The 288,358-nt window shown below is 36.8% G+C and overlaps 1 pseudogene; it reads left to right on the top strand.

The window, feature by feature from the left end:
- Window positions 1-279,082: 279,082 nt before the first annotated feature.
- LOC110563702 (short coiled-coil protein-like) lies at window positions 279,083-279,335 on the top strand (annotated as a pseudogene).
- Window positions 279,336-288,358: the final 9,023 nt, after the last annotated feature.

Below are 288,358 nucleotides of genomic sequence, written 5' to 3' on the forward strand. Positions count from 1 at the left end.
GTTTCATAAGGTTTAAAATCTGTTTTTCTTAAGACACTTAATAATTATCTGTTGAGGAGACTGATGGTTGATCTCCAATGGTAGAGTAACAATCTGGAGCAATTTAAAAGGGTTTTCTGTCTATGAATTGATATGACATCTGTATTAAGAAACAGTCCCACAGGAAGCCTCGGCAGGAGGGTTAGATGCTATCCTTCTGCTTTCAAAGCAATCGTTTTCTGGTGGCCTACATGCACTTATGTATTTTTCATCAATTGAAAACATTAAATAGATTTACAGAGTGCCCAACTGTGTAATGCACTCTATTTCCTTCCACTGAAATATAAAATAGAAGTTTGTGCCTCTATTAATTTTACTAGAATGTGGTTTGAATAAAACTAAATTTTCCCCTTTTGAAGTTTAACTCTATTTAAGACAGTTCTATTTGTCAAAGCTGTTTTAATAATGAAGACCAATTAAATCTGACAGCTTATTCACAACGGTTTCTTGTGTGATAGTAGCTCAGACATATTGCATTAAAAAGACTACAATGTAGACGGTAGTAACAAGAATAGTTTGAATTTGATAGGTTCTCTGCTTATCTATAGTTTTCTATTATTATGTTTTATAAGGATAGATCTTACAGAGAAGGGTAAGGAATTTCAGGAGACATTGTAATAGATTTTACTATTATAAATTGTAAGCAATTTCTGAATAAAATCTTAAGTTTTACTTTTAATGTTTAAGTAATATTGGGTAAGAGAAAGAAAATGAGCCATGTATGATGATGCATGCCTATCATTAAGCTCTTGAGAGGTTGAGACAAAATGGTTAGGGGTTCAGGGTCAGCCTCATCTATGAACGTGAGTTTGAGGGTTGCTTGAGTTACATGAGATAATAACATTTACTAACTAACTTAAACTAAGAAAGAGGCAGAGAAAAGCAGGTACAGTCGTTAGATTATTTTTAGCAAATGCATATATAATATTTATCAGTCACTATTGAATACTTTTAAAAACAATGAGGTATATAATGTTTCTGTTCTGATTTGACAGATGTGGAATATGAGACAGAGGTAACTAATTACCCTTCATAAATCTACATGACAAGAAAGAATTGAATTAAGGATTCTAGCTCCAGGTTTTATGTTCTTAACTTTATGGTCCCTTGTCTTCTTCCCAACTATCTATATATCCTTGATTAAGAATTACCTCTTCATTTATGCACTGACCAGTCAATGCAAGTATGCAAAGCTATTTTCAGAAATCTTTGGCAACTTACATCATAGATAACACCAGAACCTCCCTTTATATACACCTTCATGTAACTCCTACTTTATAAAAAGCTATCTGGATTATAAACTCCAAGAAAGTAGAACTATTCATTATTACCATCTTCTGGCACATACTGTAGCTACCTGTCATGTGGAAGACAATTAATAAAGGTAAATGACATGTATACATGCTTCTTTAAAAATTGAAGTTGCAAGTTGATGTGTCTCATGACAAAGTTCTGGATTTGCTATGCATGAGAATGCCTGACTGACCTCTTAGAATTATCAGTCAAGGGTTTCATGAACCTTTAATCCTGGTTTCTACCTACATTGGCCAGGATATAAAAAAACAAAAATGTCAGAGGATCTGGTTTCTATCTTGTAGCATTAGGCAAACTTCCTGGAAGACAATACCAAGCATGGTAGAAAAATTAGATCAAATAAGTTTGAATTACATATAATAATCTTTCTAGTTCTACTATTCTTTGACTTTGAAATTGTGAACAAGTGAACTTTTCTTTAATAAACCAAATTTATAAATTTCTCATTTTGGCTACTTAAAAAAATCTGACAATGGCATTCATAAGAAATAGTTGAGTGAATAAAAATATCAAATATTCTATAGATAGATTCATCCTCCTGCATTTAATACTCTTCACAATATATTAGATCAGAAGATGAAATCAAATCCCATAGAACTTTAGTGACAGTAGCTGAGAGTTGCCATTGAGTACTGAAATTTGAATATAGGTATTCTGGAGGAGCAGCCATTGCTCTTAACCAACAAGCTATATCCATTGACCCTTGAATGTTTATAATAAATTATTAGATATTAAATATACCTCATAAAGAAAAGAATCTGGATTTGTAAATGTATTTGTTTGCTTGTGCCCTAAATTGAGCATCTCTTTACCAAAGTAGTCATAAATCATCATGAAATATTCTGAAAAATTTAGAAAACAAAGCATAATATAAAAAATAGTATAACAATACTGTTATTTGATCAAGACTGTAGAGCAAAGCTGTCATAGCTCAACCAAAATTTTCATTAAGATTGCCAAGTGTTTTGAAGATTTTACACAAACCACCTTTTCTTACCTTTAATATTTTTTCAAAGAATGTACATTTGTAGGATCTTAATTTATAATAATAAATCTTTGAGAATTTTGTACAAAATGTTTTGTTCATTTTTTTCCTCCCCATTTTTTGCCAACCCCACTCTCCCTTCCTAGTGAACTTGGTGTCCTTTTCTTTCTATTTCCTATCACAACAAGACCAGTTTGTACTGTTGCATTTCCAACTAGTTTCTATGTTTATGTGACTCAACATGAAACCTCACCATGAGAAAGAATGAGATAAATAACTTAAATGAGATAAAATTCCCTTGAAATAAAGTAGGAATAGAAATGAACAAGAAGATAATCCCAAGTGAAGAAATAAAGAAGAGCTAAGTCCAATTCTCTTCAAACTATTCCACAAAATAGAAACAGAAGGAACACTACCAAACTCATTCTATGAAGCCACAGTCACCTTGGTACCTAAACCTCACAAAGACCCAGCAAGGAAAGAAAATTTCAGGCCAATCTCCCTTATGAACACTGATGCAAAAATACTCAATAAAATACTTGCAAACCAAATATAAGATCACATCAAAGATATCCCCCACTATGACCAAGTAGGCTTCATCCCCGGTATGCAGGGGTGGTTCAATATATGGAAATCCATCAATGTGATCCACCATACTAACAAACTGAAAGAAAAAAAAAAAACACATGATAATCTCCCTAGATGCTGAAAAAGCATTTGACAAAATCCAACATCCATTCATGTTTAAAGTCTTGGAGAGATCAGGGATACAAGGCACATATCTAAACATAGTAAAGGCGATATACAGAAAGCCTATAGCCAACATCAAACTAAATGGAGAGAAACTTAAAGCAATCCCACTGAAATCAGGGACAAGGCAAGGCTACCCACTCTCTCCATATCTCTTCAACATAGTTCTGGAAGTCCTTGCTAGAGCCATAAGACAACTGAAGGAGATCAAGGGGATACAAATTGGAAAGGAAGAAGTCAAAGTATCACTGTTTGCAGAAGTAGAGAGTATTAAACCCAGAAGGAAAAGACCATTGTTTATAAACAGGTGCACATCAATCTGAACTCACATCCAGTTCCATCCCAGTACAAGACAAATAGTAACATACTGTAGTATGCAGGAAAGACAGGTCCCTTGATTTAGATAAAATTCAGCTAATTTTCCAGTCATTAGACAGGTGTTGAATACCAAGTCCTGTAAGACATGCAAAACAGATACTCGAAATACCAATCCTACAGCAGGAAAAGGAGAATTAATAAAATAAATATAAATGAATCAAATTATGGAAAGATGAAAGATCTCTGCTATGTTTGGCTAATATAAGAACAAACACATTCGCAAAGAGTGAGGTGTAAAGAGAAGAGATAACAATTACTCAGCAATTAGAAATCAGTAAAAAAAAAGTTGACTAGGCATGAGACATCATAGAAATGTAAAGAATGATGTTGAGCAGGAAAAGGGATACGAAGACTTAAAGTTGTTCACTGCAAGAAGAGAGAACCACAACTTTATTCAGGTCACAGCAGCACCATGGCTGCTGAAATTATAAAAAAGCAGGGAAAGGAGCATGTTATTTTTCCAAAAACTGCAATATTTCATGATGATATTGCTTACAAATTATATGTCTACTCTTCTTACACCAAACATTTGTCTAAAAATAGCAAATAAAGTCTTATTAGAGAATGAAATTCTCTATGGATTTTCATTGAAGAAAAAAAAAAAAATCCAAGGGTCCTTAATGGTAATATTTGTGAAATCATTCAAAACAAGATGCTAACACTGTTTAGAGAAAAAGAAAATATAAAAGAAAAGATTTTTTCTTTATTTTCTTTATTATTATTATTATTTATTATAATTTATTCACATTGTATCCCAGCTCTAACCCCCTACATCATCTCCTTCCGGTCCCTCCCTTCCTCCATTTTCCCTCCTATGTCTTTTCTCTAGTCCACTAATAGGGGAGGGCCTCCTCTGCTACTATCTGACCCTAGCACATCAGGTTTCATCAGGACTGTCTGGAGCCTCTTTCTCTGGGGCCTACTTAAGCCACCTCACAAGGGGGAGGTGATCAAAGAGCAGGCAACCAAGTTCATGCCAGTGACTGCCCCTGCTCCCCTTACCAGGGTACCCACAATGGAGACTGAGCTACCCATGGGTTATATCTGAAGAGGGGATCTAGGTCCTCTCCATGCATGGTCTTCGGTTGATTCATCAGTCTATGCAAGAGCCCCTGAACCCAGATATTTTTTATTCTGTTGGTCTCCTTGTGGAGCTCCTGTCCCCTCCATGTCTTTCTATATTCCCCTTCTTCCATAAGGTTCGCTGCACTCTGCCCAAACTTTGGTTATGAATCTCAGCACTTGCTTCAATACTCTGATAGAAAAGAAATCAGTTTACAACTAATATAAACATGTTCCTTCAATATTCAAAATAAAAATTTGGTAGTGAAAGAAATAAAATCAACATATTACATATGTAATGGAAGTTTGGTTTCCTCGTATATCATGGAAATATGCTTTTGTTTTAATCGCAAGTGTGGGATTTCAGTTGGGCTATAGTTTGTCCATATCTGTAAATTGTCTTGTGGGGAGTGTGGCTTTTTCCAGCTCACGAACGCCTTCCATGTGTGGCATGGAGAAGGGCGTGGCCTAGGACTCTGAGAGGATAAATATGAAAGCGGAAAAAGAGAATACATCGTGTTCCGTGGTGTGGTCGGTGTTGGTGTGTGGTGTGTAGCAGTTTGGAGAGACCAGAGACGGTGTAGAGGTCTCTAGCAGACAGAGAGAAACACTTCGAGGTGCAGCAGTGTGGAGGAGACTGCTGGCTGTGTCTATGGCTGATGGGGATTGGTATACAGCTCTAAAAGAACCCCTTGACCCTAAATAGCAGGGAGAAATAAAGAGGTCTGTGCCCTCTCTCCCCACTAAACTTTTCTCTCTCCTACTTAAGGTTGGGGGTTGGTATAAAGGAGGTAGAGGCCTAAACACCCCAAATTAAAAAAATAAATAAATAAAAGCTTAAAAAAGAGCGCTACAGACATAGTATATATTACTTTCTAAATAATATATGAATTTAACAACTTTGTTATGTACTAAATAGTGAACAACAATATATATATATAGAAAATGGTAGGCTTAAGAGCATCAGAAAACACTTATACAGAAGTAGTCCCAACACATGTACAAAAACATTTTAGAAAACAAAAGTTATGGAATTCTATTGAGAAAATTAAAGGACGCTTGGTCACCTAAGAGTTCTATCTGATCTGGACTGAAGAAATGCAGTCAATTTTATTCATTCAACAAATATAATTTTGAGGTGAAATGTAGATCGATAACTGGATTTAAAGAAGTCGCGGTAGAAATGGTACTACTAGAGAAACATGTATTATCACACTACAATAATGTAAATGTAATGCTAGAGCCTCATTGCCCCTACAGAAGGTAGTAATTTAGGAACCCCTGAACCACGGTTATAATTGTCATATGATAAAGATACAATTTTAAGTAGTCTTGAGTATTGATTATTTGACCTAAGTACCAACAATAGATATTCGGTAAAATTAATCAAGCAATAAATGAGATTGCACAGTGTGTAAATATAATATTACAGTTTAGAAAACAATAGTGAAAAAATTATATGGGGACAAAATATTAAGTTTGGTAGGTTAGTAGGAAAGAATCACTACTTTTCAAATATCATTGTTATGCTCTTTTTACTATAGTTCTTATTAAATGTTTCTTACTTATAGCTATAAGCCACCAAGTGTAGTTACATGGACAGCTAGCTAGACAGTTGTATTAATGAGCATTGTATATATGAGCCTCTGTTACATCACCTTATCTGCAAAAGAATTCAGGTAGTTTGCTCCAAACAGGTCTCCAAACCTCTTATTCTGATTGTTAGTAGCTATTCCAAAGCATAATAATAATAATAGTGATAATGAAAATGATAATTAGCCTAACTTTCACAATTTCAACTTCCTGATATCCTCCTTACATCTGGAAAATGTATATAACACAATTTTTATTAATCCTCTTTGTCTCTATGTCCCTTCTGTGTTGACAACCATCAACAGTCTCTCAGAAACTAACTAAAACTGAACTAAAACTTTGTATATTATTAAAGGGGTTTTGGACTTTGCACTCAAATTTATGCATGAAGAAGCACTTGCATTTATTTAATTTTTGGTGAAGTTAATTTTGACTTAATGGTTATTAAACAATTAATTGATATATATCAAATTTTTTTGTTAAAAGTTTTGTAAAAATAGATATGACTTATCACAATAATAGCTATCAACAAAATATGATGATGTTGAGCTACCTGTAATCTCATAAAAACAGGCTAATATTGTTAAAATAATATTATTTAAACGAGTATTTTCATACAAATACAAATATAAAATATAAACGTTCCTGTTTAAGGTGTGATGTTTTTTGGAGATACGTAAACATCTTCTCATCTTTGATTCTGCATGTATCATGTTTTGTCCTTACTGGATGCAAATGATCATCTATCTATCTCACAATGCCAATGACAGAATAAATCAACCATTCCACCAAAGTGCAGCTGAGTGAACCAATGAGGATACTTGTAGGAGTATGTGTGATATATTATACATAAACTTGGGGATGATTTGAAGAAACTCCCAATTCCAGCAGGGGTGACAATTCATGGAAGCTATATCCTGGAATTCCCTTCAGGACCTGGAGGAGGTTTATCTATTGAAAAGTCTTCTCTCTACAAAGATGAAAACTACTTCTATATTATCTGGGAGAGGGGCCATATAAAACTCCTATATTTCAGGAACTTTCTGAAATTTCTGAGTTTTGTTTACTTTTTAAAAATTTTAGTAGCTTTTTTCTTCCACCAGGAAAGAATGTTTCAACTTAGAGAACACTGTTGAATAGTAGTATCATATAGGATTTTTATTAAATTGTTTTGTTTCTTCTTCTTAGCCACAACACTGATTCATTTACTGGAAAGATACCTTATCTATATAAGCCATTTAACTATAATTATATGCTAAATATTAACATTAGAAAATATATAATTATGTTCATTATGTATAATATACATATGTATACATAATTACATATAATATATTAAAAATATATTTTATATATAGTCTGTGATCCAATCAATAGATCCATGTTGTTACTGAACATATTAGTTTGAACTGGTAATAAAAAGAGTATAAATGTATAAGCAACTTAACAGCGAGACTTCATGTGAAAGATAGCTTGGATTCAAGAATTCACATTCATTTTTTCAAGGGTTTTTCAAGTGGCAAAATGTCTTTGTTATTGTTAGATGCTTCACAAAAAGCACTCTAAATTTTATATGTACTTTCTGCTGAACTGATTTTTTTATACTAAGGTTATTTCTAAAACTGCTTATGTGTGATTGTGTTCCACATTTACCTTGGTGTTTCATCAATGATGGAATGCAATCAGGCTGTAACTTCCTAGTATTAAAAGTGTCATCACACAACTCTTTGAACTAAGAAGTTTAGAAGCAGGTAGTTAATGAAAGTAGAGCTAAATTCCTTTCCAGGGCTCTCAGTCTTTAAAACCCATACAATGACCATGATATTCATTATGCAAAAACTGCATCTAAAGAAACTTGAGCATGGAAATGTACACCTACCTTTCCAAGGTCAAAATTTAGACTTAGAGATAAAAGTTGGATCCATGTTTTTGTAGTTTAAATTTGTTCCTCTTTGCTATTTGAAGTGCTTATCATATTCTGGGAATTTCAGTGATAATAATCCCCCATAAGGTCATACATTTGAAGAACTGAACCCTCATTTATGGAACTCTTTTGGAAGGATTATGAGGTGTGGCCTTTTTGGAGATGGTATCTCAATGAGGAACTTTGAGGTTTCAAAAGACTCATGCCATTCCCAATGTTGTCTCTCAGCCTTCTCCTTGTGAATCACAGAGAATATATGTGTGTGTGTGCGCACACGTGTGTGTGTATGTGTGTATAAATGTGCATATATATTCATACATGTACATACAAACATACATATATGTATATATATAATTAACACAATTAGAAACAAAACAAAATTATCACAATAGAAAAGTAACTAATAAAAACATATATTCTTAAAACAAACTTTTTTGTTACTTTTTAATTTCGTTGACAGTTGGTGAAGGAATGAATTCTTTTGGTAATCACTGTTCTAAATGTTTCTCCAAACAGGCTTCAGATATAGGTCAATATGCAGCCACACAGATAATAATGCAACAAGGGACACTAGAGAAAGGCAAAGAGTTCCTGTCACCACTTGAACTTTATAGAAGTATGAAATAACGTGGTCTGAGAATTTTGAGTAGATAACTAAGGCATTATCTTTATCGTAAATTTGAGTTGCAGGGAACTTGAAAGGTGAAGTTAATCCTTGGGAAAGTTTGTGTGATGAAATTGGTTCATAGGCAAAACTTTAAATTACACTATGATAACTTTAACTTAGTATTAACATAAAACACAATTAGAAATTGTACCTGAAATTTTCGAACTTAACCAATTATATTATTCAAGTAAGAATAGTTAATAAAATATGTTTTCAACATTAGGAAAATAAGAATCATATCATGTGTCACAAGAGTAATTGTTTGTCAAATTACTCATTTCAGAAGGATTATTAGAAAATGCCTTTTCACTTGCAAACAGATTTTAGTCTTTTTTTCTTTCTTTCTTTTTTCCTTTTTAATATTTTTTGTAAAACTTAAACTTGACCTTTATTGGCAACTCATGAAAAACAAAACCTGACATTTCCCAAATGCCTTTCAGAAACATGCATCCAACATCAGAAGAAATTTGTGTTCCTTGAATACAGACAGAAAAATTTTGACACTTACTTAAAAAATAGTAATTAATAGTAGACTTATTAATGGGAACACTGACATGGAATTTTACAGAAGAGGAAGGACTGTGACCTCAACTCTGAATAGAAAGCTCAGCAGAGACAGCCGAGAAGCAGAAGCAGGAATCAGAAGGTCAGGATGGGCATGGAAGGTTAGCAGGATTCTAAGGAAGCTGACTTGCTGAGGTAGGACATCTAAGATCTGTCACATGGTAGTGTGAAACAGTTGTGGAATTTCTTAAGGCAGCTGCTCAGGGGCTTGCTTTGAATCCTTAAATTAAGATTAAAAATTTTAAATTAAATTAAAAATTTGAGTACTCTGTAGCAACAGTAATAAGCGAGATACTGCTGAATGGTTCAGGAAGCATGTATCAGTAACATTCAGAGAACGATTAATAAATTACACAGAGTTGGGTGGATAAAAACCAAGCTAAAGACAAATAGTGTAATGAGATATTTCAGTTGGGTGCCAGAGGCAAAGGTATTCATGAGTATGTAATGAAGAAGGGATTGAAAGCAAAATGCTAATAGGGTTGCAGACAGTAGTGACTGCTCCTGAGGCCATAGGTTCAAATACAGATCCTTTGTGACTTGGATTAGAGACATTAATACAAAACTATAGCAGAAAACTGTCTATACTTTGCCTATACCTTGAGACTTTGTGTGTAGATGACCAAGTAATTTGTATGACTATCAGCCATCACAGCAATGATTATGGGACATGGTATTGTTGACTGCTGTTAGCCAGCATCACAGTGAGTATTAAAAGCAAAATGATTTAAACGATTTTTACCAGACGATGTTATTTGGTTAGGAATTTTGTCACTTAGCATTAAACACGATAGTGAATATTACACTTATTTTCTGTATTCATTTAAAAGTTTTACGTAGTTATATTATCCACACTAATATTTAGGATTAAAACCAAACACCAGTATTGTAAGTATTTTCTACTTATCCCTTGAAGATTTATAGACAAGTAAAGATTGTTTCGAAGTTAAAAAAAAAGTGAATTTCTTTACAATTGGGAAATCACATTACAATTGAGTTTATGTGCTTTTGGACAATTTATTATATAAAATTGATTTTCATGCTTGGAGATAAAACTAGAATAGTCTGTGCACAGGCTATGTGATATAGTCTTGGTCCAATTTTCAGATTTCTTTTAAAAACAGATAGTATCAAATTTCACTTTGAAGAGCGGAACCTCTTGCCTACGTAAGCTTCTTATTCTTCTTCTGGGACACAAGACAGAAATTTAAATATAATTCAGACTATGCATAGTACCGTTCTCTTTTATAGCATTCTAAGCACCCTATGTTATAAAGTTTTTAAAGATCAACTGCATTTGCTATTTCTTGGCATTAAAACTACAGTAAATCAGCATTTCTATCCACATTACTGGTCCTGTTACAGATTCTGTTTGCAACTCCACTGCGGTAGTCAACACGTGCATTTACATTTAAGTTAACATCTAGAGTTGGATAAGACGTTTGGAACATTTTACATTTAGTAGTAAAGAGGAGACATTTGATATTTATTCGCACTCTGCTCACCACCAGCAATTTGCAGATCTAAAATCACATCACATTCTGTCTCACATACAGTGGCATTTCTTATGTATCCTCCCTTCATACTTTACTATTATTAAACCAATAGCATTGGTCTACACCCTCCTTTGAAGGACAGAAGGAGAAATATAAAAAGAAAATAAAAGTCCAAAGTATTTCAGAGATACATGTAAATCAAATTACAACATTTTATAATTATTCTATAATATTTAAAACATTAGAAAAAAACCATATGACTGAATGCATGCTCAGTCAAAATAAGTGTCTTTACAAAAATGCCACTAGCACATAAAACAGAACTTGATTTCTTTCCATGAATACTATTTATGTGCCTAAGGTCCTTGTTGTAAAACATAAAGTTGATTACTAAACTCACTGAACATTTCAGAAACTAATACAAGTATCTGAACCTACCTCTAGTGGAAGAGCCTCCTAGAAAGTTTGTGTATACTTAAGAAATTCATGATCCTGTAACTAATGCTATGTGATTAACGAATGCTGCCCTTAGGAGTGCATTGTTTACAAAAATGAGCAAAAATAATAAAATGGATAAGAAGCAGTTATTCTAGCTGATGTATTGCAGTAAAGGCTTAACAGTCTCTGCATTTAAGGGGCTGAAGGAGGAGGGACTTTGATTTCCAGGTCAGCATAGATCGTATGCTCCTAAAAACAAAAACAAACATGCAAAAACAAAAACAAAACAAAACAAAAAACCCAAAACAGAAACAAAAGAGGCTGGTATAATTTGGCATCCATGACAAAAGCAAGCCAAACAGAATGTGCAATGAATAGCAGTAATATTCATTAGAAAATAATGAAAAATTTCCTATTTGCTTTAGAACATAAGCCATCACTTCTCTGTGTCTCATGGCTTATAGCCATTTAATTTTCAATGTGCTCAATTCTTCTGTTCTCACTTCATTGTGTTTATGTTTCATTCTCTTACACTATCATTCTGTTCATCCCACAATTATTTGCCCTTATCTTTTGGCCTAAATCCTTAAGTGCATACTTACCCTTGTTTATTATGTGGCGCTATTGGTATCTTTTTGTTTGTATTACCATAAATTCCACTTTGTTTTGTGAAGGCAGTGGTGTTTTTCTGGCAGTGTTCATGTGGCCCGTTTTTGCACACTGCTTCACAGGATATTTATCATGTGCATACTAGGATTGATGGCATATGGGATGCCTCCAACTCCAATGAGCAGAGAGTGCTTTGATGAGTGTCCCCTAGGAAAGCCTGGGTACCCAGAGGGGGTCACCAGGACCTGTTTCACAAGCATGTGTGGATGTCATTAATTAAATTCATTCCAAAATAGCCATGCTTATTTGGAACACCTGTATATTACAACCTCATTTATTTAGATGCTTTCCTACTTTTAAAATTTTGTCATTATTTGGTAGATAGATGCTCTTTACACTTGACCAGTGGATTTAAGCATCACACGCTTTGTATTTGCCTAATTTTTATCTATTTTTTTCCAGGCAGAAATCCTGCTCTAGGAAACAACTAGCTTATAACTTCCATACCAGCTCAAGATTTTTTTTTCCCATTCTGTTTGTTTATTGATCACGAAGTGTTCTAGATTCTAGAATTTTTTCTTCACTCATTTTGACAAGAAGGCACCTTTTACATTTATAAAGTGTTTAATCATGATGCAGATGTTCTGACTGAAAGGACAACAGTTAACCGATCACAGTGTGCTTTATCACTGGAACTCATTTAAGAGTTGTTTCCAGTTTCTGCAATCTTGAATCACTATCACAGGTCTCCCAGGTTGTGTCTGCTCATGTTCTATGTTCAGCCCTAACATTTAGATTTTACAGAGGATAGGGACATGACAATAAGAAGGTGAACAGATTTTTTAAGGGTCTCTATGAGAAAAAAAAAAAAAAGATTTTTCTCTTTGCTTTGTGGTGCTGTTAGGTTTTTCAAATATCACATAAATATTTAGATATCTAGATATTTCTACTGAACTGTGGACCCTTATATTCCGGCTTAGAAACCTTATCAATTGAGCTACCCAAGCCCCCAAAAAGCTACTTTTTAGCTAGGGTCAGATGAAAGGAGAGGAGGTCCTCCCTATCAGTGGACTTGGAAAGGGGTAGGGAGAAGATGAGAGAGGTAGAGTGGGATTGGGAGAGAATGAGGGAGCGAGATACAGCTGGGATACAAAGTTAATTAACTGCAACTAATATTTCAGTTTCAACTAGGGTTGCAGGAATAGCCGTGTTAAAATCTAACATGTTTAGTACATTGTGTTGTCTTTTCTGCTTGTAAGTATACAGCTTCCTGCATTTACATCAACTTTAGCTCCTTTTAAAATTTATTTATTTTTTTTAAACACGGTAATGATTTGAGTAAGTCCCCAGTTGCTAGCACTATATGGGGGTGGGATGGAGGTACTAGTACAGCCTTGCTGGAGGAAGTGTGTCACTGAGGATGCCATTTCCAGTCCCCTTTCTCTGCTTTGCGGTTCTGGCTGAAGATGTGACCTCTCAGGTTCCTGGCCCCTCCACCATCCCTTCTGCTTGTTTCCATGCCTCTCCCCTCCCCCAATTAATGGATCCTTCTTCCTCCCCAGAACCATAAGCCAGAATAAACTCGGTTTTACTTCACTTGACTTGATCATGCTATTTTCTCACAACAACAGAAAAGTAACTAATACATACATTCTTTTAGGTGTTGCTTACTGAGTTCTACTTTTTCTTTCCAATTTCTATACTTTTCTCACTTAAAATTTTAAGAAGCTGCACAGATATACCTACAGGTATATATCTGTGATGATTTTAGGTCTCATTAATTGAATAAAATATAACTGCAAACAGGAGCAAGAGTTTGCACACTTTGAATCTGAGTGCTTTTATTTAACATAGTCCATTTTAAATTTGCTCATTTCATGAACAACATGAAGAGTATTTTTCCATTTTATTTTTCAGTAGTATTTAAGTATACTGTTACAACACTTTCAAATAGTTTGTACATTTAATCCCTTAAATATGTTCGGGTTGTGCAAGTTTGAAGTGACAAGGACACTATTAACATCGATAGATGGATATTTATGTGAACATAAGTTTTGTATCTTTTGCTTAAATAATATAGAGTAAGATTTCTATGCAAATCAAATGTCCAAACATACTAGAACCTGCAAAAGACCGCATAATGAATGTGCCTTTCCCCCTTGAAAGTATGTGGGAGGTCTTGTTGGCAGTTTTACTGTCTAATACCATCAAATATTTTCTTTTAACAAATGTAATAGGTACTTAAAGATTCAGTGTGACTTAGGACTTTGCAAATGACCAGTGATTTTAGCAACTTTTTGTGCTATTATGCATAATTTTTATAATATTGTCTTTCTAAACACAGATATGTCTAATTTATTTTACCAAGACCCATTTATAATATTTTTTCTTGTAAAATAGCCTCTCTTTTTCTTTGCGTGTGACTTTCTCAGTATCTGTATCCGTCATTCTTTCTCTTCTTTCTGTCTTTTTCCTTTCTTCACTTTTCACTCTTCCTTTTTTTTACTTTTTCTAGCCTTATGATCTATGCAGAGTCTGTTACAGCTCTGTACCTCCAGGGTCATAGTATGACAACAGAGTCTGACTAAGAATGAATAATTTAGGTGTCATCCACTCAAAGAGCATCAGACCCGTCCGATACCTTTTTCTCAGAGGCGGGACCTGGGGCATCAATCCGCATGCAATCAGACATGCTCTTCTCTGGGTCCAAAGCGGCTGACCCTGAGTGCAGTGCTTAGCCTCGCATCCTGAGCGTAACATTTTAGCTTTTTATGGTAGCCAACCATGCTTGGGGAGACTGTCCTGCTTCAATGGCTGTAAAGGCCTGAATGATCATGGCTGCATTACGCTGTTGTGATACTCTAATCTTGCATATATACCACAGGCAAACCAAGGAGACCAACACCTAAATGAACATCGGTACAAAGTCCCAATTTATTTCTAATATCAGAGATCAGACCTCTACTCTTGCCTGATGCGTCTAAAACAAAAAGGGGGAACTGTAGAGAGCTGCGGAATGCTATGCCTTAAAGATGGAGCTGGTTTCCGCCTTCCACCTTCCCGATGGTGAGTGCTCTCTGTCACGAACAATTCCACATTTGGCTAAGGCTGAGGATCTGGCTTGCTTCCATGTATGTGGACCTATCTGCATTGCCCAGGTGGCACACTGGGGTTGGCTACCCAGAGGCTATTTAAGCTGTGGGCTGGCTTTCTCCAGGGTCAGATGATTGTTCAAGGTTCCTGAATAAACTGCATTGAAAAAAAAAAAAAAAAAAAAGAATGAATAATTTCATTTGCCCCAACAAAACATTGTTTACCAAAATCCATGATGTGAGTCTGGAAGGGTATCTCAACAGTTTTGAGCACTTACTGCTGCTGCAGTGGAGCAGAATTTAATTTCCAGTACCCACAAGGTGACTCACAACCAGCCATAATTCCAGTTCTAGGGGAACCAATGCCCTTTTCTAACTTCAGTGGGCTCCAAACACAAACATGTTACACATGTATAGAGGCAGGAAAAGCACTCACATGTAAAATAAAGTGAATATATATGTGTGTGTGTGTGTGTGTGTGTGTGTGTGTATTAACAAAACTTCATGATGGACCTCTTTGGCATGGAGGCGGAGCCTACCAACTCCAGGCACAACACATGGTAGAGAAAATTTTCACCTGTGGTTTCTACTTTTCCTTAATTATTTAGTTGTGTGTGTGATGTCATGTGTGAGTCTGCTTTATCTTCCAACTATTTAACTTGCAAGGATGGAATTCAGGTACACATGCTTATTTTCACTGATATATTTAGCCATTGGACTGCTATGGGCTTTTTTAGAACAACAGCGATCTAGTGGGTGCTTGTAGCTTTTCTCTAAATCAATTTTGGCAAGATATGTTCTATACTTTAAGTCAGATTTCTCGTCCTCCACTATCATCTTCTCTTTTGCATATGAATAGCCAACTGTTTCAAGACCATTTATTGAAAAGACCATCTTTCTTTTTTTAAACTGACTTTGCAGCTTTGTTGAGATCAATTGACCATATGTGTATCAGTTTATCATCTTGTTGTCCAGTGAAGTGTTTTCTTAAATGTCAATTAGATTTAAAGTGTTTGATATAATTTTTGAGGTCTTCTATTTCCTAACTGATTTTCTGTCAACTTGTATAATTGATTAATGAGAGGGAAATATTGAAATCTTTAGTAAAAAGTGTCATTTTTCACTGTGTCTTTTCAGTTCTATCACTTTGATTTTGTGTGTTTCCTATCTCTGCTTTCCAATCCACACAGTTTAATACTGCTGCATCTTTGGAAACTGCTCGCTTTATCACAATGTAATGTTTTTGTTAACTATTGGTCAACTCTTCTGTAGTGAAGCTCGCTTTGTCTGTTATTAATCTAGCACTCCAGCTTCTTTTAGATGGCATAGGACTGAAATTTCTAGCTGAAATTTTGCTTATAGACAGCATATAAGGAAATATTGGTGTTTTTAATGCAAATTTCTTCTGTCCTTCAGCTGGTGCATAAGTTATTCTTTAATATTTAATATAACTTGCTATTATGAGGGAGAATCATGCATGTTACTTTCAATTTATTCTATTCTTTCTAAAGTTTTTGTCCATTATTTGCGTTGAATATTTTTATAATTCTGTTACTACTATTTTGAAGAAATGTTTTTTTTAATTATCCTATGGTTTGCAACATATTGGTAATTTATGCACTGTTGTTCTGATCTGGTCATTTCCCACTTTACTGTGCTACCGAGCTAAGAATGCCTTTTGAGTAAATATCTGAAGGTTTTTTTAACTTTTATTTGTTTGTGTATTTGTTTGCTTTTTTCCTCTGGTGTTAGAAGCAGAACCTGAATGATAAGTGTATGCTGTATCACTCATCCTTTCAGGAGGTATTAAAATGAAGAAAAGCAAAGTAAAACACATATGCAAATGATAGGTAGAAAATGGACTGGTACAAAATGCTGAGATCTTGCTTATCTGAGTGCTGTGCAGGACGTGAGTCCCAGTCTCCGCTTTTCTGTGTGCACCTTTCTCTAACTACACCACCCCTCGGAGTGTGCTAACTTCACGAGGCAGCCTTGCTCAGAACACACACTGCCTCTCCCCACATTTGTCATGCATTGTACTTCCCTGGAGGGTACAGCCCTCATTTGTTTTGTGTCGAGTAAATTACCTTTTGTAATGAACAATAGCATTTAACGTCTTTCGTAAATATCTTCATTTTCTCTATTTGCAAGTACAGAGCTTCATTGCTTCATATAAAACTTTAACTGTCCTCATAGCGCAGACATCTTTCTGACGGATTCCATCAGATTTTACTTATTTAAAATTATCATTTAAAAAAGACACCTTCACTAAGCTTTGAAAAAAGTTTTAGAAAATATTTTATTTCAAGTGTTTAAAGATTAGAGTAAATTTTGGTATTCTGTAGACACGGATGCACTATGATTCTGACGTGCTATGGTTTGTGTCTTTGTTCCTGTACAGCTGCTCTGTCTCCTTCCCTGGTGATTAGACATTGAGCTTCTTTTTCTATTGGCCATTCGTTCTCAGTACCCGAGTTACTTTGCCAGGACCATATGATAATTGTAGTAAGTAGGCTGTGTCAAGCTGTGCTCAATGCGAAAAAAATTCAATTCAAAAAGGAATTAAAAAAAAAAGCTGAAAATAATTCTACTTTGAGAGGTGCCAAAGGAAGAAGAGAGGGTGGGACCGACGGAGGAAACCTTCTCTGTTGACCGGAGGGTTAGGTGGTGTTTGAAGACTCTAAATAAAGCAAACTGAAAATAGTTCTACTTAGACACTAAGCACATTTTTTTTTTGATAGCTTCAGATTAGAAATCTACTCTGACCACCCTCATATCAATTTTTTTCATCCAATTTATTCTAACCTGGAGATATTAAACTCAGTTTTAGGAACTAAACCTGCAGAATCTACAAAAGACTCGCTGAAGAGGATTAGATTTGCTTCTCAGTGTTGAGGCATGCTTTAGTTGTTAGCTTAACTGCAAACATTTTGTCTTTCATCCCCATTTTGATCATAAGGTAAGATTAAGTTCAAGTTCCCAGGTTCTGCCTGCCTGACATAAGAACAGCCTTTTAATCATTCTGAGTGAGCTATCCCAGAAGGAGAAAGACAAACATGGAATATACTCGCTTATATATACCTAAAAGATATGATAAACATAATGAAATCTATATACCTAAAGAAGATAATCAAGAAAGCAGACACGGGGTATGATGATCAATCCTCATTTAGAAAGACAAATGGGATATGCATTGAACGTATGACAGGAATTTACCACAGAAAGTATCGGAAAGACTCTACCTAGCAGTGTTCCAAAGTAGATACTAAGACTCATAACCAAACTTTTGGCAGAGTGCAGGGAATCATATGAAAGAAGGGGAGTTTGATGTGGAAAGGATAGGAGCTCCACAAGGACCAAACATATCTGGGCACAGGGTCTTTTCTGAGATGGACACTCAACCAAAGACCATGAGAGGATAAAACCTAGAACCTCTGCTCAGATGTGACCCGTGATAGCTCAGTAATCAATTGGTTTCCCATAGTAAGGGGAACAAGGACTATTTCTAACAGGAACTCAATGACTGGCTCTTTGACCTCCCCACCTCCCAAGGGAGGAGCAGTACTGTTAGGCCACAGAGGAGGACTTTGCAGCCAGTCCTGAAAATACCTGACAAAACGGAGTCATATGAAAGGGGAGGAGGTCCTCCCCTATCAGTGGACTTGGAAAGGGGCAGGGAGGAGATGAGGGAGGGAGGGTAGGATTGGGGAGGGAATGAGGGATACAGCTGGGATGCAGAATTAACAAAATGTAACTAATGAGAAAAATAAAATTAAAAAAAAACATAGATCATAAAAAAAGAACAGCCTTTTACTTACAATGAGCTTAGTACTACTGCTACATGAGGTGCTAGGGTAGTTTGGTACCCCTTGTGGGCCTTCTCTTCTCTGAGAAGAAGGAGAGAGAGAAATCCAGGGAGAGGTGCTTGAGGGTGAGCCTGGGAGGGGGCTGGGATCAGAGTGTAAAGTGATTAAAAAATAAAAAGAAATGGACAAGTAGTGATTGACTTGGTCTTTATGGCTAAGTTTGTAGTAGAAAATGGAACTCACATCAGTTTCTACAGCAAAGGTCTCTCAGACACAAAAGTTAGAGGAAGAGAATGTGTGGTTTCAATCTTTGAGCAGGAGCAATCAGAGCCTCAGGGTTTCACTGAATCCCCTGAGTGAAGGCATAGCCCCTCTCCATTACAGAAGATATGGCAGCAATGGATGTTAGGTTTCCATCTTTTCTTTTTGAGATTGTATGAGATTTTTAGTTTATAATGCAGGACTCTTACATGAGGACCTCACGTTCTCTAGCAGATCTGTAAGACTCACTCAGCCTACAAATTTGCAACTTCATAAATGTCAGAAACAGCTAATTTTCTACAAGCACGTGTCTTCAGAACCCATCATTCTTCTGAGAGGTTGACTTTCTCAGAGATCTATATGGGACAGTCCATGCCAATATTTCTATCACTGTCTTATGGAACAACACAAAGTCTGTATTTACACATGTTGTCACATACTGCAAGATATTATCTTTTGTAGAACTGGTTATTTTTTTAATACATGTTGATCATATTTTCCTTATGTATTAATTTGATGATGAACATTTGTGTTATTTTCCCTTCCTACTTATTGTGAATGGTTCTATGATGGCGTAGTCAAGGTTCAGATTCCAATATTGACATAAGTGATCAGAAATGGGATTGTTGGATCACTCAAGAGGTTTTTGTTGTTGTTAATAATTTGATAAACATCTCTCTTGATTTCAGTAGTGCCCATGTCCTTCTGCATGTCTCCCAGTAGTATACAAGTGGTTTATTTTTTTTTTTTTCACATTCTCAAGAACATTTGTCTTTTTATTTCTTTCTTTATTTTCCTTTTATGGAATGAGGTTGTATGTCTTTCATTAAGATATACCTAAAATTCTTTACCATTTGAGTCTGGACAGAGGTAAGGTGATTTGTCCTGTGGATTTTGATCTGTATCTCCTGACATTAATGACTTTAGACATCATTTCATATAATCATCAGCTGTGTTTTTCTTCTTGGAAAAAAATTCCTGTTGTATTCTCAGGGCAAAGCATATCCAGAAGGCAGGGTTCATCTAGGGAGCAAGGTGTTTTCAGGGTCAAAATGCATCCAGGCAGCAAGGTAAGGCCTCTGATCTCAGTAGAGAATACTGTGAAGTAGGATTTTGGTCTTTAATCTGATCTCTTCATAGGAGACCGTTGCTGTTATATAAGTCAGTTCTCAATGATCAGAGTGTATTAGAGATCACAGGAACAATAAGTAGAGTGTTCATATGCATGTTCCGACTCCTTCTGTAGTAAACTTGAATGGTTCCTCCACAACTTGTGAAATATTTGATGGAAAGCACACCAAGTAGAGCAGGATTATGAAACAGAATCCGAGTTGCTGGGGATTTATCCATAATCTCAGCCCTGGCACTGATCCTAGTCATGGCATGTGTATTCTGGTGGAGTAGAATCCAGGGAATTCAGTCATGTATCCTCTGCAGTTTAGTTCATTGTGGATCTTTGCAGCAGTCTCTTTCTGTTGCAAGCAGATGCTTCCTTGATGAGGGTATGAGAGCTACACTAACCCGTGGGCATAAGGGTATTTAGGATATAGTTAAAAATTATATTGGTTTAGGGAAATCGCAGTAATTGCATCTCTTCTCAGGTTTGTGACTCTTAAGCCACAGCTAGTTTGATAGATTTCTAGTACCTGGCATCAATCTCCATTAAGAAGACCTTAATTGCAATTAGATAGCTATTACTTACTGTCAAGATAAAATTTCTACCATTTCACTGTTGTGTACGTGTGAGCATACACACATACGTATAAGAACATATAATACATTTAAGTAAGATATAAAATAATAAGCTTCCTTGTGGATTTTCTGAAAAACATTTCATATAATGTTAAGATATATTTGAAAGTAAAAAGTACTGTAAAACTAAAAGTAAAAGAATTATATCTTATAATACATTAAATAACATGATAGATACGATCTATTGAAAATATTTTTTTCAGAAATGTTTCCTACAATGTGACTCAAACAATTGATCTACTTTCTGCCTAGTTACTCAATTAGCCTATAGGGGAGATTTCTTACAAATCTGTTTTTTTTTTATTTTATTTATTATATTTTTTACATCGTTTTAAAAAAATTAATTATTTTTTATTCATTACAATTTATTCTCTTTGTATCCCAGCTGTAGCCTCCTTTCTCCTTCCTTCTCCTTCCCTCCCAATCCCACTGTCCCTCCCTCTTCTCCTCCCATGCCTCTCCCACTGAAAGAGGAGGCCCTCCTCCCCTTCCATCTGACCCTAGCCTATCAGGTTATCAGCATATCAGGACTGGCTGCAATGTCTTCCTCTGTGGTCCGGTAAGGCTGCCACCCCCCTCAGTGAGAGGTGATCAAAGAGCAAACCACTGAGTTCATGTCAGAGACAGCCCCTCATCCCCTTACTAGGCAACACACTTGGAGAATGAGCTGCCATGGGCTACATCTGTGCAGGGGGTTCTAGGTTATCTCCATTCATGGTCCTTGGTTGGAGTATCAGTCTCAAAAAACCCTTGTGCCCAGATATTTTGGTTCTGTTGCTCTCCTTGTGGAGCTCCTGTCCCCTCCAGGTCTTTCCTCTTTCCCTTCTTTCATAAGATTCCCTGCACTCTGCCCAAAATTTGGCTATGAGTCCAGCATCTGCTTTGATACCCTGCTGGGTTGAGTCTTTCAGAGGTCCTGTGGTATAGGCTCCTATCTTGTTCCTTCTTTTCACCTTCTTCTGATGCCTATCCTATTTGCCTTTCTAAATGAGTATTGATCATCTTATCCAGGATCTTCCTTCTTTTTTAGCTTCTTTAGGTGTACAGATTTTAGTATATTTATCCTATGTTATATGTCTAATGTCTACTTATAAGTGAGTTTATAGCATGTGTGACTTTCTGCTTCTGGGATCTTTTTATTTTTTTGAGACAGGGTTTTTATGTCTAGTCTTGGCTCTACTGGATATGCATTGTAGACCAGGCTGCCCTCAAACTCATAGAGACCCACCTGCCTCTGCCTCTGAGTGCTGGGATTACAGGCATGTGCCACGGCGCCCAACTAAATATGTGTTTTAAACTCTGGTACTTGTAGACTCTTCTAAGAAAATGTAGTGATAAATATATTTTTTTTCCATAAACTCTAGATGTTATTTTAAAGTTAAGTAACTTTTCTCCGTATGCTGCTTAGATAGTATAATCCAACATATAAAATATTTGCCATATTTCCTGTCTTCTATAACATTGTTCATATCGATAGTGTGGTAACTATCGATATGATGCTTCTTTAATATTACTATGGATGCTTTAACACTTCAATATTAATTTACAAATACTGAAAGAAAAACAATTGTATTCATTTTTATCAAATGATTACTGTATCATGTATACTTAAGAAGACAAACACTGAACATGCAACATTTTCCCAGATATAAGGTAATTCATAATTTTTCTTATATAAGCCTAAAAAAATGTAAAAGTTGAGTTTAGCAAATGATCTAGTCTACTCCAATTCTTGTCGTGAGGAATTGTCTAATGAGATTTAAAATACATCATTCTTATCTTAGTATGACAAGTGCTACCACCACTGATGACCCTGCATAATTATTCTATCACCTCAATATTTTTATATTCAAATAAGACATTTACAAAATTGCTGCTGGCTTGCTGTGTGACCTGGCGCCATTCACTTAACCTCTCTGTTTCTTGATAGTAATCAGATTAAGATTAATTACAAATGCATGCTTTGCTAACATTGAATGAAATGAGAGGAATCTGCAAATGAAATTAGATTTTCCAATATGTCCTAGACATTCCAGCTATATTTTCATATGAAACCATAAAGTATATGCCAGCATATGAATTAAATGATAAGCCTAGAAATTCAAAGTGGTTTTAAATTTAGAAATTAAAGTAAAACAATTTTCTTTGATTTATAATTGATAGTGGATGACTGGAAGAGGGACAGAGGATATTAAAATTAAATTATTTTTTCTGTTTTTAAATATCTTACTTAGAATAACAATTTGTTAAATTCTTAGAATTTTTTCTTTAGAGTGAAGATATACCTTTCCTCCATGAACATCGGTGATTGGTAACACTGTGATTTCAGATCTCTTGACTCTTCTGAGGAATCAAGATTCCTGATTTTCAGTCCACTACATGCTAAATCATGAGGTATTCGTTGATCAATTCAACTGCAGGGTTGGGCTGCGCATTCTTCCTATAAAGAAAGAAGGCAGCTTATAGTAAACATCTTCTCAGAGTAATTTCAGAATTACCATGTCGTAATTTATAATCATTCAAACTGTTCAATTCTATCTGTATTTCAAAACCACATACACATATATTTGTTTGGAAATAAGAAATGGGCTAAAACCCAGCTGTTGTCAGTTTGTGTTACAGAAGGAGCAGGGATCCACAGGTGCTGCCAGTTCATACTCCATAAGATCCTCAGTTCCTGTCTGTGTTAAGGAACCAGGCATCAAACCTAGTCTAGACTCAGGAACAAACTAGCTTGTAGACTCTCTTGGCCACAGCTGTGACAGGTCACTCTGGATAGAAATATGACAGATAAACCCTCGGCACTGGGATGTTACCTTGATGACAGCATTTCACTTCACCATGGAGAGCAGTTATGTATCTACATTCACCTTACAAGGCATCAGGTGGGTAGTTCTGTAATTTCTTGAGTTGAGCACTTTTCCTCGTGTTAATGTTCTTAATTGTATCTGGAACTGATGCCTAGGCCTTTGGATGGGCCACCCTTTGACTACAACACATGGAGTTCCTAGCACATGTGTGTTGCCTCCTGAACCCCAAGCGTTTGATTCTTTCCCTTTCCTGAACTGAGAAATCGCCCAGCTCCCACTTCCCATTTAGAGTGATAGCTTAGGAGCAGCTGCACTCAGCTAATCCAGCAACCACCTCTCCTCACCATACGTACAGTTTTAATAAGTTGCTTGTGGCCAATCAGTCATGAACCATTTATCATTTAAGCCATCTCTAATTTAAGGCTTACCCACCTTCCAAAGAGTTGACTTTTATTCGTGTGCTCCTCCACCTGCTTTTACTAGTGAACTAACCATCATCCACTCCAAGGGAAGCAATCGCCAGCTACCTGTCAGTCTGAAGTCTGGCCTCTGAAGGGCAAGCCTGGTGTTTGTGCTTCAGGTATTGTGAGCACTGTCTTTCTGACACCTCCCTCTCTCTTCCATTCATGTTTGTACTGTTAACAAGCATCCTTGATGATGGTTTCTGTGCTCTGTGACTTGTCTTCTACATAGGTATTTTCAGCCTGGCTACGTTTTGGGGAGAAAATTGGTGCCATTCCATTTGCCTTGTCACGTTTAGGGATATGCAGAAGCAATGGGAAGTTGGCCAGAATAAGCACAGCAATAATTCATCTATAGTTTTTTTTTTCCAGTTTTAAGGAAGAGCCTGACACGTAAACCAGATATAATAATCAAGATAATAGGAGCTGATTGTTGATGAACATTCTTTATTTTCTTATCAATTCTCATCTTGTGTTGCATTCACACGACTCTTTGGAGAAATAGAAATCTCAAAATAAAACACTCAATTTCTGTGTATTAATGTGCAAGTGTGGGATAAAAATAAACATCAAATTAAATAAGATTATTTGAATAGTATGGTCTGTTTCTGATTAAGTCAGAATTAATTGTATGAAAGGAACGACTTGGTAAAAACAGAGATGGGGATCCCTAATATGAAGTATCCTGAGCAGCTGACAAGGTGCTTATACATAAGATGATGTGTACATTCTACCCTTAAAGCTTGCCATAGGGATTTTTTATCATTACGAAAAATTGATGAAATAAGTTTTGCCCCCCCCAGTGCTTTTCCCCAAATGATTTAATAAAAATTTTGAAATGTTCTTTTGTCCTACACTTCTCTATTTTTCATATTCAAGACAACTACCAAGTTCTCAGAAAGACTGTGAAAGACTTAATGAGACATTTATCTGCTCTATGTATTTTATATTTAGCTGATAATATAATGAGACCAAGGTACTGGAATGAAACAGCCCTAACATTTCACATAATTTTCCACTTCCTCTCCACCATTTTTGGTATTTCTGCCGTGATTCAACTTTTTGCTGTTTTGAACTTTACCATCACTATCAATAATCATTATGCCACTTGCAGCATGCTGGGAAATCTTATCCTGAAAAATGCATTTTCATTTAGTAGTGAGTTTATTATTAAGTCTAATAAACAAAGCAATTTGCTTTCAATTTGATTTTCTGTAATGCTGCACATGATTACTTTTACTGACTCTGATGTTGTTATTTTGTATATCTGAGAACTATACTACATAAAAGAGACTTTTTATTTCTCCAATTCTTTAAAAGCAATGCATGCATGTGTACTTTTTTCTTTTGAACATGTAACCACTCAATGATAATCTCATGTAAATAAACAGTATGTCTTGTTGATATATTATGCCCTCAAAGTATCTGAAAATATCTATTAACATATAGTAATTGAAAATTTTCTATATGGTATAAAATGTGGTATAAAATGCACATAATTCTTAGTTAAAAATTTAGATGCTTTCACATTGATTTAAAGAAAAAATTAAAATTATGTAGATAATCAAATTTATTTTCCTAAACCTATTATTCCATCTTTCTAAGATACATATATATATAGTTTATGCATTTTTTCTTATTTCATGTGACAAGACATTGAGCGTAAAGATTGCTATATGAGTGAAATTACATAAAGAATTTTTTTCTCTCATAACAGATCAAGCATGAGAGTTCTTAGAAAACATTAACTATAAGCATTATGCAAGCAATCATTGATTTATTTGCAAAAGACAGCTTAACTTATTGAAACTTGTTAGAATCAAATAATGATTATGAGCCAAGCTTCCCAATTTATGTCTAATTTTCAATCAATCAATCAATCAATCAGTCAATCGAGGGAGTGATAATCGCATCATATGCCTCACAGAATGGTTGTTAGACATAATAAATCAATACACTTCAAGCTAAACAATCACAATATCAATATAAGGAATCATTATTTTGCTCACATCTCTAGGAAAGTGATTCATACACCTAATAGAAGTCTATAAAATTATCAACTAAAACAAAGTACATTTAGGAAGATTGGCTTTGAAGTGCATCTCTGACTTAATTTTGACTTTCTCCTGACTTAAACCACTATGGAAAATTCTCTAGACCAGTGATTCTTAACTTGTAGGTCACAACTCCTTTGTGGTTGAACAACCCTTTCATAAGACCTAAGACCATTGGAAAATGCAGATATTTACTTTACAGGTCATAACAGTAACAAAATTACAGTTATGAAGAACAACAAAATTAATTTTATAGTTGGGCTCACCATCACACGAGGAACTGTATTAAAGTGTCACAGCATTAGAAAGGTTGAGAACCATTGCTCTAGACTGAGTGAACATTCAAAAAATAGTATTGGTTGATGCATTTTGTAGGAGCAAGGTAACCAGACAATACTATAGCACCTACTGTTAAAAATCATAAAGCAGCAGGAGGCAACCGGTATTCTCTGTGAGAGATTTATTAGGAGGGAAAGGAGGAAATGGGAAGCAGGACATGGTGGGGAGAGAAAAAGGGAAGGGGAAGGGGGTGCCCCGAGAGAGAGAGAGAAAAAGAGAAAGTAAGAGAGAGAAAATAAGAGAGGGACTACCTATAGGTCCTTTTAAGGGGCATGATAACCACGCCTTCCAAGTGTGGTCACCTGGCTGGCTGGCTGGCGACACATGATGACATCATAGATTGCTGGGTAACACAGGAGCAGGTTGTGTTCCAAAATACTAACACCTCCTGTTTTGAATACAATATGTGGAGATTAGGTCAATTTTTACTCAATTCATAAACTAATATAGAAGAAATTTCAGTCGCAGCTACTAACAACATTTCATGGTTCTCAGCCTAAAATGCTATCTTTTGTCCCGATTCAGTGGAAATGTTGTTTCCCTTCCTTGGATGATTTTGAGATACAACTGAATACACAGAATGTATTAGAATACATTTGCAATTTTACTCAAAATTTTCCTTTTTGTGTTTGAGCACAAATGTCCAGGGGCTGTAGGAGAAAAAAAATGCTAAGAAATTAATACTAGAAACGCTGAAGTAGTTGTTAAATAGTATGTAGTAAGATAATTGTGTAAATGTCATTTACCTTATGGTTTGATACAAAGTTCTGAGCTGGAAGAGATGGAAAAGGCAAAACTGTTATGTATTAGGTCGACAGATAAGCACAAAAGAAATCATTATATGTCAGGAATAGAATTTTATTTTTAGAAAAAAAATGAATAGTCCCAAGACAGCTGAGAGGGAAATCTCAGCATTGTATTCATGAAACCCTTAGCAGTAACCTCTAGAGAAAATAGAAAACTCCACAGAGATTGTTAACATTGAATTGGCCTAAAATGACACAGGACATAGAATGCAGAAAAAAAAAAAAGTTTAAAATGTTCTCAGGTAAATTGCCCTCCTCCAAAAACAAACTCAATATGGAGTATCAGTTCCCCAGTGGACAATGGTGGAAATTGATTTTAGGATCCCTGTCCATAAATAGAAAAGAATGTGTTAGTGGTTGAAGATTTTCTGATTGTATTGGGCACTACTCTATGAATAGCACTACACCAATGGACCTGTCATTGAATAAACTTTATGGCAATATTCTAGATTGACATTAAAAGGTCACATTAAACCTTACAAAACATTTTTTGACATGATCTTAGAAAGTTGTGTATACGGATATCATAAAGTAATAAAATATTGAATAGCTTCCCACATTGGTCTAAACTATCACTGCTACATCACTGTAGCCAATAAACTGGGGCTTTCAAGATGGAACAATCTTCTCTTAAAAATAAATATATTAGAAACTTTTTGATAATAAAAAAATTACTCTTTGGCTCAAGAGCCTGCGTTTGACTCAAAAGATTCAGGCAACTAATAAGAGCAAAATTCTTTTCACTGCCTAACAACAGGGTCTTAATTTCACTTCTTCTTTTTTTTTTTTTTTTTAAACCTTTTCACACTTCTTTAATTTCTTCTTCTGGATAACAGCTGTGAACTGGTCAAACGGAGGAAGAAAGTAGAGAGGAAGAAGCCACAGGGTGTAGCTAATCCACAAACAGGCTAATTGGTCCCTGGGTAATTACCAACTCTTCAGCAGATCTGCAATTGAGATTTCCAGGGAAATGAAAATACTGTGTTTATATCTGTTCAAATTTCATTTTCCAGAATAGAAGTGTTAATCAGATGGGTTTAAATATTTGATAAAGCCTCTGAGGTGTATCCACTTTTGAAATGTTTGAACTGTCATTGTCTGCCTCTCCAGGCAGTTATATTTTCATCACTTGCAACAGAACAAAATCTTAATATAACTCTTGAAAATGGGTTAGAGAATATCTATTCTGTATCTTATTTTTGTTCTTTATATTATGATTTTGACCCATTAGTAGCAAGTTATATGATACTTATATGATTACTTTATCATTTAGACAAAACAGTTTCACTTACTAAAGAAAAATATTCTGCACCATCAAGAACTTGGTGCATTCATAAAAACAGTTACATGGTGCTGGGCTCCTGAAAGTTTTGATCTGGACCACAGACCCTAAATCATAAACTTTGTCTAGTAATGAGGGGCAGGCAGAGAGACAAATAGCTACAATGTGAAATTTTATTCTCCATTTTTTCTTTTGTTCTTTTTTTTTTCAATGCAGTTTATTCAGGAACCTTGAACAATCATCGGACCCTGGGGAAAGCCAGCCCACAGCTTAAATAGCCTCCGGGAAGCCAACCCCAGCATGCCACGTGGGCAATGCAGATAGGTCCACATACATGGAAGCAAGCCAGATCTTTTGTTCTTTTTAATTTTTTTATTAATTACAGTTTATTCACTTTGTATCCCAGCTGTAGACCCCTCCTTCATTCCCTCTCAATCCCACCTTCCCTCCTTCATCTCCTCTCATGCTCCTCTCCAAATCCACTGATAGGGGAGGTCCTCCTCTCCTTCCATCTGACCCTAGCCTATCAGGTCTCATCAGGACTGGCTGCATTCTCTTCCTCTGTGGCCTGGTAAGGCTGCTCCCCTCTCAGAGGGAGGTGATTAAAGAACCAGCCACTGAGTTCATGTCAGAGACAGTCCCTATTTCCATTACTAGGCAATCCACTTGGGGAATGAGCTGCCATGGGCTACATCTGTGCAGAGGTTCTAGGTTATCTCCATGCATTGTCCTTGGTTGGAGTTTCAGTCTCAGAAAAGACCCTTGTATCTAGATATTTTGGTTCTGTTGCTCTCCTTGTGGAGTTCCTGTCCCTTCCCTGTCTTTCTATCCCCCCTTCTTTAATGAGATTCCCTGCACTCTGCCCAAAGTTTGGCTATGGCTATGAGCCTCAGCCTCTGCTTTGATAGCCTGCTGCACAGTCTTTCAGAGGCCCTCTATGGTAGGCTCCTGTCCATGTAAGAATGCGGAAACAGAGCACACCACTGTTCACATGCATTATCCTTGAATCAAGGAAGGGATAAAAGTGCTGTGTTGAAAGCTTCGATCTCATTGGGGTGTCATGAATGACAGAAAATGACCTATCTTGGAAAGGAAGGGATAAATTGGAAACTGGAGAGGAGCATTTTTGGAAACTATGCAGAGGGCTGGCTGAAGCCTTCAGTCTGTGTGCATGAGTTGTTGGACAGAGGTTAAAAAGCATAAGTTTTGAACCTCAGGCAGAAAATGAATCAGCACTGAATATTTCTGAGAAGAACAGTTGTTCCTGGGAAATACTTGATGCCATAAGTGGCACTGAAAAGAGAATCTAGAAAGGAGGCAGCTGCCCTGGTCTTTCTGAAACTCAAATAAAAACTAAGGCCGGATGATGGTCTTAGAAATTGTAAAGTGAATAGATTCAAAGTGTACTGCAACTACTTAAGATATAAAACTTGAAGACTATCTTTACATTGCCTGGGGAAGGAAAGCATTACGTGAATGGTAATATTTCAAACTGGCTCTGTGAAGAAAAAAATGTGATTATGTTCAGTGAAATAATGAAACAAAAGGAGAACTGGTTTGTACCTGGGAGTTGTCTGTAATTATACATGTCTCCTTGAAGTTAAACACTATTATCCAATTTGTTTCTAATAGAAATTGTGTGCTTGGATTTATAGAGAGAATCTGATAGTAGAAATAATAACTATGTCCTGGTGACATAAATCAAGTTAAATGACCAAAGATTAGAATAATGCTGAAATTTGGAGTCCTGACCAAAAACTGTATAGTCCACACAACTGAGAAATAATAGTAATTTCATCAAAGAGAGTATGGGCAGTAAATGGTCCTGAAAACAAATGCAGGAAGCAAATATATGTTCACATGTGCTCTATGCCATGGAAATAGTGGTAGATGATCTTGCACAACAGACTTTACTTGAGACTAAATATTCTCAGGAACTATAGGAACCCATTCTAAATCTATCTTGAGATTCCAACCTACACTTTCTCACCAAATACTTCAAAAGTATTAGGTGCTGTGAAAAAAAAAATGATATTAATGGGAACCGTGATGAGAAAAGCTACTAAATAGGAATACAAACTGTTTAATAAACATATCTCAATTTGGTCTGATGAGTAAAATTTGGTAAGCTTGGATTAGAGATGTGACTCAGTTGTAAAGCACTTTGATCACAAGGAGTGAGGCGCTATGTCTGATCCAAACACTGAAGAAGGTAGATAGGAACAAAAAAGTGAGGGAGGAAGGACAGAAAGAACAGAGAGAGAAAGAGAACAGAAGAAGGGATTTGCTATTGCCTGTGGTTTTGTTAATGGGAAGTAGTCTTAAAGTTAGCCAGGATACAAAGTGAATAAATTACAATAAATAATAATAGTTAAAATGAAAAATTAAAAAATATATTTATACTAAAAATACACTTATTTTGTAAGAGTCTAAAAATATTCCATTACATCACACACACACACACACACACACACACACACACACACACACACACACACACATTTCATTTGAAAGAATACAGAATACAAAATTACTGTGTCCCTTTGAGATATAAAAGCCTTATAACTTTTATTTAAATTTTTTTCTTGTTGATTTCTCTCATAAGAATTCTCCCTTGAAAACACTGTCTGTAATTCTACAATTGAGAAAAAAAAATTATTTAAGATGTGGTTTTTGAACTGTGGGTATAGTCATTTGGCTCCAGTTAAATATAAGATGCAGCCAATATCCAAGCTACAATGCCATAAGGGAAATTATCCATATGTCACCCAATGTAACTCATCCTTTTCAGTTGGAACTTTTGTGTTCCTTGTTCACATCTTCCTCAACAAACCAAACGAGCTTATTTTATCTCTTTTCCTTGCCACTCCAAGGAATGTTAGATAAGTTCCTATTTTGCATCACTGATGAGACATTTTAGGACTTTTTAAAATTTTCAACATGCAAGACACTGTTTGTGGCCTTCAAACAAACTTAATTCTCACAATAAAAGGATACTGTCTCCGTTATTACTGTTACTGTTGAGAGACTCCAAGCACCACAATGGTTCTCCTTCCACAAAATAAGCAAGCTGGTAAGTAAACCAGAGACCTCTGTTTTGTACACTTGACAGGTTGACTAAGGATACTCATTGAAAACAAGTGTGGTATACGTTTAAAAAGAGTTTGGATTTCAAGCTCAGGACTTGACTGCCATGCAAGTCTCCCTCTCTCATGTTTATACTGGAAAGATTATTCCAACGAACATCATGTTTGTGGTATTACAACTGAACAAAGTAAAACATATTTGGAATAAAATGAATTAAGGCAGAATTTGGTATTGTGTGAGCAAAATATTTTTTGTTTTCATATCTTTATTTTATAATTAACATTCTTCAAAGAAGTGGGGCATTTGTTGGTAGCTTATTTTCCAGTAACAAAAATTACTTGGAAACATAATTGACTTTCACCTATACCAGCCAGCTGTCAACTTAAATTAATTACATTAATCCATTAGTCTTTATTACCTTTAAGCTTCCAACTCCCTGTTCGTAAATTTAGAGTCTAATAATTTAAGTAATCTACATAAAATCATCAGTGGCATAGAATTTAAGCCTAGAATATTTCTCCCTCCTTTTACTTTAGCCTCTCATCTTCGACTGTCAACACAGTCCAATCTTTCTGAGCACTGCTAGAATTGACGTTGGAATCGGAAGTACTATTTGTCTTAATCCAATATTTGTCTCATTCCCAGTTCTTACTCTCTATATTTACCTTATTCCTGAGTGTTTTAATTTTTGTATTTGTTATATGCCGTTTCTTCCCCCAAAGCCTCATCTTCTCAGGATTGTTCTCCTTGTGCCTATAAATGATGGCTCAGCGTATGCATGTATAATGCAGGATATCTTCAAGATCCACATAATGGCAAAATGAGCACAGCAGGTGAATCTGAATTACCAAGTCATTGCTCTCAAACTTCACGAGTGTAAATAGAACTGAAGAATACTTATTTTGGGCTGAGTTGGTTATATCAGCGGCCTGGCAAAATAACATGGCTCCTTATCTATAGTTGACTACTGCAAATTCAATTTCAATTTCTTTCCTTCATTTCTTCTTCCCCTCCTTTTTTCACTTTCTACTCTTTCTATCTCTTCAAAATATAAGGAACCTTTGCTTATTAGGTTTTATGTGGGTTTTTTTTTTTAACTGTGTCAATTCACACCAAAAGAAGGGAAAATATTTAAGATCTCACATATTGTTCAGGTAGAACCAAGTCATAGAATGACAAGAAATGTCTTTGTGCTCATTTGCTTAATGTAATTCTTATTGTAAGAGTATTAAATGCATCATAAATTAATATAGGTGTTGTTTTCATGATACAAAACTTTTGATCATGATATATACTAAAAATAGAGTGATTTTAATAGGTATGCTTTGATGAGTGCTGAAACATAAAATGATTTGTTACATTTGCACACACTTTACAAGTTAAACTTGAATTCACTTTCAAAAATAATTGGAAACCACTTTAAACTTTAGAAATAAATGTAGCTGGTGTATGCAAATAGATGTGCAAACATCTTCTTTTACTTGGCGAAATGAGGAGATACAAGTTGAAAAGGTTGAATTACTGGAGACACCTCATTTCATGGAACTAAAAAAACGTGCAGAAGAAAAGAAGATGGGTGAAATATAAAATCATCAGAAGAGTCATTTTTTTTTCAATGAAGGTAAATGTTTATGAACAGTTAAAATTCATTTACTAAAAAAAATAAGTATTCAATTTATTCATTCTTTTATTTATTCATGCATTTATTGATTTTTCAGTTATGTATGTGTCTGTGCATGGGGACTTGCAGAGACTGATTCACCAATGAAGCACCATGCATGAAGGACCTAGACCCCTGCTCAGATGTAGCCCATGGGTATTTCAGTCTCCAATGGATACCCTCGAAAGGGGAACAGGGGTTATCTCTGACATGGATTCTTTTGGATACTCTTTGATCACATTCTCCTGGTGAGGGGCATTGCCAGGCCACAGAGGAAGAGTAGTCAAGCAGTCTTAATGAGATTTGACACACTGATGGTAAGGGGGAGGGCTCCCCCTGTCTAAGAATAGGAGAGGGGAATAGGTGAGAAGATGGAGGGAGAGTGGGACTTGGGGAGAGCAGGGGAGGGGCTACAATCCAGATGTTAAGTGAATAAGATATAAAAAATAAATTTAAAGAAAAAAGAAAAGTGTTTTATATTATACTTATAAATGATAAACCTAGACGTTAAGCGATATTGTTGATGTGATTAACAACAACCAAGAGAGAGAGAAACAGAAAAATGGGTTTCTTTGTGTGTGTGTTCCATGTATATGAACCTAGAGTGCCAAGAACAGAGTGCCAGATACTCTAAAGCTGGTTCTACAGTTGTTTGTGAGCTATCTGACAAGAGTCTTAGTAACACATGCAAAACGAGTGACATACTAAAGTATACCTAGCATTGAAAAATAGGACAGAAATAAATGTCAAATGGCTAGAGACAGGGAATCTATAAAATAAAATCAATGGTTTTCTTGTTGATTTAGCAATTAAAAGTAACTGATAACTATCAAGAAAATTTAGTATGCTCTCAGGTACATTTCTGGTTTCAATAAGAATTACTTGTATTCGAAAGTTAAAAACTGTACTAACAAAGATATTTATCTACTCTGTTTTCTGGTCTGAAACACTTAAAACATATGTTGTCATATACTTTATGAACTTAGTAACTGGATGCTAATATTTTAGCCACGTATAAAAGGTACAGAAGTAGAATATTAAGAGTAGAGAAAATATATGTGACTGCTGGTTCTCTTATCTTCCTGTCATGTCATCCCACCCCATGAAATGCACATCTAATCTTGGAGAGTATTATTAAGACATTAGAAAATGCAGGGCAATCAGCCATATCTAACCTTTACCTTGATTTTCATGTAGTCCATAAACTAAGAATGTCTTTTACATTTAATGGTAGGAGAGCACTTTAAAATATATGCAGTTTTCTGAAATAAAATTTCTATGAGATTTTACTTTCAGTGTTCAGAAATGAAGTTTTATTGGCATACAGTCACTTGCATTTGCCTACATATTACCCATAGCCATTATGAGTGATGATTGCAATAAATAAATGGAAAAAAAACACTAGTGATGGAGATAGTTTGACCCACAAAAATTTCATTATTAATGACCTTTTTCAACCAAATTCAGTGATGTCTGATTTTCAAACAGTGAATGCTCAAGGTACATCTTGTCATTTCAAGTCACAAGGATCCCCTCACATTCCAGATCTATGTTTTCATGAGTTTATATATATCTTTTCTTCTCTGTGTGTTTCTGAATTCTGTACTCTACATTCAAATCAAATACTCAAATGCTAATAAAGCACTGATTCTCATACAAAATTAGTATTTTCTTGGGAAAAAGCACAGACCAAAATGAATTTAAAACACCTATGAGGTAGTGCTACTCCCAATTCTTTTTTTTTTTTTCGAGAAAGTGCCAGATTGATTTCCAGAGTGTTTGTACAAGTTTACGTTCCCACCAGCAATGGAGGAGTGTGTTCCCCTTTCTTCACATCCTCTCCAGCATGTGTTGTCACTTGAGTTTTTGATCTTAACCATTCTGATTGGTGTAAGATGGAATCTCAGAGTTGTTTTGATATGCACTTCCCTAATGACTAAGGATGTTGAGCATTTCTTTAAGTGTTTCTCTTCCATTTGATATTCCTCTGTTGAGAATTCTCTGCTTAGCTCTGGAAGCCATTTTTTTTTAATTGGATTATTTGGTTTGTTGGTGTCTACCTCAAAATCCAGATATGCCACTTCTGGGAATATACCCAAAAGATGCCCCGCCATTCAAATAGGACATTTACTTAACTATGTTCATAGTTGCTTTATTTATAATAACCAGAATCTGGAAACAACCTAGATGTCCCTCAAAGGAGGAACAGATACAGAAATTGTGGTACATTTACACAAGGTAATACTACTCAGCTATTAAAAACAAGGAAGTCATGAAATTTGCAGGCAAATAGATGGAACTAGACTAGATCATCCTGAGAGAGATAACCCAGAAACAGAAAGACAGGCATAGTATACACCCACTTATATGCAGCTATTAGCCCAATAGTATAGGATAGCCATACTAAAATCTATAGACCTAAAGAAGCTAAACACAAAGGAGGACCCTAGGGTGGATGCTTAAATCTCATTCAGAATGGCAAACAGGACAGACACCAGAAGTTGTGGAAGAGAGCAAACGGTCCCCTGAAAGCCTTCACCTAACAGGGGATCGAAGCAGATGCTGAGACTCACAGCCACACTTTGGGCAGAGTGCAGGGAGTCTTATGGAAGAAGAGGGGTGTGGGGATAGAAGGACATGAAAGGGACAGGAGTTCCACAAAGAGACCAACCAATCTTAAAAGTTCTGAGCTCATGGAGTCCTGCAGAGACTGATGCATTAACCAAGGACCATGCATGGAGAGGACCTAGACTGCCTGGTCTGGTGTAGAGGATTAGCAGCTCAGTTTCCATGTGGAATTCCCAAGTAAGGGGAGCAGAGGCTGCCTCTGTCATGAAATTGGTTGCCTGCTCTTTGATCACCCAGCCTCTGGGTAGCCAACCCCAGCGTGCCACGTGGGCAATGCAGATAGGTCCACATACACGGAAGCAAGCCAGATCCTCAGCCTTAGCCAAATATGGAGTTGTTTGTGACAGAGAGCACTCACCATCGGGAAGGTGGAAGGTGGAAACCAGCTCCATCTTTAAGGCGCGGCATTACGCAGCTCTCTACAATTCAGCTGCTTTCGACCCAGAGAAGAGCATGTCTGATTGCATGCGGGTTGATACCCCAGGTCCCGCCTCTGAGAAAAAGGTATCGGACGGGTCTCGGACGGGTCTGATGCTCTTTGGGTGGATGACACCTAAATGAACATCGGTACAAAGTCCCAATTTATTTCTAATATCAGAGATCAGAGCTCTACTCTTGCCTGATGTGTTTAAAACAAAAAGGGGGAACTGTAGCCATTAGGTTTTATCATCGCTTTCAACACCAGCCCTGACAACCTAAGTTCCATCCCTAAATCTCATATAGTGGGAGAAGAGAACCATCTGGCAATGTGTCCTCTGACCTCTACATTTGCCACTGTGACACGCAGGCACTTACATCCAAATACTCCAATGCACATATCAATAAATAAATACAATGTTGCAACCAAGAGGAATATTTCAAGGATATTTATGTGTCTCCCCCCAAAGTGACCCAATTTCCACATCTGTGGATTTATGTTCTACCCTATCACCAATTCCCTCACAGAAGTCTTTATGGAATAAGTAGATTTCCTGTCCTCCAGGTTTTCTAGTAAATCTAAACACAAGAAAAACATGAGGCAAATGAAAAAATTCAATGTCAATGATTCTCCCAGGCTGCTGCATCCATCCCCAGGTCTGAAACCACAGTGAAATAAATGGGACTTGTAATTTAACATTTACTTAATTATTTCAACTTAAAAAGGTGCATCATATATGTTAACTTATAATTATTTTAATACACCCCAAAATTGCTAATTCAAGTATATTCTCTTTTTACAACTTACAGTTGTTGTTTATTTGTTTGTTTGTTTTACTGAGAGTGTCAGAAGTTTTTCTTTTAAGTTAAACCCTGAATCAAAACTTGGCATATATTACGTACGAACATGTAAGATTGGTATTTCTGTTTAGGAAAAAAAGAATATTGTAATCTATTATCATCCATTTTAGGACTTCTGTGTCCTCCATCATGATATGATTGTCTTTTACATCAAAAAGCAGTAGGAAACAGACCTAAGCATATTTTATGCAGGCACATGCTCTGTATTTTCAGATATTTTCATAAAATTCCCGTGGAGTAACTATTATATTTTATGTCCGTGCAAATCACTGCAAAAATCAGGCCACATAATGGATAAAAGATTATAATTTACATATACACATATGTTTCGAAAATGCTACTGCTGGTGAACTTGAAGTTTCTCTCTCTCTCACCTTTCCTTCCATGTGGAGAAAAGCTCCTTGATTCAGGATGCCAAGTGATGAACAGGTCTGCTAATGATCAACTACTTTTCATGTTCAACTGCGGGACGGAGGGAGTACAGCCTAAGTCCGTCCCTTACATACCTCTACTTAGAATAGATGTTCCTTCTTGGAACAGAATTTCTTTTGAATTGGCTCAAACAGTCATATGCTCCATGTGGCCTTCTGTAGGGCCGTCTGGAAAAGGGATTAAAAATCTGGAAATGTAGTCTGTAGTGGGAGCCTTTGCACTCTGTTGCTGGTGGACAGCACAGACCAATCGTAATTTAGCAGATGTTCAAATACTTTGCTAGCTGCTTTTTAGGCCTCTAATAAAATCAAATGAAATGAGTTACAAAATTTACATTAGAAGGCTGAAGACAAAGCATCTAAATTCCTTAACTTTGGCTATTAGTTGGGTATTTCATAGGATATCATAGGATATAACATATCTTCAACAGATTCATAAAGTATGTCCACACTAGTGAGGATGTTGGCATATCGTTCTGTTAATGGCAGTGTTGACTGAATTTGTAAGAATGTTTTGAGAAGAGTTAACCATCCAATAAGTTGACAGCTAACACACAGTTGAACTGAAAAATACGAAGTGGTGAATCAGTTAAATATTACCTTCAAAGTTGGGCTCAGTGGTGCATGATTTTAATCCTAGCACTTGGGAGGCTGAAGCAAGAGAATCTCTGAGTTCGAGGCCAAACACCGAGGTCCAACAATCAAAATATACCAGGTGGCTAATATTTCCAATCAGGATTTACCAACTCCTGGTTGGTAAATTTTTACACTAACATCCCTCTTTTTCTTTTCTTTTTTTTTTTTCCCCTTAAAACCCCACTCCTGCCCAAAGCACCAGTCTGTCTTCCTGTTTGCTGCTACTGCTGCAGCTGCTGCTGCTGCTGCTGCTGCTAACTTTGCAAAACCCTACTCCACCCTCTCCCTCCACCATGTTTATTCTTCCCTTTGGTGCCGAGAATTTGGTATCTGAGTATGTCGTCCCTATACAGACTCTGAGGGGGCTGCCCTCCCTTCCACCCTCTTTGGTTGATATCTCTGGCTGGCTACCTCTTTTCTGAGGGTAATATAGGAGTAGATCTGGCAGAGAGGGGAGATTGGCAGGGGACTGGGATGAGTGGAGAGGAAGTTGTTTTTGGTCTCCATGTTATGGTTTTTGTGTTTTGTTTTGTTTGTTTTTTTTTGAGACAGGTTTTCTTTGTGTGTAGCTTTGGCTGTCATGAGCCTCATTCTGTAGGCCAGGCTAGCAACAGAATCACAGAGATCTGCCTGCCTCTGTTTCCTGAGTGCTGGGATCAAATCCGTGCACTGCCACCACCACTGGGATGTATGACTTCTTTTAAATGTGTTTATGATTAATTTTTTTTTTTGCTTAAAAATGCAAAAATGTATACAAGGTAGAAAACACCTGGTGGCCAATATCATTTGAGAAGAAGAAAGTCCACCAACATTTCAGATAGCAGGGGACATCTGACCGAAAGGTCAATGAGGACAGGAGGCAATGGATAGAGCACCACAGAGGATAATGTCCCCTGGGACCTTTCTCAGAGCTATCATCAGTCCATGGAGTAGCACTGGATGCCCAAAGACACTCAGGAGACTCTGGAGTTTCAGAAACCTCTGAAATATCAAATCACAGTAAGCAACCCCAAAACACAATTTTAATTAAATATACAGACTGTATCTGCATTTGAAAAAGGAAGAAACTAATTTTAGATCTCTTAACACCAAGACTAGGAGTTACCAGGATAGAAACGTTAAGAAAGCTTCACTTCAACAAAGGACCATGCATGGAAAGGACTTAGACTCCCTGCTCAGAGGAAGCCCATAAGCTGTTCAGTCTCCAAGTGGGTTCCCTAGTAAGGGGGCAGGTGCTGTCTCTGACATGAACTCAGTGGCTGGCTCTTTGATCACCTCCCTCTGGGGCATGCAAATATAATCTTTACATATTTTCTTTCAAAAAAAGTTAAGATAATTGTGTAACAAGAAAAATAATCCAAGTAGCTTGAAAAAGTAATTATTGAACAACAAACTTTAACTGTACAACAAGAATAACTAGCTATAATACAGACTTGAGAGACAAGAGACAGAGGAAATAGGAGAACAGGAACTACTTAACTGTCAACTTATGGTTTCCATTAAAATCAAAGATCAAGATATAGAGCCCATTGAATCTTCAACACCACCTCCTAATGAAACGGAGGAAAGGCAACCATCTCCACTAGCTTTCTCATTATTCAGAAATTCACCAAACAGCTTGTGGGATTTGGAGAAGGTGTGGTAAGGGTAGACACTGGACTAATGATTTCAGATCAGCTAGAGATATTTGAGGAAACCCCTCACTTCTGGGAAATTCCCTATTAGACAATCCTTTAAACACAGGGAACTCCCAAAGGGGGTTAGATTGTTCCCTGGCAACAAACAACAAACAACTAGTCTGGTATTTTCTGTAAACAATCACAGAGCAGCAAAAGAAAACTAAAGTAAATATTGGTGACCTAATGCATGCTGCAAAAGGAAGTGCTGCCCAAGACTTAACAATAAGTAAAAGTCTCAAACTATCAGCAAAACTTTAGCCCTTTAAAATACACATGGGAATTCATGGACCTCTACCCACAAAGGCATAGGAGTGTTATTAGAAAGAAGTAGCCTAACATCTCAAGGATCTGTTGTGTATCCAGGAATTATAAAGACTTCAAAGGAGATATTGAGATTATAGCTTATTATATAAAGATTATATAAAGAAGAATATTCAGATAAAATGGAAGACATGATTGCTCAGCCTTTACTGCTTCCATATATAAAAGGCAAAGCACCTCCAGTTGAAAGAAGAGGAGGATCTGGGTGGTTATTTTGGCAAAATGTTATCAATAACCAGAGCCCAAAATTAAAATTAAAATTAAATGCTATGGAAATTGAAGGTTTAGTGGGTATAGGAGGTAATGTAACTATAGTCCCATGAGAATCTTGGATTGCACATTGGCCCCTTCAGAAGATATCTACACATTTTCTAGGAAATGGAACATTATCTCAAGTAAAACAAAATGTAACACAAATTAAATACCTGTGACCAGAAAGTCCAATGGAAACATTAAAGCCTTGTGTGGCAGAAAGAGCCGTAAATTTATGGCAGAGGAACTATTGCAAAAATGGAAGCTCAGATTAATATTTCTTCAATCAAACAAGAGATACCTATTTTAACTGACATTGTATATTGGCAACTTATGTAATATGGCTTGATTGTTCCTGTGTATAAATGTGAGTGCCTAAGTGACTAGGTTAAAAGATAAGAAATGCTAGCTCTTGATACCTGTGAATTCATGAAGATCTAATTGTAGTTTGCTAAACAAAAAGAGAGAATAAGAAATCCCAGAAACAGACTGAATAATGCTTTTTTAGCTTAAATATTTTAATGCCAACGAGGCATTAAGATGCAGAAAGATACTGGATTTGGGGGGGGTGAGCTGCTGATTTAGTTCAGACTGTATACTTTAAAGATATTTTAATATCAGAATGGAAGTCAGAGACTGTGTTACAGTATGGAAAAGTTTTTTGCCTATGTTTCTACAGATGATGAAATACATGGGTTCAATCAAAATTGACAAGGATCCAATCTGAGTAAAAAAAAAAAAAGCTTCCACATGAAAGGCATGACTCAAAAAGGAAGAGAGACAGAAAGACAGCGACACAGATGATACAGAAAGCTGATCCCTCTCTCTCCCCCAAACACACACACACACACACACACACACACACACACACACACACACGCTGCATGGAAAGAGTTCTACAAAGCAGCTGAAAACCAGTTCATTCATTAGACTGGAAGATGGAAAACCTTGATGCTGAAATGGACACATGCTGGAATACAGATGCTCGGAACTGCAGTTATAAAGGATTATTGACTCAACTGATCTTCATAAGGACATTTGGACTGTTAAGATTATGGAGTAAAGATCATTGAATCAAAGGATTTTCATAAGGACATTCAGACTAGTAAGATTATGGAATTGGTATGTTTTCTGTAATAGTTAAACTGTTTATTATTTTTAGCTTAAAGAGAAAAAAGAATATGGAGAGGAATTTTAATCTATCAGCATGGCTGCTCTTGCAGAGGAACATATCTAAAGACCTTCTTGGTCTATGTGTTCCAGATGGAATGCAGACATGATGTCATTAAAGGTATAAACAACTTTAATTCCTCTGACTGGAATACAGACATGCCTGTGATCCCTAACATACCTTTAAACCCAGCAATGAAAGTTAGGTTAGCTTGTAAAAGGAAGCAGCTGTGTTTGAAAGTGATGTCTAATTGAGTGACAGAAAAAGTGATGAATCAGAGAAAGATCTGACAGAATGTGTCAGAAAGAGATAGAGGCTGCTTAAGAGAAGGGTAGAATCTTTCAGAGGCCCCCATGTGGAAGGCTCCTGTCCTATTTCTTCTTCTCCAGCTTCTGATGTCTATCCTGTTTGCCTTTCTGAATAAGGATTAAGCATTTTCCCTAGGATCCTCCTTGTTGTTTAGCTTCCACAGGACTATTGACTTCAGTATGTTTATCCTATATCATATGGATAATATCCACTTATAATTGAGTATATACTATGTGTTGTCTTTCTGCTTCTGGGTTACCTCATTTAAGATGATCTTTTTGTAGATCCCATCATTTGGCTGTAAATTTTATGATTCCTTTATTTTTGATTTCTGAGTAGTATTCCATTGTGTAAATGTAAAAGAATACAATTTTTGTATTCTTTCTTTTGCTGAGAGACATCTAGTTATTTTCTAGATTCTGGCTATTATGAATAAAGCTGGTATGAACAGAAAAGAGCAAATGTCATTGTTGTGTGGTTGACCATCTTTGAGATATATGTCAAGAATGGCATAGCTGGATCTTGAGGTATCCCTATTCCTAATTGTCCAAGAAAGCACCAGATTGATTTCCAAAGTGGTTGTACAAGGTACATTCCCACCAGCAATGGAGGGGGGTTCCCCCTTTTCCATATCCTCTCTAGCATGTGTTGTCCCTTGTGTTTTTGATCTTAGCCATTCTGATGGGTGTAAGGTAGAATCTCAGGGTCTTTTTGATTTGCATTTCCCTAATGGCTAATGAGGTTGAACATTTCTTTAAGTGTTTCTGCACCAATAATTATTCCTCTATTGAGAATTCTCTGTTTAGCTATGGCCTCTGAAGGACCCTACCCACCAGGATATTGAAGCAGATGCTGAGACTCATAGCAAAACTTTGGGCAGAGTGCAGGGAGTCTTGTAAAAGAAGGGGGAGATAGTAAGACCTGGAGGAGACAGGCGCTCCACAGGGATGCTGACAGACAGAGAATCTGGGCTCAGTGTGTCCTGCAGAGAATGATGAATCAACCAAGGACCATTCATGGAGAGTGCCTATACCTCTTGCTCAGATGAAGCTCATCAGCAGCTCAGTTTCCATATGGGTACCTCGTAAGGGGAGCAGTGGCTGTCTCTGACATTGACTCAGTGGCTGGCACTTTGATCACCTTCCATAGTCAAGGAGGCCACAGAGAAAGAGGGTCTACACAGTCCTGAGGAGACCTGATAGACCAGGGTCAGATGGTAGGGGAGGCGGACCTCCCCTGTCAGTGGACTAGGGGAGAGACATTGTGGGGGAGAGAGAGGGAGGGATGGCACTGAGAGGATATGAAGTTAGGGCCTACAGCCAGGATAAATGATAATATATAATTATATTGTGAATAAATTATAATATATAATAATAATAATAAAAAAATTAAATTAGAAAGGAAGGGCAGAGAGAGAGAGCAACAGTGTTAGTGGAGACAGTACAGCAGAGTCTGTGTGTCCAGTATAATTAGGTTCAGTTCAGTGCAATTTGGTCGAGTGGATTGGCTTGTGTAGTTCAGTTCATGGAGGCTGGAAGTAGTTTTTCCAAGCAGAGTAACTGAATGAGAATCCGAGAGAATTCAGTTTGAATCAGTCAGTTTGGAGAGAAGTTTTGAGCCAGGACAGCTGAGTTGAACCAGCAAGTTCAGAAAGTGTGAGGTTATTCAACAGTAATTCTTGGAGGCTGAAAATATTCTAGTCCCAGGTTAGCAAATGAAGGCTGGAAGGTGAAGACTTCAGTTCTAGGTTCACAGAAAATTATATTGTGTGGAAGCTGTAAGCTTCCAGGCCTACCGATAAGCATTCTGAGGCCTAGGAATGGTTAGATAGAAATGGTCTGCGCTCATCCCAAGCCATGTATTTTTAAAGCTTGAATACTGCTCTTATTTCATCCATTCATCTAATAAATAAAAACATTTACCCTTTTATATCTTTCTCTTGTCTTGTGGCACTGAGTAGACTTTAAGAACAATATTGAATAAGAATGAAATGTGTGGCCATCCTTTTCATCTGTATTTTAAAGGAAGTGTTTTCAGTTCTTCTCTAGTTCTTTGAATGTGACTATACTCTGTACTGTATGAAGGTCTGCTTTTTTTTTTTCCAGGACATTTAATTTAAAGATTTATTTATTTTTATTTTATGTGTATGTTTGACTCCCTGTATGTATGTATGTGCACAATATAAAAGCCTAGAAGAGGACATCAGATGCCCTGGAACAGGTGTTACAGTTGGTTATAATCTGCCTAATGTGCTTTGGGAACTGAACCCAAATGCTCTTCAAGAAAAAACAAGTAGCTCTTACCTACTGAGTCATTTCTCCAGTCCCTTCTCCAAATGCTTTTATCCATCTATAACAATGATCCCATGTGTTCTATCTTTAAAGTAATTTAAATAATGAATTGTATTTACTCATTCCTATATATTTAGCAAACTTGTATCTCTCTGTATTGAAACCTGTTGGCCCTTATGTTTATAGTTATAACCATACCATTCAGGATTCCCTTAACCAGGTCCTGGAGAAGAAGGTAGGTTGCAGTTTTATTTTCATTATTTCCAGGAAATTATGAATTTCTTCCCTGATTTTTTTCAGTGACCCATCAATCATTAAAAAAAAAGAAAATATATCCCTACATCTCTGAGAATTTGTGTATGTTCTGTAGGATCTCTTGCTATTAATTTCTACTCTATTCCAGGGTGGATTGCTAATCCACCAGGAATTATTTAATTTTTGAATTTAAGTTTTGCTTTAAATCCCATGATACAATCAAATAACAAATTATTCCATGTACTGATGGAAAAGTATTTTGGAGCTACTTTGCATGTATCTGTCAATGTTAGTGTCTGTTGATCGATTATGTAAATGAGCATGATTTTTTTTTTCCAATTTTCAGTTTAGAAAGCCTGTGAAAATATGAGAAGGGGTTACTGAAGCCACTCACTATTATGTTTCTGAGAGTTATGTGGCCTTTTAAACATTTTAGTGTTTGGGTTAGGAAGCTGGGAGTTTCCATTTTAAGTATATAAATGTTTACATTTGTATTTTCTTGATGAATTGTCCCTTTAAATAATATGCAATGGTATTCATTGACACTTTGTACAAAATTTGTTTACTGGTAGTTTACTAGAAAGTTTGCTTTGCAGTTTGAATTCTATCCTTTGATACTCAGGTCTCTATTGTCCTCATTAGCCTTGTATGGGTTTTTTTGCAGAAAAAAAATGTTTTTTGTTTATGAATCTGTCAGTCTGTAGTCTTTTGTTTGCATATTTTGCTTTGTTTTTTGGTATGTTGGGTCTATATTTAAGGTTATTATTGAAATGGGGCTTGTTATTGCCCATGATTTTCTTAGCTCTGTTTTGCTTGCATATTTTTATTTCCTTTTTCTTTTCCTTGCACGTGGGAGATTGGTGGTCAGACAGGTGAGACATTATTATCTCTTTCTCACTCATCTTTGTTCACTTCAGCTGAGGGCAGTTTTCCATGCATTCACATGAATGAGGATGTCTTTTTTTTCCTCATTTTTTTTCTCTTATATTCTTAACATTTTGACACTGATTTGTTGTTTTATCTGGTCATGGCTATTGGCATTCTAAATACCTCCTAAGTTTGAATGTCAATTTCACTTTCTAGGCTTTGTAAATTTTATTAAATGCTATTTTTAATTACTTTTCACTCAACTTCTTTCATTCTATGGACTCTGAGATTTGGTCTTGTAAATGTATCCCAGAACTGTTGAAAATATTTCTCTCTCTCTCTCTCTTTCTCTCTCTCTGTATGTCTTTCTCTCCAACATACACAGAGGGTAGTACTGACTCAGCTTTCTTATCCATACAAAAAATTACTTCTTTGGCATGAACATGTCTATTAATGATGTTTTTTGTTAAGTTTTTCATAAAATTTGTAGTTTCTTCCATATGCATTATTCCATTTGGTTGCTTTACAGTGCTATTTTCCTAAGATTTTTCTTCTGTTCGTGACTTTCTGCTCCAACTACACACACTGATTTGCTCACCTTGTTGACTGTCTTGTTAAAGTTGTCTATTTGTGTACTGAGTTTTTTAATTCATTCAGATGCTTATTTGAGGCATTAATATGATGATTTTAACATACAATTCTAATATTTTCAAACTAACTTAGCTATTTCAGGATATTTTAACTTTCATTATATAAAAATTTGGAAGATAGTATGCACTGTAGTCTTTTTCATTTGTACTCTTTGGGTTTCTTTGTTTTATTTTGCAAATCAGATATATCTTTAGTTCTAACTATTCTCTTTTACAGTTTTATTTAGTTATTTTTCTTCATGTTAGTCCTTCTAAAATAGATATCCCAACCACAGTGGCTAACTTCTGATTTTATTGGATAGGTAACTATACAATTAGATTGCGTAGCTCTTATTGGATAGGTAGATAGAACTTACTATTAGTTTATTAACACTTCTGATTTTGCTAACTGTAAGAGACATTCTTGCATTACGCCTTGTCCTGAGTAAGTTGTATGAAGTACCAGAGAGTATTAATTTTTACAGCAGTGTTATTATTTTTTTAATGAAAAAGCAAAGTGTCTTAGTCAATGTTCTATTGTTGTGACAAGACACCAGGACCATTGCAACACTTATAAAGAAAAACCTTTAATTGGGATGACATACAAATTCAAAGTTTTAGTGGATTGTCATCATGGCCGAGAACATGATGACAGGTAGGCAGACATGGTATTGGAGAGGTAGCTCATAGTTCTATATCCAGATTAGCAAGCAGCAGGGCATGATTTGAGTCTGATTGAAACCCATAGCCCATTCTCAGTAAAACACTTCCTTCAACAAAGCACACCTACTCCAAGAAGGTCATGCCTCTTAATCCCTATCAAGAAACATCAATACTCAATGACCAACTATTCAAATATGCATGATTATGAGGACCACTTCACATTCCACTCCCTGACTGCCATAAGCTTCTTCTTCTTCCTCTGCTATATCATAATGCAGAAATACACTCAGTCCAATTTTAAAAGTTTCTGTTGTTTATCACAGTTTTAGCAGAGTTTAAAAGTCCAAAATTCAACATCTCTTCAGAGACTTGTGGAAATATCTTAACTTAAATGAAAAGCAGATCACATACCTCCAATGTACAATGGCACAGAATATCCAATACCATTCCAAAATGGAGGAAAGGGAACATAGTGAGAATATACTAGCCTAAAGCAGGACCTAAAAGAAGGACAAATTCCAAACTTTCCATCTCCATGTCTGATGTCAAAGCACTTTTCAGATTTCTAATTTCTTTTAGCTTTGCCTACATCACACCCCTCTATCTTACACTGATTCTACAGTTGGTTTGAAGCTTTCTTCTGTAGCTATCCCATGGCTATTGCATCTCCAATGTGTTGGGGTCTCTGAGGCAATTCAGACTTCACCTTCACAGCCTCATGAAATGGTTTATCTGGAAATGCAGGGCAGCTCTGAAACCTGTCTGGCCTCAGCAGCTCTCCTTAGACATGGAAGGAGATTCTACAACCCATTTCTTGTATTCTTGACTCTGAAGCAAGAACCAAGTTGCAGAAGTTGACAAGTTATGCTGATTTCTGAGGGGAACAAGGCCCCTCATTCAATTACATCTACACGAGCTTTCTGTTTTCAGTGGTTTCGTTCACTGCTAAGGCTTTTGATAAATTCTTTCACAAGTTAGAGGCTTAGCTTTGTGGGGTCTTGCCCTGAGGATACCATTTCCTGCATTTCATTTAGAATAAGATTTTTCTTTAACTTTTTTATTTCCTTGATAATTGAAATTAATGTTCCCATACGTCCTGGTGCTCCATTTCTCCCAAAACTATACTTCTTCTTCTTCTTCTTCTTCTTCTTCTTCTTCTTCTTCTTCTTCTTCTTCTTCTTCTTCTTCTTCTTCTTCTTCTTCTTCTTTTTGTTGCTTAACTTGATACATTTTATTATAAATCTATATAAGATTAATCATTAATAGCCACAAGACAAAGTCAACAGTAATCTGTCGTGAAATCTCCTCTGCCAACAATATTAATCCAAAACTCTTTGTGTTAGCCTCAGGAAGATTTTTCAAACAATGGCCCAAAGCAGCCACATTTCTCACCAAAATATCACATAAATGATTTGCAGGCCACTTACAAATATTTTTCTCCTTTGAAACCTCTTGAGCTGGTCGTCATAATCTACATTTAACTCAGCAACACCTTTTGCTGATCCTACTAGTATATATTTTCCATTAAAAACTACCTAAAATGTGCAATTTTTTGTAGTACAAAGTATTTTATATTCCAAAAAAGAAAGCATGGTCAGCCCTATTATAGGAATACCCCACTCCTGGTAACAAGTTCTGTCTTAGATGCCATTCAGTTTCTGTGAAAAATCATCATGACCATAGCAAACTCTTATAAAATAAAACATTTAATTGGGTGTTGGCTAACAGGTTCAGAGGTTTACTCTATTATCCTCATGGTAGGAAGCATGGTGGTGGCATGCAGGCCAACATGGTGTTGGAGAGGTAGCAGAGATTTCTAAATTCTGATCAGCAAACAGCAGGAAGAGAGAGACACTAGACCTGACTTGAGCATTTGAAACCCCAAAGCCCACCCCCAGTGACTTATTTTCTCCAACGAAGCCACAGCTGCTCCAAGATGGCCACATCTCCTATCCCTGTCAAGCAATGGCAGTTCCTAATGACCAAACATGCAAATGTATGAGCCTATGGGGCCATTCCTAGTTAAAGCACCACAAAGATGGAAAGAAAAACAATAAAAGCAACACCATGGTGTTTTTATGAGTTGAGACTCTGGATGTTAGTAATGGAACTATTTAGACGTAAAAATATGAAAGAGTAGATTTTTATAGGTATAGAAACCTCATGGAGGTTTACTTAAGTGAGCTAGAGGCTAAAACATAGTAAGTTAACAAAGCAGAGGATTGCAGTCATTTTAGAAAAGCAACCATTTAGAAACTCAAATGTTACACAAAACAAAAATATACACCATAAATCAAAAAGAAACAAATAAACAAGCAAAGATACATCCAAGCCAATTATCTAAATAACACGCCAATAAACAGCAAAGAAGTAGAAAAAAACATGTATTAAAAAAGGTACATAAAATATAAAATAATGGTGTATAAACTCTGTCCTGTTTACATTTGTTGTTTGTTTGGCTTTTTAATACTTTAGGATGAGATTCGCAGAGCTGCTCCTGTGAAAAACTCATCCACAGCAATGATTGATGCTGATTAATTGGCTGTGGTGATTGCTGTCATGTGGCCACAAAACTATTCTTCTAACCAGGGACCAGGCTTGTGTGCAGAAATCAGATAGAGTTCAGTAATTAGAGGCAGAATGTGAGTGGTCCCTGGGAAGCAGTGGAGGTATGGCCTTCTTCCCTGGGTTATGGGTTCACTTCTGAGGTGAAGGAGGCACAAGTTGTTTTTTGTTTTTTTTTTTTTTGTTTTTTTAACTTTTATTTATTCACCTTGTATCCCCCAAGGCTGGCCTTGAACTTCTGGAAATCCGTCTGCTGCAGCCCTCCCCCCCAAGTACTAGGACTGCAGGCTGTATAACCTATATATTTGATTATATAAAGTAAAATTATTGAAAACATTTAAGACAATATACAGGAAGCCTATAGCCAACACAAATTAAACAGAGATAAAATTAAAGTAATCCTACCAAAATCAGGGGCCAAGCCTGTCCAATGTCTCCATAACTTTTCAACAGATGGCTTGAAGTCCTAGTTAGTGCAATAAGACAACTAAAAGAGATTAAGGAGATACAAATTGGAAAGGAAGAATATGACAGTATATATAAGTCACCAGAAATATTCTACCAGAAAACTCCTACACTGATAAATACCTTCAGCAAAGTAGCTGCATAAAAAATTAACTCCAAAAACAAACAAACAAACGAACAAGCTAGTAGCTCTCCTTTATACAAACAATAAAGAAAATAGGTAAATGATACCTTTCACAATAGCCACAAATATTATAAAATATATTGGTGTAACTCTAATCAAGCAAGTGAAAAAACATTATGACAAAAACTTCAAATCTCCAAAGAAAGAAATTGAAGAAGATATCAGAAAATAGAAAGATCTCTTATGCTCACGGATCTGTAGGATTAACAAAGATGGCCATCTTACCAAAGCAATCTACAGCCTCAATGCAATTCCCATCAAAATTCCAACACAATCCTTTAGAAACATTGAAAGAATAATTGTGAACTTTATTTGGAAAAATAAAATCCAAAAATAAAGAAAATAATTCTGTAAAATAGAAACACTTCTGGAGGTATCACCATCCCTGTTTTCAAGTTGTGCTACAAAGCAATAGTAATAAATACTAAATATTAAATATTGGCATAAAAACAAAAATTAAATAAATTATTTAAAAAGAAAACAGACAGGATGATCAATAAAATCCAATTACAGACCGAGAAATAAACCCACCTACAGATACTTGATTTTTGATGAAGAAGCCAAACCTGTATAAGGAAAAAGAAGAAGGAATCTTCAACAAATGGTGCTGGTGTAACTAGATGTCTGCATCTGGAAGAATGCAAATAGATCCAAATTCACTAAAGTCCAAGTGGATCAAAGACCTCAACATAAAACCTGAGACACTAAATCTATTACAAGAGAAAGTGGAGGAGAGCTTCGAACTCATTGGCACAGTAAACATCTTCCTGAACAGAACACCAACAACCCAGGCTCTAAGATCAAAAATTAATAAATTGGACTTCTTGAGACTGAAACCTTCTATTAGGCAAAGATCACTGTCAATAGAACATAATGGAAATCTATAAAATGGGAAAAGATCTTCACCTAGCCTACATCTGACAAAGGGCTAATATCCAACATATGTAATGAACCCATGAAATCAAACACCAAGAAGTAAAATAACTCAATTGAAAAATGGGACAAAGAATTAAATGCAGACTTTTCAAAAGAGGAATCTTGAATGGGCAAGTAGCACTTAAATAAATTCTCAACATCCTCAGTCATCAGAGAACTGCAAATCAAAACAACTCTGAGATCCCATCTCACACAGGTCAGAATGGCCAAGATCAAAATCTCAAGGGACAGCACATGGTGGCATGGTTGTGTAGAAAGGGGACAACGCCTCCATTGCTAGTGGGAGTGCAAACTTGCAGTATCACTCTGAAAATATATCTGGCTCTTTCTCAGTAAATTGGAACTATCTCTTTCTCAAGACCCAGTATACCACTCCTGGCTATATACCCAAAAGATACTCCACTATATAACAAGGTCACTTGCTCAATTATGTTCATAGCAGCTTTATTCATAATAGCCCAAAGCTGGAAACAACCTAGGTGTCACTGAACTGAAGAATGGATAAAGAAAAATAGAATAACAATGGATAAATAAACAGTGGAATACCACTCAGCTATTAAAAACAAAGAAATCATGAAATTTGCAGGCAAATGGATGGAAGGAGAAAAAAACATCCTGAGTAAGGTAACCCAGACCCAGAAAGACACACATGGTATGTACTCACTTATAAGTGGAATTTAGGTATATATTGCAGGATAAACATACTAAAAGGTACAGACCCAAAGAATACAAGTAACAAGGAAGATGCAAGGATGGATCCATAAATCTCACTCAGAAGGGGAATTAGAATAGATTGAATTCATGGCTGAAAAGAGGGAAGAAGTTAGAAGAGGGGGCACAGAGAAATATGAGGGTGGAGATCAGACCTGGGGAGAGTGGGGACAAGAGGGCAGAAGGCCTGTAGAGAAAAGAGAAACTGAGGGTAGGGATATCTCTGTGAAAAGCTAGAGACCTAAGTTGGGGTAGGTTCCTGGAAGGATATGAGGAGAACTCAAGCAGAGACTCCTAGCAGCAGAGGCATAGAGATGGAGAAGAACACCCTCTACCTAGATAAGTCTCCTAGTAGAGGGAGGAGAACACCAACACACCCGCAAAGCTTCCACCCAATACTTACCCTACCTATATAAGTTGTGCAGGGATAAAGGTAGAGCAGATAGAGCAAAGATTGAGGGAATATCCAACCCATGTCTGGCCCAACCAAAGACCCACACTATTGGACAGTACCAACCTCTGACACTGTGAATGATGCTCTGCTAAGCTTGCAGACAGAAGCCTGTCAGAGTCATCCTCTGAGAGGTACCACATCTTCTTTCTTAATAATAGTCTCTGTAGTGCTTTGAGCAGAGACCCCTGCAAGGGACTTAAGTACTTTGTCTTCATTTGGCAGTGCTGGTTAAGAAAATTATAAAACCTTCAAATGATGTGTTTTTGAAGGGGAAAATATGTCAACGGGGGCAGACTTTGAGAGTTCAGACACTCTCTTGCTTCCTGTTTGTAGTTGAAGACATGGTCTCTCAGCTTCTTTCTCTAGCAGCCTGTTGCCATGCCTCTTTCACCATAATGACTCTCCTAGAACCATAGACAAAATAAATTCTTTGATAAATAGCTTTTGGTCATGGTCACAGTAATGAAAAGTAACATACACACATTCAATTACAACAACATTGAATTCTTAACTGTATTCTACCTTTAAATGGTGAGAGAAATCACAATATACTTTGGTGTTTTATTTACATTCTTTTAGGGTACCCTGACAATCAATTTGTTTTTAAAGTTTGAAAATAAATTTCTGTAGTTAGTCTTCTTATCAGAAGCTTAGAATATATTTTAAAACCAAATTTAAACAAATTTTCTTTAATAGGTAAACTAAACTCATTCCATTTAATACTATGGTAGATAATCTTTTTAGCTCATGTAGATCACACACACACACACACACACACATATAAGATTTATTTTTACTATTTTTCTTCTTAGTAATTTTATTTACCTAAGTGTTTTCTATTCAGTGCTTTCACACTTACATATTACATAGTATATTCCTGGAATTTTTAATTCACCTACACCTTATTAGTTATCTGTTATAAATCAGAGTAATGTTGGGTTGGAGCTTATTTAAATGTTATTATATTATTTTGTCTATGTTTCTCTTATGGTTATTGGTATACTTTTATTTATAATAATTTTTCTGGTTTATGTTTTTATAAGTTTATATGCTTATTCTAGGTTCTACTTCTCCCCCTCATAAAAGAGAAATTATAATATAAAAGTTCAGCATAACAACCATCCTATTTCTTCCCTTAGCACCAGGTATGGTTTAAGCAACGTGTACAAGAGATTTTGGAGAGAGAGGCTTTCATCTCACTTCTACTGCCTGACACAAAAGACAACTCAGCTTTTGTGGGTAAAGTTGTCTTTTGTGTATACTCCAACCAAGTACCATGCATGGAGATAACCTAGAACCCCTGCACATATGTAGCCCATGGCAGTTCAGTGTCCAAGTGGGTTACATAGTAATGGAAAGAGGGACTGCCTCTGACATGAACTGATTGGCCTGCTCTTTGATCACCTCCCCCTAAGGGGGGAGCAGCCTTACCAGATCACAGAAGATGACAATGCAGCCACTCCTGATGAGATCTGATAGATTAAAACCAGAAGGAAGGAAAGGAGGACCTCCCTTATCAGTGGACTTGGGGAGGGGCATGCGTGAATAGGGGTGTTATAGACACTGAGGAAATCGAAAAAATCATGAGATTGTACTTCAAAAACCTGTACAACACAAAATTGGAAAATCTAAATGAAATGGATAATCTTCTTGATAGATACTACTTACCAAAGTTAAATCAAGATCAGGTTAACAATTCAAATAAACTTATAATGCCTAAGCAAATAGATGTAGTCATCAAAAAGCCTCCCAAACAAAAAGAATCCTCAGCCAGATGGTTGGAGCACAGAATTCTACCAGATTTTCAAAGAAGTAATAGCAATACTTCTCAAACTAGCCCACAAAATAGAAACAGAAAGAACATTGCCAAACTCATTGCATGAGGCCACAGTCACCCTGATAACTAAACCACCCAAACACCCAACAAAGAGAAAGAATTTCAATTTCCCTTTTGAACACTGATGCAAAAATACTCAATAAAATACTTGCTAACCAGGAACATATCCAAAATGTCAAGTAGGCTTCATCCAGGGATGTAGGGATGGTTCAACATATGAAAATTCGTCATCATAATCCACCAAATAAAAAAAAATGAAAGAAAAAAATCATGATCATCTCATTAGCTGCTTAAAAGGCCTTTGACAAAATTCAACACCCCTTCATGTTTAAAGTCTTGGAGAGATCAAGGCTACAAGGCACACAGCTAAACACAATAAAGGCATCTTGGCTGTTTCCAGCTGCTGGCTATTACAAATAAAGCTGCTACAAATGTAGTTGAGCAAATGTCCTTGTTGTATACTTGAGTATGATTTTGATATATGCCTAGGCATGCTATAGCCGGATCTTGAGGAAGCACTATTCCTAATTGTCTGAGAAAGTGCCAGACTGATTTCCTAAGTGGTTGTACAAGTTTACAGTCCTACCAGCAATGGAGGAGGGTTTCCCTTTCTTCACATCCTCTCCAGCATGTATTGTCACTTGAATTTCTCTTAGCCATTCTGATGTGTGTAAGGTGAAATCTCAGGGTAGTTTTGATTTGCATATCCCTGATGACTAAGGATGTTGAGCGTTTCTTTAAGTGTTTCTTTGCCATTTGATATTCTTCTATTGAGAATTCTCTGTTTATCTTTGTACCCCATTTTTTAATTGCATAACTTTATTTGTTGCTTTTTAACTTCTTGACTTCTTTATATATTTTGGATATTAGCACTCTGTCAGCCATAGAGTTGTTTTGTTTTTTCAAGACATTGTTTCTCCGTGTTCCCTGGCCTGTCCTAGACTTGCTTTTTAGACCAGTTAGTCTTCTTGAACTCACAGAGATATTTCTGCCTCTGCCTCCAGAATGCTGGATTTAAGGGCATATGTCACCATGCCTGACTGTATCTTTGTGATTTTTACATCAAGGAAAAAAAGAAAAGTAAGGACAAATTGTGAACCTCAAGGCCAATTTTAGGTTGTTTTTTTTTAACCAAAATTAAATTGTTATTTAAATAATATTAAACAATTTGAAATATTAAATGTACAGAATATATTTAATGTTGTGTTTTACATTACTTCCTATGTTAGACTCTCACATCATTCCATATTGTATATGTTCTTGGTTTCCCCTTAAAGGTAGTAATTGATGGGAACACAATTTACACCAATTACAAATCTACTTAGTTATTGAAGCAGAATTTTAAAATAAGACTAAGCTTGTCTCAATAACAATATTGTTGTGATATGTGAACAAAATACTCTTCATGAAGTAGTTCCAGTATCTCTCTCAGGCAATGCACAAAACTTTGTAGTCAGACCCCCCTCTTTATATAAGAAACACAGGATGAGGATCCATGCAGAAGTAAACAGAAGACATAGTTACAGTAAATACTCATCTATTGTTCTTGTGGTGTGCTACCATTTACTTCTACACAGGCAGGAAAGCCTCTCATTGGCATTTCAGGAGGGAAATAGAAACACTGGAAACCGTTTTCTGATCTATGAGATGATGGTCTGCAAACAATGCTTCAGTCCTACACTAAAGGCTGTGACTTCAACACAACGCAAAGCTCACCATAAAGCATGCTGTTCTGTCACAGGAAACACACAGGAATTTGCTAGCAGAAAAGTCCAGTTGCTTTTGAAAGGCTCACTGACCACTGACTGCATTGCAATCTCTGATGAAGGCACCAGCCATGTATCAGTAGACTGGTAAAATTGGATATGTTGTAACTGCTTTTAAAATGCTAATGGCCGGGTCCGTGTGTCATACGTAACCCTAACAAATTTAAATTCTGTTTGAATAAGAGATATCATAAAACAAGTACTGAAAAAAAAATAGCAATTTTTAGTTTTGTATTTATACCCTTAGAAAAACTTAAAAGTAGGCTTAATAATTCCTAACAGTTAACTGGGGAGTATTATGAGGGTACTATGCATAATTATAAGACATTAAAAAATAGTAATTCTAGCCACTATTGATAGCTGTTAATGCTAATAAGCATATTTAAAATAGTTTAGTAAGTGGACTTATATTTAAAGTGTGTGTATGTGCATGTAGTTTGTGTGTGGGTTTCTCCGTTTTTCATGGCAAATTTACACTTTGAGAACTGTCAGATGGTTTAGCCAATAGAGTTGTTGAAAAGTACATTTCCATAGTTCAATTTGCTACTTCTGGCCAAAATAATGTGACACTAAAAGAGTGATGTGGTAAATTAATTGACCTCTCCACATCGCCAAGCACAAGATGTTTCTTTTACATCTATGTGAGCCCTCTGCAGCTGCGGGCAAAGGAAGGCTTCTGAGAGCATCCGTCAGGTTTTTCTTCAGTAACAAGTTTTTACAGAAAAACAAACATTTTTTAACTGTTTTCACACATCACAGAATCATATTATTTATTTTGATTCTTTTTAAAATCAGGAATGTCTAAGGTCTGTAGATTTAGGAAACTATTAAATGTTTCATGAATAGGCAAGGCAGGGCAGTTCCTTTTGACTTAAAATATTCATTCAGGAGAGATTAAAGTTTTCTGTTATTGATTTAAACTAAAATTCCTATCGCATCCCTTCAAAATTATTCCCAGTAAGAATGCAGTTTGTTCAAAACAGCAAGCTAGGGGCATATTTATCTGCAGATGGGTAATCTCCTTAGGAAAGATTGTGACTAATTGTTAATGAATATCTTAGATTGCTTTCAATTTACTAACTGAGAGAAAGTATTTTCTACTTACTTACAGTCATACAGAAGTATTTAAGAAGGAGTAAAAGCACCCGAAGCTGGCAGGCTGCCGAGCTGTAACTGGCAGAGTGAGCACAGAGAGGCTCAATGTGAAAAGTGGAAGATAATGTGCTCATACACTAATGGGCACTGAACTAGACACAGGCTCATTTTTCACATCATGTCATCTGTAAGGTTTGAATAAAAAGTAATGGCCAGAATGAGGCTGGCTCTATCTCAGACATTATCATTTACCTCCTCGGTTTTATTTGTGTTGACTTGTACAGTCTAAAAAGATGACAGTCTCTGGGCCTCCGGATCACTCACAGTGATAATACACAGCACATTACACTGTTGGTGACAGGTTCTGTTCTCCTGGATGGCATATGAAAGGAACGCATCTCTTTCCGTCATTTCAAATGCTATAAACTGACAGAATAAAGAATCTTGCAGAGGGGACATCACAAACCCTGTCTGTTATGATTTTATGAGATAAACTGGAGTTTCTAGGGTATCTTGTTCAGGAAATTAGTGTCAGTCAAACTTTGGTATTTTTTTTCCCCCAAGAGATAAATAGCAGATCCTAGAAGAGTGGCTTTGCCTTATTTCATGCAGCCAGACAGTCCAAGCCTTATGTCTAATCCAGAGACAAACTATGTACTGTTTTTAGAATGATAATTCCTTTTCGTCTAAAGTGCAAAAATAACTAATGCCTTCCATGAGAAATAGTGCCTACCTCAACTATATCTTTAATAAATCAATAGCCTTATTGTGTAAAAGAAATTGGCACTTTAAAATATTTGAAAGCTTTTTTTTCTTTCTTTTCTAACTCAATATCCAGTTGAGCTATAAACATGCCAAGTTTATAATTATTTTTCGTGGTGCATTTATGCAAGATTACAACTGTCTTTTTTTATTCTGGTATACTTGAATTTAACTTGAGGCATCACCAAAATATGACAAAGGTAGATAATAATACTCAGAATTCTATTAACCGATTCTCAGCTGAGTACCATGTGGATTTCCTACCTTTAATGTCTTTTTAAAAACATCATAGTTTCATAAAACTTTACAGATAGTTGAACCATAATCTGCCACCTGTCATTTCTCTGTGTGATTTAAAGCTTTTCCACAACAATAATTGTTCTGCGCATGACTCGAGTTTAACCAATTACTGAAGTTAGATTTGCTCATTGTACTTTTCCATGTTTGAAACTTTTTGTGATGTCAAGATGAATAGCAATTAGTGTCAAGGAATGCTTCAGACCTTCCATTATAAGTGATCCTTCATTTGAATCTGTTTCTTGTGTAGAGTTTTAAAATATTATGATTAGAATTTGACCACATAATTTTATTTTTATATAATCGCCTGATAATCTGACTGGATATTAAAATGCAAACATTTACATTATTACATAATATTATATAGTTAGATGGTTAAGTTGCATCACAGAAAACTTGGAGGAATGAATGAGTGGAAGGATTTACACAGTGTTGCATGTAATTAACTTGAGGGATTTTTATCCAAGTTTACTCAATATTTCCCCGTATCAAGCATCTTCTCCTGAGATCTGCCTCCCTACTCCCTCTTCCCCAGGCTGGGGATAGTATAATTCCTGTAAGGCACAACCTTAAAAAGAGCAGTGTCCATGCACTGTGCCAGGGCTGCTATGGCAATTGCGGATCCCCTTTCTGCAACACCGGTTGATCTTCCTCTGCTTTGATTGTCTTGCAGGTTGCCAAACACGATGCTTGTTGCCACTCTCTCCGTTCCTCAGAGCAGTACAGGGTGAACATGGTTCCACACAGAGCTGATGAATACAGACAGGGTGAGCTCAAAGAACTATTTTTCAGTTGACTCCTGCAGGTTCCCTTCAGCTCCATTAGTACACATCCAGCACCTGCTGTAAAGATCTAACGTATTATGATAACAATATAAATGTGGTTAACCAAGAACAATGACTTACCAATAACATTAGTAGCAGTAATAGATAAGACAGCATTTCATTCTATGGATACCAACTCGCCTAAGAAACCTGACCTCTGAGTGAAAAGTAGAAATCGGTGAGATTTTAAGGAAACGCATCTTTATGTTATTTCTTAGAATGTAGAACTCTCTCAAAAGGCCAATCCTTGTATAACACTCACAGCAATAACAGAATTAGATTCCCTCAAAACTGCTTCTTTATTCGATGCGCCAAAAGTCCACAAAACATAATCATTTCTTAACCGTCTCAAAGTTAATATCTGCCCCCTTCACAAAAGGTTGTCCCATAGTCCTTAACGGAAAACAGCAAATACTTGTTCCCGATGAAGCAGCTCCTGGCTGGCCGCTGGGCACCACAGGACGCGGAGAGCATCGCACAAACTGGCGCTTAGTGTAAAAGTCATCTTCACCCTTGGGGCCGGGAATTACTTCCCAACCCCATCAGGCTTCCACCTCATGTCCTTAGACTTACTTCTGCCCTTCTTTGTTCAGGTCTTATCCCTTAGTGTCAATGTTGAACTAGCCTCCCGGAACAAGGAAGCCTTTTTCCTTGTAGTCGGCCCATGAAGGCGTCAGGTTAAGGGTGTATCGGCTCCATTCCTGATAAGTGCCAGTGTTATCTGGCTCTTCTCTTTTGTGTGCTTCTCAGTTAGATATAGGGGTTAGGACATATGAAATCTTGCATTCTCCATGTCCCTTTTATTTTGGAAAGCTTTTGAGAGCTTAACATTTCTCTGTTTCTTGTTCAAACCAAGCCATTCCCCTCTAACTCTGTTTACTAGTGGCCTCTTGGCTCCTAGAGCAAATCCAGGCTTCCCCTTGCCATCTGCAAGGAACCCACCTCTGATTCACTATTCTATCTTCTGTCATCATTCCCACTGCCCAAGCAGTCACTAGACTCTCTGATCAGTTTTCGCAGGCAAGCAGATCAAAGCCATAATATCAGCTCAGTGGCAAGTTGTGATATCAAATTGACATTCAAAAGATGAAAGTCTAAAATTATAGCTTATAAAAAACTAGTATGTTTACTAAAAATGTATTGATTGTTGTTTGCAGTATTAAAAATTCCCAACTCACAAGGCTTCTTGAATCTAAATATGAATGTAGTGTGGTACCTAATGTCAAAGAACTGACCTTAAATTCTGGAGAAGTTCTTATTCAAAATTATGTGTAAATTTGGAGTACCTACTGAGGTAATATATTTTCTATGTCTTATATTTTTCTCATTCCTTCAGAGATGATTCCACTTCCATTTACCTACCACCTGCAAATGGCCTTCTATTTTCTTCATTAAATATAAAGCTCTTCGAAATATTCCCTTCAATTTTTAGGTAGTTCTAGTTAACATATTTTACCTTGATTAAGATCTCATCAATAATGCTTAGTTGTTGGATTCTCTTGCTGCCTCTTGAATTGTTCAAACTGTAGCTGAACAAATGTTCACACATGTTTCTTCTCTTAAAATTTATATTACATCCTACTTGAGCTATTTGAGTTAAACAGTTCTTATTACCTAGAGTATGAAACATGATGCCTTCAGGACATCTCATGGTGTTACTTTGTGTCATCCAATTCTTTTTGTGATGCCCACAAATAAAATTTCATGGTCTGGACTGCCATACTGTATATGAGGCTAAATATGAATTCCATTCTGATTGATAGATTGCTACTCACAGGTTGATGGAGGTTTGTGTTCCTGGATGTGCCTTCTGTGATGATTTCTCTCCTAAAGGCCAGTATGCTAAAGGCTTGGTCCTCACCTCCTGATACTTTTGGGAAATACAAGAACTTTTAAGAGATCAAGCCCAATGAGAGGAATTACGACAGAGAAGTTTGTACTTGAGGAAGATTGTGGGAAACTTGCCCCCTCCTTTTTTTTTTTTCCTGTACCCTGGCTATAATAAAGTGAGGAGCAAAAAAAAAAAATAAATAAATAAATAAATAAAGTGAGGAGCATTGCTCTACCACAGGTTCTTGATATGATGTGTTGCCATAGGATCAACATAAAGTCAGTGATAGACTAAAACTTCATGAACTAAAGTGAACATGTTTACTTTATAAGTTGATTTACCTCAGACACTTGTTAAGCAACAAAGATCACCAGCTCAATGTCATTCTACCTCTGTAATCTTGGCTCTTTCAGGCCTAAGGGCGAGATATTATTTTTGAAAACCATTAAGCTATTTTAATCATATAGTTTTATCTACTTGTCTTTTGCCTACTTTTTTTTCCTCACACATTAGTGATAGGTGAGCATTTTTTTCTAATGCTTCAACCACATGCCATTTATGAATTGAACTATCATGCAGCTCAGAGGCCCATCAAAATCCTAATAAAAATCTAAAAAATTTTAAACTTCGCTATTAAAAACCTTATAACTTAATCAAGAAGATGGGATACCAGAAAATACCGGAAAATATAAAAATCTTATTTTTACAATTGCAGTGAAATTTTGTTCTCTGCTTTTACAGTCTGTGAAAATAGTATAACTATGAATGTTTTTCATTATTTTATTTTATGTACCATTATTTTTTAAAAATGATTGTAAAGGTTGAAAAATTTAATCAATATCTTATTTCTCTTGCCAAAGAAATTATGTTCAAAACTTTCCTAAAGCTTGTTTAAATAGTAATTGTTTTAGAGGTTCCATTTTATGATGCTGAAGAAATAACTTACAAAGCCTTGTAGAAGCAAAGTATGATATCGGTTTAATTGCTGTTTTTTTAAAATGATCTTTAGACACATAATCAATTAGCATTTGAAGTAACAATTTGTGTTTTTCACAGTTGTACCATTCTCAGAACTATCTTCTCTTGGAAAAGTTCTATACATTATCACCAGTCTGAGCCCTGTCCATACCATTTTAAATTACATCATTCCCTGTTCTCTGATAGATACGAAATCTCAGAGGAAAAGCTGTAGCTCCAGGTAAACAAAGCCAGACATCCCACTGAGGTCTCGCTTGCAGATCTGGTGAAGTCACTTTACCTCCTGTCAAGATTTCCTAATGATAAAGTCAGCTAATGATACGATACCTCTTCCAGGGGAGTTTTTCAAGCTAATGAACATGTAGTGAGCAATTTGTGGATCAAATACACTGGGCAAAAGACTAAACTTTATTATAGTGGATACTCACAGCCTTATGTAATCTGCCAGTCTAAACCATGTGCTACTTTGGCACACGCCTTCCTCAAAATAGCAGACAAGTTTGTGAGCTGGCACAGTCTCAGCAAAACAGATGGACATGCAACAAAATAACTAGCAAAGAGACCTTGTTTCTATATCAAATATGTTTCCTCTGGGGCCAGATCCTTGAGCAAAATACTATTGTGGATCCTCTTGCAGCTAGGGAAGATGGTAGTTTTCTTCTGTGTTTAGACTCCACCTACTTATTCCATCTTGTTGTAGAGCTATTTCAGTCATCCAGTTGTCTAGAATTCTCAAATTAGAAAGCAATAGTGCCTTCCGTTACTGTAGCTTAGAACTTGAAGCACTAGTGAAGACTGGATTAGTGGTTTTAAGAGTAATTGTAATTATTTAGCAACTTGAATACTTAGTAGTTGTGCTGTATTCTATCATGGTATTGTTCCTCCAGCCTTTGGAATCTTAAGGGGTTGCAGGCATTGATGGCGAGCTTTAGCCTAACACAGTCTGCTCAGGTATTGTTGACTACCATGAATAGCAATATATCATTGTGGTGAATTACTAGTAGAGATTTTCTGAAATTAATGAAAGCATTAAATATTTCAACTTTTGTCAAATATTGTTATAGAATGGTCATTTTTGTTAAATACATGTTTTTAAAGACAAATATAACTTGTTAATAGTAAGAAACTTAATTAATATAATATAATAATTAATATAATATAATTAATATAAAATTTATTACGTAAGTACATTCAGTGTACTAGGATGTTGTTTGAGGATTAATATAAGAAAAAAAATTGTGTTACATGGTATTAGTAACTCTGAAAGGTTTTATCTTTCCATTAGAAAACTTCAAGTGCTTTGATTATATTACTGTTTGATAATTTTTTAAGTTCTTTCTGGATCAGCTGGTATAGATGTTTTAAAATTCATATTCCTCACCAATCACATCTTTAACACAATTCTATAACTCTGTATTTAATATCTTACATAATTTAATAGATACTTTTTAATAACATAAAAGAAACATAATTCATACAAACAAGCCCGTCATTAGTGACTATTATAACTTCTAACAAGATCAAGCTTCTTTATCAATCCTTTTCTGAAATTTTATTAATGCTGTTATATATGAACAATTCTCTCAGATAAACCCTAGGATCATTTTGATCATTTTGTCAGATGATCCCTAAGGTAAAAGAAAAAAAAAAAAGAAAAAAGAAAGAAAAGAAAAGTTGGAATTTAAATGGGTAATGAAAGAGATTTTGTTAAGTATTTTAAGGAAATTATCAAAGAACATAATATTTCTCATTTTTATATAAAGAACAATATAATTTGTTAGTTTTATGTTTTCTTTTCAGTAAAAGAACAGAGATTCACCTTGTTTTCCAAAAGGCTTAACCCTTTGCTGACCAGATATGTTCAAGATTATGACCATTATATGAATATATTTGCCAATAGATTTTCTTTTTTAATATATTTTAACCTGCCATTGTATATAAGAAAGATACTTTATACTAATTAGCTGGTAAACCATGTTACGGAAGGTGCATTTCTTGTGGATTTCAGGTTATTTTTGCGTTTTCCTTTTTAGTCAATCCATCTGTAAGCAATATTAGCTTTCATTCTCCCTTCTATTTGTCTGCCAATCATAACTTTCTCTGACTAGGCATTGCACAATAGCATTTAATAATACTAGTAAGCGTTCCATCTCCATACTGAAATGCTAATATTTGGGGCATTTTTGGTGTTAAAATGGTAAGCTAGATATTGGCTTTCATTTTAAAAGTACTACTATGTCATATCAAATTCAACTCTTTAAAAATGCAGAAAGGGGAGGGAGGGTGGGATCGGGAGGGGAGGAGGGAGGGGCTTATGGGGGATACAAAATGAATAAAGTGTAATTAATAAAAAATTTAAAAAAATGTGTACTAATATATTTATTTTCCCTTTTACTGAAAATAGTTTATTTCTCAAAATTACATGTCCTTCAGTTCCTCCCACTCTGATTCACTCCCTTTCTCCCTCTCATTAGAAAACAACAATCTTCTACAAGATCACAAACTATAACAAATTTAAAAATCGTAAGGTAAAACAAAATCACCACATTAAAGTTGGACAAGACAAACCAACAGAAGGAAAAAAGCTCAATAGAAAACAAAAGAAACAGAGACCCACTCAATCACATACTCAAGATTCCCACAGAAATACTAAATTGAAAACTATAATATATATGTAGAGGACCTAGTGTAGATACATGCAGCTTCAGTGTATGTGAGTTCGAGTGAGCTTTGCTCAGTTGATTTAAAGGACCTTGTTCTCCTGGTAATGTACAAGGTAATTCAGCCTCTCTTGTTCTTAATACTCTTAATACTTCCTCTTCCTCAAGTACCCTGAACTCTGAAGGGAGGAAGTTAATAGAAATATAGCATTTAGAGCCCTGTGGTACTTTGAAAAAAAAGGTTCACATACTTGAATGCTTGGTCCCAGTTAATGGAACTGTTTTGGAATGATTAGGAGGTGTGGCTTGTTGGAAACAAGTATGTCAGTATGGGAACGGGAGAGGTTTGAGGTTTCAATAGCCCACACTGTTTACATTTTTTTCCTCTAGTGCTCTGCTTCTTGGATGTTGTCACACCTACTATTTGGTTGCTATCAGCTACTAGCACCATGTTTGTTTGCCTGTCTGCTGCCATACTCTGTTTATGATGGTCATGGACCAGCCCTCTGAAACTTTCAGCAATTCCCCAATAAACTCTTTCTTCTATAATTTTTTCTTAATCATTGTGTCTCTCACAGAAATACAGGAATAACCAATACACTGCTCTTCTCATCCAGTTGAGGTAGTAACTTCACTTAATTTGGTCCATGATATGCTGATACAGTAATTTTAATAGGTAGATTATAACTTTTCTTGGTATTTATATTTGGTAACCTTCAAAACTTACAGAATAGTATGGTTTATGCATTGGTTGGTTGAAATAAGGGACCCATGGTTTATATGAGGAACTTAACAGATGATTAGAAATTATGGAAATAATTACAAATAAGTCAAGAAAGATCTTTAATTTTTCAAGATAAGACATAAGTATTCTTAGAAGACTGTTATGCTTTAGAAATATTTCAGATTAGAGAAAATAAAAAAACTAATTTGGTAAAGAATTAGGATTATCAAACCTTTTGTACAAAGGTATGTGAAATTATGACAAGTTAAAATTAATGAAGTCTGATTCTATAGTTCTATGAACATGAAGACATCAGGTAAAACGATGCAGTATTTATTTAGTCACAGAAACAGGATTTGGGGGATTGTGACCCATGAGGTACAAGGGTTTTACCTGGACTATCAGACACAAACAAACAAACAATCAAACAAACACCATATATTTCAAAAGTCAATTGCTCAAGTTAAAAGATACAAATTTAAAATATTCAGTCTTGAATATAATAGGTAAACAGAGAGCTTACCTTTCTTTACCTAGCTGTTCAATGACTCAAACAAGAATGGCTTGCACTTCAAATAGGACTGAGACTAAAACTTGTGCAGTAGATACATTTCAATCAGAAACTAAAGGTATTATTGGTATTTTTGATGTGTTTCCTATAGATAGGTGGGGGGGTGTAGAAAGACCCTATAAAGTAGAGCTTCTTAATGTAGAGTCTACCTGTGAGACACAGCCACTGCTTTTAAAACTACTGTTCAGCAGAAGCCAAGAAAAGGCAGAAATACAGGTATCTGAGACGTGCGCAGCAATTTCACAATGAAATTAATCTAGTCTCATTCTAAAAATCTCTAACACTATTTAAAATTTTCTACTTAAAATTTTCTACTATATTTGAGCACATTTTTTCTTCTTCTCCAACTCCTCTCAGTATTTCACTTCCCTAACCAGCCAACTTCATGCAATTTCTATCTCTGTCTCACTTTCAAAATTACAGAAAAAAAAAAAAACAATACAAAAAATCAGAACTACAACAATAAAACCAAACCAAACAAACAAAAACAAACAAGCAAATGAAGAAGGAAAACCAATATGGCCCTCAGAGGTTCAAACTTGGTAAAAATATCAGCATGGAGAAGGGGAAGTAGGGACACAGTCCCACCCATAATGAAGGATCTATTGCAATTATTACCCACTGCAAAGGGAAAATCAACTTTTTCCAGTCAGTGAGTATGTCAGCCACACTTTCGTCAGGCTCCCTGCCCAGGAGTAGTTGGCCAACACAAAATGGACTCCATAGTTTGGTTGTTATTTTTTTTTCTTTGTGTCCTAATCCTCTTATGACTGCAATTTCTTTCTATCAGTGAATTTCACTGTATTCACAGAGTTATGAATTCATAATATAATTTAAAGGGCAAAACCAAAACAATTTATTAATAATATTAAAGAAACTCACATAACCAAGCCATGTAAGATAGTAACTCAGTGTCTAACATTTACAAACATAAAGCAAAAAACTAGATTAAAATCAGGTAATAAAATTTCTATCTTTAAAATAAGTAAGATCAAGCAATAGAACAGAAAGATCAATATATCTTGATACCATAAAGCTCAAGTTCACTAAATAACAGTGAAACGTAAAAAAAAGTTTTAAATATTAATATGAAATATTAATCTGATTAGATATAATGACAGAGAATAAATAAAATTCATATAGTTTAAAGAAAGCTTTGAATATAGCATGGGGAATAAAAATGGTTAGTCAAAATAAATAGCACCTTATAACCAAGTCATATTCTACAAAGCAAAATCAAGTGCAACTGTTGAAAGACATGGAGCTGACCATGAATTCTCAGAAGTAGGAGGGCAGTCTTCAAAAATGCATCCAAAAATGCACTCATCCAAAAATGCACTCAATCCATCTAAGTAAATGCCAATATAACTAAAACATCACAAAATAGAGAAAATAGCAGAAAAAGTTTTCTGTCCTCCTCCCTAGTACTCGTTATGCCTCAATTCTATCTGGAGACCAATTATTATTCAAGAGAAAAAGAGAAGTCATCCAAGCCATAAAGACGTTAGTTAAGTTATTTACTTTGGTAGATAATAAAAGTCTTATAACGACTCCATGAGAAATCTACTAGGATTCCAAACATTATAAATAAACATTATAAATAAGGAAGTTATAAATAATTGTAAAGGAAAGACGTTAAAATAGCAATATTCAAACATCGTAAGCATCCTCACACATTAAAAACAACTTTCAAAAACAAAATCAAGGAACCAATGGCATTTACCAGGACATCAAGAAGAGCGATGACTAAATAACGAAGTAAAAGTTCCATAAAACAAATGCTACACAATACTGAATGATTAAAGAACTAGAAGCAGATGAAAGTAATAGGGGAGATGTGCACTTCATGTTCTGGAAGAGCTAATGGTGTGGACATGGCCATACCGCTAAAGGGATGTGTGTATCCATACATTCAAGCATACTCACTGTAACCATAATCAAATTTTCCATTAAATTTTATTTTAAAATACCAATTTTTTTAAAAAATTTATGCATGTGTGTGTGTGTGTGTATTAATACCTGGCCTCTTCATGCAGGTACCCACGAAGGTCAGAAGATAGTATTATATCAACTGAAAATGGAGTTACAAATGTTTGCAAGCCATCCATTGTGACTGCTAAGAATCAAACACAGGTCCTCTGCAAGGTCAAGTGTTCTTAAATACTGACCTATCTCCTTAGTCCTTCATCTAAAGCCATAAAATGACAATAGCATCTTAGCTAGGAGTAAAACTCCATGACCTCCTCCACCCATGCTAAAATTTTAGCTGGAAATTTTTGTGAAAGTCTTGTGCATACACCAAGTGCTGTGATTTCCTGTGTGCAATTGCCTTGTCATACCCAAAAATGCTTCTTTGTTGCAGATATACACTACTTCTGGTTTTTATAGTTTTTCTTGCCCCTCTTCTGTATTGTTCCCTGAGCATTGAAAATGAAGGTTGATAAAGAAGTGCCACTTAAAACTGAGCATTTCACTGTTTCTTGCTCTTTTTGACTATTTGTAGGCATCTGTATTAATTTCCATCAGCTGCAAAAAGAAGCTTCCCTGATGATGGTTGAGAGATGCATTAATTGATGGGTCTATAGATAAAGTCTGGGAGCAAGTTATAACTATGTCCATTTAGCAGGAATAATAGTATTAGGTTCTCCCCTATGGTTTATGACCTAGTCAGCTGTAAGTTTTGTGGCTTTGGCAGGGCAGGCTCAAATAATGATGATGCTTATAACTTACATCTAGTTGGGAGCTCTTAAATCAAACCTGAAAGTGGTTGGATACTCTATAAAATTCATGCTTGCCTGACCAGTTGTTACTGTACATTTTAGTGTTAACACCTGGGTAAGATAGGCAATGACTTTCCTCAGTAGAATACATAGGATCTTCCAACAGTATACTTGCTAACAAGTAGCCATGCTATTCCAGGTCTGTAACAGCTTGGTTTCTCCATGTCTTCTGACTGGAGTATGAATTGTCCTTATCAGTAGCATCTTACCATCATGTTCTGGAGGGTGATCAAGAGCGACGGCAATAGCCTGTCATGTCTGAGGTTGGTCTACGGGACCACACATTATTATTTTTAATATGTGCACTCTTTTCCAGACCTCTGATCCAGGGTAATTCTGACATTACTAAATCAAGTGAGAATTGTTTGCTTTTACTTTTAGAAGACATTTTATAAAATTTCATGTATTCGTTCTTCAGTTGTTTGTAACAATTCATCAGTGAAATAGAGAAATAGTTTTGGGGATTTCTTTATTGGTATGCTTAATAGGTAAAAAAAATTAATTAAAGTATTTTATTGTCATAGGTCCATATAGAGTTAACTGTTTCATTGGAAGTGATTGTGATTTTTGCTTCTAAAATAATTCTTTTTTTCATTTAGGCTTTCTTACATGCCATGCATTTTTCTTCGGTTTTAGAAACACTCAAGGGTTGGGTTGCTGAACTAGTTATATATGCATTTAAGTTTATAAGAAACTGAAAACCGTAGTTGAAAGTAGTTGTGTTATTCATATTCTCCTCAAGACTCATGACATTTCTACTCTTCTAGGTCCTTTCAGCACCTGGGCAGAACTTTTAGTCAACTGAATTCTAAAATATCTCTTCAATTATACATTTTAAACATAAATGTGTCAGTTTTATATCTTTGCCAATACTTGATAATGTTTGTCTGCTAAAATTTATCATGTCTACAAGAGATGTTGAGTTTTATTGATTTTTTAAAACATATAGATATTTTGTTATTTGCCTTATAAATAGGGTATTAATGAATCTTTTCTATAACACTACTTTTTTTTTAAAGAATGCCATTCTTAATTTCGGTAACATTGATTTATCATATTTTATTCACATGGGAAAATATTCTCGACTCCATTAAAGTCCATTAAATCCTTGAAGTTTCTTGCACACTTATTTTTTAATTCCTTTTAACTCTATTTATTTATTTCAATTTATTCACTTTGTATCCTGGCTGTAGCCCCTTCCATCTCCTCCCAGTCCCACCCCTCCTCCCTCTTCACCCCCATCTCCCTTTCCTAGTTCCCTGATAGGGGAGGACCTCCTCCCCTTCTATCTGATCCTAGTTTATTTATTCCCATCAGGGCTGGCTGCATCATTTTTCTCCTTGGCTTGGCAAGGCTGCACCCCCCAGAGGAAGATGAACAAAGACCTAGCTACTGAGTTTATGTCAGAGACAGCCTCTTCCCCCCTTACTAGGGAACCCACTTGGCAACTGAACAGGGGATCTAGGTCCTCACCATGTATGGTCCTTGATTGAAGTATTGGTCTCTGCAGGCCCTACTGGGCCTAGGTTTTCAAAAAACAAAAACAATAAGCAAGAAAACAGACTGAAAACATCCAATAAATTAGCCTCTTTTCTTGCTCATTTTTTTTTTGTGGCTTGAAGCTAGACATATATGCTGGATACATGTGTATGTGTAGTATACATACATACATGTACGTACATACATATACACACATGTAGTGCATAGGAAGGTAAATTGTAATTTCTCTTTCTTTCTGATAAAGTTTATTATGTGCAGATTATTATCTCCATAAAACTGCCTTGTTGATAACACTTATTTACATACAATTTAAAGATTTGGCCTCAAGTAGATGAACCATGTTGCAGTGAGCAACCACATATCCACAAGTATATGGGCAGCACAAATAAAGACAGTGTTTTTGTGTTATTTTGTTTTGTTGGTTTGGTTTATTTTTTTAGGGGTCTTAGAGAAGCACCAACTACTTCCATCCTAATACCTATCCTTATACCAACAAATAAGTGCAGATCTTACCCCCATCAATGTCTCTCTCTCTCTCTCTCTCTCTCTCTCTCTCTCTCTCTCTCTCTCTTTAACCACAGGAGACTATTACACAAATACTCATAGAATCAAAATGCAGAAAGAAACTGACTGTGGGATACTAACTTTAACTAATTTATCTATAACACAATTCCTGCCTAAGGCTCAGGAAACACTAAAGAAGAGTGATGGAAAGAGTATAAAAGCCCGAGGATCAGGGAGTCTGCTGTGAGATTGTGCCTTCTAGCTCTGTCAGGGAAGGTACACTCATGAAATCCCCATGGCTGCCTAAGGTATTTCTGAACAATTCCAACACTGGTGGACATCCTAACACAGATGAGGAAAATCTCAGAGCCTCACCCCTAGAAGAAGAGTTATAAACCGTTAACAACTGCAGAGAGAGGAAAATGAGTGACTTAAATCATCAACCAAACCAAGTTGTTACCTTTAAAAATATATTAGATAAACATGAGTGGGCTCAGCATGTTGTACCTATGTATTTATTTATATATGTAAATACTGATAATAAGTATCCATGAAGTTTTGAAGCAATGGGAGGGGGGACAAAATTTTTAACATTAAAAAAATAAATAGTTGTATACTTCTCAGAGGACATTGTGAGCATTTGGGTCTAAGCCTGTAAATGAAAAACTTTATGTGCTGCCCTACTTATTTATTGACAAAGCGATTCAACTATGGCTAGGTATGATCTAGCTTATAATTCATTTTCTGCTTTCTTTGCAGCTAGAAGGAGACATCCATAGTTCTGTCCACAGTACAGAGTCCCTCACTTTCAGTTTCCTCTACGGTGTGGAGGGTGAACTTGCTGCCATGTCTGCATGTTGTCTTCTTTCCTGTTTTAACCTGCCTTTTAAGGTGAACATGATATCTCCTCCCACCATCTCCTTGCTACCTTTAGATGTAGTAAAAGATAGAGGTTTTCATTCTTATAGTCGGAAAAATTAATCATCGTTATGCAGTGTAATTGTGTTAATCCACGTGCCCACACAGGATCCAAGAAGTCTGTGTGCTAGAACAGGGCATAGAACAGGAGCCTACCACAGAGGGCCTCTAAAAGACTCTACCAAGTAGGGTATCAAAGCAGATGCTGAGACGCATAGCCAAACTTTGGGCAGAGTGCAAGGAATCTTATGATAGAAGGGGGCGACAGGAGCTCCACAAGGAGGGCAACAGAATCAAAAAATCTGGACACAAGGGTCTTTTCTGAGACTGATACTTCAACCAAGGACCATTCATGGAAATTACTGAGAACCCCTGCACAAATGTAGCCCATGGCAGTTCAGTCTCCAAGTGGGTTTTCTAGTAAGGGGGACAGGTGCTGTCTCCGACATGAGCTCAGTGGCTGGCTCTTTGATCATCTCCTCCTGATGGGGGAACAGCCATACCAGGCCACAGAGGAAGAGCATGCAGCCAGTCCTGATAAGACCTGATAGGCTAGGGTCAGATGGAAGGGAAGGAGGACCTCCCCTATCAGTGGACTTTGGGGGGGGGGCAGGGGAGGAGATGAGGGAGGGAGGAGAGGATTGGGAGGGGAGGAGGGAAGGGACTACAGCTGGGATACAAAGTGAATAAACTGTAATTAATATTAAAAATAAAAAATTAATTAAAAAAGTTTTCCGCGCTTAATAATTTAGATTTTCAGTATGAAACATGCATGTGCCTCTTCTCTAACATACAGTTAACATTTTCATTTTTGCATAAAATAGACTCCCCCACAGAAAGATATTCTAAGTATTCTGCCATGTAAAGCAGCTCACCTCATCTTTTAAGTCTATTTCTCACTTTTCCTGACCTGCTTTACAAGCTCCTTATTGTGTATGCCAGGTTCTCTTCTTCCTCTGCCTTTAACTGCCTTACCTAGCCCACGTGTTTTACTTGGTAACAATAATCATATTGCCTGTGTGATTGCCTCAACAAAAATATCCTGCTGTTGATAGGGCATTTCTTAAATCATCTTTTCATACTTAGTTTTCTTTCAGTATTTTGAAAATGAATAATTATTTATTGAATTATGAGTAATTCTATTAGGTGTATTTTAGGGCATATTTCCTTTGAATCACTGTGTAATTGGGATATAAGAACAACAGACTAATAGCATAGATTATAAAATGTTCTCCATGTTTCTGAAATTTGATAATTAGGCAGATAATTTTTTCAAATTTTCTATAGTAAAAACAACATAACCTTAAAATATAGCTTGAAGGTGTAAAGCAATAATCAGCTTCTCTCAGATTTTAACAAAGTGCCTATGTTACAATGGCCCATTGCTCAGGTACAAGACCGACTCTGTCTCATGTAGAGTGTGCTTGCACACTTGTGGCAGTGGAAAGCTATTTCTTTAGGATGAGCACTAGGGCTGTGTAGCTGCACACAGAGGATTATAAAGTACATTAACAGCAGGCCTGCCTAATTGCCGTTGTTTCAGACATCTTCTATTGCCCTCTCTATCTCTCTTTTAAAGTAGTGCCTATAATTATTTCATAAGAATGGATTCAAATGATGACTTCATGGCAGGACACCAATCCTAGGAGATCTGAATGAAAAAGAACAAACATACTAAAAAAAAAAAAAAATCCTATTTTCCTGAAAATGCAAGCATTACATTTTCTAATTAGAAGTCATGAATTTAAATGAATGTAGAAACAATAAGTCTAGGAAAAAGTGAACATAATGAATAACTTCTAGTTAGGAAGAAAAGCAAACATAGACACAGACACGGCACATGCCCATCTGAGTTTTAACAGCAACAACAGCCATAAATGTATTTTTAAAACTCTGTCTATACATCCCTCTGTGTGTCCATAAAAAAATGTCCAGGTTAAATGAAAATGTTCCCAATTGAAGTGTACCATTATCCAGCCTATCTGTTATCAGCCTCACGTGTGCAGTTCCAAGGTAAACACGCACCATATACTTGGAGATTTTGATTTCAAATCTTGACAGCACATTTCTAAAGGTATAACATCTTAATCAAATTTAAAAATAAAACATCCCACCGCCGAGAGTGGTTGTAAACCTAAAATTACATAACATACATGTTTTTATGCTTTGTCAATTACATTTGAAATCGGGGACTGTTTGTTTCAGTCCTTCTAAAAATGAGACGAGGATGAGAAAACAACCTATTTCCTTATTAGGATCAGGAGTCAAAGAACTCAGCCAGGAGCCGCAGGCTTCAAGAGCACAGAAGATTAAGACATATATTGGATTCATGATGGAGGGCAGAAAGTTCATTTTCAAAATAAAACAGAATTTTATTCATATTCCTTTTAAAATTCAGATTGCCATTTGCCAGCTGACCTGTGACACGGTGCAGTGTATTACATTTTCAATGAGCAGTCTGTCTGGAGCTGCTCATGGAAGAAATGGCTTCGTGGTTTCTACGTCTGTATTTTTTTTAAGTAAGATATTGTCAGAATTTTAGATGGTGCAAACAGGGGCAAGGTAACATATTTATTTTTAATAAGGAGGAGATGTAGAATGGTATAGTCATCAACATTATGCATGGAGTAATCCTGTTTTTAAAAAGAACACAACAGCCCAGGTAGAATGCGTATGTGGGACAGGAAAGGATAGGAAACTAGCATCTCAATGAGAGAGAAGGGCAGGACAAAAAAAAATATGAATCTTTATTTAAAAAATAAATACACGTGAATGCCTTTTTAAACAAGTTTTGGTAGAGTGCAAGTCAAGCCAAGGTTTTTCTATACTCAGGGACTAGATTTATCCAGCTCTCCATCTGTCAAAATTATATTATAGACGACACATATGCATAGATACAAGACCACTGATTTTCATATATATTAAAACCCAAAACTACTGCAGGATATGAAAACCTACAGACAGACTGTTAAGCCAAAAGGCTTACACCTAGAACTTTTATTCTTCCAATGTGTTTTAAATCTTTTATCTTTTTGACCTGCATTCAAGAAAATTGGACATACATGGCTTATGACTCAGAAAAATTAAAGATATTTAGAAAAAATAAAATAAAAACACAGAAGTTCTAAAGATGAGAGAAGGAGTCTTCTTCCTACACTGTTGCACCTGCTTCTATGAGGGAACATATCCAAGAAAAAAATATAGAAAATGTATTTAAGATTCAACTGAGGATAGCTTTATTATCAAACAAGCAAAGGTGATGTTTGTAAAAGTGAGAAATAGGAAGAAAGAAACATGTGGCTTGCTGAGTTGACTAAGACCAGAACTCTGTGTCCATGTGACCCCAAGAGCAGTTTTGTGATAAGTTGCATGTTTCTTAACCTCTCAAATGAGAAACAAAGAGACACATGTAGTTTTGCTGATTTCATACCACACTTTTAAAGTGGAATTAAAGAAGAGAGAAAATTCCATCTCACATTTAACCCAGACACAGCAAATCAATACATTTTTCTTATATGTTAATTACAGACACATATTTGTCAGGTGGGAAGTCTTGGTTGTTTATATAAGTGAGTGAATTTTAACCCTAGATTTTATTGCTTTTTTTGTTCCTGTAAATAAAATAATAAAATTATATTCTGCTCTGATATTTATGGAAGAAAATCTTATTGAGTGACATGATTTTAACACTTTATTAATAAAAACACAGACATCAAACTGTAGAAGATATTCATGTCAATAACACAACTTTTTATATATTGTTTTCTATATGTAAAACCTGATGAATTAAAAAAAATAACTACCAAAGTAAATTGTGTGAAAATGGATGTCACTTTAATAACAGCTGTTCTACAGCAGATAGTTTCTATTATATTTTAAAACTCATGACACAAAAGGAAATAATAACTAGACTTCCACTGATATCAAACTTTGTTTGAATATTTATCACAGAAGTTTAGCTTCTCAAAACACACAGAATTATAATCTATGAAGTATTTAAAGACCACCTAGGTTCCTAATAAGCAATCCTTAAATAGAAGTTCAGCTCAATCTTTATTGTATGTATTTGTATATGAATTTTATTAATTAGTTTTCTTTTCCTGGAATGCTATAGTGGCATGGAGTTTCAGTTTATAGCTTTTAATATGGTTTTACAGCCAATAGGGAAACCAGAAAAATATTTTATTAAGAAATTTATTGTACTTACTTAGTAAAATATATTTTAAATTGCCCTAATTTTTTCAATAACATTATTTTCATTTAAGAAATAAAAGATGCAAGGAAGGGGGAAAGAAGAGAGGGAGGAAAGAAAAGAAGGAAGAAAAGAAGGGAAGGCAGGAGGAAGGAGAGAGAGAATAAAACAAAAGAAAGAGAGTAGAAGGAAGGAAAGAGAGAAGAAGGCAAAACAAAATCCTTAAATAAACATGTTTTAAGTGTAATAGAAGTGATTCAATATATGTATTTGATCTTAATACACCCTATGTCAAATCATACCCTTCCTTTCTCCCAAGAACACACCTCAAAGACCACCAAGAGCCTGAAAGTTCTGATGTTCTGCCTTTGTCCATATGAACACATTAGCGCAGTCTGTATTAGACCCAGTACTGTACGACACATTTCATTGCCTAGCATGGAAAATTACTGTCAAATTTGATGAAATTGGTGTCTTTTGAGCTATAATGTGCTTGGCATATGTCACTGGAAATGTTTTCCAGTAGCTCACACAGGAATCAAACAAACATTTTCATCCTTTTCCTATTGACTAACAATAGATTGATCTACTTTAAATTTGAAAAGTTTCAAATCAGAGCCTCAAGGAAATGATCCCCAAACAACCAAAACAGGTATCAAATTCAGCTGGACAATGAGATTGAGATTGCTTCTTCCCTGAGCTAATTCTCCCAGAATCCACTGTTCATCTCATCACTCCTTATAAAATACAGAATCCTTAATTGGTCTGTGCTTCTCCAACATGTTTTTAATGAAAACGCAGCACATAACTCTTAGTTTGTTGGCTGCCAGAGCCCAATTTACAAAAGTGGGAGTGCGAGATAAGAAAAGAGTACATCTGCAGAGCAGGCTGTGCAATGAATCACACGCTGCCAGAGTTGAGGAGAATATAATTGAGTCCAACATCTCTGAGCACTTTCACCATAATTAATGATAATCTGTAACAGAGGAATCTGAGATTCCAGTTCAGAGAACTGTTTAATTAGGCCAAGTAATGAAAGCAGAAGCAGTACAAGAATATGGCCTGTCTCATGATTAATGATTCATGCTACTGAACACAAAAGTGCCGCACTGTTAACTCTCACGGATGCAGCATCTCTCTGGCATTTACAAAATAGTGAAATGCATGCATTTTTGTATTTTAAAGATGTAACTGGCAGGATCCTTTTCTGAGCTATTTACATGATAAATATGGTTCCAAAGGTAACTGTCTTCTTCCCAGATTCTTTGCTCTGGGGTAGTTAAAGATAAATATCTGCCACTACATTAGGACTAAGGTAAGAGCAGTTCTACCACAGGATAATTAACACTTTCACTTTTTATATTAACTAGCCATGTTTTATATCTTGTTTAGAACATGTGTCTTTTATAAATCAAACCATGTAAATTATTTCCTTCTTTTATTAGTAAAACAGTAAAGAAAAATGGTGAAGGATGAAATGAAAGGAATAGAAGAAGAAAGTATATTGGACATCTTATTTTGAGAAAACGGGGTATTGAATGTCCAAATTGACCTTGAGTTTGACTTAAACATATGGACAAAAGACAAGAATGATTTGCCTGAGGCCTTACTTTACAAGCCATCAGATTGCACAGGTTGAATGCTATTACTTACATGGCTTTCCAATAAAATCCTTAACCAGAAATATTCTAGAATTACATATTATGGATGCAACCCCCATAATAAAGCAGCATCTATAACAAATTGTGCACAGGTTCTTTAAATAAATGTTATCTTTCTTTCACTGCTGTTGCTGAAGTTTCTGTGTTTTAGCACACTCAAGACACCCCTTAATGTGAAAGGTAATTTTATCCACTACAAGGCTCAGAGAAAGAAAAAAAAAAAAGCCTCTGGGTGCTTAGTGAAATCCAAAACACATCTCATGTGTGACACTCACATAACTCTTAGGGACCAAGTAAGATATAAAATATCACAGGCAATGCCACAAGACTGACAGGACAGTTATTCCACGTCATCTCAGAAAACCTCCAATGAATCTGAAGTTCCAAAGTTATCTTCAAAGAGCTCAAAGGAAAGTTTATGAGCCAACGAGAATTGTGCTTTGTCCTAAGATTTCAAATATGTTTTACCTATGTTGAAATTTTTATTTCATTATTGCTGTACGTACTTTAAAAGTTAAACCTTTCAGTTGCTGATGCTTTCTAAGAAAATGTGATTTTTAAAAAAATTTTCTGTATAAATATCCAGACAAGTAATTTCATTTATACAGAGAATAGCACGTATATTACTATAATCAGAGTGTTATGAAATCCTCCCAGCATACCTTCATCTTTTTTTACATATTTTAAAATTTACTTATTTTTATTTATTATAATTTATTCACTTTGTATCCCAGCTGTAGCCCCCTCCCTCATCCCCTCACAATCCCACCTCCTTCCCTTATCTCCTCCCGTGCCTCTCCCCCAGATCACTGATAAGGGAGGTCCTCCTCCCATTCCATGTTACCCTAGCCTATCAGGTCTCATCAGAACTGGCTGCATTGTCTTCCTCTGTGGCCTGGTAAGACTTTTCCCCACTCAGGAGGAGGTGATCAAAGAGCCCCCCACTGAGTTCATGTAGAGACAGCCCCTGTTCTCCTTACTAGGGTACCTAGTTGGACATTGAGCTACCATGGGCTACATCAGTGCAGGGGTTCTAGGTTATCTCCTTGCATGCTCTTTGTTTGAAGTATCAGTCTCAGAAAAGACCACTGTGCTCAGATTTTTTTTTTTTGGTTCTGTTGCTCTCCTTGTGGAGCTCCTGTCCCCTCCCTGTAGTCCCCTCAGGTCTTTCTTTGTCCCCCTTCTTTCATAGGACTCCCTGTACTCTGCCCAAAGTAGGCTATGAGTCTCAGCATCTACTTTAGTACCCTGCTAGGTAGAGTCTTTTAGAGGCTCTCTGTGGTAAGGCTCCTGTCCTGTTTACTGTTTTCTCCTTTTTCTGATGTCTATCCCATTTGCCTTTCTGGATGAGGGTTGATCATCTTACCCAGCATCCTCCTTCTTGCTTAGATTCTTTAGGTGTACAAATTTTAGTGTGTTTATCCTATATTTTATGTCTGGGAATTAGAAAAGATCATTCTGAGTGAGGTATCCCAGAAGCAGAAAGACATACTTGGTATATACTCACTTAGAAGTACAAGTGGTAGGGAGAAGATGAGGGAGGGAGGGTGGGGTTGGGAGGGAATGAGGGAATGGGATACAGCTGGGATACAAAGTTAATAAGCTGTAACTAATATTAAAAAATAAATAATAAAAAGAAGTACATAGCTTCATCTTATATGGAGATAACCAGTTCCTTTTGAAAAGGTTTTAACCACAAATCCACAAGAGTTTAAATTACTCTTTATCTAATTTGATGTTTTATGTAACATTATTCAAACTATCTCCAACTATATAGTAGATAAACTCATGAATTTTTGGCTTTATGACTGTATGAAAGTGTTATAAACAATTTTTGTCCCCAATGCTGTTTGGAAAGGTTACTGTAATTTTAAAAGCAGTCCCTCGCTGGAGGAAGTCCATCACTTAAGTATGCTTGGAGGTTTAGTAACCTGGCCCCGGTTGTTACTCTGTTTCCTTTGTATTGATAACACACCAACAGCCAGTTTCCAATTCAGTCATCATTTCTTCCATTGCTGCCAAGTCTTTCATGGCATTATGGACTCTATTCCTCTGGAACTAGAAGCTAAGAAATACATTCTTTCCCCCTTATTTTGCTTTTGGACAGTTTTCAGTTTGTTTGTTTGTTTTCATTTCATGGATAGAAAAGAAAATAACACTGAAAATGACACACTACAGGAAGAGTCATGATTTGAGATTTTGAATTTTTACTGTTCATAATCTAGCAATATAAGATAGGATTTTTCTATGTGCTTTTCATATGTAGAGTTATAAACTCAAATCAACCACATAACCATAATACCAAACACTGCTCAGCATACAATTTTACCAGTGTACTTTGGAAACTGTGTTTTTATATCATCAAGTCTATGAATGTCCATCTTTCTGTATCCACTAGACATTCAGCACTTTATTACTTTTTGGTCTAGTTTGAACTTGTGTAGGTCTATTATGGGTATATCTGTGAGTTCATATGTGAATCAATTCTGATGTTTCTGGAAGATACTGCTTCCTTGGAGTCATTCACAACCTCTGGCTCTCACAGTCTTACTGCCACTTGTTCAGCATAGATCCTTGGGCCTTGAGAAGAAGGCTTTGATGAAGCCATCAGCATTTTATTTTTATGAGGAAGTCTTTTGTGAATTAATTTTGTCCAAATCTAGGCTCAATGTCAGTCTTCTTATCACATTTTAGATAGGCTATGTGAAGGACAGATGTTTGCTAGATTTAGGTATCCTAAAAGCTTCTCTCAAATTTGGCATTTTCAATTTCCAATTGGTTTCCAAAGGTGTTATCTTGTTATAAGTCAAGGGTCATCTGTATATACACATTGTTCAAATTACAGTGTTATTGGCTGCATAGATTTTTTTAAGTTACAAAAAGGAAATAGGTGTTATAATGTGGGATATTCTCAAAGAAACCATTTTGTAAGTTATTTTATGATTTAAAAGGTCACTAGTATATTGCTATATCCTTTCACTTAATCTTTACAGTGACAAAACTAGTACATTGATCACTATAGTCCAAATTATATAGACAAGAAGATCAAAGCCATCTCTTTTATCATAAGAACAATGTCCCCATAAAATGAGTACCTGTGTAAGTTTATAGCTATGTTTCCAATATAAAAGACTAGAGATGTGCTATGGCTTCCAAAATGTCATCAAGGAGTCACCTTTCTGTTTCTGCACTGCCTACCTCATCAGGTCACCAGGTTATCTATGATAGATGCTTGAGTTGCAGCTATACACAACACTTCAAGCAGTTAAAAACTGAAGAAAAAAGGACTTGTCCTATCTGATATATTCTGGAAGCTATTCATATGAGTCTATATAATGATAATGACATCTGGGTACCATCGATTTCAAACAGGATAACAGTGTGCTAAACAGAAAGTTTGATATCCTCCCTAAAGAAAATGAGAACTGGAACTTGACAGTCCTCTAACAGGGAGGCATACTATTGTTAAGTGACTCCCAGTAAAGACAGCAACAAATGCCCAGGAGACAGGGCAACCTCTGGGACGTGGTGCTGGAAAAGCTGGGGACACACACACAGCAGACTGATACAAAAATTCCACCTCTGTGTTGCCAGAAATCAACTAGAATTCAAGCAAAAGTCTAAGTGAAAGACCGGATTTTCTTACTAGAGTGGAATTAAATTGAAAGATATTGAAAGAGAATATGGAGAAATTTCTAAAATATTTGGAAATTGGACAATATATTTCATTTAATATGAAGAATAAAATATAAACAGATTGGTTGTATGAAGATAGAAAACAGTTTGAATTATAAAATTCAAATCATATAAATCATATAAAATCATAAATTAAAATGCCATAACATAGCATGTGGAAGATAACTGCATTATCAGAAAAAAATGGTTAAATTGTTATGTTAGGTATAAAACTTAGTTACAATTATTAAGTTAAATTTTATGATATTTTAAAATTGGATATATTTAATTATAACAATGTTTTTCAGTATGACATAAACAAATAGTATGGTAAATCAGTTACATATAAAAATATCATAATTACTATTAACAAATTCCAAATAATAAATTGTAAAATAAAGGAGATGTCAAGTAATTTGTCTAAGATTCCATTAAAAAAATAGCAATTTTAAACACGAGGAAACATAAGAAAGTGCATAAGGATTAATAAGATGTTGCTGAAAATAAAACCAGATAATCTTTAATCAAATACAAACACGGATTTTCAAAACATCAATAAAATTGATAAACCTTATTTAGAATGAATGAACCAATAGCTAAAAAGCAAAGAAAGGGGATAGCAACTAGCAACGGGTAAAAGGAAGAAAGAGAGAGAGACTGCAGGAATACAAGCAGAATAAATGTTTTAAATGAATAAACATTTTAATATGAAAAAATATTTTCATTTATTTCTCATGAATATGGGTGCTTTGCCTGCATGTATGTCCATATACCATGTGCAAGCTGGTACCCAAAAGGCAGAAGAGGCATTGGATTCCGCAGACCTGGAGTCACAGATTGGGTGGTGAGAGTTCAATTTGGATACTCTGGAAAACCATCCAATGTTCTTAAATCCTGAGCTATCTTTTCAGCCCCAATATGGACAACTTGAATTTTATAACTAACTTTATAATATTATAAATAATAGGTGTTTTTTCAAATCCCATTCAAAGTTATTATGTAAAATTTTGGAGGGTTATCAAATCGTAGTTTTGGAACTAGTAGAGATATCTTTGTAACACAAGCAATTTGGGGCAAATATAACTTCAATGTTAGTTTCTCCCAAACATGGGTGATATAACTTTACCCTTGCAGAGAATAAAAACATTTCCTATTCCTCTTATGGTCAGCATTACTATTATACAAAGCCACGAAACATGTAACTTATGGTGGCCCATTTCTTTAAAAACATTTTTTTATTATACTCATTTATTACAATTTATTCAATTTGTATCCTAGCTGTGGCCCCCTCCCTGGTCTCCTCCCAATCCTACTCTCTCTTCCTCTTCTTCCCTTATGACCCTCCCCTAGCCCACTGATAGAGGAGGTCCTCTTCCCCTTCTATATGACCTTAGCCTACCAGGTTTCATCAGGGCTGGTTGCATTGTCTTCCTCTGTGGCCTGGCAAACTGCACATCCTTCAGGAAGAGGTGATCAAAGAACCAGCCACTGAGTTCATTCCAGAAAATGCCCTGCTCCCCTTATTAGGAAACCCATTTGGAGACTGAGTCTATGGGCTACATCTGAGCTGGGATTTTAAGTCCTCTCTATGCATTGTCCTTGGTTAAGGTATCAGTCTCTGCAGCTCCCCCAGAGCTAAGGTGTTTGTTTTGTTTGTTTGTTTGCTTGCTTGCTTTTTTGTTTTTGTTTTTGTTTTTGTTTTGTTTTGTTTTGTTTTTGTTTTTGGCTTTGTTGGTCTCCTTTTGTAGCTCCGTTCCTCTCCAGGTCTTTCTATGACCTCCTTCTTTCATAAGATTCCCTGCACTCTGCCCAATGTTTGGCCATGAGTCTCAGCCTTTGTTTTAATACCTCAATCAGTAGTCTTTCAGAGCCCGTCTGTGGTAAGGTCACTCCTGTTCCCTGTCTTCTGCTTCCGATGTCTCTCACGTTTGTCCTCTGAATAAGGATTGAACATGTTCCCTAGGGTCTTCCTTACTGTTCAGCTTTTTAAGGAGTATAGATTTGAGTATGTTTATCCTATATTATATGGCTAACATCCACTTATGAGTGAGTTTATACCATGTGTGTCTTTCTGCTTCTGGGTTACCTCACTCAAGGTGGCCCACTTCTTTAATCCTAATACTTAGGTGGCAGAGGCAGGTGGATGTTTGTGAAATTTGGGAATTCTATGCCAAGCTAGTCTTCACAGTGAGTTCCAGGCTAGCTAAGGTTTCATAAAGAACCCCTTTCATAAATAGAAAAGTAACTTAAAATTATATTTTAAAAACAAAAAAACCAATTCTTTTTTATTACAATTTATTCACTTTGTATCCAGACTGTAGTCCCCTCCCTCATCTCCTGCCAGTCTGACCCACCCTCCTTCTTCTTGCCTGTGCCTCTTCCCTAGTCCGCTGATAGTGTAGGACCTCCTCCACTTCTATCTGACCCCAGCCCATCAAGTCTCTTCAGGGCTGGCTGCATCATCTTCCTCTGTTGCCTAGGAAGGCTGCACCACCAATGGTTTGCCCTTCTGAATGAGGTTCCTGAGGGTCCTCCACATTGTTTAGTTTCTTTAGGATATAGATTTTAGTATGTTTATCCTATATTATATGGCTAATATCCACTTATACATATATATCATATGTATCTTTCTGCTTCTGAGTTGCCTCACTCAGGATAATCTTTTCTAGTTCCCATGGTTTTCCATGCAAATTTCGTGATTTCCTTGTTTTTTCATTGCTGAGGTGTTAAACAGCAACAAACCAAGTAATCCAATTAAAAATGGGGTACAGATCTAAACAGAGAAATCTCAACAGAGGAATATCAAATGACAGAGAAACACTTAGAGAAATGCTCAACGTCCTTAGTCATCTGAGAAATAAATATAAAGCAAACTGACCCTGAGAATCCACCTCACACCCATCAGAATGGCTAAGATCAAAAACTCAAGGGACAACACATGCTAGAAAGGTTGTGGAGAAAGGGGAATGTAAACTTGCACAAACACTTTCTGAGAAAATTAGGAATAGTGCTACCTGAAGTTCTGGCTATACTCTTCCAGAGCATATATACAAAAGATGCTAAACCATAAAACAAGGACATTTGCTCAACTATGTTCATAGTAGCTTTATTCATAACAGCCAGAATCTGGAGACTATCTAGATTTCCCTCAACTGTAGAGTGGATATAGAAATTATGGTACCTTTTCAAACATGATGGTGGTACATGCTTATATGCCCAACATTCAAGAGGTTAAGGCATGTGAGTTGTGAGTTTGAGGCCAGCCTAAGTTACACAGTAAGTGTGAGATCAGCATAAGCTACATATCAAAACATTGTCTCAAATATAATATGTATGTGTGATACATGTATATATTCAATAATCTACAACTAAATAAAATCCAGTAATATATTTAAAGAATGAATACATGAAGTTTACCTTGGAAATTTACATATGCTTCAACAGAGGAGTTCCAGCCAATCAAAGTGAGTCTGATGATCCACAGCTATGATCTGAATCAGATATGACACCTATTAGCTCATTTATTATGGGAGGTTTAGCTTCTGGTGTTGTTTTCTTCCTTCTTTCTTCCTTCCTTTCCTTCCCTTCCTTCCTTCCTTCCTTCCTTCCTTCCTTCCTTCCTTCCTTCCTTCCTTCCTTTCTTTCTTTCTTTCTTTCTTTCTTTCTTTTTCTTTTAAAACTCTGAAGTCCTTAGGAGTTGGTCTTGGAGACTAAAGTACAATTTTTGAGAAACAGTAATAAAGTTAATTCACACAAAAACAGAAATAATGAATCTATATTATCATCAACATTTTTCTAAAGACAGGGTCTGACAGTGTAACTCAGGCTGATGGAAAACTTGAAATATCTCTGCCTTGAGATTGAGGGAATGTCTAAACAATGCCTGGCCCAACCTGGAACCTACCCCATCAGAGAGAGAGCTTACCCCTGAAACTATTAGCAATGTTCTGCTATGCTTGCAGACCAGAACCAAACATAGCTGTCCTCTGAAAGACTCCACCCAATAGCGGATCTAAACAGATGCTGAGATTTACTATCTCTTGTCTTCTATAGGTATGTTGGAATTCTTGTGTCGCCTAGGTAACAAACCTTTTTTGTTGTTGTTTTTGAGAAAACAAAGACTGTGAAGATAATCTTGGTGAAGAACTTTTGAACTTTTTTAGTTTTCCGCTAGTCATTCCAACCAAATGTTCCAAAGACTCAGGAATTAGGAGAACATTATCAGATCTATTAACAAGGAGCAATGGAAAGATTCCCATCACTTACACTGTTTGTTATAACAAAAGGGCAATGTTGGGTACCAAAAGAGAATTTTCTGATTTCCTTGAAGACTCAGTTTTGTCATGTGATGTTTTGCTACCAACTGGGCATGTGATGTTTTTCTGGAGGTTGGCTTGTGAGAGGGCTAGTGATGTTTTGCTGTGAGCTCTTTCATGCAAGGGGAATGACTGGTCAGCCGAGAAAAATCTGTGGGTGGATTCTGAGGAAAGGAGATATAGAAAGGCATATGCATAGTGAGACATTGATTTTTGGATCTACATTACTGTGCTGATCTTTGTGCTTTGACACTTGGCTTTCCAGAGAGAAATATTCCAGAGAACTTCTTAGGGCAATCCAACTGAGTCTTGCAACTTTCGCTGACTTTGTATTGAAGCTTGGTGTTGGCCTTTGGACTAAACTGCTGGAATCCTGATGTCTGAGTTTGGTAATCTCCTAAACACCTATCGACCCTAATCAACAAGGAAGTAGATAAAAGGGGTCTACAACCCTTTCCCCTAATCTTCTACCTAAGGAAAGGAATTGGAAAGGAGCAAAGGTGTTTAAGAACCCTAAATAAAGTAGGTTTGGTGAAAACTCTAAGTCTACAGGGTACCATACCATGGACTTTGAAAATCACCTAATTTAGTTTTCTACAATAGTGTCATTCTCCACAACCTATCTGGTGTCTTCATAGAGAATAAGATCTTGGGCCTTGGTGAATAAGTTCTTTCTCACTCCTGGGTAGTCTCTTTAATTTCAATGCAGACCCCAGGAAGTATGTCATGTTTGATATGGCTCTACTTTTAGTATGTATTTTTGTAAACTTCCATCATAATTAGCCACATATGGCTGTCTTTACATTTTATACTCATAGAAAACTCTGGTGGAGTGAGGATGAAAACAGCATCAAAAGCATTTCTACCCTTAGAATTTCCTCTCCTGCAATAGAAGTATGAATTCAGTATACTAATCATGGATTCCAAATTTTTTTTTTTTTTTGCTCCTAGGAGGAGCTAATTAATAGAGTTTTAATTTATACTTTCACCTTTTCCCCACAATCTGTATGAAACAGCAAGCTAACTACTTCTATCTCATCATTTCTTTTTATGTATTTATTTCTCAATTTACATCACAACTGTAGCCCCCTCTCCTCTCCTCCTGTTTCCATCCTCTCTTCCACTTCTCCCTATCCTCTTTCTCATACTCCTTATGTCATCAAGTCACATCAGGACTTATCGAAACTTCTTCCTCTGTGGCCTTGATAGCCAACCCCACCAGGGAGAAGTGATCAAAAGCATGCAACATCTATATTGTTCCAGATTCTGGCTATTACCAAGCTGCTATGAACAAAGTTGATCTAGGGAGGGTGCTTAAATCTCATTCAGAATGGCAAACAGGATAGACACCAGAAGCGGTGGAAGAGAGGAAACAGAATGGGAGCCTTCTATAGAGAAATGAGTCTAAAGTCAACATACAGTAAAACTTCCCTAAATCCACAGAACATGGGTGGCATAACAATGTTATGAAATTCAAGGTCAAATTTCATTTCATTTGTAATTTGTAATTTCAAAATACTTTCCAGGTTCATTGGGCCTGTAAAAATGTAAACACAGAAAAGAGAAGTTTAATTATAGGCTTCTAGTCAGAAAGACTCCAGTATCATTAAGCCTAACACCTTTGGCTGGTTGTGGTGGCAAACATCTTTAATCCCAGCACTATATAACCAGAACTAGAGGCCTCTGGTCTACAGAGTGAGTTCCAGGAGAACCAGGTCTATGAAGAAAGACTCAAAATAATGTCTATTTTATTTCCCATTGTTAGCGGGATTCACCCAACAGGGGATTGAAGCAGATGCTGAGACTCACAGCCAAACTGCGCAGAGTGCAGTGAGTCTTATGGAAGAAGAGGGGGTGGAGATAGAAGGACACTGAGGGGACAGGAGCCCCACAACGAAAGCAAAAAAGTTAAAATTCTGAGCACAGGGGGTCCTGCAGAGACTGATGCACCAACCACAGACCATGCATCGAGAGGACCTAGAAAACCTGCTCAGATGTAGCCCCCTGGCAGCTCAAACTCCATGTGAATTCCAGAGTAAGAAGAGAAGGGGATGCCTCTGCTCTAAACTTGGATGCCTGCTCTTTGATCACTTGCCCCCAGTGATGTAGTCTTACCAGGCCACAGAGGAAGAGGATCCAGGCAATACTGACAAGACTTGATAAACTATGGGCAGATGGCGAAGGAGAACTCCCCCTTTTGGTGGACTAGGGGAAAAGGATGGGGGAAAAGGCAGGGAGGGTGGGACTGGGAGGAGTTGAAGTAGGAGGCATCAATTGGGATGCATAATGAATAAATTGTGAAAGAAAGAAAGAAAGAAAGAAAGAAAGAAAGAAAGAAAGAAAGAAAGGAAGGAAGGAAGGAAGGAAGGAAGGAAGGAAGGAAGGAAGGAAGGAAGGAAGAAAAAAGAAAAGCAGGCAACAGAGTACATGTCAGAGACAGACCCCTCTTCCCTTTCTAAGTGACTCTCATGTTGGCCAAGCTACCTACCCTCTTTACATATGTGTAAAGGGCCAAGGTTGAACCCATGCATGGTGCTTGGTTGCTGCTTCAGTATCTGCAATGCCGCCCCCTCCCCGAGCCAGGTTAATTGGCTCTGTTGGTCCTCTTGTTGAGCTCCTTTCCCCTCTGGGTCCTTGTATTTATTCTTCCCCCTCTTTTCCACAAGACTCCCTGCTCTCTGCCCAATGTTTGGCTGTGAGTCTCAGCATCTGTTTTCAACCCATTTCTGGGTGGAAACTCTCAGAGGACAGCTATGCTAGGCTCCTGCCTATGAGCATAGTATTGCTAATAGTGTCAGAGGTTGGCTCTCTCCCATGGGTTGGGTCTCTGATTAGGCCAGGCATTGGTTGGACATTCCCCCAATCTCTGCTCTATTTTTGTCCCTACACATCTTGTAACAGGATAATATTTGCGTATAAGTGAGTACATACTGTGTCTGTCTTTCTGGGTCTGGGTTATCTCACCCAGGATCCATTTTCCTGCAAATTTCATGATTTCCTCGTTTTTAGTATTTAATAGCTGAGTAATATTCCATTGTGTACATGTATCACGATTTATTCATTCTTTAGTTGAGGGGCATCTGGGTAGTTTCTAGTTTCTGGCTATTATGAATAAAGCCATTGCCGCAATTCTTACAGTGCTGTCCTTATTCTGGACTAAGTGAATCTCTTAAATTTCGTTTTAGCTGTGTGTGCTCTTTTTTTTGGGGGGGTGTATTTTATTTTATTTTGTTTTTATTATTAGTTACATTTTATTAACTCTGTATCCCAACTGTATCCCACTCCCTCATTCCCTTCCAAACGCTCCCTCCCTCCTTCATCTCCTCCCTGACCCTTTCCAAGTCCACTGATTGGGGAGGACCTCCTCCCCTTTCATCTGACCCTGTTTTATCAGGTATCTTCAGGATTGGCTGCAAAGTCCTCCTCTGAGGCCTAGCAGGACTGCGCCTCACTTGGGGGGTGGGGAGGTCAAAGAGCCTCCCATTGAGTTCCTGTCAGAAGTAGTCCCTGTTCCCCTTACTACGGGAAACCAATTGGTTACTGAGCCAATTGGTAACTAATTGGTTACCACGGGCTACATACGAGCAGAGGTTCCAGGCTATATCCATACATGGTCTTTAGTGGAGTATCAGTCTCAGAAAAGACCCCTGTGCCCAGATATATTTGGTCCTTGTAGAACTCTATCCTTTCCATGTCATACTAACTCAACCACTTTAGAAAGCAATCTGGCGCTTTCTCTATTAGGATTAGTACTTCCTCAAGACCCAGCTATACCACTCCTAGGCATATACCCAAAATTTGCTCAAGTATACAACAAGGACATTTGCTCAACCATGTTTGTAGCAGCTTTATTTGTAATAGCCAGAACCTGGAAACAACCCAGATGTCCATCTACGGAGGAATGGATACAGAAATTGTGGTATTTTTACACAATGGAATACTACTCAGCTGTGTGTATGTGTGTTTTGTCTTATGAGTTTCTTCGCCCCTCCAGGAGATAATGTATCATTTCAGAAGAAGTCACTACACAGCTTCTCAATCGAATAGCAATATGTAATCTGTTGGATTATAACCTTTTTGAGGAAAGGACTAATGTATATATATATTTTTCATGATAGCTTTGCACTTTTTAGGCTTTTAGTAATTTGAATGGATTTCGAATACAGGAACATGATGAGTGCTGAGAAGACATTTATACTATTAGCTCACTAATGCAGTGAAAGAGGCTCATAATTATACACCCCTGTTTTAATATGTTTCATTTACATTTTTAATATGATGGAATGATAAATAGGAAGGAAAATACAACATATATGCTTAGTAATTTTCCTTACATTTTGTGATTAAAATGTAATTATCTAATCAGTGGCAACTAGCATAATGAATAAGGTATGGCACACAAGTAGTAAGTGAATTTAGAATCCAATTAGTACTTCTAAGATTTTAAAGAATATTTATCAGCAGTATGTAACATGATCGGTACCTATAGTGTAATAACAACTTTAATTTAAGCTAACATATGTTCTTCACTATCTGTTTCAAAATATGGCGTTTTTATGTATCTTTCACCATTTCATACACACACATAATGCATTCTTATTACTCACTCCATCTTTCATTTCTCCCTCCTACTCGTTTCTATATTCAGTGTTAATGTTCATGTCATTTTTTTTTTTTGGTCTTGTTTTATTTTGTGACCCACTGTGTTTGACAAGGTTCATCTGTGACTATGGCTTCGTAATCATTTAATGTTGCTTGGCAGGCACACAGTGACTGCACACCTGAAGAGAATGACCACCCTCTCTCCTAAGAACCATCAGTAGTCAATAGTCAGTAGGGTAGGTAACGGCTCCATGGGCTCCGGCCACATCCATGAATAACTGTTTACATAGCTACCACAGGCAAATACGGCTTCTATGAATTCTTGACTGTAGTAAATGTGTTATGTCCAGCAAATAATATTTTATGGGTCCTTCTCCCTCTGTTCTGCTTGATATGTTTGTTCTACTCCCTGTTCTGTCATGTCTCCTAAAATTTAGGGGTGTTGGTAAAAGTGTCCTGTTTAGGACAGGACACTCACTCGTTCATTAACTTCAGCACTTTGAGCACTCATATTTATGTTTTGTCTGTTTTAAAATAAATGTGAAATTTTAACATAATTGTAGATATGTGTGATATCCACACATAATTGTGTAGATCATGTAAATGTGATAAAAAAAAGAAAGAGACAAAAACGAATGAATTGATATATGTGTATTTAGGTATCTTTAGTTGATATAGTCATGGATTTTAGTCATCTCCTTCACTTATTTATGTGGAAGTATGCAGACAAATATTAAATATTATACAAATTTATAGTTGCAATTTCTCAACTTTCTCATTGATACTTTCATAAATCACATGTTTTGTTTTCTGTGTTTAAGGATCCTAGCTATTTCATTTTCTATGAGGGCATAAATTGAGCATTGCTTCAATAATAACTGAGATTAAATATTACATTCAATGTCCATTTCCCTTTCGGTTAAACATTAAGATCTACTGATCTTATTTAAATATATTCTTTAATTTATTCACTTTCTATCCAGATCATAGCCACCTTCCTCATCTAATTCCAGTAAAATGTCCCTCCCTCTTCCCCATTCCCAAGTTCTCAGAAAGTGGGACCTCTCTTCTCCTACCAACTGACCCCGGCCTATCAAGTTTCATCAGGAATTGCTCATCATCATTCTCTGTGGCCAGGCAAGGCTTCCCTGTCAGGGGAAAATGATGAAAGAGCAGGCAACAGAGTCCATCTCAGAGACATGAGCCTATCAGCTACACCTGAGCGGGGGTCTAGTACCTCTGCACGCATGGTCCTTGATTGGTGCATCAGTCTCCGCAGCCACCCCTGAGTCAAGATTTGTTGGATCTGTTGGTATGCTTGTAGAGCTCCTGTTTGTTCTGCGTGCTTCTATGCCTCCAATCTTCCATTAAACTCCCTGTGTTCTGTGAAAGTTTGGTTGTGAGTTACAGCATCTGCTTCAATTCCCTGTAGTTGTAGTCTTTCAAAGGACATCTATGATAGGATCCTGTCCTGTTCCCTTTTTTAAAACCACTTCTGGTAGATACTTCTGTATATATTTTATTTGCCCTATTGAATGAAAATTAAGCATCCTCCCTAGAGTGTTCCTTATTGTTTAGCTTCTTTAAGTCTGCAGATTGTAGTATAAGATCCACACTTATAAGTGAGGATATACCATGCTTGTCTTTCTGGGTTTTAGATACCTTGCTCAGGATCATCTTTTCCAGATCAATCCATTCGTCTGCAAATTTCATATTTTTGTTTTTAATAGCTGAATAGTATTCCATTGTGTTGATGTACTGCAGTTTTTTTTTTTTTTTTAATCCATTCTTTGGTTGGGGGACATCTATGTTGTTTCCAGTTTCTGGCTATTATGAACAAAGCCACTATGAAAAGAGTTGAGCAAGTGCTGTCGTTATATGCTGGAGTATCTTTTGGGTATATGTCCAGGAGTTACCACTCATCTTAGAAGATGAGCTGTTGGTGTTCTGTTCAAGAAGTTTTCTCTTGTGTCAATGAGGTTAAGGCTCTTCCCCAATGTTTCTTCTAATAAGTTTAGTGTGTCTGATTTTATATTGAGGTCTTTGAACCAGTTGGACTTGAGTTTTGTGCAGGGTGACAAATATGGATCTATTTGCATTTTTCTACATGTAGACATCCAGTTAGACCAGCACCATTTGTTGAAGATTCTATCTTTTTTTTTTCCATTGTATAGTTTTGGATTCCTTGTCAAAAATCAAGCGTACGTAAGTGTGTGGGTTTAATTCTCAGTCTTTTAATCAATTCCATTGATCTACCAGTCTATTTCTATGCCAGTAACATTCAGTTTTTATCACTGTTGCTCTATAATATAACTTGTGATCAGGGATGAAGATACCTCCTGAAGATCATTTATTGTACAGGATTATTTTGGTTAATCTGTGATTTTGTTGTTGTTGTTTTTCCATATGAAATTGAGAATTGGTTTTTTCAGGTCTGTAAAGAATTATGTTGGTGTTTTGATGGAAATGTCATTTAATCTTTTCATAACTTTTGGTAGGTTGGCCATTTTTATTATGTTAATCCTACCAATCCATGAGCATGGGAGCTCTTTCCATCTTCTAATATCCTCTTCAATTTCTTTCTTCAGGGACTTAAAGTTCTTGTCAAATAGGTCTTTCACTTGCTTGGTTAGAGTTACAAGATATTTGATATTTTCTGGGTTTTTTTTTTGTTGTTGTTGTTGTTTTTTATTGTGAAGGATGTTGTTTCTCTGCTTTCTTTCTCTGCCTGTTTGTTGTTTGTATACAGGAGGACTACTGATATTTTTTTTCTTAGTTAACTTTGTATCCAGCCACTTTACTGAAGCTGTTTATCAGGTATAGGAATTCTCAGGTAGAATTTTTTGGGTCACTTGTGTATATTACCGTATCATCTGCAAATAGTGCTACTACGGCTTCTTCCTTTCCAATTTGTATCACCTTGTTCTCCTTTATTTGTCTTATTGTTCTAGTCAGGAATTCAAGTACTATATTGAAGAGATATGGGAGAGTGGGCACCCTTGTCTTGTCCCTGAATTTAGTGAAATTGTTTTGAGTTTCTGTCCATTGAATGTCATCTTGCCAATTGGCTGGCTGTATATTGTTTTAATTGTGTTTAGGTATAGCTTTGTCAATTCCTGATCTCTCCAAGACTTTTATGGGTGTTAGATTTGTTGAAGGCTTTTTCTGCATTTCCAGAGATGATCATGTGTTTCTTTTTGTTATTTTTTTTTTTAGTTTGTTTATAGGGAGGATTACATTAATGAATTTTCATATATTGAACCATCCCTTCATCCCTGGGATGAAGCCTACTTTATCATAGTGGATGATATTTTTGATGTGTTCTTGGATTCAGTTTGTGAGTATTTTGTTGAGTATTTTTGCATCAATATTCATGAGGAAGATCGGTCTGAAATTCTCTTTCTTTGTTGAGTCTTTCTGTGGTTAGGTATCAGGGTGACTGTAACCACACAGAGTGAGCTTGGCAAAGTTCCTTATGTTTCTAACTTGTTGAATTATTTGAGGAGTATTGGTATTAGCTCTTCTTTGAAAGTTTGGTAGAATTCTGAGCTAAGACCATTTGACCTTTGTGTCTGTTTCTTTCTTTGTCTTGTTTGTTTGTTTCTCTCTCTTTCTCTCTTTCTATGTTTATTATTTGGGAGACTTTTGATGACTGGTTATATTTCCTTAGGGGCTATAGGACTTTTTGAATGTTTACCTGATCTTCATTTAACTTTGGTAGGTGAAATCTATTGAGAATATTTTCCAATTCCTTTAGGTTTTGGTGGGATACTGGCTTTTGAAGTAAGACCTAATGTTTGTTTGGATTTCCTCAGTGTCTGTTGTTATGCCCCCTTTTTCATTTCTTCTTTTGTTAATCTGGATACTATCTCTCTGCATTTAGTTAGTTTTGCTGGTGGTTTGTCACTTTTGTTGATCTTTTCAAAGAACTAGCTCTTGCTTTCACTAATTATTTGTGTTGTTTTCTTTGTTTCTAAGTTATTGATTTCAGCCCTGAGTTTGATCATTTTCTGCTAATTACTCCTCACGGGTGGGCTTGGTTTTTGTTCTAGAGCCTTTAGGTGTGCTTCTAAATTGCTAGTGTGAGAACTCTCCAATTTCTTTTTGAAAGCACTTAGTACTATGAACTTTCCCTTTAGCACTGCTTTCATTATGTTTCATAAGTTTGGGTATGTTCTGCATTCATTTTCATTGAATTCTAGAAAGTTTTAAATTTATTTCTTTATTTACTCCTGACCTAGTGATCATTGAGTAGGGAGTTGTTCTGTTTCCATGTGTTAACAGGCTTTCTGCTGTTTTGTTGATGTAGGATTATTTATTTTCTGTGTTTTCCTGGGTATAGTTGGCCTTATTATTATTATTATCATTTATTTTTTTTTTCCAGAGCTGAGGACCGAACCCAGGGCCTTGCGCTTGCTAGGCAAGCGCTCTACCACTGAGCTAAATCCCCAACCCCCCATATTATTATCATTTATTACAATTTATTCACTTTGTATCTCAGCTGTAACTGAGATACAACTCCTCCCAGTCCCATATTCCTTTCTTCCCCCCCAACCATGTCCTCCTCTAGTCCACTACTAGGGGAGGTCCTCCTCCTTTCTATCTGGCCCTAGCTTATCAGGCCTCATCAGGAATATCTGGATTGTCTTTTTCTGTGGCCTAGTAAGGCCACTTCACCAGGGGGAGGTAATTAATGAGCAGGCAATTGACCCCTTGCCAGAGACTTCCCCTGCTCCCCTTACTAGGGAACTCCCATGGGCTACATCTGAGGAAGGGGGTCTATATCCTCTCCATGCGTAGTCCCAGATTAATTCATAGTCTCTGCAAACCGTCCATGGGCCCAGATTTTTGGACTCTGTTGGTTTCCTTGTAAAACTCTGTCTTTTTGTCTTCTCCTCCTTCCATAAGATTCCCTGCACTCTGCCTTATGTTTGGTTATGAGTATCAGCATCTGCTTCAATACCATGATCAGTAGAGTCTTTCAGAGTCCCTTTTGTGGTAGGCTCATGTCTGGTTTCCTCTTTTCTCCCACTTCCAGTTGCCTATCTTATCTACAGATGATCCACCATTCAACAAAGACATTTGCCCCACTATGTTCATAGTAGCTTTATTTGTAATAGCCAAAATCTGGAAACAACCTAGCTGTCTCTTAAGCAAGGAATGGATTCAGAGATTGTAGTACATTTACACAATGGAATACTACTCAGATATTACAAACAAGGAAATCATGAAATTTGCAGGTAAATAGATGGATAAGAAAAGATAATCCTGAGTAAGGTAACCCAGAAGCAGAAAGACATTCATGGTATATATTTACTTATAAGGGTATATTAGCCATATAATATAGGATAAACATACTAACATCTATAATACTAAAGAAGCTAAACAACAAGGAGACCCATCCTCATTTAGAAGGGCAAACATATAATTCTTATGGATTTTCTTTTATATGTGACTTTGACTTTTTCCCTTGAAGCTTTTAATATTCTCTCGGTTCTGATTATTATGTGGTAGGATGATTTATGGTCCAATTTATTTTGTGTTCTATAAACTTTTTGTATGTTTATAGGCATTTCTTTCTTTAGGTTGGAGAAGTTTTCTTCTATGGTTTGGTTGAAAATATTTTTTGGACTTTGGACCTGAGAGTCTTCTTTTTCTAGTCCTCCTATTTATAGGTTTGGTCTTTTCATAGTGTCCCAGATTTGGATGATTTGTTTCAGGAACTTTTAGATTTAACATTTTCTTTGACTGATGTATCAATTTCTTCAACTGTATCTTCTATTCCTGATATTCTTTCTTCCATCTATTGTATTATGTTGGAGATGCTTGTGTTTGTAGTTCCTGTCCTCTTCCCTAGGTTTTCCATGTCCAGGATTGCCTCAGATTGTGTTGTCTTTATTGATTATATTTCCATTTTTAGGTCTTGACAGTTTTAATCATTTCCTTCACCTGCTTGATTGTGTTTTCCAATATTTCTTTTTTTTAAATTTTTTATTTAACTTTTATTAATTACACTTTATTCCTTTTGTATCCCCCCATAAGCCCCTCCCTCCTCCCCTCCCAGTCCCACCCTCCCCCCCCCCCCTTTCTGCATGCAAGAAATTCCTCTCCCCAAGTCCACTGATAGGGGAGGTCCTCCTCTCCTTCTTCTTCTTTCTGTTTTTTTTTTTTTGGTTCTTCTCAATGCAGTTTATTCAGGAACCTTGAACAATCACCATTGGGAAGGTGGAAGGCGGAAACCAGCTCCATCTTTAAGGCGCAGCATTTTGCAGCTCTCTACAGTTCCCCCTTTTTGTTTTAGACGCATCAGGCAAGCGTAGAGGTCTGATCTCTGATATTAGAAATAAATTGGGACTTTGTACTGATGTTCATTTAGGTGTCATCCACCCAAAGAGCATCAGACCCGTCCGATACCTTTTTCTCAGAGGTAGGACCTGAGGCATCAACCCGCATGCAATCAGACATGCTCTTCTCTGGGTCTACAGTGGCTGACCCTGAGTGCAGTGCTTAGCCTCGCATCCTGAGCGTAACATTTTAGCTTTTTATGGTAACCAACCATGCTTGGGGAGACTGTCCTCCTTCAATGGCTGTAAAAGCCTGAATGATCATGGCTGCATGTGAGACTCTAATCTTGCATATACACTACAGGCAAACCAAGGAGACCAACACCAGAAGGCCTGCTAATGCTCCCATGCCCGCCCATTCCTTCAGATGATTCATGGTTGCAGCAATCCATGGTGATAATCCTGTGGCTAGTCCTGCGTCCACTCTGGTAGAATTTACCGTGACAATGGCCACTCTCAGCTGCTCCATCGTAGTATCGAATTCTCCAGTCCAATTATCTAAAATATAGCTAGACAATTGTTTAGACAGATTTGCAGCACGGAAAAAATTCTCATATTGTATGCTAGTGACACAAAGTCCAGCATACTTCCATTGACAGCCAAGTTGAGCGATTTGCCATAGGGTATCAATTTGCTCCTGCACGAGGTCAATCCTCTGATTGAACACCATCAAGTCTCAATATTGGCCAATATTTCTTTGATGGATTTGTTTTTCTTTTTCTAGGCCTCTATCACTTTCATTACTTCATATTTAAGATCGTCTTCTTGAGCTTCATGTGTGATAGTATCTCTAGGGCTTGCTGTGGTAGAATATTTAGTTTCCAGTGGCGTCATATGGCCCTGGATTTTGTTGCTTGTGCTTTCACTCTGGCCTCTAGCCATTTTGTTATCCCTTGTGTAAGCAAACTTGGTGGCCTTTGATAGTAGTTGGCCTCTAGTGTTGTAGGATTAGCTGGTGGTCCAAGATGGTGGCAGTCCTCTAGCTTCCCAAGATGAAAGCAGATCTCCAGGTATACACAGAGAACCCGTAGTCTCTTATGGCTGCAGGTCTCTGGGATTGTAGGTGGGTGTGGGAACCAGGATATGGTGCATGCAAGATGCTGTTGGTCCCTGATAGCTGATGCTCTTTGCTGCTTTTTGATGGCTGCTGTTCCCTGATGGTTGCCAGACCCTGAGAATGCAGGTGGGGATTTAGCCCAGGCCCTGAAGATTGTGCTTGGAACACACTGCTGTTTCCAGGTGGTTGCTGTTCTTAAAATGGGGCAAGCCTGTAGGTGGCACACTGTGGGCTGAGGATAGGGGGGACTTGGGAACAGATGGCCCAAGTCAGAAGTTGCCTGCAGGCCTCTGCAGCTGGTCACTAGCAGGCCAGGAGCCAGGGGTATAGTCCTCACCTGCTGTTTTATGGTAGTTGCCTGTCCTGGTAAGTGAAGCTGACCAGAAAATGGTGCTTGGAGCATGCTGCTATCCCTGAAAATGGAGCACCCCCGTCTCGTAGATGGAACAGGACGATGCAGAGGGAGGTGAGTGAGGATAGCCCAAGGTCAATCTACTCATTCTGAAGGGAGATCTGTGCATATTCAGAATATTTACCTTCAGGCTTCTTCACCTACTCTCCTGTGCCCTATTTCTTTCTTTTTCCACATTGTACTGAAAATAGATTATTTTTTCGCATAATATTTTCCGATTATGTTTTTCTTTCCTCAAGTCCTCCAAGTTCCTCCTCATCCTTCCTCCTATCCATATCCATACTCTTTTTGTTTCTCTTAAAAAACAAATAGACTTCTAAGGGACAATAATACAACATGATGTAATTAATATAATATAAAACAAAAGCTAACATATTTTATAAAAGACAAAACAAACATACAGAAGGAAAGCAGGCCACTAAAAGACTCAGAAAACCAGAAACCCACACATTCATACACCCAGAAATCCCATATAAAAACAGTAAACTGGAAGCCATATCACAAACACACAAGCACACACACACACAGATGACCTATAGGGTAAAAGGTGTATATAAATACAAAATTTAAACTTAAGAGTATGTATGTATGTGTATATATATGTATATATATTATATGAGTGTATGTGTATATATGTATGTATATGTATATAATCTTGTAATCTTGGAAGCATATATACAATTTTATAATTGTATATATAAAAATGTTCTGATCTGATATTATGAAACAAGAACCCTCCAATGATGTCATTGAGTTTATTTTCTCTAGGTCATCTACTGCTAAACATGCAGGCTACCTATCAGAAAAGTTTGTCCCCAATGAAACAAACTTTAGTTTTCAGTTGGAGAAAACTAAATTTTCATTTATAAGTAGTTATTGATTAGAGATTGCTTCTGGGTTGGGGATGGGGGTATGTATCTAATTCTCCTTTCAGCTCTAGGACACCTTCCTTTCCAGACCTCTGTAGGCCCTGTGCGTGCTACCTCAGTCACTGTGAGTTCAAATGAATATCAAATGCATTTATTTAGAGAACACTGTTTTCTTGGTGTTCTTCCATACCCTCTGCCTCTTGCACTCTTTCCTCTTTCCATGTCCTCTATTATGGGGTTCTCTGAGCCCAAAATAGAGAGGCTTAATGGAGTTATCCAATTTAGGTTGAGTGTTCCAAAGTTGCTCACTTTCTATATAATATCTGGCTGTGGGCTCTGTATTTGTTCCCATCTGCTACAGCAACAAGCTTCTATATGACGGCTGAGAAAGCACTGGTCTATGAATAGAGCAGAATGTCAATAGGAGTCAGGAGTCATTTAATTTCTCTCTCTCTCTCTCTCTCTCTCTCTCTCTCTCTCTCTCTCTCGGTGTGTGTGTGTGTGTGTGTGTGTGTGTGTGTGTGTGTGTGTGTGTTTAGTAGTGGTCTTTGTTTTTGCCCTATGTCTAAGAACAATATAGGCTAAGGATCTCCATCAAAGAAGCACTGTTGGTTATGCGTTCAATCTCATAAAGTGGATCTCAAATAAAATTGGATATTGTTTTGTTCCTCCCACAAGATTTGTGCTACTACTGTACTAGCATGTCTTCAAGGCAGGACAACATTGTAAAACAAAGGGTTTGAGGCTGGATTGGTGTTTACATTTCTCTTTTTGGTAGCTTGCAGGATACCACAGACACTAACAGAGAGGAGCAAAGGCTCTCTGTAGGCACTAGTTTAGCCTCTACATGTTCAGTGAGTTCTGTAGGTGTTATCTTCAGCCACAGGGCCTTGTTATTAGTTTGTGGAGAACAATCCATAGTTTTGAAACTATCCTGTGTTGTTTGAAGATTTCTATGTGTCTTAGTCATTGTTCTATTGCCGAGAAGAGACACTGTGACTAAGGAAACTCATAAAAAAAAAAAAAACAACTTTTAATTGAGCAATTGTTTATAATTTCAGAGGTTTAGTCTATTATCATCATGGTGGGAAGCATGGTGGCACTCAGGCAGGTATTTTGGCAGTAGCTTGGAGCTACATCCTGATCTATAAGCAGAGAGAGATTTGGAGCTTCATACATGTTGCCTGCAGAGCATAGCTTATTTTTCTAGTCTGCAGACACACCTTATATTACTGTACCTAATACTAAAGGCAATAGTATTGCAATAGTCTTTCTGTATCACAACATAGGAAAAATGTCATAATAAAATATTGTATAATGGAACAGCCAAAGAATGGAGCAAGTGCTCTGAAATGCCCTTTTCTGGACATAAGATGGCTAACACACTTAAGAATTAACAGTAGCTGTGATTTCCTACCCAAGTCCTGCACAAAATAGCGAATCACAATACAAACTTAGATATGGAAAGTACTCTCTAGGTCTCAACCTTTCATGAAGAACTCTTAGCAGTTAATAGTTATGGGGGAAGAAATAATTTTTCTTTTTTATAGTTTACACTATGTTTGGTTTTCCATCCCCATCCACATATAGGCAACACTAATTGGACTTAGTGGGTTAACAAAAATAGAGGAAGAAGAAGAAAGCGAAAGAAAAAGACATGTTGGGAAAAGGGAGGGATATGATGGTACTTGAAGGAGGAAAATAGGGTAGTAGATATGATCATATTTTATGGTATGACCACATGAAATTTCCAAGAATGAAGAAAAATTATATTATAAATATAAAATTAAAACTTGCTTCACTTGCATTGTTGTTTTAACAAAATTGCAAATGTTCAATTTTGCCAATAATGGTGCTGAGGTGAAAGCCTACTAGTTCAGAAAGGCAGAGAAAGTACTCAGCTGACCTTCCTCCTCAGTCAATGTCTCAAAAGAAGAGCACTCTTCCTTCCACGCTGTCTCAAAGTATCCCCAAATTGAATGTCCTTCCTCTTCACTTCCGGTGCCTCTATCTCTCCATCCTCCTTACTTCCTCTTATTCTCTGGGTTTTTTTTGTTTGTTTGTTTTGTTTTGTTTTTTGTTTTTTTTTTTCCCTATGTTCACTCCTTATCAACTGGTTGCTTACAATGCTCAAGCAGAAATCTCTTGTGTCCTAGTGCTGAACCATACTACAACTAGAAATAGGTTTTTCCAATAAAAAAACACAATCACATGGTTCACTGTGTGATTGAATATCCTGTAACATTTTCCACTTTTTGTCTAAAGAAAGATTTTAACTCTAACACAGTAAAACTATTTACCATAATGGAGCTATTTCTGCAAATCTCTCCACAGTGTCTAGCTTGACTGTGTTTGGCAGTCTTAGGATTTTTGAGTTCAAGTTTCTGTAAAATGTTTATGTCCTTCTCCTATGAACTCAGAAATTTGAATGTCCTGAGAAGTGTGTAGCCCAAAGCTGATCGTTGGGTAGTGCTTAGTTTCAGCCTTGGCTGGATAGAACACAGCAGCCAATCCAAAGGTGTCACCTGTTTACACAGAACCTGGTAGCAGAAGAGGCATGGGGTAGTTTTTCCCAGTGATTAGCTTTACCATAATTCCTTCTTGCAGGGCTTCATCATCTTCTTGGAAACCTCAAAAGTTATGGCTAGGAATGGTCACTGGTTATTGTAGAAATGTAAGGTTTTAAATGCCATCCATAGCAGATTTCCAAAGGGTTTGAGGACCACAAATCTATTAAGTATAGTCAATTAAGTATTAATAATCTAAGTATTATTAATCTATTAAGTATATCCAAGGCACACAAACATTGTTCTTAGTTACCTAATTTAGATTCAAACCTGAAAACACATACAGGAAGCTAGATGAACCTTATTATTTCTAGAATTAGTACTCCGTATCACTGCTATAGCACAACAGAGAGTTTATATATGCATAATTATATTATAGATTTGAGATAAATTTATACTTTAAAAGGTTTTAAAGAGTCCAATGAAAACCAAAGATTATTAAATTAGTGGAAACAGAATAGTTTTTGTTTGTTTGTTTGTTTTCCTCTGTCCAATATCAGGTGGTTTTTATGATGAGACAGAGATTTTTGGATTTTCTTTTAACAAGCATGGGTGGGTTTAAAGATGGTGAGAGCCACACTCCAACCCAAAAGTTAGTTTTAACTTTTAATTGAATTGGGAGCACATAAAGACCATTTGCCATTTATGTCTGTACAGGGAAGCAGAGACAAGTTGGAGGTGGGCAATACCAATTGGCCAACATATTATTTTTCTTGGGACATTTTCTCTTGATGATCTGTCCTTTTTCTTTGGATGTTTCATCTGCCCAGTGGTCTTCAGATTCCTTAGCTGGATGCTTTTATTCTCCTAAAAAGACAAAAGCAAAACACTGCCCCAACCCTTACTCTGGAGCATTCCCTTTTTGGTAGGTTATATCTTTCCTAGGGAAAATTGTTTTTTTGGCAACAGAAAAAGTATTATCTTTCAACTGAAATTAAAAAAAAAGATCTTTTGAAAATTTGAAACTAAATATATCTTATTATGTGTGAATAAATATGCCTATATCCCCCTTTCTCTTTATATAAAAGTTAAGTGTATTTATTTTTAGATCACAAAAGACAATCACTTTGAATTTCAGCCTGCCTTTTGCAAGCAGATTTTAAATTTAAATCACTGTAATTCTTATGTGCCTGCCTCTGTCTCCCAAGTGTTGGGATGAAAGGCTTGTGCCTCCCTAGTGCTGGGATTAAAGGTGTTAACCACCGCCTGGCTATGGATTGCTTATAATAGTTATTCTCATAGGTTGTCGTGGTTTAATTTGCTTCTCTATTTTCCTTTTTTTTTTTTTTTTTTAGTGTTAAGAGTAAACTTTCAAGTTTTATCATTCTTGCAGTTCTATTATACTGAATTTGGTCCTTGGCAAATTTTAGTATTCTAGTTTTAATTAATCGATGTAAATTTGTCCACTATTTCATTATTTTCAGATGTTTCTTCTCTCTTGAGTGTATGAGCTGCACAATTTGATGCGGGGTTTTTTGTTTGTTTGTTTGTCTTTTGCTTGGTTTTGACACTTTCATTCATGCTTCTCATGACCAGATATCTTTGCCATTTCTCTGCCAGTTAGTAGGTTTCCATTTTGGTGACCATATAGCTATACCATTGCACACACTGTAAATTGGAGAAGATAGAGATTTCCTGTTGCTTTCCTAGTTATTTGTCTTATAACCAATAGTGCTGTGCTGATGTTGTGGTTCCCTCTGCAGTATTCGCCATTTCATCCTCATATCTACAGGCTGCCATTTTCCATCAGTTTTAGTTCCATCAGTGCTTGATGAACCTCAGTAAACCATATATTAGGCAAATGTTTTGACCATTCTGTTGTTCCCCAAACTTCAAGTTTTGGGGTAGAGGTTTTCAGTTTAGGGTTGGGGATTATAAACAAGAGAGCTATTTCCTCAACGAGGGGAGGCACAGACACGTTTGCTATCACATCTTGGTCACAAAGAAATTCAAATAGGTGCCAGTTCCCCTGTAATACCTTTCCTTCTATGACTAAGCCTGCAAAGGACTCTGCCTTTGAACAGATTCAATTTATGAGTATAAAGGGCACCCCTATGGCCATAGGGTGGTTGGCAATGAGTGAGTATAAGGTTGTCCTAAAATATCCATAGTGTAGCATATAGAAAGTGTTTGAAATAGAAGCCAAAAGGCAAATGTTGGTGGACTCCTTTTTGCTTTATGGAGAGGCCCCAGTAGAGAATTCAGCAATAAATATGATAACCATAATTAGAATATTATCTAGTTCTATATTGGTCAGGGTTGCAGGCACAGAGATGAGTTTACCAGTAGTTGCAAAAGCTGTTCTTTGTTCCTGACCCCACTGGAAATTAATTGCTTTTCTCATAACTCTCTGGAGGGTTTTTATAAATATTTGTAAATATGGTATGTGATATCTCAAGTGTGAAAACATACCAATTTAGAGCAATATCTGAATTTTGTTCCTGGGTGGTGGGATTAAAGGTATGCATCACCACCACCTTGTTCACTATAACTCTAGGATTTATAAAACAATTTACAGAGATCTGCTTGTCTCTACTGGGATTAAAGGCATGGGCTACAACTTCTCTGCTCAAAAGCCCCAAATCACTCCATACTTAGAGATTTAGAAAACAAATTTGAACCATATTTAGCCTTTGAATTTGTTTAAAATATCTTAAATCTCTAAACTATGTTTTTAATACCAAACAACAACAAAAAATATTCTTTTTATTAAGGACTTTTGAATACTCAAAAGTTAATGTCCAAGTGGCATGGAATATATGGCAAGCTACAGTCTAATGTTCTAACATGAATTAAGACACATGCTGTAAGAAAACCTATTTTTCGCTTCATGCCAGTGTGTGCCATAGGTAAATTATCATTCAAAATATTATTTTTATTTTCTATGTCTAATCAAACAAAGGGTATTTGCAACTCTTTATAAGTTAGTTTGTACTGAATGACTAACCTGTCTGATGAACTATCTCCTTATTCAGGAGAGCTCTCCTATTTGGGTCTAATATTTATCCATTTTGATCGTATCCACAGTACTGCTCCTGTAGAAATAAAGGCAAAACCTCTTCCCAGATGTAACGCATATCCTAGTTTCCACCCTCAGTTCAATACAGCTTTAAAATATACAGGCTGATTTAATTCAGCAGTTTTTTTTCTGTTATCCACTGTCTCTCTGCAGCTGTTGTGTCCTGCTTATGCTAAACCTGAAGAGTTTGTGACTATTCTTGATAATGTCTTTTCATACATTTCTTGGAAGTATTCTTTATTTTACAGTTTGTTTCTGAGATTAGAGAAATGATAATCTGTTTTCCATTGTTGAAAAAAAATTACATCCACATGAAGTCATGGCTATATTAGCCACATATTTTAATTTAATTTAATTTTCTTATTTGTCCTTCTGGACCTATACACTCAACACATTTTGCACTTTGTTTTACCTTAGACAAAGTTCTAATCCCTAGAAACTGGGTATTTACTTCCTAAAGAAGCCAATCTGGATGCCAAGACTTTGGTGAAATTATTGTCAAATCTGTTACTGTGTCTACTAAATGTTCAATTTCAATGTCATTTGTTTATACTTTTGGCTTTGCTCTTTGATTATTTGCACCAGTTTGCCAAAATGCTTGTTTTCTGGTCTCTCCTGAATATTTATTTTATTTGCTCTACTAAAGCTACTCTGTCCTTGATTACATCCAAAGCACTGTTATTTTCAGTAACAGGTATTAAATCTTTTCATTGCTTTGTGGATGACTTTATCCAATGCTCACGGGGAACAACTGAATTAGGTTTGATATTGGGGCAAGTGGAAGAGACCCAAGTCATCCTGTGGCATACCTCCTTATGAATTGTTGGTCAGGAAAGCTCAAGATGCTCTGAAACTTTACAGGCTTTTACCATCTTTCTTCATTGCCCACAAGAAATAGATGATAATATGTGACCTTGGCTGTAATAGTGGCACAATTGTTAGGAGCACAACCAACCAGCCTATGATTTGATTAAAGTTCTCTCCCCCAAGAAGAAATTTGCATCTGGTACTGTGATTCCTGTCATGAATCCGTGGATGAGAAAATCAATAGGAACTACTGTTGTTTAGTTAAATTGTCATGATATCAGCGTCTTCCGAATATCTATACCTATGTTCAGTCATAAAATGAGCTTTAATCAAAGAAGCTTTTCATTTTAACAATAAATTGAGGGGAAATATAGGCTTTTTTGCCTTCTCATGGTGCTGAGAGTCAGGTATATTTAATGCTTGTCCCTATATATATGACATTTATACCAACCCTTCTAAGGCTTGGGTAATACTACAGAAAAAGAGGACTTAAAAGCAATCAATTGCTTTCATTGTGTGGCACTATTGAACTAGTAACTTTTTCATGTCAGGCCAATCATTATTGTAGCTTGCAGGATTCACATCTGGGAAATATTAATGATTACTTTATCCTTTGGTAGCACTTTCTAGCATTGTTGAAACTAGCCAGTAGGGATGGAACTTCCAGGTTAGTACTAACATTTCTTCATGTTCTATGACTTGTGTACAAGTGTCTTCAGCAATAGGGTCTTACCCCACATTCTGGAAAGTAACTGATGGCTTTGGTAATAGCCTGTAATGTTGGGAGATCTTTTGGACCTCGCTGCCCAAAAGATCCAAAAGAGATAACATTTCTGGCACCACTTTGTTGTTATTGTTTAAATTTATTATCCTGTTATTTCTAGAAAGTGCATTGTTGTTCTTCTATAGGATAACTTTGTTCTCTCCCTCCCTCTCTCCCCTTTTCTCTCTCTCTCGTGTGCATGTGCATGCGTGTGTGTGCCTGTGTGTGTGAAAAATTCTACAAGAGTAGGTTTTCCTATCACTTTTATGAAAGGTCTAATTTGTCCCATATTCTAGTTCTACTCTGCCTCCCATCTTCTATCACATTTAAACAATCACATTCTATTGTTCCATGGGCTCACTCTTTTCTTTTTTGCTTCTTTGTTTCTTCCTTCCTTTGTTTGTTTGTTTCTTTCTTACATGTGTCTTAGTTAGGGGTTCTAGTGCTGCAAAGAAGCACCATAACAACAAAAAAAGTGTGATAAAATTACTTACTTTATTTATATTTCCACAGCACTGTTCTTAATCAAAGAAAGTCAGAAGAGAAACTCTAAGAAAGCACAGAAACCTGGAGGGAAGGGCTGACACAGAGACCATGGAAGGGTGCTGCTTACTGGCTAGTTCTTCACGGCTTGCTTAGTCTGCTTTCATTTAGATCCTGAAACATTAGCTCAAGTATGGCACCACCCACAATGGGTTGGGCCCTTTCCCACCAATCACTCAGAAAATGCCTTATAGGTGTGTCTACAGCATGATCTTTCCTTTTAATTTATTAATTTATTCACTTTACATCCCTATCACACCCTCTCACTCCACCACTAGCCTACTGTCTGCATATACTCTTGAGGCCCTGACAAGGAAGCCCAGGTAGGGGAATTGATCCAAAAACAGGCAACAGAGTCCATGTCAAAGATGTCCTCCTCTGCAGTTGCTAGGGGTTCCACATAAAGACCTAGCTACCCATCAGCTACAGATGTGGGGGGGGGGGGGATATAGGTCTATTCTAAGCATGCTATTTGGTTGGTGGTTCAGTTTCTGTGAATCCCTATGATCCTTGGTTGGTTGACTCTGATGGTCTTTTTGTGGAGTTTTTGTCCTCTCCAGGTCCCTCTCTCCTTCCCCCAACACTTCCACAAGACTCCAGAGCTCTGCCTAATGTTTGGCTGGGGGTCTCTGCATATGTTTTGATTCCCTGCTGGGTGGAGCCTCTCAGAAGACAATTATGTTAGTCTTCTGTCTGCAAGCATAGCAGAGTGTTAAGGGTGTCAGGGGTTGACTCTTTATCATTGGGTGAGAGTCAAGTCAGGGCAGTCATTATTTGAACCTTCCGTCAAACTTTGCTTCATCTTTATCCCCCTATACCTCGTAGGCAGGGTTAATTGTCAAAGGTTTTGTGGGTGGATTAGTGTTCCCCTCACTCTACTGGAAGTCCTGCCTGGCTATAGGAGGTGGGCACTTAGCCTTCATATCCCGTACTGCGAGGATTCTCACCTACAGTCGTCTCCGTATCTTCTCCCAGGAGCCTACCCGAGGTAGGTCGCCAACTTGTCTCGGAGATTCTCTCCCACCAGTTTCCATTCTCTCTCCCAGCCCTCTTACCTTTCACCCCTGCTGTGTCCCACCTGATCCCCACCCTCGTTCTCCCCACCGCCACTTGCACTCAGTGTTCTCTCTTCATCCATTTCCAACGTCTATTTTATTTCCCCCTCTGAAGGAGATTCAAGCTTCCTTCCTCCTTCGACCTTCTGTCTCACTTAGCTTCTTTGTGTCTGTGGATTGTAGAATGATTACTCAGTACTACCAGGCAAATATCCAATTATAAGTGAATATATACCTTGTGTGTCTTTCTGGATCTGGATTGCATTGTTTCTACCTATAACCTTGGCTGTTTCTACCTGTAACTCACTTTGTAGATCTTAAAGAAGCATTTAATAAATTGAGGTTCCCTCCTCTCAGATGACTTTACCTTGTGTCAAGTTGACATAAAATTATCCTGCATAGCCGGGCACAGTGGCAAATGCCTATAATCTGAGCATTCAGGGAGATAGAGACAGGTGTGAGATCCAGGCCATCCTGGTCTACAAAGCAGTTCCAGGGCAGCCAAGGCTACACAGAGAAACCCTGTCTCGAAAAAATAAAAATAAAAAATAAAGACAACTACATAGCATAATTGACCCCTGACAAGTTGTACACAAACACAGCACTGTTAAGCCGCAACCTTTTCTTTTTCATTCATTAAAAAGATTAAAGATTTAAGATCCCACACTAAAAATATAAATAATGTTTAAAATCCCACATTAAAAATATAAATAATGTTTAAAATCCCACAGTCTTTACAAATTCAGGCACATTAAAAATTACATGTCTCTAAAGTAGCCAGGCTCTTTTGAAATTCCAAAATCCCTTTTAAAATTTCAAAGTCTTCCAGTTGTGAGCTTCCATAAAAATCAGAATTAAATTAGATGCTTTCTCATTTTAAGAGGGAAGAACCATGGCCTGGTCATAATCTGAAAAAAAAGCAAAACCGAATTCCAACAGCATAAGTAACTCAACGTTCAACCTTTGAGATTCATTCCTAATCCTCAATGCTCCTCCACAGGGCTTGGGCTACTTATCCAGCTCTGCCTGCTACAGCACATGTACCCTGCCTTCTAAGCTCTCCAGCTCTGCCTGCTGCAGCATGTGTATCCTCCCTTCTAAGCTCGGGCAGGTTCCACTCCACTGCTGCTGCTCCTGTTCTTGGTGCTCCTCCCATGGTACTGACATCTCCAAAATGCAAGAAGCTTCTCCTGCTCCTGGGCTGCACTTTCACCAATACTGTCTCATAGACTATCTTCTTTGTTTAAAGCCTCAAATTATTTTATCATGACCCTTTCAATTCTGGGCCTTTAACTTCCACTGAGGCTGGGCATTCATCAGCAGAGACTCTCATAGTCTCTCCCAGTGTGAAGCCTCAGCTACTCTCCATGACCTCCTATCCATCTTCAAAACCCATATCACGGGTGATTCTTACACTACCACGTTTGGCTGTGAGCTCAAGGAACAATCTTGACTAACCTCTAGAACATAGTTTCTATGTGTGGACTCTGAAAAACACTTCCAATAAGTGATATCTTCTAAGTCAACCCTAATTTCTCAGTTCCAGCTGACCAGCATGGAGTATTCCAGCAAAGCAAAGGTTTCACTTTAATAGTTCTGCTATCTTGCTAATCACAGCTAATTGGTTATCCCCTGATAAACAGAACCACAAAATCTTAATACAAAAATGACAAATAACCCTGGTAGTGTCTGAAACTTCACAGGCATGAGGCATTAATTATGATCTCGATAAATGGTTATGCTGTAAAACACTATCCTAAATATGTATTTTTATATCCATAGATTTGTTCCTCTCTTAGCTTTAGTCAAAGTTGTATAGTGGGAAGTGATTAATTCAAACTCATTACTGGCCAAGTATTAATTGAAATGAAGGTTAACTTGGGATAGGAAAATTTTATTCACTGAAAAACACAGGTCATAGTCTGATGATTCTAAAAATTTATATTTCTATCCAAATCTGGAATTTAAATCTATAGAATTGACCTGAGTTTAGAGAACTTTGAATTTAGGGAATACGTGTGGTTTTATATAATATAAAGTTTGTGATTTGTTTTTAAACATGAGGCCTGGTAGAATAATAAAAAAACTTCCATTTTTTCATTTTATAAAGAATTCTTCTACTTTGTTACGAATATATTTAGAAGCGGTTGTTTAGTACAGAGTAAATTCTTTCTAGTATTCCTGCTTTAAAATTGAAAAGATGAGTAGATTTGTATGAGAGATGGGTTGGTATTCTTGTTCTTACTCTAATCACTTTAAATTTTCTTACTCTGCATTGCCTACTGTTTTAGTTACTGTTTTATGCATGAAAAGACACCATGACCAAGATGGCTTATAAAAGGAAACACGTAACTAGGGTTTTGCTCACAGATAACACCCACAAGGTGAGTTAATGACCATGGTGGTTAGGAGTTTTCACCTGATACACAAGCATGAGGTACTGAGAGGAAGAGACTAGGCCTGGCATGGGCTTTTGAAACCCCAAAGCCCATTCCCAGGGACCCAAATTCTCCAACAAGACTATACCTCCTAATCCTTCCTAAATAGTTCACCAACTGGGAAATAAACATTCTAGTACATGAACGTATGAGAGCCATTCTCCGTCAAACTATCACACCTATATTTCAGAATGTCTCTGGTTCATATTCTTCAAATTATAAGTGACAGCATCTTTACTATAAAACAGACCTAGAATCTGAACATAGCAAATGAGATCTGTCCCATTTCTATTCTGATAAACCTGGTTCCCTGGTAGTTTATAGTTATATCCATATAAAAGGGACAGTTAGGTTCAAATAGTACAATTGTAGGTCACAAAGCTTCTGTGTTTATTTGTGCCAAAGATAATATATAATAAGAACACTTGTGATACATGGGAATTGGGGTTCCATTCTATGGGTTCTTAGTCTTGTTGACTGAAGAATTTAAAAACTGGGTTAGAAAGAAATCCCAAGGCCATTTTTCATTAAAAATTTTCTTTCAAAGTCAACAGCTTCCTGAGGAGGAGAGGCAAAGTATAGAAAGGTATGCCTTTTAAGCTAGGCATTGAAATCACCTCATAGCTATTAATGGGACTGGTCTTCAGAGAAACAGTGAAAAGGCCCAGGCTTTCAAGCGAAAAATCTTTAGGCATTTCATCATTATTTGAAGCAAAAATAAAAATTAGCACTAAGAACGTTACTCTTGAATGTGAACACAGAATATCAGGCAGGTTCAGCCATGAAGATGAGCAAGCAGTTGACAGAGGGAGGTGCTTCTGGGGAGTTGAAGATTTTTATCTCATTAAGGAGATAATTACTAATCCCATTGCCATGTCTTCAGGTGAATAAGTTTTCCTGAGGGATGTACAATTGGGCCGATGATTGGCAGGCCCAGTTGGATTAACTCTTAAGAGAAAGAACAATATTATACAATGTTATAATCTTTATGGCAGATTAAAATGTCATGTTTCCACACGGGGTCAGAGGTAGAATTCAGAATTCAACCTTCTTACCAGGAGAAAGTAGCTTTCCCTTAATGGACTTCGACGATTCTTAGATATCTCTACCTTTTCATGTGGTATTTTAAATCCTAACAAGGGGCAATTACTAAGCTTCTTTTTCTACTGTTACCAGAAAAAAAATGAGAGGTGGAATCCTTACTTAATGGCCTGCCAGCTGGCTAATGTCTGTCTACTTATATAAACAGTTTCAGATCTGAGGTGGTAGCTCAGACCAGTCAAGGGTCAAGCAGAATTACAGCTGTATGTTTTGACTTGGCAAAGACCGATGTCATTTTCATCACCCCTCTTTTTCTCTGCCTTTTCCTCTCCATATATGTGTGTGTGTGCATGTGTATTAAATTGATTTTATGCACTTAAAATTATTTTTAACATTTTATTTATTTATTTATTTAATGACCCTAGATTATCAGATCTCATCAGGACTGGCTGCATTGTTCTTCCTCTGTGGCCTGGTAAGGCTGCTTACCCCCGAGGGGGAGGTTATCAAAGAGCCAGCCACTGAGTTCATATCAGAGACAGCCCCTGTTCCCCTTATTAGGCAACACACTTGGAGAATGAGCCACGGGCTGCATCTGGATAGGGGTTCTAGGTAATCTCCATACATGGTCCTTGGTTGGAGTATCAGTCTCAGAAACAACCCCTGTATGCAGTTTTTTCTGTTCTGTGGCTCTTCTTGTGGAACTCCTGTCCCCTCCAGGTCTTTCTATCTCTCCATTCTTTCATAAGATTCCTTGCACGCTGACCAAAATTTGGCTATTAGTCTCAGCATCTGCTTTGATACCCTACTGGGTGGAGTCTTTCAGAATGCCTCTGTGGTAGGCTCCTGTCCTGTTCTCTGTTTTCTCTCTCTTCTACTGTCCATCCCATTTGCCTTTCTGAATGAAGATTGATCATCTTACCCAGGGTCCTCCTTCTTGATTAACTTCTTTAAGTGTACAGATTTTAGTATGTTTATCCTATAGTGTATGTCTAATATCCACTTATAAGTGAGTCTATACCATGTGTGTCTTCTTGAAAATCCTCTATCTCAATAGACTTTCCTTTCACCTCCATCTTTGCTTTACTATGTGGTATGCCACTGGCCAATTCCTCCACTATGTACAAGTCCCATTTGAAAAATATCAATGGAAGAGACTGGGAAATCTAGCAAGGACAGTCTTGTTACTAAATTAATACTAACAAAATTATTATGTTAAGTTCAACAAAGGTGCTTCACTCCAAAATCTATAATTTTATCCATATTCTACAGAATCTTCATAACATATATACTCCATAGCACATAATATGAATTATATAAATAATTTCATCACCATAATAAGTGTGAGGTTCAGGGAAATTTTTGGACAAATATATGAATTTGTCCTAAAATTTAGAAGAGTAGTTAAAGTTTGATGATAATTTGGATCAAACGTGGATTGACTCTATCCTGTAACAGACTAGCTATTTGAGTGAGGAAATATTTAAATGATAAGAATGAACATCTGCTATTCAAACCAAATGGATTAAATATTTATCATCAACAGCATGTTTTATTGACTCATTCAAATAAGCCTTGTCAGCTATCTTCTATGTATTTCAACACAATCATTATTAATGTTTGTTCTAGTTCTTATAATGAAGCTACATTGTTTTAAATTGTGTTGCAACGCGAATTTGAGTTGTTTTTCTACTCGTCTTCATCTTTATTGTATGAATGAATCTTTTGGAGGAAAGCGTGTATTAAAGCACCTATTGGTAGGCCAATAAGGAAACAATGACGGATCAAAGAAAAGGTTTTATTCAAATACACCCTGGTAAAACAATGAGTTTCATTAGGGTAACTTTCAGGAGCATGAACAGGACCATAGTCTAAGGGAATACTAAAGAAAAGTGTTAGTGAGGTCTGGAGAGAGCATGAATAGATTCCCTTGCTTCTTCCAGAATTCACTGTTTTAGTCACAGGGTATGGGTAGGAGAAGCTGTCTTAGTTGACCCATTACACTCCATGAGCATTCTATCGTCATGCCCCCTCCTCATCCCTGGTTTGTGCCACTGGGCTGCCAGTCAGTGCCCCACCTCCACAGGCACGACGGTGCTGCAGCTGACTTCTGTTGTTCTGAGCAGCCAAGGACAAAAGGGAAGTTGCTGTGCTCTCACTTGATGCACCCATATGATCTCAGGGTCTGACAGTCTTTAGATCTGGTCCACAGATTACTGGTGTGTTCCCATTGGCCACACCAGGTAGCAAACTAGAACTTGGACTGGGTGAATATTTTTCATTTTAGTAACTCATTGTGGGAGAGAAATGTATGCACTTCACTCAGGGATGGTAACTCCCTAGTCTTGGAATAAGCACCGTCTTTTTCATCTTACTCATCCATCATTTATTCCTTCATTAAACTTTTATTCAGTCCAAAGTTTTTCCAAGCATCGGAAGCAAAATGGAGTTTTTCATGTTTTAACCTAGAAACTACAGCTCTATGTAAATTTTGCTACAGTAGCTTTCAAGTAATTTAGACAGGCTCTGTCATCTTTGGTTTCCCTTTTCCTCTTCCACTTTTGATTGTTTTAGCAATTTATAAGCATCATTTACTCTAGAAGAATTTTAATGGAGCGATATGGCTGCTCTGGCAAAACACATTTTTAAAACTTTTATTTATACATTTATTTTTACAATTTATTCACTTTATATCCCCACTGCAACCCCCTCTCTAGTCTCCTCCAAGTACCACCCACCCTTCGTCTTCACCTTCTATGCCTTTTCCCTAGTCCCCTGATAGGGGTGGACCTCCTCCCCTTCTATCTAACCCTAGCTTATCAGGGCTCATCAAGGCTGGCTGCATTGTCTTCCTCTGTGTCCTGGCATGGCTGCTCCCACCTGGGGAGGTGATCAAAGAGCCAGCCACTGAGTTCATGTCAGAAACAGTCCCTGTACCTGTACTAGGGTATCCACTTGGATACAGGAACAAGGGTCAAGGATCCTTTCCATGCATGGTCCTTAGCTGGAGTATCAATCTCTGCGGCATCCCTCGGCCCAGGTATTTTGGCTCTGTTGTTCTTCTTCTGGAGTTCCTTTCCCCTCCAGGTCTTTCTGTCTCCTCTTCTTCGTAAGGATTCTGGCACTCTGCCCGAAGTTTAGCTATGAGTCTCATTATCTCCTAGTGGGTACAGTCTTTCAGAGGTCCTTTGTGGAAGACTCCTGTCCCATTCCTTGTCTTCTCCTACTTCGGATGTCTATCCGGTTTGCCCTTCTAAATGAAATTAAGTATCTTCTCTAGGGTCCTCCTTGCTGTTTAGCTTCTTTAAGACTATAGATTTTAGTATGTTTATCCTATATTATATGACTAAGGTCCACTTATAAGTGAGTATATATCACATGTGTCTTTCTGTTTCTGGGTTACCACACAGAGCATGATCTTATCTAATTCCCACCATTCACTTGCAATTTTCATGATCTCCTTGTTTTTAATTGCTGAATAGTATTCCATTATGTAAATGTACCACAATTTCTGTATCCATTCTTCCATTGAGGGAGAACTAGGGGACAGAAGGACCTGGAGAGAGTAAGAGCTCCCGAAGGAGACCAAAAAACATAACATAACAAAACAAAACAAACAAAACAGAACAAAATATGGGCTCAGGGGTCCAGCAAAGACTAATCCACCAAACAGGTACCATGCATGCAGAAGACTCAGACCCTCTGTTCAGATGAAGCCCATTGGCAGCTCATTCTCCATGTGGGTTCTCTAGTAAGAGATACAGGTCTGTTGCCTTTTTTTTTTTTTTTTGATCACTTTCCTTTTCTTTTTTTCCGTTTGAATTATTATTATTATTAGTAGTAGTTACATTTTATTAACTCTGTATCCAGCTGTATCCCACTCCCTTATTCCCTTCCAATTCCACCCTTCCTCCATCAGCTCCTTCCTGCCCCTTTCCAAGTCCACGGATTGGGGATTTCGTCTGGCCCTGTTTTATCAGGTATCTTCAGGACTGGCTGAAAAGTCCTCCTCTGTGGCCTAGCAGGACTGCTCCTCCCTTGGGAGGTAGGGAGGTCAAAGAGCCTGCCCTTGAGTTCCTATCAGAAATAGTTCCTGTTCACCTTACTATGGGAAACCAATTGGTTATTGAGCTTACCACTAGCTTCGTCTGAGCAAAGGTTCTAGGTTATATCCATACATGGTCCTTGGTTGGAGAAACAGTTTCAGAAAAAAACCCTGTGCCCAGATATACTTGGTCCTTGTGGAGTTCCTATCCTTTCCACATCATACTAACTCCCCTTCTGCTGAAGGTTTGGTTATGAGTCTTAGTATCTCTTTTGAAACGCTGCTAGGTAGAGTCTTTCAGATGCCTTCTGCGGTAGACTCCTGTCATATGTCCAATGCACATCCCATTTGTTTTTCTAAGTGAGGATTGATCATCTTACCCTGTGTCTGCTTTCTTGTTTATCTTCTTTAGGTGTATAGACTTCATTATGTTTATCATATCTTGTAGGTTTATATAAGCAAATATATACCATGTTTGTCTTTCTCTTCTGGGATACTTCACTCAGAATGATCTTTTCTAGATCCCACCATTTTCCTGCAAATTTCATGATTTCTTCATTTTTGTTTTCTTTGATAACTTCCTCCTGATGGGTGGCGTTGCCAGACTGATATTTTAACAGTGAACCTGAATTCAGTTTGCAAGCATTTTATTAAGCTATTATTGTAACGTGTATTGATTCTGGTCATTTTGTGTTTTAACTTTTATTGATATGGGTGATTTATTTTCTGTTCCTGTCTAATGCCCCGGTGGTAGCTACCTCATTTTTGTGTCCTTATCAGACTCATTTATAAACACCCTTTTTTACATCCTTACAAAGAATCCAAAAATCACTAACAGACTCCTCTCACTGTCTTACATTATTTTGCAATTCTGATTAGTGTGAATTACACTGTGAATTCTCTTGGGTTCTTAAATGGCATAAAGTTATCTGCAATGAGGTATGATTTTGGTTCAGTAATTCACTTATTTCAAATCTTCATGCATTGGGTTAATTCATTTAGGAAACGGCAAAAGTTGATTCCTTTCATGTATAGTGACTGTTTATATTACATTTTTCCATACTTTTTATCTCTTTTATTGGTTCCTTATACCTCTGCCTCCCTCATCCACCACAATCCCTCCAACACCCTAACACCAGGTATGAGAGAAAGAAGGTAAGTCAGGAGAGGGGGCGTACTTCTTTTTTACTACGTCCGGCTGTTTATAGCCATCAGTTTTCTTGGGGCAAGTCCAATTTTCATTTCAGGATATCTCCAACAACTTCTTTTTGTCAAACTTCAATAATAGCAAGTAGGAGCAGCAGCAGCCTTCTTCTTTGGAACCATCCCATCCCTCTCTGGGCTCTGGAATAAACCATTTCTCCCTCTCTAGAGTTCTCTGAATTAAACTGTCCTCAGCTGGCAAAGAGAGTGCACCTTCCAGACCTGTACAAGGTAATAGTCACCTCTATGGATAGTCTAAAGTAACCCCATATCGCACACCTGAGATTAAAACAAAAATGTATTTAACATTTTTGTTAACATAACATAAGTGAGATTTTAAAAATACCAAAACTTCTACTACATTACAGCCTATGTAAGTAAAGAAAAGAAAGAAGAGAAAAATGATAGAAGTGGTAGCGGAGAGATACTTCCAGATATAGCACAGCTATTTCCTCAGTAGGTGTGATTGCCTATAGGAGACCAGAATGAAATTGATTCAATTAACTTTCTGTCATAAAAGGAGTAGAACTCTGGAGACCATGCCCTTTCCAGAGTATTTATAAATAGTTAGCTATCACCAGTGGAGTAGGATCAGGAGGTCTCAACTTTCTCAGAGACTTATAGGCAGCTAATGGGTGCTAAGAAAAGGGGTTGCCGAGACTGTATCCTTTCTTAAGAGGATAATATTTTATATAGTTAACAGTTGCAAGGGGAGAGATTTTCTACAGTTGTGTTGATGCTAAGTTGTCTGTTCTCCCTACTCATGCTCTTCTAACCATTATTTCATCAAGGTAGAATGAATGGAATCATCTTTGTTCTGGCATTAATACTGTTTCTGAGGTGAATAGATGTTTACTGATCTCAGGAAAAGTTCACAGACCACTTGGTGCCCAAACATAGGTCCTGCCAAAACCAAATATGAAATAAATAGGAAACTGTGAGAAAGAAAATACAAATCATACAAATTAGTGTTTGTTGAGATCACTGGTATGCAGGGAAATAATCCATGTTCAATAAATTAGCCATAAAATCTAGAACTGAAAATAGAGACAGGTCAGAGTGTGGGTTCAATCTACCACAGCAGCAGGAGAGTAAACTGCCATGGAGAGGCAGTCAATAATAAAACTGTAACATGAAGCCCTCCTGTATACCAAAGACAAAAGGGCCAAGAAAGAAATTAGGGAAACAACACCCTTCACAATAGCCACTAATAACATAAAGTACCTGGGGGTGACACTAACCAAGCAAGTGAAAGACCTGTTTGAGAAAAACTTCAAGTCTCTGAAGAAAGAAATTGAAGAAGATATCAGAAGATGGAAAGATCTCCCGTGCTCATGGATTGGTAGGATTAACATTGTGAAAATGGCCATCCTGCCAAAAGCAATCTACAGATTCAATGCAATTCCCATCAAAATACCAACTCAATTTTTTTACAGACCTTGAAAAAAATGATTCTCAGCTTCATATGGAGAAACAAAAAACCCAGAATCTCCAAAACAATCCTGTACAACAACAGATCATCTGGAGGTATCTCCATCCCCGATCTCAAGTTGTACTACAGAGCAATAATAATAAAAACTGCATGGTATTGGCATAAAAACAGAACAACGGAGGATCAATGGAACCGCATAGAAGACCCAGCAATAAACCCACACATCTACAAATACTCAATTTTTGACAAAGAAGCCAAAACCATTCAATGGAAAAAAGACAGCATCTTCAACAAATGGTGCTAGTCCAACTGGATGTCCACATGCAGAAAAATGAAAATAGATCTATATTTATCACCCTGCACAAAACTAAAGTCCAAGTGGATCAAAGACCTCACCATGAAACCAGATACTCTAAATCTCTTACAAGAAAAAGTGGGGAACAGCCTAGAACTCATTGGCACAGGAGACAACTTCCTGAACAGAACACCAACAGCACAGGCTCTAAGAGCAACAATCAATAAATGGGACCTCATGAAACTGAAAAGCTTCTGTAAAGCAAAGGACACCATCATCAAAACAAAACGACTGACTACAGATTGGGAAATAATCTTCACTAACCCTTTATCTGACAGAGGACTAATATCCAGTATATACAAAGAACTAAAGAAGCTGAAAAGCAGCAAACCAAGTAATCCAATTAAAAAATGGGGAACAGAGCTAAACAGAGAATTCTCTGTAGAAGAATATCGAATGGCAGAGAAACACTTAAAGAAATGCTCATCCTCATTAGCCATCAGGGAAATGCAAATCAAAACAACCCTGAGATATCCCTTACACCCATCAGAATGGCCAAGATGAAAAACTCTAGTGACAACACATGCTGGAGAGGTTGTGGAGAAAGGGGAACCCTCCTCCACTGCTGGTGGGAATGTAAACTGGTACAACTACTCTGGAAAGCTATCTGGAGCTTTCTAAGACAATTAGGAATAGTGCTTCCTCAAGACCCAGCTATACCACTGCTAGGTATATACCCAAAGTTCGCTCAAGTACACAAAAGGGATACTTGCTCAACCATGTTTATAGCAGCTTTATTTGTAATAGCCAGAACCTGGAAACAACCCAGATGTCCATCAACGGAGGAATGGGTACAGAAATTGTGGTATTTTTACACAATGGAATACTACTCAGCAATCAAAAAGGAGGAAATCATGAAATTTGCAGGCAAATGGTGGGATCTAGAAAAGATCATTCTGAGTGAAATATCCCAGAAGGAGAAAGACAAACATGGTATATACTCACTTATATAGACCTATAAGATATGATAAACATAATAAAAGCTATACACCTAAAAAAGATAATCAAGAGAGCAGACATGGGGTAAGATAATCAATCCTCATTTAGAAAGACAGATGGGATGTGCATTGAATGTATGACAGGAGCCTACTGAGTTCTTGAAAGACTCTAACTAGCAGTGTTTTCAAAGCAAAGACTCATGACCAAACCTTTGGCAGAGTACAGGGAATCATAAGAAAGAAGGGGAGTTAGTCTGATGGGGAAAGGATAGGAGCTCCACAAGGACCAAATATATCTGGGCACAGGGTCTTTTCTGAGACTGACATTCAACCAAGGATCATGTATGGATATAACCTAGAACCTCCACTCAGATGTAGCCTGTGGTAGCTCAGTAACCAATTGGTTTCCCAAAGTGAGGGGAACAAGGACTATTTCTAACAGGAACTCAATGACTGGCTCTTTGGCCTCCCCACCCCCCAAGGGAGGAGCAGTCCTGTTATGCCACAGAGGAGGGCTTTGCAGCCAGTCCTGAAGATATCTGATAAAACAGGATCAGATGAATGGGGAGGAGGTCCCCCCATATCAGTGGACTTGGAAAGGGGCACAGTGGAGATGAGGGAGGGAAAGAGGGACTGGGAAAGAATGAGGGATCAAGACATGGCAGGGATACAAAGCTAATAAAATGTAACTGATAAGAAAAAAATAAAATTAAAAAAAAATTAAAACTGTAACACATTCTTGGACTAGATTTATATGAAATATGTTACTGTGGGAAGTTGCCATGACTTTTGTGGGGATAGAAAGTGGAGCTAACTGATGATTCTTTTTTTAATTTAATTTTATTTATTTATTTTTTATTAATTACAGTTTATTTGCTTTGTATCCCAGTTGTAACCCCCTCACTTTTCCCCTCCTAATCCCAGACTCCCTCTCTTTTCTCCACCCATTCCACCCATACCCCTCCCCAAGTCCAACAATAGGGGAGGTCCTCCTCCCATTCCCTCTGACCCTACCTTATCAGGTCACATCAGGTCTGGCTGCATTGTCTTCCTCTGGACTGGTAAGACTGCTTCACCCTCAGGGAGAGGTGATCAAAGAGCCAGCCACTGAGTTCATGTCAGAGACAATCCCTGTTTCCATTAGTAGGGAACCCACTTGGAGACTGAGGTGCCATGGGCTACATCTTTGCAGGTTTTCTAGGTTATCTCCATCCATGGTCCTTGGTTGGAGTATCAGTCTCAGAAAAACTCCATGGGCCCAGATTTTTTGGTTCTGTTGCTCTCCTGGGGAGCTCCTGTAATTGCCAGGTCTTTCTATACCCCCCCCTTCTTTCATAAGATTCCTTGCACTCTAACCAAAGTTTGGTTATGAATCTCAGTATCTGCTTTGATACACCATTGGGTAGAGTCTTTCAGAGGCCCTCTGTGGTAGGCTCCTGTCCTGTTCCCTGTTTTCTCTCTCTTCCCATGTCCATTTGACTTCCTGAGTGAGGACTGATCATCTTACACAGGGTCCTCCTTCTTGCTTAGTTTCTTTAGGTGTACAGATTTTAGTATGTTTATCCTATATTAAATGTCTAATATCCACTTATAAGTGGTATAAGCATGTATGTCTTTCTGCTTCTGAGATACCTGACTGAGGTATCCCAGAAAGCAGAAATCTGCAGATTCTTATACATCTAAGTTTGAGACCAGTAGGTCATGCAATTACTGGTATTAAAAAAAAAAAAAAAGTAGCAACTGATGGCTTTACAGAAAGACTGAAAACTGAAATTCAGGGAATACTTAATTACTCTCTCTACCTCATCCTTCAGGCAAGCTGTTTATTATTTAACAAGCTTTGAAAGCCTGGTTCAACTAGACAGGTTTCAATGCTGCATTTAATTCTACTATTCTCAATGCACTTAGATGAAATTACCTAGCTGAAACATAAGCAACCTCAGGGGCTCAACAGTCTTGGGAATGTGAGAGAACCTGTTTAAACAACTGACCATGACATTAGGCTTTGCCAATAGAGATTTCTGGTATGCCAGAGAAAGAAGCAAGGAATATGCCTCTGTGGATACGTGACACCTGATTTTTCCTAGTACAGTTGAACCAATGAAAAGAGACTTCAGTTTCTTTTTAGTCCTTCTTCAGCCTGAATTGACTGACTCCAGTTTTAAAAGGCCAAGAGTGAAGTACCTTCAGTATTCCAAGGGACATTTTCATCACTTGTGTACACCATCTTTCATTCTATTACACTTATATAATTTCTGCCCTTCTATATTTAATAAATAATTTATTTCCTTTTCCATGTAATCCCTTATCATTTCCTTACCCTTTCCTTTAGTTTGTTGGTTTGTTATTTTTTTTATCTTTTTGGCTTTTTTAAAATTTTATTTTACTTATATGTTTATTTATTACAATTAATTCACTTTGTATCTCTGCTGCAGCCCCCTCCCTTGTCTCCTTCCAGTGCCACCCACCTTCCTTCTTCTCTCCCTACGCCCTTTCCTTAGACCTCTGATAGGTTAGGTCGTCCTCCCTTTCTACCTGACCCTAGCTTATCAGGTTTCATTAAGGCTGCTGCATCAAAGAGGATGTGATCAAAGAGCCAGCCACTGAGTTCATGTCAGAGACAGCCCTTGTACTCCTTACTGAGGAACCTATTTGAAAACTGAGCAACCAATGGCTTCCTTTGAACATGGGGTCTAGGTTCTTTCCATACATGGTCCTCAGATGGAGTATCATTCTCTGCAGGTACCCCTGGGCCCAGGTATTTTGGCTCTGTTGGTCTCCTTGTGGAGTTCTGATCCCCTCCAGGTCTTTCTATCTTCCTTTTCTTCCAGAAGGATTCCAGCATTCTTCCCAAAGTTTGGCTATGAGTCTCAGTATCTCCTAGAATACCCTGGTGTGTAGAATCTTTCAGAGGTCCTGTGCGGAAGGCTCCTGTCCTGTTCCTTCTTTTCTCCTATTTCTGATATCTATCCTGTTTGCCCTTCTGTATGAAGATTAAGCATCTTCTCTAGGGTCCTCCTTGTTGTTTAACTTCTTTAGGCCTCTAGATATTAGTATGTTTGTCCTATATTACATGGCTAATATCCACTTATATGTGAGTTTACATAATTTGTGTCTTTCTGCTTATGGGTTACCTCACTCAGGATGATCTGTTCTAGTTCCCACGATTTGCCTGCAAATTTTATGATTTCCTTGTTTTAAATTGCTGAGTACTAATCTATTGTGTAAATGTACTACACTTTCTGTATTCATTCCTTTTTTTGAGGGACATCTAGGTTGTTTTCAGATTCTGGCTATTATGAATAGAGCTGCTACAAACATGGGTGAGCAAATGTCCTTATTGAACGGTAGGGTATCTTTTGGGTACATGCCTAGCTGGATCTTGAGACAGCACTATTCCTAATTTTTTGAGAAATCCCCAGATTAATTTCCAAAGTGTTTGTACAGTTTACATTCTCACCAGCAATGGAGGAGGGTTCCCCTTTCTCCACATCCTCTCCAGCATGCATCATCCCTTGAGTTTTTGATCTTAGCCATTCTGATGGTTATGAGATGAAATCTCAGGTTTGTTTTGATTTGACTTTCCTGAATGACAAAGATATTGAGCATTTAAGTGTTTCTCTGCCATTTGACATTTCTTTGTTGAGAATTCTCTGATTAGCTCTGTACCCCATTTATTAATTGGATTACTTGGATTGTTGGTATTTAATTTCTTTATATATTCTGGATATTAGCCCCTCTGTCAGATATAGGGTTGGTGAAGATCCTTTCCCAGTCTGTAGGCTGTCATTTCATTCTGATGACAGTGTCCTTTGCTTTACAGAAGGTTTTTAGTTTCATGAGGTGCCATTTATCAATTGTTGATTTTAGAGCATGTGATGCTGGTGTTCTGTTTAGGAAGTTGTCTCCTGTGCCAATGAGGTCAAGGCTCTTTCCCACTTTTTCTTCTCACAGATGTAGTGTGTCTGGTTTTATGTTGAGGTCTTTGATCCACTTTTACTTCAAGTTTGTGCAGGGTGATAAATGCTGCTCTATTTTCATTTTTCTACATGTAGACACCCAGTCAGATCAGCACCATTTGTTGAAGATGCTATCCTTTTTTTCCATTGTTCGGTTTTGGCTTCTTTGTCAAAAATTAAGTTTCCATAGTTGTGTGGGTTTATTTCTGGGTCATTGATTCAATTCCATTGGTCCACCAGGCTGTTTCTATGCCAGTACCATGCCATTTTGATTACTGTTGCCCTATGGTACATCTTGAGATCTGGGTTGGAGATACCACCAGATCTTTTATTGTACAGGATTGTTTTTAACTATTCTCGTTTTTTTTTTTTTTTAATTTTCTATATGAAATTGAGAATTTTCTTTCAATGTCTGTAAAGAATTATTTTGGCATTTTGATGGAAATTTCAATGAATGTGTAGATTGCTTTTGGCAGGATGGCCATTTTCATTATGTTAATCCTACTGATCCATGAACATGGGATAGCTTTCCATCTTCTGATATTTTCTTCAATCTCTTTCTTCAGAGACTTGAATTTTTTTTCATATAGGTCTTTCACTTGCTGGATTAGAGTTACACCGAGGTACTTTATGTTATTTGTGACTATTGTGAACTGTGTTGTTTCCCTAATTTCATTCTCAGTCCATTTGTCTTTTATATACAAGAGGGCTTCAAAATTTTTTGAGTTAATTTTGTGTTCAGCCACTTTGCTGAAGGTGTTTATAAGCTGAAGGAGTTCTCTGGTTGAATTTTTGGGGTCGCTCATGTATACTATCACATCATCTTCTAATAGTGATACTTTGATTTGTATCCCTTTGATCTCCTTTAGTTGTCTTATTGTTCTAGCTAGGAGTTCAAGTAGTATGGCGAAGAGATAAGAAGAGAGTGGGCAGCTTTGCCTTGTCCCTCATTTCAGTGGGATTGATATATATTTCTCTCCATTTAATCTGATGTTGTTTGTTATTTTTACTTTGCATATATATATATGTATATTTTACATATTCATATATACTTTATACATGTATACCTGTATACATGCTTCCATGTATGTTTCTATAGTTATAGGTGAGTATCTTTGAGCAAATTAATGGAGGACAAAGGTTACTGATAAAGACACACACTATAAATAAAAATATGGGGGTCAATTTTCCAAAAAAAAAAATGCAGAGAAAAGCAATCATGGGTAGCTATACACAAATGTAATAAAGAATGCTTCAGAAAAGAGACTAATAAGAGGTCACTACACACTTTTAAATAGAATTAATCATCAATTACATTTAACAGTTATAGATTTTAGTTTGTTTTATATAATGGCTCTAATAATAATAATGTCAGTAAGATGCCTAGGAAGCACCTCTCTCAAAGTGAAGATTATTTTGAACTTTCACAGAAATGGGGAGTAGAAAGCAGCAAGTAAGCCTGATGTGGTCCGAAGGCATGCATAGAATACATAAAGTAGTTTATTCCCACACTTCATGAATGCTTATTCCATGTAGTAGCCAGGTGTAATCTGAAAAATTAAATGCAATTCTGTAGCTTGTGCTGAGACCACATTTCAAATTCAGGGTTTTTCTCCTCTGATCTGTTCCAGATTGTGTTTATAGGGAGTGCTGTTAACTGCTGAGACACTTTGGCAGCCCTTGCCTGAAGTTTCACCAGGAAACTCTGATGGATTATGGCCACTGTTTTACAGTGATGTTGTAATTAAACTGCAAGTCCTCTGCAGGTATTGTGATTTGAAAGAGGAAGATTTCCAACAACTTTTCTTCAATCCTTCAATCGTCTCCATGCAGACGAGGATCAAATATAATCAATGTTTCATGCTAATTTTATCAGCGAGGTTATCATGTATACAGAGCTCACTGGGAAGAGCTGAGGAAGCCATGGATGAATGTGTAAAAAGTAGATGAAGTTTTAGTTGTGAGCCTTTGCCTTTGAAGACTACATGAAAGCCTAAGAGTCCTCAACCTTAGACAAAGAACTACAAGCAACTCAGGAAGGATAAGAATGAAATAGTGTTCCCCAGCCAAACCACACTAAATGGTTTCACAATACCGAATGGTCAACCCTGAAAACATATACATGAAAATACCATTACATAGGTCAAAATGGATGTGTTATGTACTTAAACAAACACAGAAAAAAATTGAGAAAAGAAAGCAGGAGTACTTGAAACTGCTTGGATGGAATAAAGAGAAGGCAGGATGACATAATTTTACAAAATTACAAAAATAATTTCACAATGAGTACAAAAAGTTCTGAGTGTGTTCTGTTGACATGGTTACAGGCATGTCAAGGACAAATGCCTCAGAGCTATCAGTGTGACAAAGCTCTCATGGGTTTAGGGATAAAACAAAACAAAACATACAAACAAACAAACAAACAAACAAACAAAAAACCACCTTTTTCCAAGCATAATGTTTAAGGATTGATTACTGTGTGGGGAAAAAAAAAAATACTGTCAAAGGCAGCTTCCTCCTCCCAGATGTTTATACCAGAAGAGTTGCTTTTCTACAGAGACATTCTCCTAAGTTTAGCTAATTCCACCACTGCCCTACATAATAAAAGTTCTGAGGTTCTCAGTTGTTATGCTTTAGTAGGTGCCATTCCTTCAGAATGGAAACAACCCACATGACCCAAGGTGTTCTGTCCAAGTATCAGTGTGTCTTTTCTTTCTTAATTCTCTCACAACCCCAGTCATGTTTCTGGGACCCAAACACCATGACGACATAATATCTCAGCATAACCTTTATTAGCTTCAGTGACAGTAAAGAGTTAACTCTTCTGAGAAAGATTTCATTATTTCAGACCTAAGGAGAGTCTTCACCTTTCATAGTACATCTGCTTTATATTGGAGATTGTTATACCTGTATTTCTTCTCAGCATCTCCATCACAACACTCCTGATTGTCACAATTTGCATGTGCACTAACACCCGCAGTGTGTGTCCCCCAGTCATGAATTCTTTCAGTTGCACAGTCTTCAAGGGTTATTGTTCTTTGCTTCTCTGTGTGTTGGAGATGGGCAAAGAGGGGATATACTAAGGAGATAGTGGTAAAGTAAGGATCATCATGAAGAAAACAGATCGTCAAAAATGAAGAGGCATGGTACAGCCCCATCATTTGCCTTTAGACACGTAACTATGTGTCTGCTCTATGCCCAGATATACGTGTATTTATGTTTCACAGTACAAAAGCATTACAATAGGATACAGCAAAAACTCTGTTAGACTTGTAGAATTGTGCATAGTGTAAATATAGCTGAAGTGAGAAATTAATGCTTAAAACTGCATGTTTAATATAAATATATACAACTAGAAGGAAACACAATGTGTTTCTTAAACATTAAATTTAAGATAAAAGTTTGAAATATAATATACCAAAGTATGTTGATTGATTTTATTGGGCTGAGAAAAGGCTTTAGTTTGCCATCTTCAGAAACTGGAAGTTCCTCAAAATAAAATTATTATTTTAATTTAAAAACCCAAACAGTAATAAAAAGTAAAGTAATTGTGAATAAAAAATTGTACCATGTGGTTAATTTACATTGCACTTTAAACATTCATGTTTATCTAAATACAGTTAGGTAATATCTTATTTTTCACTGAAAGAATAGAATTATCATTTATTCTAAAGGTGAGAGCAATAATGGCTGAGACAAACCATTCACTGTGGGATTTGTACAAACCTTTGCAATAATTTTCAAAGCTATGTTCTTATTCTGTAATCTACGATGTGAGCCCCTGTAGCCTCTCGAGAGAAGAGTTCAGATAATGTTGTCCTTTCTTCTGCCCAGAGCATTTAACCCCCTTCCCTTCTGTGCACAACTCCCATCCAGACATTTCATTACTGCCTGAAAATACAAAACAGTGTCAGAATCTTTAGAATTTTTAGATAGCCCTAAGATCATCATAAATGGACTTTGAGGCGTTTGACAAAGTGGTTTAGCTGAAATCGTAATTGACTGGATTCTGAGCTTTTACACTTAAGCTCTGTGTGTATTTGAGGATGACCAGGAATATAGTGGAAGCAGGAGAAGTAACTGCCTACTTTCACTCATTTCAATACTAGTGCCAGAAGACAAATCTCCTGATAGAAGAGCCCCTGAAATTCTGGAGGCATTTTTGATTTGCCCTCTATTTGATCAACTACATATACAACAGTAGAACATGTTAGACTGCTGGGTAGATTTACACAGGAATAATAAAGGCAAAGACAAAAGAGAAGGCTGGTGCAAATATGCACCTGAGTGTGCCAGCACATACATATATTACTACATTGAGCATTGCACATTGAAAAGAGTAGTGAAGAGAAATAGAGACACAAAAATTAATTGACCATCTGCTTCTTATTGGCATGAAATAGCTATGGCCATCTAAATTCTTTCTGTGCTTGTTACCACGGCCTATAAGCCAGGTTGCTGACTTAAAAGTTAGAACGTACTTATTACATACAGAGAAGTGAAAAGAATAAGAGAGCTTAGACCTGAGAACACATTGACAAGTACACAATATAGTTCCTGGAAGACCTTCATCTCAGAAGCAAGAGAAAGAAATTTAGTTGTTTCCCATTGAGGATTCTCAGAGATTGATACACTCTTCCTAGTTTGTTAACGTATCTACTGAAGATTTGCTGTTATGAATATTTGGTTTCTAAAGAACCAACAAATGGCTATTTCAAAGACGTTTTCTCTCATTACTTTTCACAGCAGGTAACATTGGAAGCAAATGTTGATCAGTGCTTTCTCATGACTCAAAATGATATATATTTTCAAAACATCCTTTTTACATATATTACATTCCATAGATTTGTATTCTCAAATATACATTCAACGTGCTGATCATGAGAGAAAGAATATGAGCATGTAAAAATCGTATAGTGAATCCAATTATTCTTTCAAAGATAATTTTTAAATGATTTAACTTCATTAACTTAAACCTCTAACTAATATCCATTATGGAAGTCAGAAATTTTCCTTTATTTGTTAGCTTTTATGCTTTAATGATTATGCATATTTTTAACTTTTATCAATTAAACTTTATTCACTTTGTATCCCCCCATAAATCCCTCTCTCCTCTCCTCCTAATATCACCTTCTCTCCCCCTTCTTCACTCATGCCCTTCCCCAAGTCCACTGATAGGGGAGGTCCCCCTCTCTTTCCTTCTGATCTTAGTCCATCAGATCTCATCAGGAGTGGCAGCACTGTCATCTTCTGTGGCCTGGTAAGGCTGCTCCCCCCTCAGGGGGAGGTGATCAAAGAGCAGGCCAATCAGTTTATGTCAGAGGCAGTCCCTCTTCCCATTACTATGGAACCCACTTGGATATTCACCTGCCATGGGCTACATCTGTGCAGGGGTTCTAGGTTATCTTCATGAATGGTTGGAGTATAAGTCTCTGGAAAGACCCCTGTGTTCAAATTTTCTGGTTCTGTTGCTCTCCTTGTAGAGTTTCTGTCCTCTCCGGCTCTTACTATTTCCCACTTCTTTCACAAGATTCCATGCACTCTGCCCAACAGTTGGCCATAAGTCTCAGCATCTGCTTTGATAGTCTGCAAGGCAGAGCCTTTCAGAGGCACTCTGTGGCAGGTTCCTAGCTTGTTTCCTGTTTTCTTCTTTTGATGTCCATCCTCTTTGCCTTTCAGGATGGGGATTGAACATTTTAGTCAGAGTCCTCCCTCTTAATTAGTTTCTTTATATATATATATATATATATATATATATATATATATATATTAGTAGGTTTATCCTATATTATATAGTCTATATGAGTGAGTACATACCGTGTGTGTCTTTCTGCTTCTGGGTTACCTCACTCAGGATGATACTTTCCAGTTCTTACCATTTACCTGCAAATTTCATGATTTCCTTATTTTTCATTGCTGAGTAATATTGAATCTTCACCAACCCTTTATCTAGCAGAGGGCTAATATCCAGTATAAATAAAGAACTAAAGAAGCTGAAAAGCAACAAACCAAGTAATCCAATTTAAAAATGCGGAACAGAGCTAAACAGAGAATTCTCTGTAGATGAATATCGAATGGCAGAGAAACACTTAAAGAAATGCTCAACCTCATTAGCCATCAGGGAAATGCAAATCACAACGACCCTGAGTAGTTTTCACCTTACACCCATCAGAATGGCCCAGATAAAAAACTCAAGTGACAACACATGCTGGAGAGGTTGTGGAGAAAGGGGAACCTTCCTCTACTACTGGTGAGAATGTAAACTTGTACAACCACTCTGGAAATCAATTTGGAAATCAACTTTCTCAGACTTTCTCAGACAACTAGGAATAGTGCTTGGTCAAGATCCAGCCATACCACTCCAGGCATATATCCAAAAGAGGCTTAAGTACACAATAAAGACATTTGCTCAACCATGTTTGTAGCAGCTTTATTTGTAATAGCCAGAAGCTGGAAACAACCCAGATGCCCCTCAACTGAAGAATGGATACAGAAATTGTGGTACATCTACACAATGGAATGATTATACATCTTATTCACAATAAGAAATAAAAACTCTTCAGCGATTTTAATGTGGGCCTAAAGTCCAAGAAATGTTTGTTTTCTTTTTCTTTTCTTTTTTTCCTATTCTCATTGCTGTTATAAGATAACAATTATTTTGCTGAGAAATATTCAGTGATAGAATTACTGTAAATTATGCAACATTCATTGAAAAAATGCTCTGTCTGCTTAAGTTGGAAATTTTTTTAATTATATTTCACGCTTAGACACTGATATCCCCATTTCTATATAACTTACAAAGAATACATGTTTGTTTCAAGGGCTTTTTATCTTCAGTATTACTTTTTAATAGACTATGAAAAAAAGATTATATCACAGTATGAAGCGCAGCTTTATGTTGGTGAAACTCTATCTTACATGACACCAAAACTGGAATTACTCATCAAATGTCATAGTTTCATAGTTATGCTCTGCTGCCTCTCCAAAGTCTGCAATTTAGTGTCTCTTTCTGCTTCTTGTTTCTAATTCTTCATCAACTACTAACTCACCCCTACTTAATAGTAATGTCTACAGCCTAGCTGTGTATAGTAAGAGGGTTTTGGCCAAGAGAACAAACAAGCATCTGGAGATGTGCAAGTCTTATGGTAGACACTTTCTTTTAGGGCTACTGACAGAGAAAGAATATTTAAAAGCTGATGTCCTGGTCATTGTGAGGGTCCACAGGGATCATGGATCCACCAACACTACTCAAAATGTCAAAAAGACAGTGACAGGAGGTTCCTTACATCAGCAAAAATGTCCTCAGTCTAACAAATTCTTTCTAGAAAACATTACTCTGCAAAGTTCTTTGGACCCTCTCTACAACACTGCAAGGAGCCCTTATCTTTCTTACAATGGTGGTTTGAATGAGAACTGCAACCTTGGGTTTGTATGTTTGGATACTTGGTCTCTGGTTGGTAAAATTGTTTGGGAAGGATTAGGTGGAGAAGGCTTGTGAGAGGAGGTGTGTCATTCATGGTAGGCTTTGAGGTTTGAAAAGACTGAATAAATTCAATGGATGTTACTTGCCTCTTATATGCAAATTCAAGATGTGAGCTCTCAGCTGTCCCTACCATCACAACTTCCCTTTGTCTCTATCTAAAACTTAAGCCCAATTAAATGCTTTCTTTTATAAGTTGCTTGAGCTTGATGATTTTATCACAACAGAAAATTTCTAAGTCAGTTCACCTCTAGTTACTATGGAAGAAAGCATCTTTTAGGTAATAGACTACTTAAGCAATTGCATCATTAGCTTGCTTTGTCCTTCATATGACCAGCAATCCAAAGAAATGGTGACAGAGTTTGTATCAGACATCTGTATCCTTTTGTATCCTTTTGCATATACTTGAACATTTCAATGCTCATCCACTTCTGTTGTTTCCTTGTATTGCCTAAAGCTCAGGGAACAAAAAGATATATCTCAGAGATGGGGAGCTTAGTTTTCTACATAAGGAATACACACACACACACACACACACACACACACACACACATATATATATATATATATATATATATATATATATATATATATATAGTTTTGGAGGTAAAAATGCCAGGAATCAGGCTTCAGAAAGACCGTCAGGAAAACAAAAAGATTGTCAGCATAAGGACTTCTGGAAGCCTTCTCTTTCATAAAAGAAAGGGGCACATTGGCCCAAATAAGCTTTTTCAAAACTCTGTAAATTAGAAAGAGCTTGCTGTAACCCGGTGTGAGTCTATGAAAACAAAAAGCAAAAACCACAGTGAAGACAGCACTTGCCAGGACCTTTGTGCGCGCTCTGTATTGCCGTCTTCTATTGACCTTGAATTTCTGTGTGACAGGAAGGGAAGGCTAAGGGTGCGTATTCACATGCACACTTACAGTTTGCAGAGTTTTCCCCAAATGAAAACATACTACTTAGCTAACAAGTGGAAACCTATTTGTTCTGAGTATTAAAGGGAAATGCTAAATATTAGCCAGAGATTAAATTAAAGGGGTAATAACTGTCATGTCCACACACAATAAAAAATATAGATGCAATAGGGTTAGTTTAGAAAAACAACCAAACAAATGGCAACAATCCCTAAGGAGTAGAGAGCATTTGCTTTCCAGAATGTTGGAAATAAATAGTTTTCAAAAGGAAATATCTTTAGTTAAGAATTAGGCAGTCAATTTAAATTATCCCACAGGATTTACAAGACAACAATGTTACATGAAACAGCTGTTTTAAACATGTTAGAAAAGTTAAAAAAAAAAGAAAAAGAAAAGTTAAATGAACTCACATTTAAAAAATCAAAAGGAAGGTATAGAAACGACATCCCTCAAAATGGAGACTCCAAACACAGAAATGGTAAGATATAATCATTTGACAAAATGTCTGGTGTTGAGAAGTAACATGATTACAATGAAAAAATACTGGGGATGGCCTTACTAGCCTATTTCACGAAGCAGAAATAACAATAATCAAATTTCAAATTGCCTATATTATGATAAAAAGCAAAAATAAAATAGTATAAAAATGAAAGAAAATAACTGAGCTTTAGAGACAATTTTAGAGACCAACAAAGTTATCAATATTTGCACAGTGGGAATTCAAGAGGAAGAAGTGACTTCAGAAGTTATGTCTGAAAAATAATAAATAAATGTGTTTAAACTTGAAGATATATACTAATCTGCTTGTGAAGACAGCAAATGACACTAAGAAATTTCAGAGACACATAGTAAACCTATCCAAAAGCAAAGATGATAGAACCTAAGAAATTACAAGAGAAAAGCAATTTACCTTTTATCAAATGTTCTTACTAATAATGTTTGATTCCTCACCAGAAGCTATAAAGTTAAGCAGGTAATGATCTGTCCCAAAGAACTTTAATTACTTCAGGAAAAACTTTCTACCAATGTTGCAAAATTATACTGTAAACAAGAAAAGAAAAATTAAGACATTTCTGCTTAAAGAAAACTTGAGAGAATCTATCACAAGCTGGATTGTTGTGTTGGAATTAACAGAATTCCAGTACAGAATGTATACAACTTGACACTGTCTTAGGTTTTCACTACTGTAAAGAGACACTATGACCAAGGCAACTCTTATGAAAGAAAACATTTAACTAGGACTGGCTTACAGTTTCAGAGGTTCAGCCCATTACCATCATGGCAGGTCCCATGGCCAAGTGTAGGCAAGCATGGTGCTGGAGGAGCTAAGAGTTCTAGATCTTGTTCTAAAGGTAACCAGGAGGAGAATAGATTTCTACACTGGGTGGAGCTTGAGCATAGGATACCTTTCCAGTTTTTTCTGTACTCTGGCTGGCTGGTTCAGCTCAGCTGCTCTAGCTCAAAACTCATCTCCAAGCTGACTGATTCAAACTGGCTTCTCTTAGCTTCTCACTGAATTACTCTCCTTGGAGAACTGACTGAACTCTAGAAACTTGAGTGCCCCAAAATATCTACACAGAACTGCACTGTAATGACGGCATGAACTCTATTGTCCTTCTTTACTGTACTCTACCCCTGTACTGTTGGTACTATACTATCTGACTGTTCTCTCTTTAGGCTGCTCTTTCCTGTTTGTTCTCATGAGAGTTGGGGATGTCCTGTCACTGGCTCATTCTGTCAAATCTTTCTCTGATTTATCACTTTGTCTGCCCTCCTCACAATGTCATTGATATTAAAGTTGTACTAAATTCTAGCCAGAAGAATTAAAGGTGTGTACTAAGGGTTTGTCTCTATTCCTGCAGGATGACACAGACCTAGGTCTTTTGATATGATCCCTTGCCTAAGTAGCCAGTTGCTGTGTTAAAATTCCTCTATAATATAAGTACTGAATATCAATAGAAATTGAGTATTTGTGGACTTTGTTAGAGAATATTATAAACAAGCATCTATGGTCAAGCAAATGTAAAGTTATAATTTGAATCTCAATAAAAGCCTGCCTTGAAGAGAGATTTACAGAAGTAAATGTTTTGCCAAAAATAGAAGAAAATAATTGTAATCTACGAATAACACTGAAAATGAGCTTAAACAATATGAAAAGAGAACAAGAGAAGTGATATGGTATCTTTGAAGATAGCAAACACAACTTTGCATATCAGAAGAAACTGATTTGGGAATAAAGGAGTGAAACACTATAAAATCCTAAACAGCAAAACAGGTAATGGAGGTCCTGCATTGTCATACATTATATTTAATGATAAAATTAAATATAAACTAAAATTAAAAACTGGTAAAATTTCAACTGTCCAGAGATTGGTTGAAGAAAAATATTCCTCTATTTAGTGCTTTATCCAAAGCCTACACCTTAGATTTAAAGTCAGAAATAAATTTAAAAGTAGAAGAAAAACTTTAGAATGCCATGCAAGCACTCAGTCATCTAAAGAAGTATTAAACAAAACAGAATTTTATAAAAATTCCTGATAAACGAGAGTGAGAGGGAATGGACCTTGATAGGGGAGGACCCCCCCATCAGAAGACTTGGGGAGGGGCATGGGAGGAGATGAGGGAGGGTTGGATTGAGAGGGAATGAGGGACCAGGCTACAGATGGGATACAAAATGAACAAACTGTAATTAATATAAAAAAATAAAATTTAATTAAAAAATAAAAATTCCATAGAGGAAAATACCATAATTATACAAAGAGAATATCAATCTAAAATAAATATAAAATAATTATAAACATTTATTTCCTGGGTTATAAAACATGGACAGAATCAACAAAAGGAATGTATACAGTAGGGGACTTCATCTCTCATTTCCAGTGATGGGTAGAACAAGTAAAAAGAAAAGCAACAGGAAGACTTGGATTATATTTGAGAAACATCTGATGGGCCTCCATATAACTTGTCATCCAAGAGATAAATGTCTGCATGTCTAAGTTGCCCATAGTCTGCTGGATAGAATACACATAACAGCTATGAAGCAATTTGAATGAATTATTTTTTTAAGTCAAATACAACATGCTGTGTGAACACACTGAAAGAAAACTAAGAAGCAAAACATTAAGAAATTATAGAAATTCATGAATAGGTGATAATTGATTGTTAATGAGTAATTAAAAGCAGAAAATTGAGGGTTGTATTGAATTTTAAAATGCATTTTTAAATATGAATTTAAAAATGTGGCTTGAAATTTTTACAAAATATAATGATAGCATTATATAAACAGAAATGTGTAAATACCAATGAATATAAAATGATCTCAAATCTTTCATGTTTTGCCTTAATGAATTAGAAAAAGAGAAAGAAACTTAATTTAACCTAAGAAAAAGAAACAAAATGTAAAGATTAGGTGAGACAGGAATAGGTAAATATCTCTGGAGATGGAAAGCTTGCTCTGCAAGTATTAGGTCCAGAATTAGGACCTACCAAAACCTTAGTGTATGTAGCTACTGCCACTAATCCCAACATTTGGGAGGAGACAGGGGATGCCTGGAAGAAGATGGCTCTCTGGACTAGCTGATTTCCCAAACTGTGAGTACAGTAAGAGACTGTCCCAGAAATAAAGTAGAGTATGATACAAACCTCCAGCCTCACAAACACATTAACTCACACAAAGGTGAACGAACATTCATACATGCAAGCATGAAGACCACATATACAGGCAAAAAAAAAAAAAAAAAGTAAGTAAGATATACAGATAAAGCAGGTCAAACAACCCTTATCTTGATTAAAATAAAGAACAAATACTTCTTTTTTTTTCCCCTTTATATCATATTTATTTTGGAATTCTATATTTCCATATTTTTAAAAAATTAAAATATGATTAAATAATTGTTCTCTTTTCTTACTGCTGTTAAACCCCCTCTTGCCATCTGCCACTTACTTCTGAAAGTCTTGGCCTCTTTATCTTTTGTACTTTTGTTACGTACATACATATATCCACAAATATATAAATACAGTCCATACATAAATAAAGTCCCTTTAGTGTTGCTTATATGTGTCTGATTTCATGAGTGACTACTGGTGCTGAGTAACCAGATGAAGCGCTTATCCCTGAGCAAGACTATTTCTCCCTGTCTCTCTGTTTCTCTGTCTCTCTGTTTCTCTCTCTCTCTACATTCTTTTTTTTTTTTCAATGCAGTTTATTCAGGAACCTTGAACAATCCTCGGGCCCTCGGGAAAGCCAGCCCACAGCTTAAATAGCCTCTGGGTAGCCAACCCAGGCGTGCCACGTGGGCAATGCAGATAGGTCCACATACATGGAAGCAAGCCAGATCCTCAGCCTTAGCCAAATGTGGAATTGTTCGTGACAGAGAGCACTCACCATCGGGAAGGTGGAAGGCAGAAACCAGCTCCATCTTTAAGGCATAGCATTCCGCAGCTCTCTACAGTTCCCCCTTTTTGTTTTAGACGCATCAGGCAAGAGTAGAGGTCTGATCTCTGATATTAGAAATAAATTGGGACTTTGTACCGATGTTCATTTAGGTGTCATCCACCCAAAGAGCATCAGACCCGTCCGATACCTTTAAGAACAAATACTTCTAAGTCCAAAAAAATAAAAAATAAAACCTGACTATCACACCAAAAATAGGAAAATAAATATTTCATGAGGATAATAAGAAAAACTATCATTAAACAATTTACATAGCAAACAAGTTAAATTATATTTTACTTTGTAAAATTTAATAAACTGCCAAACTTATCTGAGGAGGAAAGTTGTGAAAGTTGTGACTGAACAATTTAAATTGTGAATCTTACCTTTCACTTTAATATAGTATGTATTCTTTTTCTTTCCCTGCCTCACTACATTAAAGACTGTGCTCCATCTCTCTACTCCCTTGTTAGGTTCTTGCCTTCACCATCATTTGTATCTACCTATGCACATATTTAACAATTTTAAGATGGGATCCACATAGGTAAAAGAACTTATGGTATTTCTGAACCTCAGTTAGCTGAGGTTAATACAGTGCTTTCCAGTTTCATTGGTTTTCCTGTATATTTTCTAATTTCATTCATCTCAACAATTGAATACAATTTCATCAGATATATGTACCACATGTTTTGTCAGCAATTTATTGATTTGTATGTAGACTGATTATTTCTTTGCTGTTGTAGAAAAAAAAAGGCTTTTATTTTTTGTTTGTTTATTCATAGTTTCAAACTTTAGTTTAAGACTCTGCTCTCAGGGAAACTACTTCAGCATTTCCAAGAGAAATACAACCAAGAGGTGATAGATACAAATAGAAAAGAAAATGTATTCTTTAAAATAACGTGTTTACACAAAATATTGAAATTCACAAATTTCAAGATCTGCAGATGGCAAGCTAAAGACCAAGAAAAGCCAGTTTTGTATTTTTTTATATTCAAAAGTGTTGTAGATTGTGTGCTTTTAATATTCAAGCTGGAAGGTTCAGAAAATAGAACTGCTGGTAGAGTTTCTAATCTGAAGGCAGGAAACCCAAAACCCAGGAATAACAATGGATTAAAGCCAAGCACAGAAGCAGGAAAAGACTGCTGTCTAACCACATGCACAGGGTTATTATGTTCCTAGGCTCTTGGTTAAGAAGGGCCAGCCTAGCGTAAGCCTTCAACTGATGAGATGATGGTCATTCACATTAGAAAAGCCAATCAACTTTACTGTCTATCCATTCAATTGCCAATTTCTTCAGGAGGTATTCTATAAAGACATACACAAGAATATTTGACCAAATATCTAACCATCCCATTATCCGGTGAAGCCCTCTGTCTTGGCATTTATGGAACCTCATGAATTATTCCTTCTTCCATGATAACATGTGTGTGAGCCCACTCTTGTGTAGGTCTTGTGAGGGTAGTCACAGCTACAGTGAATTCGTAAATTCCACATCTATGTCATGTCCTAAAAACATATCTATGAAACTATCTTCTCATCCTCCACCTCTTCTATTTTTTTTCTTCTGCTCCCTCTGCCAAGATGTTTCTTGAACCACGGACAGTTCAAGAAGACTATTCTTGTCTTTCAAGGATCACTTTTGAGCTCTGGGGACACAGTGCTGTGTTAGATCCAGTCATATAAGTATAATCAGCCTATGGCAATGGAAACAATTTTAACAAACTGTATATACAAAAGGAAATAAACAGCAATCGTTCTAAATGTGTCCCACGTGTTCTGTGCAATTGGTTGAGGGAGAAAAGTCATCAGCAGTCTGACCCAGCTGTTAACTCTATGAACTGCAGTAATGACAATCCTGACAATATATGCACATTGTTTCAATGGTGACATAAACATTGTGGGGGTTAACCAACTACTTCCTGATTGGATTGAGGACAGTTCTATAAGACTGATGCCGTGCTGTCTCCAGCCTTTGTTGATGAATATTCTATAGAAGGGGGTAGTGGCTAACGAAAAGACTGCAAATAAAATGGGATAATGGAGTACTCCGCCCAAGTGGGTCTTTTATATAACACCTTCCATGGTTGAAGAAATATCTTAGCAGAGGGGGCAGAAGAAAAAAATAGAAGGGGTGGAGGATATGTTTTCTGGACATGACGTAGATGTCACATTTATGTACTCACTGTAGCTGTGACTACCTTCACATGACCTACACAAGAGTGGACCCACATATATTTTATCATGTAAGGAGGAAGGATTCATGAGTTTCCTCACTTTGCCAAAGGATTATAGGTAGTTAATGGTAAATAGAAGGGTTGTCTCTTTCTTTAACAGTGCATCCACTCAGGAGTTGCCCATGGTCAAGTGAATAACCTCACACCCATGCTCAAATTTTCATGCAATTTTTTTGTGAAACTTTCAGAATAAAAGACAATTTCATATATTTTTTAATGTAAAGAAAGAAAAAGACAGGGAAATTAACAAGAAGGCTAATGTCATAGACCAGGAGACAGTTCATGTGTGCTATAGGATGTCTCAGTTATTGGTAAGAATTTAGGTTAAATTAATTATTTATAAAACTGTAGAAAGAGAGGAGAGTAGACAGCAATGTATTTTTTCCTTTTATTTATTTGTTTGTTTGTTTAATCACTTTACAGCCTGATCCAAGCTCCGCCCCTTCCATCCTCCCAATCCTACCCTCAAGCCCACCTCTCCCATTCCACCCTCTCCTTCTTCTCAGAGAAATGAAGGACTCCAAGGGGTACCAACACACCCTGGCACCTCAAGTCACAGCAGGAATAAGCACATACTCTCCCTCTAGGTCTGACAAGGCAACACAGCTAGGATCCAGTAGCAGGCAACATATTATAGACAGCTCCTACTCCCATTCTTAGGGGACCCACATGTTCACTGAGAAGCAAATCTTCTACATATATTTAGGGGGTCTAAGTCCAGCCCATGCATGCTCTTTAGGTGGTGGTTCAATCTCTGTATGGCCACACAGGCCTAGGTTTTTTAATTCTTTAGGTATTTTTGTGGTGTCCTAGACCCCTCCAGTTCCCTCTAACTTTCCTCCCACTTTTCCACAAAATTCGATTTTGATCTATTATTTGGCTGTGGGTCTCTGCATCTGTTTCCTTCAGCTGCTGTATGAAGCCTCTAAGAAGACAGTTATGTTAGGCTCTTGTCTACAAGCATAGTAAAGTATCAATAATAGTGATAGGGGTTGGCTCTCTCCCGTGGGGTTTGCCATTCCCTCAATCTCTGATCCATCTTTATCTCTACACTTCTTGTCGAAGTTTTTATGGGGTCGAAGGTTTTATCATTGGGTTGGTGTCGCCCTCCTTCCATTGGAAGTCCTTACCTGGCTACAGGAGGTAACAAGTCCAGCTCTTTAACCACTGCTGCTAAATGTTTAAAAGATAACTAATATCCTATGACAATGAGGACTGCGTTCTTTTTTCTCAATGGCTGTGAGACAGAATGCTTGTTTGACATATTATTTGGCTTGCTCACAAGATGGTATATGGTACATAGATGAAGATCTTGGTGTTTCCATGACTTTTTTGATCCATCCTTGTCTGCATAAATGAAAATTGTATGCATCAACAACAATATTCATTTTCTTCACTATAAACTTCCCACCCTTTCTTTAATTTTATGTTCTTTATTTTCCAGAGAAAAGGTGAGAAAAATACTGGCAAGCCAGTCCATGTTAGTAATTTTCTTGAGCCATTAACAATACTTGCTTTTCAGTGAGAGATTTGTGTACATATAGCTTCTGATAGACAAAAGTTTGATGTCTCGGGTTGAATAGAGATAACTAAGTTATCTATAATGACATCCATTACTTAATACCTACTCTTAAATGTGAAAAGGCAAAATTAAGAATTAGAAAATTTGCATATGCAGGATTAATTCTATTTCACTCATATGTACACGTATACTTATATATAAATACAAAATATGTATGTATATAATTTGGAAAGCTATCCAAGGAAATATTAAAATTAGCTACCTCTGAGCTCTGAGATTAAATGTGGCTTTAAATTTATTTTCTATCCTTTGTTGTATTGTGCACATTATCTATAATGAACATGTATTACTTTTATAATCTGAAAACCAAATTTAGAGAAAGTAAAAGGGTTATTCATCACACAATACATTTGTGGAATAGAATTCACTTGGCCTTAAAGGCATACAAAATTCCCTACCCAAAGACAGCCTTGAAGGAAATGTATCAGTGCCAACACAGCAACCCCAGACTCCTGTGCAGATTGGTGCCATTGTACAATAACATTACCCTCATAACGACCTGCTCAGTCTCTCATGGCAACTATTGAATTCCGGCTGAGGCCACTCCTGCTCATTCCCTTTCCTACCAGCGTAAGTCACTTGGTCCGCTACAGCTTAATTCTTGACTACGGATTTCTTGAACTCCTCTTATAAAATGGTACAATTACTGCAGGTCATGAACATCAAATGCCACTCACAGTTCCAGCTGTGACCACGGAATAGCCTCCCAACAGTAGTACAGCAAACATGGTAATAATAGCATCCCAGCTGTAGCCACAATCACCGAAATCACTGACAGTGTCAATAATGTACGAAGCCCCATGGAAACTCTACTGTACTTGCCAAAAGGCATTCATCAATTTCACTGCCTTTTATCTACCATTTAAAATGGTTTGGTTTTAGTGTTACAGTTTTAAAATAAATGACAAGGGTAAATAGGCCTTGGCTGAACTGCTCACTATCTGCTTTGAATTGCTTCTTTAAATGCTGGAGACATGAAGTTAGCTTTCGTCACTCAAGTGTGCTGTGTGTCTCTACGTGTAAAGTGATGGGATGTGAGCACAGAGACTTGAGCGTCTGGACAGGTGAATCTGACTAAGATCTCTTTGCTGCTTAAGTTTATTTTGAGCATTGCAGAAGTTACAAAAGAGTGGGAGGCTTTGATTTTTCAAAGCCATTCAGCTTTCTGGAAGATCTAGGGGAGTATAAATGTGGAGAAGCTGGAGACAAGGGTCTTTTAGTTGCTGATAGGAATGACGAACTGTAACTACTACACTTTCTTCACTACCATTTTTTCTATTTGCTCAAACATGCTGTATAGAAGATAGAATGAATAGGTGGGGAGAATTTGAAGAAGCATAGATGACTATTGTTGAAGTCAAACAACACTAAAACAAATCAAAGAATTTTTATTGTATGAAGTTATTATTTAAATATCCTATTCTCTTTATTCATTGCTCATTAATCTTATTGTAGCCTCAGAGGTGCTCAATCATGTCTAATAGTGCATGATAATTTATCAAAATAAACAATAGGACATTGGTGCTCTGTAACATAAGTTACTATCTTGAATCTCACATGAGCCTTGTTTCGTTGATTCAAAGGGCCTTGTGCTCCTAGTGTCCTCCACCTTATCTGGCTCTTACAATCTTTTCATCTCCTCTTACATGCAATTCCCTGAGCTTTGAGGGAAGGGATGTGATGGAGCGCTCTCATTTATACTCTTTCTCAGTATGAGGTCTGGTTGTGGGTCTCTGCAACTGTTCCCATCTGCTGCTGGAGGATGATAACCAGATAGTTAATTGATCTATGAGTATATCAGAATATCCTTGGGAGTCATTTTATTGACATTGTTTCTCCACCTATAAACAGCAAGCACAGCACCAACATGGATCTTCCCCAAGTCTTCTATGTATATTGTATAGCTATTATTAGCTCAGTATGAAACTCTTGAAAAAAAAGTGAGTCTCTGGCTCTTGTGTCTGCCCTTGGGACTATTTCTTCCTGTTGAGTTGCCAAGCTCAACTTCAATATGATGGTTTTTGCTTCATCATATTATATTTTATCCTGCCATTCTTTGTTGTCTTGGAAGCTTTTTCTTATTTAATGAAGGACAGAAAGGGAATGGATACAGAGAGGAGAAGAGATGGAGAGGAATTTGGAGGAAAGTGGAAACAAGAAACTATAGAAAGGGGGAACTATAATCAGGATGTATTGCATGAGAAAAGAAAAAATTAAAATTAAAAAAAATGTTATCTTGGTACCAGTAAGATGGCCTCAAAGAACAAAGTGCCTGGAAATTTGAGTTTGGTTGAAAGGACTCACCTGATTGAAAGAAAGGAAAAAAAAAAAAAAAAAAAACTTCTGCAAGCTTGTCCTCTGACCTCTACATACACATCATGTCACAGGCATGTCCCCTGCCCCACACCTACTCAGACATACCCACAAAAGTAAATAAAAATGTAACATTAAAAAGAAATATTATTGCTCTACTCTGTGTTTCTTGTTGAAGAATGCTTTTAAACTACAAGAAGATTATGGTTGGTAATCTCAGATATTAGAATTTGGTGTTTTCGGACAAACTTCTCTCCAGTGGAGAACAGAAGGTAATTCAATGCTGTGTAGGATAAACATGGTAGAAATGGAGAACCTTCCTTCCATAGTAGTAGCAAAAATAAACATTGAGGAATTGAGCATTTTAATCTACTTATTCATTAACTTGTTCTTTCAGTAAAACCTTACTAAGCAATTTAAATGCCAGCCATTATGTGCTGAAGGTTTGTTGGGGAACAAATGAGATTTTTGTCACAGCCAAAGACTTGTAGCTTAAGACAGGAAATAGAATAAATAAATATACATGAAAAATAAAAAATATCTCAGAATTTGTCTGTGCTGTGAAGATAGCTCAGGTCTGAAATGAAAAAGGTAGGGAGCATAACTCTGATGGGCCCATCAAACAGTACATCTGTAGGTAGGTAGCATTAAGGTCAAAATAAAATATTCTCACCTGAGTAATAAGTATAGCTTTTACCATGAAGAAAATAAGTTTCAGTGTGAGTATAAGTGATTTTCATACACTGAAAATTGCATAGATACGAAAGAAAAGTTTGACAAGTCACAGAAACTGAGATCACTTGATCAAAATACTTTACTGAGGCACAATGAAAGTAGGTGTAAATTCTGTCAAATGTGAATTTGATGTTTCCTTATGTCATATTCTTTTAAAACTAATAATAAAAAATAAAGTAAGTTTTTTTGGGGGGTTTTTGTTTGTTTGTTTGTTTTGCTGGTGAATCGGACTAAAATTTGTTTCAGGTATGAATTTTGTATTTTACTTTTATTCTAGGCATTGCACACAAGTCCTAGCCAAGACTTTTCAAACATGGTTTGATTTTTTTTTTAAATTTTCATCAATTACACTTTATTCATTCTGCATCCCCCCATAAGCCCCTCCCTCCTCCCTTCCCAATCCCACCCTCCCTCCTCCCTCTGCTTGCATGCCACTCCCCAAGTCCACTGATAGGGGAGGTTCTCCTCTCCTTTCTGATCTTAGTCTATCAGTTCACATCAAAATTGGCTGCATTGTCCTCTACTATGGCCTGGTAAGGCTGCTCCCCACCATAGGGAGGTGATCAAAGAGCAGGCCAATCAGATTATGTCAGAGGCAGTCCCTCTTCACATTACTATGTAACCCAATTGGACACTGAACTGCCCTGGGCTACAACTGTGCAGGGGTTCTGGGTTATCTCCATGAATAGTCCTTGGTTGGAGTATGAGTCTCTGGGAAGTTCCTTGTGTTCACATTTTCTTGTTCTGTTGCTCTCCTTGTGGAGACCCTGTCCTCTCCAGCTCTTACTATTTCCCAGTTCTTACCTAAAATTCCGTTCACTCTGCCCGAGAGTTGCCCATGGTACTTTTAATATATTACCTCGGAGAATCTATTAGGTTGGCTATGCAACATATTCCACAAAGAATGAGATCTGTGACTCATTCCCTTGAACAGTATTTGTCCCGATTGCTTAAGATCAAAGACCAAGTTAGTCATAATTCTAGAAATGAATGAGTTTTTTCTTTGTCTATTAAAATTCTAGTGCTCATTTGATTTAATGTATGTATTATGGAGTTTTAAAGACAACTTATTCCAAAACTGTTACAATCCAGACCCTAAATATACTAACTACATTTTCACTTTTTATTGTATTCCCTTGTAAAAAAGTTAATGTTACTATAACATCGAACTCTGAGCACTAACATAGGTAGCAGTTTCCACAGTGGAAATAAGGTCAAAAACTAGTTCTTAAGGGAAGAGAGTGAAGATGAGAAATTTGTCTTGCAAAGTTGGCATTTTCTACCCTAGAGAGTTTCAAGTAAGGAATGAATGGACACCCATCCCTTAATAAAGATCATATTCTTTGCTTTTCTTATCATTTATTTATATTGATTGATTTATTTGTATTAGGAATTACATACAAGGCCTCCAAAGTGACAGGCGAACATTCTACCACTGAGATATATCCCCCAAATTCTAATCTTCATGCTCTGAAATTCTTTGTGTAATCCTGTAGTCTAAGCTGAATGCATTTGAAATGATGGAAGCACTTAGAAAAGAAAATCAGTTTAGGCAAATACGTAGGGCAGATAGAAGTATATTCAATACAAACCTTTAACCCACAGCACTGAGTATATCACTGCTTACAACTTTTTTTAACACTATCATACTTAGAATGGGTGCGATGGAGGATCAACCTTACCTTCTGCTGAAGGAGCTGGTGCATGTTTGTTCTTGAGAAAGCAGTGGAAATCAAGCAACAACAACAGAACTCTGGGATACTTAGAAATATAGTTTCTGGATACAAGAAGCTTTGCTTTGTTTTTAATGCAGTATTATGCATTTCTTTTGACTGTCCCAGCCTGCACCTTCAGTACCTAGCGGGATTTGATCTCTGAGTTCAGTGCATCTATATTAACATTAAGAGTAAAGGCCCTCATAGTAAGAAAGAAACCACCACCATGTGTGATTCACGTGGTCTTTCCTTTGATTTTGATTTCTGAGGTTGAAGTTTGTGTTATTTCAACTGGTTAGGATGGTGTATTGAATCCAGTTCTGGAGACAAACCACGTGAATCTGAACCCTTTCTGTCTTCAAAATGTGAATCCCCTACATCTCCTAATTTCTCTCTCACTTTTCCACTATGCCAGTAGAAACAGTAAGTTAACTAATGCACACGTTTTCTTGGGAACTAGGTGAGTTACTCAAATGATTTCTCCTTTTGTTATTGTTTTCAATAGTTCGTTGGTTCTAGCTTTGGTGTCACTTTGGGATAAGAAAAATATGTAAACACATCTCAGCTTTCTACAGTGAGGTTCTAGATATGAATGCTGAAAACAAGACAGAATTTTATGCAAAGGAATCTCATAGATATCTTTTAAACTAGGTGTTTCAACACAAAAGACTTTTAAAGAAAAGATCATTTATACTTTATTTTATACTGAACTTCACATAAATAGAAATTTTGGCATCTTTTAAAACTTTCAACTAAAAAATAGACTGTCTCAATTTTGAAAGTTTTTCCAAAATAAACATATCCATAGTATAAACTACATACAGGGGATAGTATGAAGGTGTGCCTAGAAGCAAGGTCTCTGTGTGTCTACCTAAACTGAAAATAGCTCATGTTTTCTAATTGCTAATTAAAAAGAAAACTATTTCCACAAAATGCATGATAACTTCAAATGGATAGCAAATGTGCTCCCCAGTCCAGCAGTACATTTTCCCCAAACACCACAGGACTTAAAAATCCTTAAAATAAAGCAACGTCTTGAGCACTGGAAATAGATTCTTCAAACTAGCAACTTTGTCCAAATACCTTCAATACATCTTCTTTCATTCTCGCTTTCTCTCTGACCTGCATCTGGCTGCCAGTGCACATGAACGAAATTACGACAGCGCCTCAGTCACCGTGACTCGGGCTCCTTCTGCACCGCAGCATTTGTCATTGCCAAAACAGCAGAGTTTAATTAAGTGTTGTGAGCAGCCTAGTGAGAAACACACTTTAAATTAAACCTCTGAACATGCAGCTATTGGTTCTTTACCTTCCGAACAATCAGCGGGGTGTTAGGCATAAATTTGGTCTCTCAGGGGAAACGCAGTTCCACGCACCTCTAGCAATTCATAAATGATCTTGCTTTCTCAGAACCATATCTTATTAAAGCACATTTAATTATTTCTAAGTTTTAAACACCGATAGATGAAGGCGATAATTAATGTGCCTACCTCCAAACATTTTATTTACTCTTGATATATTAATGATATTATCAAGAAAAAATGCTACACTTTTAGGTTTAACAAAATTACATGGCAAATTATTTTTCAATGCATCAAGCAATTGTTAATATAATGGAATAAATTATTTTAACACCTCAGTAGTAATGGATGGTTAAAAAAAATAAGCATTATAATTTTTAGAATGTTTTTGCAGTTACACATTTCAGGGAACTCTTATATCAATGATGCAATTCTTTTGGAGTTTAGAAACAAAAGACCCAAGAAGAGTTGTCCTGGTAATTTTCTTACACACAAGGGATGACGTGCTGGCAAAACTAGTCTAACAAATAAACGTTCTGGCATAGTCTTCACATGACAAAAATTACAAATCTTAAAATTAATTTATGTTTTGTTTATTTTTATTTAAACTTTTGAATTTACTACCTTGCTTGAAATGAAAGAGGTTGGCACCCACTTCTTAAATCCACTAGATCAAATACAGCACCACAAAATGATGGCGATTTTTCTTTCCTAATTTTGAGGACTCTATCAGATGAAGCAGACAGTCAGGATAAACGATCACATTCCTAAAGTGTTCTTGACTGCTTGACAACACTGTGGGGCAATTTCACACTCTGAAGGCCCAGTGCAGGCCTGCTCCACAGTGGGGGACAGCAGAGGGGAAGATGACTGTGCAGGCATCAGAATTAAGCATGTGGTATAATTGCTCTCCATTAAGTCAAACTTCTACCACTCATGGTAGGCAAATTTTGGCAAAGTTGGTATTATCAAAAGTTATTGAAACCTTTGCCAAAATCTTTAAAGAGAAGACAAAAACCTTATATGAAATTATTTTTAAACAGATGTTTCCACAGATGGATCCTCTCTAGACTCTGTCAACATCAGGATTTTAGTATTTCCATATTACACTGCTTACACCTTAGTAAGATAGGCTTGAGTGTTTATGTTTAAGTATGTCAAAGGACTACATATGTGAAAGTGAAAAGGGAACTAAAGCTAAAATATGTCAAGACTTAATATGGTTTTGTCAAGAATGTAAGATAATTTAATATAATATGCATTATTAATGTGTATTTATTAACAAATAACTTTGTATATACATTTTATTTTATTTTTGATAATGATTTTAATGAGAACAAACACAGAATCACTTTCACTAATGCATATAGTAGATCTAAAATAATGTTCACATAAGAAGTTTAGCGTTGCAGACATAATAAAAAATCTAGTCAAATGATTCCCAGTTTTCTATTCATATTATTTCTTTACAATATTTGTGAATTAGTATACTTGGTCGCTCAAATGACTGTATTTTCTCTACATTATTCATATCTATGTGAGGTCCACATTGTCTATACACTTGAGAAGAGTAGTGAGAAAGTAATAATGTGATATTTTTAAAAATGTGTTGAAAAATGGAGAATTAAGTTTGCTGCATATGAGCCACGGGACTTGTCTGGGAACTAAAGAGACAAATGTTTGATTTAATGGATAGCCAGTTCTTGTTGAAAATATTTCCCTTCTCTGCTCCTAAGTTATTTCATTGCCAAGTTTTACCCAACATGATGATTTAAAAAAAAACAGCTTAAACCCTTACCATGTATGGAATTATTTTTCTGTTGTGCTCTCAACTTTACATCAGCAATATTCCATGGTGATGCTCCTTCCCACCCATTCTGTAATATTCAGTATTCAGCCTCTACCTTCCCTTTGTTGTCTCTGTATTTCTATTACTGATTGACCTCCAACTCTTTCCTCTATATTGAAATTTATATAATATGTTCCACTTAATTCAAAACCAGACAGTGACAGTACAGTTGAAGAGACCACTAGCACATACATAGAAGCTTTATAGGTTTAGAACTTATAAGGATTTAAAAAAAAAAAAAAAAGCTCAAGGCTGTAATTATCAGTATTTCTCTTAAAGAAAATACTAAATACTCAGACTAACACCATCTAAGTGTGAACCATGTTTGGAATAGAACATATTTGAAATGTCTAAGGTGGCTTAAAACAATAAACGAAATAGTATTTTTTTAGTACACAGTATACTTTTTCAGGTATATCCTAATTTAAATGGCAAATTTCCATAGACTACAAATGTAAGAAGAAAAGTCTTAAAAGTATAGAAGTATTAAAAAAAATGGGGAGATGAAATCAATTACTGTGTAATTAGAAGGGTCATATCTAGCCAAATGTCAGCTGTCAGTATATAAATCAGAACCGATCCTTTAAAATCCCACAATAATTTTCTGTAGTTTCAACCATCTGGCCAATCATTTTGTGAGATCAACTAACAGATAGCATATCGAAATAAAAATATTCTCCATTCCTCTGCATCATTTATTATTTTATTGTATTTTTAAGAAACAATTTATGTTTACTAGAATAAAATAATCAATAGAGAAGTTAATAAAATAAAAGCCTAGAGAAATGGTCAGTTGTCTGTTACTGATAAACGCTCTCCCTGTCCTGAACCAATTGTAGATGGCAAAACTGTGGGATTTATCCACATGGTCATAGCACAACAGCTATAGACACAGAGATAAATATTCAAACATTTTCTAGAAAAATTAAACGTTATTGCATATTTTGCTTTGAAATTCCGGCCAATACTTCCGGCATACTTGGTTACTTCTTTGCAGAAAGCAGTTTTATATCTACAAACAAGTATTTTGGCTTTTTTTTTTCTTTAATAATATTTCAGTTGATTTATTCAGAATCACCTCAAAAAGATAAGAAATATTATTTTTTGTTTTATTTGTGGTTTAATACTGTTCTAAACATAATTAAAAACTGTTGCCATTTTTATCTGTTCTAGATACTATATCTTAGTGTCTAAGTGATACTTAATATTCCAAGTATGTAAACACTCATTCCTTTCTTAGAGTTATAGAGAATTCAAATTTTCCACACCTTTTCCAAGACTAGCTTGAAACACCAATGCAGCTTTTATTAACTGATTACACATATGTAAATATGTAGCAAGCATCTACCACATGTCAATGGTATACAATTTCTCTTTGTATATAAATATGAACATATTTCTGTGGTAATTTTATTTATTTAAGTTAAGCAAATAGAAAAAAACTCATCTGAACTTTATTTAAACAGAAGAAAAGGGAAATATGACCAAAACAGTAATAAGCATATAAAATCCTTTTCAAAGCATACGTGACTAGTAACTCAAACCACACACAACATAAACAAGCAGCGGCTTATTTTTCTAAGTCAAATCATATCTAAATTCAAGACAGAAATTACATCTGCTCCAGACCACCAATGGGTCTTGTATCAGTATGCAACAGTGCTGTAAATGCATTCTAGGATAAGTTTGGTCATTCATCATTTTATCTGATAGCTGAGAAGGGAAGGAAACTGAACAGTTTTCTTGTAAGCTGTATCTTTTGATTACTGGGGAGAATTTTTTATTTATGTGAAAAGAAGACTCATAAAATTGGCCTACATTTTTCATACAAGAACTAAGTATTGATCACTAAAAGGATAAAGAGTGACATACAGTTTTATTTTCTTAAATGATTGACTTGTAAATGCAATAAAAATATCTGAATAAATTATCAGATTTTCAATGGCATTATTGAAAATTACAAACCTGAAATTATTTACCAGCAAAAATGCAAAATAACAATATTTTGGGGTCATATAAATTATCTTGTTGCTTAGTTTCTAAACTACTATATATTTGGTGTTTATAATTAATAATTTTTCTGAATAGATAACCATTTCAATCACTCATTAGTGAAGACTTTTATACTTAATTAAAAATTATGAAAAACATTCACATATTTTCAAATATTTATGTATGTGCACATATTTTTATATTAGATATATGCTATATGCTCTTTTCAATATTACTAAAACATTTTTTTAATGACTGTTAATTACACATCTCTAAAGAAATGATCTGAATAACTTACGGCTTCATGTTCAAACTATTGAAGAAGTCATTTGGAAATAATTTTGATGAAATATAGAAAATGCTTGATTACAGACAAGACAGAAAGATTTCATTAATTACTTCAATTCTTCCTAAATCATTTTTCCTAAATCATGTAACCAAGGAATTTTCTATGTTACGTTACTTGTTAGGCCTGTTGGGTAAAGTAAATATGATAGTGTGTTTTTTCTGTACAGTCTTGATATATTATGTTTCCTTGGTTCTTTTTAGTTCCTTTTCTATTGTCATGAGGACATGACTAGGCAATCCTATTTAATGATGAACAAAATATTGCTTAGAAGAATTGTATTGACCTTAGATGACACTAAAGTTGAATATTTAAAAAAGTCTAGCCAAGATCAGGAGACCCATTTAGAGTACCAGTTTTGCTATTGGTTTTCCAAATCTGTTTCTTTATTCTGAAGCATTATTATGACAACTGTTAACTGATAAAATGTGAAAAGAATAATTAGCTATTCTTCTATTAGTACTATAGGAGAATGGACAGAAAAACACTAGAAATATCAGGAAAAGGGCAGACCATTCCAAAAATGGTGTATAAAATATATGAAGCCATAATTAACACTGTTAGTCTTTTTATTTTTATTAATTATTTATTAGTTTCTTCACTTTGTGTCCCTGCTATGGCCCCCTCCCTCTTCTCCTCCCAATCCCTCCTTCTTTTTCTCCTATGCCCCTCCCCTCTTCCACTGATAGGGGAGGTCCTCCTCCCCCTCTTTCTGACCTTAGCCTATCAGGTCTTATCAGGACTGGATGCATTGTTTTCCTCTGAGGCCTGGCAAGGCTGCACCCCCAGGGGTAGATGATCAGAGAGCCTGCCACTGAGTTCATGCCATGGAAAGCCCCTGCTCCCCTCGCTAAGGAACCCACTTGTAGACTGAGTCTATGGCTAAGGTAAATAATTTCTTTATGCATTGAGTAGGTGGAGGTAAAGTCTAGATTTATGGCAGTAAAAAATAACCATAAAAATTAATTATTATTCAATGTTGGTAATCTAAGGAAAAAATTAAAAATGGAACATGATTAAATTTTAATTTCAGAAAGTATTAATATGTAAAATTAAAGTTAAGTCTATACGAGGAACCCTGAAAGTATCTATACTATTACTGTATATAAATATAATGAAGGCTAAAGTGAAGTGGTAAAAGCAGACATATAACAATAAACAAACAGAAAAAATCCAGTAAAAGATAAATCCTACTTGAATTTTTACTATTAGATTTAAAAGGAGCAAAGATAAAGACGCATGATTCCGATGTTATGGTGATCTGAATGCGAATAGCTTGCAAAAGCTTATTTACATGGATACTTGGTTCCAAATGATTGGAACTGTCTAGGAAGAATATGAAAATGTTGGAGGAGGTGCGGACCTTGAATTTTAAAAGTTTACGTCATTCCGAGTTATCTTTCTCTGTTTTGTAGTGTCCCCTCCCGTGCAAGCTGTGAGTGCTCTGCTACTACTCCAGCGCTATGCCTGCTTGTTGCCATGCATCCCTCTGCATTGGTAATACACTTGTTGCCATGCATCCCTCTGCATTGGTAATACACTTTAACCCTCTTGAACCAGAAGCCCCAGTTTAATGCTTTCTTTAAGAAGATGCTTTTCTCATGTCTCATCACAGCAATAGACACATTCTTGTAGTCAGTGTCTGAACATAATATTTTAAAATATTGCTGATACTCAACAGAAAGTGCCATCCTCATGATCTTTCAGGGTAATGGAAGTTGCTATGCAGGCCACCAAAGAGAAAGGTAGTCACGGATCTCACCCAGCTGTGAACTCTATGAGCTATATTTGCCACCAGCACAGAAAGATAAAATCACTAGTGCAATAGTGGCATGAAAGTTATGGGGATAACAAACCATGTTTTTATTGAATTTAAGGCCTAATCCATGAGAAGGAACACATATCTGACACTGTTAATAAGGCCAGGGACATGTGATTAGATAAATCATGAGACCTAACGGAGAAGACTACACCATACCCTTATATCAGCGCATTGCTCAAAACTCATCAAAGAAGCTTCTTAATGCTGTGCATGGCAATTAACACAGGGACCCCACAACTGGTCAGTGTGAAGAGAATACGAAACTCCAGAGTGCTCACCTTTAATGGGCCATGTGCATCACATACTTCCCTGCAAGGTAGAAAAAAAGAGCAGAAGGAGTTAGAAAAGGGAGCAGAAGGAATTAGAAAAGGTAGCAGAAGGAGTATAATGCCAGGGTGGTGGATGACTTGAAAAAAAAAAAAGACTGTTTTTCTGGACAAAGCATGGTAAGTAGTTGCATATATTAATTCATGGCAATTGTGACAACATTGATAATATCTGTACAAGTTCAAGCCAGACAAAATCCAAGAATGACCAAAGAGAAGTGATCACAAAATTCCATCCTTAAATGAGAATCTATGAACTTTGACAGCTTCTAGGAGAAGGAAAGTCAGTTTTCTTGAATGATGTTGATACCCGGCATATCAATCACATTTTTCAAGGCAGGTCCCATTTCTAAGAGTAGTTGGCCAACACAATATGAACTCAGTAGAGTCCACACACACACACACACACACACACACACACACACACACACACAGATATTTATAGAGAGAGAGAGAATGAAGTTTGGCTGGAAAGTAGGTAGTAGAGAATCTGGAAGGAGTTAGGAAAAAGGGATGGTTATGACCTCTACGTTTTGTGTAATTCTCAAATAATTAATAATATATTTTATAAGAACAAAATATCTATAGGCTAAAACAGTTTCTAAGTCCTTACAGTCTAAGACAGAAAGGTGATTTGCTCAGGCTCCCATAATGATGATGAGACTGAGAACAAACAAGTTCACATCTTCATTCTGTCTACAAATGTAAGAGTAAAGCCAGTAGCCGGTGGAGCACTCCCTTAATGCCAGCACTCAGGGGGGCAGAGGCAGGCAGATTGCTGTGAGTTCAAGGCTGGCCTGATCTACAAAGCAAGTCCAGGTCAGCCAAGGCTACACAGAGAAAGCTTATCTTTACAATAATAATAATAATAATAATAATAATAATAATAATAATAATAGCCAGTCCTGAAGATACCTGATAAAACAGGATCAGATGAATGGGGAGGAGGTCCCCCCTATCAGTGGACTTGGAAAGGGGCACGGTGGAGATGAGGGAGGGAGGGAGGGAGGGACTGGGAGGGAATGAGGGATCGGGACACGGCTGGGATACAGAGTTAATAAAATGTAACTGATAAAAAAATAAAAAGAAAAAGAAAATCTGTTATTTGAGGACAACATAAGCTATTTAAATATATCACACTGGAACCCTGTTCTCAATGAGACAAGACTAATCTAAAAACAAGTAACTCAATGAACAAACTAATGTGGTTCCATGTATTTAGTGTACTTAATATGACCTTTCAAGTCTTCATGAATTTTTCTCATGGTAGCAAACATATCAAAAGTCAGAAGTCTGAAAATTTCATGATTTCTTTGTTTTTTATTGAGGAATAATATTCCATTGTGTAGATGTACCATAATCTCTGTATACATTCCTCAACTGAGGTGCATCTGGGCTGTTTCCAGGTTCTGGCTATTACAAATAAAGCTGCTACAAACATAGTAGAACAAATGTCCTTGTTGTGTACTTGAGCATCTTTTGGATATATGCCTAGAAGTGGTATAGCTGGATATTGACGAAGCGCTATTCCTGAGTGCCAGAGAAAGCACCAGATTGATTTCCAAAGTGGTTGTACAAGTTTCCCACCAGCAGTAGAGGAGGGTTCCCCTTTCTCCACATCCTATCCAGAATGTATTGTAACTTGAGTTTTTGATCTTAGCCATTCTGATGGGTGTAAGGTACTGATACTCCAACCAAGGACCATTCATGGAGATAACCTAGAACACCTGCACAGATGTAGCCCAGGGAAGTTCAGTGTCCAAGTGGATTCCATAATAATGGGAACAGGGACTGCCTCTGACATGAACTGATTGGCCTGCTCTTTAATCAACTCCCCCTGAGGGGGAAGCAGCCTAAACAGGCCACAGAGGAAGACAATGCAGCCACTCCTGATGCAACCTGATAGACTAGGATCAGAAGGAAGGGAAGGAGGACCTCTCCCATCAGTGGACTATGGGAGGGACATGGGTGGAGAAGGGAAAGAGAGGATGGGATTGGGATGGGAGGAGGGAGGGAGCTACGGGGGCATACAAAGTGAATAAATTGTAATTAATAAAAATTAAAATTAAAAAAGTCAGGAGTCTGGAAAATTAGAGATTTTATATACCAATTGTGAGATATATACTCTGGTAAATATTTTTGTATGTGTTATAAACTAGTGTTGAAAGAATTTTCAAACATACTCAAATTCAGCATTGAATCTTTTGCCGTTAGCAATTCTTGCCAGTTCTTGTTATGATGGGGGTCTTACTATGAAAAAAAAATTAAGTTATGTGAAAATAGCATAAGTCTAGTAATACAGAGATGTCTTTCTATATAAGCTCTCTTTTGTTTTATTCATTTTTACATTTCACTTTATTTTATAGTCACTCAATACATCATTACCTCTTTTTTATCACTTATTTTCATGGCATATCAGTTCAATTCAGTATATTATTTCATTTTCTATCATCACTTAGTTTCATTTCATCTCATTTAATTACATTTCATAATTTTGGTTAAATGACATTTCCTGTTGTTACATATTATATTTTATTTCAACCCAATTACATCATTATTATCATTATCATTATTGTTGTTGTTATTTACAGTTTATTCACTTTGTATACTGGCTGTAACCCTGTCCCTCATCTCCTCTAGGTACCATTCTCCCCCTCTCATCCCCCCCATGTCTCTCACCTAGTCCGCTGATAGGGGAGGTCCTCCTTCCCTATTATCTGACCCTAGCCTATCAGGTCTCATCAGAACTGTCTGATCCTCTTTTTCTGTGGCCAAGTAAGGCCAACTCGCCATGGGGGATCAAAGAGCAGGCACCCAAGTACATGCCAGAGACTGCCCCTTCTCCCCTTTCTAGGGAACCCCCATGTAGACTGAGCTGCCTGGGCTACATCTGAGCAGAGACTCTAGGTCCTCTTCATGCATGGTCCTTGGTTGATTCACCAGTCTCTGCAAGCCCCCCTGGGCCCAGACTTTTTGGCTCTGTTGGTCTCCTTGCTGAGCTCCTGTCCCCTCCAAGTCTTTCTATCTTCCCTTCTTCTGTAAAATTCCCTGCACTCTTATTTAGTCTAAAGCACATCTTGTTCCATTATGCCCCAATTCAAGCTCATGATTGATTTTTCTTATTCAATCCACAGTATCAAATTGTCCCATAAATATGATAGTACTTAAAAATGTATTTTTTTTCCTTTTTAGAACTTTAATCTTTTTTTATATCATCCTATATCAAAATAGCTGGTCTAGATTCAGTACACATACAGCCAGGGTTGTTAACTGAATCAGCTTTTAGCAAGATTCCAGTCCCACTGTTGCACTCAGTCAGTCAGTCTGTCTGTCTTCATGACCTGTACTAGACACTTTCTCCTCTTTTTTGATGTATAATTTTATTTTATTTTTTTATTAATTACACTTTATTCACTTTGTATCCCCCCATAAACCCCTCCCTTCTCCCCTCCTGGCCCCACCCTCCTTCGCCCTTATTCACACATGCCCCTCCCCAAGTCCACTGATAGGGGAGGTCCTCCTCTCCTTCCTTCTGATCTTAGTCTATTAGATCACATCAGGAGTGGCTGCATTGTCCATTGTCGTCTTCTGTGGCCTCATAAGGCTGCTCTCCCCCTCAGGGGGAGGTGATCAAAGAGCAGGCCAATCAGTTTATATCAGAGGGAGCAGAAATTGTGGTACGTCTACACAATGGAGTATTACTCTGCAATGAAAAATAAGGAAATCATGAAATTTTTAGGTAAATGGTGGGACCTGGAAAGGATCATCCTGAGTGAGCTGTCCCAGAAGCAGAAAGACACACTCTGTATATACTCACTCATATAGACATATAATATAGGATAAACCTACTAAAATCTGTACATCTAAAGAAACTAATCAAGAGAGGACCCTGACTAAAATGCTCAATCCCCATCCTGAAAGGCAAAGAGGATGGACATCAGAAGAAGAAGAAAACAGGAAACAAGCTAGGAACCTGCCACAGAGTGCTTCTAAAAGCCTCTTCCCTGCAGACTATCAAAGCAGATGCTGAGACTTATGGCCAACTCTTGGGCAGAGTACATGGAATCTTTTGCAAGAAGTGGGAAATAGTAAGATCTGGAGAGGACAGGAACTCCACAAGGAGAGCAACAGAACCAGAAAATTTCAACACAGGAATCTTCCCAGAGACTCATACTCCAACCAAGTACCCAGCATGGAGATAACTTAAAATGTGTTTTTAAACAATAAAGTAAATAAGCACTGGGTAAGAAAAGCCACTGTTATCAGTACTGGAGTGGGAATGGGCTAAATAAGCAAAGGAGAAAGCTGGAATAAGTTATACAGTGTATAGTGATGGTTAGGAGTTGGAGACATCATTCTGACCAAATCATTAACTAATCTTAAAGAGTGTGTCTGTGTGTGTGTCTCTATGTGTTTGTGTGTATGTGTATTGGGGAGTAAACATTTTTATTTTGTAACTAAAATTCAAAGTAAATATCCATGAAGCCATACTTATCAAAGTGAGGAGATAGTTGAATGGAAGAGAAATCAAATCTTTCTTGGGGAAGCTGTCGAGTTATCAACAGAAATATTCCACCTTTAGTGAGGGAAAACATAAATCTGCCTTCTGTCAGCATGTGCTGTGCACTGCTTCTACATTGCTACAAATACTGTGTGAAAAGGGATGAGGCTAAGGAACCTGGCAAAATCTCTAAGCTGGGTGACCATTAAAAGCGAAGATAATTGTATCCACTGGTAGGGGAGGTCCTCCTCCCCTACTATCTGACAGCCGATCAGCTCTCATCAGGACTGTCTGGATCCTCTTTCTCTGTGGCCTATCAGTATACTAGGGAAAGAGTATTGTGGGAAAGGGGAAGGGAGAAAATAAGGGAGGGGCGATAAGGTACTAATACTCCAACCAAGTACCTTGGTACCAAGCGACAGCTAGGATATAAATTGAATCATATAAGTAATACTGATAATAAAAAATAAATAAAAAGATAATTATATCATTCTTATGTATTCTTACATGGTTTGTATATCAGACAACACAAATCAAAATTCTGGAACCTTTGTTCATCATGGGAAATATGATTATCAGTAAAATTCTGATAGTGGAACATCTTACAAAAGCATAAGAAAATGTCCAAAGTCATTCAAAACAAAGCAAGTTTGTGGAACTATCAGTGAAAAGGGGAAACAGTCCCAATTGTAAGATGTTTCTCTGGAAGAGATGCTAGGACAGAAAATATGTCAGATAAAACTCAGACAATCTAACTAACCTAAAGATTTTACTACTTAGAATTCCCATTGTCTTTTTGTTTTTTTTTTCCTTAACCTATTGAAACAATTAGATCATATTAATGTGAGATGGTTATGATGCAGAGACAGAAGGTGAGCTACGGGACCTTTTACACTATTCTTATTTTATTCCTGCATAAACAGTGGAGTCAATTAAAATACTTTTAATTTAAATGTAAATCTTAAATAGTATGTGTTTAATTAAAAAATGGCAACTATTATTCACAGAAAGGAAAACGTTTCTCTAAGCATATCTAAGATGGTTCTTTTTATTTATTTATTTTTCATCATATGACTTTGTTGCATGTCCAGTCCCAGAAGTGCATCTAAAGATGGTTCGCACAGGTTGAGGTGAGCAAGAAATTATTTTACTTCATCCCTTATTGGAGATGGTGTATTATTCAAAGAGAAGAGATGTATCTGAGTCTTATTTCAAATTATTAAATAAAGTAGTATATTTTGAGTTAACCCACCAACAAAGCATCCACTGTAATGTGTTCATTTTAGAATTGAGTCCTATGCTGAATAACAGATGTACATTATGGAGAAAACATAGAGGTGCAGAGAATTTAAAGTTTAGCTTATTTGTTTGCAGCAACTACTCAGCATGTTAGGACATGCACACCATATAGTCTTTCATTTCATGCTGTAACTACTGGGAGCATCTCAACAGTACTATCACAGTACTATCACTCAGTAGTCATTGGGCAGACAAAATAATGTCAATTTTATGCAACAAATTTGTGCTTTTGACCATCTGACTACAGCAAAGATAACCGACTTTGGTTCAAGCCCAGCGTAAGTGTAACGCTGGCTGATGCTACTTCTCCCCTCTCGGGAGAGTTACTCACGATCTCACAACCTGGAGTCCATTCTTAAAGATCCTTATAATTAGGAATAATTCAGCTGCGAGGGAATACATTCCCGTTCTCCTTTAAAAAAATGATAGGAGTTGTAAGCCCTCTGAAAGGATAGAAACATTCAGAGTCTATTTCAGTCAGGCAATGGTGGCTCCCAAATTCCACATTTTTTCACACACACACAGGAGACTCTGTGGCTGCTAAGGACAAATGTCTGCTCACTACACATGAAGGAACAAGGTTGTTTTGGTAAGAAGCAGAGGGATGTGTGGCGTTGACAGGGAGATTTCAAGAGATTGTTTTCGTCCCTGAGAAGCAGGCCAGGCGTGTTAGCATTTTGTCAATTGATGTGACTAAAGAAAGAGGCTGACAATAACAACAGTCTTCAGAGCAAGGTCCCAGAACCTTTAAGAAAAGGAGTAAAATTCAAACTGTCACTTGCTGAGAAAAAAATAGCAATAAATGGAGAGACAGAAGCGAGATCAGCAAGGGAATTCCCACAGTTATGTGTCCAGAGGGCAAAGGAAAACACACACACATTGCAATGGGAATGCTCAAACTGGCAGAACAAAATCTGACGGCTGTGGTAGGTTTCCAGGTCCAGTGAACACTGTAAAGCTGTGTAACAGCGAGGCACATGCATGAATGTCTTCATGAAATACATGAGCTGTCTCTACCCTAACAATGATGGAAATGATCACGTGGAAAAGATGAGTGACAGAAGAGAAAAGCACATAATTGAGTGAAAATATAGAAAATTAGGATACAGTTCCTATAATGCCAGCAGAAATTTCCTTTAAGGTGATTGGGAAATTGGTGAATTAAACCAAACATGGGGGTGGGGAGCAAATAAGTAATACACACTTTTTTTTTCTACCTGTTTGGCGACTTTCACCAACTCTACGACAATACCACTAACTGGAAAGCCACTTCCTCTGTTACGGTCTGCGATAAAATGTACCCTCATTCACTGGTCTCTGTTTCATGAGTGTGGATACAATCCTTCCAATCCTTTTGATTAGCTGATCCAACACTTAAATAAAGCTTTGAGAGTTCAGTGCTATATTTTGTTCACTTGTATGTCCTAGTTTTGAGGAAAAAAATAGGGCTAAAAGTTGTTGAATATATTTTTGTTGACTAACAATAAGTTGATATATCTATAACTTAATGATAACCAATATTACAAATGAACCAGCATATATGACTTATTCAAATATTATGCCATATATTCTTTACTGCATCCATAGTAGGAGTTTAATTTTAGTTAAAATATTAGAACAGAACTGACTCAAAATAATTACGCTAGTCACGTTTTCTTCTTTTACTCAAAGCCAAATCTTTGGCTGCAACAAAACTGAGTCGGGAAGAATTCTGAGTTGCTCCATATAATGTGCTACAGGAAAGCACAAGGCAGACATCATGCACATCTCTTACAGCCACCTCTCTTTTTCAGAAACACTGTTTTGCAGTTAAAGAAGCCCCAGCTTCTCTGAAGCTTGAGAGCTCTTGCCTCAGTGTGCTCTGAACTTGGGCTTCCTGCTGGGAGCACAGCAGTGCCCTCTTTGAAGTCAGGAGGCTGTGGATCTCATGCCAACAAATGAGGGCTTTGAAATTAACTGGTGTTTAGAAATTGATTTGGTAGGTAATAATCTTCTATACCTAACTTGTGGTTTGTTCTAATTTTAAGGTTTTAACACATACCCCCTGAAACATAAATGATTTCTGCGGTGGCTTAATAATGCTAGGTCTAGCAACCTCGGTTTCACTCTCAGAAAAGATATAGTTTGCTTGTTAAGCATAAGAGTCTTGTGCTAGATTTGTATTTCAGAATTTTCATATTGTGAAAGAAAAATTAATTAACAAAATTTCCAATTGTATCAATAAATGTAGAGAAGAGACAAATACTGAGTATAATCTTAAACCTAACTACACTGTTGGAGAGATTCACGACAAATAGTTTTCAACCCTTAAAATAATTGTATCCATTTTTCTGCAAATCCATTTCATTTACTTTATAGAATAAGACAGCTATAGCTCTCTATCTCATTTCTTGTTGTGTTTTCTTATTGTTTGCTTACATGTTTCCTAAAATTGCCTCCATATCAGCTCATTCTGTGACAAATGGGTTAACATGAAGCAATATTATCAGTTTAAGAACTCCCAATACATGCTTTACCCTGACACAGTAAAGCATATTGTGAGCAGTGTCTGTTAAAGTTTTGCTGTGAAGGTAAACTCTAGTCATGATTCTAGGTTGGCTTCTGAAAAGCTGAGCTTTAGTTTTTATGCTGCTGTCTTTAAAAAAATGTGCATCCTGGTGGCAAGGGGTGGTCAGCAAGCACGGCCAATTTAGAAATGCCTGATATATCTGTTTTAAGTAACAAGACGGAAATGTAGACAGCTTCTTCTTAGTCTTCAGAAAAGCAGCCAGGAATGATCGCATGACATATCTCTATAAAACTCACTGTCGATAACTCCACCTACATCCCGTTGACCAGCAATCTTCTGGGAACAGCAGCAACCACCTAAGAACAGAGGCATGTTCCAGGCTCCATCCTCAGGCATGCTCATTTCCTGGTCACATCTCCACCTACATTCTTGGAGACAGGCAACCAGCTGAGAACAGCAACCATCAGGGAGCAGCAGAAACCGGCACCCATCAGAGACCAACAACATCCAGCGTATCCCATTTTTTGCCCCCCCCCAGTCCACCTGTAACCCCAGAGATCCACAGCCATTAAAGACAACCAGTTCACCCTTTACTGCAAGATGCCTGTTACCTCCCAGGAAATCCAGAGGACTACTAACATCTGGGACCACCAGCTATACATACAATCCTCGAGGCCAACAACCATCAGACACCACCAGGTTTGATAACACCAGGGACAAACCAAAGGCTAGAGGTCAGCATAAGAACACAAGCAACAAAACACAGGGCCATGTAGCAGCACCAGAACCTATCTTGAAGCTATCCTATTTCAGCAAGCCCTAGATATCCTAATACTTTTGAAGTATAAGAAAACAATCTAAAGCTGATATTATGAACATGATAGACCTTGAAAGAGGCAAATAAATCCGTCAAAGAAATACAGGAAAATACAATCAAACTTGTGAAGGAATTCAATAAATCCCTTAAAGAAATACAGAAAAATACAGTGAAACAATTAAAGGAAATAAACTGTTCAAGGCCTGAAAATATAAATAGAATCAATAAAGAAAACACAATCTGAAGCACTCCTGGAGATGGAAAACTTAGGGAAGGGAAGAGAAATTACAGATATAAGCATCACCAACAGAACACAAGAGATGGAAGAGAGAATCTCAACTGTAGAAGGTACTATTGAAAAAAATTGATATATCAGTTAAAGTAACTTTTAAATCTAAAAAGTTCCTGACACAAAAGATCCAAAAACCTGGGGCACTAAAAAAAGGCCAAATCTAAGAATAATAGGAAAGAAGAAGAAAAAGACTCCCAGATCTAAAGCCCAGAAAATATTTTCAACAAAATCATAGAAAAAAAAATAACTTCCTTGATCTAAAGAAAGAAATGCCTATAAACATACAAGAAGCTAACAGAACACCAAATAGATTGGACCACAAAAAAAAATCATCCCTCCACATAATAATCAAAACATTAAATATACAGAATAAAGAAGGAATATTAAAAGCTGCAAGGGGAAAAGGCCAAGTCATATATAAAGGCAGACCTATCAGAATTACACCTGACTTCTCAAAAGAAACTCTAAAAACAAGAAGGGCCTGAGCAGATATCTTACAGACACTAGTAGATCAGAGATAACAGCCCTGACTACTAAAGCCAGCAAAACTTTTAATCACCATACATGAAGAAAAGAAGATATTCCAACAAGGAAGACCTTAGGGAAGATGCTTAATTCTCATTAGAAGAGAAAACAGGGTGAGTACTGGAGGCAGTAGAAGAGAGGGAACAAGATGGATGTCTACCACAGATGTCAAACCAGCAAGGGATCAAAACAGATGCAGAGACACACAGGGATCCTACCTAAAGAAAAGAGGTTCTCCCCAAGTATGGTTGGCTACCATAAAAAGCTAAAATGTTATGCTCAGGATGCGAGGCCAAGCACTGCACTCAGGGTCAGCCACTGTAGACCCAGAGAAGAGCATGTCTGATTGCATGCGGGTTGATGCCCTAGGTCCCACCTCTGAGAAAAAGGTAGGACGGGTCTGATGCTCTTTGGGTGGATGACACCTAAATGAACATCGGTACAAAGTCCCAATTTATTTCTAATATCAGATATCAGACCTCTACTCTTGCCTGATGCGTCTAAAACAAAAAGGGGGAACTGTAGAGAGCTGCGTAATGCCGCGCCTTAAAGATGGAGCTGGTTTCCGCCTTCCACCTTCCGGATGGTGAGTGCTCTCTGTCACAAACAACTCCACATTTGGCTAAGGCTGAGGATCTGGCTTGCTTCCATGTATGTGGACTTATCTGCATTGCCCACGTGGCACACTGGGGTTGGCTACCCAGAGGCTATTTAAGCTGTGGGCTGGCTTTCCCCAGGGTTTGATGATTGTTCAAGGTTCCTGAATAAACTGCATTGAAAAAAAATAAATAAATAAAAAATAAATAAATAAATGGGAAAAAAAAGAGGTACAGAAGGAATCAGAGGGGACAGAAGCCACACAAGGATACCAACAAAGAAAGAGAGAGAAAAAAAAAAGATGAGCCCGAGTGGTTCTATGGAGACTAATGCATCAGCCAAAGACCATTCATGAAAGGATCCATAGCCCCTGCTCATATGTAGCCCATAAGCAGCTCAGTCTCAATGTGGGTTCCCTAGTAACAGGAGAAGAGACAGCCTCTGACATGGACTTGGTTGCCTGCTCTTTGATTGTATCTCTTTGGTGAGATAGGCCCAGAGGAAGAGGATTTATGTAATAATAATGAAAAAAGTTAAGTTTAAAAAAAAAAGAAAAGAGTTTTTGGTCTTGTCCATTCTGATGGGTGTAAGGTGAAATCTCATGTTTGTTTTGATTTATATTTCCCTGGTAACTGAGGACTTTGAGCATTTATTTAAGTGTTTTTCTGTCATTCGATATTCCTCTATTGAGAATTCTCTGTTTAACACTGTACCCCATTTTTTAATTGGATTACTTGATTTGTTGCTGTTTAACTTCTTTAGTTCTTTAAATATTCTGCGTATTAGCCCTCTGTCAGATTTAGAGTTGGTGAAGATCCTTTCCCAATATGTAGGCTGTCATTTTGTTCTGATGACAGTATCCTTTGCTGTACAGAAGCATCTCAGTTTCATGAGGTCCCATTTATTGATTGTTGCTCTTAGAGACTGCACTGTTGGTGTTCTGTTCAGGAAGTTGTTTCCTGTGCCAATGATATCAAGGCTCTTTCCCTACTTTTTCTTCCAATAGATTTAGAGTGTCTGGTTTTATGTTGAGGTCTTTCATCCACTTGGACTTTACTTTTGTGCAGGGTGATAAATATGGGTCTATTTTCATTTTTCTACATGTAGACATACAGTTGGACCAGCAGCAATTATTGAAGATACTGTCTTTTGTTCATTGTATGGTTTTGTCTTCTTTGTCAAAATTCAAGTATCCATAGGCATGTGAGTTTATTTCTGGGTCTTCTATTCGATTCCCTTGATCCATCATTCTGTTTTTATGCAGTACCATGCAGCTTTTATTACCTCTGCTCTATAGTACAGTTTAAGATCACGGATGAAGATACTTCCAGATGATCTGTTGTTGTTTTAGTAATTCCAGGTTTTTTTATTTTTTCCATATGAAATTGAGAATTGTTCTTTCAAGTTATGTAAAGAATTATGTTGGAATTTTGATGGGAACTGCATTGAATCTGTAGATTGCTTTTGGCAGGATTGCCATTTTCACAATGTCCTCCATTTCTGGTGGGAATGTAAACTTGTGCAATCATCTTTGAAATCAATCTGGTGCTTTCTCAGGCAATTATGAATAGTGTTTCCTTAATATCCAGTTATAGCACTCTTAGGCATATATACAAAATACGCTCACATATACAACAAGGATGTTTGTTCATCCATGTTCATAACAGCTTTATTCATAATAACCAGAATCTGGAAACAACCCAGATATCCCTCAGCTGAGGAATGGATACAGAAATTGTACATTTACACAATGAATACTACTCAGCAATTAAAAACAAGGAAATCATGAAATTTGCAGGCAAATGGATGGAACTAGAAAAGATTGTCCTGAGTGAGGTAACCCAGAAGCAGAAAGACACATATGGTATATACTCACATATAAGTGGATATTAGACATATAATATAGGATAAACATACTAAAATCTGTACACCTAAAGAAGTTAAACAAGAAGGAGGACCCTAGGTAAGATGATCAATTCTCACTCAGAAAGGCAAATGGGACAGACATGAAAAGAGGGAGAAAACAGAGAACAGCACAGGAGCCTACCAAAGAGGGCCTCAGGAAAACTCTACCCAGCAGGGTATCAAAGCAGATGCTGAGACTCATAGCCAAATTTTGGGCAGAGTGCAGTGAATCTTATGAAAGAAGTAGAAAATATTAAGACCTGGAGGGAACAGGAGCTCCACAAGGAGAACAACAGAACCAGAATATCTGGACACAGGGGTCTTTTCTGAGACTGATCCTCCAAACAAGGATCACGTATAGAGATAACCTAGAAAACCTGCACAGATGTAGCCCATGGCACCTCAGTCTCCAAGTTGGCTCCCTAGTAAGAGGAATAGGGACTCTCTCTGACATGAACTCAGTGGCTGGTTCTTTGGTCACCTCCCCCTGAGAGGGGAGCAGCCTTACCAGGCTACAGAGGAAGACAATGCAGCCAGTCCTGATGAGACCTGAATACTAGGGTTAGAGGGAGGGGGAGGAGGACCTCCCCTATCAGTGGACTTGGAGAGGGGAATGGGAGAAGTTGAAGTAGGAAGGGTGGGATTAGGAGGTGTTGAGGGAGGGGGATACAGCTAGGATACAAAAAGAATAAACTAATTAATTATTTAAAAAAATAATTAATTAAAAATAAAATTTTAATTAAAAAATAAAATCTATCAACATAATCTACCACATAAACAAACGGAAAGAAAGAAAACCCACATGATCATTTGAAAAACTGAAAAGGCTTTTGACAAAATGTGACACCCCTTCATGATAAAATTGTTGTAGATATCAGAGATACAAAGCCATGAGTAAACATAATAAAAGCAATAAACAGCAAGCCAATAGTCAACATAAAATTAAATGGAAAGGAACTCAAAGTAATTCCACTAAATGCAGGAACAGACAAGGCTGCCTACTTTCTTCATTTCTCCTCAATATAGTACTTGAACCTCCAGCCAGAGCAAAAAGACTAATTAAGGAGATCAAGGAGATACAAATTGGAAAGGAAGAAGTCAAAGTATCACAATTTAGGGATGATATGATTGTATACATAAGTGACCCCAATATTATACCAGGGAACTCTGATAAACAATTTCAGCAAAATGGCTCAATACAAAATTAACTCAAAAATTTTCTGTAGCCTTCTTGTACATAAATGACAAATGGGCTGAGAAAGAAATAAGGAAAACAACATTCTTTACAACAGCAACAAAAAATAATTTGGTGTAACTCTAACCAAGCAAGTGAAAGAACCATATGACAAGAACTTCAAGTCTCTGAAAGAAAAAAAAAAAAAAAGAAAGAAATTGAAGACAATAACCTCCCCTATCAGTGGACTTAGAGAGGGGCAGGGAGGAGATGAGGGAATTGAAGGTGGGATTGGGAAGGAATGAGGGAGGGAGCTACAGCTGGGATACAAAGTAAATAAACTGTAATTAATATAAAAATAAAAATTTAATTAAAAAAAGAAGATGGAAAAATCTCTCCATCCTCATGGATTGGTAGGGTTAGCATAGTAAAATTTATTATCCTGCCAAAAGCAACCCACACATTCAATTCAATTTCCCTTAAAATACCAACCCAATTTACAGACCTTGAGAATAGACCTCGGGTCACACAAGAAAGTATATGAATGAGAATGTCCAGAAAGACTAGACTTGTTCCTGAAATTCACCTCTGAGCAATGGAACTTCAAGCGTAGAAGAAATATCCCACCCCACCTCTTCTCTTTTTTCCCTAGCATTTGAAAAATTAGCATTTCTTGCCGTCTCTACCACATGCCCCATAGACGTGTTTCAAATCTGGTTCCCGGGATCTAGGAACATAATGTCCTCTTTTCCAAGGCTCCTTCTCAGCATGAAGCAGATTGTTTGCTGTGTGCCCAGCTCTGCCTTTGCATCTTCAAAGTTGTTCTGTTTTTTATGGAAAAACAAGAAACCCAGAAGAGCTAAAACAATCTTATACAATAAAAGAACTTCTGGAAGTTTCTCCATCCCTATTTCAAGCTGTACTACAGAGTCATAGTAATAAAAACTGCATGGTACTGGAATAAAAACAGACTGGTAGATTAATGGATCAAATCAAACACCCAGGCATAAACCCATACACTTACAGACACTTCATTTTTGACAGAGGCCAAAACCATAAAATGAAAAATGAACGCACCTTCAAGAAATGCTATCTGGATGTCCACATGTAGAAAAATGCAAATAAATCCATATTTGTCACCCTGCACATAATTCAAATCCAAGTGTATCAAAGACCTAAACACAAAACCAGAAACACTAAATCTATTAGAAGAAAAAGTGGGGAAAAATCTTGAATGCATTGGCACAGGAGAGAACTTCCTGAATAAAACACCAACAGCTTAGGCTCTAAGATCATCAATTAATAAATGGGACCTCATGAAACTAAAAAGCTTCTGTCCGGCAAAAGATACTGAAGAAAACAAATTGGGAAAAGATATTTACTAACCCAACACCTGACAAAGGATATAACTTTAAAAAGAATTCAAGAAATTAAACACCAACAAACCAAATAATCCTATTAAATAATAGGGTACAGAGCTAAACAGAGAATTCTCAACTGTGGAATATTGAATGGCCAAGAAACACTTAAAGAAATCCTCAATGTCCTTAGTCATCCTGGATATCGAAATTTTAAAAATGACTCTGATATTCCATCGTACTCCTACCAGAATGGCTAAGATCAAAAACTCAAGTGAGAGCACATGCTGGCACAGATATGGAGAAAGGGTAATCCTATTCCATTGTTGGTGGGAGTGGATACTTTCTCAACTACTTTGGAAATCAATCTGGCCAATTCTCAGAAAATTGAGTATAGCTCTACCTCAAGACCCAGCTTTACCACCCTTGGACTTTACCACTCCTACTCAAGAGATGCTTCACTTGACCACAAGGATATTTGCTCACCTATGTTCATAGCAGATCTATACTATGTTCATAGTATCCAGAAACTGGAAATAACCTAAATGTCCCTCAACTGAAGAATGGATAAAGAAACTGTGGTACATTTACACAATGGACTACTACTCAGCCATTAAAAACAAGGAAGTCATGAAATTTGCAGGCAAATGCGTGGAACTAGAAAAGATCATCCTGAGTGAGGTAACCCAGACCCAGAAGCCATATATGGTATGTAATCACTTTATAAGTAGATATTAGCCAGTTACTACAGGATAACCATACTGCAATTCACAGACCCAAAGAACTGTGAGAAAAGGAGGACCCAAGAAAGGATGCTGGAATCTCACCCAGAAAGGGAAATAGAAAATCATTGGAAGTTGAAGAGAAGGAACAGCATAGGAGAGGGAACACTGAAGGGAATGTGGGTTGGAATCAGATACAGTGTGAGTGGGGGGTGGGGAGAGAGAGGACTTGCAGAGAGAAGAACAACCATTGGCGGAGATATCGCTCTACCTCAAGATTGGGTTCTCAGACAAGCCCAAGACCTGCAACGGGGTGGGCTTCTGGGAGGGTAAGAGCATGACTAGCAGAAACTCTTGGTGGCCGGGTTCATAGAGACTGGAGTAGTCACCTTCTAAACAGATAGGACTTTTGGTGAACAGAGGGAAACAACAACCCACCTACAAAAACTTCCATCTAGAATTTGCTCTGCCTTCAGGATATGTAGGAATTCAGATAGAGCAGAGATCAAATGCAACTGCTGCGGGCCCAACCTGAGATCCACTCTGTGGGAGAGAGCCAATCCCTGACACTATTGATTTTGCTCTACTGTGTTTGGAGATTGGAGCCTTGCATAGCTGTCTTCTGAGAGGCTTTGCCCAACAACGGATCCAAACAGAAACCAGAGACTCATAGCCAAACATTGGCATGAGCCAAAGAAGCCTTGTAGAAGGGGGTCAGAGGAGGAGGGGGCAGTTGGAGGATAGAATGACTCAGAGGGGATACAAAGACCCACAGTCCCAACTAACCTGGCCTGAGAGGGGCTTGTGAAGACTGAAGCACTAACCAAGAACCAGGCATGGACTAGACCTAGATCCTCTACATGTGTATAACCAAAGAGAAGCTTAGCCTCCACGAAGGTCCCCCAGAAAGAGAATGGGGGCTGTCTCTGACATAGTCTCTGCAGCATGCCTTTAGCTCACTTCTCCGTGGCATGGCTGTCTTGTCATGACACTGTGAAAGAGGAAGTACACAGTCTTGATGAGACTCAATGTGCTCGCGGGTGTTTTGTTTGTTTGATTGATTTTTTTTTTTTTTTTTTTTTTTGGCAGGGAGAGAGTGTCTCCCCTTTTCTGAGGGGATGAGGAGGGGTGACAGGGTGGTGACAGAGGGAAAGAGGGGAGGGACTGGGAGGAGAGGAGGGAGGGGCTACAATTGAGATGTAAAGTGAATAACCAAATAAAAAAAATAAATTAAAAACTTACTGTCAAAAGTTTGCTGCGTGTTTAGCAACAAGCAACACGGTTTAACAAACATTTGTTAACTAGCTTCAACGTCAGCCAAACCACACCACCAATACATGTATTTAGAAATGAAAACGCATTTCTTAAAGTGTTTTGCTGTTCTTCTTGAGGAATTCAAACTAGCTCCAACGTAACTCCAAAATATGGTTTCACTGTTGAGCAACTGAATAATCCTGTTAACATCGGAGGGTAATGGGCTCTCTTTTCTTAAACAACCAAGCTCAGCCAACAGATGTCAAAAGTTAATCAAGATGGGGGAAAGTTGAGGATGCTTTAATTTAGACAAAACAAAAACAAAAACAAATATGTTTCAACCCAATTTTCATTATTCAGATGGCACATTTGATAATATAGAGACAGATGTTCGGGCTTCTGTTTCTTCATCCACAAATGTGTACACACTGTGCTTAAATTCTTATGTTTAGAATGAAAGTTATTAAAATACAAGTTCATATCTTGAGGCAGAAACTGCTATTATTGTGGTGTTATTTTGTGAAAATATTTCTCAAAGAAACCATCAGAATAATCACCATCTGTTTCAGTTATCTGCTGCATGTAGCCAAACACATGAAACACTAGTGGCTTCAAACAGTAACCCTTTGTGTATTGATGACCTGCTCGTTGGGCTAGCTCGGCTGGGCTGATGGTCATTCGCCTTCAGTCTGGTGTTACTCATAGAGAATTCATTACCTGAAGGTGTCATCCTTGCTAGGTGTTTCCAGAGTTCTCACTTACGAGTCTGCTGGTACATTTGACGACATAACAACACTGCCAGCCTTCCTTCTGTATAACTCCTACATGAAGACAATTCAGGTTTCAGACAATGTAGCAACAGTCTTGCTAGAGTTTGAGCCTGCAAAGCTTAAAGCTTTGGAGTCTTTCCCATCCAAACTGGATACCAATTGGTGTCATTTTTGAGGCTTATACATATGAAACTCTTAATAAGTAAATAAAATGCTTGTAAAGCTTTAGGGCTTTAGTCTTAGAGTCATATAAACAAACTGTTTTCCAACTCTATTGCTAAATCTCTTTAAAGGACAGCCTGGACCCAAACTATGAGAAACAGAATACTTTTTCTGAGACGGTTACAACTCAAAGACACTATCTAGCCATTTAGAGAAATTACACGTTCATTAACCATCTTTGGATAGCCTTAGTGATTAAACATTTTTTAAATCATCATCACAGAAAACTGAGCTATATATAATGCATAATGTGTGTTTTTCTATGTATATTGACTCCTTGATAAAAGATGCAGTTGATTTATATCCATACTGTCGAAACTTTCCTTTGGGTCACTGGCCGAAATTTAAGAAAACTTATCCATCAAAATACAGTTTCAAGAATTATAAATAATAAAAATGAGTCAAGCCTTTTAAGTGATAGGTGATATATCATTTATAAGGTTTCTCAAATAATTGATTCTTATGCTACCAATATAAAAATTAAAGTTAATTAATTGTTTGCAATACATTCAGATAAAGTATAAAGTCATTTCTTTCTCTGAACATATGAGATTAAAGGAGCTGAGAGACAGAGTTCCTTGGTTTTAGAGTATACAAATAACTTTAAAATTTTTTTCTCATTAACATCTCTTCCTAAAGGTAAATGCTAAATATGTATTTGTAAAACCCAATTGCAAATATTTAAAAAATTGTTAAAGTTATGAAAACTCTTTTCATCACAGGGGTCACTAGAACAAGGACTGTTATCTTTTATGTACGTTCTGTGTAGTAGTAAGCTATTATTCATGAAAGCAATGGAGATGAAAGGATTAGTTTTGAAGACATAAATTACATGACACAAAAATTCCCTCCGCTTAAGCAGATGCTGCATCGGCAAAGCCTTCCGATGGGTATAGGAATCAGAGCAGTCCTGCTTTAGGCCATGTTTGTGACATGCCATATGGGCTGCGACAAGTCCAGAGCTCAAGTTAGAAGACGGGGAAAAATAGATGCTTTAAGTTAAAAATCCTGTAACATCGGTGGTTTCTCCATCCTTTGGGCTTCATGGACATTATGATAGCATGCTAATGATCCCAGTGTTTGTGTCTATGCTTAAGTGGCAAATAGTCATATTTTCTCCTGTGTTTTCACTTCATTTTAATTAAAAAATCACCCCAGATGTCTACATTGCCATTCTTACTGCTTTTGGTAATTAAAATTTAAAACCATCATCACCCCAAAATTGTCAATGATTGTATTTTCTACACTTGATTTAAACATTGAATCTATAAGCTGATATTTTAAAGGTTTCATTTCTATGAAATAAAAAAAAAAAACTGATTTTGTTAACCCAAACAGGCAGATAATAAGTGCTTATATACACACTAAATAATTGCATGCAGTTTAAATAAGTTTACATCTCCAGATCTTGTATGTTGTATTAGACCTTAGGTTTGGCAGTCTAGTTTTTGGGAGATTTGGGGTTAAAAACTACACATAACCGTTTACATGAACCTTAAACAAACTTACAACAGCATTTTTCTTTCAGTCGCCTGACATTTTTCTTTATGTTTCGTCAGTTATATCCGAGTGATCAGACAACCACTGCACGTGGGACACCCACCAGGATTATTATCTATACCAAAGGCCCAAAGCTCATTGTAGCAGGCATGTAATTCTTTACAATGTATGCCACGTTAACTGTGTTGGGTTATCTATTCAACAGCTCACTGAGCTGGGCTCTCAAGCTCTTCTCAACAACCATGTAAGAAGCGATGACAATTGTACTACTTCATAACAGCTGCATGGAACTCTGACACACACTTCACAGCAACCAGTCATCTATATAAACCAATTTCAGGAGCAAAATTGCATGGTGCCTCCACTCTGTTATAAACACAATGATATCCACTCAAAGCTGATAAATGCAGTGCATTTCTCTGGAGCTTAAAAGAATAAGTTCCTTGCATTGAGATTTCTTTCTCTCAAATTAAGCTCTTTTTTTTTGGCTCTAGCCATTAATTTAAAACTTACAAAGAACAAGACAATTTAGGTTTTGAATGTCTGTAAAATTAAAAGAAGAAAAAGAAAAGAAGAAAACACACACATGCTTCACTATTAACATTTCGTTTCTCTAACTAAATACTCCACTTTTTTTAAGTGACTATGCCAGCTTTTTTGATCATTTGAAGCAATAAGCAAAGGAAAAATAATTAAGGCTTAAAATACTTACCAATGTCATAGCAATTTTCCAATTAATTGCAGTAACTTTTCATGGGGTTATACACAATCCAGTTCCCCGTATTGAATAAAACATCTGCAGAAACCTGGAAACCATTGTTAAAGCTTAAATGTTAACTGCTCCATGTTTGGTGAGTAATGAAGCTTTGGAAGATCATTAATAACTTCAAAAGACTCAAGGAAAATTATTGGTAATATTTTTAAATACAACCTTGTATTACCAATAATGATCTCTGAATATGGCTTCAAAAGACATGGATAAAGATTATGTATAGTTTTTAAAAGAGTAATTGAAATCTTCACATTGCTAAAATAGTACAATCTTTTTTTATGCTAGCAAGTATGTATACATATGTATTTTCATTTTCTTTGTGTGATAATTTTTCAGGATTACAGATTAAAAGACTATGTAAGGTAAAAGAACAGCAAATTTACCTCATGGGCTAATTTTAATTAACCATAATTTATTTATGTGCTAGAACTTTGAGTATTTGAGCTTATGCCTTCTGGAGTTTACTGAAAAAGGAATTGACAGTCATGTAATTGCACTATTTGAACTCTCTGACCTTATGCCTTGTTACCTATTGCCATGCTGATTAAATTAAAACACATATCTGACTGACTTCCAGTTTATAATATTTTTACTGTTTTTTTTAAAGTTATACGAATCTTTTAGGACAAGTGCCTAAAACAAAGTGTTGTCCCACATAAAGTTTCATTTTGAGGATGTTACTGCTTTAAAATAGTATTATGAAGAGAAATTTTCCAATACATGGGTCCCAATAATAATAATGATATAAAATATGTAAATTCTCAGTTTTCTAACTACTATGGTAGTTCACTTTCTGTAATAGTGATTTAAAGTATTTAGAAGTTAAGTGACTTACAAAATTTTCAGGCAAATGGTGGAAACTGGAAAAGATCATCCTGAGTGAGGTATCTCAGAAGCAGAAAGAGTGAGTGAGGGTATACACTCACTCAAAAGTGGATATTAGATATATAATATAGGATAGACATACTAAAATCTGCACACCTAAAGAAACTAATCAAGAGTGAGGACTCTGGGTAAGATGCTCAATCCCCATTCAGAAAGGCAAAGAGGATGGACATCAGAAGAGAGAGAAAACATGGAACAGGACAGAAGCCTACCACAGAGGGCCTCTGAAAGGCTCTACCCTGCAAGGTATCAAATGCTGAGACTTATAGCCAAACTTTGGGAAGAGTGCAGGGAATCTTATGAAAGAAGAAAAAGATAGTAAGACCTGGAAAGGATAGGAGGTCCACAAGGAGAGCAACAGAACCAAAAAAAATCTGGGTACAAGGGTCTTTTTTGAGACTGATACTCCAACCAAGGACCATTCATGGAGATAACCTAGAACCCCTGCACAGATGTAGCCCAGGGCAGTTCAGTGTCCAAGTGGGTTCCATAGTAATGGGAACAGGCACTGTCTCTGACATGAAATGATTGGCCTGCTCTTTGATCACCTCCTCTGAGAGGGGAGCAGCCTTGCCAAGCCACAGAGGAAGACAATGCAGCCACTCCTGATGAGACCTGATGGACTAGGATCAGAAGGTAGGAGAGGAAGACCTCCCCTATCAGTGGAATTGGGAAGGAGCATGGGTGAAGAAGAAAGAGGGAGGGAGGGATTGGGAGGGGGGAGGGAGCTACAGGGGGGATACAAAGTGAATAAACTGCAATTAATAAAAATTAAAATAAAAATACAGAAATAAAAAATAAAAGAAGTTAAGTGACTTCTACAGGGTGACCCAAATAATTATGAGAAGAAGAAAGAAAAAGAACCCTTTTGCTGACTTCTAATGCTGGATTCTGTCTACTCATGAGCTGTGCTCTATTTACGGGACCATTAATGATAAAAATCTAAGACCTAAAAAAAGTTTATAAACTTACTCAATAAGCCAGAAGAAAATGAAGATAATCATCTTTTCTCCCAAACAGGCGGTACATTTCTATTGCAGCAGCTTCTTTTACCTAAAAAATAAAGTAGCTTTTTTACCGTGCAGTTCTGGTAGGAAAGCAATAGCCATTAAATATAAAACAAATGCGTATATAAATATTTTATAAATTTAAAATAAGTATCTGAAAGAAATACAACTAGTTAGAAGAGATAAAAAAGAAGATTTTTAAACATAAAGAATCAAACTACACTCCTTGCCTTCTCTTTCTCTGTAGATAAACATTGTCTCAATAATGTATGTACCATCTCCCAACTTAACGTTCAAGACATGTAGGATGTTGGAAAAGAACATGAAGGAAAAATTAAATGGTGAAGATAGATGACTTGAAACTCAAATCATGAGTCTTATAAAGGGGAACAACAGTAATCTACAGTATTTTGTCCTCCGGAACGGAGAGCCATCAGAATAAAATGTGTATTTGCTTTAGACAAATAGCTGGTGGCATGACTCTGTCAGTCTTCTGAAGATAGAATTGGAAAAATTAAAGAAAATACAAATGGAGGAAATTGTGGAGAAAAAGAACTTAGGGAAAAAACAGGAAGTACAGAGGTTAGCATAACCAATAGACTACAAGAGATGGAAGAAAGAATCTCAGGTGTGGAAGATACAATGGAAGAAATAGATTTATCTCTCAAAGAAAATGTTAAATCTAAAAAAATCCTGACACAAACTGTCCAAGAAATTCAAGACAACATAAAAAGATAAAACTTAAGAATAATAGGAATAGAGGAAAAAGAAGATTCTCTCATACAAGGCCCAGAAAATATTTTCAACAAAATAATTGAAAATTTCCCCAACTTAAAGGAGAGGCCAATAAGAATACAAGAGGCATACAGAACACCCAATAAATTAAACCAGAAAAGAAAATCCTCCCACCACATAATAATCCAAAACAGGAAGTATACAGAAAAAAGAAAAAAATACTAAAAGCTGCTTGGGAAAAAGACCAAGTAACATATAATGACAAACCCATCACAATCACACGAGACTTTTCAACAGAGACTATGAAAGCCAGAAGGGCCTGGACGGATATCATGCAGAACCTAAGAGAACACAGATGTCAGCCCAGGCTACTATACCCAGCAAAACTCTCAGTCCTCATAGAGGGAGAAAACAAGATATTCAATGACAAAAACAAATTTCAACAATACCTACAAACAAATCTAGCACTACAGAAGACACTAGAAGGGAAAATACAATGGAAGAAAACTAGCTACATTCAAGAAAACACAGGAAATAAATAACCTCAGTACAGTAAAAGAAAAAGCAACCACGCACACAACCTTATGACCACAGCCAACATCAAATTCAAAGGATCTAACAGCCACTGGTCATTAATCTCTCTCAACATCAATAGACTTAATTCTCCAATAAAAAGATACAGACTAACAGAATGGATGTGTAAACAATACCCAGCAATCTGTTGCATACAAGAAACACACCTAGGTCACAAAGACAGACATTACCTGAGGGTAAAGTGATGGAAGACGGCTTTCCAAGCAAATGGTTGCAAGAAGCAAGAGTAGCCATTCTATTATCTGATAAAATAGACTTTCAACCAAAAATAATCAAAAGAGATGGGGAAGGACACTTCATACTCATCAAGGGAAAATTTCACCAAGAAGACATCACAATCCTGAACATCTATGCCCCAAATACAAGGGCACCCACATTTGTGAAAGAAACATTGATAAAACTTATACCACACATAGATCCCCACACAATAATAGTGGGAGACTTCAACACCCCACTCTCAACAAAGGACAGGTCAACAAAACAGAAATTAAACAAAGAAACAATATCTCTAACAGAGGTCATGAATCAAATGGACCCAGCAGACATTTACAGAACCTTACACCCAAACACAGAAGAATTTACCTTCTTCTCAGCACCTCATGGAACCTTCTCCAAAATAGATCATATAGTTGGTCACAAAGCAAACCTCAACAGATACAAGAAGATTGAAATAATCCCTTGTATCCTGTCTGATCACCATGGAATAAAGCTGGACCTCAATAACAACAGAAAAAACAAAAAGCCTACACGCACATGGAAACTGAACAATTTGCTACTAAATGACAGCTCGGACAGAGAAGAAATAAAGAAAGAAATTAAAGTCTTCCTAGAACACAATGAAAACGAAGACACAACATATCCAAACTTATGGGACACAATGAAAGCAGTGCTAAGAGGAAAATTCATAGCGATAAGTGCCTTCAAGAAGAAATTTGAGATAGCTCATTCAAGCAACTTAATGCTCACTTAAAAACCCTAGAAAAAGAAGAAGCAGACACACCAAAAAGGAGTAGACAGCTAGAAATAATCAAACTCAGGGCTGAAATCAATCAATTAGAAACAAATAAAACAATTCAAAGAATCAATGAAACCAAGAGCTGGTTCTTTGAGAAGATCAACAAGACAGACAAACCCTTAGCCAAGCTAACTAAAAGGCAGAGAGACACCATCCAAATAAACAAAATCAGAAATGAAAAAGGGGACATACTGAGGAAATCCAAACAATCATTAGGACTTACTTCAAAAGTCTATATACGACAAAATTTGAAAATCTAAATGAAATGGAAAATTTTCTTGATCCATTCCACTTAACAGAGCTGAATCAGGACCAGGTAAATCAATTAAATAGTCCTATATCCCCCAAAGAAATAGAAGCGGTCATCAAAAGTCTCCCATCCAAAAAAAGCCCAGGACTAGATGATTTCGGTGCAGAATTCTACGAGACCATCAAAGAAGAGCTAACTCCAGTTCTCTTCAAACTATTCCACAAAATAGAAACAGAAGGAACATTACCAAACTCATTCTATGAAACCACAGTCACCTTGGTACCTAAACCTCACAAAGACCCAACAAAAAAAGAGAATTTCAGGCCAATCTCCCTTATGAATATTGAGGTAAAAATACTCAACAAAATACTTGAAAACTGAATACAAGAACACATCAAAGATATCATCCACTATGACCAAGTAGGTTTCATCCCAGGTATACAGGAGTGGTTCAATATATAAAAATCCATCAATGTGATCCACCATATTAACAAACTGAAAGAAAAAAAAAACACATGATAATCTCCTTAGATGCTGAAAAAGCATTTGACAAAATCCAACATCCATTCATGTTTAAAGCATTGGAGAGATCAGGGATACAAGGCACATATCTAAACATAGTAAAGGCGATATACAGCAAGCCTATGGCCAATATCAAACTGAACAGAGAGAAACTTAAAGCAATCCCACTAAAATTAGGGACAAGACAAGGCTGCCCACTCTCTCCATATCTCTTCAACATAGTTCTGGAAGTCCTTGCTAGAGCAATACGACATTTGAAGATCAAGGGGATACAAATTGGAAAGGAAGAAGTCAAATTATCACTATTTGCAGATGATATGATAGTATACGTGAGTGACCCCAAAAACTCTACCAGGGAACTCCTACAGCTGATAAACACCTTCAGCAAAGTGGCCAGATACAAAATTAACTCAAAAAAATCAGTAGCCCTCCTGTATACAAAAGACAAAAGGGCTGAGAAAGAAATTAGGGAAACAACACACTTCACAATAGCCACAAATGACATATGGTACCTCGGAGTAACCCTAACCAAGGAAGTCAAAGACTTGTATGAAAAAAATTTCAAATCTCTGAAGAAAGAATTAGAAGAAGATATGAGAAAATGGAAAGATCTCCCATGCTCATGGCTTGGCAAGATTAACATAGTAAAAATGGCCATCTTACCAAAAGCAATCTACAGATTCAATGCAATGCCCATCAAATTACCAACACAATTCTTTACAGACCTGGAAAGAAAAATTCTCAACTTCATCTGGAATAACAAGAAACCCAGAATTGCTAAAACAATCCTCTACAATAAAAGATCCTCTGGAGGTATCTCCATCCCTGATCTTAAGCTGTACTATAGAGCAACAGTTTAAAAACTGCATGGTACTGGCATAGAAACAGAATGGTGGATCAATGGAACCGAACAGAGGACCCAGAAATAAACCCACACACTTATGGACACCTGATCTTTGACAAAGACGCCAAAACCATACAATGGAAAAAAGATAGCATCTTCAGCAAATTGTGCTGGTCCAACTGGATGTCTACATGTAGAAAAGTGAAAATAGATCCATACTTATCACCCTGCACAAAACTGAAGTCCAAGTGGATCAAAGACCTCAATATAAAACCAGACACATTAAATCGGCTTGAAAAAAAAGTGGGAAATACCCTAGAACTCATTGGTACAGGAGAAAACTTCCTGAACAGAACACCAACAGCACAGGCTCTAAGAGCAACAATCAATAATTGGGACCTCATGAAACTGAAAAGCTTCTGCAAAGCAAAACAAAGCGACTGCCTACAGATTGGGAAAGAATCTTCACCAACCCTTTATCTGACAGAGGACTCATATCCAGTATATATAAAGAACTAAAGAAGCTGAAAAGCAGCAAACCAAGTAATCCACTTAAAAAATGGGGAACAGAGCTAAACAGAGAATTCTCTGTAGAGGAATACCGAATGGCAGAGAAGCACTAAAAGAAATGCTCAACCTCCCTAGCCATTAGGGAAATGCAAACCAAAACAACCCTGAGATTTCACCTTACACCCATGAGAATGGCCAAGATCAAAAACTCTAGTGACAACACATGCTGGAGAGGTTGTGGAGAAAGGGGAACCCTTCTCCACTGCTGGTGGGAATGTAAACTTGTACAACCACTCTGGAAATCAATCTGGTGCTTTCTCAGACAACTAGGAATAGCACTTCCTCAAGATCCAGCCATACCACTCCTGGGCATATATCCAAAAGAGGCTCAAGTACACAAAAAGGACATTTGCTCAACCATGTTTGTAGCAGCTTTATTTGTAATAGCCAGAAGCTGGAAACAACCCAGATGCCCCTCAACTGAAGAATGGATGCAGAAATTGTGGTACATCTACACAATGGAATATTACTCAGCAATGAAAAATAAGGAAATCATGAAATTTGCAGGTAAATGGTGGGATCTGGAAAGGATCATCCTGAGTGAGTTGTCCCAGAAGCAAAAAGACACACATGGTATATACTCACTCATATAGACATACAACATAGGACAAACCCACTAAAACCTGTGCATCTAAAGAAACTAAGCAAGAGAGAGGACCCTAACTAAAATGTCCAATTTCCATCCAGAATGGCAACGAGGATTGACATCAGAAGAAGAAGAAAACAGGAAACAACCTAGGAACCTACCACAGAGGGCCTCTGAAAGCCTCTGCCCTACAGACTATCAAAGCAAATGCTGAGCCTGATGGACAACTGTTGGGCAGAGTGAATGGAATTTTAGGTAAGAACTGGGAAATAGTAAGAGCTGGAGAGGACAGGGTCTCCACAAGGAGAGCAACAGAACAAGAAAATTTGAACACAGGGAACTTTCCAGAGACTCATACTCCAACCAAGGACTATTCATAGAGATAACCCAGAACCCCTGCACAGATGAAGCCCAGGGCAGTTCAGTGTCCAAGTGGGTTCCATAGTAATGGGAAGAGGGACTGCCTCTGACATAATCTGATTGGCCTGCTCTTTGATCACCTCCCCCTTGGGGGGGAGCAGCCTTACCAGGCCATAGTAGAGGACAATGCAGCCAATTTTGATGTGAACTGATAGACTAAGATCAGAAAGGAGAGGAGAACCTCCCCTATCAGTGGACTTGGGGAGTGGCATGCATGCAGAGGGAGGAGGGAGGGTGGGATTGGGAGGGGAAGAGGGAGGGGCTTATGGGGGGATGCAGAATGAATAAAGTGTAATTGATGAAAAATTAAAAAAAAAGAAAAAAAAAACCAGACACACTAAATCTATTAGAAGAAAATGTGGGGAAGAGCCTAGAAATCATTGTAACAGGAGACAACTTCCTGAACAGAACACAAACATCACAAATTCTAAGATATAAAATCCATAAATGGCACCTCATGAAACTGGAAAAAATACAAAGAATGAAGTTAGTGCCAGGGCAACACATTCACTTAATGACTATGGAGAGGTGAGAACAGAGGGAGAGAGAGAAGGAGGAGGGGGAGGTGGAAGAAGAGATGACCAGGGTTCCACAATCCCAGTGACTGAGATTCCTTCTTCTGGATTTTTCCTGTAGACACTGAATTACCTCTGAATCCCCACTCTCCTGGGGATTCGACCACACATGACACTCTGAGTCACATTTTAAATTTCCAAGTCTACACAAGCACAGTGTGATACCAATACAAAATTGAAAAGATGCTGATGAGCTCATAGAGACAGCAAATCTACCCCATAACTTGCCTGTAGATCCTCAGTGTGTTGAGTTTCTATCTCTCCACTAATTCTTAAACAAGACTGTGGCTTATATCCATGCATGGTCCTTCGTTGGATAAACAGCCTCATAGAAGACCTCTGTGCTCAGATATATTTGGACCTTGTGGGGCTCCCTGTCCCTACAACCCCTGCTCAGACATAGCCCATGGTAGCTCAGTATCCAAGTGGGTTTCCTATTAAGGGGGACAGGAATTGTTTCTGACATGAACTCATTAGCTTCCCCTTCCCCCTGAGGGAGGAGCAGCCTTGCTAGGCCACAGATAAGGACATTGAAGCCATCCTGAAGATACCTGATAAGCTAGGACCAGACGAAAGGAGAGGAGGACACCCCCTCTCAGTGGACTCGGAATGGGGCAGGGAGGAGATGAGGGAGGGAGGGGAGGATTGGGTGGGAAAGAGGGAGAGGCTACAGCTGGGATACAAGTGAATGTATAAAATTATTTAAAAATAAAAAAAAAAATATTTTAAAAAAAGCAAGACTGTGTCGTTTTCCGCCACAGATAATGTGTTAGCAGGTAGAAGCTGCCATTAGAATTCCTCACAGAGACTTGCTTTCCATTTGTTGACCTTGTTTAGTGCAGTCTGCATTTATTGCCTGGTGCATTGAGTTAAGACCACCCACGTAACTATCGCAGTTTTAGAGATTCTGCGTTAAGTAAAGGAACTTCTGACTTTTGTTGACCTTTCTGCAGCTTCTTTCCTATGTCTGATTCTGTTTCCCTCACTAGTCAGTGATATTGCTTCTAAGATCCCTCTTTGTTCGGTTTCACATCTGTTTGTAGAACAGTCCATCAGAAATGTCCATCAAGAAACACCGTTCTTGAATAGTACAAAACATGCTTTCATTAAGTGTATCTTTCGTTGGCTATCAAAAATATTGCTGCATTGATGTCAGCAATAGATTGAACTTAAAAGGATAGTTTTAAGTGTGTGTCTCTTAAGATAAACCTCTATACGTGTAATTATTTTCTCAAAGGGAATGTGTAGTTAAAATTTTAATTTTACATGATCTTGAGGGATAGTTTAGGTTCAGTGAGATAGCTCAGTGGCTAAATTGCATTCTGGGCAAGCAAAAGTATCTGAGTTCAGATCACAGCACTCACATAAAATCTAAGCATGAAAATAAGACTCATATTGGTAACCCCAGAACAGGGGCCAAAGACAACTGGAGTTCTAGAGGTCCCTGCCCAGCCAATCTTTTGCTCAATGGGTAAACCTCAGGTTCAGTGAGAGACTGTATCTCAAAAAAGGTAACATGCATAAAAATAACCTAGAACCCCTGCACAGATGTACCCCATGGCAGCTCAGTCTCCAATTGGTTCCCTAGTAAAGGGAACATGGACTGTCTCTGATATGAACTCAGTGACAGGCTCTTTGATCATCAACCCCTGATGGGGAAGCAGCCTTACCACACCACAGAGGAAGACAATGCATCCAGTCCTGATGAGAACTGATAGGCTGGAGTCAGATGGAAGGGGCAGAGGATCTTCCCCATCAGTGGACTGGGAGAGGGGCATGGGAGGAGAAGAGAGAGGCAGGGTGGAACTGGGAGAGGATGAGGGAGGGCTACAGCTGGGATACAAAGTGAATAAATTGTAATAAATAAAAAAAAACATAAATAAAAACACTATTACCAAGAAAGAAAAAAAAAGGTTCCATGATAGAGGAGGAATCCTAACGTTGACCTCTGGCCTTTACATACATTTGCATATGCACAACATACATACACTCTACATTAAAATTTTAAAAAGTGCACACAAAGATTGTAACCTCCCATAGATGAACTTCAAATACCACAGGTAGCAGATGAATCTCATAATGTGATATTTTAGTTCTCTTTTTGAAGACATTTGTAAAATGATTTTATAGGATCATTCATTCAACTTTGGTGCTGGGAGAATTATGCTGTTATATCTTTATTTTCCAGCTACTAGTCTCTACCTTCTCTTACAGAAAAGATGCTCAGGCTCTTGTGATTATTTATGTTTAAAAATGTGTATCTGGCATCAAAAATTTTTCAGTGTTCCTATATTTATAGTTATCAATCTTTTCAATTCCTGAGATTCATTTAATAAATGTTGAGAGTTTCCTGTTATGAGAGTATGGTTAATTTCCGTATATTTTCCTGCAGTACTTTTTATAGGTCAGTGTTTATTTATTTGATAAGATGTGATGCAGATCATGATACCATGCCATTATTGTGATCAATATATAAAAATTTTTGCTAAAGGTTTTTATACGAATTCATATGCAAAAAGTTCTGAGATGCTCTTTTGATTTCTACTTTGGCTTTGGTCAATTTTTTTTCTTTCAAGGTTATGAGAATTTGATTTTTTCCAGTGTCTAATGCAAGGTTTTGTGTATTTTCCTTTATCACTTACTTGGCCAATCCTTCTTTTGAACATACATCACTTCCTCCATTTCTATTTCTACTATCTGCATTTACTGTGTTATGATTTCACACTTGAATTTTATGCATTTATATTTTATGACTTAAGATGGTTTGGTTGTATTCAAATTTCACAATCTGGTGCGTCAGGGTTATTTAGCTCTGTAAGAATGATCTACGCCACTTGAAATGTAAAATCAGGTTTTTTTGTTGTTGCTGCTGTTGTTGTTTGTAATTTGTGAAAGTTTGCAGCAATATTTTTCCTTGTTTTCCATCTTAGTGAACACTGAATATAAGCTAACAGTTTTTTTCTTGAGTGAATGAAACTAAATATGATAAATAAATACATAAATTCTATAACATTTAAAAACTGTTTATTTACATTTATTTCCAACTCTCTTTAACACCTGTCTATCTTGTAATTAATATTTTTCAGATCCAGAAGCCTCCTTTGCGCTAGTTCAGCTGCTGGCTTCACTCTGTCACATCTCCTACACTTCTACCTCTCCTGGCACCCTTAGGTTACTTTTAGTTCTTTCCTTCTACCGTTGAGTTACTCTCTTAAATCACTTCACTTCCATGCTTGGGAAAACAGCATTCCCTGTGCTGGACAGGAATTCTTCTACTTGACACAAGCAAGAGTTATCCAGGAAGAGAGAACCTCTGTCGTGGGAGTGCCCCATCAGATTGCCTGTAAGTCTGTGTGTCGTGTTCTTCATTAAGGATTGATGCAGAAGAAACCAGCCCACTATTGGCATCTAGATGCCTGGACAGATGGTTACAGGTTGTATCACAGAGCAAAATGAACAAGCTACAGTAATAAACAAGATAGCAAAAAGCATTCCTCGATGATTTCTGCTTCCAGATTTCCTTCCCAGACTGCCCTTGGTGGAGTACCATGACCAAAAATGTCAATCAAATAAGCCCAATTCCTCCAAAAGCTGTTTTTGGTCAATAATAAAAATAGAAATTTCTATCATTATTAATAAAATTTTTTTCAAAGACAGAAATTTCTCTTGATATCTAGCCTCTGGATCTCTGCTGGCTACTGGTAGCAGCACACACATAGGCTAACTTCTTTAATAGATGCCTTCACATGACCCACACTTATAGAACAACTCTGCTCTGAAAATGGTGATATTTAATCATTATTTTCCTCTCACCCTTAATATTTTGGATGATTAATTTTCACTATTTTTTTCTCTCACCCATGAAAAGCAAATTTTTTTTAAATGTATTTTTCCAGAAAAAAAATATCTTATACTAATGACTTAAAAAAATATGTAGGCGGAAGCCAGGTGTGATGGCACTACCCTTAAGTTTCAGTTATTGGGAGAGAGAGGGAGGTGGATCTCTGTGAGTTCAAGGTCATCCTAGTCTACAAAGTGAGTCCAGGACAGACAAGGCTACACTGAGAAACTCTGTCTTGAAAAACAAAAACAACAACAACAACAAAATGCAGCTGGTTTTACTTTGTAAAGTTTATCATATAACTAGAACTTAGTTTGGATACTTTTGTTTCCTGGGAATTACAGTTGGAGGTGTGCATTGGAAAACAGGCAGTCCTAGCACCGAACGGCTAAGGTAACCCACCAGCCAGGGAGCTGTTACTCATATAAAAGAAACATTTCTTTCAGCCTTAGCGTTTTCACACGAAATGTTTAATATTTTGACTCCATGAATGTGGAAGAACAATTATTGTTATGGCCTAGTTTTAATAATTTATAAGAAATCACCATTGTGGTAGATATAAAAATGTAAGATTGTATCATAAAGGATACAAGTTGTACAGTGAAATATGCAAAATATACCAAAAGGAAACTCTTTAACCCTTTCTGATTCTGATTGATTTTACAGTGAACATTTAGATACTTATGGGAAAAGTAACTAGAATCTTTAATCAAAATAGTGAGCTAAAGAATAAAACCATGATAATAAATGTTTGATGTTATTCTACAAGTATAAAGAGGTGAGAAAGCATGAATTTTGTCCTCCCTATAATTATTCTGTGTCTGACCTCCACAATTGAGACATGTATTTTAATTAACTGAGGGGATGTTTTCATTCTCTCTCTCTTGCAATAAGTGGCAAGGTTGCTCTGTCTTTCATTAATGGACATGAGCTAGTGACTCAAACTCTTTCTTCAAATAATGTGATATAATTTTTAAGTTTCCTAGAAGTTTGAAAATCAATTTGTCTCCAAGTAAATCCAATTATTTCCACTAAAAGAATACTCCAATTTGGATTAGAACCATATGGTTTGGCTATTAGACATTTTAATCCATTCCTTCCTACCAATGTATGCTAATTTACATTTCAAAAAAGGTGATATTTTTAAATCCTAAAATATCACAAATAGAACACAACTCAACCACACTCTTTCTAAATTGAAAAACAAATGAATAATTTAAAATGAGAAACGTTAAAAGTTTAGAAACAACTAAAGTACTATCTTTTTATTGCTTAGATAAATATGTCCTTTTTCATCAAAGTATTGCAATGTTTCAGATTGCTAGAAAACATAATTCTGTTGCACAATAATATACTCTTGTTTGATAATATTTAATGGTTATGGTAATGAAGCCAGTTTTATACAAATATGTGTTAAATTAGGGATTGCCCTTCTTTTAGTCATGATAAAACCTGGATGACAAATTATCTCTCTGACTTAGAAAATCTCCATATAAGGTAAACTTAGAAAGCAAAATATTCCTAAAACCAACATTCATTACAATGTCTCAACACACTGATTGGAGTTGGACTCAGCAGGTTTTATTGTTTCTAAGTTTAGGCTAAAATAAACAGTGACACATGAAGGCAGGTTCACATAAAGAGTATGTGTTCCAATGATGCAGTACAGGGAGAGAGACAAAAACCTTCACTGTAAATTCCTTCTTAAAATTTAAATTGCTCCCTGAAGCTACTTTTATTCCTTCTAGTTAATTTCAATCAGTTCTGATCACCAGCCTGTTCCTGCCAAATAGAACATCCCAGTGAAATGTCTCACGTACAAAGTAGAAAGCTTGGTCTGATCTGGAGGACTTTTGTTCTGTGCCATCTCTCCAACCATGCTACCTAATTAAAGACTATCAAACCTTTACTTAGACAAGATAGGTCAGCTACATGAAAGGAGAAGAAAAAGTCAGTCCATTATCATGACCAAATTGGCTTTCAGTGCAATGGAACCTCATCAACCTATTTTCTTTGCCACTGTCATGTCCTCCTAGGCCTTTGGCACCAGGTACCCTCAGATCAGCTGATGGCTTACTTGAGCCAGAACACATCCTTTCTAAGATCTTAAGTTCAACTGTACAAAGAATTTATAGTGCCTTCTGGAGTCTCTCATTTCTAACAGGCTTAAAAAAAACACTAACTTTTAGAGAGCAAGGCTGGGAAAGTGTATAAAGAATCTATGATACCTGAGTTTATTCTGATGTAGGAAGAGACTGTGAATAAGAAATCATGTGTCCAATAGCACAGTAACAAGAAGGCCGCAAACAATATACTACTATTAGATTGTCAAGATGTTTCAGGTTTGAAATAGCTGATATTCTCTGTTCAATTGTCAATAACTACTTATGAACCTCACAGCAGAGTGAAAGATAGATGCCTTTTTAATTGGGCACAGAAATTCTTTTTTAATTAATTAAATTATTATTTCTTACAATTTATTCACTTTCTATCTCGGCTGTAGTCCCCTCCCTCATCTCCTCTCAGTCCATCCTCCCTCCCCTTTCTCCCTCTATGTCCCTCACTTAATCCACTGATCAGGGAGGTCCTTCTCCCCTTCTATCTAGCCTATCAGATCTCATCAGGACTGACTGCATTGTCTTCCTCTGTGGCCTGGTAAGGCTGCTTCCCCATGAGGCAAAGGTGATCAAAGAGCCAGCCCCTGAATTCATGTCAAACACAGCCCCTGATGCCCTTGCTAGGGAACTCCAGGAAGACTGAGATGCCTATGGGCTATATCTGAGCAGGGGTTGTAGGTACTTTCTGTGCATGGTCATTGGTTGGAGCATCTGTCTCTTCAGGACCCCCTGAGCCCTTATTCTTTTTCTCTGCTGTTCTACTTGTGGAGCTCCTGTCCTCTCCAGGTCTTTTTATCTCCCCCTTCTTCTATGTGATTCCTTGCACTCTGCCCAAAGTTTGGCTATGGGTCTCAGTATCCTGCTGGGTAGAGTCTTTCAGAATCTCTTTGTGGCAGCCTTCTGTCCTGTTCCCTGTCGTCTCTTGCTTCCAATGTCTATCCCATTTGCCTTTCTGAATGAGGATTGAGTATCTTCCCTAGGGTGCTCCTTCTGGTTTAGTTTGTTTGGGAGTATAGATTTTAGTATGGTTTACCTAAGTTATATGTCTAATATCCACTTATAAGTGAGTATACACCGCGTGTGTCTTTCTGCTTCTGGGATACCTCATTCAGGATGATCTTTTCTAGTCTCCACCATTTGCCTCCAAATTTCATGATTTCCTTGTTTTTAATAGCTGAGCAGTGTTCCATTGTGTAAATGTACCACAATTTCTATATCCACTCCTAATTGAGGGACTGCATGGTACTGGCATAAAAACAGATTGGTGGTTCAATGGAATCAAATAGAAGACCCAGAAATAAACCCAAACACCTACAGATACTTGAGTTTTGACAAAGAAGCCAAAACCATACAATGGAAAAAAAATAACATCTTCAACAAATGATGCTGGACTAACTGTATGTCCACATGTAGAAAAATGCAAATAGATCTATATTTATCACCCTGCACAGAATTAAAGTCCAAGTGGATCAAAGACCTCAACATAAAACCAGATACACTAAATCTGTGAGAAGAAAAAATGAACTCATTTGCACAGGAGACAACTTCCTGAACAGAACACCAACAGCACAGGCTCTGAGAGCAACAATCAATAAATGGGACCTCATGAAACTGAACCTCTTCTGTAAAGCAAAGGACACTATCATCAGAACAAAACAACAGCCTACACACTGGGAAAGGATCTTCACTAACCCAATATCTTACAGAGGGCTAGTATCCAAAATATATAAAGAACTCAAGAAGTTAAACACCAACATACCAGGTAATCCAATCGAAATATGGGGTACAGAGCTAAACATAGAATTTTCAATAGAAGAAAATCAAATGGCAGAGAAACACTTAAAGAAATGTTCAGTGTCCTTAGTCCTCAGGGAAATGCAAATCAAAATTACCCTGAGAGTTCATCTTACACCCATCAGAATGGCTAATATCAAAAACTCAAGTGACAATAGATTCTTGAGAGGATGTGGAGAAAGGAAAACCCTCTTCCATTACTGATTGGCATGCAAACTTGTACAACTACTTTGGAAATCAATCTTGCTCTTTCTCAGAAAATTAAGAATAATACTACCTCAAGATCCATCTATAACAAAACTTCTTTTTAAAATTTTATTTTTGAGATTATAACATAATTTAAACAATCATCCCTTCCTTCCCATATACCCCATGCTATATACTGCTCCCCACACTCTGTTTAAATCCATGGCCTCTTATTTTAATAAATACTATAATTAGTTGTGGCCTAGTGTCATTTCACAATATCAGGAAATTATATCTCCAACATTCTCTGAAGGTAATACTGTTGTTATATGAATTGAGAAAATATGGCCAAGAAGACACACACAGACACACCAGAAATTTTACATTGTTGCAAACAAAAGCACATTTTTTTTTCTAGTTATGTCCAGGACTTCTGTGTAGCATAAGATTTATTGAGAAGGATTTTACTGGTTATTTAGGGATGCTATATTCAAGGATAGTTGGCACACCTTCACGGCCTCTTCGCTGCCCTCTTTCGGGTTAGTGGCTGTCATCATCCTCTAAGGTCCAAGATAACTAGGAGTTCTTGAATCTCTTCTTTCTGAAAGTTCTGCAACATAAATGAATAAATATGCAAGTGTATCTACTTCTTTACATTAGGCTTTCCAGTGTGTCATTGCATTAGTTACTTTTCTGTTGTTTTAATGAACACCAGGAGCAAAAGCAACTTAGGGAAGAGAGAGTTTATTCGGGCTTACAGTTTCAGAGGAATAAGAAGAGCACGTAATTAAGAGACATAGCAGCAAGCAGCCAGTACTGTGGCGCGTTCTCTCAGCACTTCTGAACCCCACACACCAAGCAGCACCACCAACAACTTGGGGCCACATCTTTAAGCGCTTGAGTCTATGGGGTATAGTGTACATTTAAGTCACCACAGTCATCATCCATAATTTCTCCCTGGACTAAGCATCATCACGACGGTTTGGATTCCCCTGATTGCGGTTCACTCAGGCTCAGGTTAACAGGTAACATGAAGTCTGCCTCTAATACCAAAGCCTCCCAAACGCAGTGTTTCATTACTTCATTTAAGTAGCAATTATGATAGAGCTCCTCACTTCCTACGTTTTATTTCGTGTGTAATCTTTCCTGTGTAATCTTTCGCGTGTGGTAGTGGTTTTAGTCAGTTGTACCAGTGTCTGAGTTACAGCATCTGCACCTCTCGGCTTTGTGGCTTTGAACAAAAGAAGTGCCCTTTCTAGCACCTTGGTTTATTCATAGGTAATTCGGAATGGCCATATTTATGTAACTATGTTCACAGAGATAAAATCCAGACAATATGGAACATGTTTAACATATACTGAGAGATACCATACAATTTATCTTACAAACAACCAAAGTCAAGGCCTCTGATTCACTTGCTCCAAAATTTCTAATGCATAGACCAATATGTTATGCATATGTCTAACACAATCAACTGCATTGAATCACCTTGGTGGGTCAGAGAATATGTTAATAATTGCTTCTATGAGCAAGACTAAGATTATAACTTAATAAAGAAAAAAAATACCATAATGATATTAAGCTATTTGGCAAATTTTCTAAAGACTAATTTGCATGCATTTATGACTTGAAGTGCTTAATGTCACTACCATGACCAAATTAGTCAATTGAAACAGTACCAAACTATACCTCAAGGATCTCGTAAGTTCTACCTACACTGCCATTTCTCAGTGACGTAATAGAGTACCACTCCTAGGTTCTTTTAAAAAATTTGCCCTTTTTATGTATGAAATGTGTTCCACCACACAGATGATAGTTAGCAAACATATTTAGCAAGCAGAAAATTAAGGAAGAATTAGAATCAATACGTACCATCTTATATTCAAGCATTACTACTTGCTAGCAAGTGACATAATTTTATAACTGTGAATACAGATAATAGTATACACTTCACAAAAAAAATGTCAACAGTAAGAGTGATTTCTATATGTGATATTGTATAACAGTGTTCAAATATACAAGCTAATAGTGTGATGCTGTATTATTAGAAAATATAACATGAATGATGTTTAAATGATTCTTTGAATGAATTTTTAGATTTAGATAAGGTCACAAAGTCTAATGGATCATGTTAAATTTTGAAATTTAACTTATGTCATTTTTTTCTATAGCTAGAAATCATGCAGCCCCTGTTAATCATCAGAACTTCAACTAAACCAGTTCCTTATGTCCATTTAAACAAGACAGTTAGGACATCTTTATTTTAGAACCTGGAAAGTACCCTCTTGACAAAAAAAAAAAAAAAAAGGTTCCCATTAGCAATTGAACATAAGAGGGGTCACTGCATGCAAAGATTTAGTACCACAATGGGAGTGAGCATTTCATATTTTAATTTGGTCAGGTGAGCTGTACCCCGCCAAGTATACTTTCTAACTATTTAACATTTTCTAGTCATTTGAATATAAATAAGCTTGTCAGGAGAATTTGGATAACTTTTTTTATTTTTATTTTTAAAGCAAGCATGTTTGGCAGGCAGGTTTTCTCAAGATCACCCAGCTTTAATTTTGAATTTCAAAAGCCTCACATTTAATCCCTTGAGCTGGCCTGTACCTTGCACCATCTGTCCCCATGGTTTTGTTATAACAGCGAGCACCTGCAGAGTTTTGCAACATTTCAAGCTGATTGTGGACAAAAATTGAAATAATTATAATTTTCATACAGTAAAGACTTCCATTCAGACACTACAATCCCATCTAACATGAATTTTGGAAAGCCAATCTTACTCATAATGGGCTTCATATGGATAAAAGTAATTTATTTCTATTTTGTTTTTGTGGAAAATCGAGCTTTTAAAACATATAGACATTCAACATGGAATTCTCACACTCCAGCTACATTTAGAAGACTCTTGGATAACCCTAGTCAGTTCTTAGTTGATATTTGGGAGTACCTTACTCTACTGTGATCAATCATCAGCCATTAGGCAACATCAAATATAAAGCTTGTCTTCTTTTATCCCTTCTTTTTTTTTTGATTTTATGTGGTTTTTGCTGTTGTTGTTAACAACTTTGAAGCATTTATAGTTTGCCTATAGTTTTTTTCTCTTACTAAAATGAAAACATGTGTTTCATAATTAGAAAGCAAAGTAGGGGTGCTTATCTTATTACTATGCCTTGAGTACAGAAGTATTCTGTGTAATCATAGCCTGAAATTAATTTGAAATTTTGCAGACGATTGGCTTCAAGGAGGTAAATATCTCACTAGTAAGTTGATCATCTATAGGCCATCAGAAAACCAGTTAGTCAGAAAGAAGCAAAATCATTTAATGTGTATTCCAAAGTGTTGACATTTTTGGTCTTTATCTTGGTATTTAGAAGGAAATTTCAAGAAGTTGATAAAAAATACTCATATTTAATTTTGTGCTTGAAAATTATTGTCTTTTGTTGATATTTCAATTCCAAAAGTTCCTAAGACCTCAATTTAAAATATGGTATATTAACCAGGAAATAACTATCATCAATTTGATATGTTCTCTTTAAACTTTCAAAAAAGTAAAATTCTGTAGCATAATATCAGCTACTTAAGATATGACCAGATTCGTGGTAAAGAGCTACAAGAAAATTAAATACTGTATCTTGATAACATAAAAGTTAATTCAATGTTACATAAGGGACACCTTTAAAACAGTATAACACATACAAAAATATACACCAGGGCTACTGTGAATAGTCATATTTGACTTTGAGAAAGAACCATTTAGGGCCAGAAAAGAAACTGCCAAGCCACCAGAAGCATTTGGTAATACCAGGAGGTGGCACTCATTGCAATGCTGACTGTGCTGTGGTGACAACTTCAATTGCCTATAGAGTGGAGGGAACCATGATATTAGGGGAACTGACATGTCTGAAGAAACATCAGAAGACAGGAAATGGCTCAACATATTAGGCAAGAATTGGTGCCACCAAATTCACAACAGAATAAATAAGAACCAAAGTTTGGAAGACCAAGAATATTTAGAAAAAAAGGTGCTTTATAGATGACTGGATATCCAAAGTCAGAGCTAATAACTTACAAAATTGATGTGCTCACTACCCTAGCTTTGCTCTCAAAAGTTCTTGAAGCTTAAGGATATTTGGAATACAGTAACATGAGAAACATTTTAATTGGAGGTTTTATTTGGAAAGCTCTCATTGACCAACTTAGTTTAATTGCTCTAAGTTTAACCCAATAATCTGAGCAACATCTTTATCTTATTGTTCCATGGGACATCAGTAGACCATGAAGTCAACTGTCAAGTTCCTATTGCCTTTATAAGAACAATAAAAGGAGTGTTATTCTAGTACAAACATGATTTACACCGAAAATTATATGTTGTAAATGTAAGCTAATGAACATGTTACACACAAATGTCACTTCAAAAGTATTTATCAGTGAATAGTAAATTGGAAGAGCAAGTCCGCTGCCTTGTACGAATCAAAGGGCAAGAAACATTAGTGAACTGGAAGTCATGAGGTTTGAGTTCTTCTGAGAGAACTTGAAAAATAAAACTATTATAAACATCATTTAAATTCTTTGATCTCTGGGTTTTGGGAGCTGTAAGTTTTGCGGGGGGGCTTTATTTTGTTCATTACATTCCTAGAAATGTCTGGAATAACAAAACCTTTGAATAAATCTTCTTCAATCTGCCAAAAAAAAGGCAGAGGGTAATAATGGTTTCATCTGATAATATGCTTTCTCGCAAAACTGTATGCTTTCTAAGAGAGTATCACAAATAATAAAATGTGTTTTTATTTATTTTGGTTTTTTTTTTTTTGTTCAGAAAAAGAATTGTGTGATTAGCTTATTTTTTCAGTGCGTTGCTATTTTGTTCTCAGACCTATCTGTTTGCGAACATCCTTTTTTTAATTCACTTTAACTGCAACCTTTGTTACACGAATAGCTGATGTAAATCACCAGGGTGTCACACAATCTGTCTCCATCTTTTCTACCACCTATCCCATCACCACTTGCAGCTTTACTTGAAAGCTCACTTGAATTGTTTCTGAATCTTCTCAGAAGTTCTTTGTGTGAACACTGGGTAACACTTGCCTTTGTAAACTCCGTCAATGTCTCATCAGTTTTGTAGGCCCTAGATGATCTTACACTATGTACTAAAGGACAATCATGAAGAAAAGTGTTAAGGTGGAGTAATAACAAGAACATCCAAGATAAGGTACACCGGACGACCAGATAAAAACAAAAATTCCCAGCCTCAGTAGGCTGTTAATGTAAACTATTTTATGTACAGTTTGTCGGATTTTATTCCATCACAGTCATAAAACACACTTCAAGGAACAAGATACAGTTTTCATTCACTTTTTGAAAAACTTTATCATGCCTTTGCTTCTTCTATAGCCTATCCTTAGAACTTTTTCTTTACCTTCCTAAGGACAATTAGAGAATCTCTTATCTCATAGTGCCAACCATAACCTTTATGCCCTTAGCTTCATCACTTTCATTGAAGGTTAAGACTACAGAAATATCTGATGGGATTGGCCAGCACTGGTGACTTCCTCTCTTTATTTTGGCCAGTGGTGGATCTCTATAATATTCTCTACAGCTAAAAGACTCAATGAAACTGGAAACAATAATAGTATCTAGACATCGACAGGCAATTCTTCTCCTCCTCCTTCTTCTTGTAAATAATGGCTCTGAGTCTTGATATTTGAATTGGTAACCTCAAGTAAACTAAAAAGTATTTTTTAAACTAAAATACTGCATGAAATAGCTGGAACTGAGTCTGAAATTGATAAAAGACTGTTTCCTCAAAAACGGAACCTTTTTGGTTTTGTTTTGCCATTTACTTATTTAATCACTTTATAGTCTGATTTCAGCCCCTCCCTCCTCTCCTTTCCAATCCCTCCTTAAAGGCTCCTCCCCTTTATCCCCTCTCCTTCTCAGAGAAGGGGAGATCCCCTTAGGGGTACCCACACATCATGACACACCAAGTCTCAGCAGGGGTAAACATATCTCCCAGGCATGACAGCCAGCTAGAGAAAAAGGATCCAAAGGCAGGTAACAGAATCAAAGACAGCTCCTACCCCCATTGTTAGGGGATCCACATAATGACCAAGTTGCATATCTGTTTTACGGGGCCTAGGTCCACCCCATGCGTGCTCTTCAGCTGGTAGTTCAGTTTCTGTGAGCTCCAGTAGGCCCAGGCCCGCTCACTCTGTAGGTCTTCTAGAGGCATCCCACCCCATCTCCGGATCCTTCAATTCCTGCCCCACCCTCATTTTTCCACTAAGCCCCCAGAGTTCCGCCTGTTGTTTGGCTGTGGGTCTCTGCATCTCTTTCTACCAGCTATGGGACGAAGCCTTACAGAAGACAGTTATGCTAGGCTCCTGTATGCAAGCATAGCAGAGTATCATTAATAGAGTCAGGGTCTGGCTCTCTCTCATAGGGTAAGTCTCAAGTTGGGCAAGTCATTGGTTTGTCTTTCCCTCAAATTCTGCTCCATTTTTATACCTACACTTTTTGTAGGCAGGACAAATTTTGGGTTGAAGATTTTATGGGTAGATTGCTGTTCCTGTCCCTCCACTGAGAGCCCACCACCCACCCCAGCAGCTATAGGAGATGACAAAGGTTCCATATCCCTTGCTGTTTGGAATCCAACCAGGGTCATCCCCATGGGCACTTGGGTGCCTCCCCCGTTCCAGAGCTGCCCCCCTCCATGCTGGTTTCCATGCCCTCTTCTTTGATCCCTCCCCATAACTCTCTCCCCATCTCCACACCTGATCCCCACCGCGATTTCCCAACCACCCCTTTCCCCACCAAGTTCCCTCCATCCATGCACTTCACATGTGTATTCTATTTCCCAAATTAAACATCGACAAATCAAATAACCCAATTAAAGATGGGGAACAGAGCTAAACAGAGAATTCTCAACTGAAGCCTCTCTAATGACCGAGAACTACCTACTTAAAGAAATGTTCAAAGTCTTTAGTCGCCAGAGAAATGCAAATTAAATTGACTCTGAGAAATATATTTTGGCATGAGCCAACTCAGAGCCCTGGATCTGGGCCTGGGTGGTAGCTGAGCTGGTCAGCCCACTTTTATCCAACCCACCAGGGGGAACACTGTAGCACTTCTCTGGCTACACCACCCAATGCTGTCACAGGCAGGAGGCAGGGTCAGCTCTCCCGCTAATAAAGTTTATTTTTTAAGAAGATGCATGAGAATTTTTCCTGCGCTGCAAATCTGTCTAAACAATTGTCGAGCTATATTTTAGGTAATTGGACTGGAGAATTCGATACTACGATGGAGCAGCTGAGAGTGGCCATTGTCACAGTAAATTCTACCGGAGTGGACGCAGGACTAGCCACAGGATTATCAACATGGATTGCTGCAGCCATGAATCATCTGAAGGAATGGGCGGGCATGGGAGCGTTAGCAGGCCTTCTGGTGTTGGTCTCCTTGGTTTGCCTGTGGTATATATGCAAGATTAGAGTCTCACAACAGTGTGATGCAGCCATGATCATTCAGGCCTTTACAGCCATTGAAGCAAGACATTCTCCCCAAGCATGGTTGGATACCATAAAAAGCTAAAATGATACGCTCAGGATGCGAGGCTAAGCACTGCACTCAGGGTCAGCCGCTTTGGACCCAGAGAAGAGCATGTCTGATTGCATGCGGGTTGATGCCCCAGGTCCCGCCTCTGAGAAAAAGGTATCGGACGGGTCCGATGCTCTTTGGGTGGATGACACCTAAATGAACATCTGTACAAAGTCCCAATTTATTTCTAATATCAGAGATCAGACCTCTACTCTTGCCTGATGCGTCTAAAACAAAAAGGGGGAACTGTAGAGAGCTGCAGAATGCTATGCCTTAAAGATGGAGCTGGTTTCCGCCTTCCACCTTCCCGATGGTGAGTGCTCTCTGTCAGGAACAACTCCACATTTGGCTAAGGCCGAGGATCTGGCTTGCTTCCATGTATGTGGACCTATCTGCATTGCCCCCGTGGCATGCCTGGGTTGGCTACCCAGAGGCTATTTAAGCTGTGGGCTGGCTTTCCCCGGGGTCCGAGGATTGTTCAATGTTCCTGAATAAACTGCATTGAAAAAAAAAAAAAAAAAAAGAAGATGCGATGCCAATAACTGTTGTTTTAAGAATTAAATCAATTAAAAGACAATTTTAGTAATACAAATTATTCATACTAAACCGTGAATGTGTAAGTACTCTAACTACTAAATCATCTGAAGATAATGGCTTTCGAAGAAATTAATGCCCTAGCTCTTCACAATAACCTAGAAATTACTGTAGACTCTCTGGATTCTTCTTTGGTTGTCTGTAAGATAGGATAGTGATATACTACTGCTTTACAATGGAAATCAACATATATGCATAAAGTTACATATTTATATGTAGTATATTATATATTTGTGTTATATTTATTTTTACAATAAATATATATTGTATAATAACTACATATAAAAATATTATATACATATATATATATTAAAAAGTACCTTGCACATGCTAAGGGCCTCAAGGTTATCTAGTCCTATCTGTAGCAACAATCTAAGTTTGTTCATTTCAGAGACAGCGAATCCATACCTACCCTCATGAAGAGGCAGCCAGTGTCTGTTTCGTCCAGGCAAGAAAAACAAGGGTCTGCTCCTCAGAGTAAGAATTGATGGTTGTGACCAGGACAGATCTGGGACTTGCATTGCTCTCTCCACTGTCCTCCTCTGTGCTTTCCCAGATATAAATCAGGAAAGGGAGCTTATCTTCGAGGAAACATATGTACCCAGAATTCTGTCTGTTATAAGGAAATATTTAAGATGTGAGACTATACAAAGGCCTAGTGTCCCCCCAAAAAATTAAAAAAAAATATTTGCTAGAGAAAAGTCAAGTACTGTGCATAAGTCTGAGAAGTCAATTTAAGCCCAGTACAACTAAAACTGGACCACTCTGTATTTTGAATTTCTAAGTCCTATTTTTTTCAGAGCCCATCGCTTTGCCTGGCCTGAAGCTCACCCCCTCCAACAGCTTATTTTACTAATACCTGTAGCTGTTTAAATAGTCTCTTTTTTTAAAGCAGGTAAGTATCTTTGATCACTTTCTTTTGCTTAATGTTATGTTAGGTAAAAGGCTAAGATAGTATTAAATTAAAGAATTGATTTCCATAGGTGATAGCAAGGTTTGTAAATCTTAGTGCTCAGTCATTTTTATATTTTATGTTAAATAAATGGCGGAGTTCTTATTGAACTTTCACGTTGTGTCAAAGGCTGGATTAGACTTTTGTTTACTTATCTTTTCATTTCCTCAAACCACATTCTGGAATCAAAGTATCTGATTCCCCCAGAACAGACAAAATAGTCCCTCAGCTGAGAACAAGACTTCTAGCTTTTGCTCAACTCTATGAGGAACTTTTTAGACTATGTAAACAAAGGATGTCTCATCTATGTTGATGTTCATAGTATGGGAAGCTATGGAAGACATAGCTTCCCATACCATGAAGAATAGCCTCCAAACCTCTCAGCACTGAAGTCTGCCCTATGACCTAATCTCATGAGCCTCCGTCCATCACTTCAGTCATTTTAAAATGCCATGTTTGTGTCTGCCTCAAAGGGAACCTTGGCAATACTAATGCAGATTCATTCTTGTCCAAGATCTGGGCACAGGCGGTGCCTGCCCATTGTTTTCCTCAGCATCATGCCACCCACACAGGAAGACTTTCCAAGCCCACCCAGTCTATGTAAAGACCTTGAGATCTGTTCTCCCACTCACCAGTGGTTTATTTCTTCACAGCACTCGCTAGCATGTGAGGTTTCGCTTTTAAAAAATATTTTTGTTGGATGTTTTACTTAATACGATAAATGTTCCATACCAGAAAAAAAGGAAAAAAAGCCAAATGTTTTCAATTCTTAGTGGCTAATTGCTATTTAAATGAATGTACTGTGATTTAGTTACAGCACTTCTGATATTGCACCCATCTCTCTTATAAGTTTCAACAACTTCAAATTCAAGCAATTTTCATATTCTTTCATCTTCTTTACATTGTTAGCTTAAAGAACACAATTTAGTAATATAATTAGAGATAAAATAAGTAATAAAATCCCATAATATAATCCTAAAGTCAAAAACCATTGATGTGGATTATTGAAAGATAGAAATCTATTGACCTACAATTTCTCCATAAATCCATGTATTATATTATAGATTGACTATGCAGAGTGAAGTAAAATTTTAAGAAAATAAGTGTCCTAGACCATAGACATGAAATATTTGTACTCAGTGAAAAACTCACACACACACAAAAAATCCTTTGAATGACTATGAAACATAGGTTCAATAATAACAACTAATGAACGTCTATTTAAAATATATAAATTTCATTAGTAGTCTAAATTGTTATTTTGTCTTTATATATGGATCAGATCCATAATTAATGTATAATTCAACAGAGTTTGCATGATGAGAGGTTTAATTATTCATTTAGTGACTGCTGCTGGTTACCATTACTCTGTTAAAGAAAAATGAAGTCCAGCTATACAATCATTTTAAATGGGCCATAAATTACATTCCTAATTTCTAATCTGTAGTGAGAATTCTGTGATTCAGGTTTCTAAAAAAAAAAAAAAAAAAAAAAACAGAAATATTATGGGACTAAGCTTTCATTTTAATTACAGGTGTGGGGATATGGAGCTGCTTTGCCGAAGCTGGCTATGATTTGACTCATGTTCTAGCAAGGGCATGATTTTGCCAGCTGCTCCTAGTTTCTGGAAGTGTATGCTGTGTGGAATTCTGGGAACTTCTCAGAGGATCAATATGTTAGGGCCCGGACAGACAGGATGGCATTGGTGGCTGGCTTATGGGGGATGCTGTTGATTGTTGTTGGTTGTGCTCTGTCCATGAGTCATGAGCAAAGAAGCTAGAAGAAGAAATTAGATATCCTGATGGCAAAGACAAAGCCTGACACCTCTGTTCAACAGGAAGTAGTCCTAACAACCACATTACCCCTTTTATCTCCATCTTTTTTGTTGTTGTTGTTTTCTCAGATCTAGTGTTAGGGGTTGGTAAGGGTGGAGGAGGTTGGAAGAGAGAAAAAGGAACCTGCGAAGGAGCCAAATACTGGCTGTACTAATTAATTTAGAAAATAACAGAATATAAATTTTTTCCTGGGGTCGACTTCATAAAAGTTTGTAAATGCTTACTTTCCTGAACATTTGTATCAATGCTAGTTATGCAGTAATGTATTAGATATTTGGAAATGAATTATAAGAGTCAGGATTGCAGAAAGAGTGCACCAATACCTTATTTGTTTTTGAATACACAGGATTTGTGTAACATTCCCTCTGTCTCTGTCCAATGTGGCTGCTTTTCTTATGGAAAATCTTATGGTGACTTAGTATTGATAAGCTTTCAGGTTAAATCTTACAAATGTTCCTGCTTGATCAGAGTTTCCTTTTAAGATTTACTGAGAAAGAAATATCCAGAGGTCTGAGGAAAAAAAACTATGAAACTGATGCTTTGTTGATGTTGGGCTATAAACATCACTTTGGTTGAGTATAACGCTACCAAAACCCACTGCACTTAATTTATCTAACCTTCTGATAGTGAATGAACAAAGGTAAAAATAACAGGCTAGTTATAAACTAGTACTATGGCGATGACATTGTGAATTATTTAAAAAGGGCATATTCAATGTGACCATAGAGCCATCAATCATAATAGACATTGATGAGAAAAGAGGTTTCAGCCACTTCCTATCTGCAAGGAGAACAATTCTATCTCACAGGTAGCTGCGAAGTGCCGGGTGACCTGATGTCACTCGCATTGTTGTTGTACCCTTTGAAAGGAGTGAGTAGATTCTCTCAATATTAGAATCGAATGAGTAAATAAATTCGCAGTTCACTGCCACTCTCCTTCTGAGTGCACACTTCAATTTGTCTAACAATGGAGAGGACAGAAAAGCAGAAATCTCTTAAAGCATGGATGAATTTTTTATGGAATGTTCAAATCCAGCTGCAAAGGATGGGGTTTTAAATGGTAGCAGATACTATTAGAGGGAACCCCAAGAGACAGAATCTTTTGGACACGTTTGTGTGAATGCGGACCCTGCCTGGCAGACATCGTAGCCTTTCTTCTGAAGCTCTGCTTCTGCAAAATTGTTCCACTCTTAAGTTCACATTGATCTTGAGATGACAAATAAAAGCATTTTCTTTTTCTTTAATACGTATAATAAAAGTAGCATTTCGATGTCACAGCATAGGAACTATTTTTAAAGTGCGTGCAGGTGGCATTGCTTAATTGGCCAGCTCATTCAAAAAAAAATGGATTGTAGTTAAAAATGCCAGCGCTAATAAATTTAACCCTTTTATTACTCTTAATTCATTAGAACAATTTCATTGGTATAGTCGGTCGGTCATGTCAGATTTTCATATGAGAAATTTGTAGCATAAATTAATTGACATTACCTAAAATTCTGGATATCACTCTCTGCACAGAAACCTCAGCTACTTACAGTTTAAAGGTACAAAACTTGTGGTTTTCTCTATATGGATCAATTTAATACCTGAGAGTAATGGGTTAACTTTTTATGGCATGTGCCTAAAAATGACATACATATTTTTGTTCGAAAAAGTCTGTGGAAATTAGAGGACCCAAATAAATAGGTTTCCCTTCTTTATTTCTGCCCTACCCTCTTCCCCAGACAAATGATTACTCTGCTCTCTTAGATCAGAAATATGAACTGCATCTGCTTTGCATTCTGCATCCTTAGCATAGTAGCTTGAAGCATGTACACTACTCATTTTTATTCACATTTGCTCAGTAATATATTCTGGAAGTCTACTCATCTCCATGTAACCTCTAAAACCACTTTGAAATTGTGTACCATCGCTTAATTGTTAATAACAGGTAAATCAAAGGTAAAAGATAACTAATTAATTTCCCAGCTCAGTTTTATTTTACTGTTACTGTTTTGAGAAAATATAACAAAACCCCATTAGTGTTTAAGGTAAGCCCATGAAACAACATGATACAATGCAAGAAAGACATTTAATAGTGTAGAGGAATGTTAAATTACTAATTAACTCCAAGTTCCTGTATAAGAAAGCATAGTAATTTACAGGATTATTGCGATATGCAGCTTGGATTGCCACGAGGGTCAGCTAGGGAGCATTTCATTCTATTTCTCCTCCTTAGTATGGTGGTTAGTGTAAAAATCTTCTCACATTAAAACGCACTGTCCTACCCACAGTTCATTGCTGCTAATTAGCAGCAGTTGAGGTTTTGCTAGCAGTCATTTTTTTCTATGTAAAGCTGCCAAATGTTACCAACTGCTCAAGATTCTCCATGCACAAAGTGTCCAGCTGCCCAGCTCATGCCACTGTGCTTGCGTTTCAGCTGTTTCCTGTCAACTTTAATACCTGTGCAAAGAAAATACTAATCAAATTATCTGTAGTGGCTTTTGTTATCAGAGGGAAGGTGATCAAAAGTGTTCTGGATTTTGTTTCAGACTCATCAACTACTGCTAGAAAATCATATTACACACACACACACACACACACACACACACACACACACACCTACCTTTTCATCTAAATATCCAGTTGAGACCAGTTGCTCTCTAAAACTTAAATCACCCCGAATCTGCCATGTCAAAGACAAGTGTTTTCAGTCTATTTAAACTTTTATTTAAGCAATAAGGCATGAGAAAGTCATCTTTTAGTTTTACCTAAATATATAAGAAGAATGCCATAACTTTGATTAATAATTGATTAAATAAACCATTCCCACATCAAAGCCAGAAAGGAGAGCTGCTGGCTGAAAGGCTGGACTATCAAATAGGACTTTGTTGTCCTCAGCATTGCTTTAGAACTACAGCATTACAGAGGAAGAAGAACATTAATTTTTGAGGTCTAAAATAGTTACATAAAATAAAATTGGCTTTCTTTTCCTTAATTAAACACTAGTACTGTTAAAACACTATAAATTTAGAAGTAACCACACAGCTTAATCATTTCCTATCTTTTTACTAGCTTTATGACTAATTTATATTTAACCTTCCTTGGAACCTATCATAAGAATGTACTTTTTAAAGAAATTCAAAGCAACTGTCGGTAGTGTCTAATACCTGGGTAAAGGGAAACATGACTTTAAAGTGTTCTAAAATTAAAAGATGATAAATAATGAGTTTCACCATTTATACAGTTAAGGAACAAAACCCAGATCTTTACCAGTATTCTGAAAGAGTTGATAAGTACAGAACTCATTTGTTCAGATTTTCAGTTAATGACAATGCGCTAGTTTCAATAAGATGAATTCCTGAATAGATGTATATATGTCAAGGACAGTATTATAAATAAATATATTCAATCATTCAGCCAGACTTGAACAGTCCAGGTTTGACTTGTGTTTCTACTTGTTGCAATCATTTTCTTTGGCTCTTAACTAAAATATTTCACTATTGATTCTATTCTTCCTTCATTTGTACTTGAAAAAGGCAAAAGAATTGTAAAATTTGCCTGTGACATGAGTATAAAGTTTACTCTGCTGACAGGAATGAATCCACTCAGCCTGTGATCAAAACTGTAGCTCTAGGGTAACACAGTATGACTGTCAACTACATTCTGCTGTAACATCTCACAATAATCCCCTCTAGGAATTTAAGTACAGTATTCTAAATCTATTTTCATGTGGAAGTTACAAAGACTAGTAGGGAGGAAACATTAAAAACTGTAGGAGTGTGAATTCCAACATCATAATTTTATGATTTAAGAAACAATATTTTGATGAATAAAAGAAAAAGAAAAATATTATTCAATATTTAAACCAGCATACACAATAATTAAATATTACATTTTAATTAATATTATTAAAATCGATAGCTCTCTTCCAGGAGCTATCCAAATTTATTCATTCAAATATTTAAGGGGAAAAAATGGTACAACAGTATTACCATAAATCAGCTGCTTTTGTTGCCTCCATCCTTCATACTTGTATAGGTATATTTCTACTTTGAGACAGCTGGTAAAGAGAGAGGCAATTACATTTAAATTCTTAGCAACACAGATGATTTCATTCTTACAGGAACTGGTAATAGAGTATATGTAAAAGTTATTTACACTAAAAATGATTCTACCTGTCCAAATGCCTGATTCTTTATCAGCCATAAAACATTTACCTTGAGGAGGAAGAACTCTGCACGGGTATTGAACTGTTCTGGTCCTAAACAAATCAGAAGCATATTGAAGATAATAACAGTTGCCTTGTCATCCTGTGTGTTAACATTTGAACTAGACAAACAAGGATTCTCTAAGTTTCTAAGATCTTCTAAGATGGATGGCAGATCCATCCAGACACAAGAATATGCAGTGATGGCCAGTTTTACTCTTGTTTTTTGTTTGTTTCTCTTAGTTCTTCCATAGGAAAGAGTAGTTAGAGAATAACCCCATGAAGCTCGTGGCATACATGTGGATGTTCATGTTCTGTGCTCCCACAGGAGGTCACTTTGATGTCCGTGGTGATCTGTTTTGCTAGCGAAGGCCATGTATGTCTGTTGTTGTCTGAGGTCTGTATTGCTGCTGGAGATACTGTTACCCTGTGCTGCTAACAAGGGCCATGATGGTTTCTAGTCTGTGCTGCGACTGAGGGCCATGTTGATGTCCGTGGTCTATACTGCCACTGGAGGCCATGTCTATGCAGTCACCAGAAGCCGTGCTAAAGTTCATGATCCGTGCTGCTGCTAAAGGCAGGGAAGCTTCTTTTGCTTAATAACTGCAAACTCACTGTTGAGTATAAAAAAGGTAAAAGTCTTCTGTGACAACCTTTCGCCAATCCCAAATTACTCCTTACCCCCACCCCCAAAAAAGGCTAGAAGGAATTCATTGAAGAGAACTCTTAAAAATGATGATAGGAATTCAGAAGTGTAGTTCTCCACAGTTGATGGTTTCTGGTGGGGGTGGGGAAGGACTTCATTTTCCCTCAGGGGCTGGCCACCAGAAGTTTGACTATGCTCCAGTTAGTATATGGGCAACACAAATACACACACACATACACACACACACACACACACACACACACACACACACACATACACACATATTGGAGAGAAGGATGTCACAAGGGTGAGGGATTGGACCTGGAGGACTGGAAAGTGAGTGTAACGGGATTCATTTTCATTATGGGAAATTCCCAAGTAATCAATAAAAATATTCTGTTGACAAAAAAAAAATGTTGTGGCATAGATGACTCAGGAGATTATACTTTTGTTCCTTAAAGTAATATTTGACTCACATTTTATCGCATTTAAGAACATGTATGGTCTGTGACTATCTGGAAATATTAATCTATGAAGGTGAATTCAGTTGGAAAGTCAGTGTTCTTGAGGAATGAAAGAAACTTCTTTGCAGAATGGTGCTAACAACATCATCTGCTGTCACGCACATTCATGGAAGTCTGATTTTGTTAAATGTTCACGTGTTAGAAATCATTTCCTCTGCGGCACTATTAAAATGTGACATATTATTATTTTATAGGCTTTGAAAGGGGATAGAAAATAATTAAAAATGGCTGTGAAAAAAATAAATCTATGTGGCACAAAAAGCCAAAGGGCAGCTTAAAGTCTCTTAATGGATTACCAGCAATGAGAGGTGACTGTGTAGTCTCTACAGGGAAAAGGCTATTAAATAAAGTTTGAATCTAGTTCCAGCATTTTCTATAGTATACTTTTATATAATATCAATTATCAAAAGTTGCTAAGAACAAGAAAATGACAATGAAGCTGATTTGATATGAAAGTTTGGTAGTAATTTCCTAGCAACATAGAAAAGCACTGTGTAACGTGATGACAACAGTGATGATATTTCTGGTAGCAGCCTTATGGGAAACCCTAAGGAGCACATTGCGCAGTACTGACATCTTCTATGTGCTGGGAGAAAAAGTGCAACCTATTCAGCATCATTTCTATCTTCTTAAGTAGGCGTGTGGTTATATAAAAATCAAATTAGAAATATAATCAGATGAGGTTAAAAATTTTGATTTCTGCCTTCTCCATTGTGAACACAGAGAGAAAGAAAGATTAATTTATTAATCTTTACTCCAGCTGTTGGTGTTTATTAGGAGAGTTTTAAGCTAGGTCTTCAAAAGGACTACCTCTTTTAAAACAGCTTTTTAAATTTTATCTATTTATTATTATTTATTACAATTTACTCACTTTGTACCCAGGCAGTGCCCCCAAGTCTCCTCCCTGTTCCACCCACCCTTCCTATTCTCCCCCTATACTCCTCTCTTAGTCCACTGATAGGGGAGGACCTCCTCTCCTTCCATCTGACTCCAGCCTATCAGGTCTCATCAAGGCTGGTTGTATTGTCTTCCTCTGTGGCCTGGCAAGGCTGTACCCCTCAGGGGGAGGTGAACAAAGATCCAGCCACTGAGTTCATGTCAAAAACCAAACCACCCCTGATCCCATTACTAGGGAACCTACTTGGAAACTAAGCAGCCTATGGGCTTCCTCTGAGCATGCGGTCCCGATCCTCTCCATGCTTGGTCCTTGGTTGGAGTATCGCTCTTGTTATATGAAGATAAAGTGACAGTTGGTAAGGCATGTTTGTGGTAGGTTGTAGATTGTATGGTTGTGGTAGGTTGTAGATTGGTACTGTTGTACAATAAATAGAGAGACTGAATATTTCAATTAAAAGAGTCTAATACATGAGGTATAGATGATTAAGCTGGTCATTGTAAAATCAAAAAAGCCTGAGAGAGGGACCAGATGTCAGTGTGTCTAAAGACTATGATTATGGTGGAATAACTAATCAGAAATATCTCAGTCCTGCCCTAACTTGGGCTTAAGTGGAAAGATCGCTCCTATATCTACCAGAAAGATAATAGAGAGAGAGAAAGAGTGAGAAGGAAAGGGAGGGAAAAAAAGCAGAGGTTGGAAAAGTGGAGAGAGAGACAGAGACAGAGAGAGAGAGAGAGACAGAGAAAATAAACTGAAAGTGCTGTAGAGCTATATTTGGTTTTGTTTTATTCTGTTTAAATTTTTTTTCTTGTTTTCTTGTTTGAAAATATTTTTGCTTTGTTGCTTTTGTTTTGTTTTGTTGTCCTTGTTTTTGACAAGGTGTTTTTTTGTGCTCCAGGCTAACTTGACTATGTGCCAGTCCAGTCTCGGCCTCCCACATCCTGAGTTTACAGGTGTGAGTCACCCCTTTGGCACCATGCAGTACTCCTGAGAAAGATTTTTTCTTTTCCAACATGTCTCCTGTTTTGCTTTCACGGTCTTACCATAATGGAATAAAGCACACCCACATCACAAAGGGCAATTACCTATACTCCAGATATGTCAAATAAATGTAGATGTTAACCATATCTACAAAATAGTGCCACAGCAACACCAAGAGACACAATCTTTAATCTTAATGACTCTATTTTTCTCACCAATGCTCTCTGAATCCCATGTGCTGAGCACACTTCTAAAATTGGCATTGACTAGAAAATGTCAATTGATTATCTTTTTTAGGTGTATAGATTTCATTATTTTTATCATATCTTATAGGTCTATATAAGTGAGTATATCCCATGTTTGTCTTTCTCCTTCTGGGATATTTCACTCAGAATGATCTTTTCTAGATCCCACCATTTGCCTGCAAATTTCATGATTTCCTCCTTTTTGATTGCTGAGTAGTATTCCATTGTATAAAAATACCACAATTTCTGTACCCATTCCACCGTTGATGGACATCTGTGTTGTTTCCAGGTTCTGGCTATTACAAATAGAGCTGCTATAAACATGGTTGAGCAAGTGTCCTTTTTGTGTACTTGAACAAACTTTGGGTATATACCTAGCAGTGGTATAGCTGGGTCTGTAGGAAGCACTATTCCTATTTGTCTTAGAAAGCGCCAGATAGCTTTCCAGAGTGGTTGTACCAGTTTACATTCCCACCAGCAGTGGAGCAGGGTTCCCCTTTCTCCACAACCTCTCCAGCATGTGTTATCGCTTGAGTTTTTCATCTTGGCCATTCTGATGGGTATAAGGTGATATCTCAGGGTCGTTTTGATTTGCATTTCCCTGATGGCTAATGAGGATGAGCATTTCTTTAAGTGTTTTTCTGCCATTCGATATTCCTCTGTCGAGAATTCTCTGTTTAGCTCTGTTCCCCATTTTTTAATTGGATTACTTGGATTGCTGCTTTTCAGCTTCTTTAGTTCTTTGTATATACTGGATATTAGTCCTCTGTCAGATAAAGGGTTAGTGAAGATAGAGCGGACATGGGGTAAGATGATCAATCCTCATTTAGAAAGACAGATGGGATGTGCATTGAACGTATGACAGGAGTCTACTGAGCGCATCTGAAAGACTCTAACTAGCAGTGTTTTCAAAGCAAAGACTCATGACCAAACCTTTGGCAGAGTACAGGGAATCATAAGAAAGAAGGGGAGTTAGTCTGATGGGGAAAGGATAGGAGCTCCACAAGGACCAAATATATCTGGGCACAGGGTCTTTTCTGAGACTGACATTCAACCAAGGACCACGTATGGACATAACCTAGAACCTCCACTCAGATGTAGCCTGTGGTAGCTCAGTAACCAATTGGTTTCCCAAAGTGAGGGGAACAGGGACTATTTCTAACAGGATCTCGATGACTGGCTCTTTGGTCTCCCCACCCCCGAAGAGAGGAGCAGTCCTGTTAGGCCACAGAGGAGGGCTTTGCAGCCAGTCCTGAAGATACCTGATAAAACAGGATCAGATGAATGGGGAGGAGGTCCCCCCCATCAGTGGACTTGGAAAGGGGCACGGTGGAGATGAGGGAGGGAGGGAGGGAGGGACTGGGAGGGAATGAGGGATCGGGACACGGCTGGGATACAGAGTTAATAAAATGTAACTGATAAAAAAAATAAAATAAAATAAAATAAAAGAAAATGTCTAAACTTTGAAGGAACTAGCTGATATAAATACAAAAGAAGCAATAAGTTGAAACTCCAGTTTTGACAATTCAAAATACATAGGTATAACTGTTGCAGACTCTTTCTGTTTCTTTCTATTTCTTTTCTTTTTCTTTTTTTCCTACTGTAACACTTGAGGTAGAACATGGAAGGCAAGAGGTGTAAAAAAATGTATCACTAAGGCTTGGAGATAGCAAGATTAAAAATATGCAAAAGTCACAACCATATCAGGAGATGTTTAGTATTTGTTTTTTAAACTGTTTGGACTGCTGCATATTTTCATAGTGAATTGCTGTATGTAATGAATTTAAATCCAGTTTCTTGGTCTTAAATATTACTGTGCTTTAGCTCTTGTCTTCTATCTGTACAGTATTCAGATTTTGGCTTTAAGTTTGAATTTGCTACAGCTGCATTATGGACTATTAAATAATGGAAAAGTCTCTCTACTATGTGTGCTGTTTACGAACTTATTCAACACTAAGTTCTGAAGTTTTAAAGAATGAAATACAGTCAACTGACAGTGAATTTTTTAATTAAATTTTATTCACTTTGTATCCCAGCTGTAGCCCCCACCTTCATCCTCTCCCATTCCTACCTTCCCTCCCTCATCTCCTCCTATGGCCCTCTCCAAGACCACGGATAAGGGAGGTCCTCCTCCCTTTCTATCTGACCCTAATTTATCAGGTCTCATCAGAACTGGCTGCGTTGTCCTCCTCTGAGGCCTGGCAAGGTTGCTTCTCCATCCAGGGGAGGTAGTCAAAGAGTTAGCCATTGAGTTAAGTCCCTGTTCCCCTTACTGGGCAACCCTCTTGGAGACTGAGCTGCCAAGGGCTACATCTGAGCAGGGGTTCTAAGTTATATCCATGAATGGTCCTTGGTTGGAATGTCAGTCTCAGAAAAGACCTCTGGGCCCAGATATTTTGGTTCTGTTGCACTTCTTATAGAGCTCCTGTCTTCTCCAGGTCTTACTCTCTCTCCCTTCTTTCCTAAGATTCCCTGCACTCTGCTCAAAATTTGTTTATTAATCGCAGTATCTGCCTTGATACACTGCTGGGTACAGTCTTTCAGAGAACCTCTGTGGTAGGCTCCTGTGCTGTTCCCTGTTTTCTTCTTCTTCCAATGTCCTTCCCGTTTGCCTTTCTGAATGAGGATTAATCATCTTACCCCAGGTCCTCCTTCTAGCTCAGCTTCTTTAGATGTACAGATTTTTGTAGTTTATCCTATATTATATGTCTAGTATCCACTTATAAGTGAGAATATACTGTGTGTGTCTTTCTGCTTCTGGGATATCTCACTCAGGATGATCTTTTTTAGTTCTCACCATTTGTCTCCAAATTTCATGATTTCCTGGTTTTTAATTGCTAAGTAATATTCCATTGTGTAAATGTACCATAATTTATGTATCCATTCCTCTGTTGAGTGACATCTGGGTTGTTTCTAGGTTCTGGCTATTACGAATAAAGCTGCTATGAACATGGTTGAACAAATGTCCTTGCTGTAAGGACATTATACACTATACTTGAGTGTATTTTGCTGTAAGGACAAAATACACTATACTTGAGTGTATTTTGCATATATACCTAAGAATGGCATAGCTGGATCTTGAGGAAACACTATTCCTAATTGTCTAAGAAAGGCCAGATTGATTTCAAAAGTGGTTGTACAAGTTTATATCTCCTCCAGCAATGGAGGAGGGTTCCCCTTTCTCCCCATCTTCTCCAGCATCTATTGTCACTTGAGTTTTTTTATCTTAGCCATTCTGATGGGTGTAAGGTGAAATCTCAGGGTTGTTTTGATTTGCATCTCCTTGATGACTAAGGACGTTGAGCTTTCTTTAAGTGTTTCTCTTCCATTCTATATTCTTCTACAGAGAATTCTCTGTTTAGCTCTGTACCCCATTTTTTTAATTGGATTACTTGATTTGTTGCTTTTTATCTTCTTGGGTTCTTTATATATTCTGGAGAGTAGTCCTTTGTCAGATATTGGGTTGGTGAAGATCCTTTCCATGTCTGTAAGCAGTCATTTTTTTCTGACGACAGTGTCCTTTGCTTTACAGAAGCTTTTCAGTTTCATGAAGTCCCATTTATTGATTGTTGATCTTAGAGTAAATCTTAAGGATAGATCTCCCTCATACCCCCTGGAACTTGTGAATGTCACCCAGTATGCTTGTTTTTATACTTACAACTAAGTTAAAGATTTTGAGGTGAAATGACTTACCTTGATTATACAGGCAAATCTTCATTGTCAACATAACTTTATTAATAAGGGAGAAGCAAAAAGAAAAAAAAAAACATGGAAGAAGGGAGGCAAGGTGACAGTGCAAACAATATCACTGCAAGAAATGCTGACAGTCACCAGAAAACTGAGGGATCCATGAAAAGGGATGGATTCTTCAAGATGCTATGAAGGGGATAAGACCCAACCAGTTCTTTGTTTTAAGTCTAGGAAAACTGATTCCACCTTCTAGCCTCTGGGGCTTGCAATGTCTTTCAGTACCCATAAGCAATGACAATAAATTCCCAGCATATTGAAGAACTACCTTGTGGCTATAGCAGCATCCCCTAGCTGGCATCTTTTTTGAGACAAACAAACAAACAAAAAATTGTGTTTTCTAGATAGCACTGACCAAAAAGTCCTGCTGGCTCTCAGCGGTGCAAATAGACTCTGGAAATGTATGTGCACATAAGATGCCATTAACATTTTGCATCTTTCTGCTATAAACTTAACAGTCACTCTACTCCAGAAGTATTTACAATATATTAAATGTGTCTCCACATTAACTTATTGCTAAAGATTTTAAATGACTGAGCAGAGAAAAATATCTGAAATTATTCAACATTTTTGATATAAGAAAACTGTGCTGCACACATTGACCTTTAAAATTGAAAATCACGGCTGGGAATATAGCTCAGTGGTAAAGTTTGCAGCTAGTATGTGTGAGGCCCCTGCATTCACTTCTTAGCATCACACATGCACACAAAGAAATAAATTAAAAGCCTAACATAGTTTTATATTTTAAAAATGTATGCAATGCATTAACATAGAGTTATCTAATCAGCTCTCGCTGGTTCATAGCATCGCATATGTAATTTGTATGATATGTATAGAACTGAAAATGAATTACAGTTTTCATAATGCAATTGTTGCATTTTTATAGGTCCTTAAATTGAGTAGTTAATCTGGTACAATGATACCAAGATTTTAACTTAACGGTTTTAATTTTAGTCTCTATATCTCAAGCAAGATATGGTACCATTTGAACGATTGTACTTGACAAAGTAAATTTACCATTGAGTAATTACTTCTTTTGTGAACTTACAGTAGCATGCCTGGGTATAAATGCCTAAAGTTCTGTGGTGAGCTATTGGAGAAGCCAAGAGTAGAGTCCAGATCTTCTCCTACCTAGTCTAAGATCTGCTACAAGTAGCAGGATTGTTTATATTATAACACTTGGTACAAGCTAACTCCTTAAACAGCTAAACAGAAAAAGTGAAAAAAAAAACATATCAAAAAAAACAGTGAAAGTGATGGGATCTAGTTGAAGACGGATCTAAGCCAAAGATAGATACCTTCAAAAATTACAAGATTAAATATTCTCTGAACATATATGCTAAAAAGTGTGAGATTTTAAGTATTTATCTAAGTTTTCCCAGAAACAAATAATACCGTCATTGCATGAATCAGTAACCCTAGTACTGGATATGTATCCACATGAAAGGGACTCATGATCAACTGAAAATCTCCATTTCTTTTTCTCAGTAGAATTATTAACAATAGTGAAATAATGTAAGCAAACAGGGTCACCATTAGAAGGAAAGTTGTACAAAATGTAGTACATAAAACAATGGAATACACTTCAGATTCTAGAAAAAATCAGACCCTGCCTCTTTAGATAATATTGTGAGCCAGGAGGATATTATGCTAAGTGACATAATCCAGAAACAGGAAAATAACTAGGGCAAAGGTCAAAATCATTGAGACAGTTCTGGTGACCAGGACCTGGAGGGAAAGAACTGGGGGAGCTACTCTTCAAAGGATGTAACATTTCGACTAGAGAGAAAAAAAATCGCAGAAATTAACTTTTATCATAGTGACCATAGTTAATAACAATATAATGCATTTAATGGAGTGTGTGAGATAGAAGATCTGTTGGTTACCTTAAATTACCTATCCTGATTGGTATATCTGATATATAACCAAAATTATCTTCCTACATAATAAAATAAATTACCATTTTACTTCTCAACCAAAGTGTCTATAAAACTGTAAATAAAAAATATAAATTATTTCTCAGATTAATGAAGTATAACTTTTTAAAATATAAAAATCTCTCAATCTGCATTTTCTCTATTTTGAGATAATAGTTCAGTCTGTAGTGCAGGCTAGCCCTCAACTTACAGTCCTTCTGCTCCCAGTGTTGACATTATACATCAGTGTGACTGTGATCAACTGAAGTTTGAATGTTTTTGTTACTAACTATATCTCCAAACGGAGGTTAGATATAAAGTGTTTTTTAATTTTATTTTACTACTAGGTCTATAATATTTTTAATGCAGTTTGGAAACATTTTTTTTAAATATCTGTTAAATGGCCATAGTTCATTAAGTACATGCATATTGAAAGAAAAGACTCAGTTTTGAAAACCATTTGTCTTTCAGAGCTATAACTCAAATCTACTATCTCATTTATAAAATGAACATTTTTCGTTTGGTTTTGTTCTTATTGAAAAGATTTTTTATATGTTAGGATTATGGCTTTCCTCCCCCAGTTACTCCAGATTATTTCCACTTTCCCATCTACTCAAATTCACATCCTTTCTCCTTCTCATTAGAAAACAAACAGGTGTCTAAAATCATCATCATCCTCTTAGATTAAATAAAAATAAACAAACCAGAGTAAGATAGAACAGGAAACAAAAAACCTTAGAAAAAGGACAATAAACCTATACAGACTCTGAAACGCGCGCGCGCGCACACACACACACACACACACACACACACTTAAAAACACAGAAAACCAATAAAACAACATTGGAAACCATAATATATAAGCAAAAGATCTGAATATCTGTAACGTTAAATAAATAAATAGATAGATAAAGCCCTGATAAAGCACTTGGAGACAAACAAACAAAATATTAAGTTTGTGTTAGCCATCTACTGCTAGGCTGAAAATATTTAAAGATTAATTCATGAGAGAACTCTGTGATCTGTCAAGGGCTGTGGCCAGCCTTTGCTACTTGGTGGGTTCTTTTTCCACCTTTCTCCAACCTTTTAATTCTACCCTTTCAAACTCCTAACACTAGATAAGAGAAAAAAAGGATAGAGAAAAAGATAGAGGAAAGAAGAAAGACCCCTGAATAAAGTCACAGGTCAGAAAGGGGGTAACATTATCTTTAGAATACTTCCTGCTGATTGGGGGTCTCAAGTTCCTTGGGGAAGTTTGATCTTTGCCTTCAGAAAATCTAACTTCTGCTTCATGTTTTTTCTTTGAGCATTGACTACTTAACAAATCCTGACCAACAGACCAACATATAAACAACAACCAACCCTTTATCTCCAAGGCCCTGGCGTTTACATATCCTCTGAAAAGTCTCCAGAATTCCAAACATCACAGAATCCAGGAAACTATCTGCGGCTAGCAAAACTACGCTCCTGCCAGAGCACCAGGCAAATCAGAGATGCTAAGAGTCAGCCCCATATCCATGTATGTAGGGTTAAAATGAAAACATTTTCTTATAATATTTATGTGTTTATTTTAGAGAAGTCAAAATTCTAAAATTGTCACTACAAAAGGGCTTCATATGTGTTGTGTGTGATCATGTTTCTAGATGTGTAATATATATTTTTTTCTCCCTGAGGATCTTGTGGCACAGAAAGACAGGTTTTTAGAAAAGCAAATTTCAAGACAGAAGAAAGTGGGACATAAAAAAAAATTCTAACCTTAATAAAGGCAAAGTTAAAGTGAGGGATGACTATTTCTTCAAAACCAGAATTCACCTCTCATTGTCAAATCACTTTATTGAGTGGCTACAATTGAAATAAGCGAATGACAATTAGGGGCAGAGCACAGCAACCTTTAAATAATTTACATTTCATAAATTTTATTCTCTTTGATTCCTGTAATTGTGCTTTATTCCTCACAAAACAAAATAATTAATATATTTATGGACACGATTAAATTCTATAGGCAACTGGAACTGGAAGGCAAGGCGCCCATGCTTTGAACAAAACTACCTAATCCTCCCTTATTCCAGTCCCATCCCATCTCACAGCAACTTCTGAGGTCTCCTCATTCTTAACTCTGCATTTCTAATTCTTAATTTCATTTTTTTATTGTTGTATTTGACACCTTGTTGACACTCTGACAGAGCGCTTCACACCTTTTCTAAATTTACAACAGAGGATCAATGAGTCGTGAATATGACCTTCATATAGAAGTTAAAACACCTTTAGTTGTATGATTGTTATATTAACTGTTAATTAATGGATTTTTTCCACAATAAATAGATGATGACACACAGACATGGATGGTAAACAAATAAAATTATGTATAGGTGGTTTAATGTATGGTTAGTTGACATAAACGTAACTTTCAAACAACCACATGGGAGACTCATCTATTATGAAAAGAGGTGTGATATCAGGATTCACCAAAGAACAGAGCATAGTACATTTATCCTACTCAGCTCATGATATAGAGGTGTAGCACACTTGAACAGTTTTTCTTAAATTGCAAAAAAAAATTAGAGTTTCTCTCTGCATGTATATACTTGTGCACAGGCATACACATAAAATAGAAAGTTCAGGGAAACTACCAGGAAAGTATACAAAGCATGTTTTTTGCACTGTTTCTGCATCATTTTGAATTTCAACATTAAGCACATTACTACTTAATTTTAAACTAAAAAAAGAAAACGAGCACTTCTACATTTAAATTTGTGCACATTTATTTTATAATATTTTTTCTTTTTCCCTTCTAAAGGTGTGTGTGTGTGTGTGTGTGTGTGTGTGTGTGTGTGTGTGTTTAAATTTAATGTTCACAGAGCAGTGATTGTGTCTCAGGCCCTCTTGGTCAAAGCATAATCATTATCATTTATCACTACACATTCATAGCATGAGTACAGGCATGCAAGAGTGAGTGTGTGAAAAAGTTAAAAAAAGGAATGTGTGTGTGTAGTCTTCTTCTTCATCTTCCTACTTTCCTTCCTTTCTTCCTTCCCCTCCTCCTTTTCCTTTCCTCCTCCTCTTTCTCCTTCCCTTTTACTTAGGTGGGAGAGCAATGCACGCCTTTCTTGGAGATGAAGGTAGCTGGAAATCTGCCTACCTCAGAGAGATCTGAAGATCTCTATCACTATCACTATCCATTTCCTTCTGCTGGCCCTTAGGTAGGATCAGGCACCCCTGCGTTCGCTCTAGCCTTATTCTAAAGCTCCCTGGCTCTTTCTAATATATATACACACTCATTCTGATACATTCATATTGTGTGTGCTAACATTTTTAAACAAAAAAAAAAAAAAAAAAAGCTTGAGTTATACAGAGGGGAGGGAAATCTACACTATTGATTCTTTATCCGTGTAGAGTTCTCATAGCAGTAACACAACTGGGTGTGAAAATATCTGTAAGGAAAGATGGCAGAAGACTGGAGTTGGTTTAACTCACAGCCAGGGTTGGGGGAACCTGAATTTCTCCCTGTACCGTGTACACAGTAAGGACAAGGGCATTTTCTCAGTCTCACAGAAAAATTACTTCATGGTGCATTGGCAAAGAAAAGAAGATGTATTATTTATCAGCTCTCCAAATCATAGCAAATGGGCTTAAATTTATTAATTGACTTTATCCATTTTACTTTGAAAAAGTAAATAAAGTAAAGTAGAATAAATGAGCCATAGAGTTCCAGCCTGCTGAATATTTTAAGCCAAACTGGAAATTAATGAGGTGATTAAGAAAAAAATGATGAAAGGAGGGGGAAAAGAGGACTTAAATACTTTATCTGGGTGAGCACAACTGTAAATATTTTTTATTCTGCTGAATGAAGTCAGGATTTTACTCCAATACATACCCCTCCCCCTGAGCGCCTCCACTTAGTAGGGGCTCTTTGAGTGACAGTCTTGGTCCCCAAGTGGACCTTTCTCTGACACCTTTCTCAGCAGGCTTCTGCACATCAGTGGCCCTGAAGGATTTGTTCCTGCTGCGGAACCCACACTCATGCTTTCCCTCCCCTTTCCCACTGTTGCTATGTTGCACTTGCGTGAAGTAAAATAAGCCAGAATACCACTGATACATCTCACATAAAGCATCAGGCCACAATTGAAGTGGCAGAGATGTCATTGTCAATCAACACAATTTTATTTTCTTTGTAGCAAGTCTAACATAGTTAACTGGAACAATCCTTCTCATGCTGGCTACAAGTCAATTAGGGGCAGTGATTCAAATCCAGGAAATTTATAAATAATCTCAGGGATAGACGTAGAGCAATTAAGTTACCTCTCTCTATACAACCAAAAAATATATATTTTCACGCACACACATACACACACACCTTCATATAGGCAAATAATGCTAAAAAGATTATGACCACTGCTCTTTTAAGTTTAAAAGCCTATTTTGATGGCAATTGTTACTTTTATCTTAAAAGAAAAGCAAGATAAAATAAACGCAATTTTTTTTTCCTAGCAGAGGTGCTAACAGTATGCTATATTAAGCATCAGTTTAATCACTTCTCAGCCTTTTGACTAAACTCAAATGAAGAATGAGTTTAGCCTCCCACGTGCTGCAAGGCTCCGCACAAAATAAAACACTTGCTGGCTAATGTGAATCTGCTGTAGCTGTTCTCCCAGAAGGTCAAACACTCTGAACCCGCAACCAGAGCCAAGTTCAGAACAAATGCATGGGAAAACAGAGAAAGTAAAACTGCAGAGTGAGCTATAAATACTCATAAATACATGAAAATTTCTAGTTTATTATGCTCCTGTTTTGTCCTTTCTGCCAAAGTCAAAAAAGCACCGCAACCTCATTTTCAAAGAAATTGTACATTAGGGAACAAACCACATGGAGCCAAAGCATCGCCAGTTCTCAGCAGGTCAAATCAGGTGCTGATTGGAGATTTGAACTTGGTTCGTTCGGTGCAGGTTCATAGTTGAGCACTAATACTTGAAAGCAGGGTGTGTGTGTGTGTGTCTGGGTGTGTGTGTGTGTGTATGTGTGTGTGTGTGTGTGTGTGTATGTGTGCACGCATACATATCCATGTGTATGAATAGCTGTGTGTTTCTGCATTTAAATAGTATATTGTCATTATTGCCAGAAGCTATAGCACCACTGAAATATGACAGCAAATTGGCTAGTAAACTCTCCTGTCTTTGTGATCCCATAAAGATTACTGTTAAGAACAAGCTAGTTTACCAGCGGCAGTGTTGCTAAGTGTCTGTCCTTCCTGCAGATCCTGGACAATGATGTAAAACAAACCTGCAGGAGGTTCTCATCCGAAACACTTTTACTTTTGGTCCTTTTAACATTTTTGTATTTGTGTTTCTGATCATTTCATATGCTAGTACTATATGTTCATCATTCTACTCAACCCTCTTCCCGTTCCAACTTCTGTCTGCATCTCAAATTTATGATCTCCTCTTCTCAAATTATTATTATGATACATACATCCCATGGGTACACACAGACACCTTTACATAAACGTACCTGCTGAATTCATTTAGTATGGTTCTGCTCATACGTGTTTAGGGATAGGTACCTGGGTTTGGTTTCTTATTCCCCAGGAATACTGATTTTTCCATTCATAGTAGCCATTTATTGCCAGTACCTCGTCTAGGGTTGGGGCCTTGTGAAATTATCCAATGGCAACTTTGGGGGTTGTCAGTTTGCAGTTTGTCATCGTTGTCTCTTTAAGGTGATTGGACTGTTCAGACTTCACAGGTGTAGCTCCTTGCCATATATTGAATGCACTACTTTTCAGCAGGAGCCTTGGCCCTCCGGCTTTACGGTCTTTATACACCATCTTCTTTTATGTTCTTTGTATGTTCTCCTGTTATGTTCTAGGTGTCAAGGTTGTATTGTGGATGTATCCATTAGGAATGGGCACCCCACAGTCAATTATATCTCTGTTTGAAGCAGGTAAGGATTTCTGTTACTGTTTCTGTCTGCTGCAAAAAGAAACCTCTTTTATTTTACCTGAAAGTTATTTTTTTAAGAAAGTTTATCACAAGATTTAACAAGAAGCTTCTTTGATGAGGGGTTATAGCTACACTGATCTGTGGGTATAAGGACCAGTTTATAGAATTCAGTTGGTGACTTTATTACTCTAAGAAAGTGGAAATATTAGGTTCTCTAGAATCCAAAACCTCATAAGCTTCAGATAGGTGGCTATGTGTACAGTCACAGGCAAGCATTCTCTCCTACTGAGCTTTGACCTTAAGTCCAATTTGGTGGCTACTGGTTACCCACAGTACAAAGTGCTATTTCCATACCCTTGTATAGATCTTGCCTGCTGCTGGATATGGTGGTTCATATATTTTACAAAAATGTAAGACTTTTTTTTTCCCTTAGCAGATTGCATAGCACCTCTAGCATGATGCTTTAATATTATTTCAAATACAAGCTGCTTTTTCTTTCATTATGAAGTAGTTTATGAGGTGTTATTTTTTTTAATTCAGTTGTATTAAAATACATTCTCTGATGTAAAAATAAACCACTTGAGGTACCAGAAGTTCCAAAAGGAGACCAACAGAGTCACAAAATTTGAGCCCTAGGAGCCCTGAAAGAATGATACCCTAACCAAGGACAATGCATGGAGAGGACCTAAAACTGGGCTCAGATGTAGCCCATATATTCAGTTTCCAAATGGATTCCCTAGTATGGGAGCAGGGACTTTCTCCAGCATGAACTCAATTGCAGGCTCTCTGATCACCTCCCCCTAGGGGGTGCAGCTTTACCAGGCCACAGAGGAAGACAATACAACTAGTCCTGATGGGACCAATAAGCCTGGGTCAGATGGAAGGAGAGGAGGACCTTCCCTATCAGTGGACTAGTGGAGGGGCATGGGGGAGTAGAGGGAGAAAGGGTGGGACTGGGAGGAGACAAAGGAGGGGTCCACAGCCTGGATACAAATTGAATAAGTTGTAATAAATGGCAATAATACTAATAAAAGCAAAAAAAAAAAACCCACTTGCTATTGTTTGAAAAAATATTTAATTGAAATGTAAATATACAGAAATTCAATAGACAAGTCATGGAGAACTTTGGCACCTGAAGTGGTCTGGAGACAAATGACATAATGAAATGTGAGAACTTATACCAAAGAAAAATCTAAAGCCCTTTTTAGAGTAATTAAATAACAACCTGAATTTTGAATCTCACTCTTCCTGTCAGTATTGTGTCCTTGAAAGTTTGAGAAGTGCAGCCATAAATGTTTAAAAAACAAACAATCAAACAAACAAACAAGCAAACCAACCAAACTATAAAGCTTGAGTGCCGTGGAGGAGGTATTTCTCGTATGTTAGCAGAAAAGTCAAACTGGGCTTAAAATCCGGCTAACTACATGGGTGCCAAGGCACTGACCACAACACCTGCTCCCAATAAAGTCCTATGTATTTTACAGTTCATCTATATTAATCTTAATTATATACATTTAGACTCCAAGGTAATCAGTACTGATAAGTCTCAATGACTTGAAATTTTGCAGTTTTCCTCTAAAGTAGCATTTTTTTTTCATTCACTAACCCAACAGTTTCTCTTTGTTTCAATTCTGTCCACCAATGCAATGTAGAAATGTCCAAGTGAAAGCATAAAATCATATATTTTTTTTTCCATTTCTTAAAAATCCATGGACCATGGATAACCAAAACACATAAAATAAAAATAAAAAATAAAAATTTAAAATATTTTTTAAACTGTACAATGATGGAGGTTCCTTATTGTTTTATTCACAGGGAGTTTTGTAGAATTGAGACACAAAAGGGGATGTTTTGCTGATATACAGGACATATCTCTCTTTCACAGAAGGTGCCTCTCCAGGTCAGGCTGGAAGTCCATTGCCATGGCAATCTGCAGGACTGCTTCGAGGCTACCTGAGCTCATACCTGGCCTTGTACAACAAAGATTGTTAATCTCCAGGTCTCCAGATCTGGTTCTTTTGAAGAGCTGTAAATACACCTACTGTGTTAGCCTTTCCTGAGATATTTTGAAAGACATCCTATCCACAGTGTTCTAGGAGATCAAACAGCCAGAGCTGATGAAAACCAGGTGTGGAGTTTACCCTCCTGCCATTCATGAACATCCCACTGGAAAGCTCCACTGTCTCAAAGACACTGGTTATAAGAGCAAAGAGTATCAGTCTGTGATTATACCGCACATAATACTCACCCATCAAAAGCATTTCATCCATTATGGTGGCATATTTTAAGGTCTGTTTTGAAATCAAAATCTGAATTTCATTTTCAGATAAATTTTGTCCCCAGAATTGTTCGTGAAATTTTCAGGATTTCATTGGCCTCTGAATGCCTATTTCAAGGAATAAGGTAGAAGAATCCTAGCTATTTGTGGTTTACTAAATTCTGTGCGAAGCTATCAAGATATGTCATATATTGAAAAGACGTTTTAAAATGCCATGAGTGGGAATACCTTGCTCTTACCTTAATATGGATGTCCAGTATGAATATTCTGGGTTTTGTGCAGTATAATGGCTTGATGTATGCATGTATAGCCATTCTGCATACCTCAAAAAAAGGCAATGAAAATATCCACTTTGTGGGGCTTTACTACCCCACAAACCAATGAAGAAATGACTGTGCTGGAGGTCTGATGAACTCTCCCATCAGCCTTTCGATTTTGTCCTTACTTTACAACTTAAACTGTTTTATTTAAATTGGCAAAAACTGGTGTTGTTTGAAAATGCAGAGTTCAGAACAGTATGGAAACTGAGTAACTGCAATCATGTCCTGAGTAAGGTTACCTTGAGAAGAAAATGAACAAAAGGTAATTTCCCATCCCAGAAGTGATCAGATCCAGGATGGAATGTTTGGAAACTATTTATGAAAGGGTCTCTGATATGCTGTAATTAGTAAATAAACTGCATGAATTTAAAGAAAATACTTTGTAAAACTTGTCATCAGTATACATGTTAAACAGTCTAATTGTTTCATCCTTTTCAGATATTTACAGCTCTATACCCAGCAGGGTATCAAAGCAGATACTGAGACTTACAGCCAAACTTTGGGCAGAGTGCAGGGAATCTTATGAAAGAAGAGGGATATAGAAAGACTTGGAGAGGACAGGAGCTGCACAAGGAGAGCAACAGAACCAAAAAATCTGGGCACGGGGTCTTTTCTGAGACTGATACTCCAACCAAGGACCATTCATGGACATAACCTAGAACCCCTGCACAGAAGTAGCTAATGGCAGTTCAGTGTCCAAGTGGGTTCGTAGTAATGGGGACAGAGACTGTCTCTGACATGAACTGATTGGCCTGCTCTTTGATCACCACCCCTGAGGGGGTTGCAGCCTTACCAGGCCACAGAGGAAGACAATGCAGCCACTCCTGATGAGACCTGGTAGACTAGGATCAGAAGGAAGGAGAAGGAGACCTCCCCTACCAGTGGACTGGGAGAGGGGCATGGGTGGAGAAGGGGGAGGGAGGGTAAGATTGGGAGGGGAGGAGGAAGGGAGCTACAGGGGGATACAAAGTGAATAAACTGTAATTAATAAAAATTTTAAAAATAAAAAAAAATGTATTGTAATGGAGCTGATAGGAAAACTGCTGCAATCTGTGATTATATCATCGGGAGCACTATGGCCAGAATGTACAGACAGTACTTGCTCTGTGTTGAACCGAACACTGTTGGAAGCAGCAAGGCAATCATTAAGAAGCTTCAAACTCTGAGGATGGAGAGAAATGTAGAACTCAGTTTTAAATATAAAAAGACTACCAGTGGACTAGAGATTAAAATTATGTCTAAGCAGAATTGTATCACCCAACAGTTAGGGGAATCACAACTGTATAAAAAAATAGATTGGGATACTTTTATAGATTAATTTTCTATCTTTGCTTCTGTGTAAGACCAAGCTAGAACAGAGAACTAGACATGTGTCTCTGACCCCCACATGTCACTCATAGTGTTTCCAAACCCATGTTTTTTTTCTTTTTTTGTGTAAAACAATGCTTAAGCAGACTACTCACATATTTTCCACCCAGTGGTACTATTAATTTGAAACTATCATAGATCTCTGGTTACTCTTTCTTCTCTTTGCTTTTAGCAGTCATTGTACATTCTTTTTTTTTTTTCTAATAAATAAGATCACTAAGGTCACAGTGTGGCCTCTTTCACTCAGATCCCACTGTTCTCATAAAATCACAGAACTACTTTCTATTGTGGGACCCTTCATTTTTCTGAGCCTATCGAGAGAGGGCCTATGCACAGAAGCTATGAGTGTTCTCTTAATCTCACATGGGAAGAGATACATGTCACACAAGACAGAAAACTCCAGTATTCCTTCCATCCTTAGTCTATAACATGCCAAGTCAATTCCAGTATTATATCTCCATTGATTTTAGGCCATTGTTGAGTTCATGTTTTATCAATGAATATGCAATTTATAATATATAACATATGTTGAACTATTTATAAGCTATAAGATGGCTAATCAAATCAATTTATATGTATGTTAATTACTAGTCTTTTGTCATAAAACATTTAAAGTCTACTATCAATTTTAAAGTAGAAAATACTTATTAATTTTAAATGCAATTACTTCATTATAAAGTTAATTTTATGGACATTTTTATCCTAACTTAAATTTTGTAATACTGGTATACCTTCCCAATCCTCATATAATACTAGGCCTTGCTATGTGACATTCTGATCTCTTCTTCTTGAGTTTGAGCATTTTTAGGCATGGATTTAAGTAAACTTTTGCTATATTTATCATTTTATTTTTGGTCTATCTTATTTAATATTCTCCAGCGATTTTTACATATTACAAATGGCAAAAAAAATTTCTACAAGTCTGAATAATATTCTTTTGTTTTTTATGTAGCACTTTTCTTCATTCATTCATCTATTGCTCAGTATTTAGGTTGCTTCTGTATCTTGCCTACAGTGAACACGACAGTGAGGAACACGAACATGGGGTGGAAATAATTAGTAGGCATATAATGTTCTTTAGCCAGGGTCATGTGATATTTCTCCTGTTGTTTTTAAGGTAGCTCTATGGTCTCACAGACTCACTTTAATCAGTTGCATCCCTATCCATCAAACGTAAGGACTTCTTTTGATCACTTCTTCGCTCTTGCTTATTGTTGGCCATTTTAACAGTAGTTATTCAACTAAGAATAAAAGTGATATCCTGCAAGAGTTCAATTTGTATGTCTTTGAAGAAAAGAAATATCATGTTTTTTTCATACAGCTATTAACTGTTCATATGGATTTTAAGAATGTTGATTCAGACCAACTGCTAATTTTTTAAAAAATCAGTTATTTAGCTACTCCTATATTTTAGATATTAATTCACTACAAATAGCAATGTATTCTTTCAACCTATAAATTATCTTTTCACTCTGTAGGTTGTTTTCTTAGCTCTAATTTCTTTTTAATTTTGCAATCTGATAGATGTACTTTTGTTTTGGAGCTTTGAGTGATAGACTAATACTAAAACAAAAATCTCTGAAACGCTAGGTAACATTATATGAGAAATCTAGAGACATCTCTAGTAGCATGCTTCTTTAGAGAAAGAATTCATAAGCAGGACTTCACTGAAAAAAAATTAAGCCCAGTAAAATATTAAAAAGATATATTATAAGACAGATATTATAAGATAGATTGTCGGAAAGTATTTGCAACAGACCACATGTAATAAAAGACTTCTACAAAACACTGACCGATAATAAGGAAATGAACAATTCAACTTGAAAATGAGCAGTATATCTAAACAGCTATACCTTGAAGGAAGGTGTTATAAGTAGAAAATTGATAGAAGAAAAAAGACAACTTCCTATGTCATTAAGGAAATGTAAATTAAAATTTTCCTGAGTTATTATTTTGCAAGTATCAGTGCCCAGTATCCAAACTATGGGCGATGCAGTGCTAAGAGGAAGGAGAGTAACAGCAATGATCATTGGCAGCTGGTGGGAAAGAAAAGCAGTAAAGCCATTTTAAGGAAGTAATTCTGACAGTTTTTACATGGAGGTAAAAATCCTCCAACAATAGGATCCAGAAGTTAAACTTAAAAAGTTCTGTAAGCCATTTATAAAATGGCTCATAGAAGTTTATAGCAGCTTTGTTTACATTACAAAAACCTTGAAGCAACTGCTGCCTTTTAATAATGCATGCCCAGAAAAATTGAGGAGAGTGCAGATATTCTATCTGCCATGCAGTGCTAAGAAATGAGTTATCAAGACGTGAACAGACATAGAGAAAACTGAAGTGAGGGAAGCCAATACGTACGGGCATCATCTGGTATGACTCCAACTTCACGGCGTTCTAGAGACAAGCAAAACATGGACAGTGAAAAGATCAGTGCTTGCCAGAAGCTACGTGGTGGAGAGGATGGACCAACAAAGCACAGATGATCTTTAAGGCAGCACAATGACCCTGTGTGACCCTGTAGTGGTACATGCCTGTCACTGTATATTTGTCAATACCTGTAGACCCTCCTGAAGCAAGAGTGAATTCTACTATAAAGTTTGGAATTCGGGTGGATGGCTGAACAAAGGCCTGTTAACTAAAACACTTGTGTCACTTTGTTGTGGACTATTATGTCAACGGTAGAGAAATTTATGCATCAGTATGGCCAAATATAATACTTTAACTTTCTCAAATTTCTGTTCAGTTTTACTGCGCGTGCATTAAAATAGCTTATTTCTAAAAATAACATGTCTCAGCTGCTCCATTGTAAATATGACTAAGTTGTAAGCATGACGACTGCATTGATTCTCCAGCTCTCCAATTTTACAGCTGTCACTGTAGTAACTACAAACCCCTGTATTTTAATGGTGGTCTCTGCTTTTAGATAGTCCGTAATTACAGTATTAGTCAAGAATTTAGCAGCACATACATAATGCACTCAAAGAGGAAATGTAGATTTATGTAAGGTATCAGGGATAGTTATAAAATCCTGGTGATGTTTAAGAAAGTAAGAAGGGAAAAATGTAACTCCACAGAGATATACAAGAGCAGAAAGTCATTGTATTTTCACATCTGCCTCAAAGATTAAAAAGTCATGTTTGCTTTATAAGAATACATTAAAGCCAATAACTATACCAGAGACACAATTAACGGCATGACAAAAATTAAGAGGATAAATTACTTCTTTTTCTTCTCATCTTCCAGTATCATTCTGGACTCTCCAAAATTCAAATGCTCCCAAATAGCAAAGGCTTCTGCAATGGTCTAATCCATAGCTTCTCCTCCTCCAGTGTTTCCTGACCATGCGGCAGACAGGTCCAACAGTCCATGCAGAAAGGGTGAATGGAACCCAACATACTTTGGATGGCATTATCATGCCACAATGCCAAATGCTGAAAACCCCGCACTTTAAGACTGCCCGTTCTAGTGCTTGTCGTTATTTTTTATCTCCTAAGCATAACTTCAGTTGTTCTATTTCCAGGGGCACCAATGTAGTTCCATATTTAAGCTTTTCCTCATCTTTATCTCTTCCCGGGTCCTTCGATAACTGTGATGTCTCCAAAACATCACATAAACAACTTAAGAAATGTTCAGATTTAAAAGTGGGAGCAAAGTTGTCCCTGGCCTGCACATTTCCAAATGATCTCTATAGTGTAATACCAGATTTTCAGCATGAAATAAAATAAGGAATGTGTTTACAATACATTGCTTAAGCTGGTGCCTGTTGACATTTTTGCCTTCATTCCACACTGTTTTTGTTAATTCTTCCTCCGTGTATCCACACCAGCAATCAATTGCTTAACGCCTGTACCAGCCATTATTTGGGCCATGCAACAGTTGTTCTTTTTGCCTTGAATAATTTCTTTGTTCACCTGAGCTCAGTCACTTGACTCCTTAATATTCTTCAGATATTAGTTGTAAAAGAAGAGAAGTTTTCTTTCTTCCTAAATGAGCCAATTTGTTGTCATAATCTTGTATGGTTTTTTGTTTGTTTGTTTGTTTTGTTTTGTTTTTTGCAGTTGCCTCTTTAAACACACTTATCAAGGCTTGAGATGATTAATTGTCTGTGTAAACTCACATGTTACTATGCCATCCAAGTACCAGGGACTTTTATATTTCAGTTTAAGGTGAACCAGGAATTGAGGTAGAATGTGTTGGGCTGTGGAATTCAAATTATTCTTTGGTGAAAGACAAAGGTGATATCGTTTCCCAGGTTCTATCTCTCATCCTGGAAGCCCAGTGTTTTTTAACCAGATGGCTGGAAGCTTCTTGGCCTACTCCAGTTTGTTTGTTTTTGTTTTGTTTTGTTTTTCACAACAAGTAGAAAAGTTAGAATAATTTCTTGGCCAAGGGGACAGAAGTACATATGCAAAGGTGGAGTCGACCAAGATTTGGTAGTTGAATACAGCATTTTTTTTTTTCTCCACAGTTCCAAAGACTTAAAGTCTGAAATCCTTTAAATGATACCAAAGTCAAATTGGCGGTGGAACTGTCACCCCCATGCATGTTTCCTGCACTGTATCTTCTCCTTTTGGGGGGTTATGGTACCGTGTCATCGGTCTTGTTCCCCATCTTCAGTGCCAGCTGTGCAGTACCTTGCTTCACAGCATTCTATAGCTGCGGAATCTCCCTCTGCCTCATCAACAGAAACACACTCCTGATGTTTTTCAAACCAACAGGACTGCACAGTCATCTTACTATTGTTATCTAATTACATCTCCAAAGATTCTCTTCCTAGTTAGAGTAAAACTCACTGGTGATGATGTGGAAAATTCAAGGTAATTATTGTGCTTAATATACTCTTGATTCAAAATATCGAGCCTTTTTTTGGTGAGGCTAAAAAGGAGAGTAGAAATAAAGAATATATAGATCATTATTTTCAACAATTTCAGTCATTCATTTCAAAGTTAGAAAACAATTGTGTGTCCTTAGTGTGACAGAAAGAATTAGCTACATTAGTGTAGTAAGAGGTTAAAAACATTAAAAGAAAAGAAAGTAATACTCCCAGGCAATAAAATATTATCATGAAGGTCACTTAGCAGCAACAAGAATACTGAAATCTATTAACACACTGTGATTTTATCCATCCAAATTCTCGGGTGTTTATTTATTTATATGTATATATATACATATTTTTTACCAAAATTTTAGAAATATTTTCTCTGTTGGCTAAAGCATGAAAAATTGTAAATTATTATATTCTTCAGCAAAGAGAAAAAAAATTATGTAATTGTGTTAATAGTCTAAGATAAACAAAACAGAAGAGGCTTTTGAAGAAAACATATATATATTTTTCCTAATTAAGTGTATAATTGGCTTAATTCTCCACTTCATTTAACTAGAGAATTAGCCTAAAACCAAAATCTTGCCAATTAAATGGCTCAACTAGTGAAACATAGAATTGTAATTCCCAGAAGCTTAGAGGACACATCTGTAGCAATCCGTTTAACTCTCATTTGAAGTCCTTTACCTGTTTAAATAATCTATAATAATAATAATAATAATAATAATAATAATTTTCTCTAAAGATGGTCTGGAAGAATTTTCTTTCTTTAACATGTATGTCAAATATACAACTCTTAGTAACACGTTATTCTTATAATATTACTCCCATTAAATAACTTTCCAAAATGCTGACCCCTGAATTATTTCAAGTTAGTCACCCTCCTCAGGGAAATTTCTCATTGCAACACACAGAGATATTACAGAAAACCATAAGCAAAAAAAAAAAAAAATGAAGAGTTGTAGACAACAGTCCCAAAGGACAGAGCAATAAAAATACTCCTGCACCTAAGGCTCAGGGAACATTGTGGAATAATACCTCAAAAGGCTGTAAGTGATCACTGATCAGGGATATTAATGTGAGATTGTGTCTTACAAACATCAGAAGCCACACCCATAAGGACTCACCGACATGACTGACTAAACATGAACTAAGCAAGGATACAACAAAAAGACACACTAAAATTGGTTGGAATAAGGTCCTAAGACCTCAACCCTACCCAAGCAACTATGGGAAATTAAGGAATGTTGACAGTGAAAGAAATATTCTTCCCCAAGGAAGAATAAAATTAGTTATTTAACTCTGAATGGTCAGCTCTGAAAACATACAAATGTGCAACATTATCCAGGTTGAACGGTTATATTTAGAAATATATTTGTATACACAAATACATATATACACACACACACACAGACACACACACATATATATATATAAAATTATATATATATATATATATATATATATATATATATATAAAATTAGGGAAAATGAAGCCATGTATTTACAAGGGAGAAAGGAGGAGTTTATAAAAGTGTTTGGAGGGAAGAAGGTAAAGGGAAACATGATGCAATTATATTAAAATCTCAACAACTAAAAGAGAAAAGTGAGCAGAAGACTGGCTAGCCAACCTTCCTGGGATGTATTTTTTGTTAATTTTGAGGGGAAAATATACTTGACATAATTATTTAAATCCATAAATAATACTGAAAATAATATACAAGACCTGAAAACCAACTAAAAGAAGCAAATAATATTCTGTGTAAGCTAGTATCATTTGCCTCAGAGTGGAAACTATTTTTAAACATAATATTCTGAAAGTAAACACTTAACAACATATTAGTTTTTTAGGGGAGAGGGTGTTCTGAAACAATGCTTTTCTCTGTAGCCTTGGCTGTCCTGGACTCACTTTGCATACTGGGCTACCCTCGAACTCAAGAGATCCATCTGCCTCTGCTTCCTGGCATGCTGGGATTACAGGCGTACACCACAGAGCCTAGCTTAATGTAATTTAAGGTAAATCAGCAGTAAAAAAAATAATAATAATAAATAAAAATATCTAAATAAGATCAAGATCAATGATTCTGCATCAGTAATTGTATTATCATTGCCAAAAATAAAACAAGATATGTATGTGGGTTATACAATTGTTAAAGTCATAGAATAATTAGGAAGTATTAAGATTCTTAGTGCAGGGTAAAAAGCACAAAACTCTAAATATTTATATAAAACCCATCATTTTAAATATGATAAAACTACAAATAAGAATTCATAATTTAATTCTTCAAATAATAAATAACTTTATTCACTGTGGGGGAGTGGAAGTGAAGAAAAGAGAGGTAGGAGATGGATTATCTAAAACTATGTATGAAAAGATCTTAAGACACCTCTTTATATGTAGTCAAAAACATACAATTTTTTTTTAATGTTTGGAATTTTCTTTATTTCAGTTATGTGTTTTTTGTTTTGTTTTTTTCTTTTTTTAACTTTTATTAATTATACTTTATTCACTTTGTATCCCCCCATAAGTCCCTCCCTCCTCCCCTCCGGATCCCACCATCTCCCCAAGTCCACTGATAGGGGAGGTCCTCCTCTCCTTCCTTCTGATCTTAGTCTATCAGATCTCATCAGGAGTGGCTGCATTGTTATCTTCTGTGGCCTGGTAAGGCTGCTCCCCCCCTCAGGGGGAAGTGATCAAAGAACAGGCCAATCAGATTATGTCAGAGGCAGTCGCTCTTCCCATTACTATGTAACCCACGTGGACACTAAACTGTCATGGGCTACAGCTGTGCAGGGGTTCTAGGTTATCTCCATGCCTGGTACTTGGTTGGAATATGAGTCTCTAGGAAGATCCCTGTGTTCAAATATCCGGTTCTGTTGCTCTCCTTGTGGGGTTCCTGTCCTCTCCAGATCTTACTATTTCCCACTTCTTACATAAGATTCCATGCACTCTGCTCAACAGTTGGCCATATGTCTCAGCATCTGCTTTGATAGTTTGCAGGGCAGAACCTTTCAGAGGCTCTCTGTGGCAGGTTTCTAGCTTGTTTCGTTTTTTTTTCTTCTGATGTCCATCCTCTTTGCCTTTTGGGATGGTGATTGAGTATTTTAGTCAGGGTCCTCTCACTTGATTAGTTTCTTTAGATGTACATATTTTAGTAGGTTTATCCTATATTATATGTCTATATGAGTGAGTATATACCATCTGTGTCTTTCTGCTTCTGGGACAGCTCACTCAGGAAAACATACAATTTTTTAAAAGCAATTTTTTCTTATAAACATTTTATTCAATTTAATGATTTTGTTTTAACTTTATTTTTAAAAGAAACAAATATTTAGTAATAAAATAAGAGGATAATTGTAAATCCTTAAATTAATGGTGCTGAGTGAATAAGCATGTCTTCCATAATTACATCTATTATTTTCTATTCGGCCTTTAAGTGTCTAGTTCAAAATGTATCTACTAAGTCCTTCAAAATCTCCCTCGTAGGGTAGCAATATTAATGTTCCTTGAGGAGAGTACCACTCCACATGAGCGAATAATGCTGCTCTCAGGAAGCATTGGTAATTAAATAAAATTCTCAATACCAAGAACAAGATACCTCCCTATGACCCATTGATTAGAAGGCCCAAGAGGCTCCTCAGAGCACATAGGTTCTTGCCATCATCACTTTTGGAGAATCCCCTAACTATATGGTAAGATCTTAATGCTAACGATGCCACCACATTGGATGAAAGGCATAGAGAAATATACTAACCAAGAAACTATCCCTGCTAGCTGGCTTTCCTTGTCGTACTGTAATTCTGAACTACTAGGTTAGATTTTCCCAATCATGCAACAGTGGTAAAATTGCTTAATTGCTCTTTTGACTGGATTTTAGGTGTGGTTTGCAGGAAGAAATTAATGCCTGGTACTATAACCGTAGTCAAAAGCATATTTTGAAAATTGGTCATGTTCTCAAACTGCCTTCTAAATATTTATATCTCTATCCATAGAAGCTGTTTATTGAAGAGTGTGGTAGTTTGAAGAGGTACGGTCCCCATAGACTTATGTGTCTGAATGCTTGACCTATAGGCAGTGGTACTATTAGGAGGTGTGGCCTTGCTGGAGTAGGTGCGGCCTTATTGGAGGAGGTACGTCCCTGTGGAGGCGAGCTTGAAGTATCTAATAGGCCTAAGCTATGTCCACTGTGGCCTCCTTCTGCTGCCTGTGGATCGAGAACTCTCAGCCCCTTCTCCAGCATCATGTCTACCTGCACACTACCATGCTTCCTGACATGATGATAATGGACTAAACCTCTGAAACTGTAAGACAGCTCCAATTAAAATTTTCCTCTGTAAGAATTTTCATGGGCATGGTGTCTCTTCACAGCAGGGAGGCCCTACAATAATGTGGGTAATGGATAATACCAAGTTTCATGACTGTTCAAAGAACTGAGAATATAAAACTACAACTGCTCAGCCATATATGAGATATCTGAATAAATTCTGCCCACCACAGGGCTCGGAGAAAAACATGGAAAATTATAATGAAAATGTCAAAACTGGAATGTTGGAAGATGAGGAAGACAGCTATGCAATGCTATTGTCTGTACATTATATGGATGTTTCACATACTCACATACGATTTCACAGCAACTGTGATGACCTGCACAGGACCTGCATGAACCAAATCAGCTAAATATTCCAGCTAAAAATGGAGCAGGAAATCAGCTCCCAAATACCTAGCAATATTTGCTAGTAATACTGAGTAATACCTCTAGTGGAGGAAGTATTAACAGTTGATGGTCACAGAGGCGGGACAGTGAATTTTTCCTTTTAATGTGACCATTATCAAGTTGTCAATGCCAAGGAGAATAACAACACATTCCTGTGCATATGGGCAGTGTAGATTGGACTTAGTGGATTATAAAAAAACAATTGAGGAAGAAAAAGAAAGATGGTGACTAAGAGGAGGAGGAAAAAGAGGAGAAGGTGATAAAGCTGAAAGGGGTGGCAGTTTGCCAGAAGAAGTTAGAAGGAGAAAATGGTTGCTGGATATTAAGATACTTTGTACACATGTATGAATTTTAATTAATTAATTAATCAATCAATTAATTAGTTTGTTTACTCACTTTACATCCCAATTGTAGACTCCTCTGTCCTCTCCTCCTGGTGTGATCCTCCATCCCTCTTCCTATTCCCCTCCCTTATTCCTCAGAAAAAGAAGACTCTCTCTACCAACCCAAACCAGCTCATCAAGTCCCATTAAGACTGAGCGCATCCTCTTCCCCAGTGGCCCAGGGTGGCAACCCGTCAGGGGTAATTATAAAAAATACAGGCAATAAAGTCCTTGTCAGAGACAGCTCCAGTTCCACTTACTAGGGAGCCCACATGAACTCTGAGCTGCCCATTACCTACATCTGTGTAGGGAGCCTGGATCCAGTCCAATGCATGGTCCTTGGCTGGGTGCTTCAGCCTCTGCAAGCCACTATGTTGCCTTGGATAATTGGCTCTGTTGGTCTTCTTGTGGAGTTCCTGTCACCTCCAGGTCTTTCTATCCTTCCCCTCCCACTTTTCCACAAGACTCCCTCTACTTTGTTTGATGTTTGGCTGTGAGTCTCAGCATTGTTTTGATCCATTGCTGGGTGTAGCCTCTTAGAGTACAGCTATTCTATGCTCCCATTAGTCAGCATAGCAGGATATCGCTAATACTGCCAGGGGTTGGCTCTCTTCCATCTGGTAGGTCTCAGGTTGGGGCAGGCATTTTTTAATCAACACATTTTAAAAAGAAAGAAAAATGAACCCAAAAGTGGTAGTGGCTGTCTGTAATTCCAACAATCCAGAGCTGGAGACAGGTAGTATCATGAGTTCAATAATTAAAGGGTTGTCCTGTATTAAAGTGTGAGTTTTGATTTCAAAATGAGTAATAAAATTTAATTAAATCACTTACTACTTAAAATCAAACTCATAATGATATTTGTATTTATTTGTCATAAAGAACTTACTAGGCCACAGGGAAAGACGATCCAGACAGTCCTGATGAGACCTCATAGTCAGATAGTAGGGAAGTAGGACCTCCCCTATCAGTAGACTACAGGAGGGACATAGGAAGGAAGAGGAAGGGATGGTAGGACCAGGAGATGAGGGAGGGGGCAACAGCCAGGATACAAAATGAATAAATTGTAATTAATAATAATAATAATAATGAAAAATTTTAAAAAAGAATTTACATTTCATCAGTTTGCTACTTATAATTATCATATCAAGGGGAGATGTCCAAATTTCTGTTGTTGTTTCTTTCTCTTAAGGTTGGCTCCGTGTTTATTGAGGTTAAAGGCTCATTTTATCTCTGAAAATAGCTAGTAATGGATATTGCATAATGGAAAAGCATGACCTTTTTTCACTCAAATTATAAACCAGATCTTGTTAAGGCTCATTAATAAGTGTTGGAGGTCTCCATTCATTGATGTTTACATATATCAAAGATTAAATTGATCCTAACAGAACCTACAGGGTTGCATTCATTTACAATGAAAGCTTTATGTAGACATGAGCTCCACAAGAAACAAGCAGGCTAACTAACCAGGGCTCACAGGGGCTTGCTGAGACTGAAGCATCAACCAAGGACCATGTATGAGGTAGACTTAGGCCCCCTACACAGATGTAGCAGACGGGCAGCTTAGGTTTCATATGGGCCCTCTAGTAAGGGAAGTGGGGACTGCATCAGATATGGACTCACTTCTTTTTGATCACTTCTGCCTGGCAGGACTGACTTGTCAGGCTACAGAGGAAGAGGACATGCTCAATAATGATGAAATTTGATGAGCTGGGGTGGATGGGAGAAAGGGGAATATATGAGCGGGGAGAAGGGAAGGAGAGAGGGTAAGATTGGGAGAAGGGTTACAAACAGGATATAAAGTGAATAAAAATAAATAAATAAATATTTCTATACATATACAATCAAAAGAATAAAAGTACTAAATATGACATGACTAACCCATTTTTTCAGTTTTAGAAATTGTCAAGTTACCAACAAACTTGACTGCAAATGATGTGACCTAATTTCTTCTTTGTACTAGTTGACCTTCAGAGAATTCCCAAAGCCTCTAGTATTTGATCTATATGGTTTTAGTGTCTTCTCTAAATTTTAAACACTCACTTTAGTTTTATAATAAAGTTTAAATAAGAACAAATAAGCATTCATTTAAAGAAATCATACCTATAAGATTATTGCCAATTAAATTAAAGATAATGTATTCTTAATCAAAATCAGGTGCATTTAACTCATGTAGGTTATTGTTGAAAACTTATTTAAATTTTTACTCCAATAAGTTTGTCCCAGCGTGTGGTGTACCTCAGTGTTCTGACTGTGTCTGCTGCCAGTTCTATCTCTAATTTTTTTTCTTCCTTTGTTGTAGCTCACTGTGGATAGTTTGAGTTTATCTCATTGGTTTGTTCAACTCTCCTGCCAAGCATTGGATCAGAAGGTTGATCAGTTTTAAGTTTAGATTTTTATAAAGACTGTTTTATCATTGTGTATACCCATTGAGAAGTACACAATGTCTGGCAGTCTTTGTCCTGTGAGACTATGAAACATTGATAAGTGCAACAGAGGTCCACTAACTCATTAGACATAACAAAACTTTCATATTTTCTTTCCACTTTTTCTCTATATTAAATATCTTAAACTTTCATAAAGACAAATGTCCACTATTTATTTATATTGAGGTACAGATTGTATGCCATTGTAGGTAAAATGCTTGCATTATTCTTTAACACACAAGATCTATTTATATCTATGTATATCCAGGCCCAGATATTATTAGAAAAATAACAGTTAGTAAAGAATGTTAACGGACTTATAAACTGTCCCATCTCTTCTCTTTATATTCTCCCTCTCTGGATAATGTGTGCATGTTTAAGTTACAAGCCCAGTTTAATATTATTAAATGCAACATTTAAGATATATACATACATTCTCGTTTAGATGCTACTATGCTATAAATGCCTGTATATACTATAGGATATATTATGCACATGTTTTCTTTGCCAATTTCTTTCTAAATGTATTTACATATATGTATATATATATATATATATCATCAAATATTCCATTTATATAATCAGCTGCATGTTATCATTTGGGTTATTTGATAATTCCTTATATTAACATTAAATGTTTTGATGATTTTTTTACAAACAATTTGATGCATAATGTCATGTTTTTATTAATTTATTTTAATAAATTAATAAATTTATTTATAAAAATAATTTATTTTTAACATTAGTAAAGGCGTGGGTACTAGGCTTTCATACATTGTAATGCAAAAATACAAAATAAAATATTCAAATTAAAATAGAATCTAATTAAACTACAATCAGCCAAATCCAAATGTGTGAAGCTCTGCATGGCAAATATTCACTATATAAAGATAACGTTAATAGAATAAGAGAAAAAGACAGCATGTTTCAGAGAATTTACAACTCTTCACAACTTCTAAACTCTTAAGCTCTTTTTCAAAAACTGTGCTAAAATAGTACTCACATAAAAAAGAATACATTTAAAAACAGACAATCCAGTAAATGATATTAAATAACTTATTCTTAATTTTTAAAGAGTTGTAACTGGTATGTGTATATATTGAAATACTTAGGAAGAAATTACTTCCTTGGAAACTACATTAAAATACAACAAAATTGGAAAATAAAAACAATATTGTTGGTTAATAATCTTTAGGTTATTATTGAAGTACATCATGAAAAGATGTTTGGGGTGTGCTTTTGAAGTGTTCCAAAATGGAATAAAACTGAGTGTACAAAGCATATGGTGAGAACTGGGTTATAAAGTTTCATCATGATAGTGGTCCATCTGCAAAGGATATTCTAATGTTTGTGGTGTATAAAATATATCCACAGTCCCAGTAATCTCAAGTCTTCACTGCTTAATATTTAACATAGTATCAGATTTGTTCCAGTTCTCATTACTGTCATCCTTGGAAATGGAAATGTCTTTCAGGTAACTATACTTTGTTGGTCCCAGGTTAGTCTCCCATGGACAGGCATAACAAAACTGTATTTGATTTTTTTCAACAATGAGGTTATTTCATGTTCCACTCACTAGATGAGTAATTTGTGATACATTTGTCTATTACCCAAGAAGCTACGAACATTTTCAGAGAGACAGGAAAAGAGAACAAAAGTCCAGTCTGAAAAATGGTGGAACTCTTTTTTTTTAATTTTTTTTTTTTTTAATATTAGTTACAGTTTGTTAACTTTGTACCCTGCTGTATCCCACTCCCTCTTTCCCTCCCAATCCCACCCTCCCACCCTCGTCTCCTCCCTGCCCCTTTCCAAGTCCACTGATAAGGGAGAACCTCCTCCCCTTCCATCTGATACTGGTTTATCAGGTGTCTTCAGAACTGGCTGCAAAGTCCTCCTTTGTGGCCTAGCAAGGCTGCTCCTCCTTGGGGGAGGTCAAAGAACCGCCATCGAGTTCATGTCAGAAACAGTCCCGGTTCCCCTTATTAGGGTACCCACTTGGATACTGAGCTACCAAGGGCTACATCTGAGCAGGGGCTCTAGGTTGCATCCATACACGGTCCTTGTTTGGAGAAACGGTCTCATAAAAGATCCCTGTGCCCAGATATATTTGGTCCTTGTGGCACTCCTGTCCTCTCCAGGTTGTATTAACTCCCCTGCCCCCCTTTTTTTTATTGCCTGCATTCTGCCAGAGGTTTGGTTATGGGTCTTAATATCTGCTTTGATACATTGCTAGGTAGAGTCTTCGAGACCCTCTGTGGTAGGCTCCTATCCTGTTATTTATTTGCTCCTACATCCAATGCCCATCCCATTTGTCTTTCTAAGTGAGGATTGATCATCTTACCCTGGCCCAGCGCTCCTTGGCGAGTTGGTCTCTCCACTACCTTTGTTGAGGTTTCTTTCTGAAATGTCTGCTTCTCTGCTCTAATTGTTCTTGGTTTTCCATGTAATTCACAGCAACCTGAAGAGCTCAAAACTCTGAAAATAAAGAATTATTGTTTAGTAACCATTAGGTAAAATAAACACGTGTTCCCTTTCTGCTAATTCTTGTAATGACTTAGCAAACAATTTGCAATGGGCACTAGTTAATTAGTCAACATACTAGTAAATATAACACTAATTACCACCTTTACTCCAAATATGTATCTGTTTTCTTGTTTCCATCTTAACAATACTATGACTTGATGATTTTTCTTGTTTTCTAGCACATCAAAGTACACTTATTTTTCTGTGTTATGTAACATACAGATGCTGCCAAGATAAATTCCATGTAGTATCGTTTCAGCCCAAATATTGTGTTAAACAAACCTTTGAAAAGCTGAGCATGTTTCATCTACCAAATGTGTCAATAAATTGAAATATCAATTTCAGCAGACATATGTTTTCTGTCTCCACAAATAATTGTGGGGAGTTTAGAATTATCATAGTTCTTACTTAAACTTAAATATTAGTAGCTTTTTATAAATTCAAATGAAGTACGTAGAACTAGAACGAAAATTTTCTGGAACCAGAAGAGTACTGACATAACATGATTGTTATTATTAGCTTTTTAAAATAGCCTGGTTTCCTTCATATTGATACACATTTCCATTTCATTCCTTTCCTTGAAAGCAAGGAAGTAAAAACACTTTACACATGAAAACAGTTCAAATACTGTGGCATATTTGTCTTGATTGCCAGTATCTGGAGTTCAAATTGAACCCAATATAAATAGTACATACTGAGCAGTTATTAACAGTTAGGTGCCTTTATGTTGCTATTCACACATTCCACCTCTGTGAAATAGTGTTTATATGCATCTAAGAGGGTGTGGAATATTTATTAGTAACAATATATATCCTCTGAAAGCAGCGAATAGGATATCTGAACATCTTCAAAATCGGTTATCTGTCTATTCGGGCCCACAGTCATCAATAACATTGTTATTAATCATTGCTGGCTTATAGAAGGATACGAGGTTTGTTTTGATAAAGCTAGAACTTTAAGGCTTTTTTAAAAATCATTTTACATTTTTAACAACAATTGCAAACTTTACATGCCCATGGAAAGACATGTTGAGTACATTTGGTGAGACCCTTTTAATAACCCTATTAGAATGTAAATGCCATGAAGACAGAAATTATCCCCATCCTTATAGCTATGGATTTTAAAATACATAACAGTTCATACGTCGCAGTTTATTTGACATTGTAAACACTATTTCTGTTATAAATCGGTGTCTCAGCTGCACACTGCAACTTGAAGTAGACCACTGAGCCATCCTCTTAAATATTATGACATGGAGAAAATCACGTTGTACTTTAACCTATCAACAAAGGAGCAAAGCAATTACAGAGCTAAACAGAGTCGGGGAAGACCCAATAAAGAAAAATCCAAGAAAATTTGGTGAAAATTCTTAAGGGGCCTTCCAATGTTTAATTTAGGCCTGAGGCATGATTAATATTCTGATTCTAATTCAAAAGACTGAACCACAAAGGTACATCTTTTGGGTGTTTTTAATAAGCACAGTACAGCACTCTGTGAATTAACAGCTGGTCTGACTGGTATTTCACCTCTCCTTTGCTTACTCAAGTGAAGCGGTTAATATTAGTATAATCATCAAACTAACACTAGTCCGGCAGACGGACAGAAATTTTTTTCTAATGTTGTGATTTAGAATACAAATTTTAAAATAGAAAAAAAAATCCCTATCTGCATTAATATTAATCAAGGCATTGTTTTAGATTCAATGCTCACCAGAATGTGTCTTTTCAAAAATAAATTAGCATCTTAAAAACTTCTTAATTGGTAAAGATAATAGCATATTTATTGCACATTTTTTGTATGGACAAGCAAAATATCAGACACAGAAATGATTTAAATTGAAAAGAAGTTTGGACGAAGTATTGAGAATTTTATAATTAAAAGTTGATGAACAGCAATATAATTGATAAAATGCAATAAGTTCATAGTCTTTCGTCATAATACTGTAAGAACTATAATGTATATAAGAATAAAAGCTATATTCTCATGATTGATGAAGAATAATATGTCAACATGTATCATTAATTTTCATAATTTGGGTTTCTTGGGGAAAATATTCTAAGATAATTTGTTATGTAATATTTTGACATTCTCACTGAGATTCAGAATAAGCGTCAGTTTTAGTATTTGTTGAAAAGAAAAATTTGCATTTTTTTAATTTGTGCATTTGCAGAAAAACTGTGAAGCAAGATTTAACAACGTAACATTTTGTAGGATTTTAGGCATGGCATAATTAAGTTTCATGACAAACTCATGTACAAATGCTCATATTTGGTGTTATTTGTGAGTCTAACACTATTATTATTTATGGTTCTTTAAGACAGGGTTCCTCTTTGTAGCCCTGGCTGTCCTGGAACGCCCTCTGTAGGTCAGGCTGAACTCAGAGATCAGCCTGCTTCTGCCTCCTGAGTGCTGGGATTAAAGTTGTGCATCACACCACCCAGTGTTGTCTAGGATTTTCTGAACATTGTAACCATGCATGATATTTCTACAGGTTGCTAAATAAAACTACATTTATACAAGTTTACAGTTCTAATTAATGGCATGTAGTTAGCCTGAAACATCATTAATTTGCTGTTTATATTTATGGAAAAAGACAGTACCATACGTTTATAGAACACTTCTAAGTATAAACAAAGTTTTACTACTAAGTTCTCAGTAAAATCAGCATAAAAATATTAATTTCATAAGGTCAATATGCTAAAATATATATCACTTGTTTAAATTGATTTTATGGAAATTCTAACTATAAACTATGAAAGTTAAAAGTTGTTTCAAATGAACTATATTTTAATATAATCTAATCAACCAAAGTGATAGGTTTACAGCTTTTCATAAGGTATGCTAGAGATTTAGGACGCAATAAATCATAATTTCTAGAAAGAAACATGTTTTCCCAGGTTTTCAAACTCTAATGTTTAATGACTTTATGAAGCATCAGTAGCACAATAGGCCTAATGAGAACCCCCTTTCTTCCCCAGGGTTGCCTCCAATAGAAGCAAACATGCAAGCCTTCTCACTCTCAAGTTCTTTGGATGATGTAAATGAACACAGTTGTCATTCTGTCCTCAATAAGGACATATGAATTATAAATACCTGTACAATCCCCACTGCCAAAAATGCCCCACAACAGAATTTACTCCCAAATTCATTGATTTGAATTCTCGTTAACCAAACGATCTGTGTCAAAAGCTACCTAGGACTGTAACCCTGCATGTCAAATACAAGCTTCTAGATTTGACTGATAAAGGGGCAAATTAAATTACCAAGTACTGCAAAGGACATTTGTAACTGGTTGTTGAAGAAGTCTTGACATCAAATGTGGCTTTACTGAAAATAGATAATATGTTTATTGGAGACATGTTCAGGAAAGATTGATTACAAAGTTTAGGAAAGGAGAAGGACACAGAGCAAATAATAGGATCTAAACTAAGCTTCACCCTTCCCAAAGAACTTCAACCAGAGGTCAAACACAGCTTGTTAAAACTTCTTGTAGTAATGAGCAGACTCCCAAAGCTAAGAAGAAAATTCATAGTCCGGTACCCTTTGGTGAGCACCTTAGAAGTTTCTCATAATTTTAGAGCGTGGGATTTCTAGCTATAAAGGACTAAGGTTGTCTTAGAGTTCTCTAACTTATATTATATTTTCAACCCTAAATCCTATAAATGCTACTTTTCTTGACATAATGTTAAGCACTGAAATAGAAGCTAAAACCTTCTTGCTGCACAAATACTTTAATTTTTTTCAATATGAAGGAAAAATGAAAGAATGTGGGTGCAAGGAATTAAAATGATATATTTTCTTATATGATTCTTCCCTCTAAGGACAGGTCTCTAGGAAAGAATTTCAGGCAGGAAGATTATTTATACATGTGGCTACTTGTGAGGGTCATTTGCATTTTATCAGTTATTCTAATATAAAGTATTAAGACAGTGGTTATTACGGGTTTAAGACATATTTAATCTCTTGAGTGATTTTTTCTTTTTTTTTTCTTTCTTTCTTTTTTTTTTTTTTTGCTGTAAAGTGTTATCTCCTATGTTACTAGCAATGCCAGAGAATTCTGTTAAAGAAAATTTATAAGGAGGTTTACAAGAAGACACCTTTTTTTGGATAGATTATTTGCATTGGAGCAACACCGAATTTCTTTGTGGAAGTCTTAAAGGATCAGGAATTGCTGTGGTTATCCTATAAATTCACTTCATCTTAATACAGAGATGCTTCTAAGCCTAAACCAGGAATATCTAAAGATAATAAATAATGTGTAAATAAAAATTAATATTAATCACCCTTGTTTTCTTTCAATATCTTTTCGATTCTTTTCCAATAAAGTATATTTATTTGTTAAAATAAATTGCCATTCTGACTGTATGAAAGTTCAGTGATACACACAGAGTTTGGGACTAGGCAAGTGTTTATTTTACTGGCTACTTTGAGTCTACCTAAGTAATGTATTTCCTTGTGCGTTCATTGCAATAAAGTAATTTTAAAAATAAAAATAATAATTTAAATTCAGGGAACATTTGAACACCTGAATTATAATAATAATAATATCGAAACTATATATGTAATTTAAAAAAATTAAAGAAGGCTTACTATTTCACTCAGTGAGTAAAGACTCTTGTCACAAAAACTGGTTATTTCACTTCTTAGGACATAGTAGAAGAGAACCCCTCCCATAGACCACCCTCTGAAACCCACCTATGTGCAAATGCATGTGAATACAACAAATAAAAATGCAAAAATAGCCTTTAAAAGGTAAGATATAAAACAAACTTGATTGTCTTTTTTTCTTAACAAAAATTGTATAGTAATTATCTTTCATTATTTTTACTGATTAAAAATTTTACTTTGTGTACATATGATGTTTATCTCATGCTAAAATCAAAAGGCTTTTAGTTAGTATTTTCACATTATAAAATCATATCATATAATGGTAACCGTTTCAGTAGGGATTCGAATTGCACTTAAACACATCTGTTTCACTTCCCTCTCATAGTACCCAACAATTGTTATCTTCTGTTTGGTTGTTATCTTGACCATTTTGACAGGGGTAATATAAAATCTTAAAGCAGTTTTAATCTTCATTCCCCTGATGGATAATGGCACTACACATTTAAATGCTTAAATGTTTCTCAGCTGTTCATATTTTATCTTTCGAGAAATGTTTATTTCCACTACCCATTGTTTGATTTAGTTGTTTCCTTGACTTTCTTGTCTGTTCGTTTTTATTTTGTTTTGTTCTGTTGGTACTTTGTATAGTACTAACCCTGTAATAGTCTTAGCTAGTAAAGTTTTTTGTTGTGATTGTTGTTTGTTTTTGTTTTCCTATTCTGTAGATAGCCTAGTCTGTAGGTGGTCCTTAGCTGTACTAACGCTTTTTGGCTTCATGAGGTCCTATTTATTGCTAGTTGGTCTTAATGACTGTGCTACTGGGGTCCTGTTCAGAATTTTCTTTCCTTCTCCTGAAACTTAAAGTGTAACCTGTACTTTCTTTTCTGTCAGACTCAGGAGATCACATTTCATATCAAGACCCTTGTTTTTATTGGATCTGAGTTTTGTGTAGAGTGAGAGAAGATGTCTTCTCATTTTTCTGTGTACAGTTATTCAGCTTGGTCAGCACCATTTGCTGAAGTTGCTGTCTTTCCTGCTATGTCTATTGTTGACTCTGTTGAAAATCACGTGACTGCAGAATTGTAGGCTCATACTGTGTCCTCAGATCTATTCCATTGGTCAGTAAGTATGTTTTATGCCAGTATCATGTTATTTCTGGTCTAATGACCATTTTTACAATATTAATCATAGCAATGCATAATCATGGGCTGCCTTTCCCTCTTCTGGTTTCTTTTTAGATTTCTCTCTTTAGTCTACTAAAGCTTTTGTTACACAAGTATTTAACTTCCTTAGAAAAATTGCACTAATACACCACCCCCCAAAGAAATCTGCAAAAGAAAACTCATTTTGCCTATTTAGCAAACAAATGTCAGTGGTTTTAATAATTTGTTTAATTTTGTCTTGTACAATTATCCAACTAGGAATTTATCTAGTTATATCTTGAAAGTAGGACATGGAAAAAGTCATTAGAGCCTTGCTGGATATCCAGCATTTCTCTTTCCTTTCCTTCTTACCCACTAAATTCTAGCATTATGCAATCACTGCTGTACATGCATATCAGAATCTGAATTCCAGTGATAAATCATTCATTAAAGGCGAATTCTCATAATATTTAGCCATAATAGCATTCTGGAAGATAAATTTTGAGCACACCTCTCCAATATTTTATTCATGAGTTATACAACTGCACAACTGTACTGTATATCTCAAGGGATATTGACAGACACATAGAAACAGATTTTTAAAAAATAAAACATAATTAGCAACAATGTAAAAAATAACATTTTCAGATGTTGTACAATTCCGTGCTGTGTGAATCATTTTTTTAAGTTACTGCTCAGTAACAGAGAGCCAGTGAGAGTGAGTGAGACCTGGGATAGCAGAAGATTAATATTTTAATCAAAACTATATCTATGACTTATAACTGATGCGTTGGAATGAAGGAAGGACACATTAGTTGCTGTCAGCCTGTTTTATATGATCAGGATGAAGTCTCAGAAGCAAAATGATACATGCTAAGAGAATTTGAAGGAGCAAATGAGAGAGAAATTTTGCTACAATATGGATACTAACCTAGTAAGTATGAAGAGGGAAACTAATTTACTCTTTATATTGTATCCCTCTTATAAAAATCTGATTTATCTGATGTTTATTATTTGTAATTAAAATACACAGAAACTTTCTAAATCATAAGTCAGATATGATTATTCCTTCATAATCATTAACTACCCACAAGCAATTACTCTTAATTTTAAAGACAAAAATGTAATTTTAAATGGCTTGAAATTTGCACTTATGCTTTGTCAGTGTAAAGATGACTATGTAAGATTCACTGTAGATTATGGGACAATCTAGACACAGGGTCTGAATGACTTTCATCATCTTCACTTCCTCAGTGTCATTGTACTAGTGAAACAAGTGGATGTTTTTTCATGTATAAGAACAACCTTCTGTTTCCTCTAAAATGCTCTTTTTTTTTTTTTGACAAGGTTTTTTTTCTGTATAGCCTTGGTTGGCTGTCTTGGACTTGCTTTGAGGCTGGCCTCAAACTCATACAGATCAGGCTGCCTCTGCCTTCCCAAGTGCTGGGATTACAGGCATGCACCACCCCACCCACCTAAATGTTCATTTTTTTTAATACCATGCCATACCTGATTTTTTGTATGATTTTTCACAGATATAATTCACACAGAATTCAAAATTTAAGTGTTTATTTCAAGGCTTTTATTATATTCAGAGTTGTGCATCAATTTCCAAAGTATGTACAGAAGAGAATCTAGAAGGAGAGAAAGCAGATACTTTAAAGCAGATAGTTCTGAAACAACTGGATATGCATGTGAACCTCGGTAAAACGTAGACACTCACATTAAAGAGAAAACAGGTATAACGTTAATGGTTCAAGAAAAACCTGGAAGAAAACAAATGGGAATTCTTTCTAATCTGGAGGAGGCAATTACTTTCAGGTCTTCAAGTGGTAAATATAAAATAAATATAACTTTTATTTCATAAAAAGTGATAACTTAGGCTTATAAGAAGATACACTAAATCAAATTGGAAGCCACCTATTTTAACAGTATAACTGGCAGATAATCTTTTTTTAATTAAATTTTTATTTTTTTTTATATTGGTTACAGTTTATTCACTTTGTATCCCAGCTGTAGCCCCCTCCCTCCTTCCCCCCTTCCCTCATTTCCTCCCTGCCCCTCCCCAAGTCCACTGATGAGGGAGGTCCTCCCCCCCTTCCATTAGATATAGAGAAAATAAAACCAATATTTAACTCATTAAGCTGGAGAATTGGTACTGGCAATATGGTTCAGCTGGTGCAGATACCTACAGCCGAACCTATTGACTTGATTTCTGTTTCCCAAACCAGTGTGGATGGAGACATCACACTTCTACAAGTTATCCTCTGACCTTCCAATAAGTAGTATGGCATCCTCAACATGGCTTCACACTACAAGAGCCTCTCTCTCTCTCTCTCTCTCTCTCTCTCTCTCTCTCTCTCTCCGTTCAGTGGTTCTCAAACTTCCTAATGCTTCTTAATACAGTTTCTAATGTCCCATGAATTTCAAACCAAAAACTTATTTTGTTCTTGGTCCATAGCTGTAAGTTTGCTATGGTTATGAATGATAATGTAAATATTTCATATGCAGTATATCTGAGAGGTGACCCCCCAGAAGGGTTGTGACTCAGAAGCTGAGCACTGCTGTTCAAAATTAATAAATAAATGTATTCAAACTAAAAGTGGAAGAGACAATTTGAACACCTATTTCAGAAGATATTATATTCCACGTGGATGATTACTAAAATGATGTTCAATACCATTATTAATTTAGAGAAACTCACTCTAAAACAATGAAAAGAGTCCTCTACCATCCCACCATGAGAGTTACAATTAGAATCCAGCCTTTTTCCTACAGTACTGTAAGCCCGGCGATTTAGGATATTAAGATAAGAGGATGAAATTTTCAATATTATGTGAATAAAAACAATTAATCCAGACTACTGCATGCCAAAGTTTAGAACATAGTTAATACATGCAACTTTAAAAGTCTTGTAATATTAATATTTAACATAAATAAGTTTAAACAATAAATTTTAACTAAGTTTTTTGCTGGTTTGTGAGTTGAAATTTATATTGTATCAACACAACAATGTCTTAGGGATATATTTTAAAATCACAATTTGTTGGTGTTATTTGTTCTAAGTACTTAAATTTCTATAACTTTGTAATTTCTCTATTGAAATTTAAAGACATGTTCATTTTTACTTTCTTGGTAAAATGTTACTTGTAAGTTTTTATAAAACATTTGACTAACGATGCGTGGAGTAACATACAAATTTAAAATCTGGAGAATTTAATGTTTTCACTTGTCAAAAAGATACAACCAATTGCATTTTTATAATGAAGTTTCTGAAAATCATTACTGACTTAAGTACACACACACAGACACACACAATTTCATTCATCACACACACATTTTTCCTTGCATTATTGTCCAATAAGAGGACTATAATTATGCATCATCCATACAAAGCTGCTTTGTGTAATATTAAGATAGATCACTTGCCAGAAGAATAACCTCACTACCAGTCCAAGGAACAGGACAACAAATGGTCCTTTATGTACTTATTGCTTCTCAGGCATTCTGTGCCTTTGGGCATAGCTGAGATTTCCTGACTGGCTTGTATCTCTACATTACTCACGCACATCTCTGTTCCTCACAAGCCAAATTCTGTAGCTTTTAGAATTCATTAAGGATCTTCTCTTTATTCTACAATAACTCTAAGTCTAATTTGTCCACTATTCATTTTCATCCTAGAGCTAACACAACTACTATTTAATAAAATACCCAGTGATTAGGCACAATATCAATAAAATTAATAAAGAAAAAGAAGAAACTGTTGAATAATGTCCTAAATTGTTTGGTTAAGGTCACTAGAGATAAAATTTAAATAATTAAAGTTCTAAATTTAAGAATAGAGTTTAACAATGTGGATATTGAAAAAGATTGAAAACTATTTCATTCAAAATTTATCTACACAGGTATATTATATTCAGGACTTCAGTTTTGAATAATGCCTCTTTTAGACTAAAGATTTAAACCAGTCTCCAAGTAGGGTCCCTATTTAGGGGAGCAGGGACTTTCTGTGGCATGAACTCTGTGGGCGGCTATCTGACTACCTCCCTCCAAGGAGGGGTACAGCCTTGCCAAGCCAGAGAAGAAGACAATGTAACCAGTCCTGATAAGACCTAATAGGCATGGATCAAATAGAAGTGGAGGAGGATCTCTCCTATCAGTGGACTAAGGGAGGGGATAGGAGAAGAGGGAGAGAGGGCGGGATTGGGAGGAGTCAAGGGAAGGAGCCATAGCTGCGATACAAATTGAATAAATTGCAATAAATAATAATATACAAAGTAAATATTTAAAGTAAGCTCAACAGCTCAAACCACACCCCTGTACCAGTAATATCATTCACAGCCTGCTTCACTTTCATTGAAGCTCCTCTGTCATAGCAATACATAGGCCACAGCACTGATGACTACTGGAAGCCTGGGGACTTTCAGAAACAGTATCTTCAGCTTTGTATGCAGCTTGCCATGTAAAAAAAGTATCACCCTCATACAAACAGAAAATAAAATATAAACATACTCGTGAGATGACCCAGCAGTCAGTGGTGCTTGCCACCAATGCTGACAACCTAAATTCTGTTCTTGAAATCCAAATAGTAGAGGGAGCAAAGTATAAGGAACACTCTGACCTCCATGTGTACATTGTAGTAGGCAAGCAAACACCTTTCACCCCATACATTAATCAAATATTTTATTTAAGAAGTTTTACATATATTAATAATTCTGTGTAGCTCACATCAGAAAGCCATGTGTAATTGTTACAGAAATTCCCCAAATGGAATAATCCACCCTCATCTCTTTCCTTAAATCGCAACAGTGTCTTTGAGCTTCCTGAAGGGAATGATGCCTTCAGCTTTGGTTCATTTCTGAGGTTGCAGAACACTTTATTAAGGAACTTTGATGCAACACAGCCACTTGAGGGAATATGCTCCAAATACACATTGAATGAGAATATGTTCCTGAACAGTCTTGGCCTGTCATTTCCGGGTATTACCTATAACAAGGTATTAGACTCTGCCATGAAGGTCATAATCTACCATGTCCAGAAAGCCCTAAACTTGGGGAAATGAAGGACTTCCTTTGTCAGCAGGGTTTTCTTTTCTCTATCTCTGGAGCCTGAATCCCCACACCATCTACCTGAGGAATGTCACGTAGGCCTTAAGGAAGTGTCAGGTTCGACTTCCTTTCTCCTGATAAGAACCCACTCAGCAAGCACCTAGGATTCCTGGTATGCCTCTCTATGTAAATGAGGCATCTCAATACCGTAAGCCCTCAGCCAATCATGCACACCCACCGTGGAAATTTCTTCCCACTCCTCAAGGTTCATATAGGAATTGTTTACCCCAAATTAAAGTACACCCAAGGTATTTCAATGAATATTGTCTAAGAGGGCTGCTTCACTGAGTAGATCTTCTGCAAAGCCTTTGTCTCTGACACACTCCCAGCTGGACCGGGATCCTGCAGACCCCATCCATTCCAGCTGTGCTACTCTTCCCAGCCCAGTGTGCAGCAGTTCCTGCATGATCCAAGGAGAGAAGCAGAGTGCAGAAACACAACAAGCCTAGTTTTTTACTATAAAACTTTCAGATGGTCTCTTACTTAGTGATGATTGGAATTAAGATTTTATTCATCTGGTTGGTTGGTTGGTTGGTTGGTTTTACCTTAAGGTGGTGTGAAAGCCGATTTGTTCAGCTGAAATGATACTTCAGGTTTTGAATGTTCGTCATTTTCTAATCAAGCACTAGGCAGTGTCACATTCACATTCTGGCCAAGGGACATGGACACCAAATCTCAATCATTCAAATAAGCATAATATTCCATAATACACATTGTTGATACATAGCTAGTTTCTATGAGTCAAATACATTTTTGAACTTATTTTTTATCTTATTTTACTAATTACACTTTATTCACTTTGTATCCCCCCATAAGCCCCTCCCTCCTCCCTCCCAAACCCACCATTCCTCCCCCTTCTTCACACATGCCCCTCCCCAAGTCCATTGATAGGGGAGGTCCTCCTCTCCTTCCTTCTGATCTTAGTCTATCAGATCACATCGGGAATGGCTGCATTGTCATCTTCTGTGGCCTGGTAAGGCTGCTTCCCCCTCAGGGGGAGGTGATCAAAGATCAGGCCAATCAGATTATGTCAGAGACAGTCCCTCTTCCCATTACTATGGAACACATTTGGACACTGAACTGCCATGGGCTACATCTGTGCAGGGGTTCTAGGTTATCTCCATGCATGGAGATTGAGCATTTTAGTCTGGGTCCTCTCTATTGATTAATTTCTTTAGATGTACAGGTTTTAGTAGGTTTATCCTATGCTTTATGTCTATATGAGTGAGTATATACCGTGTGTTTCTGCTTCTGGGACAGCTCACTCAGAATGATCCTTTCCAGGTTTACTAATTTACATTGTACTGGGACAGAGCCCATTGTTAACCAAGGATATCTGCTTTGGCTTCTGGCTTCCTATTTTTCCTAGAGTTTTGTTTATTTTCCCATTTACTTAATTTCTCTTTTCAAATGCTAATCAAACATTGTCAATATCATCTCTTACATATTTCCAGACATGTGCTTTATTCTTCATCTCGTCATACGTTCACTATTTCCAATGATTATAGCTGTAGCTCATGCATCCATGTCTTTTCTAGGGATCTGAAACCTGTCACCCATCCTTTGGCAATGGATCTTCATTTTAGTAGACCGAGACTTGCTCTTTTGGTATTCACATTTTCATACAACGTTTTGTTAAAACAAATTATTTCTTCCTGTTTTGCATAACAACTAATTGCCTTTTAAAATTCTGCTCAGTTGCTATTTTCTACCCTAATCAAAAGTAGATTTCATGTTCAACTGGCTGTTTAGGCTTTTTTTCTTCTTCTTCTTATATGTGTCTAATTAAAACTCAAAGACAAAGAAAATGCTTTTAAAGTCCTCATATATAGAGCGCCTACTCTGTAACTGCTTGTTAACTATGTATAGGTGAATGAAAGAATGAATGACTTCATACCTGGCCCTCAGCTAAGGTATTCACTTTGCTTCTCAGATAATCTAAATAACTCCCATACTCGAGATAGACAGATTCTGCCATATTGGGGAGTATTTGAAAATTGAGGAGCGAATTTCATGTAGTGAAGGAGAAAAACACAAATTTAGACTTACAATTTAATCGTTAAGAAGCAAGCGAATCTCTGCAGCCCTACGGCCCTCTGGGAGGCCTAAAGAGAGACACCCAAGCGCCTGCCCCAGCCCCACAGCTGACACCACTATGATGAACAAAATGTGATGAAGATAAGGTAATAATGGAGTACATGGAGGAAATGTGGGAGAGAAAGCAAAGCTGAGAAGTTCTGGCACTATGGCACTGTGGAGAGAGGTAGAAATGGAGACTCCCTGGTTGTGAGGAACAGGTGGACATGAACATCTGTGCTTTCACCTGAGGCACGGTAATGTCTGGGCCTCGGGTACTGCCTGGGGTCTGGATTGATATCTGTGGCTTATGTTGCCACCCAGGACCATCTGGGCGGCTGCCTGAGACCATGCTGAGGGCTGGAGACCAAACTGACACTGGGGTCAACCTGATCATCGTGGCCTTGCTGCTACTTAGACCAACATGATATCCTGGCCCAGGGTGTCTGCTGAGTGTTGTGTCTGTGTCCTGCTGCGGCTGGTGTCTGTGTCAATGTCTTTGCCCATGTTACTACCAAGGGCCATGCAAATAGCCCTGGTCTGGGTTACCATCTGAGATCAGGTGGATGCCTTGGGCCATGCTGCTCTCAGGGGACATACTGGTCTGCGCAGCCTGTACTGCCACGTGAGGCCATCGTGACATACCATGGTGCTGCCGGGGGCTAAATCTGGGTCCGTGGTTCTATCGTAACCAGGGTCTGCAATGATGTCTGAGGCCTATGTCACCACCGAAGGCCATAAAGATGTCTCTGGTCTAAGCTGCAACCCGAGGCCATGCTGATGTCCAACAACTATGCTGAGCTGGTCCTTGGCCCTACCTTGTGGCTAGACAGCTGGCCCTGCCCCTTGCCAGCCACTACACTCAAGAGAGGTGACTCTCACCATGAGTAGCGTGGGAGAGCTGGCTTGTGCGAGATGGGTGCAGGAGACCTGGACCCGTGGAGTGAGTATGGGAGATTGGGACCCACACCTCACATGAGCAACACAGTAAAACTAGTTCTGGTGGAGGAGATCAGTGAGCCTCAGGGTATGAGAGTTGGCCCCGCTCCTTACCTGAGCAAAGCAGGGAGGTGGCATTGTTGGTGTTGGTATGGGAGAGCGAGCCCTGGTGGCTGTCCAAATAATCTTCTACCCAGACCCAGATCCAGGTCTCTGAGTTGATAATGTTATTGATAATGTAGCAGAGGCCAGAGGCATCCAATCAGACCAATAACTCACTGCAAAGAACATGTGCAAGTAAAGCTTTTTGGGGAAAAGTTTGTATTGTGCAACACACTGTGCATCACCTCAGCTTTCATGCAAGATGTTTTAATTTTTTTTGGGGGGGGATTACAAGTTCAGAGGGCAGATAGGAAGAAATGGACAGATAAGTGGGATTGGAGTACATGATGGAAAATCCGCAAATAATCAATAAAAGTTTTTTTTAAAAGAAATAAACAAAAACATTTAAATTATGCATAATCAGATTTACATCTTAGAATCATCTTTTTTTGGCGATAGTACCAAAAATCAAAAACTGATTGTATACAATAATTGTGCCAGAATGATCTAATTAGAAGCTATTTCTTATTTAATTTTAATTTTTTAATATTTCATACAAAAGTATTGACATCTTAGTTCTCTCTTTCTCTTTCTTCCAGCTCCTCCTATGCCTTCCTCCATCAAAAGTCTATGACATCTTAAACAATATGATCTTGCCTTCAAGTTCTTGAAGACAACCAAGAACAATGACAATAGTGCATATCGTTTTGGGAGTCTAACACCACGAAGAGGCTTTTCTTTTGCGTGGCACTAGGATTTTTTTTTGCATATTCTGAAGCCTTTGCATGAGGTATTATTTTGGGGCTATTTCATGCCGAACAGGTGCAAAGATAGAAGTAGAGCACAGACAGGAATAAAAGAAGCAGATTTAAGACAGTTTGAAGATAAAATCAACAACTTTTACTGAGTACATAAGAAAGAGTTATTATTAAGGAAAGTTTCTAGGATTCATGCAGTCCTTATCAGTGCCAAATATGAAGGGTAAATGCTTCCATTGATGCAAATCACTGTAGTTAACTGAGCAGACACGAGCTGAAGTAAAAATAGGGCGTACAGCTACAGTGAATATTTAAGTGTACCAGTCTGGAAGTCAAGGAGGACAGAAGCCTGTGATAATTGTCTAATCAAAAGCCTGAACCAGCAGAAGACATTTTAGAGAATATATTGTTCTCCAAGAGCTGCAGACTGAATTTATTCAGTGCTACCTCAATAATGAAAGAAAAACATCCGACTTATATGTTAATTCAAATAACAGCATGGCTAGTGTAAGTAAGAATTCCTCACTATTCATTTGGTTGCTCACTTGTCATCACACCAGTTCAACGGGCCCTGGTACGGTGACACATCATTTAGCTTTGTTAATTTATTTAAATCGTACTCACAGTAATTTCTTAATCTTTGTCCTTTTATTGGTCCATTTTATTATTTTTTTCCCTCGTGGATTACTGTGTAAAAGTTGATGTGGGTCATAACAAGTATGGGTTGAGAGTAGTCCCAAGATTCGTGGGAATTATTAAACTCTGTGCAATTATTATTTTAGCACAATTGAGTTTTTCTTAAAAGCTTCTTATTTTCCACCTTAAAAATGCTAATAAGTGAATGGGAAAGTGTCACAGAGTAGCTCTTAATTAATGGCCAAGTAATTCTGCTATCATGCAAAAACTTTTCCATGTTCCCCATATGTAAACTGGTATTATTTGATGTTCATAGTATTTCAAACAGTTGAAGTGTTGCCCAAATTTTACTTTTTCATAGCTTGTAATTAATTTTGACATTAATAATACTACATCTTTTTTTCCTAATTAGATAGTTATCAACTTCCCTTATATAAATTAATTTATTAAATATATAAAATATATAAGAATGAGGGTCATATCATTATATATTAAAAACTACAGGTCACCCAGCAGAAAAAAACAAACAAACATACTTCCATGTGACTTTAATTAAAGTAATTCTTGAAACTTTACAAACATGTTGTCAGATTAAAATTATTCGTTGTTTTATCTAAATGATTAAAATGTTTTATGAATTAAATCCGTTAATGTAGTATAAGGTATAAAACAATAAATATTTGTTGGTTGTGATAAACAAATAAGAATAAAATATACCAGTTAACCTAACCTTCAAAAAAATACCTAACCATTTTATTTGATCCCCACAAGCGAAAGCCAGGTCTCAACTAATGGGCTTATGTTACTTTTCCTTTCAAATTTGCCTCTCTGTCAGCCACCTAAAATGCTGCTACTAAATTTAAAATTGTTACCTGGAAACTGTGCAAATTTTATCTGACAAAGAGACCTCATATTAATCCTTGTCATCAATTTTAGACTTGCAAGCCAGTTTGCCTAACCTCTTACCTAGATCCTTATTTCTAGCAATGCATTTTACTTTTTGAAACAAATATCAAAGACATGAAAGTAAGAAGCATCCTGTCCTCTTTGCCTTTCTGAATGGAGATTGAGCATCTTAGCCAGAGTCCTACTTCTTGATTAGCTTCCTTAGGTATACAGATTTTAGTATGTTTATCATATATTGTATTTCTAACATCCACTTATGAGTGAGTATATACCCTGTGTGTCTTTCTGCTTCTGGGACAGCTCACTCAGGATGATCTTTTCCAGTTCCCACCACTTACCTGCAAATTTCATGATTTCCTTGTTTTTTATTGCTGAATAATATTCCGTTGTGTAGATGTACCACAATTTCTGTATCCATTCCTTAACTGAGGGGCATCTGGGCTGTTTCCAGCTTCTGGCTATTACAAATAAAGCTGCTATGAACATAGTTGAGCAAATGTCCTTGTTGTGTACTTGAGCATCTTTTGGATAGATGCCTAGGAGTGCTATAGCTGGATCTTGAGGAAGTGCTATTCCTAATTGCCTGAGAAAGAGACATTGGAAGAGGGCGAAAACAGGGAACAGGACAGGAGCCAACTACAGAGGGCCTCTGAAAGGCTCTACCTTCCAGGGTACCGAGGCAAATGCTGAGATTCATAGCCAAACTTTGGACAGACTGCAGGGAATCTTATGAAAGAAGGGGGAGATAGTAAGACCTGGAGAGGACAGGAGCTCCACAAGGAGAGCAACAGATCAAAAAAGTTTGGGCACAAGGGTCTTTTCTGAGACTGATACTCCAGCCAAGGATCACTCATGGAGATCACCTGGAACCCCTGCACAGAGGTAGCACATGGCTGTTCAGTGTCTAAGTGGGTTCCATAGTAATGGGGACATTGGCTTGCTCTTTGATCACCTCTCCCTGAGGTGGGGGCGGGGGGAGCAGCCTTACCAGGCCACAGAGGAAGACAATGCAGCCATTACTGATGAATCCTGATAGACTAGGTTCAGAGGAAAAGGGAGGCAGATCTTCCTTATCAGTGAACTGGGGGAGGGGCATGGGTCGAGAAGAGGGAGGGAGGGCAAGATTGGGAGGTGAGGAGGGAGCTACAGGTGGGATACAAAGTGAATAAACTGTAATTAATAAAAATTAAAATTAAAAGAAGCATCTTGTCTGTCCATCCTTACCACAAATCTCTCGAATTTACTCAAGTCATATGTTTCATATTGAAGACAAACTGATTAGCACAGTTAGAAAGAGGTTTTCTGGTGCTGGTATATTGAACATTTATCTAGCAATTATGAGCCCCTTGGTTTTAACCCCAAGAATGTATAGAAAGAAAAGGAGGAAGGAAGGAAGGAAGGAAGGAAGGAAGGAAGGAAGGAAGGAAGGAAGGAAGGAAGGAAGAAAGGAAGGAAGGAAGAGAGGCAAGCTATTCCATGCTGAACTTAGTGTTTAAGATTAGAAGGCCTTCATCATCAGAATAACATTGTATCTAATGGCTCTTTTGATTTATCAGTCCTGATTAGCACAATGAACATTGATTAAAGACTGGCTAGGACTTTATGTATCTGATATCTAAAACACAGAAAATTGAAATTATGAAAAATAGAAGTTACATGCCATGTTTTCTTCATGTCATGTCATTTTTTAAAAATCTTATCTGGTTGAGAAACAAGTGAAAGAAGCAGAAGGAGAACTTCTTCAGATTCTCTGTTGTGCAAAATGCCTGAGAAAAACAACACAAGAGAGGAAGGATTTATTTTGGCTCATGCTTGCAGTTCATGCTTGGATGACTCCATTGGGCATGGGCACAGAGTCCTATAAGGCTTCACAGCAGGCCATCACATGGAAGGCAAGAGAGAGGGAGGGAGGGAGGGAAGGAAGAAAGAGGGAAAATGGAGAGAAATGAAAACAGGGAGGGCAGACAAGCATAATCTACATCCTGCCAGGATTAGTCCTTGGTCACCTATTTTCACCAACTATGCCGGTCTCTCAGTATTCACAGCCTCCAAATAAAGCAATCAGATTATGAATTCTTTGGGGGATTAAAGCACAGATTAGGTCAGGCTCTTCATGATCTATTTACTTTCCCTTAATTCAACTTCTGAACACTGCGAAGTGAATATTATCAAACTTCCTTTTAAATATGGATCTCTATGTCCATAGTCTGGCGACTATCTCAGTCTTCACTGGCTTTGGACAGTAAATAATACTAAATATAGAGACTCACAGTTAATTAAAGTGTAAAGAATTTCTGTGGAATGCTCAACAATAAATGGAAAACCTATAAAATGCACTTGGGTATTTATATATTAATATAAATTTCAGACAGTTCAGAATAATTTTTATGGCTTGGAAGCACCATGGTGAAGACAGGCTCAATCCACATGTGAGCGAATGTCCCAATTAGAATAAATTGATACATTGTTTGAATTAGAGCCATTTCATAAAACTACAAGAACATTTGTTAATAGTATCTCAATTCTTAGCTACCAATGATGTAATATTACAAATAAAGTACTTTTGACTTATGTTTCTAAAAGTGTCCTTTCACAACAGTGATCCATTTTTATTTAGGTTGCAGCATTTTATGGGTTAAGGCAAATTCACCTTTGTAATGATATCTATGTGTATTTTGACAGCACCAAGAAATCCGTTAAAAACATTGCTTGTGTTGCCTTTTTTCCAATAAATAATTTTTCAAATGATCAAGCTGTGTCATATTATTTGTAATGCTATTAAGAATAATATCTAAAGTACTTAAACTAATTATGCCTATTTGTAAGATTAATTATCATTAATAATTTAACATATTTTATCATTTAAGTCAGTATCCGTTCTGATCTTTAACTTTAGAGAGTGTGCTGTATATGTGCTACATAATTAGGGCTTCTGTATCACATAATTAAGGCTAAATACTAGGAAATCAGACTAATGAGACCAAATCAAACTGAATTATTTAAGCTTTTCTCTTTAATTTTAGAGGTAGGATATTTAGTAATTAAATACTGATTTCATTTTCTTGAACTTGCATATGCCATCTCTGTATTTAAGTTGCTAGGTGCAAAAACCTTTAAAAAATATTTTCTGAGAACTAAAGAAAAACCATCCACTCAGTTGCCTCAACTGGAGCCAAAATAATAAATAGGGACAGATAATAACTGCACACATCCATTTTTCTCTCTCCTATCTCCTCACTCTAGTTTCTTGGGGTTTTCATAGGCTCTTCTCCCTGGGGTCCCAAGGACCTGCACTCAAACTGGAGCTCTCACAACATCCAATGGTCCATGTTTTCATTCTCCCAGCTCAGGCGGCTGTGATGTGGAGACAATAAAATAAAAGATGTTCGTAAGTTCAATTCTGCGAAGAAATGTCTTAAATGGGGGAGTTTTACCTTTGTCTTACTACATCAATTATTCATTCTTGTACTCTTTCTTTGAGTGGAGATCTTGAGTGCCTACTGTGTCCCAGGACCTGTAGTTATTCAGCACTAGTGGTGAAATTTGAAGTTTGACTCTGAGAAACAGCAGCTTGCACTCATGGGAGTCACTCCGCAGTACTCACTAGCTTCCTCCCACATTTTCGGAGGGGGAGAGGTGGTACAGGGCTAAATAATGTCAGCAGAGCAGCAAGTGTTTCATATTCATAAGGATAATAATACTCTTAGAAAAATCTAAATATACAGTGTAATAAAATATTTTGACAGAAGAAACAGAGTAGAATGGAAACAAACAAAAGATTTTCTTCTACTAGGCATCAAAGAAGGCTTCCTGTAGGAGGTAACAATGTTCAGTGTGAAAGATTAAATATATATATATGTATGTATGTATGCAAACATGGTGTTCTATGTGTGGGTAATGCATGTGATTATACTTAAGAGTATGCAGCTCGTTAGAGTTTAATCATAAAAGAAAATTACAGACAGGAAAAATAATTTCTCAAAGGAGGAAAGATGAGCATATCTTAAAATAAGGCAGAAACAGCAACAAATTCTTTTTAACTATAAAACAGTGAGTCCTTAGAGATGAGTAAACTATCATGTAAGTGTTGGGCGCAGACAAAGATTAAACTCAATTTCAGATTCCACTCTCATTGCCCTCCATAAAGAAGAAATTACGTAAATGGAAAATTATTTATTGTATCAAATATTGAAAAACTTTGAAGTAATTTTCCTTTGGCGTGCTTCTATAAAACATTTGTTGGGGGCACGGGAAATAACTCAGTTGGTGCATGTGCTTGCCATCAAGAGTGAAGACCTGAGTTCTATTCCCAGGACATGACTCTCACAAGTCTTTCATTGACCTCCACATGTATGCTGTTGCAGGCAGGCCCACACATGTGTGTATACATGTACCTGCAAAATTAAATAGATGGATAGACAGATAGATAGACAGATGGATAAGAAGAGTACATTGATTTATATGCATGCTTTCTGAGAGATTCTGAAAGACCCATGAGAGACATACATTGGAACTTTTCTTGTGTCAGTTTTAATATAAGGATCTCCAGCATTTACTCTGCCCATTTCCTTGCATGAAGTGCAGACAAGCAGACTGTGTGCAGAAGGCTCCATATAGTCCCTGCATGTTAGTTCTGATTCTTTCTGTACTTATTTAGCACAAGGGGAGAACAGAAGCTCTTACTGACTGGGAAGACTAACTTCTGTGTCACTTTAGTCTCTTGCCTCGACTTACTTCCTCTCTGACAGCCTGCATCCCCTGCACAGGTTCTCACTTTTCTCTTCTTCCACTGTATCAGGACCCCTGAGACCCAGGTCGAGGCATCATTAATCTAGAATAAAGCCAAATATGCCTTCAGAAAAAAAGAAGGTAGACAAACAGAATCAAAGGCTGTTCCTGTGAGGTGTTACTAAAATTCCAAACTAAGACAGTAGCAATAGAAACAGAAATCAAAATGAAGCAGGCAGATTTGAGGTTCTTGATGGGAAGAGGTGCTGTCATGGCCCTGCTCGTGAGCAAACGTTTGCATCCAAATGAGGAAGGCTCTGAGAAGATCTGTTTGTTGCCAGCAGATGCCTTGATGTTTTTGGAACATTGGTTTGTCTACATTATTAATAGATTTCATTATTTTTTAGTGCTTTCCCCAATACCAAAAGCATTCACTTTATAATTCTCTACAGTTATACTTAAGTATCAATTGGCTTTGAATAATTCTTCATTTCTACACAACTAAATTAAGCAAACAAACTACCTGCAAACAATTGACTTGTTATTTGGGCATGAAACTTTAACAAGGAGACTATCCAGGTAGTGCATTGCACAGACACCATTATTAATGGTCAGGGATTTTGTCCTCCTGGAACAGAGGGTGCAACGGAGTGCAGGCAGCTTCCTAGCAGTCATTCAACTCCAGCTCAATGACTCGCTAATGACTTGTTCTTAAAACCTATATTTCATGCTACCTGGTGCTAATAAGCAGACCTTCTCAGAGCCTTCCTTGTTTGGGTGCAAACATTGCCCATGTGCTATGCCCAAGTTAGTGCCTCTTTCCAACAAGAATCTTAAACCTAGCTGCATTTTCTTTTGTTTCTTTTGCTCTGCCTCAATGGTTTTTCAGCATCTCCTCAATGGCAAGAAGGTCTCGAGGATGTTAAAAGTTACGTCTCCTCCTGCAAGTTAGATATAAGACACATTGGCAAAAGCCTTGATGAGAATAGTTGAATATACTGAAAAGAAAAAAAAAGTCACTTCTAATTAGTGTTAAGAATGACTTGAATCTAAATTGGAGCACTTGTTTTATCATATATATTTAACACAGGTGAAACTCTAAGTAACTTTTGTTATCATGTTTTTGATATACACTAGCTAATTCTACAGGTTTCAAAACTGCCCATGACCTGCCATTGTTTTTCTTTCAAAGCAGGAACAAGAAATAAGAACATACCACCACAAAATTTATCTTGAGTAGCACAAAATGACATATACAATTTGGACCAGGAGACAAATACAATAATACTGTACAAATGAATCTCTTTTTTTGTTCCAAAGTAGATTTGGGACAAATTATGAATAGAAGAGATCTTAATCACAAGTCAAGGAAATAGAGTTCTTCATTCATCACAGAAACAAACTGTACAGTAATGACATAATTTCCCATAATGCCCTTTGATCGAGTCAACCTATTTCACTAATTTTATTACGCAGCCCTTCAACATTTCAGGTCTGTCCCATCACCTGTCAAACTCATGCTTCGCTTTCTCTCTCTCTGGTGTCGTTCAAGGTTGGCTTCCTTCCCGGCCGTTTCTCCTGTCCTGGAATCATGCATTCTCCGTGAACCTAAAACACAGTTTCTTGTGATTTCATAATGTTGAAATTATCATAAGCTCCACTTTCTCTGTTAAAGATAGAAAAGAAGTAAAATCTATCTAGAAAAAGTGTTCTTTTTGTTTTACATTTTTCTGGGTAAATATGAGATAAAATAATATAATTTTCCCTACATATGGTTCCAAAGTGCCCCAGGTATGGGCCTACAATAGAACCACCCCCCTGTGAAGAACTTTCTGGGAGACTTATTGAGGGTGAACAGTGCTGAACAGTATCTATAAATGCCCCAAGTTGGAGCCGTTATAACAGTGAGCTCCACTAATTTGGTGAACTCACTGGTCTTTTATGAAACAAAGCAAACTGCCAGAATGTACATTTGCATCTCAGAACTGAAAGTTCATGCACTCCGCTACTTAGCAAACGTAGGCTATGGTGACTCCTCCACAGGAGCCACTTAACATAAACCTGTCTATTTTTCTGATGAGAGCATCACTTCCTAGAACATGATCACATCATGATCATGGAAAGAAGCAGTTATAGAGAAACCTCACTTAAGCACCTACTAAGAGCTTCACTTTATCACCCTTGATTTCTGATATCAGTTATATTATCAACTTGATCATTTCAAAGGTAATGGAAGGATAGCTTGTACAAGTCCTTTTAAAATGATTCTTCATTAATTCCATAAATATCTCATGCAATGCAATTTGAACACCTTTACCTCCCTCAACCTTAGAACCTAATCTACCTTCCCATTCCTTCCCACCCAACTTTGCGATTACATCCTATTCTCTTCTTTCTTCCTCTGATGGAGTCCAGTTTGTGTTGCCTGGATAAGGATGGCATTGGTACCTACTCTGGCATGCAGTCAGCCTACCAGGCTGAACAAAGTCTCATGTCTAACAAGTAGGAGCATTTGGAGACTAACTCAGGTTCCTAAGGCCTTGGAAACTATTTTCTCTCTTTCACAATACTGTGTTCAGTATGAGGAACTTTATATTGGAAGATTGTCATGTTTAACTTTAAACTTTAGACATACAAAACCAAGACATTAGTTCAGTCACTCAATCGGAGTCATTCCGACATTTTTGCATTAGCAGCAGTGTTCCTGATCTCCTCAGTTCTTTTCTGTTTCAGATTCACCTAAATTGATGATAATAGGTATGACTACAGTCGTCGATACGATGATCACTACTGCTCACTTGAAACAGTCATTAAGAAGCATTTGGATGCCTTTAATACTGTCTCATTATTCCCTTTGATTATATTGGCTCACATGTTCATGAATAACAGCCTGCTGAGTATGGACTATGCTCCATTCAAAAGAGTGGTATTAGAATCTGGGCTCCAGAAGCCATTTCTTTTGGTTTCCTAATTCTTACCATTTCAAGCACTGTTATATGTCTAGGTATGGTTTAAGTGAGCAACTTTGATCTATTCATCGTCAAGGGCTTCTAAACAGTAACAAAATTAGAATACTCTCAGCTGATTGTCTTTATCAAATGCTGATAATTTCTCTGTGCACTTTGTCCTATCTTGAGAGAAGAGGAAAAGATCTACACCAGTCATCAAATTTTTCAAAGGTGAACCTACTTATTGGGCAAAACAAATTAGTCTGTTTTTTTATAATCCCAGCAGCCCAAAATATATAGGGTTTATAGAAACTACGTGGAGATAGGAGCATTCTGCGTGTGTTTGCTCACTTGCTTCAGAAGATGTAGTGCACATTCCCCTAACCTTCCTCGCATAGTGCTATGCAAACATTTCCCTGAATTGATTTTTTTTCCAGACACTAGTCCAACATTGAAATTCCATAGGAAAATGGAAATGCCACTGCAAAATTCTATTTTTAATTCATCGGCTAATCTAAATTTGACAGAATGAAAGAAAGAACAAAATAGTACCATGTTAAGGTGAGTCTCACAATAACTGTTGACTTACAACAGCATTTGCTGATCAGGCATAATGATTAATTTAGGAACCATTAGTGGAAGAATGTTCAGACGAACTTGATCTCAAATTATACCAATCTGTTACTGTTCCAAAATAAACGCATCAGGTGGCATTTAAATGCAGGTGGTTAACTGTTTTATCAATGCACATATTTAAGCTATTAGGAATATAATTAGAAAAATTAAATTAAACAGACTTAATGTAGATTCTAATTCTAGCAGCACTGTCCTTAGCATTGTGCTATTTCTAGCGTAAATTATAAAATACCTAAATTACACATTTGTTTCTGAGTGATAGCTGCATGCAGATAATTAAGTTGTTACCCATGAACTTCGGTGGTCAGCATGGCTGTATATCTTTGTCTTATGCCTGCTCCTCATTCTGATTTCCACAGATCTCAGGGGAGGCAGATGAATGGCATTTGACTCTACAGCTACACAGTCGACTGATTAGACATAGCCCTGTACCACAGGTACACTCAATTACATGCCTTTCAGAGAGTCAAGCGCTTCCTTAAGCTAAAAGTGTTGAATTTGTTGATTTCGCAAATCAACAATGTGATAAAAAATGTGATCAGACACATTGAAACAATTAAAAATCACTTTATAAAATCCTTCCAACTCCTTGCAATACATAGAAAGTAAGTTCAGTAAGCTGCTAAGGATAAATCAATTAACTGCCTAATAATTAAGTCATGAAGACCTGGACAGTCTTTATTTTTGGTAATCAAGTCAGGGGTGGTGGAAAAAAAAAGTGACATAAGACTTTAGTGTTGATCTTGAAGCAAGTTTATTTTTAATTGCAAGATATCAAATGGAGGAAATTCAAGAAAAGTTTAAAGCCAAAGCATTTTGTCATCTTTTATTCTTGCCATAATAGGGAAGGACTTGCTTTGCACTCTTCTTCATGATGTTTGTGTAATAAATACTCAGTGCTGAATAAGAAGTTTAAATAAGCACAAAGTCCAAAGGAAACATGCACACCTCATATAAAAAGCTCATTTCGTGTATCAAAACGAAGAAGTGTTTATTCCTAAAAATTTTTAAATATGTACAATGACTTAAATATTGCTTACACTCCTTTATCTATTTGTATCTAAATATCTATGAACAAAAGAATTTTAAACTAATCTTATGTATATCATAAGATAGGCATTGAATTTTATTAAATGCATTGCTATCATACAACATGACCTATACAGTGGGAAAGCACCCTTCCCTTCTCCATACCTAACTCAGAAGCCCTTGAAGTCTTTAATTAAAAATCATCCTAGAAATGATGAAAGTTACATCTTTGAACAAGATATTAAAAGGCTGAACAGGATAAACCCTAGCAACCGGAAGAGTCTACTCTGAGCTACTTCCCGACCACACAACTGGCATATGTTTTGATTCCTAAACTTTATAGAGAATACACCTTAAACATTTTTTTTTATCCATTTTGGCTTTAATGAAGGTAGATGAGATTTCTGAACAAGTTCAGGAAAGTACTTCTTTCAAGCAGGGGAACTGCTTAAATTAATTAAGCTAATTAGGTTAATGAATAATTAAGATAATTCTTTTACCCACAAGTCAGTCACTCCATCTCTTACAAGTGAGTCTCAATGATTCTTAAAAACAATCACAATTCTGTTTAATATTCTATATCACAGTCAAGTCTAACTTTGTCCAGCACATTTTCGTATGCCTTAAATGAGAAATGACCAACTCTCAAATATTATTTCTCCAATTCAGAAATGCAAATATCACAAATTAAAAGCTGTTTTTAAACTGAACTTGAAAGAAGGCACTCATTGGAAATATACTAAATTCACCATGTGTCTATCATTCTAGGCCCTTCAGAATACTATTCCATGGCATCCTCCAACAACCAAGGGGAAGTAACTGAAGATTCAGAGGCTTTTAGATACTTGCCCAAGATCACAAAGCCAAACACAGTTGGTTTATATCAAAAAGAAATAGTGAACCATCCAAATCATTCTATAACCTGGTCTACCTTGGAAAGGCAAGATGTTGTTTCTTTGAATCAATAGAGTTTATGTTTATAGACTCTCTCTTTTCAATGACTTAGACAACTCATGAAACACAGGTATTTGTGAACATCTATACAAAAGAAAGTCAAGGAAAACATACAGCTTTTATTGCTAAACCTGAACACATTCTCACTAGTCATCCCCTATTACATTTCAATTTAAATGCAAAGTCGGAGACGTTGGACCTTAGATAGAGATATTTGGCTATTTACTCCTGTGATCACAGATACAATCCTGTCATTCCGTCATCTTTCTTCAACTAACCTTTGTCATCTCCGTCACCACTAAGGGGCAATACAACAGCATACATGTCATGATAATTAGTGTGCAGCAGCAATTTTCATTAGACCAATGATCTCCAATAAGATTTTCCCAAGGGCTACATTAAGTTATATGTAATAGTTAGGCAGACCACGTGTGTATTAGCATATAATTTGCAAATGATTTGCATATGCATTTGAAAATTGCATCCTATTTCTCTTGGTATTTCTAGTAAAACATAATTACTTTATCATTGAATGTTAAGGTTTCTGTTTGGAGTATACTTTCATCACATCTGATCCGGGTGGCCCATGGCAGGGTGGTCCAGCAAAAGGCCAGCATGGCACAAACCATATGAATGTTTGGGGTCCAAAAACAAAAACAAAAGTAAACTAAATGGAGGGCATTATAAGTCCTGAGAACATAGTGCAGGTATGCTGTCTCTAAGGATAAAGAAGTAAGGACACATCGGTGGCCCTTCTTGATGCCTGTCTTGTTACCGTTGATAACTTTGTTGAGTTTCTCTCTTTACACACCTATTAGAGGCTAAAAGGCAATTTATCTATTATCTTTTGGAAAATCTGTTATCTCTTAATTCTAAGAATGCAGTCACATAAAGACTTTAACGTAGTTTTCCTCCATACTTAATTGGCATCTGTTTTCAAGACTAATTTTTGATGAAGAGTTATATACATTTTTCAGATTATATTTGTATGGTCAAATTCCACAACATAGAAGAAGGTCATGGTGATCCACGCAACAGCTTCTTGCTACTTAGTATTTCATTTTGTAGAGGAAAAACTGAAAGTTCATGCTACTTTAGCAGGTTAAACTAGTGTCAAAAACTGAAATACTACTCACGGATAGATGTACATGCAAACAGACAGAGCAAAGTATTCACCAACATGTATTTTAAACGTATTTACTCTTGCAATTATGAGAAATCTAATTACCACTAGGAACTCACGCCTTTCTTACTCTATTTGAACTCTAGAAAACACTGCACTCCCTGGAAGTAGCCTGTAAGCCATAAATTTATAAACCAATGATAAATTTATAAACTTCAACTGAGGCTGTTTTCAATGTATTAAGCAATACATGGTGTATGAAACTTAAATGATTTTGAGTTGTTTGTGGTTTTCTTTTCTTCTCATCATTGTGGTGCTTAGAATTGACATGTAATTTTTAAACATTGAATTTTTGTAAGATAACATTTGCAAGGAGACCAATCAAAGAATAAACAATAATGAAATTAAAATTATTTCAGGTTAAATCTTTTAAAATTTATTTTTATCTAAAATTCATTGTTATAAAAATAATTTTGTGCTTTTTATTTTATTTTATTTGAAAGATTTTTATAATTCCTTTTTTATTATTACCATATATTACAATTTATTCAATTTGTATCCCAGGCAAATCCCCCTCCCTCCTTTCATCCCAATCCCATCCTCTCCCTCCCTCTTCTTCCCCTATGCCCCTCCCCCTGTCCACTGATAGGGGAGGTCCTCCTTCCCTTCTATTTGACCCTAGCCTATCAGATCTCATCAGGACTGGTTGCATTGTCTTCCTCTGTGGCCTGGTAAGGCTGCATCCCCCAAGGGGAGATGCTCCGAGAGCCTGCCACTGAGTTAATGCCAGAGAAAGCCCCTGCACCCCTTACTAAGGACTCCACTTGAATTCTGAGTCTATGGGCTACATCTGAGCTGGGGTATAAAAAAAATAAAAGTAATAAAATACAATAAAATAAAAATAGTTTCTTCTATCACATCTTGGTTGAACCTATAATACACTTCATACGATAGCATCATTATCGTGGAGTTCAGTTTAAAATGAATACTTAGCTTTCTTTCTCAACAGCAAGATTGTATTAAATAGACTTTCTACTGTTGTATATTTACAAATGTGTCTCTTACTATACAGCAAAAACTGTCGCAAAGACTCGAAGTACCATCTTTTGTGGTGTGAGCCGATCTAAATATGAACTCTTTTAAGCTTCCCTGTATCATTCATCCAAAAATACCAAAAATATTTGATAATGCACTTAATTAAAAACTATAGGTGTCACAAAAGCATAAAGTTACAATAGAGAATATGTAAGAGAAGCATCCTTACGTTGAAAATAAAGCTAAAGTTTACTTAAAGGCGACTCGATAGCCTAAATTCCTAACGAACCCTGTCTCTATTGGCCGTGCCACTTCATAAATGAGCGCCGTCGATCATAAGGAAATCCAGACAGGAGCGCCATCAATCGCGTTGGCTGGGCGAAAGCAACCAGAGTAATACATTTACAGCTCATCTGTCCCTGACCAAAAACAAATCACTAAATTAGGATCCATAAAAGATGTATTTTCCTGTGAAACTTTTCAAAGATTAGCCAAAAAAAAAAAAAAAAAAAAAAAAAAAAACCAAACAACCTTGGAATGTGAATAAAATAAAAACTTAAAATAGATACTTAAGAATGTGGAATTCCTGTCGGGACCAAATAACTCCTATGTGTTTAACTGTTTAGCCTTGGGTTTAAGAATGTCTCTGAAGCCCATTACAAGAAAATAACAATGGACAGTTGAGGTCAAAATTAGGCAAATTAGAAGCAGTAAATTAGATAGTATTTTATTACTTTTTATTTTTTTATAATTTTTATTTTTTATATTACTCACAGGTTATTCACTTTGTATCCCAGCAGTAACCTCCTCCTTCATTCCCTCCCAACCCCACCCACCCTCCCTCCCTCATCAATTCCCTGCCCCTTTCCAAGTCCACTGATTGGGGAGGACCTCCTCCGCTTCCATCTGACCCTGTTTTATCAGGTCTCATCAGGACTGGCTGCAATGTCCTCCTCTGTGGCCTAGCAAGGCTGCTGCTCCTTGGGGGGGGGGGGGTCGTCAAAGAATCAGCCTTTGAGTTCATTGTACAAAAAATCTTTCTTCTCAAGACACTGAAGGTGCTGGGACTTACTCCATTGAACTTTTGTCTCTCAGGTTACTGCGCAGTACTGCGTAGGCCACATAGTTTGGTATGGCTGGACGCACTCTTAGACTGCTGTGCGGTCAGTTCCAACTCTGGGTAACTGTGCTAATGCATGAACCAAGTTCATCTCTCACAGGCTCTTCAGAAACCAAGGCAAAGAGCAGGAAAAAGTGCTCTCACCCAGCTGTCTCTTTAAGTACTTTGAGGTTCGCTTATTGAACGGATGCTTTGTGCTCGCGGAAGTACAGTCGACAGTTCTCAGGGCCCATTCTGTGTTTGTGTTAAGCCATTACAATTTGGTAACTTTGTTGCTCAGCAAAAATAGAAGCATAGCAATAAGTCCAAATCTTTCCCTCAGCTACAAGGCTAGCTTAATAGTCTGAATTCTTGATATTCTGAAGTGATACAGAGCTAAGCGATGGCTACTTAAACTGGAGGTCCAAGTCCATCTTTAAGCAAAACCAAGGCAAACTTCCACTTACTCCTTTCACAATCTTTATGTAATATTAGCTACCATACTCGGCAAACAAACTATACGTAATGCACTACACGTTTTAAAACATAAAAATAAACCTAAGTTGCTCATAAGTGGATTTCCAATAAATTCATTTGGAAAAACAATACATCTTAAAGACAAACTTGAGAGTCCTCTTTATATATCTGGCAGGCTCAGTTTCAATTATCTATAAGCCTAAGTAATTCATACAAATTTCTTCTCCTTCATTAATATTGATCACCTGAGAAATATGGTATAAGGCTTTCAGAGTCCAGATTTTCACTAGATAAATAGCAAATTGAAATGATTATTATTCATGATACCAGTCAGCCTCATTGGGTGCCAATCTATAGCTATAGATATGCAAATCTGCCATGTTTAACTGAGTACATCAACACTGTGGATTGAATTACCTGCAACTCAGGGACAGAAATAATTCTATTAGAGCTCATTTCAGACCATGTAGTTCTCTATTAGTAATCATATTGGGCTATCGAGACACAATCATTAGAGACATAAAACGGTCATTTTGTATATTAGTAGTAAAAGATAAAATCGTAAACCTTTAAGGAGAATTCATAAAATATGTACTTTTGACTCACAGTTAAAACATCGATTAAATTACACACTGCATAAGAGGGCACTAAAAAATTGGAGGCATCACCAAGGAGGCACACGACAAACAACCAGCTAAGATTTTTATAAGCATCAAGTCACCAATAAAGAAGCTGATGTGGTATTTCCAAACATCTTAATAAATGCACCCAGCAAACTGAGGCAGTCTTCGTCATATTGCTGGATGTTTCATCTAAAAACACAAGAGAATTTTAGTCTACATGTATGTTACTGCATTTTGTACAACAAATACCCTCACAAATATTCCCAGGAAAAACACCTAAAAGGACAGCTGTTTACAAACGTATGTGATGAAATTTTTGCATGAGCTGTCTCTAAAGCCTAGTTACAATGCATTAGACCTCAATCAATTTGAATTTGTAAACGCAAAACATTGTTCTGCATGAGATCAACCATTTAGTCCTCATGAAAAGAGTTGTGAATTCTGTAGACAATCTCATCTAAAACAAACAAACAAAATGCTTAAGCAGGAATAGGCACAGGAATCCACCCAAATTCATATGTTGGAAAGTCACAGTCCTGGGATTCAGATTGAGGTACTCTGGCCACCGTCTAAGCACTGTTGACTTTTGCTACTTTTGTTACTCTGAACATTGGAAAGGAGGAAAAAACAACAACAAGAGCAACACAGCATTATATTTCTGAAAGTCTAAGGATTAAAATGTTTTATGTTATTTCTTGTCCTCCAAAGAAAATGAAGTTATATGAGCTCAGTAAATAGCAGCTTTGTAGATCTCATTATCACTTACAAACTTTCCTCAACTTTTCAATCATAGATTATGACAGCATGAGTTGTCAGATTTAATCACTCTATACAAATTTATTTGATAATCGTTTATGTTTTCTGATACAGTCTTCATATATATTCTTAAAATTAAACATGACCTCTAAAAACATTCTTTGTGCTAATGTTAATTTCAAATAGAAAGAAAAAAGCATAACCAGACAAATCAGTTCTTAGTTTTTTGGTTCTTAATGTCGAAAAATTAGACACCTGTATTATGACTGTATTCTACCTGACTATGACTCAAGATATCTAATTTTGTAGTTTGCATACGTAGTACTTGGGTTTAACTTCAAAACTAAGAAACAATTTATCTGGTTATGTATTTTTGTTTGTTTGATTGTTATGTTTTTTGGGGAGAGGGACTTAATAGACTAGATAGTAGAAGAGGAGGACTTCCCCTATCAGTGGACTAGGGGAGGGACAAAAGGGGAAAAAAGGAGGACTGGGAGTACATGAGGGCTGGGGTTATAGGAGGGTTACAAAATGTATAAATTATAATAAATAACAATAATAAAGAAGAAAAAGAAAAATTAAAAGGATAAACCAATGTGACATGAATATCACAAAAAGTTAATGAGTTATAAGAACACTGTTCCAACACCTTCACAGAATTACGCTATTCCTTAAGTTAGAAATGCTTGCAAAAGCCAAGCATGCCGCATGGTTTCTGAAACACAAAGAACAGAATCATAGCCCTTGTTGACCCTCTTAAATAAAGACATAGACAGTTGTACATAAATATTCCCTGCTCTGATTTCTTACCAGATATAAAGTCAATTTTTTAAACTTAATAGCAGTTAGTCGAAAGTCTCAGAAGCATTGTATCACTGGTATACCCCACTAAACAAATGGGGAAACTGAGGCTCATAGAAATTGAAGGTCATGATTAGGGTTTGACCACCAGGAAGTAAATGGTAGGGTTGACATTCGAAATCATAACTGTAGACCTTATAATAAAAGGTTTATTGTCTTATTTTACAAGCACTGTAGTTCTTCGGTATCTTTGGGAGATTGTTTCCAGGATACCTGACCCGTTACTAAGTCTCAATTCTTTAAAAATACAGAACTAGCATGTAAGGTTTGTGCACTCTTCTATATGCTTTAAATAATCTCTCAATTACAATATATATGCAATGGAGTTAGTAATGATACCGTATTTTTCAGAGGGTAAAAACAATGTGTACTTGTTTCACACTCATTTCTTTTTCATTTTTCTGACTGTACCTGTTGTTATTAATGTATAGAATGATGATTCCAAAGTGCTCCAACATTCCATTCTGCTTCCAACTTCAGCAGAAGATGTCCTTATTCTTGTAGGAGAATTTCACTGGCTTTTATTTTTTTTTTCTTTTCTCCCAAGAATCCTTCTTGTGGACTTCTCTAACCTCATAATCAGAAAGTCAGGACAGTAGAAGGCGGCCCAGGAGAAGGATGGGGAGGGAGGAACAGAGGAGTCCAAAGTTAGGACTTTCAGTCCAGGTGAGTAAATCCCAATGCTCACTACTCAACTATGACTTTGTAGTTCACAAGGCACATTCTCTTGAAGAGTTCACCATTACACTAAGATAGACTATTTGAGCGGTAAAGAAACCTTATAATAAACTGGAGAATTATTGGCTTGTTTAAGGATGTCAGAATTAGAAAATTAGAAACTCTGTGTCACTCTTGACCAGTGTCAAGTGTCATCAAATCTGAAATCTTTTTTTTTAATGGTTCTTATTTTCTGTTGTTGTTGTTATTTACAATTTATTCACTTTGTATTGCAGTTGTATCCCCCTCCCTCATCTCCTTCAAGTACACCCTTCCCTCCCTCTTTTTCTCCTATCTGTAGCCTCAAGTTCACTGACAGGGGAAGTCCTCTTCCCCTACTGTCTGACTGTCTGGATTCTCTTCCTCTCTTGGTTGGCTAGGCGCCCCACCAGGGAAAAGTGATCAAGAAGCAGACAAATTAGTTCATGTCAAAGACTGTCTCTTTTCCTCTTACTAGGGAACCCACACAGAGACAACCCTGAAATCTTAAAACATTAATGTCAGTCCATTTTTTCCTTTTTAAGATACCTTTTTATTTTGTGCCGATATGTGCCTGTGTGAGTGTTATGCCATATGTGAAAAAATGGTCAAAGAGGCCAGAAGAATGTGGACCTGGAGTTTCAGGGATTTGGATGCAACTGAAATATAATACTTGGAAACTAAATTAGGGTACTTAACTGCTGAGTCATCTCCCCAGCCGCAAATGGACCTTTTACATGTATTTTTTTTCCACTCTAGTTTATTTCTAAATATTCTTGGTATTACTTCCCATGAGGCTGTTAACTGTCCTGATACTTGTGGGGATAAAAAAAAAATGCAGGGTTAGGTGATCTTACGGTCTCCTCCTCATCACTACAGAAGGCAGCAACTGACATCAGAGCTCCGCATTGCAGAGGAAATACTAAATTTTCTGATAAACAAGGGCGCTGCAGGCAAAGTCAGACTTTAATCACTGCAGACCCTCTATTGTCTTGATGATGTTTAAAATTAACCACATCCATAAACTTGTGTAAGTCGGCAGGCAAAAATGGATATGAAAAGTTCCAGGGAAGACTTGGTCATATCAGAAGTTGAGTCTATGTTACTGTTTAAATATGGTGAAATCAGCATTAAACAACAAGCTGTCATGATATTTTGACAAGTCAACCTATTTCATTTTTATCCTAATATTTTTAGTTACTATGACTTTCTCTGAACAGCTCTGTCTTAGCAAGTAGAGGTACTCTATATAAAACATTTATTACTATAAAGTCAGTATTTTTAATGCATAATCATTTTGAGTAGGTTATAAGTTATGTTTTGTGATAGAGAGATTTACTTAGAAACTGACTCAGGACAGGAAACGTGAAGAGCTGAACTAAGGAGGCTGCACTGCCTCCTAGCTTAGCTGCCTCAGCCCAGGCCTTATTGTACGTGCAAAGCAGGACAGCAAAGGTCTTATGATCAAAAGGGAAGAAATGACTGACAAGCAGTGCCACTTCAAAAGGAACTAATGGAATAATTAGTCCCAAAAAGACCAAAAAGACTGAAGAATTCATGATGTCATAAAAAGCAGAGCTACTTAAATTGGATTAGAAAATAAAAATGACATGAACATTGTAAATATTCACAGATCACATCATTGACGTGTAATGTGCCGTTAAATGATGTCAAATTAAAGAGGAGATTACATGTATGAGAAGTAGGATGAATAAAAAGAAGACATTTAAAGATACATGGTCCTTCAAGTGAAAATTCCTAACATATATTACAGAGATGATCATCATCCAGACAACGAAACTGGGGGGGAATGAAATGTAAAATAAAACACAGGGTGGGGAAAACTCGAGGTAAGAACAACTCATTTTCAAATATCCTAAGTGGCAGTTAACTGTAGCTATCAGAGAAGTTATTTGGGTAGTTTGTTTCATACAAGGAAAATAGACACATGAAATCTGTAGGAATAAATAACTGATGCTGTCATTCATTTCTTAAAATCTCTCTTTGGGCAAGTTCACAATATTAATTATCTGTCAATTTGACAGGAAAAATATCTATCAACTTTAGTTTATCTGTGGTCAATTTTCTCTTGCCAAGTGTGTATGTTGTTGGAGTTATTCTAGCAATGATTGGATTTTTTTAATGTATACATGTTATTTGAAAAGAAGCAAGAATAGTGTATGAATTATGATCAATTTCTGTCCTATCCTACTTCTAAATTATGTATTTTGTTACTAATCATTTACATTATTAACATGAAGCTAATCTGAATTTAATACACAATCTACATACTTCCAAATGGCATACAGTTTAATTTCTTAGAGTCAAATACAGATGTTTGGTAAAGCTGCATTTAGATTTGACCTTTTATAGTTTTAACAAGTACTTAGAAAATATTAAACAAGAATCATTAAGTTGTAACCATCATTCTTTTCATTTATGCATTTTTCTAGTCACAAATTGGAAGCACCATACTACATAGGCAGCAACGACATTTCCAAAACAGTGGTTCATTGTTAATAATATTCAGCATCTTATACTGTAGACTTTTTGCCTCTAGCTAACAATGGAAGAATAGTCCAGATAAAGTACAGGTACCATTTATACCTGTTCAAATTGGTTAAAACCCAAAAGACATTCCAAATGCCCAAAAAATGTCTGTATTCTTGAAAGTACACTAAGATCTCTTTCTGGTATACTTACAAAGGCAAAAATGTTATACTATTAAAAAGATACATCCTTGTGGCAAAGATGTAAAGTGAATAAAAAATAAATTTAAAAAAGTTTGGCTAGAGTGATTTATATTTAAAAAAAGGAAAGTATTATTTTGTTGAGAATGAGATATTCAAAGCAGTGCTTTATCACTAGACATTAGCTCCATATTTAAATTTCGATATTTTACAAATCATATGTACCTAATTCATTTCTTTACATTGCTCCCTCAAAAACAAACCTTGTAAGCTGTAGGGTGGCCAGCAATGTTTTGTGTGTGACATTATGAACAATGTTTGTCTTTCCCTTGCTCAGAGTTCTATAGAAGTGTAAAAATTAATGGCTCTTTCCTCAAAAGAAAGTTCAGCTCATGCATAACCAGAGGTAGACGTACACATTCTTTATGAAAGCTAACTCATGGTCCAAAAGACTTTTAGCCCTAGCACTAAGGGAGGCAGAGGCCGAGGGGATCTCTGTGAGTTCAAGGCCAGCCATCGCCTCATAGCCTTTCTCAAGAACACCAAAGACAAAAAATTCTATTTCATTTCCAGACAGAAAAAAAATACCATGTTTGGATATTGTAAATTAGTATACAGAGTTCCCAGTGTTTTCTTAGCTTGAGGGAAGGAGAATCAATCATGCTTGCATCGGATTTCACCCATGTCAGATAAAACAGGTTAGTAAAAGACAGTAACTTTTCCCTGTCATGTGAAGGAAATCTGCAATGAGGTGGATTCTATTTTCACTCCATGTGTGCCATTGCCTTTATTCCTCATAACAATGAAGGATGGTATAAGAGAAGTTAGAAACTCCAGTCTGCGTAGAGAAGTTAGAAACTCCAGTCTGCATAGAGAAGTTAGAAACTCCAGTCTGCATTAGTCAGACCTGCAACAGGATAGCGATAAAATACCACACGCGGGCCATTTTAGCTGACATAACGTATACTGTAGAGTTATTAATATCTACTCTAGTTACTGCTTTGAACAATGATCTTCAAGCAAAGAAATATTGGTCTGATAGGACAAACTTCCGACTTCAGAAACTGGCAGTTTATAGAATGCCAGAAGTATAAATGTATAAAAATTGGGGTTCCATTATTATAGATTTGTATTTCTTTTCTCATCAGTTAACTCATTTATCATAAGGAAATCCCTATACATTTTTGACACCATTTTCCAGGTGCTGATATTGAATAATAAAAAAATGTCATGGCTATTCTGAGCACTGAATATTTACATGCACAGCAAACCTGAAGGAGTGTTTCGCGCTGGCATGGAGGCTCTGGTCAGTTAACAGGAGCCCACATCTAAAATAATTTGAAATGTTTTCAATAAAAACCCTTAAATAAGTGGAGGGGATACAAAGTGAGTAAAGTGTAATTAATTAAGAAAAATAAAAGAAAAAAAAAGAAAAAAACCCTTAAATAAAAGAAACTTGTAAACAAATGCTATAATCCTTTAGAATCTGAATTTTAGAAAGGATTTGCATGAAAAAGAGCATTCATTTTAAACGCTGATAAGAAATATAGAAAAGATGAAAATGTCAAAAAAAGTGAATGACTGAACTAACCTTAAAATGCTATTCAAAATTAATCATAGCTACATAAGGAAGCGTTAAATTCTTAGTGCTGAAAAGAAAAATTCAGGTTAAATTAATATTTGTAAAATTAAAAGTTAACAAATGTTTTTGCTAGAACCAATCTAAAAAGTTTCTGAGCATAAAAATCTGAAGATTTTTGTTTTTACAATTATTTTTCTTTCATTAAAAACAGATTTTTTTCATACAATAAATTCTCATTCCAGTTTCCTCTCTCTCAAAGGCTCTGAGATCATTTCTATCTCCCCTATCATCTGAATTTGAGATAGATGGGATCCCAGGGCTAAGAAGAGAAATGGACACTAGCTCCAGTCCCTGACAGAGAAGTTATCTCCAAATGATAACCACTTACAATTGAAACATTAGTTCTCTCCAATGTAGTCGCATTGGGAATGCAATGTGGGTTTTTTGATGAACGTGAGTAGATCATTGGATTTCGGTTTGATCCCTCTTCCTATGCAAGGGAAAGATATGACAAAACTTACTCAAATGGTTACGTTTTGCAAGGTGTTCAATATTTAGATAACCAATATGTACACTCTTCTAGTATGAAAGTTTTAAAGGATTAATAAATATGTTCAGGAGATTTCCTCTGAATATGGCAGCTGAGAGGGTAAATATGGCCTGAGCTAAAACCCATGACAAGACGGAGTTATCTGAATTTTGAGTCGGTCTATAATATGATAATATATTGTAACTTTTCCTTACACCTCATAATCATGTCAGAACCTAATGCAGTTCTCTTGTAACTTTAATGAATATTTAGACTAACTTTAGTGCAAAAAAAGATTAAATAGCTAATATAAACTACTTTATTGACATAATAAGTAGTTATATATAAAGTCTTGTAGATATCTCTAACTTGTTGCAATGATATCACGGTTCATATTTTAAGAGCAAATTTTATTATTTGTAGTGTGAAGTTGTTGTGCCCGAATCACGAGACCCAAAAGACCACCACCAGTAGTCGAGTCTGTTGCAAAACACATGAGGATATTTTTATTACAAGCTATATCTTGTGCTCACATACCCTCACTGCCAAAGCCATGAGAGCCAAGAGTCTTGTGCTTAGGTTAGTTGGGTGATTTAAAGATTCTGGTCCCTTCCAGCATGCCCAAAGGTGGGGATTCCTGCCTGGCAAGCATCTATTGGTCGAAACACAAAAGGGGATGTTGCATTTTGAATTGATCGGCTATAGGAAGGCCCCCAAACCATTAATGGTCTGGCTTCCCTTCCTAGGGTGATGGGCCTGTTTCTTAGCAACTGTATCTTTAGTAGGCAAGAAAGAATGCAGTAAGGTTAGTTCTTCTCCTCAGGGCATTAAGACTAGTTCTTCCCTGGAGGTGGCTAGACATATCTCCACTTGGCTGGCCTTAGTTGAGGCCAGCCAACTTTAGTCAGGACACAATATATGAAGCTTAACTTTTTAAAGGAAGCTTTATTTTACAAGTATCCAGAAAAAAAAAGGAATCAAAAATAATAGCTACAAGCCTCAACCTACTTATTGTGTACCAGTTGTCTCAGATAAGAACTGGCACTGACCTGCTTTGGGTCATCAAGTGCAATTGTATCACAATATTTTTCTAGCCTTCAGTCTTTCTCTACTGAAGAAAGTTGTTTTTTCATTTAAATTCACCCTGTATTTTTTTAGAGTCATCAATCCTGAGCATGAGTTCACTGTCTTAAAAATATCATTTCCTTTCTTGCCACAATACTTTATTTAAGACTTCCCACTTCACCAACAAATCTCTGCTATTGTTATGTAGTCCCTGAACACTTGACCACTTGTCTATTTTTACCTTCCTGAAATGTGAATTTCTCACTGTAATTATGGCCAAACTATTCTCCTAAAGCAATCATTGATCTCCAAGTTAAAAGTAAAATAGAATCTTATTTTGCTATTGATCCCCTATTTTCTAATCCTATTAGTTGCATCACCATCTTTCAAGTTTTGTTGGATTCTTCACTCTCTCCTATTCCCCACTCCTTGGTCCTATTGGGGGTTCATCTGGTCCTATGTATTTTAATGCTAATCACTGCCCTTCGCCCTTCGGCCCCCCAATCTTGTCCCTGCCTGGATGAGCACATTATCATGAACACCTGTCCTTCTGTGAACCTTGACTAAGAAATCACTCATGTTTGACCAATAAAAAGCTGACACCTGGGTAGGGCAAAGGTGATGTGAGCAAAACCAAGGTTCACAGGCTTGGAGGACAGGGAGGATCTTGGGAAAGAGACAGACTAAAGGGGAAAAAGAAGGAGGAAGCCAGCTTGGGTTAGGTAGAAAAGGAACCACATGGGCTGGGAGGAAGGACTCCAAGAATGGTGTGGAAAGGAGCAATCAAGATAAAGAATAAGCAAGTACTTATGGAGTTATGGATGGGAGGTGATTAAAGCAGATGGAATGGGATGGGAGCTGGGAGATATGAGATACCCTAGGTGGAGTTATCTACCCAGCCCTAAGTGATATAAGGCAATTATAAAATCTAATAGTTGTCTGTGTCTTTATTTGATTGTGATAGTAGGTTAAATAACACCAGCATATTAATTATAGGGCTAATAATTAGTGTTGTCAGACCCTACTTATAAAATAACAATACCAAAGTCGCATGATTAATCCATGCCTAGGATTTGTAGATTCTATCTTACCTTGCTGCTAAGTATGGTTGGAGTCCTGAGCACACTAGGAAAACCTAATGGGGTAAACATGAGGCTTGTGATGAGGCAGCCAAGAAAGAAGATTAAATACTGTGCAGAAGAATTGAAACATACCTAATATTAGAGGAGCCTCAGACTAAAGACTTCGTCTCTTTTTCAATGTAAGGTTGCCTTACCTGAGAAGATGTTGAAGGAAACACTAGAGACCAGATATTACATTTTGCTCTACACAGTGAAATAAAGAATGCATTTGACAGAAATAAGCTTAAGCACTTGCTTATGATCTTTTTCTTGAAACAAATGCAGTTTGAGATTATACTTCTGACCTCTGGTGTACATGCCAGCCCTCAAATCTCTCTCCTGGAAGGTTACTACTATGTTGTCTAGATAATATTACCAAATAAATTACACAGAACTGTACTGGGATGCTCAGATTTACCTGGAGGCATTTGCATAGGTGATATAAAAACTTTGTGTAAGGACAAATGCAAAGTTTAAAAATATATATTATTTTAGCAAAATAAACAGACTTCTAAAACAGAATCAGTTTTTCAATTCTTTAAAATTTCATATTATATTTGACTGTTGTTTTGCCTTCATGCATGTGCATGTAATCTAGAAAAGGGCATCAGATCCTCTAGAAATGGAAATGGATTGCAAGCTGCTGTGTGGGTGCTGGGAATCAACAGAGGTTTTCTGGAAGAGCAGAATTTATTCTTAACTGCTGAATCATCTCTCAAGTTCCCGAAATTTTTAGGCAAAGCAAAATGTAACAAAGCCATGTCAATCTCGTTAGTGTTACTATATTTGAAATTCTAAGGATATGAATAATTGAGCTATAAGGACCTTAGATCTCATTAATAACTTATTTTTTTATTCTTGCTTCTGAGATGTAATCTATTGGCATCTTACTTACTCTTGTAGAGCTTGTAAATAGAGAAGGAAATATTGAGTGATAAAAAATAGCAAACAGGTAAAATATGTCATTTTCCAAAATGCTGTGCTCCAAGTCATTTCTTAAATTAAGTTTATTTATTCACATTTAAGTTATGCCTTAGAGATATTTGGAGTAATAAAAAAGCATTTTTTTCTTTTTTTAAATTTAATTTTTATTTAAGTTAACAAAAACAACATTTCTGTAGTGTAAACATAAAGCATCGCTTTTAGGAATATCACTCTACATTATTTCTAAGATGTTGGCATGTATGTCCTGATTATAGAATCTAAATAGGGCAAAGCTTTTTGCAGAAGAAACAAAAAAGTTTGAATGCAAGAGCAAACAGTGTTTAGTTAAGATCGCTGTGGAAGCTCAGTCTCCAATTGGGTGCTCAAGTACAGGGAACAGGGCCTGTCTCTGACAGGAACTCAGGGGCTGGCTCTTTGATCACCTCCCCCATGTGGGGAGAGCAACCTTACCAGGCCACAGAAGAAGACAATGCAGCCAGTCCTGATGAGACCTGATAAGCTAGGGGGAGACGGAAGGGGAGGAGGACCTCCCCTATCAGTGGACTTGGAGAGGGGCAGGAAGGAGATGAGGGAGGGAGGTGGGATTGGGAGAGAATGGGGGAGGGGCCTACAGCTGGGATACAAAGTGAATAAGCTGTATTTTTTAATATTATTTACAGTTTATTCACTTTGTATCCCAGCTGTGTCCACCTTCCTCATCTCCTCCCAATCCCACCCTCCCTTCCTGGTGTCCTCCCTGCCCCTCTCCAAGTCCACTGATAGGGGAGGACCTCCTCCGCTTTCATCTGACCCTGGTTTATCTAGTATCTTCAGGACTGGCTGCAAAGTCCTCCTCTGTGACCTAGCAAGGCTCCTCCTCCCTGGGAGGTTGCGGGGGCAGGTCAAAGAGTACAAAGCAACACCTTTGCTGTGGTTTACTTGTATCACATAGAAAATATAGCACCTTCCGATCATTCCCTCAATCATTCAGCATCACAGATATAAATAAACCGATAGCTTAAGATGGCTCTTTGAGAGAAATATTTTATTGTGAAAGTTTGTGCATGGGAAAAACAATAAAAAGGAGACTACGTGATTATTCTGTGAGTTTAATACAGCCTTTTATGAATTTATGTGATCTGGTGATAGATTGCTGCATTTTCTAGCGGTATGGCTTACAGAAGTGTTCTCACTTCTGGCCTCTCCTTAAGTGACAATCACGCAAAGCAAACCTGGTGAAGGATCTTCCAAAACTTACCAGAGGTGCACATTACAAGAGGAAAAAAAATGTTCTCGCTGAAGTTAAAGGCTGCTTTTACCTATCCCTAGGAGTTTACTTTGTTTCAATCAGAAGAGAAATTTCTGTCTCTGTTTGCCCTCACTAGTCCATACTTTACAAAACTGGCAAATGCCTTTCCTTGAAAAAGAAAATAAGGGGCCGCTGTCAGCTGGACAGAGGCATCCTGCCCATTCTGCCACCTTCAGGATCCTTGGATGTAAGACCATTCATCAAAGTGTTTTGCATCCAAGAGCTGAAAGCCTTACCGAAGATGGTGAATGCTGACCCGGATGCAGTTGATGCTGAAAATCACATGGAACTGGAAGACTCAACTCAGCCTATTAATCAGGTGTTGGAACTCCAACACACACTTGAAGATCTTTCTGCAATAGTTGGTGAAGTTAAGGAAGAAAATCTAAAGCTAAAATAAAATCAAGTTCATGCACAGTAGATCAAAAACCTCATCTACTTCTAATGTTTTTCAAACAACTGAAAATAAGAAGCAAAAGGAAATAGGAGGTTGATCACCCTTGCTTCTGTAGAGTTGCTTTCTTTTTTTCTTCTTTTCTTTCTTTCTTTTTTTTTTTCATAAGGCATCGGTACAATCCAAAAGTTACAGTATCTTTGCTTGCTTCCCAGAGTATTTATAAAGAGAATGTGAGATCTAGGTAATACTACTGTTTAACAGGACCATCCCTGAGTTAACGTTACATGGATATGTTAGTCTCCGAAAATGTGCACGTGTAGAGACTTTATCATTAGAATTATAGAAATTTATGAAACTTGAAGACGAATGTTTTTTTATACAAACATAGGTTTAGTACTGTCTTTTATCATATGCCTAACTAGTAAAATATACAAGAAAATAACCATGTTGTGAAAAAGCCACCACAGCATTTACTGAATGCACAGCTTCTGTACCTTGTCCACCATCTTGTTCCTCTCCTTCACCTGCCTCTTCCTTCCCATGTCCCTTCCTGACAGTAACTTCAATACCTATCCCCTACAAGAGTAACCTGAACTTACTTACTTACTTGCTGACAATCAAAATAAGATACTTTGTTAACTAAGAATTGCCACTTGTGATATTTAGTAATAAGGTAAGATCTCTGCTTTTTCTTTAATCAATTGAAAATAGATTGAAGCTGTAAAAAAAATGAAGGATTGTCTTTGAAATGTATGTAAACTGTCACATTGAGAAGTTAAAACTCCCTTTTGCACGTAATAGCCCATTTGGTGTTGAAAGGATAAGAGTGCTGCTCATATGTGTGTGAGAAATAAAAATTCTTGAGGAAAGATAGAAACAGGGAGGAATACTGGATAAACAAAAGTTCATCCAGTGTTTTCCCTCCAGGTGTGCATTATTACCTCTGGCCCGCAGCTGCACTTTGGGGACAGGAAACAGAAGTGGACTAAGTGTGATGTTAAGTGGGTTAATTAAGCCTCATGACAGAGAAACCAGTTAAGAGTTTGGTCTCAAGGTTTATTTGTACCCAGGAGATGAACTTCTGAGAAATTAATTCAGAGTATATATTAGTATCAGAATCACAAATATAAGACAGTTTTGTACATGTAATGATTGTTAACTTTAGTATTTTTTCGAAGTTGGTTTTTTTTTTTTGCAGAATTTTAGTCATTATTTGAACAAATTTTAAAAATTTAGTTTTTAGCTTCATTTGATAATGGAGTTGATACCAGAAATAATAATAAAATGTTACAGTAGGAAAGATCCACTAATGCAGTTGATGGCTTTAGATTGCGCCGCTTTGACTGGTGAAATTATCTAATGTGTTAGTGTAAACCTCAATGAGTGGCCTTAGCACTACAGACAAGTAATCCTCACATGGCAGACATTTTGCAACCCTTTTGTAATCTTGTTTCAAATACTTAAATTGTGTTCAAATTCTGCTTTGCTGTTTAATAAAAGCTTTTTAAGGAAAAAAAAAGAAAAGAAGTTGAAAGAAGAGGAAAGAGGAAGAAGAAAAGAAAAAATAAGAAGTGCTACCCTCCGTGTCTGCTCATCTACATCAGTCATTGCCCATCATCGTCCTCTATTCGGCCACAGTGAAAACTTCCTTCCAGGAAGTTTCTCACTCCCCAGCATACCTTTCCTTAGCTCCCTTTTTCTTCTACTTATTAAGAACTTGCTCAGATCTTGCTCTCGTGGGCTGTTAGCATACCTTTGGTTAAAAAAAAAATTCCTTTCAACATTTTCCTATACAACCAGAATGCCTATTACTTCAGAGTAGAAACTATTCAACTGAGATGATGGCTTTGAATTTCTGTTGTTGTGATAATATACCATAGCCAAAGGCCACTTTGGTGGGGGGGTGGGAGCTGTTTATTTTGCCTAAAATTCCAGGGAAACCGTGATTCGGACTCACAGACCATGGTGAAGTGCTGATTTTGCTTACTGGTTTGCTCCTCAAGGACCTTGGAACCTGCTGTTTTTCCGCACAGGCACAGGACCTCTTGCCCCTCAGATGGTTCCGCCCACAATGGGCTAGGCTCTTAGATACTTGGGAAAGAAGCACAAGCTTGTCCACATGCACATCCGGAGGGGCATTTTCTCAATTGAAGTTTCCCCTTCCAAAACAAAATAGAGCTGGTTCAAGTTGATATAAAATAGCCAGCGCAGATTATAATTAAAATTGACAATGTTCTGACCCTCTGCTAAATATTAAGTGCTTTGATTTTAATTATGTTATGCCTTTAATTCTTTTCTTACATCACAGCTCATAAAAAAAATCATCCCTAATGTACATGTCAGAATATCACAAGGGAAATAGACTACGTTTCTTGGTGTACATTTTAGAATGAGTTACATATCACACTTCCTCAGAAATGTATTAAGTAGATTCTAATTTATGCTCTTTTTTAAAGATTTATTTCATTTTATATGTGTATAAGTGTATGAATGTGCATCTGTACACATGAGTGAAGGAGCCCATAGAAGCCCAACGAGGGTTTCAGATTCCCTGGAGAGGGAGATGCAGCTGGAGATGAGCCTCCCAGTGGTTGCAGGAACTGAACCCGGGTTCTCTATAAAAGTAGTAAATGCTCCTACTTTATCTCTAAAGTCCCATTTCACAACTCTGTGTGCATGCACACCAATATCTTAAAACCCTATTCACAAATCTACTTTGTCGTATTTGCTTTCTAAATATTTCTTTACAAGATTCTAGGCCTCAAAATTAAAACAAACATTTGCTAGTAATAGTTTTAGAATAGTAATAGTTTTAAAAATTGAATATGTAAATTTCACAATACAATTACTCTCATTTATCTAATAAAATTTATCCCTAGCTTTATAGATAATACATAACTGGATGCAAAAAAAAAAAGGACAAATTATGACAAAGAAACACAAATTTTACCTACCTGTGAACAATGCAAATGAGCTTTCTACCTCAATGTAATATTATTCTTCGTATTAGAGAATTAAACTTTCACGGGTACTTTGAAAGTAAAAGAAAATGAACCAATTCTGTTTTATTCAACAGAGAAAGGACTCAATATGTATCATAACCTGACTTGTATCCTACTTGTAAAGCACTGAAGATTATTATTTTAAATTATGATGTTAGATTAGATTTTCTGCAGCTTAATATATTGCAATGTAATATAATTGCTAAATGCAAATGAGCTACTGTATGGCTTTTTCATAGGGTTGTTCATGAAAGCCAAGCATTTTACATATTACAGTGAAGTGCATGCTATTATGAAACAAATTATAACGAAGCCTAATTTAGTATGGAGACAAGATACTGTTAATGGGTGAGGGTATAGTAGTGGAGGTATACAGGAAATGTGCTGTCCAATAAAAGAATGAACTCTTAACTACAGTAAATGTGCCAGGAATGATAGAATGGTAGTCTTAAGGATTTCCTGATCCCATTACTTCACTGAAAGTTATTTTAGTTTCCAAACACTGAACAGTGTTCTTTGCCAAAAGAGCCAGGCCTCATGAGGTAACACCTCAGGGATATATGGTGGATAAATTTTGCCTCTCAACTTTTAGAATAAAAAGCTTCTATTTTAACCATCTAGTAATCAATCCATGAGACAACTCTACTTTTTCAAGCATTTTTTTTAAGTGTGTGGAGACACCAGTCACTTCTCTTTGCATCCCAGATTCTTAGAAGACAGCCAATTTGTAATCATCCCAAGTTCGTGTTCAACAAGCAGGTGAGGGAGGCGATTAATTTAACATCCACCTGTGCTGTTTTCCTTCCCTCCAATGTAAAAAAAAAAATATGAGATGACACATAAATACAAAGATATTAGAATTGCTTCAGAATGTGATTTAATGTGTCACAATTAGGGAGAATCCAATCGGAAGAAAAGTACACACACACCAACGCACACAGATCACTGCAACTACCACTGCACCCACCGTCATCACCCATATTGAAACCAAGTAAAAATGCTATTAATTATTATTATAAAGTTCTGGCAACTCAAATAATTCTTTTGAAAGGTGAGAGCAATCATTTTCATACAGTCACCTTGCAGTGTTTAGCCATAAAGAACATAACTGTTCTACAGGCAGATTTATGGGAGAGGATTCAGAAGATGAGAGAACAAAAATTAGTATTGAGACTCCATGAATGGCCTACCATCACACAGTCAGACTCCTCAGAGATGTACTTCTTGTAGTTTTTCATCTTGGTCTTCATTAATAAAGCACTATATTTAAAAAAAATAAATGGAAAGAGCGGAGACAACCATGGGTTTGTTGTAACGCAGAAGAACCCAGCTCGAAAGCAATTCATTATTAATGCCCGAGTATTCTTGCTAAACAGTTCTGATTATTTCCCAAGAAAGAGGTCAAGGCAGTAGAGAAAGGGATTTAATCAAATAAACTCCCAATCTCTCTCCAAATAGCATTTTCATCCAGCTGCATGTAAATTCATCAGAAGACTGGCCTCCTAACGCACAGGCAAGGTTAATCTACAATGACTGTTAAAACTTCTATGACGCGCCTCTTGAATAAAGATTTAAAATAGGATGAACCATGCAAGCAAAACCCAAATTAGATTTTTTTTTTCTCATAAAACACATGGATTTTCCACTGTTGTGGACAAACAACAACAACAAAAACCACAAACAATCCAGATTTCTTCCCATCTTAGAATCTGTTGCTGATTTTTTTGAAAGTGCCCTTTGTGACTGTAGCTATCATGTATTGGGAAATTTAGAACTAGTGACCATTCAGCTCAGATATCAGGAACATGACTACTCCAGTTATAATTAGTTTAAAACTTTTACCATTTCCAATATCAGATGCAAAAATAGCTTATTCTTATTTGAAAAAATATTGCAATTGTGCTGACTTACATCTATTTATATGCAATATTATAAAAATCTATCATATTTTATCCACAGGTAATATTGCTGATAAGCAGTGTATAAATTTGATAATTTATTATTTAAAAGGTAAATGTAATATTAATTTCCTTTGTTAAAATCCAGTCAGTAAGAGGATATTTCTATGTATTTCCATAAACATGAAAATCACCGTGCCAAACCAATACTTTGCTAATATATTTTTGTATGTTTTATTATTTACAAAAAGTTTTATAGTTATAAATTTTGTGAAATTAAAATTATTTTTGTTAATTTTTAATTTTAATTTTTATATTTATTACATCTTATTCACTTTGTATCCCAGCTGTAGCCCCCTCCTTCACTTCCTCCTAATCTTACCCTCTCTCCCTCCCTCATCTCCCAAAATATAACAATTTTGCTTGGAATATGAGAAAGGTTGTATTTTTTTCTTTTCAAAGTGTAGATGTATATTATATAAAATTGATTTTAAAAATTAAAAATCTAAAGCAAAAATTGTCTTTAACAAGAGCTATTCAATTTATTTTCAGTGGTAAATAATATAAATGGAATTTCTAATGAAGCCTGTGTCACAACTGTTAATGCAGAAATTTAATAGCTTCCCCATTTGAATGACCATCATCTGCATTTTTTAATTCATAATTTCAAAATCTATATGAGAATAGTTAGTATTGTAGGAATGTTTAAGTCAATGTATACCCATTTCTCTCTTCTAAAGCTTATAAATATATTATGTATCTTTTCACATTAAACAAATCATGCAGCAGTTAATAAATCTTCAGAGAAACTAAAGAGCTATTTTATTATTATTAATCTGCTGGCATTTTTTGCCCTCTTGGCTCTCAGCACCTTTCTTGAATCTTAGATACCATTTTACATGAGGATAATTTCTAAAAAGCAAAATAGAACTGTCTAATTAAGGGCTACGTGATTGGCTAGTTCGTGGTCCCTGTGACAGTTGTGACAAATACACATATTGGCACAGCCCTAACCTCACTTCACAGTTTGCAACACAAAGATGGTATTTTCAGGGATGTGGAGAGCGTACTGACGCAGAGCTTCACCTTGGCTGCTGCTATTCCATTTAATTTTTTATTAACTGCCTGAACATATGCCATTCTAGAAGAGGGTAATAGTTACAAAATGTCAGCAGAAACATTTAAACTGCTAAAATGTAAATGATTTTATAAATTTGTAATGAAAGGTAATTGTCATGTGGGAAAAGTAACAGAGAAACAGCTATGTGTAAATGTAAAAGTGGTTAAAAATACATCTTATTGGTTGTAGGTAGAAAAAGCTAAGTGTATTTTAATGAGTACTGTAAGTAGTATTTAAATAAAATTAGATTCATAAGCAGAAAATGTGAATTCTATAATATTTTATTTTCTAACATTAGAAAAGTTCATAACAGTGACAAGAACTCATAGGACTTCAGTGTGCTAAATTCAATAAACAGCAGGACATTGAGCTGCTTCAGCTCATTAAAAGAACAGATAAATCAGAGAACCATAATATAAATACAAAGTCCGACGGCAGCATAGCAGCTTTAAAAGCATCATATTCAAATACGATTAGCTTATTTCTTGGATTTTTCACTACGATAAAAAAAAAAATTGGTGATTTATCCCTTCAGCAACGAGCGCTGGGTCAGCGCTCTCACATATGTCAGGAGCGGCCAAGGAATGCAGTGTTCCCCAGCCTCCACGCAGCTAGCACCTTCCGGTTAGGTTTGCGGGCAACCATCTTTAAATGCTTGAGCCGCTCTGCGTGGCCATGACAAGATTTGCAATTCTCTACGTTTATTTACACACCATCACCCCAACTAGACATCACATAGAAGTGGCATGGTCACAGCTGACCCCAGGGTAGTCCCTGTCTCTGCCGATCCAATTTCATCCTGCTCTGCAATTGAACGGCATCCACAGAGAATGCACGCACAAGACACTGTGCCACAATAAAATTAGCAGTACCTTGTCAGAGGGCATTCTCCTGCCTTACAGTGACAGACCCGGGACAAATAGGTCTGCTTTCGAGAAATCCATAGAGGCCTGGCTCTCTTGAAATGTATATGAGCCCAGCATGCTTATGCTACAGCAGTCTATACGTTAAACCGGTTATTTGATAGTTGGAGAGCAGCGTTAAGCCTTAGCCAGGCGCACTGTTTTCCGGTTCCTCTTCACAGTTTTCAGGGACTTTAATTACATTTGAATAGACTACTTATGTTGGGTTTGTTGATGGAGAGCGTCTGTTAAGGGGTAGTAACTGAGATAAATTTATTCTTCCTTCAGGGAAAGAACTTGCTGCTCTGATCTACAGTATTTTGAAATCAAAAGTTTAAGGAATTTTTTTTTTCAGTTTGATATGAGTAAATAAGTCAGAAATCAAAAGTAAGCTTCCTGGACCCTTTTTTATATGCACAAAGTTTAGCTCTATTTTAAGTATAATCTTTTAAAGAAGGTTACATTTAAAATGTATTTATAACGGTCTTTTGTTGGAGAGAAAATGTTTAAAAATAACGTAATAAATAGGTAAATATTACTGGTTGTAAGTAGAAGAGATTTTAAATACATAGCCTAAAGTCATTTTGTTCAATATTCTGTACAGCTCTTACATCAAACACTCTCAGAAGCTCTGGGATCATTTTATATTCTCTGGAAGACAGAAAGAAATCCAAAACCTAGTTAAATAAATTGTTCATTTATTCCTTCCCTTTTATGCACCAAGATCTACATGTGGTCATTAATTATAAAGAGACTATTATAGCACCATATTTTCATTCAATATGATGTCCTGGTATATATCAAAGAAGTCCCATAATTAAAACAGAAGGGCCACAATGACAATTAAAATTACAATCTATATGAGGAAAGAAAGTACAGTTCTGCAATTTTTCACCCTGTCACTGTCAGCTGTGCAGAATATTCTAGTCACGTCTCTTGCAAAGCAGCCTAAATTCTTCTTCACCAATGCAACCTCAAAAGCATTATCAGCACTGAGGCAAAAGCCTATGCAAGTATAATTTAATACGAAGCCACAGTTTGCAGGTAATAGCGTATAAAGTGATATTTAAGTGGTGTTTTAAGCACACTTCTGATGGCTACAGCCGCTTTTCCCTGGTAAATGCGTTTTCCTTTGAGTAGTGATTATGAGTCCTGGGTGAAGAGGTCCTGTGTGCAGGTCTGTCTGTAAGCCTTACTTCCAGCTGCCAATCTTTACTTCACAGTGAAGAAAAAGCCACATAGCACCTTGTTCTTACTCTTGTATGCTGTCATCCCCTGAGCCTGATAACACAAAATCATTTCCACGTAACACTTTCCTGCTTCTGCCTCTTAAACCCTGAGACCTGCACATTGTGCATGCGCTTGCGCCCTTGGCAACCAGCTCCCTGGAAACCCCTTCCTTCGAAGCATCAGAGTCCTCCAGCATACTATTTTTTAACACTTATCTTGGTAAATATCTGCATTAATGGAGTACAAAGCTTTTTGGTAGCTGCAATTTATTGTCTATAAAAGTCATGAGCAATGAATTATTACTCACAAAATTGTGTTTTTCTTTATAATAACTTTAAACCGAGTGCTCATATATGAAGCATGCAATGGAGGTTGAGAAGGTTTTGTATAATAAAACTGTGACATGGTCATTTTTTCCAGTTTTGCATTACGGAGACACACTCATGCATGGTGCTTTTTAAATTCTTATTATGTGTGAGGTCAGGGGGTCGAATGTCAGAAAGTACTGTTAATTTCACGGGGTTAGGGGAAAGTAAATTCAGAGGGAATACAGATCACTTAGCACAGAAAACCAGCTCCTCTGAAGTTTGGTTTTACATTTGTTAACCATATCCTTCAGCTGACGAACCATTGAGACCACGGTGACATTCTGGTCCCAGATATAATGGCTTGACATGCTGCAGTGAAAGCGTGATCCCATAGCCCTGCTCCCCATGCCAGCCTCAGCTTTCCTTTGAATCAATGAAGCACTGGAATTCCACACAACTGGAACTGAACAAAGCATGTTGCCATTTTGGCTGTGATGTTTAAATTTAGAGAAAGCAGTCAGGATGCCTTAAAGTTCAATCTGACAAGAAATGTAAAATATATTTCTGTCTTCATTCTCTGGGAAGGCAGCACCTTAACACCACACCGAGTCCTCTTGGAGTGCTTCCTAACAGAACCTGAAAGATCAAATTCTAGTGCAG

Source organism: Meriones unguiculatus, chromosome 8 (assembly GCF_030254825.1).
Source record: "Meriones unguiculatus strain TT.TT164.6M chromosome 8, Bangor_MerUng_6.1, whole genome shotgun sequence".
NCBI lineage: Eukaryota > Metazoa > Chordata > Mammalia > Rodentia > Muridae > Meriones > Meriones unguiculatus.